The sequence below is a fragment of the Bacillus rossius genome, chromosome 1 (genome assembly GCF_032445375.1).
Source record: "Bacillus rossius redtenbacheri isolate Brsri chromosome 1, Brsri_v3, whole genome shotgun sequence".
In the NCBI taxonomy this organism is placed as follows: Eukaryota; Metazoa; Arthropoda; class Insecta; order Phasmatodea; family Bacillidae; genus Bacillus; species Bacillus rossius.
In genome coordinates, this window is record NC_086330.1 from 38,392,533 (window position 1) to 38,620,998 (window position 228,466).

The 228,466-nt window shown below is 37.5% G+C and overlaps 4 protein-coding genes across 7 annotated transcripts; 2 read left to right on the forward strand and 2 right to left on the reverse strand.

Annotated features, from left to right (window-relative positions):
• Positions 1-15,396: 15,396 nt before the first annotated feature.
• LOC134534974 (serine/threonine-protein phosphatase 6 catalytic subunit) lies at positions 15,397-50,387 on the reverse strand. The gene is made up of 7 exons (XM_063373761.1): positions 50,295-50,387; positions 49,282-49,377; positions 41,486-41,693; positions 39,647-39,726; positions 39,450-39,555; positions 36,011-36,172; positions 15,397-35,519 (listed from the first exon to the last, which is right to left on the reverse strand). Exons 1-7 carry the CDS (start codon positions 50,367-50,369, stop codon positions 35,329-35,331), a joined length of 918 nt encoding a protein of 305 aa, XP_063229831.1. The 5' UTR covers positions 50,370-50,387; the 3' UTR covers positions 15,397-35,328.
• Positions 50,388-59,526: 9,139 nt separating this feature from the next.
• On the forward strand, positions 59,527-112,469 carry LOC134534983 (uridine-cytidine kinase). Of its 3 annotated transcripts, none has more exons than XM_063373791.1 (7): positions 59,527-59,781; positions 70,831-70,990; positions 74,456-74,552; positions 82,305-82,450; positions 82,672-82,769; positions 83,920-83,968; positions 95,823-98,042. In XM_063373791.1, the coding sequence occupies exons 1-7, from the start codon at positions 59,659-59,661 to the stop codon at positions 95,936-95,938; spliced, it is 789 nt and encodes a 262-aa protein (XP_063229861.1). In that variant the 5' UTR covers positions 59,527-59,658; the 3' UTR covers positions 95,939-98,042. The 3 variants fall into 3 exon arrangements, with proteins under 3 accessions (XP_063229861.1, XP_063229841.1, XP_063229851.1); XM_063373771.1 differs by lacking the exon at positions 95,823-98,042 and adding an exon at positions 86,490-86,724; XM_063373781.1 differs by lacking the exon at positions 95,823-98,042 and adding an exon at positions 111,737-112,469 and having other exon boundaries at positions 59,529-59,781.
• Positions 112,470-150,037: 37,568 nt separating this feature from the next.
• On the forward strand, positions 150,038-180,879 carry LOC134535008 (calcium channel flower). The gene is made up of 6 exons (XM_063373826.1): positions 150,038-150,538; positions 150,636-150,756; positions 153,782-153,863; positions 158,158-158,283; positions 160,694-160,801; positions 175,137-180,879. Exons 1-6 carry the CDS (start codon positions 150,536-150,538, stop codon positions 175,276-175,278), a joined length of 582 nt encoding a protein of 193 aa, XP_063229896.1. The 5' UTR covers positions 150,038-150,535; the 3' UTR covers positions 175,279-180,879.
• Positions 180,880-186,438: 5,559 nt separating this feature from the next.
• LOC134534995 (kelch-like protein diablo) lies at positions 186,439-217,533 on the reverse strand. 2 transcript variants are annotated; one of them, XM_063373804.1, is made up of 12 exons: positions 217,305-217,533; positions 215,521-215,753; positions 213,360-213,544; positions 210,984-211,147; positions 209,936-210,094; positions 208,817-209,027; positions 204,337-204,520; positions 199,553-199,696; positions 196,722-196,855; positions 191,245-191,453; positions 190,388-190,575; positions 186,439-186,709 (listed from the first exon to the last, which is right to left on the reverse strand). In XM_063373804.1, the coding sequence occupies exons 2-12, from the start codon at positions 215,685-215,687 to the stop codon at positions 186,688-186,690; spliced, it is 1,767 nt and encodes a 588-aa protein (XP_063229874.1). In that variant the 5' UTR covers positions 215,688-215,753; positions 217,305-217,533; the 3' UTR covers positions 186,439-186,687. The 2 variants fall into 2 exon arrangements, with proteins under 2 accessions (XP_063229874.1, XP_063229882.1); XM_063373812.1 differs by having other exon boundaries at positions 217,406-217,496.
• Positions 217,534-228,466: the final 10,933 nt, after the last annotated feature.

Consider the following 228,466-nt stretch of genomic DNA (forward strand, 5'->3'; position numbering starts at 1 on the left):
TGATGAAATTTGACACAAAAATGGCCGCCGTGACGTCAAAGCGATCGGTCTTTGACCAGTACCTCCGTCAGAAACCAGCACTCGGAGCCCTATTTTCATACTACTCAAATATTACATTAAATTTTATCTGAAATAATTTTCTGTACAACCAACAGATACTGCAAGGAGCGGTATTTGTTTATTATACACTTGAGTCCTTTTTGTTCCAACATACAAAAAAATGAACTTTTAACTCTACCGGCACCCTAGGCCGACCCTAGAGGGATTATTTACCTTCGTAAAATACTTTAATCGAAATCTTTTGTGTTTGCATAACAAGACTGACAACGCTTTATAATTTAAAATTGTATTTTTTTTTCTCTGGCGAGTTTAATTATTTTGAAACTTTTTATTGTGAAGTCCGATTCTCTCTGACTCTTTATTTCCTTTGAGAAACATTCACAGGGCCGCGATCAGACTGTAAATAAAGTTTGTTCTGACATCGTTTCTCGAGCGATGTATTTCAAGGAAATACTGGTCGATTTCACTATCAAAAGAGACATCTGTCAACAGAAGAAAAATAAATCAGTATTATTTTAATGTTTGCTTTCACGAAATCAGCGTAACTTAAAATAATAATGTTTACATTACGATTCAATTTTAAGGTGGTGCTTACGGTATGTTGTAACACTCACTTGAAATTTAGGAAGTTTATTGTTATCCTGTAATATTTTTACGTGCCAGTGTTAATTTTTTCATGAGAATAAATCATTTACACAAAAAATTGGTTGTCTGTAAAGTCGGTTTACGGACTATAGTTTAACGTGACGTCATAACAAAACATTGATGAAATGATTGCATACTTTTATAAATTTAATTGAATCATTTTTATTGAATTATCACTATTTTGTATGGATACGAAGGAGTGAAATGAAATCTACAATTTAATTGATAAATTTACTTTTATTTGCACTCATTAATTCGTATATGTTTATTACTTTAACGAAGAGATTATTTTAACTATAAATTTTATACATGTTTTCTATTTAACTTCTTCCAATATGTGTTATTCTGTTAAGGATAGGACGATGATAGGAAAAATAGGAAACGAATGGGAGTGTTTCAAGTTTAATGTGCCTCGAAAAAGTCAAATCGATGGTTGTTCCAATCGAGTGGAAGAGAGATAGATGCGGCGCAAGCGTACAATGAGCGTAACGGGACAAAGCGTAACGGGACAGTGTGTGTAACGGGACAATGAGTCGTCCTTTTTCATGCGTGCAGCCGGCGTTCATCGATTTATTAGACGTCACGTCAAAATATCCAACATGCAAATGAGGCCGAGCGTAAATATTCAACTTTTTTCAAACAAAGCATTTTGGAATCAACAGTCAATGCACAAGCCCCAAGTAAAAAAATTGCCTTGTTTACACCTGTCCCAACCAAAGTGTCCTGATGGAATACGTGCCAGTGAAAGTGAAGTCAAACAAACTTCCCTGTTGCCAGGCAACGACAGGACAGTTTCTCTTTCTAATATGGTGGTTCTAATGTCCAATAAATGATTCCTTAGGTAAAAAAAAAATAACTCTTCTATAATCCGGCTTCATGCTATACCCATGATCCCAACAGAAAAAAATATAACGATAAGTAATTTTATGTTTCAGCATATTCTTTAACGAAAAAAAAACACTCAGAAAGCCTTTAAAAAAATCAGATTAACTTAAATACACTATGAATTTTTTTCACTTGAAAAAGACTTAAATTTTGCTACGAACGTTGGGTGTCATACCGAAATGGCGAGCGACACCACACCTGCGGGGTTTGACGGGGCTATAACTCGGAGACCACGGGACTGAGGACTCCGGGGATATTAGCGTCTGGCAGAGGAAGGTTGGCAGCGATGAGCGAACAAGCCGGAGCCACCCCCCGCCCACGGGTTATGCAGGGAGGGACGTGTCCAGTCGGGCGTGGAAACAACAGACCTTGGAGCGGGAGAAGCTGTTTATTGCGTGGGTCGGGAAGAATAAACAGCTGTTTTGTGTGGAGTACAGTACAGTAATTCCTCAACTCACGCTACCCCTCCTTACGTGAATCCGGAGTCACGCGATTTTTAAATCTTCTCCCGATTCGTTCGTCTTTTGTTTTAACGTCTCGCGACTCACGATTCTCCACTCCGTCCACTCTTTCGTTAGCGTGCTACGAGCAAATTTTACGTGAGATGAAAAAAATCTTCGATCCGTCAGACGACATTGTGTGAGATATTATGAAGCCCTACGTCAAAATAACGTCGGTTTACAATTTTTCAATTCAAAGTAATATAATTTGTTGTACAGTAACACATTTTTTTTCTAAATTATTGTTTTCTTTAGTTATCGGTTCCAATTAAATATAATTTCTATGTATTTATATGCAAGATTTCAACTTACACGGCTGTCGCTCGGTCTCGCCTATCGCGTATTCAGGGTATTGCTGTACTGCGGGCATTTAAGGCTGCCTAGAGCTAATCACTGCTAAATTTGGAAAGGGAAAAAAAGCTGTGACGCAGCACAATGAGCGAAACGCAGGTAGGAAATAAAAATCAGACGCAATAGGAAATGCGGAAAAGGTTCGCCGCTACCGATTGAAGAAGATGGCTGGGCGAGATGAAACGTCGTGCGGGTTGCGCATTTGGCTCAATCGTGGATCAGCAGCGCCGAGATTTCGGCGTATGTATTATTGGGGGGGGGGGGGCAGGCGCGTAAGCATAATTTAATTTTCGGAGAGGGGGAAGATAGAACCACTTTTCCCACTGTTATGCTTTCGTGTTTTTTTTTTTTTTTTTTTTTTTTAAGGATTTCGGGAGGTGGTGGTTGGGGCCGGAGGGGGGGGGGGGTAGTGGTGGAGTTACCGGAGTGGAACATCCTCCGATGGAAGAAGACTTAGCGTGGACTACCTTTCCATTTTTTTTTTTACTCGCATTAGTAGGAGCGGCAAGAAGAAGCGTCGATCGACGACGGAAAGGAGCACTGCGACTACCTCTGCCCCCGCCTGCACGGAGCGAGTGGTCATTGTGCGGGAGGGGGGCGGGAGGGATAATTGATAACCGAGGGTAGCCGGGGATCGCATTAGTGACGGTCCGCCCCATCCATCTTCCGGCGCGTCACGGCTTCCTGCGCGCGCCGGCCGCCGTCGACCGTGGTGCCGCACCGCGGGACCAACTGGTACTAAATGTAGTTCGCGCGGGAAGCCTCTTTCACTCGCTGCCGTTCTGTCCCCGAACCCAACCGAAGTTCGCAGCAACTACGCGAACAAGTTCCCGACCCACTACCGCCCCCCCCCCCCTCCCCACTTAACCCAACCCTCCCGCCTTTTAGATCCATTCTACTCTGTCCAACTCTCCATCCATACAATCCTCTATATCCTGTATTCTCCCGTATAATTAATGCATGCCCTTGCATCTCTCATGTGCCCAGGTTTTCCCTGTGTCTATGCAGGCTATACTTGCGCCCGTCTTAGCATTTATTTATTTATTTAAGTTAGTTTTACGATAGGGGAGTTAGTCATAGCGCAAATCGCTGCCATAGCTGGCCAATCCCCGAACAAATCAATGCATACGAACCTTACCTGCATAGCTAATTCCAGCATGACTAGGCGTATAGGTTTCGGCCTGAGACGGACCCGGTACCCTCCTACAAGTACACTTAGTTTTAGTAAGGTTAGGAAAAAAATCGTTATTTTCGAAATTTCATACACTTTCGTGATTTTAGAGTATTTTAAAAGAGACTCACCTAACCAACACTTAATTTTAGTTACGATGACCTAGACGAGATAGAGGTTAACTTTGCGAGAAAAAACATATGAATATGTTTTTCAGAATCGTTAGACTATGTAAAAATTAACTTATTATTTATGCAAATGACTTAACCTAACCAGTATTTTATTTTGTTGGTATCAACTAGACGTGTGAAAACTTAACCACCACCACCACCACCACCACCACCCCCCCCCCCCCCCCTAAATGAAAAATAAAAAAAAAATCCCTTTTGCCACAGTCTGCAGTCGTAGGTAGATTTCGAAGTGGGTACCTATTTCTTCTGGAAATATTTTGGAAGCTTGTATAAAATTCTGGAACATTTTAAGAACTTAATGTACATAACATATTTATGTTCTCCAATATTACAAAATTATTGATTATACATTTTCTCATTTTCTATGCAGTAAAAATATTATAAGTGTTTTTTAACTCAATGCATCCAGCATTGACTAGCTTAGAACGAATTATATATTATGCCGACTAAGGTCATTATTATTATTTTTTACCTTCAAAATATATTATCCTCCCTTGTACTAATAACTTGGTCGTATAAAAGTTTACTTTGCACCAAAGTTTAAGATAATAATAAGATGGTTTAAAATAAATTCAAACGGATTTTGTACTAAGAATTTTTTTTTAAACCTCGTTTTTTACGGTAATAATTCGTTTCTTAAAAAATTGTTTCAGACAAATTTTTAGATAAAGTTTAGGATCTAAATAATAAATTATAACGGATTTGATAGTATGTATACTTTCAAACCTTGTTATTTCCACCCCTTGCAGTAATGGTTTCTAAGATAATTTATTTAAGCAAAAGTTTTAGACAATAATTAGAAAGTTAAACAAAAATTAAAATAGATACGATAGCGTACATGGTAGTGAAGTTTATTTATATTCTTATACCAACCCCAGGTTTTTTAACCCCTTGCAATAATTGTTTGTATTATCAAAAATTGTTTCGGACAAAAGTTTTAGATAAAAAAAAATTTGCAAACAATTTGAATGGATTTGTTTTTTTTTAACTCCTTTTTATCCACCATTGTCAGCAACATTAAGTTGTATCAAAAATTATTGTTTCCGACAAAAGTTTTAGATAATATTTATTAGGTTTACAAACAGTTTGAACGGGTTTAATATTGTTACGAATTATTAAAATAAATTAATAAATCGTCTTGTGGGAAACTACTGGGTTCGAAAAGGATAGCCCTTTTAAAGATTTTATTACACAGTTTAATTGATTGCCAATATTTACATCACTAACAAATACTCTTCTAAAAAATGCCTAATAATCAATTACACTTAAAAATGTTTATTTCCCAGTCACTCGTTCCGCACACCTCGCTGGGCCGCACCCCTGGCGCAACTCTCGTCGCAGCACCCCTCGTGGACCTTCGTCACGGGACTCCGTCGCCGCAATCCGCCGCCGCCGTCGCACTTCCCTTTACCGTCCGCTCGGCGCTTCGCTCGGAACTTCGCTCGGGACTCTCGCCACTCAACTATCGCCGAGAAACTCGCTCGCTGAAGAACTCCTCACTCCGCAACACCCGCGGCTCTATCGCCCGGATCGACTCAACTGCCTCGGAGCCCGGTGTCCCGGGCTTATATTTGCCCAGGCGCCACGTCTAAAAGTCGCGAGCGCGGCTGGGGCCAGTCGCGTCATTCCGCGCAGACCCGACGCCAGAAATCTCGAGACACGCGTCGGCGGCTCGCATGGCGACACGCGGAACTCCCCAGCTGCCAGGTGTCAGATAACGGCACCGAGACAGAGCGCCGCGCGGGGAGTGGTGGGCAAGAGGGAGGGGAAGCGGCGACCCTTGTAATCCACCAGGCGCGCGCGGCACGTCTCACGTTGCGGCGGCCACGTGACGTGCTGGGCCGCCAGCCAGCTCCGAACCTGCGCGCGCCGCGGCCCTGCTCACGTTCGTAACAATATTGTAATTACCTACTAAGGGAGTTATTAATTTTTTTTTCCTTTAATCCCTTTTATTTTCCACCCCTTGCAGTAATAGTTAGTCGTATGAAAATTATTTCAGACAAAAGTTTTAAATAATAATGTATGGTTTTACAATAAATTAGAATGGAGTTTTAGATAATAATTTATGGTTTTACAATAAATTAGAATGGATTTAATAGCTTGCACAGTACGGAATTTATGGGAAAAAATTTATTCTACCTCTGTTTTTTAAATCCAGTTTCTGCAATAGTTCGTTTTATCAAAATTTATTTTAGACAAATGATTAAAATAAAAATTATACCATATAGGCCTACAAACAATTTGAACGGATTCAATGGTGTGCTTACTTATCCTCCAACCCTTGTTTTATTCGCCCCTTGCAGTTATGTTTGATCGTATCAAAATTTTATTTAGGCAAAAGTTTTTGGTATTACCCCTACGAGTTATAATATTTCAAACGTATGTGATATCCATTATATAATGGGAGCTATAGCGAATTTTCCTTGTTTTCAAAAAAAAACCTTCCCCGTTTCTACCCCTGTTGTCGGATATTGCCCATTAATGAAATCGATCGAGTTTTTCCATGGTTATATTTTATGTATCAGGTTGGAAGTGATTTTGTGAAAGATTACGGCAGTTATAGCCAGTTATAGTGTTCCTAAAAATGTGATACTCGCACACTTTTGAGTTGACGATGGGTTTGGGGCCTATGGACTTGAAACGAAAAACTATACAAACATTTCCCGTAAGTCGCACACTGGTAACGGCTACAATAGGCCTAACAGAAAAGGTGCGTGGCCGCCACAAGCGTTTTAAATGAAACTTCACAGAGTGGTAGGAAAGTCGTAATGCACATAAATATTTGCAACACAAGCGCACAGGCGAGTTCACAGACGTGCAAGTGTGCAAGTATCCGAGGGCAGAATCAGATGAGAGTAGTGCGCAAGGAAGAAAGCGTTCTATAATGCGAACATATGGCATCGTGATCTACTGCTGCTGCCGTCTGTGTTTTCGGCGAGTGATATGAATGCTGAAACACATGTAGATTCGCCGTCAATAAAGTACAAAATTGAGGTTTAGGCCCAATTTTCACGATTGTTAACAAACACAGCGACGAAAAACCTGCAGAGTCTTACATTTGTGATTCTCTCCTCCATCCCCCTCTCCCTGTTCTCCACAGTCCTATGGGTGAGATGGTCCACGTGGCACGGGATAGCTGAACCAGGAAATATAAAATCGTATTATATATCATAGTTTCCTAAATAAAACATTTCACTTTATTAACTTGTTTAATTTAATAAAGCATTGCTGGGAACAGTAAAAAAACTTAAAAAATATTTTAGAACAATATAACAAATATTATTTTAGTAACTAATTTCAACTGAAAAGGATAATGGTATCAAAAATAACTGTTAACTATAAAACTAAATATTAAATCACTGTGTTTCAAATTAAATATTCACTCTGCCCTTTGTTCCGGAAACTTCTAAAGATGCAGAAGTCATTTGTTAGAAGGGTGCGATTTTCCTTTTATCAAATTCATAAGTTCTTAACTTATTACCTATCGTTCACTGAAAGCAAGTGAGACTTTTAAATAAAATTTTAATAATTTGACAAATTTTTCGTTTAAAAAACGTTAAAAATGAAAAGAGTCTGTGTAGAATTTTTTTGTTTACAGTTTTACAGTTTCGAGTTATAGGATTGGTGACGGCTTGCAACTTGCGTATTTCATAAAATACCATAGTTTCCTTTTTTTTTTTTTTTTTTTTTGCATGTTTCGTCCTACGCCCTCGCGTTTCTTGCGACTGGTGCCGCGTACCTAACCTCGTACCAGGAAGGATGGCCACAAGGCCGACCAACGCCCTTTAAGTAAGCGTATCTTCGCCTCTGTGGCTGGCCTTCGCCTAGGCTACGGGTCGACAGACTTTCGAGTGAGATGAGCCAAATATTAAGTAGACAGATTCTCCAATTTTTTTTAGAGAGCCACAACATGTATTTTATCAGTATTTACATGGAATTTTTAGACGATAAAAAAAATTAAACCAAAATATTTTATTCACAAATCAAACATCGTCTTAACAATGAGGACTACTTCGGAAAAAAAAATACACGTACATGTAAAAAAAATGTTAATCATTAGTAGAGCTCTCCTGATAAAACAAGAAAACCTTAATTATTTTAATGAATTAATTATGAAAATAAAAAAAAGCACCTGGCGAGTGCGGTGGTGCGATGGTAGGTGAGAGCGCAGGTTGAGGACATGCCTTGTGATTGGGCCGTTTCATTTTGTTCTTCTTTTTATTTTGTGGTGTGGCAGCGCAGGGAGTTGCAGAGCCGTGCAATCGAGTGAGGAGAGCCGCGGTCTGCCAGCCCCTGGCCCAGAACTATACAGCTCCCACACGATGACGTTTGAAATATGTCGATGACAGTTGGGGGTTCAGAGCAATAATTTTCATCGCAAAAACAGAGTTCCAGATTTTGACTGATAACTAGCTCAGCCGTTGACTTTATTTGCATGGACGTAAAAATTCACAGTAGATAATTATTTGGAAAGAAAAGATGGACGATTTGTTTTAATAAATATGTACACTTAAATTGACGTTTAAGTTTCTTTTTAACATTTTTTTTTGCCCTCTGTAAAAAAAGCTAAAAACTAACTACAATAATTAAATCATTCACAATTATTCAAATTATTGAACGAGGCGTATTCATCAAACTTACAAATCATTTTTTTTTATTATTGATTGATTTGAATGTATTTATAAATGTAGTACCTCCGTGGAATAAGGTTGGAATGTTACACTTAAAACGTTCAATCTTATTCCATGGAAATACATACCTACTCAATTTAAAATTCAATATTTTTTAATTTTAAAATCGAAAGAAAAATAATTATAATGATACCTGCTATAAGTTTTTGGTGTATAACCATCATATCCTCTACTGTTAAATATGTCACGATTAAATATAGTCTAGACTAATCCTGGGGTTATTATCTAAAAAAAAAAAAATTTTATTTGAAGTCGATAGCATGAGCAGTTTTTTTTAGTTAATTTTGTATAAACAAACATGTTTAACGTTATATTTGGTTTTGTATATAACAGAAAAAAATATTTAATATATAATGCTTCTAAACTCACATGATACTTAGAAAAAATTTAGGTTCCACTGTCGATTATCCGAAAATATTTTAGCACTAATTTAAATAAAATTAATAAATCCATACGACCCTGGTGACATTCTTTTCTTTTATTCCTGAGAAAAAAGACAAATTGTCTCAAAAACGGTGTTAGGTTGAGAAACGTTGAAAGACGCAGCTAAGTATGATCAGTTTTCAAATTTCCCAAGTTAAAAGTCAATGCTACTGACTGCTTCATAACATATCTGTTATTTACCTCACACAAATGTTACTTAACTGAGATGTTAAATTTATCCGAGCTATGAGATTTCACAGTCGCAAAGTATAGGTTTTAGGCAAATTTCACATAAAATCTATCTTTTTCTTCCTTTGTCATCGTTTTTAAAAGCTGTAAGTAGTTATTTAAAACAATGTTCGTGCCGCGTGCCCTCATATTAACTAACGAATTTTTTTCGAGAAAGATTTTAAGTGAATTTTAGTCATAATTGTCCTGTAGCCTATCTTACCTTGGCTATTTTCTAATACGCTCTTAGATTAAGATTCCATGAAAAGTGTATTTTTGTTGACTTTCCGAATGTTTGAAAGGATCCATACATAATCGTTGAAGCAGCCTTTCGTGAAAGGGAGAGTCGCATGTCCTTATATGGAACTTGTAACATTTCTGGGGCTTGTGACGCTTCCTTTAGTATCTATATCTATAATCGTGACGGCAGTTGAGTGTTGGACCGACGAACTGCTGTCCGTATTTTTCCTCTGCATTTACTATTCAGAATTTATCAACTTGGAGCACGTATAGATTCAAATTTGGAATTTATATTATAATGGAGCACTTAGAATCTTTAAACAATCTATGTATTAATCTTATAGGCCCTACACCAGGCTGTATTGACGTAGAAATAATTCAGACATCCTTTCACGACTAGTTTCTCAATAAATGCATCATTTATATTCAAGATCCTTTTAGTTAAAATCTGATTTAGTAAAGGACGCAGCTACACTATTCAAAAGCAACCAGTTCCTGTTATTGACAAAGGACTTAAATTGGGCCTCCGAATATTTTTTTTTTTCCTCCTTTAATCCCATCAGAACAAAGTAGATCCGTTCCCGATAAGCGTTTCACTAAACCTACGTGGATCTGGCACTGTCGGTAGACATCAGAAGTTTTACTGTAATATTGGATATTGTGCAAACAGATTTGCTTTGGATTGCGACATGAATATTTCAGCCGTAATACATTCGTTGTTTGCGTATACTTCCGTTTAGTTTAATCGTGGTATAAAATCCATCGTTTCTTCATTGTTTTAAGGATAATAAAAAGCTTATAATAAGGCGTTTAAATTATTTTCTACATACATTCTTCATTAGTAAATAAAAGGGGCTCCTGAGGGTCATGGGTCTGGAGCCGAGAACCGGCTGTCATCTTGGATTTCTGACGTCACGGACGCCATGTTGGATGAACTTGACTCCGACCGTCATAATGGATTTCAGAAAGTTCCGGCATATAATGAATTCTAGAACATTCTGCCATCTTAGATGTTAATTAAAATTTAATGAAACAATCCTAAGAAGTAATTTAACAAACGTTTTACTAAAATAATAAAAAACGACATCATTAACTACTACTACTACTACAAAGGCTACTACTACAAAGGAATGAATGAATATATATATATATATATATATATATATATATATATATAACTACAGCAAGTGTAATAGAGTGCGCTACTGCCAAGTTGGTTAATTTTTTACCTGCTAGAATGCAGTAGTTTCAATCACCATATCGTCAGCTATTGTCGCGTCCGCTATCACTGTCGTATAGATTAGAGGTGGGTCGAAAAGTATCAATCTGATACTTTGTAACTGATACGCGCCTGTATCAGTAACGGCAAACGAGTACACTTGAAAAGTATCAGAGACTTTAGTATCAGTTCAGAATTCACCTGGAACAACACCACGGCCAATGAGCGCAGTACCCGATCGCAGATGACGGTCACTTGGGCGGAGCTTGTGAAAGGGGAGGGAGCAGGAACGACGAATAAGGGATAAAGAAGGGAAAGAATGTAGGGGAGGAAGCGCAGGGGAAGGCGTTGAAGCCTTGAAGGAGAGGCGCAAAGCGATATTGTTACAAGCAGGGCTGCCACTCATGGTTTTTTCCACCCAGATCTGGGTTTTTCCAATGGTGTTTGGGTTTCTGGGTTTTTAAATAATGAATTCCAACAATTCTAGGTTTTTTATAATTTTAATTATTTTTATACCTAAAACAATAATAAAGGTAGTAGCTACTGTATCTGTTGCAATATCTGTTTGATAAATGCAAACAAGTCTGTGTGTTTCACACACAAAAATACATATAAACACAAAACTAGTTTTCAAGAAGCTAAGTCGAATATTAAATTAGACACATTCTTCAAAGAGGCTTGCAGAACACAAAACCAATGCAACAATTAACCTTCAAACCAATCTTGTAGAATCAGACTCTGAATAAAGACTAACGTACATGATGCAGTTTTATAAAAACAATTACCGGTTTAAAGAATGCAGTGATGGTGTTTGTTTTGTCACGTATATATTTGTAGGTTTTTTTATGATATGTGCTGGTCCAAGAATTACTTATACAGCCATTTTGCTGCAGTGTAATTTTCTTGTATTGGTTGTATTTAACCGTTTTCAGTCTTGTAAGGTAATTAATTGTTTTATATTAAAACCAGTTATGTTTATATTTTTGAATTAGTACGCAAACATTTTCAACGATAGCATTTTAGACGCATCTGGGTTTTTTACCCATGTGTCTGAGTTTTTTTGTAGGTTATCTAGGTTTTTCATGAATATCAGAGTGGCAGCCCTGGTTACAAGTCGTTTTGTTTATTGTCCTACTTCAAAGTACGCTCAGTGCGCAGTGCGTGCACCGTCTCGTTCAATAATAAAACTAATGAAATTTTAATATTAAAAAGTACATTAATACAAGATATAATATTTATATTTGTGCACCTAACAGCTATGAAAATGCAAATAAATTCTCAGTTGACACTAATAACAGATGTAATCAACATATCGACTTTCTTTTTTCGAAAACAATTAGTAACTAGTGTTTTTATACATTAAAAATTCACGATTTTATCAAAAATAAAAAATAAAAAAACAGATAGGTACATTAGTGAGCATACTATATCAATGTTTTTTCAAATGTTTCTTCAGATTAGTCGATGATTTATAACTCAGTTTTTGTTTACACAAATTACAATTAGCAAACTCATTATTTTCCGTGAAAAAATTCCACACAGATGAAGTCTTTTTCGTGCACTTGTCCATTCCTTATTTCACTATAAAGATACTAACTATAAATAAAGCATGACAGCCCGCAACATGGTGATACACGGCCAGGACGAACTGCAGTGAATGTTGAACTGATTGATACTGGTTGTATCAGGCGGGCATGAGAGTATCAGAGGTAGAGAATTACCAGGCGTGATAAATAATGTATCAGATTCTCCTTCCGGTCGCACGGTCTGCGTACGCGGAGCTTTGTTGCCTCCTGGGACCGTCTGATACAGAAGTATCAGAGACTTGTAACATGGTACAATGCTGTATCAGTATCAGGTTGGAACAGATACCGAAAATTGCTGTAACAAACCACCTCTAGTATAGATAGGTCTGGCAACTTCCTATCCTTCACCTTGGCGTGTCTCGTCTGTTAGTGAAGCTTGCGCCGGCCTGTGAAATAACGGCGCTAGTAGCAGTTGAACACACCATTAAATGGGAGTTTCGTATAAAATATATTATTCCTAATTCAGTCTGAATTTTTGAAAATGTTCCCCAGATAACTATTGACGTGATAACGTCTTATAAATCGATGGACGCCGGCTGCACGCACGAAAAATTGTCACGTTCCGCCTGAGCCGAGCGTGCAAGAACCGGCCAACCACCGTGCGAGAAAATCTTCTATAATATCACATAGGTGCCCACCCCCCCTAACCTAATGATGGGCAAACCCCCCCCCCCCCCCCCCCCGAAATTATTTATGCAATTTTCTCAATGATTTACTCAATTATTTTATATTATACTTTTTTAGTATTATATTTTGCCACATTTTGCATTAATTAAAACTGATTTTCTAATAATAATTTTGGTCATATCAGGTAATATTTCCATCCTGAACCGACAGATGCCAAACTGCTTTTGTTGAGGAAAGTGCGGGGTTGCCAATTTGATTTACAAGATCCCTTTCAACTATCAAAGCACCAGAAACGTATTTTCACATTAGAAGCTATAAGTATGTAAATAATAAATACATTTTTCTCGTCTTTTAACCACCCCCCCCCCCCCCCCCCCTGAAATTTTAATGACGCAGTCTGCGTCGGCACCCCTCTATAATATCAAATACGTTAAGGCGGGCTTTTTAACTAATTGTTCGTGATTAAATTTAAACAAATTATTTAAATTTAATTTGCAAAAACTGTAAATAATATTTGAAAATTAAAAAGAATGCAATTTTTCATCAGTGTTTTCATATGATGTTATCATGTAAAATTAACGTCCATAAACAGACTTCACAGACAACCCCCTTTTTTTTTCATTCGTTTGGGTGCGTGGTAAATACCTAATCTGAACCAATGCCTTAAATTTTTTTTTCCTATTTTGTAAGTTAAGTTGATGTGATATTTCACATATATGTTTGAAAAAATAATTAGTCGGGAGTGTGGCGTAGAGGTCAAGCGAATGGCTAGGCAATCTGCCCGCTTGGGTTCAATACCCGTTGGTAGTACATATTTATTTTTATATTTGAATTTTTATTATTTCTCACAAAATTTAACTATTAATTATAGAAATTGAATATATTCAAACATTTATATGCATATATTAAAATTAATATATTCAATATAGTAAAGTTTACTCTAAATTAGTCAATATATTTAAACAGGAATTGTTTTAAATTATACAGTTTTGAATTTATTGTATTTTCTCTAGAGTAAATTATGTAATGAAACTGTTGGCGACAAAAAAAAATTACTATAAAAGTGTAAAGCTGTATGATTCTACGTCGCGCTTCACCTTGGCCCATTTACAAAATACTCATAGTTTTAGTTAGGTTAGGAAAAAAGGATCAGTGCATCTAATAACTTCCCGTGGGGCCTCACACTCCACCAACGTAACGACTGTCGCCGACTCCACACGACTGTGTCCGATCGCTTAGCGTCGCGCACGATGCCCAACTCAAGACGAACGGCGGGCGAACGGCGCGAAACTCTGCGACAACCAGCCAGGGCGCGCCCTTGTCGTCTGCGCGCGACACGCCAGAACATACAAGATGAGCCAAAAGTCACAAAGGAGTTATAACTGTGAATAACACTTTTATTATTTCTCCAGGGATGACTAATTTTAGGTCCTGTGAGCTTAATGTTGAGAATGATAATGTAACTGTCCATACACATTGTTGATGTAAGATTTATATAAAAAAAAATGTAATCCCATTTTGAAATAAATTCCCACACATGTATGTACTAAACATACATGTCCCACTAGTGGATCCTGTATGAGTGAGCAGTGTTATCGTAATATGGATGTTCCCATGAAAATGAAATAACTGATCATTTTTTGCAGACAGACACTTAAGTAGATTTCCTTTGATTTTTTCAGTTTTAAAGGACAGATACCTAATTACAGCAACAATATTTATGTTAAAAATAAAGGTATCATGTTCCCTTGGTTCACATGAAAATTTACTATATTTACAAAGACTTATAAACATTTGGAGTAACTGTATGTACACATTACACGGAAAAGTATTTTTGTTTTTTGTTTTTCTACAGTGATGAAAAGTTTTGTATCATAATTTTGTTATAATATGTTTTAAATAAGGTTTCAGGAAAGAAAAACCCTTTTTAATATTTTTGCATGTACATATTTTCACAGGAAAAAAAATTAAAAAAAAGATTATTATTCTATAGAGAGGCTGCTGTAAGTTCAAAGTATGTCACAGTTTTAAATGGTCCTCCTATTTTGGAACAAACACACAAAACAAATTAATTTTTCCACTTAGTCAAGATGGCTTGTCATGAAAACCAACCTGAGTTCATGCTGTAAGAAAATAAGAAAAATACAATACTCTGAATAATAAATTTTTTATTCAGTCAAAATGAATATTGAAAGTTCTCGACCCGATCACTTCTAGTCTTTAGGTTCTGTAGATATGCTCCTATAGCTTGTATTTGTTCATTTATTATACACATGAGAACATTGATCAGAGATGAACTTCCTGTGGAAAAATTTAAATATTTCAATAAAATATTTAAATCAACATAGCCAAATGAACGATAAGCATGTGCAATGAGCAGCATTAATACACCAAATAGTTCCGTAAATCAATCATACAGCCTCTGTCATTGCCAATTATTTATATTTTTTTTTTATCTATTTTTATATTTTTGTGTAAAAAAAATACTGAATCTCAAAAGCAAGTTACAAGTAAATAATAATGGCAAATGTAGGTGTGTAATAAAGATACAATAATTTGAAAATAAAACAATTAATGAATTACTATCATCCATAAGACTAGAGCTTCAAACACTTTAGTCTGTCATTTATTGCACATGTTCATTTTACAGAATACTCCTGGTGCTGAAACAGCAAAAAATCAAAACAAATTGTTTGAAAACAAATGTATGATATTCTATTTTGTATGATTAAGGAGATCATCAGAATGTACATGAGAAAAAAAATGTTATACACTCAAATAAACACACACAGTCTGACATGAAAACATTTGTTTTAAACTATATGTCACCTTTGAGCCACAGTCACAGGCCTTGGTTCATTTTTATCACACTTTGTCAAGCTTTTCTCATCGTTAACATGCACATGGGTCACCTTACTTTTTACTAGGAATTGCCAAAACTTACTACTCTGGATGCTACCGACCTGTGCGAGTGATGTTCCTCATATAGAGAACAAAGTCTGTTTAAACCAATCACACTTTGGCTCAGAAGAGCTATTTATCATGCACAGATCATCAAGCTAACACAAACGGTATCAATTACATATTCCCTTTCAAAAGGGGCAGTAGTAACATGGATTGCAGACAATCATGCTTAAAATATTAAATACACAAAAATTATAATGTATAAAACAATGAAAAACATAAATATTACACACACAATCAATCATCCATTCTGAATGTGCAGTTTTAAATCATCCATAATTCTACAAAACATATTCAAAATTGTATCACAATTTCAATAAATATTTTCGTAAACTGTGAATTACAAAAATACAATACAGCTTTTGTGAGCAGCATTAAGACAGGTAAACATTATACTTTAGGCAACATACAATTCCTGGGTGATGTTATTTCATTCAGCACATTAACTGTGAAAGAAATCCAATATTTTTACTAACAATCATTTTTCAATCAATTTTTAAAAATCTCATAACAATTTGCAAAAAAAAAAAAAAAATATTATTTGTATGCTTTTCAGCCATGATTTATAATTCTAAACTAGCGTTAATTTTTCCATTTTATAATAAATTTTTGCTCTGAGAATGTAAATATGCTTGAAAATGAACAAAAAAAATTTTCCTTATTAACAGATTGCAATAGAGTAGATGCCTTTGAGCAGATAGTACCAAAACAATTTTCACACTCGCAGTTACATAATAGAAAAATTTCTAAATTGTTCAAAAAAATTCATAGGTGACACTATTTCAATAATGTGAATTGATTTTATTTCATATTAACTTTCTCCCAGCTGCAATGTACAAATCTTGTTACTTGTGCTAAGACATCAATCATGATGGCAGTTTATGAAAGTACATACAGAGAAGGAAATAGATATAAAATCACTTGAAAAGGGACTCAACATTTCCTATATTTTATATTAAATTTAGTTTTATAAAATGGAAGAACTGACAGTTTCACCTTGTAGAAATGGCACACTTCATCTATACATTTGAGAGAGTCATGAAAAAAATTATGTCGACAATATTGGGAGAAATGCATTCAGTTCTATTCAAAGAAAAAAAGAAATGTTTTAAATTATTTTATTACAAATCATTACTGAGTATGATTCTGCACGGTGCTGTATACAAACAAGGAAATTTAGGTGAGTATGTACAGTAGTTTATAAAGACTCCACAACATTTTTGTATACAATATGCACGAAGCACAAGTTAGTGTTTGGTCTCTGACAGTCCAAAAAGAGAGCAAGAAGAATGCAAGCATGCAAGCTGAATCAAACTCAACTCCAAAACTGCACACTTTTTCACTACAATTTGTCCTCCAAAATATGACACAAAACACACCTCTGCACACAAGACTTTTAATACATCCTAAGTAAAATGAGCATTGCGCTGGGTAAATAAAATCTCAAGGAAAAGGTTAGATGTAAGGGATGTAAAATATACTATGCTTCCAATTTTCCAACTCAGGGTTATTACTAACTTTAAAATTTTGGAATTCTCTGACTTTTCTTCCAATCCCAGACTTGAGGTGAGAATATTTTTGTGGTATTTCATACAAGCTTGGTATACGTCTTTTGGTGATTATTATTTCCTTGGAAACCAAAGAAGGTTGTGTGTTCATTCATTGAACTAGTATCTAGTGAAACTACATAGCAATTGTCTTTTAAAACCCTCTGCTAAGTCAACACTGAAAATGGATTTGCCTGCATATCTTGATAAAAGTTTAATTTTTATGCTGTTAAAAAGAGGTTTTGTGTGTATGTTAAGATAATTTCACTCAAAACAAATAAATTGATATTTTAGTAACAAAGCATATTATTTTTATTGAAGAAAGTAAACAAAAATAACATTGTAAGCTTTCACAAATACAATTTGGTGTAGTTGCATTTTACGAACACAAAATAAGGCCATAAATGCCCTTTGACGAGTATAATTTCATTTTAAAAATGGTGTGCTTGTTCAAGAAATTCATATGCCAATAAAAAAAATAGCTTATCTACCAGTAAGAAAACATGTATATGCATCACTAAATGTGATGCAGCGGTTGATGTTAAAGCGTTTCTTAGTGATGATGTCACAAACATCCTTACGGGTAATCACTTTTAAATTCAAGCTACCTCTAGGTGGCTTGTAAATGTTAAGTGCAGAAATCAAACTGCATCAGCAATGACAACCACTCAGGTGTCTGTGAACTAAATAATTGTGGACACTCAAAGAAAACAAGGAAAGTATTAGAAAGCAAAGCAGAACTTCTACGTGACATTCATATACAATTCAGGCAGCTTATCCAGTTTCTTTTTGTCAAAAAAAGTTTCTTTTTTTTTTTTTTATAAATTTCCTGACATGTTCAAATTTTCTATGCTTTTTACAACAATGCTACTAACTGGACTATGAACACTTATTTTCATAAAGCTATCCACAAAGTGGTAAGCAAATAGAGTTGTTAAAAATCATTTCATTAACATGATACCTAGTACTTAAATTTATAAAGTTTTGCTTTAATAAAACATTATTATTTCTGTAATTAGCTTAAAAATTATAGCTCAAATAAAAACTCGTTCCAAAATAAATTATAAATGATGTACCTAGAGTACAATTTATTACTTTTAAAATTTTTTTTCAAACATCATTTTCAAAATTTACTTCGCAAATAAACAATTATTTAACAAGTATTTTCCTACAAACACTACTTGGACACAATAAATGTGGCAACAGCCTTAAGGTATTGGTGCTTTTATTATATTTAATGTTTATCAGTTTAATATGATTACCTATGTCTCTTCACCAGTGATGACTCAATGTTTATGCAGAGTCTCCTATACACTCATCATGTTGTGAAGTGCAGTCACTTCTAAATCCTTGGGCACAGAGGGGTTCAGAGAGCCCTTAGCGCGTTCTTGTGCAATGCTTAGTTCAGGACAAGAAATACGCCTCTTGCACCAAACTTTGAGTGTCAAAAATGTGTCCAAACAGCTATGAGCATTTCAATCGGGTATTTATATGTATTTGTATTAATATGTTTTTGGGAAACTTTACTACAAATTCGTAAAAAAAAAAATAATTTTTGTTTTTTATTTACTTAAGTCAAAATGCATCTCCCAACACTTGGCAATTCGAAACGACAACCTAGTTGATGAAGGGTCGCTCCATCTGTCTGCAGCTTGCTTGAAGTTGGGAAGCACATGACAGACCGCAGAGCCTGTTACCTTTACCTACGTCTAATGCATAGTTCTGGCTATTTCAAAGTGGCTTTCCGCTCTGCTCCATGGCTGAGAAGTGACTAAGTCTATGCAGCCCACTGGCAGCTATATTAATAATTCAATGTGCTTTGATCACATTCCCCAATTATTGGAATTATTTCTCCAGGCACTGGAAGTGACACACACCCAACATTAAGCCAATTTGTGCCACGTGGCTTTTAAGCTATAATCTATGCAAAATACATTTTCATACATATGTTCAATGTGCACTTTTCATGTAATTTTGAGCTGGAGCCATTGTAAAAAATTTTTTAGAAGGAAAGTCTTAATATCTCTAGTGCAAAAGAATAGAAAATAGTTTATATGTTTTGACTTGCTAAGAGAAAATTTTGGAACCCAAACTGATTATAATTACCTAATGAATTTAAATATTTCAAATTATATGAAAGTTCATCAACTGAACCATTAAACTGCCTTTTTTACTTTAAATTATTAATACTCAAATTTTGTTACTCTGCGTTCTTTTTGTACTGTAACAACTGAAACATTAACTATTATTTTATTTACAGTTTTATCAGCCTCCCATTTTGCTTTTGAAACAATGACATTTAATGGTATGAACAGTCCCGTGTTCAAATCCAGCATAACACATTATCGCGAGTATAAGTCTTTTTTAAATATAGTACATAAATAATAACCTGAGATAACCTTTCTCAAAGAAGTTTAAACACCTGCCCCAAGATATTCTTTCCAGCGCTATATTCAACTTCAAAAAGCCAAGTGAATCATAGATGTTATTGACAGTGTTGTGTATGCTTTCGTTGTTACTGTCTCTGGGCAGCAATGCATAAGTACTTGGACTTTGGTGAAATTATTTTATGTAGATATCATCAGTATAAAAGCTCATTTACTGTACAAAAGTACTGGGAAAGAATTTACACTGAAAAATAACCATGATACTGTGGGTTGTCAAACACTTTTCGTGGTATTTTTTGTAACTGCACAAAAAAATACCTAACTAGAAAACAGACAGTACACATGATTTTAAAATTTTAGTTATTCTACAAAATAAGAATAATGTATAAAAATTGGTGATTCTGAAACAGAACAAAGTGAATTGAGTGCCCTGGATATATAAGGGATTTGATGACAGTGAAAATTACCTGTTTGATATCTCTAGTTCAGAAGAATCAGAAAAGAGCAAGTTGTCTGGCTGTAAGTGGTGCAAAATAAACTATAATGAAGAAACTTGAGATCTCCCAAGAGTAAGTCTGGAGCGAATGTGGATTTAATAACGAGAATGATGTTTTAACAAATATAACCTTGCTTTTCAACGATCAATCTCTGAACTGATAAAAAGAGAAACCAACTGTTTGGCCTACCCATTCATTCAGAACCATCCGAAAACTAAATGAAAACCCACATCAAAAGAGGAAAATTTTTTTCCCTAGCACTCCAATATTTGGTACCCATTTTTCAAAAACCCATGCCATTGTGCAGATTTCTGCGGGAAAAAAACTGTTTCTTCATTATGCTGAAAATGAGTCATATAACCAAAAATCCAAAAATTAACAAGATCTGGCCAATAAAGGTGTGTTTTCAGAAAAAAAACATTTCCGAACTGTACACTCCAGAATGAGATGAAATAACTGTGTCAATGAGATAAGTATGTAAGATATCATTTTCTACAGTAAGCTATGGTATTTATAAAACCATGACCTTTTTGCTAGACTTCTTTTGTGCATAGTTTAAGTTAAGGATTAAATCACAACTGCAATGCATTAACATTTGTAGATGATGTATTGATTTTTTGGTTTACAAACTTTGAAGTTAGGAAAAAAAGAAACACATAAATAACAGCAGCATTTGAAGATCAAGGGCCACAGGAAGGGGAATTGAACTTGATGGAACACCTACCATCCCCTGCCAATGGCCAATTTGAGGCCCTATGAAGGAGAAATGATGAAATAAACAGGCAGCACAGATATCCATCACTTTTATCACACAGAAACACCTGTGACCCTGCCAATGAACACAATGATAGTGATTCAAGTACTTCTACTAATGCTTCCCTCCAAGCGTTTAATAATCAAAGGACCACGAAAAATAATATTAAGGCACTGTAAATACAAGCTACGACCATACATTAGTGAACCAGTCAATAGCTGGACCTTTTAGTGTGGGAAATCACTTAACATGCAAGTAAGCTCTAGTCTGTACAAATGGTAAACCTGCAAGTGCGATACCTCAGCATTCGAGGATCTTGCACTAATACAAAAGTACTGAGCATTAGCTGGAAATATACAGCACGTAAAAATCTCATACATTAAACATAATAAAGCACTTACAAATAATTAATTATAGAATGTAATTTTTATAAATGGTTATTAATCTAGTATATATTATTATATAACATTTCTTATTCTGTAGTCAACTTTCACACAGAAGATTCCTGATATGTAATAATAACAAAGATTGAACAAGCATAGAAACTGCCAAGTTATAATAAATTTCAATATGTAACCAATGTTGTAATACTTTATTTCTATAATAGCTGATCCTGCAACTTTGCTCCCGGAGACAGAATATTCACATACATTATTTACATTAAAAAAACCATTGATATAATGTTTACTGACCAACAACTTAAAAATATGCAATGTCTCAAGTTATTGAATGGAATTTATTTATGAACTTACAAATCAATTGCCATTCATATATATTTATAAATTTGACTTTATAATCAAAATAGATAAAATGATAATTGATAACATATCAGATACATTTTAACCCTAAAAACTGAGCATAACTTTTATGTCCGCAAACAAATCATGTGACGCCTTGGTGCTGTTGTTGCTACTAAGTTTAAAAAATATGTTTCCATTTGTAGAGTGTTTTCATGTCAACTTAAATAAGACACAGTATTCAGTAGTTATAACACCACATTGTAATTCTTTACAAAAATGAACTTTTTGGAATAACTATACCTATAATAACTTTGGAATTGCTCGATATATCACAAAAAATTAAGACTAAATTAATCCTGGGGTTACTATCGAAAACTTATGTGCATTTCAGGTCAGTATCATCAGTAGTTTTTGAGTTATATAATGTAGACACAGAGAGATCTTTTAATGTTATATTTGGTTTAGGTATCTAATTTGCCAACAGGAATATGCAATTTACATCACAGACATACACTTCGATTTTATTTTTTGTCTAGATGTCTAGATATAAAAAAATATTTTTGAGTTTTTAAACAAACATGGGCTAAAATTTGTAAGTTACGAATTGCTTCTAGTCTTCATCTACATTAAAAGGCAATGGGACCAAGAAAAACTCTTTCTTGAAACTGTTAAATAAAAAATATACATCTGTAAAAGCCTTAATTTTCTTTTGCTTCTTTATGCCAGTTTGTTTCTTTGCATTGTGATAAAATTCAAACTATAAAGATTAATCATTAAAATATGAAAATACTGTATTACTGACCAATATTTAAGCACAACATCAATTAAAGTGGTTAACAGTACATTCTTAAATCCTAAATTTTAAAATATTTTTTACAAAATTATTAGTCATAGCTAAGAACAAGATTAAATGGTTTATTTTTAGTTCAACTTTGTTTTTAAAACAGAAGATTTCTGTGTTATTGTTTTTAATTTGACATAATCTTCATTCACAAAAATAATGTACTATTCAAAAAATATGAAACTTAAATATTTCTTATCACTTATTTCACCAAAATAGTCTCATTTTGACTGACACAGTCAAGATGCATTTATACAACAAAATCAATAGAAATAACAATAAGCATGTGTAGAACCGAAAAAACTAAGAAAAAATAGATGAAAATTTGCCAACTTCATTAATGTCATAACATGTTACTAATAAAAAGATATGCACAATCAAGTAACTTAATATGTATTGTTATGAACGTGAGAGACCAGACTGCAACGCCAGGTTCGAAGCTGGCTGGCGGCCCTGCACTGCCTCTGGAGTCACGCGCCGTGTCACGTGGCCGCCACTGACGTAAGGCATGCCACGCATGCCTAGCCGGATTACAAGGGTCGTCTCTACCCCCCTCCCCCCTTCACGCCCTGCCTCGGCACTCTTGTCTATCGCTGAGAGCTCTTGGGAATTCCGCAGGCCGCAGCGCGGAGGAGTGTGAATTGACGCAACCCTTCTGGACTATTCGGGTGTTGGATCGGCCCGGGATGACGCGACTTGTCACAGCCGTTACTTAAGCAGCGACGCCCGGCCTCCGCAACAGTTCTGCGAGGAGTTAGGCGAGAGACCCACTCGACGGAAGCCGTGAGAGTTCCGCAACGAGTGCCGTGTGAGTTCAGTGAGGAGTGTGGTGAGAATCCCACGACGGAGTCCTGTAATGAGAGCCACGAGAGTTTCGTCATAGTGCCGCGCGAGTGCCGAGTTCCGAGCGAGTCCCGCGACAGTGCCGAAGTCCCGAAGTGCGACATTGGTGAAGAGGATGAGAGACCAACCCCTCCTCCCCCAGAGAGTGGCGCAATGCGGATTTCAACTGGATACGAGAGTGCCGCGAGACTGTGTGTGTGGACAAGTGCGAGGTAAGGGATGAACCGCTGTTGAGCTCAGCTCCAGTGAGGAGTGCGAACTGTGGAACTTGACAGACATTGAGTGACTTGAGAATAAACATTTTTAAGTGCTAGTGATTTGTGATCGGAAGTTTTGGAGTACAATTATTTATTGTCAATGTAAATTTTAGTAATTAATAATACTGTAATAAAACTTAATTGGGCTATCCCTTACAAACTCAATTCTCCCTGTACTAGTTCGTAACAATTTTTTATTCTCCAATCAATTTAGTTAATCTATTTTGTTACAAATTTCATGCTAAATACCCTGTTTTATCGCATGATCGTCACACCAATATTTCAGGGTGTCAAAATTTTTAATAAAAAAACCTCTTGTGTAATTGTCGCATGATGTTTTTGGTCCCGCTATTAGATTCCGAGCACTTTGTGTAGGTTTTTTTTTCGTATAAAACTATGTATTTTGAAGTAGAAATCTAACATTTATTCGGAAATTACCACTTAATTATTTGATTAACGAAAATACAAAGTTGTCTGATGTGAAAATTTTCTTTTAAAGACGTTTTTAAACATTATAACCTTTATCTGTTCGTCTGCGTCGCCGCGGTGTACCACTTATAAAAATGTAGCCAGCGCTAGTTGGCATCATTCATGTTTGGTTTTGTTGCTTCCCGTATAGTGTGTGCACACGTAGTCGAATATCGATATCACGGTGATTGCATACAACGCGCGCTCTCTGTCAAGTGCCGAGTTAACTACATTTGGTGGCCCGCACTCTTTCGTGGTAAGTATGTACTACGATGATAGTTATGCGTTAGTTCAGGTTCGCATTCGGGTCACTGATTATGTTTTTCTATTTAGAGTTGAAGAAAGGTTTTTGTTGCATGACTTGTTAATTTAAATTGTTTGGCGTGCTTTTGAATACTCTACTTTTTAAATAAATGCACATTCCATGAATGGGTTTGGTTTGTATGAATAATTTTAACTCTAACAAAAAAAATTTTTCTAACAAAAGTCACAACCCTACTTTTCAAACTTGATTTTAGTATAAAACGTGCAACGATTATGCGATAAAACACGGTAAATTACATCCAATGAATTAACCATTATACAATATAAAATATTTGTAATTTGAGTAAAGTTTTGACACATTTAATATTTTTAGGTACATTTTGGTGCTAAAAGGTGTATTAATTTGCATTTTGGTGAAATATGTGTATTGACACTGTTTGTGTGTTATATCAGTTTTATCACAATTCAACATATAATCTTGTTCCTACTCAAGGCTTTTAACCTTTATAGCACTATAAAGAAAGAAATTTCATGCATTTTAGAATATTTTATCCTAAAAATTTTTGACAAGCTTAATATTTAATTATAAACACAATAAATTTGCCTCCATGTTGAGATACTGTCCAAATTTCAACAAACCTACACTAAATAATGACATGTTCACATAACACTCTAATACTTACGAAAGGGCCAAAATAATGTTTACTGTAATTAAAAATCTATGACACAAAATTTATTGCATCTAGTGCAGGTTTTGACTAATTGTTTGCCCTTCATGTTTAATTTAGGTTTTTAATTAATTATTGTTATAAGAATTAATATTTATTTAAGAAATACGTGTCATGTTCCGGCCCGAAAGTTTAAAGTAGTTGACACCATCTTTGCTGACCCCAAAGTAAGTCATACACACTACCTTGTACTGGAAAGTTCTTATGGTGAATTTAGTATTGGAATGGTTCCAAATCTGGAATCTGTTGATTCCATGCATTCTAATGGACTCAAAAGATTCAGAATAAAATATTTTTGGAATTAAACTTAGTTAATTTTTCCCTTATAACAAATCATCAAAATTGTATGGTCATAATATTTGAATAGGTCTATGATAGTAGATTCCTCCAAAATCTTACTATAGGATTTTCAATATAAACTGGGTTTTCAGATTAATTGGAGGTATTGTAATATAAATGAGGTTTTTGTCAATCAAATGGAGTACTCATCTAATTGGGTATTGTCCTAGGGATTTGTTTTTAACTATTGTAGATTTTTTGTCAATTAATTAGGTATTTAGTGCTATAAACATAGTTTTATTGAGTTAATAACTAATATATTCCACTAATTAAAAATCTTTACTATTAGCAATGGATTCTTAATTGATGTAGTGGCAGTACATTTTACGAAATGAACACACTACTATTTTTGCTTTTAATTTACATAAAATACACCTGACTGATATTTTTTTTACAATTAACTACATCCCACAACTCTGGCTGAGATTGGCTTACATTCCCATTCTTAACAAGAAAAGTTTGGTGTAAGAGTGCCATTAAAACCACATTCATTTACTACAAGTAGTATCATTACAATGAAATTTGATAATTCCAAGGGCTGCTATAGAAAGATTCCACCCTATTTTAATAAAATCACCAAATGTGTTTATGTCACACTAAAAATTACAGCTAATAAAAGTGATAAAACTGTGTCTAATATATTCTTAAACAAAGCTACATAGGTTTAGTTTATCTGTATAATTAAAACAATACTGGCACATGAAATTTAACCTATTATGTGGCTCTCAGATAACTGAAAAAGTACATTCCTAAATTTTATATGCGTTCTATAAAAGAATACGTAATTGTAAATGTATAAACATTCTTACAGAGTTACATTGGTAGGATAAAAAACAAGTGTATACAAGCATAAAAATAACTTTTCATGAAGTCATGAGTAAGTACCTACCTAGTTTTAAAAGCATTGTCATAAAAAAAGGGTACAAATCTGATGGATTTGGAATTCAACTCAAAGAAGATATGAGTATCAAAGCTGTAACTGGAGTTGCCACATTTTAGGAACCAACCCAACACTAAAAAAAAATTCTATATTGTTTCATCATTAACACTACTTTATAATTATTAAATTAGTATTAAATGAAGAGATTGTTACTATTATGAATAATCCAGTCCTTAATTTTATACATTTATTTAGGGAAACCTCAGGCATATACAATTTTCCAGTTAAAATACTACCTCTACAAGAAAACAGATATCAAAATGAAAAAAAAAAGTTTTTCACATTACAACAAACTAAATATGGATTTGTGAAGAAATATATAACAGTATTATTTATGTGATTAACAAAGCAAAAGTATAAAACTAATTTTTGAGTTTACAGGGTTAATGTTTGCAATGATTACATGAAACCCATAAGTAACCTCAGATTAGGTCATTTGAGAAAATAGTCCCTGTACTAAATTGTCAACAAAAAAGTTCAGCATGAAACTAAACCATGTTACAACTTGTTAAAACAGTACACATGCATATTTTGTAATTAACACTATTCTGAAGGTGTTGAAGTGCATTAAGACAGCAAAAAAATCTTTTCAGAAAGATGCTTTGGCAGCCTTGCAATAAAACAAAGGAACTTAAAACCATTTAATGTCACAATGTATCTAATATTAAAATTACCTTTTTACGCAATCCTTCACAAATATTATGGTTGCAGCCGTAACTTCAAAACATTTAATAAAATAACATGTGATACTTCTAGTATCAGTTATGGGTAGGGCCTGGAAAATTTCGGTGTTTTCAGTATGCAAAAAGCGGTACTTTCAAATTATAAAAGCGGTGGTTTAAAGTCGTATTTTCGTTATGCAATGGAAATTTTACCGGTATTTTAAATGTTGACTAAATTGTTCAGTTATTGAATATAATAGTTTACATATGTAATAAACAATCCATGTATACTAGGAATAGACTAATATGCATAATAACAGCCAATTAAGTCCAAAACAGTTACACAAAACAGACACGTTGCTATAGATGTTTGCAACTACAAATTTTCTTTTTTTTTTTCGGCTGCCGATGCCACATGCTTAGCCGACTTTAGGTGTTTGTCAATGGAATATTTTCTTTCCCATGAAACTTAGTCTATGGTGTAAAGAAAACAACTTTTTAAATTCATATTACACCTCGAACTCGCATACCCCGAACAATGGGTTCCGATAAATACTCGTGCTAAGTGAATTCGCGTCACGCGAGTTCGGTTATGCTAGCCGGCTGGTGGTTATTTTCGTTCAAAACGTGGCGAAGGAACTTGTGTGGATCAGGTAGAAAACATTCGGCTATAAACGAAAGATATAAGAACAATGCTATCTTGAAATGCTGTGACATGTTTTTGGAGTAGATAATCACAGCGACAGACCGACAGGATGCGCTCCCGCCCTTGCCTTCAGCGATGTTTATTTTGACAGCTCAAGCAATTATCTTGTCCACGTCCCTTCGCAGCGTAAAAAAAAAAGAAAAGAAAAAAACACCTTGGAATGCAGACGGAAAAGTAACTACAGTATGCAGTAAAATAAATATATTTACGGCCCTGCTAAATTTTTCTATTCAATAAAATTCGAGGTATTAGTGATTTTTCAGCAGAAACTGCTGTGTGACTAATAAACAAATTGTATCATAATAACTTAAACTTATAAAGTATTTATTAACGGCGAATGACAGTCGTATAAGCCCATAAAAATATTTATTTTACCGAGAATGGACTATACAACCTGGCTTTTGTCGCACGCGGTGTGGGAGAGGAGGAGGATGCTGACAGTTTCTCACGCAGAAGGTTGAAATAAGGGAGGGAAAGTGTTGAAATGTTAGTTGGGAAAGGAAAGGGGGTGTTTTTACATGATTTGTGACTCTGGGAGTGGCCGGAGGAGTTTCTTACGCTCTCGCAGAAGCTACCACAGCGGCTTTTCGTGCAGGCGGGTAAGATAACATGACAGCTGAGACGGCTTTTCGTGCGATAGTAGACGTGCCGAGCTCGGCTAGACACTGCCGCGTGGACAGTCTAGAGGGGTGGTATCTATTTTTAGCCGTCTTTTGTATGCCTGCCTGCTTACAGTACAGCTCCCGCCAAGATGAACGTGAACACACAGCGCCCAACAAAGTGTAACAGACTTGTTTTTCAGCCGATTTTACTCAAATTTTCGACTTTCTCTGCTCAAATTTTTCACGGTTTCTCAAAAAACGGTCGTATAAACGGAATGGACGCATCAGAGGGGGGTCGCATCAGCGGGATTCTACTGTAACGGTACTTTTCGGGGATATATTCGCAGTGTAATATAGAAATGTTGTGGTTTTTGCGAATTACTTACTTTTCGCGTTTCAATGCGAAATTCGCGATCGCGAAAAATTCCAAGCCCTAGTTATGGGCCTTGTGGTAATTTTAGTGGAAAAAAATTATTTGAAAGTTTAAGCTTAAAATATAAGAAAGGCATTTTAATCACACAAACATAAAATAAAAGTATGAATTACTATTACGTAGTATAAGAGATTCAGAGGCAACTATAATTGGTTAATAAGTTTTCATCACAGCTTAACAACCATGTGCAGAATCTCTGATGGACAAAATGCATATTAACTAGGTTTCGTAAGAGGATATCAGATTAACACAACTCAATATTCCAAACCTGCAACACCAGTTATAAAATTTTTGTCTTGTCTTGTGGGGTCACCATATATATTAGGAAAAAAGTAATCTTATAATCAACCACACTGAAATAAGACAATGAAAATTTTTGCTGATAACTAATGACATCATCTTAATAAACCAGAAACAAAATTATAATCTAGCAACAAGACCACCAGTACTGCAGTATAAAACATTTATTTAAAACTCTCCAATATTATTTTCAGACATTGAAAAAACCAATTAAAAGTTTCTCTAAATTACGGGAATAAATTTTCAATAGTATGTCAGTGCCACACACTGCATTACATCAACTGAAGAGTTTTTGACTGCATTACAACAAAATCATTAAGGTTACATCACATTTAATAAACTGTAAAAAAAATTTATTTTAATTTGTGCATAGTATTACTCAGAAAATATGATTATCTTTTTTAAGATAATGTAATTACCAGAAGAGCTAAAGAGACTGCTTCATATGACTTGCATGGCCCATTTCATCAAAGGCAAAACTGATATTAGTTGTTATAAAATTTAAACATTTCTGTGTTGTAGCCTTACTGTAATATGCTAAATTTATGAGCAGGTTTAGGACAATTTGCTGAAAATAATAGATTTTATAAGGCCTAAATTCAACAATAGTACTGTTGTAAAATGGATACAATCATTTTCAGAAATCATCTCAAAAAAAACCTTCACACACCGAATGAACATAATTTATTGCAAGGTAGACTAAGACAACTTAGCATGATGATGACATGCCACTCAACATGATGGTAACATAATGACAGCTATGGAACAGCCTTAACACAGCTCTATCAGCTACTGAACTGTCTGAAAGGTAGGGGTCTGCGAATATTCGAAATCAAAAAAATATTCGCGAATAATTTATTATTCGATTCGAGATCTCGAATTGAATCGTTTATGAAAAAAATCGAAATACTTGTTACTTTTTATCTTGCACATTTTTATTGGCCGGTATTCGTAGGACGTAAATATTAAAATCCCGTTAATATAACAATAAGAATTTGGTTACATCTATTATGAGCCGCGTTTTTAACTTTAGACGCATGCAGCCAAAACTAAAATAAGCAGAAAATTACGTATTGTTTGTTTACTTCATTCATAAGTCGATTCTGCCAATGGTTGAAAATGATTATCGAACGCACGATTGTCACACACGAATCGACTTAGTATAACGTCACGCATACTTCACAAAATCTTTAAAAACAGTGTGTAAATATTGTGTTTTATTTGGGAATTCTCCAAATTTGGCATATTTTTAGTGAGCTAAATTGGCAGACAAAGCAAAACGTAAAAGAAGTGGTTTGTGATTATATTTTGAGCAAGGTGACGGCGAAGCAATTTGCTCGAACAGCAACAAACGGTTAAAGACGCTGACAGGTTTGTTGGGCCAGCGTACATTGGTGTTTAATAATGCGTCAATGTACTCAGGTCGTGTCCTAAATATCAGATTTTACAAACCAAATTATTATGTATGTGACACGATATTGTGTACAGATTTATGTCATGTTGTGCTGTATAAATCAATTTGTACGTCCAGTTTTGTATGTAGCGGATTTTTTTTTGTGGGGGGGGGGGGATAAACCACGCCATGTTGTTAACCTTCAAAACACATATACGGCGGTAAAATAAATGTGTTTAGGAGTAAACCGTTGTTTGTCTTGTTCTTAAGCCTTGTTAATAATTAAGTGTTGTAGTAAATTGTATACCATGTTGTTGTTTTTTTCCTAAAAATTATTGTGGTAAATGTATCATTTTCAAATGTAGACATTTTTGGATTTAGGGGTCAAATTATTATTATAATTAGTGCTACGACGAGTGCTAAAAAGTGACTTTCAAAATACGTCCACATTAAAAAAAAAATACATAAATACCGTGTTTTACGCATAATCGTCGCACATTTTATACTAAAATCAAGTTTGAAAGGTAGAGGTGTGACTTTTGTGCGAAAAAAAAAAATTGTTGGGTAAAGTTATTCATAAACGTAAATTACGTTCATTTAAAAATTAGAGTATACAAACTCACGTTAAACAATTTAAATTAATAAGTTGTGCAACCAAAACATTTTGTTTAACTTTAAATAGAAAAACGAAAACCATGAGCAGCAACTAACGCTAAACTTTTGTTGTAGTATGCACGGAGCAAGAGTGTAGAATGTAGTTAACTCTGCACTCAACAGAGTGCGCGCGTTGCATGCATTCGGCGAGCTATCGATTTCGATCTTCGACTACGTGCGCGCGCTCTATACGGGAATCAACATAACTAAACATGAATGACGCCAACTAGCGCTGACTGCATTATAAGCACGGGGGAGAAACTCTAATTACCGAGACTGAGACCTAGTTTTTTGAAGTAGTTATGGGCCCGTCCGCTTGATAGTAGTAGTTTTCATAATATATTGCTGACATAACTACATTAATTTATTAGGAGAAGTAAGGTATAAGCTATTATCAGGCAAACAAACCAGTGAAAATTCACTCTATTTAGGTAGCCACTAATTTTGTGGTGTGTAATACAATGAGTTTTTGCACATCCTACTCCTTTATTTATTACAAAACAGCATTAAGTATTTTCACATTGATTAAATTAGTTTTGCACCGCCAAGAAGATAACTTAATATAACCAAAAAAAACGTATTAACTAAAAAAACTTTGTATGAGAACCTCTATTCCGATTTTTTATTTGCTGATAGTTATGGGCCCGCTCAATAGATAGCGACATATGTCACGTGAAACATGGTTTCAGTTTCCACTGTAAGAGTCGCACTTCTTTACTTCCCTCCTTGTTCTGTGATTATAAGCTGTATCCAGCTGCGACGAAGACGGAACACACAAAGTGCATAACTTTTGAACACGTATTTTACATTTTTAAAAGAAAATTTACACGTCAGACAACTTCGTATTTCTATTAATTCAATTAGTAAGTGGTAATATCTGAATTAATAATAAATTTAAACTTTAAAGTACATGGTTTTAGACGAGAAACCTACCATCACAAAGCGCTCGGAATCTAACAGCGGGACCAAAAACATTATGCAACGTTTATGCAAGAATTTTTTTCTCCACATTTTGATGGCCTAAAATTGTTGTGCGACGATTATGCGATAAAACACGGTACTCATAACGAATCAGACACAACCTGAATCTAGGCACACTTCATCTGGGGGTCCACAATTACCCTTTTTCATTCTTAAACTCAATTGAGGTGTGTAAGAGAGAGGTAGTAGGTACCATTGTATGTATTTTTTTTTCTAGGAACAACCACCACCCTCAAGAGTCATTTGTCCAGGCATCATGTAACAGTTTATGAAGAGTACCTTAAATCACTAGCAAACCCAGAATCAGAGTCAGTTTTACCTACAAGTAAAAACACATTAAAACAACAGACAGTGTCACATTTTTTCCAAGAAAAACTACCTCTTCCTTCCCAAGGAAAAGAAGCAAAAGCTATTTCAGATAAAATTGCAAGAATGTTGGCATTGTGCCATCTGCCATACACTTTTGTGGAGGAAAACAGTTTCAAAGATCTGATGAAACACTTGAAACCCAACTGCAAAATAGGTACCTGTTATTACTACATTTTCACGGAACATTATTCCAGAACTTTACAAAACTGAACACAAAAAGCTGGAGGACATGCTACACAAAGATTTGTGTTTAGATGACGATATGCAAGCCACATGCTGCCAATGTCTTGCATTGACTACTGACAACTGGTCATCCAGAGCAGGTGCTGGGTACGTGCCCCTTACATGTCATTACCTGACACAGTGTTTTCAGTATAAGTCTTTCACTCTGGGAAACACTGTTATGAAAGATTCTCACACAGGTGAAAATCTTAGACATGTTCTATCTGACATGTGTCAAAGGTGGCATATACCACCTCCCATGCAGAATAGCAATATAAAGATTTATATTGTTACCGATAATGCTAGCAATTTGCACGCTGCAATTTCTGGTACTCAGTGGAACCAAAGACAATGTTTTGCTCATACGTTACAGTTGGCAATTCATGACGCAAAGAGTTCTACACCTAATGTAACCGGTCTCATTTCCCAATCCCGTGCAATTGTTGGACACTATAATCGAAGCCATGCTTCAACAATGAGACTGAAAACCCTACAAGAAACCATGAACCTCCCACCATTGAAGCTCATACAAGATGTTGAGACACTGGTGCAATGAATTCATGATGCTCGAAAGATTAATATCTTTGAAAGAGGCAATTGCTGCGGAACTGACAGCATCTAATTCAGACATTGAGGGCCTTTCTTCGTCACAATGGAAATTAGCTGTAGGGGTTGTTGAGGTACTCAAGCCTTTTGCTGAGGCAACACAAGAATCTAGTGGAAATTCATATCCTACATCATCAATGATCATACCAATGATTCATTGCTTGGAGGCATCTACTAAAAATCATATAAGAAGGAATGAAAATGGCACCGGTATACCATTTGCTCGAAATTTGGTGAAATCATTAAAAAAAGTAGATTTCCTCTGTATAAAATGGACACTGTAAATGTTCTTAGTACATTCACAGATCATAGGTACAAACTTGCAGTCTTCAGTGAAAATGAAAAAGACAATGCTATATCTTTAGTGAAAAATGAAATATCAAGGTTAATGAAAGTAACTAAAACCTTATGCATCGAGAAAGTGTCCCCTCAGCCAACAGAACCAACAACATCTTCAGCTGTGTCACTGTGGGATGAGCTAGACAAATTGCCTCTGACATCACACAAGACAGCCACAGATGACATTGAAAAAGAAATTTTGGAATATTTGTCAGCAGCTAGTTTACCGAGGACCACCAATCCATTTGAATGGTGGGAAAAAAACAAAGATCACTATCCACATTTGGCTGCTGTAGCCAGATATTACTTACATATTCCAGCTACACAAGTGGCAAGTGAGAGAGTGTTTTCCACTGCAGGGAACAAAGTCGCAGATCGTCGTGAAATGCTTCTGCCACAGCATGTTGAGCAACTCACATTTCTCCATGATAATTTAAAATGAAATCACAAAAATTAATCTAGGGCTTGTTCCAGTTTATTTTGTTTTAAGATATGGATGGCATAAAAATTATTATGTATTTTATGCCTATCATTTAATTACATTTTACTTTGTGTAATTTTTTTAAATATTTTGATAGGTATGTGAATTCTTGTTAACTTTTCAGCAAATAACATTTGTACGGATCTGAATATCAGTGTGCTTAATGTCGTCATGGTTTCACAATTCATTGCTTGTGTACATAAATGTGTGTTAAGTGTTAAGCTTCAAATAAAGCTTCCTTGCACTAGTTAGGTTGTATGTATATAAGGTCATACATGTTAAATTTATTAGGTACTGACTATTTACCTAAATAATTAATATCACATGTCTAAAAATAATTGAATTTTGCTAACCGTGTGGAATTAGTAATCCTGGGTCAAACAAATATTTTATCTACAATAAGTAATACAATAATCAATTCGAAAAAAATTCGAAATTCGGGAATAATTTTGCATTCAATTCGAAATTCGATTTGATTTTTAAAATGCTGATTCGCAGACCTCTACTGAAAGGTGTCTGCTTCAAGGGGAAGTGAAGTTAGCAAAATACAATCCAAGGCAAGTTGCACTGTGCACACATGAGCCACATTTATATGCAATATGCATACTTACAATGAGGATAACGTAAGCACTCAATTGTAATGTGAATCATGAGAACTGATGTCATACTGTAGTTATCTACATAACATTTCATTTTAATCTATGAACCCAAATTTGTAACAAATACATAATACTCATTTAGTATCTTTACTGAGCATTTTCAAAATAAATCATTATAACATGCAATTTATTCTAAATGCTAGTGGTTTATGTCAACAGTCAAAAATTCACACTTTTTTTGGATCCGTTCTTTTCCAATTTCCAATACTGCTGTAAACTTGAGTAAAGTATGGCTATATTAAGACCACTGCTTAAATACTTTATACAGTACGTAAAAATTAAGTCAACTTTCACAGACGAACGTAACATTACAGCCAGATAAAAAGCTGCAGACTTTCTTACTCATCGTTTATAGAAGTTCCATTACTCACTAACTGCAACAGGAATGTGGGATTGTTAGCTTTGGCTCTGACAAACATACCAAAGTGAGCTCCGCTCGATGCTCGTCTCTTCACAAAACCACATTGTACTCGATCACAGGGCACCTCGCGACATCGTCCCTTCAAGGGACAAGGACAGAAGGTCTCCAAGACCATCACAAGAAATAAGGCGTGGTGGTTTGCGGGGGGATCACCCTCTCCGAGTCAGGCACTGCATGGAAGAGTTTCGGCTCCCGCTGATCGAGGCCGGTGAACTCCAGGATGGAGGCAATGTTACCACACCGATAGCAGTAATTGGGTGCCGACCACACTGTCACCAACTTGTCGTCGAACATGTACTTGTAACCTGCACTCAACGAGAACATATCACTATTACCATTAAGAACTGATCATGAAGTTTCTTCTAAAAAAAATTTTCTTCTTTATAGAAGAGAATGCAAAAAGAAAAAAATATTTCACCTAAAAACAAAATAGTTTTGGTCATAAAAAAACAGGCAGCCAAATTCATGAATCATATTAACTGTTTACAAAATATATTTTAAAAAAATATATAAAAAAATGGTTACGTATAAGGAAGAAATAATGGACTAGACGTAAACATACAACTCAAATATATGTATTTTTTAGTTAAATTTTATAATATAGTAATATATTATTACTTTAGAAGAGACACAGAACTCAATTAAAAAAGCAATCCCTAAAATTTATAACAGGTAATTTTTTTTTATGTTCAGTGAAATAATACAAGTTGTTGATTTATTTTATACTTTATAAAGTAATATCTAAAACGTTTGTGCTCTGTGGGTGTGTCTGGCAACAGCAGAGCACAGCGCTCACCTTCGTGCACCAGCTGGTGGGCCCTGCAGATGAGCTGCAGGCTGTTGATGGCCATGAACTCGTGAGCCACCTTCGCCCCGAACAGCCAGCCGGCCCCCCGCGGGCTCACCGCCCACGTCTCCACGTCTTCCGGGTCCGACCACACCAGGTCGCAGAACGCACCTGAGCGCAAACCACAGCCGTCACACCGCCGGCAAGCAAACTGGAGTCATTACATCTGGTGGCTGACTCACACTTTTAGCGTATATCATATTGGAAGTTCAAAAAGGTGAGATATGAAGTCGGGTACAGCCTGGAGTCAAATGAATTCGCGGAATAATCGAGGCTCTGGGAAAAAAAAAAAAAAAGGGTGGGGGAATTTATTTACTTTTACTATTTAACAACACCACCCTTAACTTTCAAAATAGCCTACAGTTCACAGGGATGAAAACCACAACCACAACCCGGAAAGTTCCTAAGTTTACCGAAGTAAAAGACACTGAAATCCGACTAACTACCAAATACCAGAGAGTTGATAAAAAGCCACGCAATAAGTAATAATACCTGATAATTAACTGTGAGTGAGATTAATTTCAATAGGGGTGGTTTTTTAAAAAGGTAAATGCATACACCTATTTGATCCCTAGACCAAATTTAAACAACTCTTATTCCCTTAATTATCCTATGCTTCGTAGGTGGCAAATACTATGACTTCTACAGCTTGTATTTCAACTTTTGTCTTCAGCTACAGTCATTATGCTCTAATTTTCTACAAGTTACTTAGTTTAATCAACCCTGAATGCTTTGAAATATGGCCAAATAAACTAAACCTATATAAAGTAAAACTTCATTTATCCGGCCCTCGTTGATCTGGATATCCAAATAATCTGGATCAGATTTGCAAACATTTTATTTGATGTTTGCATAATGATGACAACTGAAGTCTACATCTATGAAAATAAAGACAGTTAGCACACGTAGCCTGTATAAATGTAGGATATCCTCGCAAAGATCACCACAAGCAGCAAAAAATACCTACCAATTAATTTTTACAATGCTACGTTTGAACAGCACCCACAGTATAGTACAAGTGTCATTCTAAAAGTAAATAACATTTTGATGTGACGAGCCACACAGTTCTGTCACCACCCCCCCACCACTGTGTCATGGACCCGCCCACTTTTTCGCATCAGTCTGACACTAACAGCGCCACAAGGGGTTGACATGAATTGATTCACCAGCTGTAAACAGCACTGGGAGTGTGTGTTGACCTTAATTCCTACCCCTCACTTCCCCTCCCACAATCTCTTCAGTTTTACTACTGTTTTCAAATGGCACTTTTCACTTTGTTTGTTGTCTGTACAATTCAGCAGGATTGTTTTTGTTTTTAACTTTATTGCTACACATGTTGATTTTGCTTATTATTAAACTCTTCGGGAATATAGCCTTAAAATGGCATCAAAGTGAAAGAAGGTTGTGGTTTCAATGGATAAAAAGTTGGACAGCATTAATCCAATTGATAAAGGAGAAGCACTGAAGAAAATAGCTGTGGAATAGGGAGCTAGAACATCAACAGTCTCTGACTGGATGATGCAAAAAAAAAAAAACTTGAAGATTTTTAATGTAAAATGATAAGTAATGACTGTTTGGAAGGCAGAGGAACTACAAAAAAAAATGAAACATTGTCTGGACCGCTCTTGGCCCGAAAAACTTTGAGCTTAAACAAAAAGTTACTTAATCCCGAACTAAAATTCACTGCTAGACAAGGGTGACTAGAGCATTGGAAAAACTGGCACAACATTCACTAACTTACTGTGATTGGAGAGAGCTTGCCTAGTGATGTTCTGTTCCTGAAATATTTAAAATGGACTTAAAACAATTTTTTTTTATCTGAGCAATCAAATTTATAATGCTGACAAAACTGGGCTTTTTAATTGGATGCTTCCGAGCAAAAACGTTAGTGTCAAAGCTTGAAGACTCGGCTAAGGGCCACAAGTAAAGCAAAGATAGGCTAACTGCTATGGCTTGTAGTAATGCATCAGGGAAACATAAGTTTTCTCTTGCCATTGAAGAAAATTCAAGAATCCCCGATCACTAAAAAATGTTAATACAATTCATTGCCAGTAATTGACCACCACAACAAAAAATGTGTGGATGGGCAGTTTTTTTGTTTAAAAACTGTTTTTGATAACTTTGTTCCTGTACTACAAAAATTCCTGAAAGGAAATAGTTTACCAGAAAAATCAATTTTACTAAACGACAATGCTCTGCCTCATCCGGAAGAGCAAGAACTCGTAACTGGAAGAATTCAAGAGAAATTTCTTCCACCAAACTTAATCCCACTGCTGTAGCCTATGGACCAGGGAATCCTTGAAACCATCAAATAAGTTTATAAAAAAACTGCATGGTAAAACAATTAAAGAGAAAGGAGAAAAAAAATGACATTTACGTAGTTGCTAATGCTTGGGATTGCATCACAAAAAGCTCTTTGAAAAAAATCATGGAAAAAACTGTGGCCTGCTATTGGTGCGAAATGGCACACAATGATTTGGTGCAAGTGGCAGCAGATGACCTACAAATGTTAGGAACAATAAGTGGGTGCTCAGACGATCTGGAAGACGCCAGTGAATGGCTGAAAGACAACAATGATGGTGGCTCAGGAACTATGACAGAAGAAGAAAATGAAATGGTATGCACATCTACAGCAGACAGTGAGGAAGATGGCATGGACAAGGAGAAAGTGATCACATCCAACAACAGACAACACAAGAAGACGCTACACACCAGCTGACTAACATCATGGCGTTAATGGAGCGTCAGTCCGACATCCCTCCAGCTGAACTATTAATGATAAAGCATTTGTGTGACCAAGCTTCATTCAAATGCCATATATGTTTAAAACAGAAGAAAGTGAACAAATTCTTTGTCAAGAAATGATGTATTAAGTATTTAATTTTTTTTTCTTGTAAACAATATTATATTTTGTTGCAAAACATAGTTTATCGTAATCAATGGTAAATCTTCTTATTTAAGGGTTTTGTTTTGCTATTACCCATACTGCCCAGTTTTTGATTGTCCAGATCGCTCTTGGGTTCCAGTTAGTCTGAATAAACTAAGTTTAAATGTATATGTTTTAAAAAAACCTTATGTACTGTGTACTAACTAAAACTAAATAAATTTTAATAAAAAGTAATTTTGAAACATGTTACCTTACATACCAACTCATTTTCTGCTTTTGTCTAAAACACTATACTTCAAAAGAATATTTTTTGAGGTAATAATAACAGTCAAAAGTTTTTAATGATTTTTAAAAACCATTTGAAAATATGTTACATTTAAAAAAATTTAATGGAGCTACTGGATATGTACAAAATGTTGGGTGCACTACTCAAAATAATATTAAGCATTTCAAATAAAATTATTAATAAAACTTGAAACACTTTATCAGAAAATAACAAACCTTTATGAGGAATTTCCTGATTCCTTTCGATGCAACGAATTTGGTCCAGTGTTTTTATGTCTGGAGACAGTCCGCCGTGAACACACAAAACATGTTCGTCAATGAGCTGTTAACACAAAACAATTCTCAGTCATACAACAGAATAACGTGCAGCATATAACAATGAAAGTAATGCCAGCAGGCAAAAGAAAACATACCGCAGCCACTGTGAGAAGGTCAAACACTTGACAGCAATACCTCCAGGCATTGGCGTTTCCATATTTGTTTTGACACTCATCTGGAAGAAAACAATAACAATCATTATAAATACCACTGCATAAGGTTGGAGACTGTAACAAATTTTATTTTTAACAATGCTCAATAAAGTTTTTTTTTTTCTCATTAATCTACAAGTGATGTACAGTATAAGAGTAATTTAATCAATAAACATTACATCATCAAAATATGTGATTTCAGTCAAATTCCTTCAATCAACTTTCAAGGTAACTGGGAAAAAAAATTTTATGTAAAATGCTGTAGCATTTAAAAATACAGATATTTTACTAGATGAGCATTATGTAGAACCCCAAAAAAGTATAAATACAGAAAAGTGTAAAATGTGGGACCATTCAAAAGGTATTCCACAGTACAGTGAAAGGTGTTTAATCCGGCATTCTATGGTTCAGCACAATCTGTAGTCCAGCAAAAGTCGAGCCACTCACGTACGGATTCTCTCAGGTGGATCAGAATGCTGACCTCTACCACCAGGTGGCATTACTATGTCATCAGTCTTTTTAGTTCGCTTAGAATTTATACTTACTGTCTGTTTTTATTAAAGTACAGTGTTTCCTCTTTTCTAGCGTGTTACATTTCACATTTACACATTTTCACGTTTGGTATTCTAAAAAAAAAAATACACACATATTGATGTTTAATCATCTGGAAAAGTCACTAATCTGGCATGGCTGCAGTCTCAAATGCACTGGATCAAACACCTTTCACTGTACTTATTAAATTAATCAGTAAAATTTGATGAACACACAAACCACCCTAAGTCTGTGCAAAGCTTAGACTAAGCAAATCAAAGTTCTTTTTAATATTCTATATGACTTCGCCAACAAATTTACTTTCTTTTTATTTGAAGCTTCAGTTGTGATGCAAAGATTTGTGTCTAATGTGAAACTTTGCGTTTGTTGCAAAGCTTTAAAAATTAAAACATAAACGACTTAAGATTAGCTCATGAAAAAAATTAGCTTTTTTCTGTGTTGCATATGTTTTGTTTGAATAAACTTGGTTTCTTAAAAAAATCATAAGGTGGCACTCAGTTTGCTTTTATGAATGTTCAATATTAATGTTATACATGGTTATTTTATTGAATGATATTATATGTAGGGCCCAATTTAGTAATCACTTAATCAGTTAAAACATTACAAACCTAAAATGATTTTTTTTTAAACTTAAATCCCGTATTTTAAAAAGTAAGTGTAATACAGCTTTGCCGAGAACAATATTCACATTCGACTCAACTTCGCGAATATTTTAATATTTTAAACGTTCAATTTGATATTCGCTTCATATCAAAAAACGATTATGCACAGACCTAAACCACCCTACGGTAAAATTACAATCTCAGCAACAGATCAACAGTGGTATCGTTCGAAAAAATGTATTTCAATACATTATAAAGAGTAACTTTAGTATTACTTCTAAGATAATAATAAAGAAGTAAAAAATTTTTTTAGAGTAAATTATGTTTCTTATCTTCCAAGAAACCAGCTTCCTGAATGTCAGCAAAATAAACAAAAACAAGTGTGCACACACACGCACGCACACACACACACACACACACACATCTATATCTGAAAACATGGACATTAACTAAACTAAGAATTAAAAAAAAAGGGCAAAACTACTTTTGAAAATTCTCTGAGCTCAATGAAATTAATCAACCACACATAAGTCTACATATTTTAAATTTAATTAAATGTTAGAAATATTAAGCAAACTTAAGCAAATTTCATAGATCACAACACAGTTCACAATGTTAAAAATCTCACCATAAAATCCGTAAACCTGGGTTATTTGCCTTGACTCATGGTTACCTCTTAGTAACGTAATGCGGTCAGACCATTTTGCCTTTAACGTCAGTAACCTAGTAAAGGTCTCGAGACTGTAGTAGCCCCTGTCCACAAAGTCACCCATGAATATGTAGTTTGTATCCGGGACAGGGCCACCAGTGCGAAATAGTTCTTCCAAGTCATAGAACTGGAAAAAAAATTATATATATATATTAATTTGTCGTAGTAATCGAAAAGTTCATACATTTATAACAAAACAAATTTATAGACAATGATGAGAGTAGAAGATACCTTTTCATTGAGGAAAAAAAAATCATTTAAAATAATGATTTTGTGAATAATATAAAAAAGTATATTTCTACTAAAATTGAGATGTGCAAATTAATTAAAGTTTAATGACTTCTCGACAGAGGTTGTTAGAGTATGATATGGAGCAGCTACGAAATGAATTTAGTTGGGGAAATCGAGGTAGTCTGAGGAAACCCACAGGCTCATGTAAGCCCTCAGAAACAATTTAAAAAATTGAAAAAAAATTCAGGTTTGTCACATCTGGAAATCCAAATCTGACAGCCTTGGTGATAAATGTGGCCCCCATACCTGTTAACATTCATCATTTGATATGTTTCCATAATAATCATTTAAACACAGGATAATTCAAGTACCAGTACCACAAAATCCTAAGTTAAGATCCTCTTAGCATCAGCAGGTTAACACTTGGTCTAACACGATACATTGGCTGTTTTGTTTTTCTGTAATTTCTATTTTTTAAAGGCTTGCCTGTAAATTCATCCATTTTATATTTCATCACAAATTTTGCCACTAGATATTTACTAAACATCATACGCTAGTTATAAAATGCTGAGTGATTTTAACAGCTTCTAGTTAACTCTAGATAAATATAAATATCCTGTCACAAAAATTGAGAAAAAACATTATGTGCAAGAGATTTGATGAGATGAATTTAGGCAATGAACTGTAAATCTCTATCCAATGTGCAAGACCAAACCTTACGTGATCCACCTAGCAAGTAATGTATTTGTGTTAGTGATGATAGTGCAACACTAGTGGTGTTTCTAGCACAGTCTGTATGTAGTGCATACGGTATGAAAACCGTACCATTACACTGTAGAGAAACAAAGATGAAGATAGAAGATATATTGCAAGTCCCCATAGTGCTTTCAAGAATCTCTACCAGAAGTTTCATACCTAATAAATATTATAAAAAAACCTGATTTTAGCCATTTCCACGCTCCAAAAAATACAGTTTTTTTTTGTGACCGTCACATCCCTACCAACAGCCGTTGGCTTTAGCGCTGGGCACGACATACACACACAAGGACACTGGTCTCTGAAGGTACATACACACTTCCCTCGCGTCAGCACCAAGAAACGGCAAGCACTACCTGAGGGGAATCCACAACAGGTAGGCATAACCGCCAACGTGCGCAAGGAGAGAGCATAATGTACCTGCAGAGACAAGATAAAACAGAACAAAACACAAACACATATATTTTACACAACTTATCCACATAAAATAACAAAGAAACACAAACAGAAAACGAGACACAAAATAAAAAACAAGAATCTATCAATGAAATTATCCACAACTTTATATTATAAAAAAAAAATCTACCAATATTATTTAACACAAATTTATCAATAATAAAAAAATTGCAAGAATAATTAGAATGAATAGAAAGTAACCAATAATTCAAGATGCGTAATTTACTTCACAAGTTTGCATGATAAAAGAGTTCAAGTATATTAAAATTGGAGATTAATCTATAAATGGTATCAATCTTATTATGCAAAGTACACAATGTGGAAATCAAACGGCTATGGAATTGAGTAATTCTAAGTCCTGTATTATCAAGACCATGTTGAGAAATAATTTTGGAGTTATAACAGTTCTTGATAAAAATTGCATCAAGGTAGGCTCTACGATCTAAGAGAGACATACTTAGTCCGGAGCTTCGCAACTTTCACGTGTGATGAATTAAGTTCTTGGTGATGTATGAAACAATCTCCTGTTCCTGAACAGAAAGGTCAAGATGAGTGACAAACAGTGCCTTTGTTTTTTTGAAGGCAGGTTTCCCAACCGGTTTTAATGTCTGAATGATCCTTTTTTTACATTATTGAACACAATTTTCTTCAGTGTTTACTTTAGGCCTGGATGTGCATGTGTTTTGCACTAAAATGAATCCATCTTGATCTTGGTCGATGTGTTGTCTGGTGAAGTCATTGCTGACGGCGTTCTTTTCATGGCGAGCCGAATGTAGGTCAACGATGCTGTCACCCTCAACAACTGCAGTTGCAACATCATCACGTGGCACATTCTTACCTTGCAAGGCACTTGATGAATTTTTAACAGATTGGCTATAGGTTTTGAGATTCTTACTCTGAGATCGCAAACTTTGATTTCACGCAGTTCATTCTTAATATCTACAGTTTCATAATGAGAGTTCATCAAGAGGGTTTTAGAATAATATATTAATTCTTAAGTTCATCAACCTTTTCACTAAGGGCAACAACCGTTTTAATTAGATCTTCCATCTTCAATACATCAAATTTGACGTCTACAGTCGTGGGATGACAATGAAATGCTGTCTTATCAGATTTTTAGTGTGATCGGTGCGAGACGCACTTAAAATTGAAACATTATTAAGGGATACATTGAACCCCAAGAAATTGGATTGATTCAAAAATTAAAAATTATTCATGAATTTTCATCATAGAGATGACAATAAGATGAAATAGAACAAACAAGCCGACCGTAGTCTACGAACGCTCGCAGTGACTAATGAAAACTAAATACAGAAACAGTACTACCATTGTGACCTCACAATACTCTTAAATGCTTATCATTGCCAGATGCAATTCACATAACTTCAGCATTTTTTAAATTGCATGGATTCTTCTGAAGCTCTGCACAACATATTCGTGCACAGGTAAGCGGGCCCTTAAAGTCAATTTGTGGTACTGTTGTTTTCCACAGAGTCAGATGTTATCAATCTATGGCCACATTTCAACTGAAGTCGTATAAAAATAATAATTCACTCACATCTGCTGGGTTTATGACCAAAGAAGGCTATTCATAGAGTAACAACAAACATAATAAAAGGAAACACTGAAATTTTCAAAGGATTTTTAGACTCAATTAATTGGAATTTTGTTTACAGCTAAGATTGTAGCAATTTTTTAAGAAAAAGTATAAAAAGAAGACCTACCTACTAAAACAGTGCAAGTCCTGACTGAAGTGGAAAAATTTCTAATTCCATATTGGTGCTTCTTACAATACATTTTCTACTTCTGCATTAAGAAATTCAAATCAGGACACATACAAACAGTTATGTGGTTAGCTAGTTTATTGTCATTCTTATAGAACATATTTGTAATTTTTTTTTATATTTCCAATGGATCTATTTACTAACTTTTTGGATGACCTTATCTCCAAGCCATGCTACTGACCTGAAATATTTTCAGAGCGATTCACTATGCCCTATGGTGACCTAATCTTGCATCATACTGGCTGGGCCGAAGATGATGTTAACTAGCTATCAACAACATCCGGGACAAATGGCAGACCGAAGAAATTAATTGTATGAAAATGAGATTAAAAAAGAAGTGAAGTACAACATTATTATCAAATGTTACTAAAACAACCTTCAGGACTTGAATAAATAATTCATAGATCCTGCATTTTTTAAAACAGAGCTATAAATTGAGAGGTAACTCATTATATTTGATTTTGTAATTCAATTCTCTTATATGTTTACAGCACATCTTTGTTTCTTTATATTTAGTAACATGAGAAATTTAACTGATATGTTTTAACTATGCACACTATTTTTTATAAAGGTCATTTGTATTTTTCTATTATGTAAAAGAGAATAACTAGCAAGAAATCTGTAAAATATAGCTTACAAACTGAGAGAAACCTTTGAAGTCTTCGCAAAAGAAATATTAAATTTTGCGCATAACCTAAGTACCAGCATTTCAAAAAAATTTAATTTATTTTCTTTCAATGTTTCAAAACAATTGTGGCTTTTATTGAGCTAATGAAAGGAAATTATAAATGTGGAAAAATAAATGTGGCCAAGAATAAAGAAAATAACGTATTACATCTTTGATTTTTTAGAATTACAAATGTTACATGTAAATGAAGCCAAAATGCTGTGTTGCCAAGTCCTCTGACCTAAACTTTTATTTCATTTACAACAGTGCTTACAGAATACCAAGATATGGATAGTGTTGATAGAAGACGCTGAAAGTTAAGGCTAGTGTTGTTAGCTGGCGAAAGTTAGCGAACAGTCCCCCCCCCCCCCCCTTCCCCCCGGGTAGTCTGAACTACTGGACTACGGACCTGCAACTCAATGTGTTTACTGGCCTGAAACTGTGGGATCAGGCAACAGTGCACTGGAAGATGGGTAGGCCTACTTGAAAACAGGGTGTCTACTAATACCTGGTGATCCATTATCAGAACTTTTTCAGAACCTTTTAATCACATGTTCTTATAACTTTTTTAATCACAAGATAATTTATACATAAAAGCAAAATGAAACATAATATAAAAAAGAGCAAGAACATGCTCATTTTTATGCTAATACAAAATAGATGTTACATTCCCAAGAACACGCCCATTTTTGTGTCAGAAAGCTAAAACCTTTTTAGATATAATTTCCACATGATACAAGTGGACCGTCTCCAAAAATTATATTTAACTATGACCCGAAGTGAGGGGAAAAAAAAAGTCAATTAGTAAATGGGCAAAAGGCTACTGCAAATTAATGTGTTGTTACACCTAGGAGTGTAACTGTTTATTTCATCACTTTTCATTCCTTTCGGGACCAGTCCTAAAGTTTCGTAACTTTTTCATAAGCTCTGTGACCTGACCCACCCTGGAAAATTTGCACCCAAAATAAGCAATGCTTGATTTTAACCAGATCCAACTTTTTTGTTAAATTTTTAATTTGGGAAATGTTCACTTCAGAATGAACCTAAGCTTAAATTTTAAATTTCTCATTCAAAGTCAGGCTATTTTCTTATATTCTTAGCAAAAATTATTTTATGAGAGCAGCATTATTTCCACTGTGTAATGCATTATTTAGAAGCCCTTGAGACAACAAGACAAATTTTACAGTTTTGCTTACTTCTGCTAGGAAAAAAAATTGAGGAAATGTTTTTTGAGTGATAATTGTTTGTAAAAATGTGTTAAGTAAAATTCAAGCAGGGTAAAAAAAAAATAAAAAACCAGGATTTTTATTACCTACATTAGTTAATTTGGTTCTCAGCATGTTCAAATGAAAAACATACAACATCCCACTTTCTGCCACTCATATTGAACCAGAAAAGTTATAACATCAAAGAACTGAAGTCCAATAAATCAGAACATCTGACTGGGACTTAGCCACAGAAAGGGTATCGACATATCCTTTCAAAGAATAGTTACCAATACCTAACTACAGAAAGTAACTACTTAATAGCTACCATTTTCCGATTTTCAAATTTTTTTAGCATGAAGCCTTATTTGTCTGGTATAGTATCTTCTAAGTATGTTGTGATAAGTAAAATACATTATACTCCCATTTATTCTAGTACTAGTTTCTCTGGAGACCTACAAGGATAATAACTAATTTTTTCAAATGATAAGTTCACTATTTTATAAAGGAGCATTCCAAAGCTATCAATACATCATAAGGTAGTGTATATTTTTTTTGTATACTAATACATATATAGTTTTTAATTTTTGTGTTACAAAGTTTACTAGTACTTAAGAAAATTATGTAAAAATGTTACCAAGTATAGCTCTCTATTTATTGTACACTAATGACTAGATGCACTACTATCTCACTAATATTAAAGTTAACTTTGTACTATACTGATATTGGTTTTGCACTAAAGCCTAAATGTTATATGCTTGAATTTCAGTTATAGGTATTACCTACATATATTAAAACCGTATTTGCCCATTCATCAGCATTTAGATAGTTCTAGCCACCTCTACATCATCGCAAACAAATGCACATAAAAATTCCATTACTGTACTCATTGTATTGTACAAGGTCCCTGATTGAAACAGTACATCTAGCAAAATACACCTACAAAAGTCACAATAAGAGATAATTATCAGACGTTAAGGCTTTTTAGAACGGAAAGCAAAAAAAAACTGGAAAACATGGTTTTCACACAGTACACACATCCCTATATTTACTCCCAAGGGATGGTTCCATAATTCCTACTAGTTTGTGAAAAAATTTAAATTTTATATCTTACGTTACAATACCTGTGTTTTTATGCAGTCGCCACAATTCATTATTTACCCGCGATAAATAGGAATGTATGTTTTTAATGTACTAATGTACTAAAGATGTTCCTGAATTAAAATTACAAGGTAGGTTTCTTAATTCTTACTGGTTTGTGAAAAAATAACAGTTTACAGATCACATTACAATACCTATGTATGCAAGCAATCACTGACATTCATTGTTTATGTTTACCCTTGTGGATTTTTTTTTGAGAACTTTAGTACTTAATGTAAGTGTTGTAATAATTAAATTTGTCCAAACAACAACTGTATTCATGTTTGTTTTATTAGAATAACTAATTGTATTACGAAATGTTTTTTTTTTGCTACATTTCTTTAAAGTACGTAATACTATGAGTCACACTGTAATGAACGAGTTTAATGGGATCCTAAAATTTGAACTGAATTTTTAACATTGTTCATTTTCTGTGAGGAATACGTGCTGTGCACTGAAGTAACTGACACATTGAATTTAGCTGTCTTTGCAAGGAATTCTTTGATTACAGCCATCGTATATTGTGTGTTTGATATGACTGGTGTTTTATGTATCCCAGTTTAACCCTGATCCAGATGGCATGATCCTGTCGGCTTGATGCTGTGGTACTTCATGCTTGCTATTTTATTCAGTACGTCGAAAGATCCTGATGGCATGATCCTGTTGGCTTTATCTTGTGGTACATGATGCTTGCTGTTTTAGTTCAGTATGTCAGAAGATCCTGTACATAAAAGAAATTGGCAAATAAGAAAGAATTATGATAGTAGGTTGAAAAAAAAAAAAAAAAATCTTTTTTATTCGACTTACGATCATAATTTATAATTAAATGACAATATTTTTTTTTATTTACAAGATCTTCCCAAGTATTGAATTAAAACAGCATCAAGCATCATGTACCACAGGATCAAGCCAATAGGATCATGCCATCAGAATCAAGTCTTCGGGATCCAGGGATAAACTTCAATATATGAAATGCAAGAATTAGAATATTTTTAATTCTCTATAGTTAACTACAATTGTGCCAAACAAAGAGATACATGATCACGGGTAAACAATGAATGGCAGCAGCAGTGTGAAAACACAGGTATTGTAATGTAAGCTTTAAACTGTTATTTTTCACGAACTAGTAGGAATTAAGAAACCATGTTTTCACTGTAAATTTAGGGATGCCTCTAGTACTTGAAAAACATATTTTCTGTTTTTATTTACTTTTCATTCCCTGAAGCCACAATTTCCGATGCTAGTATAGTATTTACACTATAAACTATTATTTTTCACGAACTATCATAGGAATTATAAAACCATCCCTTCAGGGTAAATTTAGGGATGTGTGTAGTCCATGTTTTCCAATTTTTTTCTATCCGTTCTAAAAAGCAGCAATGACCGATAATAAACAATAATCAAACTGCCCCATTTTAAATTGCCAGCAACTTAGTAACTTATCCACTTTTAAACATGTGATTGGTGTTGTTATACCTGTCCATGTATATCACCGCAAACAGTAACTGGAGTCGAAACTGGTTGGACATTTGATTCTTCCAGCAGAATATCACACACGAGATCACACAGTTTCTGTAAATCAAAAACAGTACCAGTTAAGTACCTACCAACACAGTTAAACAGTACACATCTGCACAAACATTTTTGTTAAGTTATGTTATATAAAAAATACAATAATAAATAAAACAAAATATTTCCAATCTTTTAGATTGTCAGTCTGCTATTGCCTCTGAAGTGAGTGGAGCCAATCATTATTCTCTTCATGTGAGAAGAGTACTTCTCTACAAGGTATCAAAAATGTTGAAAATCCTGAACACACCTAAAAGTTTTCCATTTAATCCTTCTCTCTCCTGCTCCTGGTTTTCAATGAAAACAAAAATTAGAGTCGGCAAATTCATAGGTTATATTAATTACTACTCAAGCCTAAATTTAGTCAAGTTTCCCTCCTCAGAATTAAGTTGTCAGAGATTTTCTTTAAAAAAAATGGTTTTAAATGACATGTTGATTTGATGAATTACTTAATCACAAAAACGTGAAAGGTGTAACAGAATGCCTGATACATCCATTGAATATAAACTTATATTTTAATTAAATTGTATAATCAGAATTTTGATAAAAATTATAATACAATTTTTATCTCAGCAAACCTGAAAGACGTTTTGTCACTGATGAGTAACTGACAGGACAACAGAAATGTACTATTTAAGGTATATGTGAATAAATTGTGTTACGTAAATACCGAGGGCACAGCCTGGGGTGGACAACCCATAAGATTTTTGAACAATTGACAAGAAGGTGTGAGAGCGCGAATATTGAAAGTCAATAATTCCCTTTGTCGAAAATAAGGCATACCATAAGGTTTTCAAAACATTTGCACTTAAAAACCTACTACAGCTATTCCACAAAAAAAATAAATACAGGCTTGAACTAAAAAAAAAATCGATAAACTCATAAACACGGATAAATATCAGATTAAAGATTAACACTACCTTCAAATCATTTTCAGGAAGATATTTACAATCCCTTGCGATTTCTATCCACTTGTCAACATCAGACTCCGCCATTTTTCCCGTTCCCTTGGATAATTACATAACTAAAGGTGGGAAGTTCGAGCAAATTATAAAAGGGAACAATAACATTTTGGTCTTAAAAAGGAAGACATATAATTTTGGGTAGTTATTAAAATTACTGGCAATTATTTTGTAAAATGTTTGCACTTTAAAAGCAAAATAATAAAAGAACAGCTCATTAAAAAAAGTTAATTGACATGTGATATCGTTCATTTTTAATCTGGTGCTATAAGTTATTAAATGTGTATTAATATGTTATTAAAATGTGTCTTAACCAAGACTACTTGATTATTTCGTTGCTGAGGTAAATAGAAGAAGATTGTTGAAACAGAACAAAGACCAAAACATTACATATAATAGAAGTAGTACAATCATGCAACCACTCCATTTGCTTCCCAATCTATATCGACAGTCAGGGGCGGAACAAATAAATTTACAAAGGGAGGGGCAATATACCTTTTTATAAAGAATCATCGATCCCCCCTATTGAAGCGTGGGGTCCGGGGGTCCTCCCCCGAGAAAATTTGTATTTCAAGGTGGAAAATGGTGCTATTTAAGCAGTTTTATTATCTAAAAATTAATTACATAGCACTTTCTTTGCCCCCGTTTGCCCCTATTTCAAGCTTTCAGAGGGGGACAAAATACCCATTCCCCACCCCCCTGTTGTTTAGCCCCTGTCGACAGTCAATTGCAACACTGCTTACCCATGTCAACTGAGAAACGAATATGAAAGTTATTCATATTGGTTTTATTCATAAAGGTATTCATATTTATGTCTTGACCAATTCCTTCGTCAAGAAATTCTTATATGAAATTCTTATTTAAATATTTGGGTGCCATAGACGTTGCTTGAGATTGTCTCAAGTGGTCACAAATAAGACAGTCTTGATGAAGACGATCCTACGATGGTCCCATATTTCTCATTTCTGAGAGGACTTTCTCCTGTATCATAGTCGTAGTTTGAGAACACCAACGCACAAGCATGTTTCATAGTCACTGCGACTGTGCTTCAGAACACGAATAAGACAGTCTTTGCCAAGACAACTGCATACATGTCTCAAGCAATTACTTGTTCAGATCGCACTGTAGAAAATGGCTGATTCTCGTAAACCTCGTATTTTTAAACTTATATAAATCCTATATGAAGAGCTGAAGCAATTTGATATGTGTTTTAAATGAGTTTAGTGTTTCTGACTGGTGGTTACATTTTCAAGTGCTAAACAGACCCTTTTATTTACATTTCAATTACAGAATGCGTACAATGGATGTAGAAGACGATGAGTTTGATGATGGTTGATAAAGTTCGTATCACCATCAGAAACATTTAATCTACATTCGTGACACCCAGAATCCATTAAAAATAATAAAAAATCTGTGGCATTCAAAGTAATGTTCATAATCTCCCTTACCAGTTCTTTAAAGCTTTATAGTGTAATGGTTAAAACGATAAAATCGGACAAAGATTGGAAGTTAAAATTGTATCTATGGTCCAATTTTTGTCATATATCAAATTGTTATTTTTTTTAGTTACAGGTTATTGGACTGTAAGAATCTTCTTTTCTTAACTCCTATAAAGTAATTAAAGTTCCAAAAGATAAGTTACTATTTACAGGATGTCAGTTGGAGAATAATATACAACTGACTGTGCTCCAGCACACATTAAAGACACGAGACTACTCAGGGTCAGGATTTCGACACCTAAAGGCTTCGTTAAGGTGTTCTGGAGGTACGATGCACGGTTAACTCCGGTTGTTCTGGCCATCGGAAGGCCATACTGACAAATAGCACACATGCAAAGACTATTAAAAACTTTCATTACGTACTACCGACCTCACTATCAACACTACATACAAAGATTCCTTGTATAAGCACCGCACGACCGCTCGTTTTCAACAATGCTACTTCAGTTCAAATGTCCATGTCTGACAATATGTTTGCTACACTGTAGAGCTGAAGGTCAGCCAAATCTCGCTGCCTCACCACTTCAGTACCGAGCTCCATCCACCGGGCACCAAGGTTAGCTGCCGACTACCTCGACTTTACTCCTCTACTCCCCTCCATTGTGCCTCTAATGATCATGTGCGAATGATGTTGACACTTACCTCGGGCAGTGCGCTCTCTCTCTCTATACAATAATATGGTGCTTCATATTACAAATACATTTATAAACTGACGCCGTCCCCGCTACCTCTGACTATTTAGACGTGATTTTTGCTCGGGTTCGTGATCTCAGGGAAGGTTCGGCCTTGTGGCTAGAGGTAGGGGTTAACGCAGTAGGGCCCCCCGAGCTGTTATGGCCACTCGGGACGCCTGAAGAATAGCACAAAGTGATGTCGTACTGACCATGGCCTTTAAGCCCGTGCTCCGCACCGCCAGTACCGTATCCCGTTTTCGGAGCGCGCCCCTTGCCCAGCCGGATTGAGTCAGGCGAGCGCCTCGGTCGTGACCCCAATAGACAACAAACCAAATTAACAGTCACCGCGGCCACTGGCCTTAATTAAAATGCCCGTGAATGTCGGAATAGGAGAAGTCCCTCTAAAACAATTCACAGTGGGACAACATTGTAGTAAATTTACAGTCGCCAACTTGATGTTTCATTTTAAATAATTAAATACATTAAAACTATTGTTAAGCCTTAAGCACCCAATTACCAGGTGCTACATTTTGATTGGGCACCTGGAACATGTTTTAACTGGTAATATAGTAAATTAAATTAATATAAGTTTTTTGACGCCGACTCACAAAGAAGAGAAAGTTTCTCTTCCTTGCGAGGCGGCCATGTCCGGCAGTCTCGAACCACTCCGCGCCGGGAACAGACGTGTGTCCGTGGGCAGCATCCAAGTTTCTTTCATTTTATTACTTTTTATTCTGTACTAAATCTTTAAATTTAAAACCTTTTGTTAATTCACCGCTGCCCACGTCGACTCGGCGCGTATTTTGCGGAGCCGGGCCTATCCCGACCGTCTTAAGTGTGATACCGCGATACGTATTGTAGCACAAAACGTACGGTGCTGGCCGACTCCAGCGAAAGTGTTTTTACTTAAGGACGCCGTGCATATGCCTGCCGGCTGCACACACGTAAGTGTTTCGCCGAATTTAGGAGCCCGCTCATAGAGCACCCCCTGCACCCGTTAATGTTCGGCGCTGGCCGTCTCCAGCGAGCATCGACCCGCATCCCGCGAGACTGCCGCGGTAACCATTAATGTCGAGTAGCGTTGTTTTTTCTGTGTTAATCATGTAACGGCTAGACGTCGCCAAGTGTTGGTGAGAGTGTTTTGTAGCGGGACTAGATTAAAGGTAATTCTCACCAACTCGTGTATACTAATTTTCCGGAGTCTCCCGTCCTCCACACGGCCGAGCAGCCTTCACAGTCAAGGGAGAACCATTCAGGGTAGATTCAAGCCGTGTACCTGGCGGGGCACGCGGGGGCAGAGTACCCACGACCCAACATCAACGGCCTAGCAGTCCGCTAGCCTGGCGCCCCTCCGGACAACAAGAGCACCGCGACGCCCGTAGCGCCCGTCAGGTACCCCCCGGGCCTTTCACATAGGTCGGGTGACGGCAAAAGTTTCTGAAAGATAGTTGGTGAATTTAATACAGCACAGCCCAATACATGGTGATGCCCGTTCTGGCCGTAACGGTTTGCCCGACGCGACTAGTCACATGCGCAGCTCACTTCCTCAGTGGCGGCTCACGATTTTAATGCGCGTGAGGGGCGGACTTGTATACGTGATGCGATAGTTACAAAAATACACTCTGACATGGCGCACGATATCTTGACGAACAATACACTTTACTATTACCTAACACTTAATAAACTGGGCTAGTGGCATGTAGGCCCGAGTCTCCGGCGACTCTACGTGATACCTAGATGTGTCCCAGGGACTGAATCGTTATTATGTTTGGCGGCACAATGCCGTACAACGGTGATACATAAACCCTAACGTGACAGATAACACTTTGACGAGCAACTATTTCACTAATACATAACACTTAATAAACTGGGCTAGCGGCACGTAGGCCTGTGTCTCCAGCGACTCTACGTGATGTCTAAATGTGTCCCAGGGACTGAATCGTTATTATGTTCGACGGCACGGGTCGCCTGCTGGCTGCCCCGTGCGGGCCAAAACTAAGTAGCCTGTAGGCTAAGTTGGGGTGTGAAGCGCCGATGTAAATTTACATAAACTTCCCACAGTACTTACTTATGACGTAGAACACTCATCTTGGAGCACTGATTTAATTAAGTTAAATACCTCATGGTAAATTGAGGCCGACCGCGGAAAAGATTGAAAAGATATTACACTATTGAAATCTACATGTCGGTGAAAGCAAAGGTTGATGGTTCCGCGTTGCGCGCAGGCTGCCGGCCTGGTTGAGCTCTCGAAGGACACTGCCGGTGTCGCCGCGCGCGACCCCCTCCCCTCGCCAGCCCTCCCGCGGAAACGTGTAAATTTCGCGGGAAACTGAACCGGCCAGGTTCGGGACAAAACGCATAGTGAGACATAATTTTGACAGGACTGAATTATTAATTAATGAAAAATAATGTTTAATAAAACCCTGTGGAAAAATACAATTAAAATAATTTGTTTTAGTGCGGCGGAAGGATATGCCACACCCGGCCGGATCCTTCCGCCGGCGCAGCACTCGTTGCATGGCGTTCGCCTCGTCGCACGCACTACCCTTTGCTGCGCGCACGGGCGCGTTCGGTGCACACGCTTTTGCGAGACGTTGATGAGGCATAGCGGTCTATGCGACAGAGAAGCATTGGCGGTCGGCGTCAAAACATACAAATACCGTCATGAACTTACAAATATACAAATACACTCTTAAATAATGTTACGATTTATATTGTGGGGGAAAAACTACTGGGTTCGTATAGGGATAGCCCAATTAAGTTTTATTACACAGTTTTATTGATTATTAATATTTACATCAATGATAAATAATAGTACTTATGACGTCGACCCAAGTGTCTCCCCTGCTCATAAAGACCATTATGCTGCGCCAACCCCTGATCCACCCCTGCCTTATGCGGTGTGTTGAGTGTTATTGTGTTTATTTGTTTCATAAAACATTACGACGTGACAACATGAACATAACGATATGTTGTCGAATTTTGGGTCGTTCCCGTGGTTCGGAGTCGCTGCCCAGCTGTTCCAGCAGAGAAGGTTCGTGCCACGTGGCAAGGGAACTAGCCTAACTCGGGTGAAATAAAAGAGTTTATAACGATAAGTTGTGTTTACTGCACACGTCACACACTGGGCTGTCACGGCTCCCATCTGTGACAGTCCATCAGGGCAAGGCTTGGCTCCACACACTTTGAGCACGACACCTCACTAGCAGTGACCTGACTGGTGGTGACACGACAGTGACGCGACTGACAGTGGCGTGAATGACGGTGACACAAAGGACTGTGACGTAACTGCCGACGCGAACGACGGTGACGTGACTGACGGTGACGTGACTGACAATGCGAATAACGGTGACATGACCGACGAAGACGCGAATGATGGGGACGTGACAACGGTGACACGACTGACAGTGTCCGTTCGACTCTCACTCACAACTTCGCGACCGCACTCTCTCATCCCACTCAGGCGACTAACTCTACCCACACTCCGCGACGTCTCAGTGGCCTCCCCCCTTGCCGCATGCACATTAATCCCCCCTCTTCCCAACGTGTGCGAGTGCGTGGAGCCCACATGGTCACAGGCGGGGAGACGCGACTCAGTCGCCGGGAAACACATCTACAGGTACACAACACAAATATATATTTACACACTCACATAATTATATAAACAAAACCCTTATGAAAAGACACATCACTCTGCAGGGCGTTCCTCTCTCAGCCAAGGCTGTTTGTTACACTTTCGCTTTCGCGCACGGGCGCCGGCGCACACTCAAGCCTGAAACAGCAACGGGCAATAATGGTCTCAGCGAGCCGGAGGAGCACTTGGGACGACGTCAAATGCCCCCCCTCTTCCCGAGGCCATTTTGCCCGCTGATGCTACGATCACACGCACTTCACCATTAACACTTGGGCACTCGGGCGTTCATATTGGCATCCCATGGGCAGAAGTAGGAGTAACCCGCTGGGTGGGTACCCATGGCCAATAGTCTAGCAGGTAGGATGGAGGCCTATGGCGACGACTGGAACGGTGGGCTATTTCCGGAACCTGTGAATTCGGGGCGGTGTCTGGGTGCATAGGTGTGGATCTGTCCCCTTCCTTCACCTCATCAAGGAATTCAATGATGACCCCTTCCTCGGGGCCACAGGGTCCTTCAGGTGGATAACCTATGTGGTGGTGGCACCCATTCCCGTTTAACCCTTTCATTACTTCCTCGGGGAATACGATTTTAGGTATGGTGTCAATGGTTGGTAACTCAGGGTCCTCTCCATCAGGGATTGGGGTAAGGGATGTGTTAACGACGGAGTTTTGGGCATCCCTGGAGTCCATCCTGTCAGCAAGCTCATCCAGGTGGTCCATGATGAAACCGTTGGGCTCGTACCTTCTCGGGAAAATACTGGAGCTTCGGGGTTTAAAGAAACCTCGCAACCCGCTGGGTTGGTATTGCCAGTGACCATTTCGTCGCCGAAGTTCGTCGGCACCTGAGGTGAGTCCGATCTCCTTCCTTCTCTACTGCAGTGGTTTCTTCCAGGGTCAGTGTCTAAGGGCATCGGGTCAGAATTGGCACAACGGCCTCCCCGCGGTGTCTCTGGTTGGTCAATGTAATGAAATCTAGCGTTATATAGGTAATATTTTGTTTGTAATAATAATTAGATGTTTTTTATAAATGTAAAATATTTGTACAACATTGTCCACTGGGCGACGAAGCCGAGGCCAATACCCAGAAGCACCCGAGCGCTGCATGTGTCGCGTGGTGGGTGGAGGGCGGGCAGACGAGGCGCGACTGGAGAGGGGAGCAGTGGTCGTCTAGCGAGCGAAGAACGCGGACGTGTGCAGAGGACCGGGTCGGAGAGCAGAAACTGGTGAGACCAAGCATGATAAGTGGGGAGTATAGCGAACTATTTAGGACAATCAGGGACATATTCATTAGGACCAAGCGACTAGTGGATGCTGAGAGGAGTTGAGAACCTGCGAGATGTACGCGAGTGGACTGTGCCGAGGGCGACGTCGAATCATGATTACGTGTAGTACATCGCGAATCATACCTGTAAATGTTCATAATTGTAAATAAGGGTTTAAGTGTCAAGACATTGCGTGTACCATCGGGTGTGTCACCACAATAGCGGGACGGACATAACGCCTCAGTCGCCAACACCTTAATGTAACTTCATCACAACTATCAACGAGAGGGGACAATAGCTAGAAAATCTTACAAACATATCACTATACCACGGAGGCAGCCCGCACTAGATGACTGCCCACCGAAACACGTACAGCCGAGCCTCACTCTGCGGGTGCACGGGTGTTGTGCCTCAGATAGCCCCATGTAAAGAGACTGTGTGAGGAGTTCATTAAAAAACTGTACACTGTATTAGTAGTGTGGATAGGAGTTGTTCCCCCCCCCCCCCCCCAGCCCGGCCGCAAAGGCCTAAACCCCGACCCTAGTATTGAGATCAGATAAGCTTTGCATGGGGGGTGATATCTGCTACTAGGACACTTATAAATGCCTAATCACCAATTGATCGCACTTATTCACCGCGAAACTCTGTCACCGAACTCTTCGCTGTGTGACGAAGTCTTCCCTCTTGGAAAAAAAGGAAGTTTGTTTTGTAATGAAAGAAAAGGGTGTTTGACTGCCAGCCAAGGTAATAAATAGAATAATAACCATGTACGGCTCACAGTCGAAGGAACATGAGACATCTCAGAGCGAAAACACTTTCCACCTAAGATGCTGTAAGATGTATTGCACAATGGACCTAATCCTGACTACAGGACTTCAGGATGTTGTTTAATTAAAACTTACTCGTAAACGTAGCACATGATTTATTGAGGAAACAAGTTCTCAACCTGCGCCTTGCTACCGCCTGTCGCGACACAAACACTAACAAAATGTATATATTAAGCACAATTGTTAAGCATATGCCTGATAACCTGCTACATTGCTAAACAGAGCTTAGGGCATGAAATACTGAAAGATAAAAGTATAGAGTAGTAATACACTACAAGTTAAAGAAGCACAGCCTATGTATTAAGATGCACTACTAGGAGGCTATCGTTGGGGAGCACCCAGACAATGATCATTGTAGAGAGGTCGCGCAACATGACCATCCACCCTGTGGGCCAAGAGTCGACTGACACACCAACCTCTACAACTCTATGTGCTCGTCTCACATGCAAATACAAACAACATACCCTAGGTAACAACTGGGCAGCATGACTATTCACACAAAACTATTGCATTATGAAACATTAAAAATTAAAAAATAAAACTATGCGCAGACAATCTTTATTAACACAAATCTGATTCTAATTAAATGACACAAGTTTAAGCAGGAATTGTTTGCTCCTTTCAATTTTAGACTATCTTACACTACTCAAGCTTGTGTTAAGTGGTGACGTTTCATAGCAATTTCAAAGGTAAAGAGGGCAATGAAATTGCACTTCAAGTGATGTGCCACTTGAGAAAATGGAGCAATGAAGTATTTAATTTTCATTGCCAATATAGTTTTGTTGCCAGTTAAAATAGGAATCCGAATCTATAGCTATACAGCAAGAAAACAGATACTGCTTGCTACTTTAGTTTGTTTATAACTGGTAACCATAATAAAAATGAACCCTACGTAGCTTCAAAAATACTCAATCTCACGAGTGTACCACGAATTCACAATTTATTTAATATTTCTCAAAAAAATTAAACATTTTTCACTTTAAAACTTAAGAATTTTTCTGTTTTTAGATATATTAAATAAATTAAATTTGTATTTCCAATTTCTACCACTTTTGTCAAGTGCTTTTATTGTATTTCCCATCCTCACATGTTCAGTGATAGCAAAATTAACAGAGGAGCTGGCTTGTAGTTTTAGCATAACAGAAAGTAGACGATAATAAGTAAAGTATACTTTATTGAATTCGGAAAGTGGCCAATATGAAAAATATTCAATGTTACGATATCGATCTACGAAGTCATACGAACGTACAATCGGGTTTGTTCGTGCGTGTGGCACCTTCCCAATTTGACGCGGTGTTGACAGGCAGTAGTTGGCGGTACTTTATAAAGCATTGTTGTTTTAATTGCAATGGCTGTGTGTTAGTTTTAGTGCGATTGTAGTTTAGTACGCATATAAGAAGTTACAAATTTATTAAAATATTCCAAAATGGCAGAAGTTTGTAATGCGCATAAAAAGTCTAACAATGTTCGATTTAAATGCAAGATTAATGGCATGGAAGGAAAAACTCCGTTTTTAATCGGAGTTGCTGGCGGAACAGCGAGTGGAAAGGTTATTATTTTCTAAATATTTGGGTAAATATGTAGTATAAGTTTTATTAGGCTTTTCGTGTAACGGGCAAGGGCTTCTTTCATTTTTAAGACAGTCTTCACACTCACGCCGTGTAGTAATTTAAGCTTTCTTGAGAGGTTTCAATTTCCGGCGGAATCATTCGATTATTGCAAACGGTAAATCTGTATTGTACGGATTAGCGCCAAAAAAAATCGTACAAATATGAAATAACTTTCATTATATGCTCTTTTACGTCCTATTTTCAAAACTGCCTGCGGAGATTAAAAATTCCAATTACTTTTGGAGATATCGCCGTTCTTATTTTGCAATACAAGCCCTATGTAATCATTCAACAGACGCCATTTTATATTTTGCCGTGTGTGCGTGAATGCCTAAATAACAGAAATTTTCCATTAGGTAAGGTTAGTTACATGATAAATACTTCAAAATAAACGGAAATTAAAAATAATATCAATTAATTTTACTTGTATAGTTTTAAGTATTTATAATGTAACTGACCTGACCTAACAAAACGGGACAAAGGTAGATTAGGTCAGGTCAGCTACAGTATAAATACTTTGAAACTGAACGGTCATTAAAAATAATAAAAATTAATTTTAATGGTTGTTTAGTTTTAAAGTATTTATAATGTAGCTGACCTGACCTAACAAACCGGGTAAAAGGATGAACAGTAGGAACTCACGTAATTTTCATTTTACGTGATGTAGTCGTTCAACTACGTCGCGAAAAAAAAAAAAAAAAATCATACTTGTAAACAAGCAATGGTGAAACGCGGGAAGCCTACGATTCACTCATCCTTCTGGACATACCCGAATACTCACGTTGGCAAGCCTTTCAACAGACGAGAGGCAAACGCCCGATCGTGCATCTTCTGTTTTTTTTGTTGTTTATTGTAAATAAATATGCAACTCATGAAAACTAATGGTGAATTAGGTTGTTAGCAACATTATAAATACTTCAAAACATTGTGGATGGTTGATTTGGTTAGGATAGCTACATTAAAAATACTGTGAAATCATGTAAACGGTTTCCTAGCGCTGGATAGCTACATATTAAAATGTTATTTGCTAAGCAACCATAAAATGATTTTACAGTTTTTTTAATGTAGCTATACTTACCTAATATAACCAACCATCTACAATGTTTTAAAGTATTTTTAATTACTTCTTGCTAATTTTAAGAAAAGAAGGCTTGCCAACGTGAGTATTCGGGTATGTCCAGAAAGATGTGTGAAATGTAGGCTTCCCGCTCAACGCTGCAGCAGTGCACAAAAGGAAATTAAAAAATTCAATATCTCCTAAAGTATTTGGAATTTCTGATCTCCGCCGGGTTTAATGAAAAGAGGACGTTAAAGAGCACAGAATAAAGGTATTTTCGGATTTTTAAATTTTTTTTTAAAAAAAAATCGCCAAAAAATGAATATTAAAAAATTCGATATCTCCAAAAGTAATTGGAATTTTTTATCTCCGCAGGCGGTTCTGAAAAGAGGACGTAAGATAGCATATAATGAAAGTTATTTCATATTTGTACGATTTTTTTTGGCGCTAATCCGTACAATACAGATTTACCTTGCAAACTGTTAACGTGTACTTTGTGGACAGGTGTGTTTTCCTTGGAAACTCCCTTGTTTTTCTCAGAGCAATGCATTCCGTCTGGATTGGTGACTTCGTAAGCAACAGGACATAAAGGGTACGTGTGGAGGAGGAGATGTCGGAGAAAGGAAGGGTTACGTCAGGGGTGCCGCAGGCCAGTGTGCTCGGCCCACTGCTCTTCACTATAATAATGAACGATATAGGTGAGGAGATAAAAGGCCATATCAGGCTATTTGCAGACGACTGCGTAGTATACATGGATGCTGAGAGGAATGGGCTACAGGATTATTTGAAAAGGCTAGAAGAGTGGGTGGAAAATAATGGCATGAAAATAAATGTGGGTAAGACAAAAGTGGTCAGGTTTACCAGGAAAAGGAATATTGTCAGGAGGGAATATCGCTGGAGGGGAGACGTGATAAGTGAAGCCACAAGTTATAAATATCTAGGGGTGGTGCTGCAAGGTAACCTGGGGTGGAGGGAGCAGGTAGACAAGGTAGTCAAGAAGAGCAGACAGACCCTGGGCATGCTGGGACGGGTGCTCAGGGGTGGAAGCAGCATCTTGCGTGATAAGGCCTATAAAACTATGGTCCGCCCCATTCTGGAGTATGCCGCAGCAGTGTGGGACCCATACACGGCAGTACTTGAGAGGGAGCTGGAGGGGGTGCAGAGGATAGCAGCTAGATGGGTGAAGGGCAAGTGGAGGAGAATGGACAGAGAAGGGAAGGGGGAGTGCAGTAGGTACCAACCACAGAGATGATGATAGGAATGAGATGGGAGAGCTTAAAAGATAGAAGACAGAAGGAGAGACTGGTCAAGATATACCAAGTGCTGAGTGGATTGGGAGGATGGGGAGAGCTGGGGAGACAAGTCAAAATGGGAATGCCTAGAAGTAGAAAGGAAAATACTAGGAAGGTTTTCAAAAAGAGGAGGAGAACAGAAAGGGTAAAAATATGATGGTCGTGAGGACGGTAGGGGGATGGAATAGGCTGGAGGAGGAGTGTATATCGGCTGGGGGTGTGGATCAGTTCAGAAGAAGCGTGCGGGGAAAGTAGGGAGAATGCTTGCCACCGGGCACTTCTGTTCCCAATTGCAGCTATAATAATAATAATAATAATATAAAAGAATTTTCATTAATGAAGTTGTACCTACATGTTTCCACAGTTATTATTATTTTTTTTTTAAAGAAAATGGCTTTGCCAAATTAAAAAAATTCAAAAATAGTATTTTTGTGTATTTTTAATTGTGCTTGGTTATCCGGTAAAATGGCGTTCTTCAATTTTCACTTGGTTTATAAGATAAGCAGACAATTGTGATGCTTTCTGATGTTTATAGTGCGGTATTGTCCCTAACCGCAATGTTCTGTAATGGCAAACAAGAAATATTTTCATTGTCCATTTACAACTATGATGTGACACCGTCCCCACTACCTCCTATTATTTTTACGTAATTTTTGCGTGGGTTCGAGATCTCAGGGAGGGTTCGGCCTTGTGGCTAGAGGTAGGGGTTAACGCAGTAGGGCCCCCCGAGCTGTTATGGCCACTCGGGACGCCTGAAGAAGAACAGAAAGTTTCTGGAGGATATTTGATGAATTTATTACGGCACAGCCCTATACATAGTGCTGCCCGTTCTGGCCGTAACGGTTGTCCCAAATCGACTAGTCACACGCGCAGCCCACTTCCTCAGTGGCGGCTCACGATTTTAATGTGCGTGAAGGACGTACTTTTACACACGATGTGGCGGTTACAAAATAAACTCTAACAGGACAAATTATACCTTGACGAACAGAACAATTCACTATTACACGATACTTATTATACTGGGCTATCGGTACGTAGGCCCGTGTCTCCGGCGACTCTACGTGATTCCTAGATGTGTCCCAGGGACTGATTCGTTAGTACGTTTGGTGGCACGATACCGTGCGGCGGTTACAATTAAACTCTAACATGACAAATTATACTTTGCAGAACAAACACTTCACTATTACACAACACTTATTATACTGGGCTAGTGGCACGTAGGCCCGAGTCTCCGGCGACTCTACGTGATTCCTAGATGTGTCCCAGGGACTGATTCGTTAGTATGTTTGGTGGCACGTGTCGCCTTCTGACTGCTCCGTGCGGGCTGAAACTAATTAGCCGGTAAGCTAAGTTGTTGCATGAAGTGCCGACGTAACGTTTTGTAGACTCCCCACAGTACTTACGTAATATACTGAACACTCATCTTGGAGCACTGATTTATTTAAGTGAAATACCTCATGGTAAATTGAGGCCAACCACGGAACTGTACGTAAAAGATTAAGAAAAGATTATGACTATTGAAACTACATGTTGGTGAAAGCAAGAGTAGATGGTTCTGCGTTGCGCGAAGGCTGCCGGCCTATCCGAGCTCCTGAAGGACACTACGTGTCTCGCCGCGTGCGACCCCCCTTCCCCCCACCAGTCCTCCCGCGGAAAGGTGTGAATTTCGCGGGAAACTGAACCGGCCAGGTTCGGGACAAAGCGCACAGTGAAACATGAATTTGAAAGGACCTAAATATTAATTGATGAAAATAATGTCTAATAAAAACCTTTGGAAAAATATATATAAATTAATTTGTTGTAGTGCGGCGGAGGGATATGCCACACCCGGCCGGATCCTTCCGCTGACGTAGCACTCGTTGCCTGGCGTTCGCCTCGTCGCACGAACTACACTTTGCTGCGCGCACGAGCGCGTTCGGTGCACACGCCTTTGCGTGACGTTGATGAGGCATAGCGGTCTATGCGACATAGAGGAGCATTGGCGGTCGGCGTCAGATGTTTGAGTGGGAAATGTAGATAAAGATTTAAATGCAAGTTTCTTGAATTATTTCAAAAAATTTATACTGGATTTTAATGTCTGAAAATTATTCTGAAAATGCACTTTATAACCGTATTCACTCTTCTAGAAAATACATTTAAAAACAAAATACAGGGCCACTAATTTACTCTCAAGGTATTCTTAATCAAATTTTGTTCTTAAACAGGCACCACTCCGATATCATGAGCAGTTTTCACATTGCTTTGGTTTATTTTATTTTCTGCACACCTTGTGTGTGCCCAGATAGGTGAAAGCCCTATAAACTTAAAATCTCTAAATACTAATTTAAAAGTTCCTTTAATTGCTATAATAAATTATTGAAAGAGATCAACAATCCTTTTTATTGATAATTTATATATTTTCTAACTCATCACCCCAACATATTTCTAGAATTGAAAGGTCTTAACTTCATTTTCCAGGATCTAGCTGTAATAGAAATTTAAAATTTGCAAGATTTTATACCTTTTTAAATGTTTTTTTGTAGGCTTTTATGTTGACCAGTTATGCCCGTAGGCATATAGTGACTGGATCTTCAAGGGTAATTTTTTAGAGTAAATACTCATCTGAAAAAATAAAAATGAACTCCTGAAAATGGTATTTTTTAGTCCTTACATTTTTTTTTAGATATTTTTTTTACAGCATTGCAATATTTCAAGTACGTAGTTTACTGGTAGTTAAAAGTTTTGAACAGTTGTTTAGGTTAGCTACACTGGAAATAATGTAAATTTGTGTAAACATTTTGGTTAGGTTAGCGACAGTGGCGAGGCAGGTTTACATGAGGGGAAGCAACAACTCCGTTCACATCAAAACATGATTGGGGGGGGGGGGGGGTCGGGGGGCCCTCCCCCGGGAAAATATGGATTTCAAGGTACAAAATGGTGCTATTTAAGTAGTTTTCTTAACTGAACATTGACTATTCCACAGGTAGAAAAATTGACATTTTTTTTAAAATAAATTATTTTTAAAAAATAATGTTTGACTTACATTATTCTGATAGTAAAATACCTACTCTACATTACTTATATACTAAGTGGGTGTGTAGTATCATCAATATCTGGTACAAAATATATAAACAGACAACACATGGCAAAGTAAGTACTTAAAGTAAATTATGATTATAATTATGATTTTATCTGTCTAACTGAAACCTGGTTCAACAATCTTAGCATTAATTCCCACTACTTCACAGACCAATACTCAATCTACAGAAATGATAGAGACGCCTTGCTGACTTCTAAAGATCGTGGTGGCAGTGTTTTGATAGCAGTCAATAAGTTTAAATTCACTTCTATTCAGCCTATTTTTCACCTGGACTACCCCGGAATTGAATCTGTTTGGTTAAAAGTTAAAATGTCTCAGAATAAATCCTTTATAATTGGCAATATATATTTTCCACCCCAAACATCACCAAATATTTATTCATCTTATTTTGAGACTTTAGAAGATAAACTGGCTGCTTATCAAGATGAGTTAGTGCTACTTGGTGATTTTAACGTCCCAGGTGTTGATTGGACCAATAATCTAACTACCAACATCGTGCACACGCACATCAAGACTAAAGCACAATATCTTATAAACATTTTTTATCTAGTCTTGGTCTTTTTCAGTATAATACAATCCTATCATCCAAAAACCTCTTAGACCTTTGTTTTACAAACATCTCACAATGTTCAGTATCTCATGCGGATAAAGCACTTGTCACTGAAGACCCATATCATCCTGCCTTAATTATAAAAATAATATCTGACAGCATTCCTTATGTGGTCAGTTCTACTAGAGTCTCTAGGTCCTATATAAATGGTGACTATCTTGGTCTTTACAATGCTGTTAAAAACTATGATTGGTCAAATTTCTATGAATCTACTGATGTTAACTGTCTTGTTGATCAATTAACTACTTGTATATGTCACAATATTAATGAATTCATCCCCGTTTTCAATAGCAAACCATCTAAATACCCTGTTTGGTTTTCAAAAGACTTAATTCAAGCTTTAAAATCCAAGAAACATTTTCACAAACTTTACAGAAGAAACAAAAATATGTACTATTATACTAAATTTTCATTCTTTCGAAAACAAACCAAATATCTTATCAAATGTGATAAAATAAATTGGACCAGAACCACTAACAATAATATCAAGAACAACCCTAAGAAGTTTTGGCGCTATGTCAAATTAATAAAAAACGGTTATCATGAACAGCATTCGTTAAAAGTTAATGATGATGTATCTAGTGATCCAGTGGTGTTGACTAATGTATTTGCTGAATACTTTTCAAGTGTTTGTGTCCTCTAATGTCAATTACCAAGTTCCCACCTTAAATTCATTCGTTGATACAATATCTGTTCCCTCTGTTTCTGACAGCCTTGTGCTTTGGGGCATAAGGGCTCTAAAACCCTCAATGTCTACAGGACCCAACGGGATTCCTAATTTTATTCTTAAAGGCTGTTCAAATATATTAGTACCCCTATTAAAACATTTATTTAATACTAGTTTAAGAACCCAAGTTTTTCCAAATAAATGGAAAATTGCAAAGGTCATTCCAATTCATAAAAACGGTAGCAAATTAAATGTGGTTAACTATAGACCAATATCACTATTAAATTGTCTCTCTAAAAATTTTTGAAAAAATAGTTTTTAAAATCACGAATTTCCAACTAAAAAATCATTTATCTTGTAATCAACATGGCTTTAGATCAGGAATGATCACAGCCACCAATCTAATTACTTTCCTCAATCCTATTTTTAATGAAGTCATTAGCAGGGGTCAGGTAGATGCCTGCTATTTTGATCTTGCTAAAGCTTTTGATACTGTAAACCATTCTTTACTATTAGGCAAGTTACATAATTTCGGTCTTAGTGACAATTATGTTAATTGGTTTTCTAGCTACCTTAAAAATCGAACTTTTTTTGTATCTATAAAAACTCCAATTCTTCAAATTTTATAGCTAGTTCTGGATTTCCTCAAGGTGGTACCTTGTCTCCTTTACTTTTTAACATATTTATTGATGACATTACTCAAATTCTGAATCATTCTTCTGGCACTCTATTCGCAGATGATCTAAAAATAAGTAGAAAAATTTTCTCTTTTAATGACTGTTTATTATTACAAACTGACATTAATGAAATTAATAACTGGTGTATAGCCAATCTTGTGACCCTCAACAAAGGCAAAACAAAAATAATATCCTTTACCAGAAAATACCTTCCTATCAAATACGATTATAAATTGGGCAACACCTTAATTCAGAAATCCTCTTCTCTCAAAGATTTAGGTATCATTCTAGATTCTAAATTGTTCTTTCACCAACATGTTCAACATTTAATTTCTAGTTCCCGAAGAACATTAGCTTTAATTAAATATGTCACATGTTATGCTACCAAAACTGATTCTATCTTCTCACTTTATTTAGCATTAATTAGGTCAAAACTAGAATACTGCTCAGTAATTTGGAACAACATCAATATGTGCGATAATATGAAAATTGAAAATATACAGAATAAATTAATAAATATTATTATTCAAAAACAACTTCCTCTACCCAATCTGATATCTCTCTCAAGTCGAAGAGAATTGCTTGACTTTATTTTTATTAAAAAATGTTATACTAACAAACTGTAAATATATACTTGACAACACCGGTTTAAGTACCTCCTTTTAACAGTCGTTTAACTTCCACTTTATGTACAGTTAACAGAAATAATGATATTATCTTTAGGCTAATAACCAATTTTAATAATTTTGATAAAGACTTTAATTATTTTCCATAGTTCCTAATGATCATATGTGGTTTAGTTCTGTATTGTCTAAATTGTAACGTTTGATTTTTGTTTTATTGTCTTTCGTTATGTGTGTTTTGTTTTTATATGTATTATATTGTATTGTGTTTTTCATTTATGTTTATTATTGTGAGTGTATATGTATCTAATTATGTGCCAACCATTAAAGGCTTTGTCCTGTTGGTTGGCATGTTACAATTACAAATAAATAAATAAATAAAAATGTACTAGAATAGTAAAAATTAATTCTTGGTATTTTTCGTACCAACACAAAAGAAATTATCTTCATACGTGATCAGAAACTCTGTTAACTGGTACGTGTACCAAGAAACTGGCACGTCAATCATTCCTGAAATGCCACAATTTTTTTCCTAGCCTAAATTATTCTAAGTGTGTAAGGGGAGGGTCCAGGTTAGGGGAGGACCTAAGTGTGTCTCAGGCCTATACACTCTTCCATGCGGGTTTTTAACCATGCGGGACAAGGGCGCGTGCATCGTGTGCTATTGGGGTTTACTGGCCAGCCATGGCTGCGATTGGCGCCATGACTGACGCCCCATTGGTCGCCTAGCTTAAAAGCTAGCTAATGTGACCCAGGTAAAACCTGCATAGACACAGGGAAAACCCTGGGCCGGGTCATGCGGGGATCAATTAACATGCATTAAGCAAGCAGGTAACTACTGGACAAGAGGGAAGAGTCCAGGTAAGAAGAGTTGGAGGGGCTGAAAAATCGACCATGCTGGAGTTGGGTGCTTGGGCCTTGCGGCCCGCATTTAAATGTTGGGTACTCCTGGGTTATTATTAACCAGGGGCGAATGCGCCCCCAGGGGCGGGCGACTTCACTCGTCAGCCCAGCCCAGCTGCCCAGGCAGCCACAGTTAAACCAGATATGGGCAGACGAGCCAGTAAACCGGCTCGAACTGCGGGCGTACGGGGCGAAAGGCAGCCTGACATTGCACCATCTTCATCTTCCTTCTTCCAGTCAACAGCCAACAACCTTTCAAGCCAGGGTGGGGGTAAGTCGTTTAGGCGAATTAAGTATCTTGCGAGTCGGACCCTCTTGTCCTCCAAAATCCCGGGACGGTTGAAGGTCGCGCCGCCCAGGCTACCACTGGCTCCAACAGGGCCCCAACTTTCCTTCAGAGTTAAGATGCTGTTCAGTTCCGTTGCGCGCGCGGCAGTTCACAGCTCCGCAATTTCCAGCCCGCAGTTCCTCTACACTTCGCATCTAGGGCACATCGAGCTCCCCTGCGGTGCCTTCACCGACGGAACTGCTTTCTGCCACGCGCCGAGCTTCATTCAGGCTACCTTTCACCCCGATAGCCGTAATAACGACTCCACAGGCCGACCATTGGTCCACGGACTGCTATTGGTTATTCACAGTCACCCCAGCGAGATTGCAACTCTCGAGCTGGGATCCCGTGTCCGCCACCCGCGGGACGCGTACGCCCACAAATCCCCCACGCACTGCCAGCTAACAGCCCGCGGGAGAGATGCGCGCGCCCCGAGAGACGACTGCCGACTGAAACGCGACCTCGCCACCTGCCCTGCCGAACTGTGGCGGACATAGCCGAAGCAGTCGGCGGAAGAATTCCACCGTCTGCTTCGGCCATGTTCGCTTCAGTTCGGCAAGAAAGTGCTACCTTCGTAGCTTCTACCACGTGTTTTTACAGCCAATCCCCTCCCTGAACCTTTGTACCATGCCACCCCCCCTTCCGAAAGGAAACTACTGCGGCAGCCTTCCTCCTGAAAGCGGTCCTACCAGCACTTCTAAACCTAGCAACGCTTCTAAAACAGCATGTTTTGTGTGTCAACGAGTTCTTTTCTTATAGCGCACAGCGCACAGTACTGGGTCCCAAGAAGATAGTGTAAAAAATACATACACCTAACGGCACGAGCCAAAGTAAAATACTATTCTGAATAAAATATTTATTTAAAAAATACAATGTCTGGAAACTGCCTGGGCAAGCACTGCTTGCCTTGCTTGCCCTGACGAGATGCCACTGGTTAGCGACAATTAAAAACTCAACAGCATATCTGGGGATAACTAAAAGTCAAAAATACTATTTCTGAATTTTTATTATTTTTGGATAAGCACCTACTCTAGGAAATCATCTCTCCAAGTTTATAGTATGTATACTAGGAACCACTTGGGCACCGACTCAATGCTCATGAATTTTAGTCATATTAGGGTGTTGTGATTGAACTTGCTGCCCTTACTATGTTAGCTTGACGTAATGGTGATCACAGCCATTGAGGACTTAACATTATAATGACTTAATGTAGCTTGTTTAATATAACCAACCTTTCACTTTAGTTATGATCACCCAAACCTCTAAAACCTAGCTGCTTTATAAAAACATAGCCTCAAAAATATATTTTGATCCCTTCAGTTTTTCAACTAAGATGGCACTTTTGTGAGAAATTAAAAGTGATTAAATCACAACAATGAGGTTTGCAGTGTGTGAAGTCTGGTACAACTTGTAGTATTTAGGTAGAATTCTAATATGCTATTTTTGTAATAAATCAAGCAACATTTGTAAATCTAAAAATATATAACTTTAAAGTTTTTTTTTAAATTTTTTTTTTAAATTTTCTTGGTGAAGGGAATAAATTTAATAGGCATACATTCATTGTAAAATATAGGTTTCCTAGATGCAGTTGAAATAGTAAACATTAGTTTTCTGTTATCATTTAGGTTGTCTAATAAAAAAATTCAGTTGTGTTATTTGTGTCATTAAAAAATTTCCATATGAAAATTTAATGGACTAATCAGTTCAGTTCTGTCATAGTAGGCAACTTTATATTTGTTAATTCTGGTTCAGTCTACAGTCTGCAAACGCATAATGGAAAAGCTTGGGCAAGCTGATATGGACCACACTGAGAGGCAGGTCGTCTGCATCAGCCAAGACAGTTTCTACAGAGAGTTGACACCTCAAGAAAAAGTTAAAGCAGAGAAGGGCAATTTCAACTTTGACCACCCAGGTAAGCTTTACATTTAGAGATACGGATGGGAAAAATTTTAATTTTTTTTAATTACCAATGTATATTTACATAATTTAAGACACGTTGCTATAATGTATACAATAATTCCATTTCTGTGGTTGGCAATGTAATGACTAATTTTACTGTTATTTGTTTTTATCGCTATTCACCATATAATCTTGCTTCTAGCCATTGCCATTATTAAATCAACCATCCAAATTGCACCAAATGTTCAAGTTTTATTTTCTGTAGGTAATTAATACAAATTTATTTTTATCTTTTATGATTTCTTGATTATTAGAAAATGTATGTAGCAAACTTTTGTTTGTGTTAAAAAAAGGGAGTAATCCAATTTTCAGCATCCAACAGAGTTTCTAGATTAATTTTCTTAGGCAGCATTTACCAAACAGGGGCTCCATTTGCAGCAGTTAAGAAGCTGACTAAAATTAAGGGGATCACTTTTAAAAAAGTGAAAGAAATTAAAAAGTCAATTGATGTTTTTTATGATTATTATTCTAGATCGATTTCCATATTTTAGACATTGCAAGCCCCATATTTTTTTATAAGTAATGGAAGTGATTTAAATTTGAAAGCGAAATTAGTACGATGAACAGTCTGCGGCCACTACAAATTTCACGGGGCTCCACGAGAATCTTTTGCTTCGGAAAGGACTCAGTGGCTGAAAAAGTTGGGGAACCGATAATCTGAGTTATGTAGTTGACGTAAGAGATGTGGGCTAAAGGATAAGTTTACAGGGTGTCTACAGGTCATAAGGGACCCTAACAAGTAAGGAAACTGAGAAACTTGTCATAAAAGTCATAAAAGGTCTGTAAAAATAGTAGAAATGTTGCTGGAAGTCATTAAACTTTATTTTCCAGCAGTTTTTTTTGCTAACTTACCTACATTTGATTTTGACGCGTCACCTAAGTTTATAGTCACATGTGAACATTATCTTATATCATTGTTTCTGTACATGATACAAATTACATTGGTATTGTGAATTAGAACAACGTCCCCTGTTAATTAGATAACTTCATGATTCTGAAACATAAATGTTGCGGGAAACATAAATTATAAAGAATTAAAACCAATATTGCAAAATACACTAGAATGGGTGGGACTGAAGTCTACTTTGAGATAGTGATAATTTTTTTCTATTATTTATAACGTTCAATAAATTATTTACTGGTACTGCGAAATACAATCAACTAGATGGGACTGTACGATACCGCTAATATTATATTGGAAAATGTCTGTGTTTCACCACATAAACACCAGTATCCCCTAAAGAACTTTGTTTGAAATTAAATCTACTTTATGATTACGTAAATCAATATTTCACCCAAATTAAATACGCAACTGTCACCTAACGCATAACACAACATACACATGAAACAACTACAAATCACAAAAACTTCACTTCCATTGATCCCCACTTAACTTTCTTGTTTTTACTGCAGTGATTCTATACTATCAATTTTTCTCTTACAGTTGCATCATTCACTCCAAATCTAATTGCAGTTTCTCCATTTCATTTTGCTATCTTGCGAAACGTTAACCTTCGTTCGTCCATTTACTAATATAATCTCAGTCCACACATTCTTTCCCTCCACTGCACCTTTATAACAAACTGTTACAAGTACACTTATTTGCACACATTCACTACAATTATTATAACATTCTTAATACAGATTGTGTAGACCTACTTATTTACTCAATACAATTTTTTTTTGTTTTCATATGACTATTTGGCTTTTTAATGTTTTCTATATTTTGTTCTGCATTTTCATTTTTCCCGCAATTATAACTATAAACAACTACCGTTCATCTCTACTAAATGATTTCAATGTTTCCTCCTCTGTTAATTTCAACCAATTGGAATCTGGTATCGTAAAATGCACTTGAACCAAAATTAGTGCATTTCTGGGCATTGTAGAAAATTTAATAATTGCATTTTCCCATGTTTTATTTCAGTTATGTAAGTAGATTTAAAAAAAAGTTTGCATTTACTTATTTTCTTTATTTTTATTTTTTAAATTTGTTTTTTATGAGTGATTTAGACATTATACTTACTTGGCATAATGAAAAAATTCAATTTAATTTTGCATGCAAATTATTAATAGGAATAAAATAATAGGATGACTGGGGTGATATAAATATGGTTGGTAAAGTATAAATTCAATCAAGTTAAAAAAAACCTGGTATTCAATATTAATAAAAACATGCGTATAAAATTAATTTTTAAATTTAGTAAAGTAATCAAGATAAATTTTAATTAATAATGAGAACCAATAAATATGCTGAATGTTTGTACTAATTTATTAATTTTAATTATTTACTAAATAATGTATAATTTATATTGCAAATAAATTATACATATGGGAACATAACCTCACTTATATAAATACACTTGAAAATACACGTGAAAAAGTTTGTAAACATAATTTCTATCACTAATGTTAACAATAAATAATTTTTTTTTAAAATTATATTGACCAGTAATCAATATCAATCACTAAAGTATATGATTTAGAAGCACATATATAATTGTTATTTGTAAGTAGCCTTTTTTCATTCTATCAATTTTTGTTGCATGTTGTGTGTAAATGATAAAAATTTGTTCTCATAATTTTTAATAATGCACTTAAAGAAGTATATAACATAACCTCACTTGTATAAATACATTTGCAAAAGTTTATAAACACAATTTTTATCACTAATATTCACAATAAATAAATGTTTTTAATAATATGGATCAATATTCAATATCAATCACTAAGTTACAAGATTTAAAGGTCATATATAATTATTATTTGTATGTAGCCTTTTTTTCATCCTGCGAAAATTTTGTTGCATGGTGTGCATGCATCGTAAAAATTCACGCTTGTCAATTTTTCATAACTTGCCTAAAGAAGTATAACTTCTAAAAACCCTTTAATAAAATCCTCGTAAAAATATTTTGTCAAAAGGTTTTGAAAAAGTTTTGTAATTGATTCAATAGTATTTTAGACACCCTGGATTATTTTGAAATAATTAGTTTATAATGGAATTGTGTACAGTACTGTACATTCTGCAACTATGTGTTACACTGATTTGTGCATTGTATGTATGATTTAAATGTATTGCAAAATATGTATTGTGCCTTTGTCAAAATATTGTGTTTGAGTGTTGAATGATTGATCTTTGCTTCGAAGAAGTGAAACTGTTAACGATATTAAAATAATCAGATCACTTAATTGAAAATGAGGATTTCTGTAACATTCGATATGGCACACCTTGTTTCTGGTATTTTATACCCTGCAAGAAGTGGATTATGTCTTAAATTTAATTAAGGAAATGTTTTTTTATTACTGGGGTATCAATAAAAAAATAGGTTTTGCCTACAGCTTTTGTTTATTTTGAATTCAACATAGTTTTTTTTGTGAAAATGTGATGCTCTATTGTCTAAAAAAATTTCTGTTGCAGATGCTTTTGACAATGAACTTTTGTTGAGGATACTCAAAGACATTCTCATAGGAAAGAAGTGTGAAATACCTGTGTATGATTATGTCACTAGCTCAAGGTATGAATGTATATTAAGATAACATCCCTCTTTGGTTTTCATTTTATATTGTGACCCAAATATAACTATTAAATAAAGCATACTGTAGGGGAAAAAATGTACCGACTCGATCCCCTGTAGAAAGCAAATGATAAAAATAGGACTTTGACCACCATATTGCTTATTAAATGAAAATCTTAAATTGTTTCATGTACCATCAAAATGTTCTGTCTGCTCACATTACATTCTTATGCATCTGGGAGGGTAATTAATAATGATATTATAAGCTGTGTATATACTGAATATGGTTGTTTATGCAATCAGTGGATATTTTTGTACATACAGTCGTAAATGACAAAGTACATGTTACGTAAATTTAGTGTATATTTTATTCAGGGTTTCCACATTCTAGAAAGTCATTTATTTTCTTTGAAATCCTGGAAAAGTTGTGGAAATTTCTCAATGGCAGTAATTTAAGTAGAAAATTTCATGCTCCAGTTTGTCAACACCCAGATATGAAAGATTTTTTTTGAAAATTCTTTAGTGCATAGTTGTACATACTATGAAAATGCATAATATGTAAGGTTCTGTTTGAATTTTCATTTTTAGGCCACCTACAGAACAGTGGAGGCCGAATTTTTATGTCTTTCAGAAAATCGCAAAATAAGTTAATTATTTAAAAAAAATCAGGGTAATTTGAAGTTTTGGTCATGGAAAGTCAGGGAAAATTTGGGGAAATTTTATCATACAATATTAACATACAGAATGTGGCTTACATGATTGTTGAGTGGTTATCACTTGCCTCCCACCAAGGTGATACCAGTTAGATTCCCGCTGGGGTCAACCTGAATTTTCTGCAAGTGAGAAACATGTAAAATTTTGCCATGAGCCAGTGGGTCTTCTCAAAAGTAAGACACTGGACTCTTGCTCTTTTCCAGAGAAACTGGGTTCGAAACCCAGCATCTTGATTCCAGTTTTCCATGGTTTCCTGAAATCACGCAAGGCAATTGCTGGGATGCTTCCTTACCATTGGCCAGTGGTTCTCAAATCCTTTTTGGAGTTGGGGGTGCATTTAAAATCTTACAAATTTTCCTGGCACCCCATACACATATTTCTGGAAAATGCATTACACATAATAATTAAGTCAAATATTCCTACAGACAAAAAATGAAATTTATTCAGGATTGTTTACAAACAGTAAAGAGCGACTTCAGTGCCGTACTGTAGTCACTGTTTGAGCAAAAACCTGTTGACTCGTTCAAACATCTTAAAATAATGACATGTTAACAAAAAGTGCAGAATGAAATGGTATAATAGAGTAACTAAATTGTTTTTATGAGTGGAAAAATATTTCTATGGAATAAATACCAGAGGGCACACCTGGAAATCTTGAAGGGTGAAGACTTTGAGAACCACTGCTATAGGCCATAGCTGCATCATCTATTCATCTCAAAATAGTATAAAACAAAGTAGCTATCTGCGTCTTCTCAATTATACAATGGATTTTGATGCGGTTTTCACCATCATTTAGTGAATTTCTTATGGAAGGTTTATGTGTTTAATACATTCATATTAAATACTAGCGTTTGCCCGCGGCTTCGCTTGCGTTAAGAAGTATTATTATTAATTAGGTATAGTTTTTGCGGCTTTACTTTTGTTTAGCGTGTGTAAAAAATTAGGACCTACAAAACTTCTTTGTACACAATATTCTTAACTAATCTGTCATTAGGTGCTAAAACTATCAAGCTATTGGGTGAACTTACTCGTGTGCAAGCAACATAAAACTGTCCATGAGAGAAGCAATGTTCTCTCAAGTCAATACCCGCAAATTTGAGAGTTTGCCCCTGAGACTTGTTTATTGTCATGGCAAAGCAGACTTTTAGGGGAAACTGTAATCGCTTAAATTCGAACGGGATATCATTAGGTATTAATGGGATTCGTGGTATAAATACAGTTTTCCCTTTCGCACACCCAGTTAATATAGTGGCTTCCACTATATTGCAATGTAACGCTTTCACTTGCAGTCTCGTACCGTTACAAAGTTTTGGTGGTTTTAAATTTCGCAACAAAATAATTGGAACACCCACACACAGAATAAGCTTATGATAAGGCAAACCTGGCGGTTTCAATGAATTAAAAAATTCTACAGGGAAATTAGTAGCGTCATCTGTATTAACCACCGTATCAATCGAAGTATAGACCTTTTCTTCGCCCTCAAACGACATGAGCAGGATATCGTTGATAGCTGCTGCTTGATCGTTCTTTGGAGTAAGTATTGCACGCTCACATAACCATTCAGTAGGCTTGTCATGTATATGAATAATGTCTGGATAAACTTTAGATAGCAATTCTTTAACCGTAGTAACAACTGTGCACAATTCTTCCGAGATGGTTATGATTCCATCAAACGATGGAAAATCACCATTACTGATTTTAAGTAGATCTGAAAATCTACCAGCAGACTCATCCCTGCCGAAATGTGCTGTCATATTTTTAGAGAGCTTAAGAATATTAACCTGGGGCCACAAATTAGATTTCTTAATGCACGACTTTACTTCGTCAGCTCTGGTTCCTTTTGGCACCACTGGTAGAGTCTGCCGAAAGTCTCCAGCCAGCAAAACTGTTAAGCCACCCATTAATTTTGTATTACCCCTTATATCCCTTAGTGATCTGTTTAAGGCTTCAATACCACCTTTATGAGCCATCGTTATTTCATCCCACACAATTATTTTCGTACTCTTTAAAACTTCAGCAAAATTACTTTGTTTGGAGATGTTGCAAATGGGAGTCTCGGCAGTGATTAAATTGAGTGGTAACTTAAAAGTAGCATGAGAAGTTCGACCACCTTCGAGTAATGTAGCAGCTATGCCGGACGATGCCACAGCCAGGGCAATGCCGTGAGTACTTCTTACTTTCGCCAAAAGTAAATTTGTAAGGAAGGTTTTACCAGTTACACCTGGAGCGTCTAAGAAGAATATTCGACCGTCATTTGCTTCTACACTTGTGATAATTTTATTGCATACTTCCTGTTGCTCGTCATTCAAGAATGCTTCATTTTTTCTAACTGCGTCTTCTAAGGCCACTGTATCGTAACTGGTCTCCTTCACGTACTCTCTATTTTCAAAATTTATTGATGTTATTGACTGAGGTAATCCATACTCTTTAAGAGGACGGCCGCCTAATGATAATACTGCATCCTCTAATACAGACAGGCATTAGTTAAATATCAGGTCCGATGAGTGCTCTACATCCACGTCACCTTGCCTTTCCAGTTGTTTTTTAAAGTCTTCAGAAAGGTATTCTTTGTATTTTTCCCAAAGACATAAGGGATCGGAAACCTGGCAGAACAATAAAATGATAGCAAAAAGCTCTCGAATCATATGCGGTGTTTGACAAAGTGCTGCCTCTTCAAGAGCTGAATCCAAATGCCGATCATCTTCGAGTAGACCTAGAGCCTTGCACGCAGATTGGAAAGTGGGATGTAAGTGACCATCTACAATTTTCAACGCTTCAAAGGCCTCTGATCTCATGTAGAAGCATTTGAAGGTGGTAGCATTCTGTATTGTTTGGATGAACGGTATAAACCCTACCTAGAACGTGTTCTTTTTTGACCCCTGACCATCCGTCAACATTCACTCCTCTCTTCCTTCTCTGAAACGATCACTTGTTCCAAACGTAATACGCAGGGACTTCAGAGTATAGCAATGTTTTTTGCTAAGTCATCCACGTTACACAGATAGAAAAAGGAGAGGAGTGTAGTTGTAGGAGGACTACTCAAATTGTCGTACAAGTTCTGCTCATTAAAATAAATTCTCTGTCCATTTTCTAAATGGACAGCAAGGTGCACTACAGGAGGAAAACGCTCATGTATTGGGAATTCAAGGATTCGCCAAACTGCTTCAGCTGAACTTATATATCGACCACTTGCGTAGGTTGTAACTTCATCCTTCCCATCCTTCCCATTCTCTAAAGTAAACTTAGCCTGATCTGACCCTTTATTAACATATTTGCAAACTTATTTGATTGACTTCACAGAATGGCAATACTCTACGTTCACGTGAGCGTTACATGTTCTTAATAGCACTGGATTATAAGGAACCACCCAACGATTATCTATTGTAACACCCTTGATATTGACAGAGAATCCACCATCCTCCAGAGAACGTCTCCTGTACATCATCACCGGTTTGAGTTTCCTTAATAAGAGCCTTAGGATAACGTTTGCTGCACGAATTATCTTTCATGCATGGAGAATTTCGGTTTAAACTTCCACAGGGTCCATGTATCATATTACTTTTAACAATTTCGTAAAGCTCAGGATCACGATCGGGGTTAGGTATTTCAGCACAAATAATATTGTCAATTTGATTCGGAGTGATGCGATGTTGAAGCCATAAAAGTATATGAATATGCGGAAGACCTCGCTTTTGCCATTCCGTCGAATACATATAGCATCTCACTTCACCGAATATTTTCCCTTTTATCAACAAATCCATGACCTTTTTTACCTTTAATCGAAAAACACGCGAAATAATATCGTATCGATCATGAGATTTTTGTCCTGAAAGTAAGTGCTCATTTATGTCACTCCAGCGTGGGTTACATGTAAAAGTAATAAAAAGGTCGGGACGACCGTAATGTCTAACATAGGTAATGGCGTCTTGCGTTTTTTCATGCATGTATCTTGGTCCACCAGTAAAAGATGATGGAAGTACTACCATTTGTCCCAGCTGATTTGCTTCAGTATCTTGCCGTCCAATTGCATCTTTTAAATGAATATAATTATCTGCGCGCAATTTGGCTTGATTGTTTTTTATGTAGTTTAGTCTTTCAGTTTCTATTTTTGCGTATTCATCTACCAAATATTGACTAAAAAGAGCTTGATATTTAACCAAATAGTTATCTTCTCCTTCTCTGATCATTATTCTGTATGATTAAAAACTTACAGCAGAGACTGTTTTTTTCAAGGGCAACTTAGTTGTGGGATCGCATTGTGGTATGTTGATTGAATAGCCATCATCCCCCCAGCAAAACATCAACGGGTACTGCAGCGCATCATAAGCTCGATGTATCTCACTGATACGCTGAAGTGAGTTACTTCGGCTTTCGAGGATAATGTCTCTTCGGTCAAAATGCTGATCTACCAATACAACAGCCACTTCATTTGCCGTTGGTGCATTAAATCTGCCTCTGTGTTCTCTTTGTGGTTTTTTATCTGCATGTATTACGACCTTTAATGACTCTGAAGGCGATATTTTACCAATGGCTGTTTTTAGATCTTTTATGTATGGGTTCACCTCATGTAACATAAGCTGCAATTGTTTGATTAAATTTGGTCTCAAATCAGGAAATTTAGAACATCGAATTTTAGCTTCTCTATCATCTTCACCGACGAAATAAATTTGCAGAAACTGTGCATCCTGCCCAGGTTCCGGTAATATACTTCCAATTAAATGATATACTTGTCCTTGAACTTTAAACGTTGGTGAAAAACCGCCTTCTTTTATTTGTTTTCCACCAAAGGAAGTCATTTGAAAACAGGCATTATATTTTCTGATATTATCCATGAAGTGTACATGATTTGGGTGTAAATCATTAACCAGACTGTAAAGTGGTTCAGGCAGTTGTTTAAACGGCTCAAGTTGTACTTTACCGGCGCTACAACACATGCCAGGTGTCTCATCTTTCCACTTCAAGGTGTTACACCACTGACACTTGTACATCATAGAACCTAAGACTACGATGCTGTCAGTTCCATAAGCAATATCTGGGTCATACGCCAAACCCGAAAGCAACTTGCTTCTCCATACACGCTGGATTGTATTTTCTCTATACCGTGACTGAATCACTCTATGCACATCGGTATTCCTGGCCTGATAGTGCCGCATATTGCCTATGTTTTTCAGGGTTTGCAGCCTGGTAGGTGGCGACAGATTGCCTGTGTTTTTCAGGGTGTGCAGCCTGGTAGGTGGCGACAGCTTGCCTCTGTACATCAGGTTTTTTTTCTTATATTCAGACACAGCTTTACGGTGGGATTCAGGTAGAGTCTGTCCATAATTTTTTTGTGCCTTTTTTATTTGATTTTTTCGTGTGTAATTAGTAAACCTTGCCCTACGTTTGTTTTTCTTTTTTTCTATTAATGTCACAGACTCAGATTGGGACAATAAACTTTTTATTAAATTTTCATCATAATTTATTAAAGATACCATAGGTGAATGTTCACGTTCTAAAACAGGTACCTCCTCCTGACAACCCTTATCAACTTTAAGTTGCGAAGGTGTATCAATTCCAAAATCATGTTCTTCTACAGCTACCTCCATACGACGCCAAGTAATTTTCTGTGCTGCTATGGGAAGATAGTCATCAAAATGCCCTCTGGACAAATCTTGACTGAATCGTAATCGCCTTACCGAATAGTCGTTAGATCCAGATTCCGTATATATGAGACAGTTTCTATAAACTTCAAACTTAAATGGGAATATTAATCCTGCTGCTATTAACTCACAAAATCCGCCATAAGTAGTATTTTTTATCATATCAGCAAAATATTCGTCAGATGTTACGTAGTTATCACCATTCCTGTCGTGGGTCATAATTGAAAACTTGCTCCAGTCATTAACCACATATCTGACAATTTCTGAACGTACCTTCATCGCTCTATCTTGTGTTCCATACATTAAATAAGAGAGAGCACGAAACAAACATGCACCGTCACCAACAATAGGGACGACAGTACATTCTTCAACTTCTCCATTAACGTTCAGATTTTCTTTAGCCATTTTAAAAAAAGTCTAACCGACAAAACCTATACTTAAACCAAACGAAAACAAAACAAATGCCAAATACAAAGCAGAGTCTATAACGATATATTATCTATGCACTATGCACAAAAATGGTTAATTCAAAGTTCTCTCCAAAATAACTCAATGTAGATGGCGCTAGCATACAGAAATGCGTATATTTTAAACTGAAAAGTTACTAATCTTATATAGCCTGCATCTCAAAATCCTTTCTTAGGGGATGCCTACGTCATAGTAGCTTTATGCATGCAAAGTCTCAGCCCGATCGGTTTAAAATTGACAAATTTTCATACAAACTTTCATCCCCTATTTTATCCCCTTGGGGGTAGAATTAATCAAAATCCTTTCTTAGCGGATGCCTACATCATAACATCTACCTGCATGCCAAATTTCATCCCGATCCATCCAGTGGTTTGGGCTGTGCGTTGATAGATCACTATGTCAGTCAGTCACCTTTGAGTTATATATATTAAGATAAAGATAGAGAAGTATCTGTTTTGTAATCAAGTCATATAAAAGGTGTTTTTACGGTGTTTACAAGACTTATGCTGACTTGTACGTGACTTTTCCATTAATGTGCCACAGAATTTTAGGAATAAAAAAAAGAATAGATTTGAGCATTGAGTGCTTTTTACATGGACAGTTATATGCAGCCTTTTGCATGTGACTTCTAAACAAAATCTGTTTGTGTTGTCTCACGAGAAAAAAGCTGTTAACATTGTTTACAAAGAAATTCTTTAGTTATGGGCAGTACATTTTTGTAGGTTCATAATTTTCAAAAATGAGAACTCGATACTTATAAGTAGTTTATTTATTAAATTTAAATGACGCTACATTAGTCGATCGCAACTGTGCAAAGCCAGAGCGGGTCACTAGTTCTATGTATTCTAAAACACAAAGAACCATTGAAATTTGTTTAATAACTGTCCTCGGTGGTGAACCTAAAATACTGATGGCGTGTGTTTTGCGACAGGGTGCAGAACCAGTTCACCTCGATATACCCGGCTGACGTCGTCCTCATTGAGGGCATTCTGGTGTTCTACTTCCCTGAGATAAGGGAACTATTCCACATGAAGCTCTTTGTGGATACAGACTCGGACACACGTCTGGCTCGAAGAGGTAAGCTTCAGTGTTCAAATATACGTAATATACTTGCATGATTGCTGTGGTAGCTATTAATTGCCTTGTTTAATTTCTGTCAGAAGATCTGGTTTAGAGAAATAGTAAGCTGTTGTTTCACGGTATTGACTTGTAATCAGCATTATTCTTCAGGAATTAATTTTTTTTTTCCTCAAGGGCAACTATTGTATATTTAAAAATTTTCTAAATGTGTATTGCAGTTCCTCGTGACATAAAGGAGCTTGGCCGAGACTTAGATCAGGTTCTCAATCAGTACATGAACTATGTGAAACCAGCTTTTGAAGAATTCTGCTCACCTGTGAGTATTGATTATTTCCTTTGTATGTGTTTTTGGTATGATTAGTGTGATAATTGAATGTCTGTAGTACATAGTGTAACTTATTAAGGATGGATACTAAAAACAACCAGTGGACTTGAAAGATATATTTGTAAGTTATAATTGAATTTGCATAATTTGCAGATCAGGTCATTCACTGCAGAGTATGTGGTTTATGCTTTTACCATCTTCAGGCATTAAAAAAAATAGCATAAATTTTAAACAATATCATATGTACAGTGAGAGGTCTTTAATCCAGCATTTTTTGGTTTCTCATATTCTTTTATTCAGCTGTTGATCTTTGCTGCCAAGTCATGTTACTGCCCTGCTAGCATTTTTAGTTTGCTCTGAGTTTATCGCTAGCTGCCAGTTTTTATTTCAGTGCAGTCTCTCTTGCACATTTCACGGGTACGTTTCTGCAATGATATTTTTAAAATGACCAGAGATAATCTGTATTTTTCTCTGTTTCTTTGGAGTAACTTATTACAACTCATTTTAAATACTACTGTACTGTATACTAATTTTTCTTTGGTGTTCCTGTTAAAACTATATTGACGTTTGGTATTACAGCAAAATCACTAATCTGGAATCTCCATGCTCCAGAATGTGTCAGATTAAAGACAGTTCACTATTATTAAGTAACTGGGATCAAACATGGAAATATCCCAGCTCAAGTTACAAGTTTTTTTTCCTGATTAAGTTGGATAAATTTAGACCAGAGTTAATTCAGTTTGGCGAAAATTCTGTATTTGGAGGGGAGAGGCAATGCACTTGCAGGAAATATCCTATAGCTGTAACTCTGCCTGGTTTGTTGCACGTGTTACATATTACATCATTGTGTACAGTTCCAGCAATTAAAGCAATTGTTCTGCCCTCAAAGTTATTCTCATCTTGGACAGATTTCCTTTTTTAAGTTCCGAAATAAAATGTTTGTAACTTTTAACTCTCTCTGATTATTGTGAAGAACTTCTTTATTTGCCTTTTTGTTATTTGATTTTATTGATTTGGTTTGAGTTATTCCTAAATCTGAGTTAAAAGGAGAAGTTTTTATATTCAATGCTTAGGTTGTTATGGCACAGTCATCAAACATATTTTTTTAAATATTTGTAATGTGAACGTGAAACTGTTTCAGACAAAGAAGTACGCAGATGTTATCATCCCACGTGGAGCAGACAATACTGGTAAGCATAACTTTACCTTTAACATTAAGAATGTTGTACTTGCTTCTTGAACCACTGTCACACGTTATTTTATGTTTCTTGAGTTGGCATTCATGATCATTTTTGGCTAAGGATCCGCAAACGCCCTGATGCATAAGAGATGGCCGCCTCGTAAATAGCTCACCAACGTAATGTAGAATTATGAACCAATATGTCGAGGATCTTCATTGATGCTGCCATTTCCAAGATTAATAATATTTTGAGCCCTGTGTGTGAGGCTATAACTGGTGTGTTCAGCTCTTGACTGCCGGCTTATAGGACACCACAAAATCATTATTCAGTTCAAGGCAGAGCTGATTTTTAATATGTATTGTTAGTGGATAAGTAAAAAATAAGTTGTAAAAAGCATTTTCGTAACTGCTTTGTGATTATTTGGTGTGTGTGACAACAGCAATTATTGCACTCTTAGGCATAGAACACTTCAACTGATGAGCTGTTAGATGCCTTTGTTTATTGACTGTGGCACTATTTGTTTTGTGATAGGAGTAGCTTGCAATTTGGAGGAAATAATCTCAAATACATGTTTTTAAAAGTCTATTAACTACATGACATATACATAATAACATTGGTTAGCATCGGGAATTGTTTGTTTGTACGTGTTATTTATGCTGTATGATGACTTGATGTACGGGATGAGCAAATTGATAGGAGTTTGGCCTTGCATGGTCATACGTAAATCATTTGCTCTGAAATAGATAGTGCATGAAATATGACCAAATACTAGTTGCTAGGTCATTGACTCGTGAAAAGTCAGGGGATTTACTCAAAATCCTGGAAAAGTCATGTAAATCCTCCAGTGGTAGTAATATGGGAAGTTCCATGCTCCAATCTGCCAATGCCCAGACTGTGAAAGCATGTTATATAAAATATTTTTTGCCTAATGCAGAAGAATTTTTGTAAGCAACATACGTATTGATGTGTTCACCAGGTACAAGACAATTAGCAGTTAAGCTGGGTTTAAGGGGAGGTCATAGCAGCTCTTAGCTTTTAAGAGCACTCGCAACCACATTGAAGCCGCAAAGCAGTTAGCAAATCTTATGTCTTTCTAAAACAGTGCATGTGGGGAATGCAGCAGAAACCTGTCCTGGTAATTGTGTTTACGAATTATGCTGTCAAGTTGAGTGTTTTTCAGTCAATAATGTATTTTTTTAAAAAAAAAATTAAATTTAAATTTAAATTGGTGACTACAATTACAAATGTTCAAAGTTATTAACTAATCAAAAAATACTGTCCTGTAAGATTTTCTCATCTCCAATTACATTTGTATTGCAATGGAAATGCTCAAACATAAACATAGACTAAACTGTAGTAATTTAACCCCCCCCCCCCCCCCCCCCCCCTCCCCCAACTCCTTGGAAATAAATATTTTCTGTCAATTTTAGGTCCCAAAGTCAGTAAGGGTCAGAAATAAATTAAAATACTTAAGTTCACACGATAGTCAGGAATTTTTCATGAAAATGTAGTTTTGATCAAAAAATCCAACTCTGCATCATTATGCTGTTTTCCCCCCCCAATAATATCATTAAATGTACAGTAAATTACTCATTTATAATTTCTAAAAATTCTTAGTTAATTTTTTGCATTATTATTTACTAACTATGGTGGGTAAGTATTCAATTTTGTCACAAAGAGTTTTGATGCACTCTGCTCTGTATATATCTGTATCGCTGTGAAAATAACTTAGACCTGCTGTATCATCACCACATAGTGATATGAAAAAATAAAATATATATGATGTAACTCCTTTATAAAATTGGAACTAAATGTTACTGCTTAAAAATTGTTTATTGAAACTTTTAACATTGGCAGTAGGCTACTCCTTATTGCTATCGCCTCCTGTGTCACCATGCGTTAGCGTTGGAAATGTATTTTAGTGGCTATTCCATAAGGAATTATGCTTTTATCGGGATAAAATATGCAATGTGGTTTAATACAATATTTCATTAAAATCGGTTCAGTAGTAAAGAAGTGATGCACAGACATCCTAACTTTCACATTTATGTAGATTTATTAGGTAGTAGGATTACGTCTTGTCACAAAACCATAATGAAATTTGCTCTAACAGTAACACATATTTGTGAACTTGTATCCTACATAAAGCTTTATGAGAATCACTTTTAAAAACTGTGTATGGTAGTGCATGGAATTCTTTTTTTTTTAATCTGTTTGTTCAAGAAGCTTGTTATATAATCCCTGCCGTTCATTTGTGAAGGCAAAGAAGTACTTTGTGTTGGAGAAACTGCTGTGGTATGTTATGTTTCTGTGCTTCATAAACAAAACTGTGTTGGAGTGAGTTTCCACGAAATTTGGTGTGCACACGTCGCCCACCAGTGTCACACTTGAAATCTGTTGAAGAAACTGAAGAAAACTAAAGGTATAGTGGATCTAGACAAATGACTGAAGATAAGATTCATTCATGACACAGGCTATGAAGCAGCAATTATTGTGTTATTGTTATCTTAATGAAAAAAACTGTTTACAGGCTATCCTAAGAGTTCAGACAACCAAATTCAGCTATCTCGGAGTACAACCATAAAGACAAAAATCAAGCAATACTCATCTTTACCACTCAACCATACAAAGAAAATTTCATCTTGTCAATGGTCACAACAATTTCCATTGGTAAAACTTTTTCTTGTTGGATACATTGTTCACTGACAGTGCATGGTGATATTATCCAGCTATGTAAATTTGCACAAATAAATGGATTTGGGCCATTCAAAGTCCCCTCACTAATCCATGAAAATCCTTTGCACCTCCTAAGACTTGGTTAATATTATCACAATATTTGGATTTTTTTTTAATGATGCTGTTAATACAGATTGAAAATTGTCCATAGTTACTGAGTTTGCAAATCAATTAAAGGATCAGAAACTCACCTTGGGGTTGCTTTCGACTGGATGGTGCCAACTTGTAAAACTTCTGTTAAGAGCACGGAAAATTTTTACATCTTTTTCTATGATAGGATGGTCTCCAAATTACTATTTTTCCCTACTTGGCACATTCAGATTTCTTTCTCTTGGGACTCGTGCAGGCAAGATATACTAAGGAACTGAAAGTTTTCAGCAGATGTGAAATTGTACCCACCAATGGTGCTAGCTACGTTCCCGATTTGTCAACATGAAATACACGCTGAATGTGTGTGGACATACATTCATCTTAAATGTAACGTTCACAAGGCAGGATGGATGCTGCGAGACTGTGAAGAGTGGTGTATTGTGAAGACTGAAAAACAGTGCGTACGCCTTAGCGGGGGTCAGTCACATCTGAAGCAGAGTTCAACCATCATCAACCCAGGGACCATGTTCTTTAGCAGCAACATACATAAGCACCATGTTCGTTGAGAAGAACTGTTTCAGCGTGGCCAGGGTAGGATGTTCCCGCGACGAGAATGGCGTGGTGGTATGTTTTGTGAGCATAGATGAAGTGTTGTATGGTGAATGGGATCAGGTCAGTATTGACAACCCAGCGAAAGGATAAACATTGTACTGCGTGATTTTGGTGTGCATCTTCTTGCATTAAAATTTAGCCTATCATTCGCCTTTTTATTGTTTCAGCATAACTTTTCATTGTTAGGATAGCAGAGAATCTTGAGTTAGTGTGTGACTGTTGAGTAGTTGCTGATTTGCTTTAGGTAAAGAGTAGTTAGAAACCATTAAACAAAAATGTGCCAGGTGTGCACTTTAGTCTTAACCTCTTAACACTTTCCTCAAAAATACACACTGTTGTTGACAACTTAACTACGTATTTTATTTATACAAATATTTTTTTTCTATACAAATATATTCCAATTGTTAGGATAGGAAAACCTAAATATAGGCATAACATATTAAAAAAACTAACATCACTACTACCTAATGTATATTTATATTAATAGAGTGGAGACAGTAGTTAAAAATTATATTATAATGTGATATGAAGCAAAAGAGCCTTCTCAGACTTTCCTGTACGCATCAACAGTCTTCCCCTACCATGGTGGGTAGGGATGTGCGAGTACCCAATATTTTCGGGTACGGTTCGAATCTACAGTTACCCGAACCCGGAATCGTTATACGTACATGGATTCGAACAGTATTACGAATATTCACAAAAGTTATAAATTAATTTAATACGGCTCAAAAATACTAGCAGTGAAAAATAAAATTAGGCTACTATTAGCTAAGTATTTATAATATGTATCAAAGAAAGATATGTAAATTAAATAATTAACACAATGCCAAAAGAATTTCAAGATTTCGAGGGCTTAAACTATAATTACGAATTTCTTTGTATAGCAAACTATAAACTAAAAACAATTACATACCTACAAGAAAAAAACATCTTGGTTATTTATTGGAGAAAAAATGGTTTCGTTTGCTGAAACATTTATAAAACTGAGATTTCCCTGTGGCGTGCAGTTTATTACGATTGAGTTTGAGAATTGAATATGTTTGGTTTTCATATTTTAAAGTTTATTATTAATTAAGTTTACATAATTATCAACATTTCAATCTGTGTAATAAATAATTGCCAGTAGTTACAGTTAGAAAAAAAGAGAACCCACATTATTTTTAAATTAATCAGTTATTTTTAATTAATCTGTGCTTAATATTCGGAATCGGATTCATATCTAAAATATTGCCAGGGATTCGATTCTATTCGAACTGAAAATCAAAGAATTCACACATCCCTAATGGTGGGAAAGGAGGGGTGGCAAACCAAACTGATGCACTTGAGTCTTGTCTTACACGAGCAGCAACGGTGTAACTCATACATTTCATTTCATCATTTGACCAACTCTTGGTCACTTAATCACGGCCCAGATAATGGAATTGGTTTTTATAGATAATAGTCAGTCCAAACAGTATTATGTTCCTCATGGTATAGTGGTATTTTTTCCTCCCATTTTTATGTTGACCTAATTTTATAACGGTGATTTGATTGAAAATTCATGTAACAATCCCTTATTTAAAACACGAATTATAAAAATTTTAAAATATATCTAAACTAGCTGTGCCCGCGTCCTTGTCCGCGTGGAATAATGTCTTTGGTTAGCATTTTTAATTATTTAGGCTAATTATTTTACAAATAAGACACATACGTATAAATGCTTTAATGAGCTATTTGCAGTGTTTCACTGCAAAGAGCTTATTAAATTATTTAAGTATATAAGTACATAAGATATAAAGTATTAATGAGTTTATTTAAGTACATTTTTATAAACTACGTTATTACATGAAAACATAAAGTTATTTGTATTTCACGAAGAACATTAATTAAATAAACAAAAAATTGTGTAAGCAAATCAAATTGTAATCAATTTGCAGTGAATAATAATGAATTTGCAGCGGAAGAAATCAGTATTCACATGCGTGTGGCACAGTCTGCCATCACGTGTCTGCCCGTTCGGGTAAGCACACTTAAGCATATTTCCCCACCCTACACCGCGCCGTACCACACCGCGCTCCGCCCCCCCCCCCCCCCCTCCCGCGTATGTGCACAGCGCTCATTGTGTACGGCGCTGTGCTTGGCAAGTTTCTTGCGCGCGTTAACTTCAGTTTCACATTTTGTAATGACTCCGTAAATGTTACATCAGAATAGCTCTAATATTTTGTCTCTTGTAGCAAACTTATAAAACATTCACATAAACCTTACATACTTCCATACAACTTTTCATCCCCTATCTCCTATTCTTATTTTACATGCTTGAGGGTAAAACTTTTACAAACTTAGAATGTCATATTTATTTATATCGAATCAACAGCCTAAAAAATAAGTTTCAATCTTCTAGCTCTAAAAATGACTATACTTCCATACAACTTTTCATCCCCCCCCCCCCCCCTTTGAACCCCTTACAACCCTTTTTTCACATTAATAAGTAGTCTATGACCGTTCTCAGGCTCTAGACTATCTGTGTACCAAATTTAATTTAAATCAGTTCAGTAGTTTTGGCGTGAAAGCGCGACAGACAGACAGTTACTTTGGCATTTATAATATTAGTAAGGAAGTAAGGATTTAAAGGCTCATTCAAATGTATGGCTGAAGAAACTTAGATGCACAGAGTATAAAGGTAGTTAAAAAATTATATTATCCCAAGATTATCCATTGTACGCGTATGTCCCGCTAAAAGCATTAAAACAGATGTAGAAAATTACCACTGACCGTAAACAAGGAAAAAATAAGCTATAAAACAATTAAATACTCACCTATTGTGAATCACAAACACTGCTTTCCCCACTGTCTGTATTGCTTGCAGTGCCCCTTGTCACTTGAACATCCAACATTTATTTTTATTATTTTATCAATTTCAATGTCTATTCTCTTGTCACTATTCTTATAGTCCCCTTCAACATTTTTCACATGTTGCAACATTCTTTACATTTGTCCACAGAATAGTTGATAAACACCTTCTCACAAAATAATTTTTTTTATTATCTAGTGATGAAGTGATTCCTTTGATGATTTGTTTTTGATGTCTGCCCATACCTGCTCAAATCAACATGGTATGTATGCAGAAGAATGAAATATTGGCCACATTCTGTGACCAACACATCTATTTTAAATTGTTTGTTACTGGTGTTCTTTTTACTAAAAACAAAAGATTTACTTTCATTAGTGTTGAACAGAATGAAATATTGTTGTTTGTCAGCCAGTTTTGAATGTCTTGTTTTAGGGATAGTGCTGTAGGTTTTTCGTTCAGCTGTTCATTATGATAACTGGCGTTCTCCAGTACAACACACTTTTTGGGTAAATTTGGCAATAATTTGCTTTTCACACACATAAACAGGTTTTCAAAATTCATATGGTCATAGTAATCTCTGGATTTCTGTTTCGACTTAAAAATAAGTAAAAGCATTCGAAACAAAGGCTTGTTGTCTGCCTTCATGCACAATAATTAATTGTGGACCTTTCCAAATGGAATTTGTGATACCTATTTACATATCTGACTGTCAACGAGAACTTATCTGTGTGTGGCATGATCATAAGTTTCGTTAACATAAACTTTGGAAACACTCGTATTTGTTCAAGGGAGTGCCCTCTCCAAGCAGCGATTTCCGGCTTTTATGTCAAAATCTTTGTCTTCAGTCGACACTTTTTCCAGCTGAACTCTAGCTTCAACAAGTTTTGCAGGTATTACCTGCTACAGTTCAAAACAGTCTTCTTGCAAAGCCCTATTCATAGGGACAAGATTATATGGTGAATCGCGATAAAACCAAAATATCACAGAAAAGCATTCAATAAACCATATAATACCGGAATTCAAGTTAATACACCACAAAGCACCGAAACGCAATTAAAATTATGATACTTATCAGCATTATCAATCAAGACTTAACTCTGACACATATGTTACCTTAAAAAAATTTAATTTGATGAAAGTTTGTACCATATTTTATGCAAAAAAATTGGATTAAGTTTACTTAAGATTTTTACATTATGATGCTAGTACATTTTACAAACACAAAAATACTTAACATATTTATTTAATGTATTCCGAATAGTTAGACATGCTTATTAAAAATCATATTGTAAAAGTGTACTATGTATCGGTCAAAATGACATTATTTTGGAGAAATTAGTATCATGGAACATTTAAGTGTTATATTTGTTCATAAAAAATAAAATTAATAACATCAAAATCTCCTGTTTTAAAAAAGAAATTAGCCTGAAAATAAAACCATAAAATCTTGTCTTTACTTATCTGACTTCTTTAATGTCGTGGATTTTTCTCCTCACACCACCACATGTAAAATAGTCTAATTCAATTATTTTTGTGTGCTCTGTTTTTTACCTGTTTGTATCAAAAATTCAAACTGGTTTTCCTCTGCTAGAATTTCATTTAACTGACAATATTGAAACACCTGTTGTACGTCAAATTATAACTTTTTTGTTTGTTTACTGAACTGTGTTGTAACATTGTAAACTATCTCCCGAGCTTGTCCCAGCAGAGGCATGCCAGATTTAAGATGTGATTTAAATCTCGACAGAGAAGCCATTACGTGGATGGGTTTGTGTAATTATGACTGCCAGACAGCCAAGCGCGATCGGTGTCATCAGCTAGGAAGCGGCTGCATTACTAATCTCTTCCCTACTTGACGCTCTTCATCATGTGATCACCCGGTGACCTTTTGCTTCTTGTCGCATGATACTTAATACATGAAACTGGGTCCTGAGATAAAGTACATAACTCATGAATTAATCAGTAACCAATACATATCAATCTTTTCAGGCATGCTTGTTTATTTTGCAGTCAACTATTATTCATCAGTTTTAACTCAGTATGTGGTTTTGTACGAGCACCTTCCTCACACACACAACACAACTGCACGCTGTGCAACGCCATGGTAGGTCAAGTTAGACATCTAAACATGTCGCAGTACAGCGGGCAAGCTTCTTGCGACACTGGTCCTCGTGACTGACCAAGATGCCAGCTTGCCTCCAAAGTGGAAGCATGGCTATGCTTGGCTTGGCTCTTAGAAAGCAGGGTTGTCAATGCTTCACCCACGAATCTACTTGTGTGTGTCCAACACACAGCCAAAAACAAAATGTTTTAAAATTTCTTGGTACTGAAAGTACAGAAAGTTCATATAGATAAATAACACAGGCAAGTACAAAACAGTATCCTGCTAAGTTCATGATGAAGATACCTTTGCAAACAATTACGAATCAAATTTGTTTCACAACCATCATATATAAAATTTATAATTAAAATACAATTAGCTATGGTAAGGGAATATAGGAGAGGGGAGCAAAGAAAAATTATAGTGATAGTTTGATTCAGTGGGGCTCAATGAACACTCGCATTATCAGCTGAGCACATTTAATGAATAAGAGAACCAATTTTGGTTGTTAAAAATACAGTTTTTAAACTGTAAGCACACAAAATGGGTGTAAAAATTTATAGTTTTCTGGTTTCCTCAATCCATTTTGTTGGGAAATAAAAAAGGTGTTATGAGATGTTTCCTTAGAATCAACGGATAACATTTAAGAGCCATTGCATTTTCCTATGGTTGTTTTTTTATAACATGTATTTTTGAACAGTAAAAAAATTAAAACATTTATTTTAGGTATAAAATATTTGGTACACAGTATTGTAAGTAGGATAGAGGTGTGCGGCAGCCTTTATCTTTAATATTCCACCAAAAGATTATAGAGTCGCCACTTTGAAAGTCTCACAGAGGTGCGTTACAGATGCTAAGACTGCATGCCAGTTCGGTGCCTGGTGCATAGAGGTGAAGAGGAATATGATGTGTGCACACGTGAAACTGTTAGCACCCCTGCACTCTTAGCCCTCGTGCGTCCGATCAGGCAGCCCTTTGCCATCCATTAAGCTCGACTTTCAGAAATGTACGAGGGTTTTTTTTAAGTAAGTACCATTTAGGAATTCAGCCGCTGCAGTGTAGGCAAGCCACCGATGCCATTATGGGAAAAAAAAGTTTATGAATATTTAAAAAAACGTCCACCGATTGAGAATCCCGCCGACTGTGGAATACATACTGTGATTGGTTTTCTTAGTACTAAAAGCATGAAAACGGCTGAAATTCATCATCAGATCAGTGAAGTGTGTGGAGAAAACATGATGTCCGATGAAATGTTGCAGAAGGGAAATTGGGTTAGAGCTAGTAATGAAGACCGCACGAATGTTCATTATTAATTGTTCAGTTGTGAAATCAAGCTACAAACTTCTATAAGGATGGAATTCAAAAGCTGGTTTTACAATACAATAAGTGCCTTAATATTGGTGGAAATTATGTAGAAAAGTAGATTAAGGGATCGTCCATTAATCACTTGAGGCTCGAAAGGGGGAGGGGGGGAGGGGGTCGGGAAAAATCACGAAATATCACAAGGGGGGAGGGGGGGTGTAGAGAGATATCACGTGTATTTTTTTTTTTTTTGCCCGATTTCTACAAAACCGAAAAGCGATGTGTGACCTTGACTCGCCGTAGCCAGGCAACAATATCCCCGCCCGTCGCAACATGAACCACCCGGCTCGGCTTGCCAGTCGCTAGTAAGACTGTGATTTTGGCGCCGAATACATGCGTAAATCACATATAAGCCTTTCCTTTATTATTTTTATGCCAGTGAGAATAAACCTGCAACCTAAATGTGTGTCTGGACATTTTTATCACTGTGCTTAATTTTCCAGAATTAAATTAGATTATACCTATATTTAAAGATAATATTCCGAAATTTTTAAAAATATTTTGCACCAAAAAATACACGTGATTTATTGGTGGGGAGGGGGGGGGGGTTGTCTGAAACCTCACCACAAATCACTAGGGGGGAGGGGGGGTTAAAAATTTGCTAAAAAAACATCACGTGATTAATGGATGACCCCTAAGGTACTAACTTGCATGTTAAAGTAATGTTTCGAAAAATCAACTTTTTTTTTTCAAAACGGTACTTACTAAAAAACACTCCTCGTACATACAACATGCTGTAATCATGTTTTATAGGCCTGTGTAAAGGTTTGACTTTGTCAGGAAATTTGCTATTTGTTTTATTTGAAAGTTCAGTTATGATTAAAGCTTTCCATTTGATATGAAGCTTCACATTTGTTGTAAAGCTTTAGAACATTGAAAGCCTAAAATTTTCTCATGAAAATATTAAGTAATTTTTTTGTGTTGTATATGTTTTGCTCTAATAAAGTTGGTTACTTAAAAACTCAAAAGAAGGTGCTCCGTTTGCTTTTATGAATGTTCAATATTAATATTATGCATGGTTATTTTGAAATTTTATTGAATGATGTTATATATAGGGCCCAATTGGTTAATCACTTAATGAGTTCAAACTTTGTAAACATTTAACAATTATTTTCTACTCAATCCTGTATTTTATAAAATAAGTGTAATAGAGCTTCGCCAAGAACAATATTTGCAATTCAATTTGTCTTCACAAATATTTTAAACAATTGTTTTGACATTTGCTTCACATCGAAAATCTAGTGTTCGCCCAGACCTAATGCTTTCTGAGGTTACTTGCTCACTCGAGGGTTAACTTTTTGGCATGTGGAATGGTACACTTATTTTTAGCGAATGCATAAGATTAGAGATATCAGATCAAGTTGTGACACTTAGAATACAAGCCTACATTAAAAACTGAATTTTTAATGCATGTTATTTTGTATGTATGTATCAGCTACATGCAGTGGTATTGTAATGAGCTTTGACAAATTGGATAAGAACATTGTGTACTGTGCTTTACACTTCAAAAAATGCACTGGGTTTTAGGCAATTTTGATATTGTGGATACATACTAGATAATCCTCATACATTTTGCAGTGTAGCTAATAGTTGTGATTAATTTATTTTGTTGGGTGGTGTGTGTGTGTGTGTGTAAATATTTGAATGCACATTGTTGAACTGGAATTTTGTCTTCTACCGATACAGAGTTAGACTTGTTCCCAACATGTATTCTTTGTATAGAGGGCAACTTTCTTTCTGTTGTCTTTTAGCATTTGTTTATGTGATCTGAGTGTTTTGTTTCACCAGTGTGTGCCCAGGGTATCGGGGAATGCAGTGAAAGCCAAATATTTTGTTTTTGTGACTATACTTTCTTAAGTTTTGTATTTGCATGTAACCTAGACTTGCTCAAGAGTACGCAATAGATGTGTGATAAATTCAGAAAGCTGGAATTGGAACCTTTTCCTAAAAATTTTCTTCTGTAAGATTGTTTCTTTTTCCCTCTACTGTAATATAATTTCAAAGTATTTTCCAGCATTTGTGGGCACCATTCTTCTTGTCTGTTTTCTCAGTTTATTCTATTGAGTTTTTAATGTTCTTCACTTGTGTGTTCCTTGTCAACTTATAACAGGCAACTTTTGTTTGCGTTGCAGTGGCAATTGACCTGATAGTTCATCGCATCAAGGATATTTTGCATGGCAACGTACACCACTTGGCAAACAGCCGTCACACTAGCACAAATTCTAGCTCGGAAACTATTAGCAGATAAGGTATCCCCTGTTGTTTTGGAGCATTCTCCTCAGTGTGCTGTTAATAGAAAATGTTGCAACATTTCAACTGTGTCTGCATCTTGTTTAAAAACAGGACTAATGTATCTTAACTGAACACGAGGGGTAAGCTAACTAAACTTCAAGTAATGAAACCAGTATGTGGCTTACAACTACACTTTACATTCATATTTTGAACACATTTATCTGTTGTGAGGTGTGGGGGTTTGTAGTATTATTTTTTTTTAAACAACTCTGTGATATAAGTTGAAGTATTTTTTGTGTACTTGTGTTCAATAGTTATCTTAATATATTTTACACAGGTTATAATTTTTTTAAATTTAATTCATTGTTAGTATTGATAATAAATATTTTTATTTGTAGGATCTTGCATCAGTGTATCTGTAAACTTGAAATATTTTATTTATTTGATTTTTATTAGTATAACTGTTTTTTTTCCCCACTTATTTAATTTTCATTGTTGTGTGAGAATTGTGCAAGAGATAAACTATGTTATACGTGTTTGTGAAGCACTGAGAGTATTTTTTTTTTTTTGCTCTTAAAAAGTTTGGAGGGATAATTTTTTTTTTTTTTTTTGTGAAGGTAGGTTCTTGTACTGTGAAAGCAGTCAGATGAGGTGTCTGAAAGTGCCTCACTTTAGTTCCTAAACAAATTTAAATTGTGGTAACGTTAACCTTAAGTTTGGAAAATAATGTGCAAGTTGTGTATAAATTTAGCGTTTCTGAGTCTCTGCTCTCTCTCTCTCTCTCTCTCTTTCTCTTTCTCTCTCTCTTTCTCTTTCTCTCTCTCTTTCTCTTTCTCTCTCTCTCTCTCTTTCTCTCTCTCTCTCTCTCTTTCTCTCTAATGTAAGGAATTTAGGTTTTAACTGTATTTTACTATTTTGTATAAGCCATTACTTGGGAATTATTATACAATCTGCTGAAAATCTGAGCTGCATAATTTATTTTTAAAACCAACTTAATAAGTAGAAAAATTAATTCATTTTTCAGTGAAACTGTAGAGGAATTTAAATACTTTAAACGAGGTATTTTATTCTGGTTTGGGGGAATAGTTTAGAAAAGCAGTGTTATATCAGTAATTTAAGGGAATGGGGTTTTATTTTAGTTAATAATGATCTTGTAAAAAAAAAAATATATATAACATTTTTTCTAGAATTAAGTGGTTAATAGTATTATTCATTAGTTCCCATTTGAAAGATAGGTCCCTGCCTCCCCCCCTCCACCACTAATTACAAGTGTTTTGCATAATTCATGATCAGAAAATCTGATAAGTAAGCTTGTAAGTATTAAAATGACAGCTCTTCTTGTTCAGCATTTTCTGATTGTCCACTTTAAGTGCAGCTACATACTTATTATGTATTGCTATCATTGTACATAGTAACATAGTACATAACCCTCAGCCCATAAGTGGATTGTCTGGCCACACACAAGTAACATAAGTATAAAAAAAACTGTATTATAATTACAAAAATAATTTGCATTAAATATTTTATAGCATTTAAAGGTTCAGATTAAAAATTAACATCCTATAACTAAAGTAGTCTTCGCAAAGCATTTAAGACTCTGTAGTTATGTTAGTATTAGTTTTCTAATGCATAATCAAATGTAATGGGGGGGAAACGTGTACTGTCATTATTGCTGTCATTTATCTTAAACCTCTTGATAAAATTACATATTTTACATCATTAATGAAGTTGGTAAGTAAAATATCAGAATTTCCCAAAATATTTGGCTGGCTCATGCCATTACTTTTCATCATATGCCCTGCACCAAATGAATTAAATAAATTGTATCACCAAACCTGTATGCAGATTTTTGTTACTGTGACCAAAAATATCCTTCACTCAAAAATTTTTACATTTAAGTGAACATATGAATGAATAATAATTAATCATTTTTGGCCTAACAAATTAGCTGTTTCGAGAAGATTGGTTGAAATATGGCACCACATACTGTTTGAAGTTATTGTTAAGTATATCTGCCTTTAACTATGATGGTTATTTAAAAAAATTATGTTAGAGTGATTATTAATTTAACATTTTATGGACCCAGCATGAATCCACTAGAACAAAAAAAAAATTAAAAAGAGGATTAATAGAATTGTGGCTCAATTCTATGACCACTGCCAATCAAAAACATCCTTGTAACTATCATCAAAATGTTTATAGTTATTTTGCGTGCCACATATACACAATAATATTCTCAATATTGCAAAAAGTGTTGATACGCCCTTTTGGTATGATGCCCTCGATATCTGCGAGTCAGCTAAAAGAAAACGCTTTATCCCCGTAAGCTGAAATGAAGGCAATCCGTCGTATTTGTCCATCCATTGCACTTTTGTCAAATCATTTTACAATTAGTGCAGCCAACAATCCAAGTTTTCTGTGTCAGAGATTTAGCATTATAGTTTTTACTATTTATACTGTGTTCCCATTCATATTGTATTAGAAATTCCTTGGAAAAATTCAGAATCACTATAATTGTTTGGATGCGAGTTTTGACAGCCGCGATGTTATTATGCAAAAAAAGTGAACAAAAATGCCACGACTTGTTTTCTGTTATCAGTTGACTGGGTGCAACCAACCATAGATAAAATTATGTCCGTCCGTCTGAAACTTATGACCAACGGATGGAATTTCCAGATTGGCTGTTGGTCACACAATTGTTGGAGGACACTGGCTATTTGAATTTTGGTTATTCATTGTTTCATGTTGTTCATTACATTGTATGGTGATACTTATTTGGCTTTCTCGACCAACTTAATCATGTGTAGTTCAGGAATTGACAGTTGCATGCCCCTCTCTTGTGACTCAGACTAGAAGAATCTGGCACACAATATAAACCAGACTGACCTATACAAGAAATACTATAGAAGATAAGCTTAATAAGTATATAATTTGAATTCTATAAATGATGCAATAACACAGCACAAGAGTTGTCCAATTTCCCACATTACATTTTCGGCTGTGTTGAAGCAATGCATTCTGGAAACTTAGACTTAAACTCTTTGTTAATCACTTTATTTTTTACCCATTTATGCAAGGTCTGTGGAATCAAGCATATAGAATGGAAAACCAGAATAAACATCTATATTATAGGTTTACAAAAACTACACTTTTCTTATGGGTAAAAATACTATAAGGTAATTAATTGTGTATAGCTAGGAGAGTTAAGGCAAAGAAATAATAAATGTGTGTTTATACATGTCTGTGTGCGCACACATATACCTACATGTGTGTCTCTTACACCTAATGTGTTCAACATACTTTACTATCATTCAAATGAATGATTCTGAATATGAAAAACAATCATTGATTCATTTTGCTAGAGAAAATAAAATAAAATACATGAAAATAATACCCTTTGAATGCAGTTATGTTTTTCAATCCCATGATTTTATCGGCAATTTTTTTTTGTCTATAGTCTTTATCACTGCATGTAACTACGTAGTTATTATATTGGTGGCATATTTATTTATTTGAATGCTGTTAGCCATTTAAAAAATAACTGCAACTTTACAATGTGTAAAGTTATTTCATTATTTTGGCAGTTTTTGTTAGGAAGGCTCATAATTGAACATTGTGTATTAGCTATTAAAGTAACGATTTGCAATATAATTGTTTGTACCTTTGAATTTCCTGAGGTGAATCGTAGATTATGGTAAGGCACAAAGCATGTGTACCAAAATTTTTCTGCTGTATTTCAAGCCTACTACAAGATATAGTTTATCTACCACCGACGAGACAATATAATAGTCGTAATTTCCGTTACATGTTACCATGTGTAAACATTTTGTAGATTTGTTTTCAGTAGTGTGGAATTTTTTATTTTCATAATGGAGCCTTTATTTTATGGATACTTAGTTTTAATACACAGCTGAATTAGTACATCCACCTGTATTTAACAGTTATCCAGCCTCTTCAGAGTTAAATAGGAATTGTGTTGTAATGAATGTTTTGTGAAATTGGTGTTTTTTAATAATTCATATCTGATTTTTTTTATTTTTAACAATTGTGAACAGTATTTTTATTATTTCTTTTGTTTGTTTTGTTACCAACTAAGCACTATAATCACTTTTAAAGTTTATTTATAGCAGGGTTGAGATTGTACTAATTACTTGGAAATTAATGCATTTTCAGAGCAACGTAAAATTATATTTTGTTTGTAGCTATATAAGCAGTTACTATATAAAATTCACAAAGTATTATTTAATTATTTTGATATGAATTGTCTTAAATAGTTTTTGATACTTTTATTTACTAAATAATTAATTTTTTTTGTCTCTTAAATTTTAATTTTGAAATTTTTTTTATATATATTTTTATGTCAGTTTATAAACAGTTTGGATGTACAAAATAAAAATAAACTTCTTGTGAAGTAAAAATTTGTTTTATTTATAGTTGCACAGTGTAAAAATTATTTTGTGACCTCAAAAGTTCACTGCGGATAGGACTTTCTACTTTCCATGTCAGCAGCTTTCAAAAATATTTATTTTCACTATTTGTATCTTTGATTTAACTAAAAAAATTTAACAAAGTTAGAGTACATTAAATGCAAAAAATATCAAAAATCTAGAGCCTGAATAAAATTTTACTAGTAAATTTACTTGTTGAATCTTATTTTTTATTTTATGTTTCATGTTTGGCCATATTTATATCTTGGCTATTCCTAAAGCATATAAGGCACATCATATAGGTGATGTTAGAATTCTTGTCTATAGATGAATTGTTAACCTACAATAATGTGGAAATCACAATGGTGCATTCAGGCACGACATGACGTGTTTAAAATATCAAGAAAAAAAATCACTAATGGGAACACGCAATTTAAAATGACTAAGTAATTCTTAATTATTTTTGTCCCAGAGTACACACACAAACAAAAACTGCTAACAAATTTGCATAGCTTTTTAAATAATGTAAATGTTTGAAAAATGCTAATCTACTTTTAACATTTCTTTAAAAAAAAAAAAAAAAGGGGGGGGGGGGGGAAGTTGTCTGTAAAGTCAGTTTACGGACGATAATTTTACGTTATAACATCATAAGAAAACATTGATGAAAAATTGCATACAAACCACATTAACTTTTCACTTCACTTTATAAACAGTTGACAAAACAGTTCACGTGTAGGTTGTGTGCTGCCGCGTCTCTCTTCTACTCTGACACATCGGCCGATGGAGTGGAAGAGGGATAGATGCGTGACAAGCCGAACGCTTAGGCCGATTGTGCCTCTCTATCGCTTGTTCCGCGCTCTCACTTGCACGCTCGGCTCAGGCGGAACGTGACAATGAGTCATGCTTTTTCATGCGTGCAGCTGGCGTTCATCGATTTATAAGACGTTATCACGTCAAAAAAATTCATAAGTATAAAATCAACCCCTGTAAGATTGAGTAATAATTTTGTATCCACAGCAATTAATGGAGAGATCATCTATGGATACAAACTTGAATTTTAAAACAAATTAAATTTAGGACCTATTTAATTTCAAGCACAATCTATTGAGGGAGGGATGACGTATATCAAAGTATACTACAAAAAGAAAAAAAAAGAACTAAAAATTATAATATACATATTGACATGAACTTGGCACCTTAAATTACTTTTATTTATTTTTATGATATGCTGTGTGGGCTAACAGTCACAGTGACTGCTTTTCAAATCATTGTGAGAATTATTGGCAAATCCAGCAAATAGCCTTGCATCTTTGCAGTTAATCATAACTTCAGTAAAAAATAAAAAATAGAAATAAGGCATGTCAATACAGTGCAGCAGTGAAGTACCATTGCATCAGTGCTACAAAAGCATATGAAAGCTGCAGTTAGAATCCTATCTTCCATCATGTACCAAGCAACATTAAATATATAATAGTGCACTAAAGCAATGCTCAACACAGGAACTTAAGGTAATAACCCTTAAGAATTTGCCTACAGTGAAATTCAGTTAAAAATACACAAATGACTAGGAAAACTATTGCCACTAGGATAAAAACATAATGTGGCTTTGCCAGTCAAACCAAGCTCAGGTCAAAGCCCAGAAAGGAGACCTCAGAACACAAGTAAAACAAAATACAGTACATATTGAAAAATCATAAAAAGGTTTGAAAACTTTTACTATGCTGTATTAAAGAAATTTTAGACATTCAAGAGGAAAAGCATGATCAAAAATCAATCTTGCATAGCTTGCTACCTCAAAATAAAAGAGGGCACTGACGTAGAAGTGAGTTTTGTGTCGAAGACTGAAAATAAAAAAAGGCTAAAGTTCTCTCCATCTGGATGGTCATGCCTGTGCATAGATTGCTCGCATACCAAAGAAGTGATGCAGAGATTAGGGAAAGGTGTGAACACAAATCAAAGAGTACTAATTACAATGTATAATTTCAGCAGAGGCATCAAACGAGCTAATTCATATTACTTTGGCGAATTTCGTCATTTCAGTACCACAGCACTCGTAATATGATGGAATTACAAACACTTTCTAATCATTAAGGCGATTGGTGCATGGAAAATATTACGACAAAACTAATTTAACTGTACATATTTATTTTTGATGCTTCTTTTTAAGACATAATATACCTAAGATATTTTTAATAAACTTTTTTTTACGAAGTTATGTCATTTTAAATGCATTTATTTGTATTCCAAGCCAGAATTATTTAGAAAACACATAATTATGTTAAACTTAAGTATAGTTCAAGAAACGAGTGTACGAATAGGTTTCCGCACCTATAAAAGTAAGAAAAAAAAATTTCATCTTCAAAATTACAGTTTAATATTGACAATTTCCATTGATCACTGCTGGACTACTTCAGGAGCGATTTAAAGAATAAATTTAAATGAAAATGAAAACATAATTGGCAGAACACTATTGAGTTATGTATATATTTTCATATCCTTTTGTTTTTGATATGATCCGACTCAAAACACGCCCTCTGGAGTGACAGTTCTAGTGCTGCGTGTAAAACTCTCGCCGCCGGGAAGAATGTCCCCGCGACGTGGCACTGAGGGGCGGCGCTTGTCGGAACCAGGTAGTCCGGCAGAGCTCCGGCCGGCTGGCCGCAACCTGCGGGAGGGGAGGGGGAAGAATGGTGTGTAGAGGGAGGACGAGACAGGAGGCCGAAGAAACGAAGGATCTGTCAAGGTCGCGCTTCATAGTGGAGTCTATCTTCGCTCAAGCAAGGAAATTGTCTCTGTAGAGAAAAATTCGTACAGCGAAATTCTTTTTAGCGGTTATGTTTTGACTTGAAGTTGAATATTGACAAGGTGATTATTCTTTGTGGTGGTTGTTTACACATATGAAAAAAAATTTACCATCCAGATTAATATGTTTTGACAGCATAGAACATCAATTGTGTATTCCGGTTAGTTAGGGTATGCTATGTGCACACTAGAATGACATATCTAAATTTAACCAAAAAATAGATTTTATTTTTATTAAAATTTATTTAGAACATCAAATCAACACTAGGCTATTCCAGTTATATGAAATTTAAAAAAATTGGAAATGTTAGCTGGCGATGCCAGAATGTCGGGCACACTAATTAAAAATGTCCTATTGTAATATTACATTGCACAGAACACTGAAACCCTAATACTTCAAGTGTTTGTTTACAGTTTTATTATTCTGTGCTACGTTATTTAAATTTATATGTTTAATTTATTTTGGGTTTTGAACTATATTTCTGATATTGTTACAGACGTTTAGGATTTCTCTATGTAATTATTAAGTAATTGCGGCTTTTGGAATTACGTTTTTCACGGCCAGAAATTGCCCGAGGTTTCGGCGGAACTTTCAAAAAGTGCCTCGAGCCTATTGTTGTAAAAGTTACGCTACTAAAAAGAAGCTTGGTTTTGGCCGTTTTGGTGCTTGCAGCTCCGCATCAGTACGTTCCTGACGCGGGCCTACCATAAGTTATGTTACGTGTGCGGTAATAATAGTATGTATAAAAGGTTATCATCAGACTGCTGATTGTATGTTAAGTTGCGAACGGGAATACGCGATTTTAACGTTATTAACGTCAGAAGATATCATTAGTCCAGGTATGGCCATTTTGTTATTACTCTATCACTAACGCTGTACTGACGCCCTGAAATTTTTAACATTGTCGATTGATATTATGACTTTGTTGATGTTGCTGGGATAAACTAAAACCAGGCGCTATTAAATATTATATTTACTAAATTAATTAGCATATCAGTATTATTAATGGCACGATCATATGAACATACAATGCACAACTATCTTAGTGGTCTTGAGTCTATAGGTGTTATGTTTTATCGGACAATTGATTTAATTTATGAGTTAGTGAATTTTTCGAACCGTAAATCCATTTTTTAACTCTACGTGAAACATTGACATTTGCGAAGTCGTGCCCATGTACCTGGCAACGATAGTTAAAATAAATCGGAGTGATATTTTGGTCAAATGGAATTACTGTATTGAGGGATACGTGTTATTTGTTTATTCGTGTGTAAGTAATAAATCAGTCTTAAAATCAGTTAATTATTTTGTCTTCCTATTTCGTATTCTAATTGAGATAAATATCAGATAAGCATGTGTTACTTGTATCACGACATCAAGGTATTATTTATCAGTAATTAATATTTTATTTAATTTTTTTTGTTAACTAATGTGCATAGGGCAGTGCACTAGACATCACTACCTGTGTGTAGTGTTGCGTTACACTTTTTAACGCATTAGAGTTCACATAAAATGATAAATCCAAAATTTCGTTTAAAAATATTAATATCAGCAATCAATTTAATTAATGTCCAGTATAACTCAGTCAGTAAAACACTCGGAAATATGTATAGGACCTGTTAACCTAAATATTTGTTAACAGTTAAACTGAACTAATATGTGTTAGAGTGTTTTTATTTCTCCATATATTAGAAGTATGGGACATCAAAATACGCATCTGTCGCCCATTGACTTTAAATACAGAATTATAAACTACATATTGTGAAAACATTCTGCAGCAGTTTTTGCTGAACGGAAAAACACGGATGAGAAGACAGACGAAATGTGTTTGGTAAGTGATTTTTTGTCAAATGAAATGGAACAGGGCAGTGCTTATCAGAATGAAAGTACAGAACTACTTTTGTGCAAGGAAATGTATTTTACAAAGACATTTCAAGAGAAATCACCTTTAAATGAAATAGATCTTGCTGACATGGAAGAAATAGACTTAGATTTAGAGGCCAGGCCCCTTTCAAGTGACTAAATTTCTCTTGAAGGGCTGAAATATGTTTCTGGCTATATAGCTCACCGTTTCAGAAATAAATATCCCGACCTTGGCACAACGGATTTCAATTCGGAGGACGATAGCTGGATATATGTACAATAAAAGGGTAACTTAAAATGTCCCACTAATGAATTTTTTGAATTAATAAAGATCGCTGAAATGTGTTTTGATAATGTTCATGGCAACAATTTGTGCAAAAAAGAGCGGATTTTTGAATCACTGACTAAAATTATTTGCGGAACTACTGAAAATAAATATCCAGAAGAAGTTATATACTGTTTTGTCAGGACAAGAACGTATATGCGTATCAAGTATTTGAACATGAAATATTTTAACGAACAAGACCAAAAACGCAAAGAAAGAAATAAGATGAGGAAAACTACCCTCTAAGATTTTTCAGTGTGATAGTGTCCACTTTCCTTCACCATAATATGTATGTTCATAATTTATTTACGATGTTTATTAACTACTATATTTAAGAAAAGCATTTATTGTGAATATCGCAGCAATTATGTAGGGCTTAAGGTATTTATTGTATTCCAAATATTGAGTATGTCATTTTTATTGCCTTTATTAAAAATAATATATACGTTAACAATGTAACAAAATTGCGATATTTTTATATTGCTATTGCAATTTCGTTTCTTGTAAACATTATTGTAGATTTTTTCATATTGAAATTAAATTTGCTATAGGGTTGTTTGTATTTTAATTTTACAGTTATAAGATTTTTTATATGTTGTTTACTGTTTACAAACATTTGAAAAATATTTCCTTAACCATATTTCCATTTACATGGCAATAGTTTTGTTAGCTTTTCGGGTAACTCTTCTACATGGATGATAAGATGGTGCGACATCTAAAACATATCACACCACCTTTACATAACTATTAAACTAATAGGTGTTTTCTTTACATAATATTAAAGCACAATGTTGTCTTGTGGCGTAGGTGATTTAGAATTTCCATTTATCTAGAAAAATGCGCTTTCAGAATGTTTTTTAACACACAGTGTTTCGGAAGGTTTTTGAAGAAAAAAATTGACTACCCATTTTATTTTTTTGCAGCTGAATTCGGGCACGTGCATGAAGTATAATTAATCCGTAGGAAGCGCAATGGTTTAAAGTATTGATCTTGAAGATTTGAAAAGATTTATTGAAATAGTGTGAGAGAACAAGCGAGTTGAGTGAGAAGATGTGCGGGAGTGGAGAGGTTAGCTCTCAGCCACATGTGCGCAGTTACGGACAAAAAAAAATAATCCATTCCGCCTCCCCATGGCGAAGGATGAGTGAAAGAGAAACCTGCTAAACCTTCCCCTCCTCCGCGCACGATAGAACCGTATCGGCTGTGTGTTAGAGGGAGAGCGAGATACAATTTCGAGGTTTTGTTAGTTACCGCTAGATGGCAGGCCGCAGAGCGACCATCAGCAACACCCTTCCCGTATGAAGGCCATCTTGCCACTGACGAGCTGGAACTAAGCTCCTGACCTCCCTACATAGTAATGGTCACCCACATAGGCATCTAGACTCTTTAGTGGTCATATGATACAAAATTCATTGTTTTCGGGCCTGTGACCGTTTTTTACCGTGCACCAATCGCCTTAAACATGTTGCCCCTAAATATGTTGTGCTGACATCACAGTAGTAGTCTCAACAGTAGGTAAGAAAATTATCTTTTTCATTTAACATACATTCTTTTCACGAGACAACAAGAACAGTTAATTCAGAAAAATAACACTCCAGATGACATGACAATACACACAATAAAAATAATTCTTATATAAGAATAAAATGATTAACGAGAAAATTAATGTCATTGTGGTAAAACCGTGGGGTGCTTTGTACTACATTTTTACACTAACTCTGCATTTCGGAATAGAACTGGTAAGAAATTATAACAATTCTTATCGAGCACCCCACGCTTTTCCACAATGACAATTTTCTTGTTAATCATTTTATTCTTATATTAAGAATTAGTTTTTACTTTTTAGTTCAATTAACTATAAAAGTGTTTTTTTTTTTTTTAGTTTTTTAAACTATAATTTATTAGTGTTGTAGTTTTTTTCTTCTTAATCTTTATGTTAATCATTTCACATCCCATTATTTTCCCCACGAGTAATGGACAATGAAACAGTTGGATAGGTGTGCCTGGTTCCCTTCAGGTTGACGCTAGCGACATGACATTTTTAGTCACCCTCTTGTCGGTACATTATTTTTTGTCGCTACATCCCCGTGCTGGGAGTGGGTAATTTGCATGCCTGCTGTCTTCCTTGGATGTGGTAGCAGTTTCTCAGGCACCCTCTCCGGAAGGAAATCGTTAATCCTGATGATCCTGATCAGGAAAATGGAACAAAATTATTAAATTATTATTTTGTAATTGGTCCTTGACAAGTGTGCAAAATTTCGAATTAATCTGACCTTTCAAAGTGGATAAAAATTGAGTTCAAAGATTCCGTTAACAAACATACATACATACATACATGTGAAGCTAATAAAAGCGTGTTAAATATCCACTGATGAGAATGAACATATAATCTGGACGACACAATGATAGCATTGACAAACACTGTTGGGTATTTGGAAATACTGTCTATGACAACACATTTGCGACATTTATGGAACTGGAATTTGCACCTGGTATCAGGCACAAACAAACTGATTGGAACCCTGGAAAACAGGGGTTTGTGTGTGTTTGGACTCTTCCTTTTTCTTATGGCCAATGGCAAACACACTAATTGGCAGTATATCTGTGAGATTACGAAACATCAGAATTTTGGGGCTGTTTCTGTACCTATGTCTGTGCATATTTCACCAAAAAAAATAATGAGAGAAAGATTGTAATGTCAGAGAAGGAGCTTTAGTATTGGGGCAGGATACTCATATGTAAACAGTACACTGCTATAAGATAAAGAAAGAAGTTAATAAGCATATATCTTGAGCAGTTGAGTGGACCAGAACAAACCTGTGAACTTCTTGCACCATATAATTAAAACCATTGAAGATTTGTTCACCTACCTTAACTACCACTCCCTAACGTTTTTTTTTTTTTTTTTTTCTTTCTAACTTTTGCAGCAAATATTCCCATTTTGAATTAATAATCTTTTCTATGCATAATTTTTGACTACTTTGTACCATAAGTTTATTAGTGTTTGTTATGTATGGTTCTCTACTAAGATTAAATTAAAGTAGAATAAAAACTATAGGAAGTGTACTGCCTTTACTTACACTAAATGAACATTATTTGAAATTTGCACATAAATTTTAAAACTTTAAAAAACCTTTCTGTAAGAGCATTTTTTTTATTGTGTGTGTCCACTTAAGAACAAAAATTTTTTGCACACAAAAAAATGGTAAGTAAAATTACTCAACAAACATTCCATGAATGTAAGAACATTTTTTTTGTTCCTTTATTTTCGAATGACTACTCACAACATTAACAGTAGTAAAACACGTGGTGTGATGACTTTTATGGATAAAACTGCAATGTTAGATATTAATTTTATATCCATTTTTTCATCATTTAGAATTTGGTGTTAACTTTCTCAGATTAGGACATGATAATATATGACACACACAGGTTACCAATCTTGCTATGGGTTCCCGTTATTTTTTTAGGTAACAAGCCCTTGTGGCCTATAGCAGCTCGAAAGTTTTGAGATTTTGATATCAATTATTACACAGTCTCCTAACAGTTTTAAAGTTGAACTATTGGCTCCATTAAGGGGCCCGCCTACCTGGTCACACACACGGTGTGCAGAGCTTCAGGAAAAACAACGCGATTTCAAAACTACTCAAGATATCCGAGTGGGGTATGTTTATGAAAAGCATTTAAGAGTTCACTGAGGCCCGAAAAGTACTTTTAATTATGGATCATGTTTTTAAACTGTATTTCTAGAAGAGTTAAAATGGCTAAAACGCATGTTTTCAGAGTAATTTTTAGGTGTAAAACAAGTGGTACAGATTCTTGAAAGCACTTAAGGGACTTGCATTACACCTTTATCTTAATTTCCCCGTAATATAAAAATACGGTCACCGCATAAATTTCACAGTTATCATGTGACGACGAGAAGACTGCGCGCCAGTTCAGAGCCTTGAGCTTAGAGGCGATACCACGCTAGAAATACCATCGAGCGTCGAGCTTATCATTCCGCCTCATACACCCCTGACGAGGCGGGCCCCTTAAAGTCATGAAAAATGTACAATAAATCTCTGATCATTTGTAAAAATCCTCAGATATCTTCAGGTTTCTTCTCACTGTGTTCTGTATAATTGTGGAATAACCTATTTGTTGTCTAGTAAAGTTTTTTTTTAAAATTTAGTACATCGAAAAACCCTGGCCAGAAAAAAACTCAACTATCAAAATACAAACAAATTATGTCAGGTCTTATGTAAATTTCTTTTGTATTCAACTTACGAACATAATTCATTGTTACATCTTTCGATACTAAATGAAAACAGCAAGGAAAATGTACCACAGGATCAAGGGGTAGATTTGTATTTGTGATTAGGAACGTTTACTGTTTGTTGTTGTTCTGTTTTGTTGTTCATGTTATTAACATTCTATTTGCTGTCCCATTAACTGTATCTCTATTCACATCATCTCTATGTATATTTATTTATCAATTTGTATGTATATATGTATGTTGTGCTTACTCAAAAAGTCTTCCAAACTGTTGGTAGGCATATCACAAACAAATAAATAAGTTGCACAAGAAGTGTTAGTCACGGATACTTAACCTCACTCTTTACAAATAGCAGTAGTTCATGCATACATTTGGCAACAAAATTTGCAATTAGCTAAACATTGACAGGAATAGTCCGTAAAAGACAATTCTATATTCAAGTACTGAATAATCTAATCACCACATAACCATAGTTACTTAATGATTTCGCCACCAGTGTGTGCTAAGGTTCAATCACACCTGACCGTTGAACTTATTTTTTTGCCAATTAGGAAGAAATATTTGGATTCAGAGGCTGTGGAAGAATTATTTTGCTTCTAATATTTTTTTTTATTTTGCACATGAGTTTTAATAATTTCATAATATAAAAATGGTTAATTATTTATAAGCTATGTTTTCTATTAAACAATTATTTAATGACTTTTATAAACTTAAAAGGCAAATTATTATGTCAGTTCTAGCATGTACTGAAAGCAAGAAATTATGTTGTATTCAATTTTGGATTAACGTATGTAGTCTTTGTCTTCAAATATTTTTTAGTAAATCACTCAATTAAATCAATAAAAATTAAGTTTTCCCCAAACCGTGAAAACTTAGGTTTCTATAGTTTTTGGAAGACTTAAATTTTATTGATTTAATGAATGATGTACTAAAACCAAAGAGTTTAAAGACAAAGGTTACATATGAACTGTTAATCCAAAACTGTCTACTTAAATGATTTCATGTTTTCAGTACATGTTAGGACTGACATAAAAATTTGCCTTTAAGTTAATAAAAACTACTCAATAAAGACTTGTTTAGTAGAAAAACCTTTTAAAAACAATTAAATATCAATATATTATGAATTTACTAAAAAAAAAAATGTGCAAAAGCCACTAAAGATTAGAGGCATAAATTTAAGATACTATCCTATTTTAATGTATGAATTACTTATTTGTAGAAATGCAAAAATTAACTTTGTGCTCACTCATATATTTTAAATTTTTTTTTATAAATGTTAAATAACACAAAGCATATATTGAGCAACAAAGCATAACACACAATGGTTACATAGTGAAACATGAAAGAATAACTTTATATGTATATATATATACACACACAGATATATATATATATACATATACATATATACATATACATGAGCGAGTCTTTCAGTATTTGCCAAAGATGTGTAATAACTAACCCGGTAATGAGTAAATTTTGTGTTCTCACGTTACAAATATGAAACCAGAAACAAAATTTAACGTAGAATTCTTTAAAATAATGCAGTGTGTGATAAATATAAGCAAATTGTGGTTTAAACTAAATTTACACGAATGACACTAAGTTTCCACACTGATTATTAGAATTTGCTGCCGGAGCAGCTATGTTGATTATCGAATCATTCAATTTGTAGAGTGAAATTTTAAAAATATAATGAAACTGCTCCGATAAAAGAAAAAGACTTGAGAAAATACTAAACCTCGGCTTTTGACCTGATTTTCGACAATTTAATTAAAAAAAAACTGCCTATCTTCTAAGATTAATTTTAAAAACTTAATACTATAAAGTTTCCCTTTGGCTTTGTGAACTTTGGTTTGCGCCATCCGCCACAGATGGCAGCACCGTGGTTACATATTTCCGTTCCACGCGTCTACAGTTTCATTACTCCTACCGAATTGCTGTATACTGAGAGCTAATATGTTGCACATCAAAAATAAATCAAAATGACAAAATGACGATGCAACAACCCACCATGCTTAGCAAGCCTCCTGAATTTACTCCCAATGATAAGCGATTGCTAACTTTAGCATTTCTGCAAAAAAGAACCACGTTTGGTCACACAGCTTCAACGCCGGCGCTTGTTCTGTGTGTTTCAGTTGCGATAGAGCTGATCGTGCAGCACATCCAAGACTTCCTCAGCAACAGGCTGCAGGAGAGCTCAATCCCTTCGCCTGCAGCGTCGCCCGTGCATGCGCCCCACCGCATCAACCACGCCGACACCCAGTTCACCCGACCTCACTAGCCGCTCGCTTGCACAACGAAACTGCACCTCATACCTTAGTGGGCCTCTCGAAATAATGTAACACTTTGGAGATGCCCAGCAATACATACTTCACAAGGCTTTTTTTTATACCATCCTGCCTCTTGAGAACTATAAGCTTAATATTTTAAACCTTGTAAACTATCTAAAACTTTACATTTTATTGTTTTTTTGTAATGAATTGTCTTTTTAAATTGCTTTTATTGGTTATAAAAATTTTAAAGCTTGAGAAATATTTAACCACAGTTAGATGTTACTTCTTGCCAATGCAGTACAAAATAATTAGTTGTGTAGTGAAGTCTTTAAGCATGCTCATGTATATTATAGCCATATTTTAACATACGAAAAGCAATAAATGTGTATAATTGTTATTCATCTGTTCAAAATGTAAAATTGTGAATTTTTTTTAATTTAATAGCTCAAACAATAGTAACTATTTAATGTTCCTCAATTTATACACAAGTTTTATTTGTGAAATTTCTTTCAGTGATATTATATTTTAATGTTGAATTTGCTTCAGAGTTTATAAATGTTGTAACAATACAGTAAATAAATTGTTTTTAGGATTACGCTTGCATTACAGTTATTTTTTTTTTGTGTACAATTGTTGTTACCTGAATACTAATAGACACAAAGATTCATAAACAAGTTCATATTAGTTTTCCGTAGTGAGACAGGGACCAAATCAGATTACAGGTACGAGCACATTCTAAAGAAACACAAGTTGAAAATAACAGCAGTTAATGTCTACACGAGGCCAGCAAACAGGTCCCTGACGAAGGTCTGGCGTGGGTGTAGTCCCAAACCGCCTGGCAATAATAACCGACTTTCCCGTCAGCACACATGTTTCCTTTTGAGTCTGCAAACAGTCGTTCATAGTTTTGTAATATTTCTTGTTTATCGTTCAAAGGAACACGCCTGCTAATTTCAAATTTAACGTTCTAATAGTAAACGTTTTCACTACTAAAGGTTTTCTCGCAAACAGTGAAACCAGGTGTGTCGCATGCAGCACGCTAAGCCAATAAGCAGTCATGTTTTTGCCTATTTGTATAAAAAAAAAAATCATTTTGATACTCCCTCTCCTCTATATATATGTATTGAAAGAATTGTTACTACTAATTATGAAACTTATGTAACTGAGAAGCAATATAGACAGACTCGTGTTCAACTTGAAATCATTATCACAAACATGAAAGTAACACAGTTGTAAATTAAATATGACACATACATAGTTTATTTAATTATAGCTGTACATGAATCAGAACTTGAAAGAAAATTATAACCCAATGTTTTGGCCCAATGGATGCTCACTATGAATATTCCATATTACTCATTAAATTTATAGTGCAATAAATCAATAAAATATATTCATAAGTTACTAACATTAAACATGTTGATACTAGAAATCGTATTGTCTAGCAGTGGACATTAATCTAAATTTGAAGCAACTTTTGCTGTAGTGTATTGGCCACTTACACCACTGACATTATCTACGTTAATTCGATATTTGAAATAAGATTGCTGATAAAAACTGTTGCACTATTACATTTTACAATTGGACTGATTACCCCCCCCCCCCCCCCCCCCCAATCTATTTAACCTATCGATCGGTTAATTCAATGCTTCGAAGTAGGTTCAATTAAGTTATGTTTGATGTATGTACAAGTAGTATAAATTAAAAATACAATGTGCTTATAACCAAATTATATGCAGTTGCTTGTTATGCAAATTTACATTTTACCTTACTGACAGCTAGATATGATTAATAAAGCACAACCAGCAACTCAAGAAATTATATTTTGTGCTTTGTTCTGATAGGACGTGAGAATGATTATGAAAACAAAATTATTTTTGTTAAAAAATCATGCAACTTGTATCATATTTGCAATTGAAAAACTGCTGATCGAGATCTCCTTGCCAAAAATAATGTACACTTTATAAAAGATAAACAATTATAATTTTTTTGCTTACTGCCTTTACTTTATTTGCAATAAAATCAAATACTTGGTACTTTTCCAGTCAATTGAAAACAATTTGAATGTCAATATTTTAAAAATCATCTTTACCACAGCCAGGTTTTGTAGTATACTACTAAATCAATACATTCATCAACCCTCAGAAATACATATTTCAAACACCTAATTTTATCACTTTAGATGTAATTAAAAAAAAAACACCGTAAAATCTGTTTGAAAATACACACTGGGATGCAATGAAATTACAACTTATTTTTAAGATAAAACAAAGAATCAAGAACTGCTCAAATTAAATATTACAGTATTTGAAATCTATTTACTTGAAAGAAACAAATTTTTATTTTCAAAAATTATTGGATAAATAGCAAGATAAACTCTGTTTCCTTTGAGCTTACCGTCAAACAGTAATATGACAATTCCAATTTGGTTGTTTATATCTAGTACTTATAATGAAAAAACACATTCACTGACATTTTAAAAAAATGATGATAGGTTTCCCATTCAGTTTGTGACAGTACACTTTGTAGAATTTCAGGAAACATTCACTGGTAATATAGTTCCAGGTTCATCCCATCATGGATTTCATCTGGAATACTTGTTAAAGAAAATTCACAAAATTGCTGTAGAGGTTGTGATTGTTAGGAGTAAAGAAAATTATTCCACATAAGCAATTAAAAATTACTAATTAATAATAAGTAGTAGGCACACATCACAAAGAAAAAAGCACACAAAAAAGATGCAAAATAATAACAGTGAAATAAAGCTTGGGTAGAAAAAAAAAAAGCAATTTTTGTTCACACATCCCCGCTTAGTATCGTAAGCTTAACAATGTGACACACGGTCAGAAGAAGATGGTGTTTTGAAATGCTTCCAAGGTTTGGCAACTATTCATAGGTAGCCGAAATCACTACAGGTTGTCCAAACAAAACAAATTATGAGAGTGAATTTTACGATGCATGCACATTACGCAACAAAATTGTTACAGTATGAAAAAAGACTACGTACTAATAAAAATTATTTATGTGCTTTTAAAAATCTTATACTTTAGTGATTGATATTGAATTCTAGTCCATATCATTAAAAACATTTTATGTGAATATTAGTGATCAAAATTCCTTCTATAAACTTTTTCCAGTGTATATCAGCAAGGTTATGTTCCTAAATATAAAATTTATTTGCATTACAAATTATACATTATGTATTATATAATTAAAATTAATAAATTAGGACTAACATTAAGCATATTTATTGACTAGCTGCCCGACCCGGCTTCGCACGGCTATACTAATGGAAAAAATTAAGCAACATCTCCCATTTACAGTAATGGTAAATAAAAAAAAATTCAGTGAAAATTTATTACAATGCTGTTTAATGTACTGGAGAGAAAATGAATAGCACCGATGGTTTCCCGACTCGTGCACGCAACGTACAACTGATGTACCCGTACTTCGCTACGGCAGTCTACAGGCAGATCACTCTTGCGCCGCTCATTATACATGCGTCCTTGTGGGTACGCCACTGCCGCGCGATGCCCGTTGCCATGGAGACGCAGAAGGCATGAACAATGCCAAATCCTGTTCTCATGCAGACAAAGTACCCACTGTTGCCTGGTTTTAACCACCCATGGGATCTAATTTTCGGAAAATGTCATCCTGCGTAACATAAGGAACATTACTGTGAAGTTTCAAGTCTGTAAAATAGATATACTTGAAAAAAAGGGCAATAAAAAAACAAATTAAACAGAGAGAGAGGAAAAAAAACAATAGTTTAGGTTTGCGATTTAAAGTGATAAAAAGTATTTAAATACTAATTGAACTCTTATAAGGGTTCTGATTGCTTCGTTGTTAATATCACACGGGTGTTTTTTACTTGTATGGGAAAATTAAGAATGATAAGGCATCTAGTGCGTGGCAACAATGTTAATAGGCAATAGGAAATAAACTTCTAGTGCCTGCGGCATTGTCAACACACACTTCGTACGTGTACTGCATGTTGTATCTAACCCCCTCCAACGCATTTGATTCTAAATTGGACTTTTAGTAAGGATCCCTAATGTTATTGATAATATAATATAGCCTATAGCCTTCCTCGATAAATGTACTATCCAACACAGAAAGAATTTTTCAAATTGGACCAGTGGTTCCTGAGATTAGCGTGTTCAAACAAACAAACAAACAAACTCTTCAGCTTTATAATATTAGTATAGATTATTCATTATTAATTAAAAATTATGTGATTATATTACTAAATGAAAAAATTTATTTTTCACACATTTTTATATTAATACTAGCTTCAGTACCCGGCTTTGCCCGGGCTGAACACCGGGTGATATATTGTCCGCAAGTTACAGCAAAATGGATAGCGATATGCCCAGTGTGGTGGACATTAAGAAATGACACATAATTACTGTTTGTGTATCTGTGACCTATGGTTTTCTGTTTACCCATGGCGATCGGTTGAAAGGTTTAGAAGTTGATGCGCTACAGCGCCATCTAGCGGCGAGTTACAAAAAAAATGGATAGCATAAAAACCCTCTCCATGATAAAAACACTTCGATGTGCCAACTTTTTTTCGGTCTCAGCAGCCCTAAGACTCTTGATACTCAGCAGATAAATTATAAATACTAAACCAAACTCCTTGCAAATAAGTAGGTAATGTAAAAAAAAAATAACAATATTGACAAATAGAAAATATTAGTAGGCCCTACCTACCTATGAATAAATTTCGAAGAAATTTATAAGTTTAAGAATTTATGCACCTACATAATATTAAACTTGAAACTATTCACACAATAAAAACCTAAGAATGTTAGTGAAACTAATTTTTTTTATGTCATAATACCTAAAATACGGATGTTTACAAAATGACACAAAGTATAAATAATGACCAATTTGACAAAAAAAAAATTGTACAACTCGAATGACATTGAAAACATACACGTGAAATTTAAAAGAATTAAGAGTGCCCTAGGTAGGGAGGAAAAATATATATAGAAGAAATTAATTTTAAAAAATGGGTGCGTGTACTTAGGTACGCGCATGTGAAGTTATACTTCTTTGGCATCATTAAAAAATAGTTTTTAATTGCATACAAAAATATTGCGTGGAGTCCCTCCGCGTGGAAGAATTGAAACTTCGTAATGTGGAAATGAAAATAGGAAGGGGCAGAAATTGATTTTTAGTGAAATTATATTGTATCAAATCAAACTAAAAAATAAAGGAAATAAATTTGTAACGAATCATAGATTGATCTTCAGAGAGAGAGAGAGAGAGAGAGAGGACACCTATTCAATGTCTATAAAACTAACTTTTTTATGAGAGCAGATTTTCATGAAATAAATAATGAAATCATTCAACGATAAAACCTGTTTATTTAATTAAGCGGACGGGTTCGCCCCAAGGAGAAAATAACGCGGCGTGACCTCGTGGACATAGAGAAATGACACACTCACTATTTATGTGTCTATGAAACATGATTTTTTTCTGCAATTTAAATTGTAATATACAAAAACGGTAATGAAAATTGAAACAAATATGGCGACACTACAAACTATCAAGAGCTTTTTTTTTTCTTACTCTCTACTTAGTTCCTTACAATAGCAAAACGTAACGTAATGGCTTGAAAGCTATTGCTCGGTAGACATTGAGGAATGACACTAACAGTTTGTATATCTATGACACACATTACATTTTTTAGTTTTTTCTTAACTCAGAAACGAGATAAAATATCCAATTGTGAATCCAAACCATCCTCGAATCCCGTGAACTCACACAAAAAATTTCATCAAAATCGGTCCAGCCGTCTAGGAGGAGTTCAGTGACATACACACGCACACAAGAAATATATATATAAAGATTAAATATGGAATACTTAAATTTTTTAATTTGATTTAACTGATACCTTACCAACTGTATTTATAAAAACTTTTTTCATTTTATTGAATTTATAGTATACCAAACATATTTATAATATCACTCCAGTCCTTTTATTTTTTTAATTTAAATATTTACATGAAATGAAAGTTAGGTTTTTATTCCGCCAAGTAAGTACAACTTCTAATGCAAATATGCAAGACAAGTGATGCCAGCGAAACTGGCGGTGTGGAGTGTATATAAGTTTTCAAATGCGTGAAACTTATTACAGTACTGGCAATTAGTGGCATGGAGTAGTAGTAAATAGGTTGAAAGCAATGCAGTAAATTGTTGCGCGCTTTGCCAATGCTAATTGGCCAGTTTCCCATATTGTTTGGTTATGATATTTGATCCAAGTCAGTACCCAAGTGGTTTGGAGCCCACTACTATCTCAGAGGTCCCATCGCCTTAAGCCTCTGTGAATACTAGCCGGAGCGAAAATCTGTTGGATTCCACGGAAAAGGAAGGGGGGGAAGGGGGATTGTTTAACATTCCTGTTTGACAGTTATGGTTTTGCCCAAGCAAGCCCCCCACAATGAGACGCTTTTAATTCCAGGGATGGAGGGAGGGGGAGTTAGGCGCACCTAGGATTCACACCCATGCATAATAGTACGACCTAAAACCCTTCACTTGCCTTCACTGCCTTCAACTATTCATGCTAATGGGCCTGGGCAGCAGGCAACACCAAGTGCTCCTATGCTATCAGAACAGCACCAATAATAGTTTAACAGCATATATCGCCAAATGGCACAATATCGCTTTGCTACTAGCATGTTTGTAACTAGTTAGGTTTTTTAAAAACCTTCAAAAAATTTTAGAACTTTTTAAATTATGTGTTTATACATATGTAATGTAAACATATTGCTACATTTATGATGTGGGGGAAGGCTGGATTCGTAGGGGATAGCCCAAATCGGTTTTCCAATTACAGTTTTATTAATTACTAGTATTTACATTAATAATAAATAACTGTACACCTATCCCTCACTTAGCACGTCTTCAAATTGCGCTGATTCATTTAGCGCGATGTGATTTTTACTGCCCCAGGATTGAATAGCACGTCTGTAAATTTCAGTTAGCACCAAATCTCGGCAGGCAAAAAAAAAAGTCAAGCATGACGCCACAAAGTCTGTTTCAACTTCTATAAACAACAAATGTGCCGTGGGATACAGTTAGCCAAGCAAGGGGGGAAGAGATGCACACGCAGGTCTGTCTACGCTATCGGCTGTTGTACAAACATCAGCTATGGAAAGTTAAATTGCGGCTATGGAGTGTAAAGGACCAAATGTTTTCACTTCTGCGCGTATGCCGCCGTGCCATACCTGTGTCGCCTGGCTACAAACTGGGCCGTGAACTCAGTCTAGCCAGTGGCAGGGAATTCACTCAAAAGCAACGTCTGCCCATTCAGCTGCCGGTAACTGTATGTGCTTGATACTCATAATGCATTGTGTTTTAGTATTTGAGACAAAACTAGAAGTATTACGGCACGCAGATTTTCATGAAGACCATGCTTATGTTGGTCGCACTTTAGTTTTAAGCAAGTCAACTGTGTGCACAATCGTACAAAATAAGGACTCTAACCAAAAGTTAGTATAAGTCTGATCCTGTTGGTTGTACTAGCGGGAATATATTTGACATTAGATACCGGAACAGAAATGAACAGATGATTTACATGGAAAAGGTTTTTAAATGAATGTTGCAATGAAAAAAATAATCATTGCCTTGACAGGATTGGTGTGAAGCAGGTGGTGATACGCGAATAAGCACTTTAATTTTTGAAAAATTAAAATGTAATTATCCGAACAGTAATATCAGTTTCACTATCAGTAAAGGATGGTTTGGAAAGGTACGCGACGTGAGTTGAAAGTCACGCCCAGGCGGGCAAGTCAGCCAGCCGACTGACGATAACTATCTCCCGTTACGCTGTGTCGTATGTGTCATACAAAGTGCGATGGGAGGCATATAAAGATAAATGGTGTGGCTTATTTATGGTTGAGTATTATTCAATGCATTTATATCACGTAAAGAATATTTTCCTACACAATTTTGGAACAAATTAAATAAATTAGCCTTGCTATTTATGGAAACTAATGCTTCAGAATACGTGATTTTGAATAACAAGAGCATTTTTAGGAACGAATTAGTCGTGCTAAGTGAGGGATAGGTGTACTTAAAAATTTCAGACCACAAATCACTGGCACTTAAATGTTGGTCAAGTTACACAGTTCGCACTTCGCACTGGAACTAGGCTAAACAGTGGTTCACCCTTTACCATGCACCTGTCCACACACACAGTCTCACGCCACTCGGTAGCACTCTCGCGATCCCGTCGCTCTGCGTCGTGCCACTCTTGCTGGGGGTCTTTCACCCTCTTCGCCGATGTCGCACTTTCCTTCGCTCTCGGAACTCTGGAACTGCTACGGGACTCGCTCGGAACTCGGCACTCACGCGGCACACTCCTTCGCAGTACTCGTCGCGAGCTCATGTCGCTGAACTCTCACTGTACTCGCAACACTCACCGGTCCTCACCGTCGCGGGACTCTGTCGCCAAAACGGTTTGCTTGTTTCTTCCTTTTTCCTCTCTATTCCTTCTCTCATAGCTCCTTGTTCATACAGCATGTCCTGCCAGCTCTTTTACGTAACTTCTTGGTTCCTCAAATCTTCTTGTTTCTTCTGGATCTCGTCAGGACTGCATTTAGTCTCTCCTTTTACCATTTTCATGACTCCTTGTGTTCTCATTGTCTCTTCTCAGTCTTTGTTCATCTCTTCTTGGTCTTTCTTCACCTCTTCTGACCTAATGCCCGAAGCATCGAGAATAGCGTTGCTCGCTCGCGCCACTAACCACTCAGCGAAAAATAACGGCGCTGAGGCAGGACGATGCTTGGGGGGCGAAGGGGGGTAGCGATGACCCTTATAATTCGGCCAGGCATGCAAGGCATGCCTTACGTCAGCAGTCCGCATGTGATCGTGCAGGGCTGCCAGCCAACTCCGAACCTGGCAACGCAGTCTGGTCTCTCGCGTTCGTAACAATATGTAAAAAATTTTGTTACTAAGAGGGATTACCACTGTGTTTACTGTACTTATAATTTTAATAAAAAGAAAAATGTAAAACAAGTCCAAAATGTGAAATCCTTCCTTAAACAATACCAATAGCCTAACAAATATTTTGTTGGGCCCCTCCCCATCCGGAGTAAGATGACGAATAGTAGGTAACTAATCCAGAAACATAGATAGAAGGTTGGTGCCCCGGTAACCATGAGTGTCACCATCTGCACCTACTAGGCAGGTGCAGCGGAATTCTCCAGTCAGTTTGAATGTGGCAGCTTTGAGAGGCAGTCTGTTTCGTGAGCCATTGTTGTAATATTGAAGGTAGGTATGTTAAGCTATAACGAGAAAAGAGTCCATTTGTATTAAATGTTTATATATGTAAAATGAAACGCTGACTTTTGGGAGTATTTTAGTGTAAAGATTGTTGAAGAAAATTTTTTAATGTTGTTAGTGATTTTGGTAAAGCAAAAAAAGGGCTGCTGGAGCAAGTTGAAGGGGGCAAGATGACGAATTTGTCCTCTTGCCCCTGCAATCGTCAACTTGCCATAGGTAAAGACAATGTGAGCATTATTTTGTAGTAAATGTGTTATTTAAACCAATGATGTACAGATATGAAGAACATTTATGTAAAAGCAAAATAATAATGAAATTATAAAATACTATAAATAGTTCCTGTGTTAATAGTCGTAACAATTTTGTTTGATTTTTTGCATATGCCCAGGCATTATAAGCGGAGAACGGAAAGGAGTTGGGAGTGACGTAGAGATGACTGCTGCTGTGAATTTTTGTCGTGATAATGGTATTGTGATGGTCGGATGGCCACCACATAATTCGCATAGATTGCAGCCATTGGATTCGGCCCTTTGAAGACATTCTACTCACAAGCCTGTGACAATTATTTGATATCACATCCCGGACAACAAATAACTGATCGTAATGTGGGAAATCTCTTCGCTGCAGCTTATTCAAAAGCAGCTACTGTAGGCAATGTCATCAAAGGGTTTGAGGCTACTGGGATAGAGCCTTACAACCCTCAGATAGTCAAAGAATGTGATTTTGCTGCTGCGGCTACATCGGATAGAAAACTTCCCGGAAGTGAAGAACCAATGTCCACTTAAATACCAATTTCATCTGACCATGCATCAAACGATATGTGGCTAAATTATATGCCTAATGCTTCAGGAGCTGATTCATTAGCCCAGTCTTAAAACTGCAGGGCCTTCTTCTGGGAAGGCCAATGCAAGTTCATGTAGTAAAAAGGTATCGTTTTATGATTTAAAACCATTGCCAGTGGCCCACAGGACAACCGCGACAAGGAAAAGAAGTAAGGATCAGAAGATAGGATCAGCTTCAGTATTAACAAGCTCGTCAATTAAGAACATGTTGTTACAAAGAGATAGAGAGAAGCTGAAAGAAGAGAAGAAAAATGAAAGAAAAACTAAGAAAACTGAAAAAGAAGCTCTGATCATTCTGTAGCAAAACCATCAAGCCAAAATAGTGTTTCTTGCCCTGCATGTGAAGAAGTTTACGTGGAACCTCCAAATGAAGACTGGATTCAGTGTTCCATATGTTCTGAGTGGTGGCATGAAAACTGTTACAATTATGTGCGTGACTATTGTTAATGACATTATTCAACACAAAAACATGCAGTTTTTCGTTACTATGTGGCAAGGAATTGTATCAATGTTGTTCAAATATGTTACAATATATCTTCTTTACAGCCTGCATGTTGTTTAGTGTAGGGTATCTATAAAACTATTGGGTACTTTCTCTATAAATATATATATTTTTGTTTCGTCATCTTACCCCAATAGGTTCGTCAACTTACCCCACTCCTGGGGCAAGATGACGAATGTACTAACTAATTAGTTTCTTGTCAATAACTTCCGAACTACGCACATTAATACAACCTTGTTACATTTTTAGGTAGAAAATAGTATTTACTTCATATTGGAACCAAATTAGATATAATATATGCTTATTTATCTGTTAAAGGCCATTTCAAAGCTTAACATCGTCAACATGCCCCGGTCTCCCCTACTTAATATAAAACTTTTCAAATCCAAACATTTAAAAAAAAACTTAAGACTGGTAATGCTATCAGGCATACCTGCAAAAGTGTTCTGCACGTATTGTGTAACTTGTAAGATCTCCAGTCAAGTCTATTAGCAATAGACTTATAATTTTTGTCCTATTAACAGGTTAAACTAATGCATTCAATAGAAATCTCACAACTCAATCGGGCCCCGAGGAGTATGCATCCCTTCCTTTCCCCCTTCCCAACAGTCCCGTTGGTTGCCATGAGTGCTGGGCTAACATGCATGGTCTACTATAAAAGGATACAGTCCTGCAGTTTGATATGGTCCTTGAAGATGGTATACCACTTCTTCAGCACTATTTTGTCCCACCTCGTACCCGTCTGCGCAGCAATCAACTTTTTGAGATCACCGATAGTGTCATCCGGGTTGCACTTTACCCGCACTTTCTTTCCCAGACGATCGTTGCACGTCACTTCCAGCATTGTTGATGCTCAGCTGGGACCCTTGTAGACTGCTGAAAGCAAAAAACTGTTGATACATGACTTCACAGTTCCAAGAGCAACTGACAATGTCATCTTATCTGATTCTAGGGCAGCCCACCTGAAGCAATGTAGGTAACATGATACCAGTATGCTGACATATGCTCTGTACATGCACATAGTCATAAAACAATTAAAAAGTCATTTTAAATTATGAAACATATGAAAATAACTTAAGTATGAAATTTAAGAGTACCTACAATGGAACACATGAATGTACGGATGCATATGGACTACACGGAACGGAGCTTGGTAAATATTTACAATCGCGGTAGATGCCAAAAAAAATGCCAAAAATCTGAAAATACTTTTATTCTGTGCCCTTTCACTTCCTCTTTTCAAAACAACCGGCGGAGGTAAGAAATTCCAAATACTTTAGGAGATATCGAATTTTTTAATTTCATCATATGTAGAGTCGCGGTATATGCCAAAAAAAATGCTAAACATCTGAAAATACCTTTATTATATGCTCTTCAACTTCCTCTTTTCATTAAAAGCGGCGGAGATTTGAAATTCCAAATACTTTAGGAGATATCGAATTTTTAAATTTCAGCACAAAACCAGCGCATTCCTGTGGCGTGCGTGCACCATTGTTTCTTGTTTACGTACGAGTATCTATTTTTTTATTGGATAATGATGTCACGTGATTGTTCGTGATAGGCCAGAATTCAAATGAACTAATACGTGATTATTTAGTTCAATTATTGTTTAAAACGGTGTTTAATTACCGCCTCCAACTTACGTGAGTTTTTAACGTTTCTAATTTTAAAGTCTTATTTGTTATTTTGATATTGTTGCGCAAGTAATAAGTAACAAAAAAATTTACGTGAGTTGTTACTGTACATCCTTTGTTACGGGTTTGTTAGGTAAGGTCAGTTACATTATAAATAATTTAAAACTAAAGAATAATTAAAATTAATTCACATTATTTTTAATATCACCTTAGTTTTAAAGTATTTATAATGTAACTGACCTGACCTAATCGACCATTTTAGTTTACTGTTCACCCTCTGTCCGGGTTTGTTTGGTCAGGTCAGTTACATTATAAATATTTTAAAACTAAACATCCATTAAAATTAATTCACAAAAAAATTTTTAATGTCGGCTAAGTTTGAAAGTATTAATAATGTAACTGACCTGACCTAATCAACCATTTTATTAATTACGCATTCTTGATTCACGTATTCACGAACACACGGCAAAATAACAAAAATGGCGCCGCTCGAATGGTTCCACAGGTCTTGTATTGCAAAATTAAAAAATTCGATATCTCCTAAAGTATTTGGAATTTCTTATCTCCGCCGCTTTTAATGAAAAGAGGAAGTTGAAGAGCATATGATAAAGGTATTTTAGGATTTTTTACATTTTTTTTGGCATCTACCGCGACTCTACATATCATGAAATTAAAAAATTAGATATCTCCTAAAGTATTTGGAATTTCTTATCTCCGCCGGTTGATTTGAAAAGAGGAAGTAAAAGAGCATAGAATAAAAGTATTTTCGGATTTTTAGCATTTTTTTTGGCATCTACCGCGATTGTAAATATTTACCCGGAGCTTAACATCTCCCAGCAAACCACACTGGAGTTTTCTACTGAAGACATGCAATTCAGCTCTTCTGTTTTCGTTACTCCGTGTGACCAGTAAGTAAAGAATGACAGTTATTTTGTCGTGCAAATTCGTTCATTTAAAGTTGGTCAAAAAATAGCTAAACAATGTCGATGTTTCCATTCGTTACTTTTCCGTGCATTGTGGATATTTCAGATGGATAGTGAAAAACGATGATATCTTTCATTTCCGTGAAACGTGTTTTACATGTCATTGCAGAAAGAGGATAATCGTCAAACTGACGAAACGTTTTTACGTGAGTTCCTATGATATAACATGATATAACATGATATAACATGTGATCCCATTCCGCTATATGTATATATATTTTTTTAATATAATGAAATCCATACCTCTCAATTCTTCTCTACTTCACCCCCAGTAAACAGAAAACTATAAATTCTTTACACATTCACAAAAACACTATTAGTATGCGTTTACCTCTGAATGTAAGAGTTTATTTTGATATAACCCTTTCAGAATGTTTATAACCAAAAACGCACACGAATTGTAAACAATGCTAAATGTCAACACACATTTGCATTACCTTTGGTTTCATTCTAACAGCAAATAAAAAAAATTAAATAAACCTAAAACTGATCTGATGACAATTTTCAAGACAAATATTATATATTGTGGGATAGTAACTAAAATTAAATATCATTAGAAATATGTAACACCTGACCACCCTCGGCTTTAGGTCCCTGATTCCCCGTTTGCGTAATTGCCCTGTCTTGCCCGTGCAGCTCTCGTCGGTGAGGTGTGGGTCCAGGCCAACGTGGCCGGGACCGGGAAATACGGAACCTGGAGGGAATTTTAGGTAAGGATGAAGAATGCTAGGCAGTTCCAAGGATAACTCGGTGTTGTCTGTTCCACGAGCCCCTTTTATTGTCGCACAGTGAGCCTGCCGCAGCCTGGCGAACCCGTCGCGGAATGAGCGCCCTCCCCGCTACGACCCGGACTCCCGGAAGAAAGTCTCGTCCGTTAACACGTCCTGACACAAACTGGGAAGATAATCCCGTAACAATGGTTCCGGTTAAAATTGCTCCGTAATGATGCGCAGCGCGTGCGCAGTCCGTCACGTAAAAGTCTCGTACTGACTGAAAGGTTCGGTGGTCCGTAACTGCGCGTACACGGCCTATGACGTTCGTCTGGTGACGTCCTGGAAAACTCGTAAAACTCAATACGGTGAGCGATACAACGGATGCAGCTCAGCTGCAAAGATAACCCGTGACGTTTCACTGTCGTCGGACTGCGAGCTGAGAAGACAAGCAGCGCGGAGCGGCGAGCACGTCTGCTCTCGATCGCGCCCAGAACACCACTGCGTTCTCCCGCCCGCGGACCGAGGCCCGCGGGCCGTGGAGGAGGGGGGGAGAAATTGGCCGGCGTGGGAGAGGTCCGCCCCGCGACGCGCCAGGCTACGATTACATTACTAGCACTGCAAAAGTACTTGAGAAAAATCACAGAATTATTAACACAACTTAGCGAGTAATTAATTAAAAAGCAAATTTACACATGAATAAATTAGTTACGATTACAAAATATACACAATTGTTGAGGCTCGTGACCATTTAAAAATACATAAAAAACAGAATTATTTTTAACACAAAAAGAAGCCCACTGGCATTCTAGGGCACACGCGGGTGCGTCCCTGACTGTAGCACTTCACAGATTGTGCACTGGGGGGACAAAACTCCCTTAGGACCACGTCGGTGGACAGGTACGGCTTCTGCATCTGGGAGGGTACGACGATTGTCGTCATATGCCCCCCCTCTCCCGAGACCGTCCTGGCACCCGACGTCGACCTAGACCGGCAGCTGCGTCCGCGTCCGGCCACGTGTCTGGTCGTCGGAGTTCGTTACGTCATTCTGTATAGGTCGGGCGAACTGGGGCAGGAGCTGCATCACGCTGCAGCGTAGCCCCCCGGTGGCCGTCTGTCGTACGTCTCGGGGCTTGTACTGACCCCCCCCCCCCCCCACTCGTAGTCCCGAAGGTAGTGATGGGCAGTCGTCTCACACGTGGACCGGCACAACGCCGGTCCTCTCCCCGCGTGAGTGGTCGTCATCGGCTCCCCGGAAGGCAAGTCCAGGACCACCTGCTGGGCCCTGTCGACATCGCCCTCACCACTGAGGAGCCGGACCGTTACCCCATCTGTCACGTCCTTGTTCACGTCCGTCCTCGTCACCTGCCGTTCCCAGGGGTGGACGCATCTTCGTCCATGTCTCTGGACAGGCTCCAGCAACATCACTACTGGTTCACTCAGGTCGACCAGGTCGCCATGTGTAGTGTCGTCATGCGTCACGTGATGAGTGGTCTGTCATTAATGTTGGCGTTGGCGTTGTTGTCATCGGGCGGAAGTACCCGGTCCACAAAGCGCTCCAGCACTGCCATGCTCGCGCCACGCAGCCCCCTTCCGCCCCTCCTGTCGGGCGTCCTTGCCCCGCCCACTCTCGCCAGCCGAGAGCCGCCGTCTCCTCCCTGATGTCCCCTCGTAGGGGGCGGAGTCGGTATTGTCGTGCGGACCCGTTCGTGCGTCGTGCCCAGTGTGTCATCGTCTCCGTCAACGTCCCCGCTTACCACCCGCCGTGACCTGGGGTGGGCGTGTCCCCGTCGACGACCCTGGTCCAGCTCCGGTGGCATCACCACAGGGACACCGAGGTCGACCAGTATTCCTACGGCGACATTGTCATTGGCCCTGTCCTTGACCACTGGTCCGCTGTCGTCGCGGTCGTCCTCGTCGTGCGGCTCGTCTACCAATCGGATGTCGTCTCTGTGTACTTTAGTCGTCCTTCCACCGGCGCGAAGTACGAGGTACGTGGTGGTCCCCAGTCTGTCAACTACCTCCTGCGGGCCCGACCACTTAGGGGCCAAACTGTGGCAGAAGCCCCTCTCCTCTTGCCAGACGAAAGGTGGTGACACCTGACAAAAACCTGCTGGCCAGGCTCCAATTGTCCTGGGAGCTGGTGCGTCTGCGGCGTGTGTCGGGCCAAGTAGTCAGCCCGGCGAAGTCGGGCGTCTTCGCGCAGATCGTCTGTGGTCATGTCGTGCGAGTCGGGGGGTGTGCGTGCTTCCCCGGGCAGGGAGAGGTTTCGGCCCTGCACCAGTTCAGCGGGGGAATGGCCCATGACAGCGTTCGTCCGACGGCGCAGGCAAAACAGCAGCGTCGGCAGGTGCAGGTCCCACTTGGTGTGATCCTCGTCCAACAGGATGCGCAGCTGAGTCTTAATGTCCTGATTCCGCCTTTCTTTCGGATTCGCGCGTGGATGGTAGGTGGGCGTCGTGTAATGCTCCACCCCCCATCCCGCGCAGGACATTCGCCAGCTTCTCCACGTGAACTGCACCCCATTGTCCGTCAGCAGGACCGCGGGGTACCCGTATCGCGGGAAGAACTCGCGTTCGATCAGGGCAATCACGGTGCCGGCCTTCACGTTTGGCACTGCGAAAGCCTCCGCCCAGCGGGTGAAGACGTCCTAACCACAACAATGAAACACCGGCCACGGGATGTGCGAGGATATGGCCCCATGATATCCACCGCCACAGTGTGGAAGGGATCCTTGGGCCGTCGCAGGACCTATTGCTCCTTGCCATCGGGTCGCATGGACTTCCGCTCCTGGCAATACAGGTAGGCCCGCACGTAGCATCTCACTTCTGCCGCGTCGCCAGGCCAGTGGAATGTCCGTCTGACCTCACGCAGCGTCTGCTCCGCACCTGGGTGTCCCGTCAGGGGGTGGTCATGCAGGTAGCCCATGACCCAGCGCCTAGCCTCGGGCGGCATGTGGGTCTGCCACCTGCTCGTCCTGTGAGCCCCCCTGGTCTGGAGCACCCTGTTCAGACTTCGGCAGCCCGGTACCACCCCTTCCCCGCACTCCGTCAGTCAAGTCCGGGTGTCGGGGTCCCGGAGCTGCGCAGCATGGACCTCTGTGAGCAGTTCAGTCATAGTTTCTGGTCGCACGTCAGGCACAGTGGCAGTGGAGCTGGACAGCGCATACAACGCACTAGGTCACGGCACCGAGTCCTCTACCCCGCGTTCGCGCTCAGGGAGGAGCACTTCCTCTCAGCCCTGGTCATCGCAAAACTCATTCTCAGGATCCGGATTCCGGGACAACTCGTTGGCTAGCTGATTTTCACGTACAGGAACGTGTTCGACCGTGAACGAGAATTCCTGGATCAGCATGGCCCAACGAGTGAACTTAGACTTCCGGCCCTGAGCGGAGTCTAGCCAGCGGAGGCATTGGCTGTCGGTTCTCAGCGTGAATGAGCGCCCCTCGATGTGGTGACGGTATCTCTGCAGGGCCCAGACCACCGCAAGACACTCCTGCTCATTCACGTGATACCTCTGCTCAGCCTGCCCAAACTTGGCGCTGGCGTACTCGATCACGCGCCTCACGCCCTGGTCATCCATCTGGTACAGTACCGCACCCATCCCCTCCTGACTCGCGTCCGTCTGGATGAAGATGGGGTGGCTGGGCACCAGGAGCGAGAGCATGTGACAGTTCCTGAACCGGTGCTTCACCTGTCGCAAGGCCTCGTCCGCGGCGGGGGTCCACCGGAACTTAGTCCTTGGCGACAGTAGGTCCGTCATCGGGGCCGTGACCGTGGCGAAGTCGGGGACAAAGGACCGCAGCCAGTTGAGCAGCCCCAGCAGCTTCTGGAGCTGCTTCCTGGTCTTCGGTGCCCCCTTTCCATCGATCAGCTCAAACTGCTCGGGTCGGGGGCGGCACCCCTTCGCTGTTATAATTTGTCCCAGGAACTCGATCTCAGTGGTTCCAATGTGACATTTCTTTGGGGCACACGTTCTAGCACCAGTGCCAGATGGTGCGTGTGCTCCTCCCACGTCCTGTACCAGATGATAACATCATCCAGATAGGCACTGGCGAATTCGACAATGTACCCATCCAGAACACGTACCATCGGGGCCTGGAACGTTGCAGGGACGTCCATGAGACCAAACGGCATGGCACAGAACTGGTATCCCCGGCCGTCTTGTGCCGTGAATGCCATCTTAGGGCGGTCCTCCGGGCATCCGGCACCTGCCAGTAGCCCGATTTCAAGTCAAGTGTCGTGAAGAAAGTCGCGTCCCCCAGTCCGGCTAGAGCGTCCATGATGTGATCTGCGGGGGCGGGGCCGGAATGGTCAGTTTGTTTACCGGCTTGAAGTTCACGCAAAAGTGTAAACTTCCGTCCTTTTTGGTGGCCAGCACCACCCGCGAGTTGTACGGGGGGGTGCTGGGCTCAACCACTCCGTCACGTAACATCTCGTCAATCTGTGTCTGTATGGCCTCCCGCTCTCGGATACCAAATCCGTACACCTTCTCAAAGGGAGGGCGGTGCGGTACCATCGGTATCCGGTGCTCGGTCATGTTTGTCCGTCGTAGCCGGTCCGCGGCCGCAAATACCTGTGCTTGGGTGGCGGGGACAGTGTTGATGGCGCCGACGTGCTCCTCTGGGACACCGTGTTGAAGATCCTCCAGGCGGATGACTGACTGAGGGAGACTGGGGGGACCTGGTATACCACGTACACCATCCAGCGCCGCCGGGTGCCGAAGTGTATCCGCCCAGCTCGTACTTCCACGGTGGCGTCGACCTCGTACAGCCATGGGACTCCCAGGATCAGCCCCTCGCGGAGCTCGGGGACCACCCAGGCCTCGATGCGCCTAACATGACCAACGATGCTCAATGTTACCTGAGTGATGCCCCCTGCTGCGATGACGGCGTCCCTGGTGGCCAGCTGTACCAGCTCCCTCCGCAGGGTCACCACCTCCGCCCTCACCAGGTGGGCTGCGATGTAGGATCGGCTGGCGGCGGTGTCCACCAGGCCCATCATCTCCCGTCCGTTAGCATGGACGGGAACTCGCAGCAGCTCCTGCTCCTCGGGGCCGACCTGTCCTAATTGTGCGGCCGTCTGTTCCTCACCGCCCTCGGCCTCCTGGCCGTCCAGGCTTGGGGAACTCGCGGCGAGGTCCTCAGCTCGTCCTAGAGTTGACGCGTTGATGTTCCGGTGGTCCACCTTGTCGACGGCAAGTCGACAAGGGGGTTGGTACGGCCCCGGAATAGCCTCCGTCGGGGCCGCTGTGGTCGTGGTGGTACTCAGTTGTCCCTGAGGTTGTCCCGGCACGGGAACAGCTGACGGAGAGCACTTCTATTGCCCCTTGCTTCCCGGCGACAGACATGATGTTGGTGTTTTAGGCGCGAGCGGTGGTCGATGAGTCCTGCTGGTTACTGGGTCTGCTGGTGGTTGGCGGGTTGGGGAGCGGCACCCAGTTGTCCCTCCGCCCCCGTTCTCGTTTCTGGGCGCCCCCTGGTGCCACTTCGGTCTGCTGTCTTCCAAGGTCCCGCGCTGTCGGCGCAGCTCACCATGGCCATGTCATTGTCCGTGACTTCTGTGACGGTCACTCCCCGCGGTCCTGAGCGGGCCCGGGAAACTCTCGCGCCCCTAAGTGCCGTCCTCCACTGCGACATGTCACGTTCAATCACACGAGCGAAGACCACAAACTCCTCTGTGTCGCGTCCGGCGGCTGTCCTCATGAAGGGGCGGATCTCTGGTAGCAATTATTCGACGATGGTTGGTAATGCTGCACTCACATCCCCACTTGTCCCCAATCGGCGGAACATGCGCAGATTCTTGTAAATGAACTGTTCCGCACTCTCGTCTTCGTCCTGGTTCCGGCAATAGAATGTCCGCAGACACATCGCACGCGCCTGATCGTTATCGATCCTAGTCTCGACTTGGCGTACAAAATGTCCCCACTCGGTATCAAAACTCCCGGTCATTGACCACCAGTTTCTCGCCTCGCTGCGGAGCTGTCCCGCCACTCGCGACGCCCACTCTAACCCATCGCACTTCGTACAGCTTTAGGAGGTGCTCGCACTCCCGCAAAAACTCTCGCGGGTCCTTTTTGTCTCTCCCCGCGAACACCGGCAACTCGAACTGCGTGTTCACGTACCTCACTACCGGCCCCTCAACGCCCACGGGCCTGTCGCTCTGTTCCCCTTTACAGTTGTTGTCTGTGCTGTCCATGCCGTCTGCGCTCTCGGCCGCGCCACCGGACCCGCACACTACGCTTTTCACGTCATCTTTCGCGGAGTCCCCTTCCTCGTACACGACTGTTTCGAAACTGATCAGATCGTCTCTGTCCTGTCCTGTCTGTTTCCACGCCATCCTTCCCGCCGGCGCTACTGATCCGGGACGTAATCGCAATCTCCCCCAGTAATACAGTCCGATCCTTCCCGTCGCGTTATCTTCAGTCGGAGATCCCACTGCGCCGCCGTCTTGAATTCCCGTCGCTCCCACATCGCGCTATCTCTCGCCGAAACGTCTCGTGTTCGCGCCATTCCCGCGCCGCGATATCTCTCGCCAACGTCTCGAGTTCGCGGCTTTCCGCGCCACGTTATCTCCCGCCGGCGCGCCGGCACGACAGCTCGAGTTCGCTTCGCTCTCACGCCGCGCGGCTGCACCTGCCTCCGTCCTGTCTGCATGCGCTTACGTGCGCTTATGTGCGTTCGCGTGTGCTTACGGCCACACTAGTTGGGCGCCAAATGACGTCCCTCGGCTTTAGGTCCCTGATTCCCTGTTTGCGTAATTGCCCTGTCTTGCCCATGCAGCTCTTTTCGGTGAGGTGTGGGTCTAGGCCAACGTGGCCGGGACCGGGAAATACGGGACCTGGAGGGAATTTTAGGTGAGGAGGAATAATGGTAGGCAGTTCCAAGGATAACTCGGTTTTGTCTGTTCCACGAGCCACTTTTACTGTCGCACAGAGAGCCTGCCGCAAACTGGCGGACCAGTCGCAGAATTAGCGCCCTCCCCGCTACGACCCGGACTCCCGGAAGAAAGTCTCGTCCGTTAACACGTCCCGACACAAAATGGGAAGATAATCCCGTAACAATGGTTCCGGTTAAAATTGCTCCGTAATGATGTGCTGCGCGTGCGCGGTCCGTTACGTAAGTCTCGAACTGACTGAAAGGTTCGGCGGTCCATAACTGCACATACACGGCCTATGACGTTCGTCTGGTGACGTCCCGAAAAACTCGTAAAACTCAATACGGTGAGCGATACAACGGATGCAGCTCAGCTGCAGAGACAACCCGTGACGTTTCACTGTCGTCGGACTGCGAGCTGAGAAGACGCGCCTCACGAGCAGCGCGGAGCGGCGAGCACGTCTGCTCTCGTTCGCGCCCAGAACACCACTGCGCTCTCCCGCCCGCCCGCGGGCCGCGGAGGAGGGGGGGAGAAATCGGCCGGCGTGGGAGAGGCCCGCCCCGCGATGCGCCAGGCTGCGATTACATTACTAGCACGGCAAAAGCACTTGAGAAAAATCACAGAATTATTTACACAACTTAGCGAGTAATTAATTAAAAAGCGAATTTACACATGAATAAATTAGTTACGATTACAAAATATACACAATTGTTGAGGCTCGTGACCATTTAAAAATACATAAAAAAACAGAATTATTTTTAACACAAAAAGAAGCCCACTGGCATGCTAGGGCACACGCGGGTGCGTCCCTGACTGTAGCACTTCACAGATGGTGCACTGGGGGGACAAAACACCCTTAGGACCACGTCGGTGGACAGGTACGGCTTCTGCATCTGGGAGGGTACGACGATTGTCGTCACACCTTATGTCATAAAATATTTGAATGACACACAAGCCAAAGTAGTAGTAAATTTATATAGCTGAATGTAAATTGAAGAATGCTGCTGTTTGGCACTACTAGCAGTCCTCTTCCTACTGTTCTCAACTTAATCACATTCCCTGACAAGATAATGCTTTTATATAAATTATTTCTTTTCCCGATAGTTCTCATAATTAGCGAGTTATCTATTTCTCCACTATACATTTTTTCCTAAAAACCTGTTTTAAAAATATTCCTCCTGGCTCCATTTTTTCCTTTTCCCCACACTGTGACAAAGTTTTCTCAATCCTCCCTCGATCCCTCCCACCCGAGACACAATATTTTTGAAGGGTCTAATAATGTATAGTTAAATACTTAAATCATTGTATTAAACATCTGTTTCATAAACTGTTGTATGGAACTTCAAGATACAGTCCTTAATACCACGAAATTGTAACTATTACTAGACAATTCTCTGACTTATTTGATGTCATGTTTTGCAACTGCATCATTTCATTGTACAATAGCCAAAGGTGTATGAAGTTGGGACGTGGGTCAATCCCTCTCCCTGCCCGCAAAATTATAAAAAATATAAATAATTTCTACCGACAAATAAAAAGATTTTGATAGCACACATTGGGCAAAGTTGTTTTAACCCCCAACTCCCTTTCCTATAACGAAGTTCTGTGTATGCTCCTGACTATAGCCCTGACGTAGTCCGGCCGAAGGCCACCCCAAAGCCCGTCTTGCAACCGCCAGTATCCGACCCCACTAACGACACACACCCCTAGGAATGGCCCACCCGAGTCAAGCGATCCCCTGAGGACCAGGTAGAATCAAGGGCCATGTCTTAATTAATCAGGCACCTCGACCCCAGTTTATTAGAAATCAGACACAATTTAATAGTAATGCCACATTTATTAAAAACCCCGCCCAAGGAAAGTGCGACGCAGGAGTGCCTGGGTCACTCACATGTGAAATTATGTTAATACATTTGTGAATGTCTCCCTTGCGGCCTTCAGCCTAAATTAATTAGAGTATTGTGTAATGTAAATATGACATCCCCGTTTTTTGTGTATAACTTGCCACCGGAGCAGTCAACAAGTGACGAACAGTCTCTGGTGTGACTCTTATTAATTAAACTTAATTTATGTAAAATTGTTAAACCTAATTATTATAGAGTATCTGCCAATTAGATTATTCCTTAATAACTGACGACAGTCGTCGTGCCCTCCTAGACGTAGAGGCCGTACCTTTCCACCAACGTGGGCCTAAGGGGGGTATTTTCCCCGTTAGTGCAACCTAAGTGCAGTGCAGTGTCTACGATCAGGGACGCACCCGCGTGCGCCCTGGGACGTCCGCAGACGACCATGTGTTTTGTAAATATTTTTTACTTTCTTATAATTATTGTGTCATTATGTTTCTATTGTAAATAATCACGAGTGTATACGTTTTGTATAATTTGTAACATTGCAGAATTCTGAATAACTTGTGTTTATGTTTTTGTATAATTACCTATAATGTCGTCTTAACTCTTGAATAATTTCTATTTAAATGATTTTGTATTTTTCTCAAGTGCTGTGTTAGTAATATGTAAACCGCATATTTTGTATTACTGAATTCTCGCAACCTGCAAGTACGTCACGGGACTGTCTCCGTAGTCGTATTAGACAGTGTATGAGTTACTTTGCACGTCTGAACTTTCTTAACCAGCACGTTTCGTCACGGGACTGCCTCCGCAGTCACATCGTGTCGCGTTTAAGTTGCTACCAGTGTATTTCCGGGAGTCCGGGTCGCGGCGAAGGAGAACGTTCGTCCTGCAACGTGTCAGCCAGGCTGCGATAGGGCTTCGACGGAATAAAGTAGCTTGTGAAAACGGACAGCAACGTCTTCTCCTTACAACCCTCTTCATATCCTCTAACCTATACAAGTTTCCCTCCCGGTTCCACTTTTCCCGGTTCCACGTTTCCCGGTCCCGGCCACGTTGGCCTGAATTCCACCTTCTCTCCGACTGGAGCTACGCGGGCAAATCAGGACGAGTTTCAGGACAATTCGCAACAGGGACTTAGGGACCGCAGGGCGAGGGACGTCATAACTAATGCACGAATTTAGAGCCACTCTCAGTTTCTTGTTATTAAAATAATTTCCGAAAAACGGAACTTAAAAAATTTGGCGCGAGAGAACGCTGAGCCCTTTCCTCGCGCCAAGGGCAAACGCCAGTACCGAGCGACTCACGGACCGGGGCGGACATGCGTTCCACGGGGAGTTATCACCTTTGTCTTCTCTGAACATTCTTGCTGGTAATTATAGTCATTAAATCAAATCCTTTTTCGTTTGCACAATTTCCCCGTGCGTCCCCGGTCCTTTTTACGGTGTAGTGCCTAACCCAGCCGCTTAACCATAGACTCCCCGCAGTAGACATTTCGCGGGGCAGTTCACCATACGGAACGGGCCGACTCCCGCTACCAGTGACTTTTTTATTAAACGTGTCGTCGTCCCTCCGAAGGTCATAAAGCCCAGCCTCCACCCGCCAGTATTAAACCCAGCTAACCGAACGCACCCCTAGCTCATGTCACGTGAGTCAAGCGAGCCATCGACGCCGGTGAGTGCCTTCACAGATTACGTCCATATGCCAACACCACCAAATAGTTCTCATGCATCATTAATTACTATGCGTAATTAAGCGGTTTTTAATTAACAGAACAACCCTTAATAGTGAAAGTGCGTCGTAGGGGTGCAGCGGTTTTCCCCGTGGGAAACCGCAATTAATAAACCTCCAGAACGTCCCTTGCGGCCTTCTGTCAATAATTAACCACAGTGTTAATCATCCTAATTCACCTCCCTGCTTTTACTTGCAAATAGCCACTGGAGTAGTCAACAAGTGACAGACAGTCTCCAGCTTGACTTTTTTTTCAAATATTATTAGTCTCAATTTTATTATGTATTATTATTATAGGCCTTTCGCCAACTAATTCAGACAGATGTCATCAAGATACGAGGGTTCTAGAAATAAAAATGACTAATGATAGTTATAAAATTGGAATAACGGCACATTAGAAAGTTCGGCGCGTCATGAAGCTTCCTCCCCTCCCAAGCCGGCACAAAGCGGTAGTAGAGTTTTACTCACGGGCCGGGGCGGACGTGTGATCCCGCAGGGAGACTTCAACTTTTGTACTCCTGATTCTTCATACTGGTAAATTTCATAAATCACTAATACCTCTTTTCCTCTCTCCGCGCGCCCCCGTGCCCTTTTCCAGTGCAGGGCTTCACCGGGCCGTTTTAATTTTTGCTCTTTGCGGAACAACTGTTCGCGAAGCAGTCACTTTACGGTCCGGGCCGACTCCCGCAAAAAGAAATTAATGTAATTCGTCGAGCATACGACTGCCGACTGCAAATTTAAAGACTTTGCCCCTTATTATTATCTTCGTGGGCCCGTGACTCACACAGGTGAGCGCGGGCACGAAGCTATCTCCAGTTCATCATGGGAGTGGCTGTTAATCCACCCAAACTCTTCGTTGACGCTCAAACCAATGTAGGGATCTTGTTTGCAAGTGCCGCAACGTAATACGTAATTAATTATCAGTGCGAGTGTGTGTAATACCAATGTATTTTTGTCAAGTGTAATTGTGTAACTTGTATCCCATCCACACTATGTGAGAAGCGAGATTAAGAAACCAGTACCTAAATACATTTTCTTTATTTCGTAAACGCCTCCTGAACCAATAGGAAACAGTGCTCTATACTGTTTAGGGACAGTGCGTATTAGAAGCAGGGACTCCCTCCCACCATCAACAGCCGTCGATCCTAGTGGAACACGCAGGGGCAAAACCCATGACCACCTCGGTTAATCCTCGAATTAACCTGGCGCCCACCGGAGATTTCCTTTAGAGCCACTGAAAACCACTAGGACCACCCCGGGTCTCGATCACGAGAGTGGTGTCAGAGCACTCAGTGTTATTTTAATGTAATTTCGTAGGGTAATTCAATGTACGTCATGTAAGTGTAAACTGTAATTGTAATAATTGTTCAAATCGATTAATCGTCCACTCCGCACACTCTGTGCACGACGTGTCACCGACAGTACAAAACCTGAATTCGTGTGTGTTATTACGTTGAGTCTCCCTAACCCAACCAGGAATCAGCGTGTTATGCTGCACAGGGCCTGTGACGTTTCAGCAGCCATAGATCCCTCCTCCCACAATTATCGCCGACGGTCCTAGCGGGCCACTCAGGGGCAACGCACCCACAGACCCAACTTTTTGGTTAGACACAGAACTAGCTCGCGCTCTCCCTGACACATTTTCATTAAGAGCCAGTTTTCCCGCTAGGAACAACGCCCGGTCTCGAACACGAGAACCCGGACTACGGCAGCCCCTCCTGAAAAGTCTTCCTGGAGCTGCACCTGTCCCTTGGTATTTGTAACCTTTAATCCCTTCAATTGCTTTGCCGTTCTTCTAGCATTAGATCCTCTTAATCACAGTTTCCTTCATTAAAAGTCTGACTACTCTTTTCTTTACCACATTAATCATTATAATACTTTTTACGCCCTTCTTCTAATACATCCAACTCCTCCTGCAAGCCTCTAGCCTATATCTTTGACCATAATGGTAAAGAGTAGTGGGCCCTATAAAATTCAGTAGAGAACCCCTGAATTTATCCTTCCTTCTTCTGACAAAAGATTCTAAACTCATACTATCAATTAGCTGTTTATAAATAACTCCCCAATCCACCTCACTAACCTACAATTCTTTGCTACCCTCTCTATTTTCTTCACATCTTTGCATGCAGTACCTTAATTATCTTTCGAAGTCGATGAAAGATGCTGACGTCGTACCGACCATGGCCTCTAAGCCCGTGCTCCGTACCGCTAGTACCCGATCCCATTTTCGGAGCGTATCCCCAGGCCAGCAGGAATGAGTCAGGCGAGCGCCTCGGGCGGAGCCCAATAGACGTAAAGAAACTTAAGGGCACGGAACCCCGGGCGCTCGAACCCATTACACTATTAAGGGAAAAGCCATTAGGACAAAATTACTAATTACCCGACATGAAACGAGTGCGTCGTAGCCACTCCGTGCGAGCACCAAACGCACGGAGCAGACAACAAACCTTATTAACATTCACCGTGCCACTGGCCTTAATTAAAGTGCCCGTGACAATGATCAAGTCGGATTAGGAGAAATCCCACTAAAACAATTCACAGTGAGACAATATGTTAATAAATTTACAGTCGCCAACTTGATGCCACAATTAAAATAATTGAATACTCTAAAACAATTATTGTTAAGCCTTAAGTACCCAATTAACATGTGCTACCTTTTAATTGGGCACCTGGAACATATTTTAGCATATAATAGAGAAAATTAAGTTAATATAAGTTTTTGGTGCAGACTCACAAAGGAAGCGAAACTTTCCCTCCCTTGCGAGGCGGCTATGTTCGGCAGTCTCCAACCACTCTGCGCCAGGTCAAGGCGTTTCTCCGTGAGCAGCCTTTCAGTTTGTTTCACCGATCGGTCATTCTGCAGTCATTTTAATACCTAAACCTTTTCTTTTATTTCATAGCTGCTCACGTCGACTCGGCGTGTATTTTATGGGCCCGGGCTTATCCTGACCGCCTTCGTTAGTGGTTCCGCACCACGTCGCGGACCATGCTACGTACGACACTGGCCGACTCCAGCCAACACTCTTTCGATAAATCGCAGCGCATACGCCTGCCGGCTGCAACCACAAGTAAGTGTAATTTAAGATCACGCTCACTGAGCCACCCTAAGACTTTCGGTACTGGCCATCTCCAGAACACTCGTAACAGCGTCCAGCGAGACTGCCGGGGCGAGTTCATTGTGTGATATTATTGTCGTGTTTTGTGCTGTAAGTAATGTATGTTCATGTACCTGTACAACGGCTCAGATGCCGCATAGCGCATTCGCGTAGTGTTTGTAGCGGTTCTGCCACCGCGTAGAGTACTCATAGGGAGTACCGCGTACCCATGCGTACCACCGGAGAAGTCCATTAATTAAATGTAAATCAACATAACCAGTGTCACTTACAATTGAGGCGGTCTACGGAAAAGGGGTACATAGGCTCACGTGCACTTTTTCCACAGAATTTTTTTTTTAAACCATCATATTGTTTTTAAATCCCTGAAAATTTCATAGAGATATTTTAAAAACTGAGGTCGGTAGACAAATTTTTACAACCTGATGTTGGTATAGCTAATTTTACCAGAGTTGTTTACTACACATTTTGATGTTGTAATATGAGTTTGTTTAGGATGTGAGTAATGTGCTGTGTATTATAAACATAAAAATGAGTTCTAGTAGCACTGTCAGTGAAGAAAGAAGTGGCCAAACTGTCAAAAAAGAAAAATTTACACGAAACAAAAATACAAGAGACGTGAAACTGTGAAAAGAAAACGTGTGAGAGGTGAAGGTTATGTTTCGTCTTGTGGTAAATCAATTGAAGGAAAACAATTTACTTTGGTTTCAAAGTGCTGTGTTAGCGAGTGTTGTGATAAACTCTCATTTGACGATCAAGTAGACTTGTTTTCTTCATTCTGTGATGGGCAAGAAAAGAGCCTACAAGATTCTTTTCTAGCTCAATGTATGGAAAAAGCAGCACTAAAAGGGAGAGAAAAATTGTTGATCCAATTAAATCTCGAGAACATGTATGGGCTTATAGCATTTCGATAAATGGTAAAAGAATACAGGTCTGTCTGGAATTAATTCTCAAATTATTTCAGCTTTCAGTAAAAAGAATAAGAGTTATTCAGAAGAAAATACTGAATAACTCTAGTTTTGTTGAAAGAAGAGGATCACATGCCAATAGGCCGCACAAGTTACAGGACAATGTCACTGATTTAATGGGGGAGCACCTTGAAAGTATTCCACACCAAGAATCTCACTACAGTGCTCATAAAACAAACTTAAAATACTTTGACAACACCAACCTAACCATTAAAATATGTATGATATGTTTCTCGATTATTACAATGAAAAAACTGGAACCAAATTAAAAATGAGCTACAAGACATACTACGAATATTTCAAAACTAAATTTTTTTTATGGTTTTCGAAAACCTAAAACCGATGTATATGACTTTTGTGTACAATTGCCATCAGCCGGGGTTTCGGGTGCGATTCCCACGGCGAGTCTAAGGAGCTGTACATGAAAATTGGGGTGTTTTCCGGGAGGGCGCAAGGCTAGCTCTGTCGTCTAACCGTGAGTGGGTCGATCGGTCCCAGCATGTCCCCTAGACTAGGGGGTTTGACTTGGAAAGTAGCGACGGCTGGGTTAATCCCTGCACCGTAGAAAAAAACCCGACCCGGAGTCGCGTGGGGAGTTGCGTTGAAAAAGGTATTTGGTGATGACTATAGTTACCAGTCGTGAGGAATCAGAGACAAAACTTGAATGCTCCCCACGGTACGCGCACGTCCGCTCCGGGCCGCGAGCTGATCAGAACTGCCTCAGGGGTTGGCGTGCGGAGGGGGGGGGACACTCCCTCCATGCGCCAAGGTTACGCCGCTCGTCTCATTTGGGTGGAGACTTGGCGAGGGGTGCGTTCCGCCAGCAGGAGCTAGTACTGCGGGCTGAGGCCGGGCTAATGGCCTTCGGTCGGTACGACGTCACAATGTACCGAAAAGTTGAAAGTGAATCCAACAGACCCTTGCCAAACATCATTCATGCTAGAAGAAAAATAATAAGAGACGAATAAATAGACACGGCAAGAAGGAATGAAACATTCTTGGTGCTAGAATTTGATTATGCACAGAACTTTGCTATTCCTAAACTAAATGTGAACACTCAGTTTTACAAACTCCTTTTATGGCTGTATTACTTTAATGTGCATGTTTTTAATGACAACAGTTCATTTTGTTATTGTTTTGTGGAAAGTCAGGGCAATAAGAATGCTAATTCAGCTGTGTCATTTTTATACGATTGCCTTCTGAAGAAAATGCAAGTTTTGAAAAAGGTCAAGACCAATTTTTTTTCCCTTTCAGTTGCTGCAGGGGGACAAAATAAAAACATGACAGTTATAAAATATGCTTCATGGTTTGCTAAAGCATTTCATGTAAATATTGTGCACCTGTTTCCTGTTATGGGTCACTCGTTTTTTCAGTGCGACCGATATTTTGGTTTAATAAGGAAGAAAATCAACAACAAGGAAGTAATAGTGACAGCTAAACCTTACTTAACTGCTATGGTTTTGTGCCGACAGGAACCTACCCCTTTTGAAGTCATAATGGATGAGGAACTACTGAAGGACTGGGACAAAGCTTTATCACATTTCTTTCTTCAGAAACCTACTTCTTCAACAAACACATTTACCCTTATGAAGTACTGCATTTTAAAATTTGATTACAATGGAATGATTTTGGCCACTCAGAGTTACTTTGAAGTTTATAATGCATTTATATTTTGGAAAGGATATTTCCAAAATGTTAGGAACATTCATGTTGAGATCAGAAAATAACAGATGTCTGCAGCTTGTATACTTTTTTGCCACAAGAAGATGCAGATTGGATAGAGGACATGCTGAAAGTTTAAGAAATGTCTTGTGGGAGTTTTTTTCCCAATGATGTAAAAAATTGCAAAATAATTCTGTGTCTATTAATAAACTATTTGCCTATTTACATATTATTTACTAAGAGTAACATTTTGATCATTGAAGTTCCCGGTATGAATACTGTAAATAACTAATATGTTCTTGTTTGTTTATTTTTTGTTTAAATATATTTGATAAAAAGAAATGTTATGTAAGAGATTCCTGTGTACAATAATGTAGGACATATTCAAAATTGAAACAAATAAAATACATTTTTAATACATTGAAATAATACACTGTTGTGGAAATAATGTTCTGTGGAAAAAGGGCACAATACAAACATTTTTTAACAGTGTGTAAATAAATATGTGTATTTTTTAAGCAGTTTCGTTTCTGTCCCTCCTCATAGACAGTAAACCAATTTACTTTCACAAATACAGTATTATAAGCTCCTCATTGAATATATTCTACAGATAGAAATGAAAAACTTTGAATGGCATTTTATCAAAATGCCATTTTGGCATATGTGCCCTTTTTCCGTAGACCTCCTCAATTATTTCGCGCCACCCCGTCCTCCACATGGCCGAGCGGCCTTAGGGGATTTCAGGGTAGACTTCAAGCCGCGTACCTGGTTGGGCATGCGGGGGCAGTGTACCCGTGACCCACCATCAATGGCCTAGTGTCTCACTAGCCTGGCGTCCCCCCCCCCCCCGGACAACAGCAGCACCGTGACGCCCGTAGCGCCCTTCAGGTACATCCCGGGCCCTCTACAGAGGCCGGGTGACGGCAATGCATGAATCTGCTTTAACACATCAACTCCTTGCACCAAATCCTCCAGCAAGACTGCCAATTATGTTTTACATAAGTACCCCCCTGATGAATCCATGCTGCTTCTTATCCAGCCAGTTTCTTATGTCCTTTAATTATACCACATGTTGGTGCACAATCTACTCCATTATGTTTCCTATCACTGTCGTGAGACTTTCTGGTCTTTAGCTTACTGAATCCTATTTTCTTCCCCTTTTCTTAAGTACTGGTATAACGACCACCTCATTCCATTTCTGTGGGGTTCGCCCCTCTAATTATTTTCTGAAAATCACTTACAAGTACATTACCATGACCTCACCCCCAAGCTTTATAGTGCTTTTTTCTTATTCCATCCTTTCCAATCACATTTCCCTGACTATAAATTTCACTATATTCCTAATTTTCTCCTTCCTCAAATACCTCACATCACTGCGTACCTTGAACTTCTCTAAATCTTTCTCACTGTTGCTCTTCTCAAATACTAACATATACAATTTTGTCAGCATAATCTGCTTTCCCCTTGTTCCCCAATGTAAGTTCCCTCTCAGCACTGTTATTTCTACCCCAAATCTCTTTGTGTTTGTGATGAACCCACATATATTTGTTCACTTTTTTTATAGCACTCAACTCCATCGTTTCCCCGCAAAATTTTTTTTATTTGTCAGCCTAATTTTTCTTCTTCAGTTGTCTATCGCAAGTTTTGTCCCACCATTATCTTCTTCTTAGGTGAATGTGCCTCAAGTGCTCATATTACTATTTTTCTATAAGTCCCCCCTTCTGAAACAGCTTATTAATGCAAAAGAACTCATACAACTTGTCAAATTTCTTCTCTGAATACTCTGAGGCCGGGCCCCATCAGAGTCCCAACTCCCACTGCAAGCACATACTCTTATTTCCTTCCACAAAACACTTGCCCAGATGGGGCCTAACCTGCATATTAAATTCAAAATCAAAACCAAAATCAAAACCTATGCTGAAAAATGTAAGGTGGCAAAAACATTGACCGAACACAAATATATTTTCCAAGTTTATTGTTAATCTTTATATCTCATAAATAGTACAAAATTAGTTAGATCTCATAAATATATCACAATGTTTTATAATTGACTAGAGATATCTCATAAATAGTACAAAAATAGTTAGATCTCATAAATAACAAATATTTTATAATTTACACACAATAAATATATCTGACTTTAATGCTTTTTTTTTTTTCAAACTCTAGGCTGGAAAAGCCAACATTTTATTATGCTTCACGTCTTTAGACCAAACATAAACAAACTATTAATCAACTCGCAAGGAAATGGTCTTTGGAGAGCTAAAATCAATTAATTATTGAAAGCAATATGGCCGCCAACAACAAGCAAAATGCACAGGAGGTGCAGCAAATTTTACCAGCGCCAATCCACATTATAGACACCTAAGGCAACAGTAAGTTTAAACAGGTGCATCATATTCGCACAAAACACAAGTCCAACAGATACTTCTCAAAGTTATTTTCATCATTATCAAAACTTTAAACTCTACTGGCCATATCATAACAAATAATTACAACACTCATACTTAGCTCTCCAAAACACCTTGCCTGCTGTCAATCTCTCTCTCTCTCTAATGCCTCATGATGATGTTGGTGATGGTCCTGCTGCTCCATGCCTAACTGATCAAAATCCCGTGCTTATATACCCATTTCTCACCCCCTCCCCCCCCCCCCCCCCCCCCCCCAGCTACCCATCCATTCAGACTTATTGACCCACAAATCTCGGGATTAACAGAGATAATTTTCGAATGTTCTAGAAAGATCTTCATACCAGTTCACATAATCGATAAACAACCAATTTCCGGGATTTATTCTTCTTCTTGCTAAATCCGGAGTTGTAGCACTGAATTCAATGTTGTGTAGGAATGAAGTCTCCACTTTGTCTATTGTATTTTGCTTGAAAGTGCACTGTCTTTTGCCGCACACAGCCGTAGCTTATCTATAAGTAGTGATGTCACAAGAGATCAGTTTATTCCTACACGTCAACATGAAAGGTAAGCTTCTTCATGTCCTTAAATGTTTTGTGGTGCAGGGTCATAAATTACCATCTCGTGACCACACACGGTCACATCCTCCTCCCCTGAAACTTCACTGCAGGAGGGCATCTTCTTCCAGGTGATGAAAAGTCTTGGGATGGCCAGTCACAAGTCAGATCTTCACCTGTCAGTTTCCACAGGTCTAGAAGCCGAAGTAATCAAGGAAGCGGACGAAGTACCTGCTGGTGGGCGAGCTGCCATCAGAGCTGATGTTGTAACTGAGACTGGAACTGGTGGGTGATGTTGTAGCGGGGGGCCGGCATGCTTCTGCTGTTGAATGCTGAACTGTAGATGGTCTTGAAGAAAATGAAGTTCTCGACGTTCTCGTGCAGCAGTCGGTGTACTCGGTGTCGAGGTAATCCCAGAAAAAGAGGGAGCAAGAGGAGTAAAAGGAGAGACCTACGTAATTCAACCCCTTCCCAAAAAAAAAAAAGAAACAGAGAGAGAGAGAGAGAGACCTCCAGAGACACTAATTCTCTTGTTAAAAAACAAGCTCATCTTACAACCTACAAACTATCTACATATTTTAAATATATGAAATATTCCATACAAAAATACATCATTAGTAAGCGTATAAATTCTCAAAAAGGAGCATACTGATTTTGAACACATCATATTCAAGAATCATAATATCAACATAAATCAACAACAATATTTAGCTTAACTAGGTTACATTCTCACATATAACATAATACTCTTAGATAAAAAGACTTGATCTCGAGAGAGAGAGAGAGAGAGATCACATTACATTCTAAGAATTAAAGTGTTTCAATTGCCCTACATGGGCTTTGAACCTTTTCATTGGCGGATCTAGTTCCTCCAATACAACTGACACATCTGTTGTGAATTTAATGATCTTATATGGACCCAACCACAGGGGGGCCAGCTTAACTGAAAAATAGTCAATCTTAGAACTAAGAAAATGAGATTCTAACAATACCAAATCTCCCACTTTAAATGAAACATCCAATTTAGTCTTATCATATTTCTTTGCCAACTTTTGGTGGTAGTGAGTTAAATTTTTAACCACATCAGCCCACACATCATTCATATTTTTATTTTCTGATTCCCAAACAAAGGGATTCAATGACCACATATTAATCAGAGGATGAAACAACGCTCTTCCTAAGAAAAGTTGTGAGGGGGTATGTTTAGTAGCATCATTAATTACATTATTGAAGCACAAGGCCAGGTAGTACATGGATTCATCCCACTTGCGCTGTGAATCATCTGTAAGAGCTCGAAGAGCTACTTTTAAGGTCCTGTTGTACCTTTCCACAATATTCCCTTGGAGATGATAAGGTGAAGTGTGCACCAACTTAGTTCCCCAATCGAACAACTAATTTTTCATTTCTACTGATGAGAAATAGGTGGCATTATCACAAACTATGGAAACTGGGGACCCAAAATTAGGGAAAAGATATTGTCCCAGATGTCTACATATCTCACTAGCCTTAATATTCTTCAGAGGGAAAAAGAAACAATACTTGGTAAAACTATCAACACCTACCAAGATAGCTGTATAACCTGACGTGGTTCGTGGCAAAGGACCTACTACATCTAGATACAAACGCTCCCAAGGATAGCTGGCGACATTAGCGGCATACTTACCCTCACTTTTTTATTATGCGATTTTGCCTTTTGGCAGCTTACATAAGCCTTAACTTTCTGTTCTATCTCCTTATGCAAACCCGGCCAAATAAACAACTCAGTGATCTGAGCTATTGTTTTATCACGCCCTACATGGCCTCCAAAAAAATTAATTATGATAATAGTCGTATATCATACTACACCCCTTCCGCCCGCCACGCGTGCCACCTTGGGAGCGATGCCGCCGCCTGCCACGTGCCCTCTGAAGGTGCCCCCCCCCCTTCCACCCGCCACGTGTGCCACCTTGGGAGCGACGCCACCGCCTGCCATGTGCGCCGCTGAAGGTACCACACCCCTTCCTCCCGCCATGCGTGCCACCTTGGGAGTGACGCCGCCGCCTGCCACTGCGCGCCACTGAAGGTGCCACGCCACTTGCGCCCGCCACGCGTGCCACCTTGGGCGCACCGCCACCTGATGTTGAAGGCACCGCAATGCTGCCGCCGCCGCCCACCTCGGCCGCCCCAATGGCAACAGGTACGGTCCGTACTGACACCACGAGGACGCCGGACTCACCAGGTTAGTGGTCCAGTGCAACGGCCCAATGTATAATGTCCATGCGGGTAAATGAGAGGAAGCATTGATGGACATAACGGCCTCGTCGGAGGGGGGGCATTTGACGTCGACCCAAGTGTCTCCCCAGCTCCTTCAGGCTGTTATGCCTCGTCAGCATCCTCTCTTGCATAAGTGAAGTGTTTGCGATCAGGGACGCACCTACGTGTGCCCTAGCACGTCAGTAGACATCATTGTGTTTGTAAATATTTATACTTCTTATGTACATTTTAATTCATCACGAGCCTCCACGATTGTATATATTTTGTAACTTAACAGAAATCTCCAGTCTTAGATATTGTGTCTAAATATTGTACAAATACTTAACTATTTCTTATCTAATTAATTAACTTGTATCTACGTTTTATCAGTTACCGTTCAATTACTTGTAATGTCGTTTTTAAATAATTATGTGATTTCTTTCGAGTGCCATGCTTAGAAATGTAAACCGCCGCCTGGCCTGCCGTGAGACGAGTCTCTCCCACGCTGGCCTATTTCCCATTCCCCTTCTCCATGGCCCGCGCGCCCGGCGCGCGGACAGGCGGAGGAGGGCAGTGGTTAACCAGACTCAGAGCCGATCAGACGTGGGCTCGCTCCGCTCCGCTCGAGACGCGTGTAGCGCAGCAACGTTGTTCGCTATCATTATAATTCGTTCCAGGACTGCTACCGCAGTCGTGTCGAGACGGGTCAGAATTACTTAGCACTGCTGAATCTTCTTAGTACGTTTCGCCACAGAACTATCTCCGCAGATGTAACAGGCCGCGTATTTGCTACGTGGCACTGCTGAACTTTCGTAACCACTACGATTCGCCACGGGACTGCATCCATGGTCACACCGGGTCGCGTTTTGTTGTCAAGGGTATATTTCCGGGAGTCCGGGTCGCGGCGAGGGAGGACGCTCGTTCTGCAACGTGCCGGCCAGGCTGCGATAGGATTCTTCACGGAATAAAGGAGCTCGTGAAAACAGACAGCAACATCTTCTCCTTGCTACCATCTACCTTTCCTTCTACCTACGTAAATTTCCCTCCTGGTCCCATAGTTCACAGTCCCGGCCACATTGGCCTGAACTCCACTCTCTCTCCGACTGGAGCTACGCGGGAAAATCAGGGCGAGTCTCAGGACAATTCGCAACAGGGACTTAGGGACCACAGGCCGAGGGACATCAATGTTTTTGATCATCCTACTCATGAGCCCACATACAATCTTCATAATAAAGTTTCCCACTCTTGATTGTTGCACTTTTATGTCTCTCTGAGAATTACACTTTCGTTATGCTTTGATGACTTACCTTTTCGGCTGTGAAGAAGAGTTACTCCAAAAAAAGCATATTGTAAAAGTTAGCTTGCTTGACTTGACGCCGTCCCCACTACCTCCTATTATTGTTACATGATTTTTGCTTGGGTTCGAGATCTCAGGGAGGGTTCGGCCTTGTGGCTAGAGGTAGGGGTTAATGCAGTAGGGCCCCTCGAGCTGTTATGGCCACTCGGGACGCCTGTAGAAGAACACAAAGTTTCTGGAGGATATTTGATGAATTTATTACGGCACAGCCCTATACATAGTGCTGCCCGTTCTGGCCGTAGCGTTTATGCCAGATCGACTAGTCACACGCGCAGCCCACTTCCTCAGTGGCGGCTCACTATTTTAATGCGCGTGAAGGACGTACTTATACACACGATGCGGAGGTTACAAAATAAACTCTAACATGACAAATTATACCTTGACGAACAAAACACTTCACTATTACACAATACTTATTATACTGGGCTATCGGCACGTAGGCCCGTGTCTCCGGCGACTCTACGTGATTTCTAGAAGTGTCCCAGGGACTGATTCGTTAGTACGTTTGGTGGCACGATACAGTGCGGCAGTTACAATTAAACTCTAACATGACAAATTATACTTTGACGGACAAACACTTCACTATTGCACAACACTTATTATACTGTGCTAGTAGCATGTAGGCCCGTGTCTCCGGCGACTCTACGTGATTCCTAGATGTGTCCCAGAGACTGATTCGTTAGTACTTTTGGTGGCACGCATCGCCTTCTGGCTGTCCTGTGCGGGCTGAAACTAATTAGCCGGTAAGCTAAGTAGGGGCGTGAAGCCCCGACGTAACGTCTCGTAGATTCCCCACAGTACTTACGTAATATGTTGAACACTCATCTTGGAGCACTGATTTGATTAAGTGAGATACCTCATGGTAAATTGAGGCAGACCGCGGAACTGTATGTAAACGATTAAGAAAGATTAAAACTATTGAAACTACATATCGGTGAAAGCAAGAGTTGATGGTTCCGCGTTGCGCGAAAGCTGCCAGCCTCTCGGAGCTCCTGAAGGACACTGCCGGTGTCGTCGCGCGCGACCCCCCTCCTCCGCCAGCCCTCCTGCGGAAACGTTTGAATTTCGCGGGAACCTGAATTGGCCAGGTTCGGGTCAAAGCGCACAGTGAAACATGATTTTGAAAAGACTGAAATATTAATTTTAATGAAAAATAATGTTTAATAAAAACCTGTGGAAAAATATACATAAATTATTTTGTTGTAGTGCGGCAGAGGGATATTCCACACCTGGCCGGATCATTCCGCTGACGTAGCACTCGTTGCCTGGCGTTCGCCTCTTCGCACAAACTACACTTTGCTGTGCGCACGAGCGCGTTCGGTGCACACGCCTTTGCGAGATGTTGATGAGGCATAGCGTTCTATGCGACATACAGGAGCATTGGCGGTCGGCGTCAGACTGAACTTATCTTTCCCTTTATATGAGCATGTTTGGGTATACGATGCACCAGTAAGCGCGCATGTATGAGGACGTATAAATGCTCATGTTTGATTATGAGTGAAAACCATGTTGCTTAAGTACACTAGCTCGGTGCAAGCAGTCCATTCTAATTCCCTGTTACATTTCTTTTATGCTGTACCAAATGCCTGCTATCATTTAGTGGTAACAGACACTGAAGATCCTTACAAAATGCTCAATGGAAATAAATTGCACCATCAGAATTCATTTGTACATTTTTCGTAAAAATAACAATTATTTACATCCTTCGTGTTTCTTTACAACAAAAATCATTTTTAGTAGGTTCTAGCTCATGTACCATAATGACGTTGCTGTACGATAAGAAAAGGGGTTTAAGTTGAAACAAGCTGCGTTTCTTTACTATTTTTCTTTTCTATGAGTACGTCTCACCCTGTCAGCTGTTTGTACTTTGAGCAGACTCGTTGTTGATGAGGTAAAGGAATTATCAAGAAAATCTGGTTAAATAGGTTGAAGCAGTAAACTGGAAAATGGTAAGATGCTAGATTTCAATACGTAAGGTTCATGTTTTTGAGTAAAAATCGTTTGGATGTTTTAAGTGGAATTGTCTTGAATATCCTTTTTCTGTAGTCGTTTGCTGAAAAGGTAGCTGGAATAATGCATAGACCCGGCGAAGATGCTGTTCATAAAGACGATGTGCCATGGTGGTTGAAGTATGCTGGCCGAGGACTAGGAACTGTTGGTGGGATACGTAAGTAATCAAACATATGCCGTAATTAATAGCTTTAGTAACATTTTTGATAATTAAATCTCATCATTTTGGTTTTATATACCAACGTGAATGAATACTAGGTTTTCTCAAAATAGTTGCATCATTTCACATTTAACGATCAGTTCTGTTATAAAATGGTGTGTGTAGTTTTTAGACCTCTTTTGCCTCGTGACCCGGGTTTCAATTCCTGTGGGCGTCAAATCCGATTTTTTCACATTAGGGAAACTTGACAGATGCTACCATCGGAGGTTTTGTCAGTGTACCTGGATTTCTAAGGGCAAAGCTTAAGAATTTTTTTGATGCATGATTTGAGGGCATCATGTCTTTTTTAACCCTTTAAAGGGAACAAAAGCATACAGACTCCTGATTCAGGATTATTGTCTAAAATTTTAGTTAAAAGTTTAAAATAAATTCTTTCAGTAGAACTAACAGTTAGTATTACACAGTTACTCGGATATCGTGGCTTTTTAGAATGGAATAAAAAAAATTGTAAAACACGGTTTTCACACACTACACACATCCCAAGTTTACTTTGAAGGGATGGTTTCGTAAATCCTTATAGTTTGTAAAAGAATTAAATTTTTATCTCTTCCATTACAATACCTGTGCTTTTACGCTGCCGGTGCCATTCATTGTTTACCTGCGGAAAATAGGACTGTATGTTTTCCATTTACTTGAGACGTTCCTGAATTAATCTCGAAAGGAAGGTTTCTTAATTCTTTCTAGTTTTTGATAAAATAAACAATTTACAGCCTACATTACAATACGTATGTATTCACACAATGGCAGACATTCATTGTTTACCCTTGTGGGATGTTTAATTTTTTTTGAGAACTTTAGTCAATTTAAATGTTTTTTATTAATGAAATTCGTTTAAATGACGACTATTGCAATTTTTAATGCTTATATTTAACTAGCATAAGTAATTGTATTAATAAATGTTTTGTTACATTGCATTAAGTATTTTTTTTTTTTTGCTAGTTTGAGTGACGTAATGGACAACTCTAATGGGAGGCAAAAATTTGAATATAATTAACTTCGTTCATTTTCTGTGAGGAATATGTGGTGTGCTCTGAAGTAGCTGCTGACACATTAAATTTAGTTTTCTATCCAATGAATTCTGTGATTACAGCCATTGTACATTTTGTGTTTGATATGACGGGTATTTCATGTATCCCAGTTTAACCCTGGATCCTGAAGGCTTGATTCTGATGGCATGATCCGGTCTGCTTGATTCTGTGGTACTTGATGCTTGCTGTTTTAATTCATTATGTCAAAAGATCCTGATGGTATGATCCTGTGGTACATGATGCTTGCTGTTTTAGTTCAGTACATCGGAAGATCCTGCACATTAAAGAAATTGTGAAATAATAAAGAATTATGTTTGTATGTTGAAAAAATTCCTTTTTTATTCGTCTTACAATCAGAATTCATTATTATATGGCAAAAATTTTTAAGTTTTTACAGGATCTTCCGCAATACTGAACTAAAACAGCAAGCATCATGTACCACAGGATCAAGCAAACAGGATCATGCCATTAGGATCATGCCTTCAGGATTCAGGGATAAACTTAAAAATATGAAATGGAAGAATTAGCGTATTTTAAAATCCCCATGGTTGGCTACAGTTGTGCTAAACAAAGAGATACACAATCACAGGTAAACAGTGAATGGCAGCAGCAGTATGAAAAGGTTTTGTAATGTAAGCTTTAAATTGTTATTTTTCTCGAACCAGAAGTAATTAAGAGACCCTCCCTTCAGGGACGTTTTTAGTGTGTAAAAAACATGTTTTCAGAATTTTTTTTGTTCTAAAAAACCACAATATCCGAGTATTTTCCAGTAGGGTAATTAATTAGTATAGTTCCTGTTTTTTTTTTTTTAAATAAAAAAAACTTCAAAAGTGGTATTTTTCAACAATATGGACCGTCCTTTATTTGCCTTTTAAAATAGAATTTGAAAATTTATTCTGTAGTCTGAGAAACTACTGTTTATAGGTTAAATTATGTAGCCTGTGCAGTGATGGAGCTGCCACAGTGCTGTGTTTATTAGCATAGCTGAAACTGTTAAATACGATAGAACTACGTGATTTTTGTCTCCGCACTACTGTTTAGTTAATACTAACTGCAACCTGATCTTGTAGTTCTCCATAGATCCTTAGAAATATAGCATAGCCGAGGATGTTTTTTTTAAAAAAAAAGACAGATTTTTGATGTCATTGTGTTACGGCCAGGACCAAGACTGTTTTCTACCTTATTTGTTTTCTACCTTATTTGTTTTCCATTTAAAGTGAATAAGGAACAAAATTTGATTCTAATAGTAAACCAATTAGGGTGGTAAACAGTCTTGGCCCCGGCAGTAATGTACCACTATTAAAAACCCTGATTTATTTGCTAACCTTCATATATTTTAAATTTGTCCAATTGTCTCTTATTTAACTTATTCGAATGTATTTATTAAAAGTTACAATTACCTTTAATTAACACTACAACCCTCCCTGAGATACTAAGGCTGTCTCCTAAATTACTATTATATATATCAACAATTTTTATTACCAGTACTTAAACTAGGTGCATGTCACAGCAATACTGTCTTAATCTTATTTATTTATTTTACAAATAAAACTTAAACCAACAAAACAATACACTCCGAAGCTGACATCACACGGCAGATGGGCGGCGGGCTGAACACCGATGGAGGCTGCCCACGTGAAGAGCTTGGCCATGACAGTTGAGACATACTGTTCGTGGGTTTGTATTGTAAACATTTCATTTTAACCCCACAAAGAACATCTGATTAATAGAAAGCCAATTAAACATTAAGCCAAGTAAACATTTTAGTTTTAACTATTCATTTCTAACTGATTAATTTATTAGCTCTGTTTGTTTTTCATCTTTTTTTTTAAATTTAATCACTTCATATTTTGAAAACATATTTAACTTTATAATAGGAAAAATAGTCATTCGTATTCCATCCTAATGTGATGGATAATAAATCCTTGTTTCAGTTGCCATTGGCCTGGGGGTGTGGAACTGTGTGAGCCTCATTTGGGGTGACGTGGGTTGTTTAATCAGCGGAATGTGGCAGATGTAAGTTGACAAATTACTTAAACCATTTTGAAGTATCACATTTATTATTCACACCGGATTATCTGCTAGCTTCATATAGATTTTCAGTAGGAAGTACATATTTTGCATGATTTTTTAACCTGCTGCTTGGGAAAGAAGTGAATTTAGTTGAAATGTATAAAATACGTTTTTATACCTAATTTGAAGTATATTAGTATATTCAGTGTATGTATTATGTTATTACATAAGTTAAATAATTTATTACATGAAAATGTGTGTTATCAACATAGTTAAATTTTTGTTAGGTTTTATGGAACAGTAACATGCTTTGTCATTGGGAAAAATGACTTGATCCTTTTACTTACAATTAAAATTGTCTACAAAAATAATGTCTCAAGACTGCCATAATGCTATAAACCACCTGTCTCTTAAATGACTATCTTTTGGAAAGTTTGTACATGTTACAGTTGTTTTTTTAGGTGAAGTTCAGTAGAATACATGATTTGGGATTCCTTATTAACCTTAATATTAATTTGTTGCTTTCGGTGCTCTTTAAAGCAGCTCTAGTCTTCACTGCAAATGAAAACAAAGGCATCAGAGTTATGATGTCACACATGATTTACGTGCAAGTAGCATGTTTTGGCAAGCAACAAACACGTGTTGTTTATTGTTAATTTTTGGCAACAAAAAATTTACTATCTTTTAAAACTTGGTAAATGTCTATTTCAGTAATGGTATCTTGTAACAATATGTATTGTTGTAGGTAAACCATGTACCTATTTAACTATGCATAATCACTATCATTAATTCAATTAGAAACTTCCAAATACAATCATTCTTATTCAAACTGTTATATGAATATTAGTTTTTATGACCTAATAAAGTGTTGTTATGTTGTTAAATAACCATTTCCACTAATACATGTCCAGCTCAAAGACTACACTACAACACAAGTAGTAAGCTGGACTTTCAATAAGGATGAGGGGAAACGGGGGAGCCCAGTTGCTTTTTAAGATTTTTTTTTAATGTATGAGTTTTCCCTGATTGGACCAAATTTACAAGTTTTTCAGGATGTCTACGGGTCACGAAAGTCATGACAGGAGGAAATGAAGGACTGGTAATGAAAGTCAGGGAAAAGTCCCCAAATAAGCATCAATGTTGTTGGAAGTCTTGAAACTTTAACTTCCAACAACATTGCTAATTTGCATTTTGCTTTTGATGCCTCACTCCAGTTTATAGTCTCAAGTGGAAATTATCTGAAAAATGTTTTAAGCTGTTTTAACTTTAAAATCTGTACTTTTCTGCGAATTGTAGAAAGTTTTGTATTTAATTTTGGGTAGGTTTGCAGTTTCAAAGTTTTTCTTTGACAAAAAAAAAAAAACAAATATCGGTTAAAAGTTCAAAAAAAGTCTCGAAATTAGTATGGAAAGGTATTTGTAGATACCCTGTTTTTGCTAGTAATATTAATTGGAAACCTACAAGTCATGTGATATGTGCAGATTATGTGTGCTGATATGAGAAAATTATGTTTACAGTTATGACAGTCTTAAATTTTTTTTTTTAAATTCTGTGATTTGAAAATTGGTATGTTAGGTAATGGGAAGGCCAGAAAAAATTATTCGCCCTTGGGTCCTTAATTTCTCTCGACAGCCCTGGCTAATGAGGTCACTCAGGCAACCAGAGTGTGATTCTGAGTGTGGTCGAACCAGGATTTTTGTGGGAGAGAAGTGTGCAGGGCGTTGCTGCAAGTCTGTAGTTTTTTCGGAGTTTGTCCACTTCTGCTATTATGTACCACTTGGTAGATATCTAGCGACAAAGTTTGTGACAAAATATAAAATGCTAGAGAGTTATTGATGTAAATGTACAGGAATAGCTCGTAAACCAAAGTAATGTCAATAAAAAAAAATAACAATGGCATGTGAGGTTTGAGTATTCAAAACTGTAAGTATTTTGCCTGTACCTTGTAATAATATTTTATAGTAGGGTGAGTTATTCAACTTGTTAATGCACAAGTCTAGGGTGAATTATTACATCGACATTTATTGAGCTGAATGTGTTTTATTGTGAACATAAAACTTCATTTGCAGCAGAATGAGACAAAATAATTTAAATATATTAAGTTATTAGAGTCCATGTAGTGTGAGGAACAACTTTAACCAATATTATGAGCTGTTCAATGTTAGACCTATTGAATCACATTTTGCTTCATTTACGCATAGGTTCATTTTGATATCTCTATATTAAATTATATTTTTGTTTTACTCACTGGTTGCAAATACATTATTAACAGGTAAAGCAAAAAAACAGAATTTATCTCTTTTTAATATTGGGTGACATAATTACCTTTTAGTTTATTTAAAATTTACTTTGTTTAATATTGGCATTACAATAGTGTACATAATTTTTACGTCCTTGGCTGCACTTGCCATGCTTGCTTTTCCACCCACGAGTAAGAAGTGTGACGTCGCCCGAGTCCCCTGCGTAGCACCGAAGTTACTTTATGACTCTTTAAATGCTTCCAAAGAGAAAGAAATTAAGAAAACTTTAGTAACATAAAAAGAACTTGTAAACCAACTGTGTGTGTGTTATGAGCATGAAGTGCAGATCAGGATAACACATCATATTATGATTGATGCAAACATTATACTTTAAATAGCGCACAAATAACATGGTTAAAAAATACTTTTAAAATATTAATTCATTAGCTGTTAAATATTTACTACATATTTTCAGTAGAAGGTTTGCTATTATCCTCTTAGAGCTGATTATATATTTTTACTGACAGCATGTAAATTGTATTTTCAACAGTGTTTGGTTGGCGAATTTAAACAGCACACAAGAATATTCATAAGTTAGTGCTAGCTTTCATTACCTAATCTTTGAAATTTCAACTGTGTTTGGTTAATAATATTAAATTCCTGGTTGTTGAGAATTATTCAATTCATGAATGAAGTTTGGTAATATTCAGCAGTATAAAATGTTTGTCTTTGAACATACGAAGGAATACCTGTCATTGCAACCAAGAGTATATTGGTGCAATCTTTACTTGCCAATTCTATGTGGACACTTTTTGCTTAGAGGCGAGTTTTAAGGTGCACAAGTAATTTATGAAGTTTTTCACCTTGTGGAGGTCTAGCGACTCCGGTTGGTTGTCAGCCCATTCATCCGGAAGCTCCACTGGGCTTGTCTGTCACTCGCCTGAACTTGCTGGTACCTTTGGGCTTCAACATGTCCAAGCGTATATCAGGGTTGCTACAGGTATAGAAAACAGGGAAATGTCAGGGAAATTAAAATGGTCAGGAAATACCTGGAAAAGTCAGGTAAATCACTGAATATTTCTGGAATTTTTTTTGTAACAGGAATATTAAACCAAAATACCATTTCCACCAACGTTTAGGCACTTCAAAAACTGCTCAAACATGAACTAATCTCAAAATTTCATTGTTTTTTCCTTTTCCCGAAACCCTGGTCTTTTTGCTGTTAACACAAAGGGAATAAATCAATTTCCGGATGCTTACATACAAGTTTGATAGCTTACAGTCAATAGCTTTAGGTGAATCTAAAGCAATTGTATACAAACACGTGTATCCATCTAAAATGTCATTCATTTTGCTGAGGTGACACATTTGATAGCACATGTCTTTTTCTTCCAAAAAGAAACGCCAATTTAGCAGCGGGATAGTTTGTGTCTGGAAGGTACTTGTCAGTTCAGTTCTGGAAAAGCTGTAAACGTCAGGGAATTGTGGCATTTAAAGCTTGTAGCAACCCTGGTGTACGCATACCATCCTCCTCGTGTCTCACGGGGCAGTGCTTATTGGCTAGCAATCCATAAAACTCGGAAGGCTGTCTCGCAGTGTGGTAGACAAATGCTAAGTTACTTGGCATGTCAGCGCGTCTTGCCTCACTTCAGGTGTTTGACTCTCGTTTGCCCAACATGGCCCTGCCCTATGGCTCGCAGACCTCCTCCACTGACTGCTTGTTTCCCTCACCCTTGGTATGCTGCGGTCGTGCGTAAAAGATGTGCATGCACTTTCACCACACCGCCAAAAGTTCCCAATGTGTTCTTAACCGAAGTGAAGTCTCATCTGAAAGTGTTATTCCTGCAGCTCGTCCAAACATTAAGTACATTGCTTGGTTGCAAAATTAATTTAAAATTAAACTATTAAGCAAAAACACACCAATTTTGAGACATGTCTGATTATGGTTGTCGACTTACAACAGAGTTGAGGTTTCATGTGTTAAATTAGAGTACCAAGCTCGATTACCTTACTTTCCATTACTGGTCCGTCTAATTTGCTGTAATGTTTGCTTTCAGGGTGGCTGGATTTCTTGTCATAATTATTGAAGCACCATGTTGCTGCTTGTTCATAGACTTTGTTCAGAATTTAAGTGACTGGGTTGAAAGACGTCCATACTGGAACAGAGCAGCATTTTATGTCATGTGAGTTTTTTTTTTTTTTAGTGGTTTTAATGATTTGCATTTAAATAAGAGAAACTAGTAGCCTATTGAAATACTTGACCTACTTAGGAATAGAGTTACCAGGGATCTAGTTTCATCACCTGAAAATTTATTTTTTAATTGGAAGTATTAAGAATTTTGCAATAAAAAAATACTTAATGAAGTTTGAAAAAGTTAAATTTAGCTTCCATTATTTCCCAACATCCAGGTATTTTAATATCAATATTGTAGTTAATGTAATTGTAAGGTTATCAGTAGCGCATATTTTGAACACATTATTTACCAATGGAGTTATATCAGTCAATTTGAATTACTACACATTCAAAATGGTACACCAATAATTCAAAATAAAATGTGGTGAATAACAACACACATTTGTGCTGTTTGTAAGGCATTGTGCCGTAAATTAGAGGTTTAGGCACGTTTATTTAAAATTTTGTAATCTGAAATATCTTGGAAATATTTTTTTTTTTTTTTTCTCTCTCATCTTATTTGCTTTACGGCCAAGCCCTCAGCCTCTGTTCTCAGAGGCGAGCTGTTTTTCTTTCCCAGCCTCATGCTAGGCTAGCATTCTGGCTAATTTTTCTCCCGCCTCCAGGCACGTCGGGGCCGGTAACGTTATTTCTTCGCGGGTCACCTTTTGCTAAGAGCAGCTTGTGAAGCAGTGCTGAGCCCTGCTAACTCTGTCACGAATCGGTATAAGGTTCACTAGCAGCAAGACACGACAGGAGGATCCCGTGGGCCTTGTGTCCCACAGACCATGCGTTTTTTGAAGCCACCCCCCCGCCTGCTCACCCACCCTCTCTTCTCAGAAGTGGCTAGGAGCGACGACCGCTCGAGTGCGTTAACCGAATTCAAGGCCATCTCAGGCTTGACAGCCGCAGTTACGATTCTGCACCTTAACGACACCTAGCGACGGCTGTGGTAACTAATGCCACTGGTGAGGCGTCGGCAGCGCCGACACTACCGCGCTCGCGCGGAGGTAACGACAACCTCTCCCCTCCTTATGTCTCAGGCCGCTAGGTGGCACCACTGGTTACTCCATTAACCCCCTAGCTTGACACTCTCGTCGGTCACTAGTCGATTTATTAGTACTTCCTCTCGCCACCAAAAGATAGCGCCTCAGTCGCGCAGTCACTCCAGTAAGATCTATTTTTTTTATGCCGGACACCTTCGGGTGGACTCGGTAATTTTCGGCTCAGAGCCTACCCCCCCTCCCATTCTCTAGAGACCCCGCGCTTATGATATCCTGGTGAGATCCCGCTCTGAACTTACTTCGGTGCGCGCCTCCTGACTGACTGGTACCGTTTGTATCTGCGATCTTCGGCGAATCATCGACATCGTATATTATGTAGTCTTCTCAGACTAAAGGGATGGAGTCCCTAGCTAAAATTATTAACCAGTCAGTAGTTTAGTTGAAAGTAGAGAAACTTATTATTTTTATATAAATTTATTTTTTTAATTAATCATGATGACTTCCGTGGCTACCGCGAATCGTGGTTCGAGTTTGCGGAGACGAGACGCCCTCTCCTGAGCGCCAGGACCAACACCCTGTTTTGGTAAGTCTTGACGTCATCCCCCCCCCCCCCTTTTATTTCCCTCTATTGGCCTTTTGCGCCATTTAAGCATACTGTCTGGAAACAGGTCTAATTCTTTGGAATTTGGACTTTTGTTTCAGACAGGGTTCCAAGTTTGGGGCAACCAAAATCCTCTGCCAGAACCTCGGGAGTCGGTTCCTGCGCAGAATCCAACATCATTAGGCCTACTACCTTGATCACCGTCTACCTACAGCCCCGGGTGATACCCGCATAATTCTATCTTTTTATTCACGAACCCAAGATTAGTGTAACCCAGTTAAGACAGCGGACAGTAAAAGGCAGTTCGAGGAGAAGAAATTTATATTATGTTTTGGAAGGACTATATGTACAAACTTTAAAGTTACCAATGTTAATTTCAGTCTTGTTGTTAAATATTTTAATTTTTGTTATACATTAAGGGCCGGCTCTATCGTAAATAACGTTAAGGAATATCATATAATAAGTGTAATTGTGAGTTATGTAAATAAGATCACTTATCAATGAAAAACAGACTTTACTAAGGAAAATTTAATCTATCAAAAAAAAAGAACAATGATTAATAAAATAAGGAAGTCTATAGACGTAACAGTTGTTTTTATTTATTTAATATATAATAACGATCCTTTTACTCCCAAGTATTTGTAGGGAGTCCCTAAATTTTCTTTGTTTACTTCTAGTGTCGCCTCTGTTGTTGACTTTTATAGTTATTAATTGAGGGCCTCAGTAATCAAAGCTTCCAAATCTTTTAACCTTATTATTTAATTATTCTTTAAGACACTTGGGGTATTACAGCATGATTATTCATTTTTCTTCAGAATTGCTCTACCAGCCGTAATTCTGTGTCCTGGCCTTGGCAGTTTGTTTGGAAGCGGTTTAATTTTCGCCACTGGAGTTATTTATGGAATGATGTCTCTCGGGAAGAAGTAAGTAACTGTTTTACAGTGTTAACATATTGTTTAGCTTAAGTTTTAACTGCTATGTTGATGTGGTCATTATGATTAATGTTTTATGCTCATATTATGAGGGTCATGAGTTCAATCCCAGTATTCTGGCCGGGCTCAAATATCTGAGCACTGAGTGTGTACCTAAGTGGTTGGGAGCCCACTATCAGGTCCTCTTGCATGCTTCTGTGTCTTGCATTAAAGATAAAAACTTAGGATTGTAGGATAATGTAGGCTATATGGGGTGTTCTTCATGAAGAAAATTTTTTTTAGGAAGCCAATATCATTCTAACTGATATAATCCACTCATATGTTTTGGGAGACCTAACAGTTCTAACCTGGTTATTTGCAGATAGGATTTTAATTTTTATGATTATTTTATTAAACCTCTTGATATGTACTGAGTAAATATACAAATAAATAAACTTAAATTGATGTATAAAGTGTATGTGTGTGTGTGTGTGTGTGTGTGTGTGTATATATATATATAATGTGTGTGTACATATTGCTTAAATATAAGTGTCTAACCCTACTTAGATACATGTATATACGTACTTGTATGTATAGATTAATGATGTGATTGTTTCTGTGTGCAATAGTAAGTAGTGAACTCTTTATACATATTTTTGACCACATAGCTGTCAAATATGTCTGAACATATTTGCAATGATAAAATAACTGTTTTGATACAGCATTTATTTTTTTTTTTACTGCAAACTAGCAAATTGAACTTTTCTGTTAAAAACTATTGTGTAATGCAGCCAATATTTAACGCTGCGGCACAAATCGTTGGTCCTTGAATGGTGTAATGAGCAAGTATGGCATGATGTGGGTGTTGGCAGCATGCCCAGAAGATAATTGCAAGATTGCAACCTTCACAATCCCGCCACCCATTCTCTCTCTCTCTCTCTCCACTATTACTCTGGGTATCATTGGTAAAAGTGTCTCAACTTCCATTGTTTTCTGTAAACTGTGTACCGTAAAACTGGGTGAATAGAAACAGCGGGGTGAATAGAAACTGTCCATTTAGAGATTCAGAAACACTAAATCTTCAATGAAAAATCATTCTTAACAATGTTGGCAAATTACTCTAAAAATAGAAGTATTAAAAATTAATGGTTTTATTCATAAATACCTTCTTAGCAGACTGTTTCTATTCACCCCTCTGTTTCTATTCACCCCGTTTTACGGTACTTTTTCTTCCAAATGTTGCAGCCAAACCCTATATAAGAGTCTAGATTAGTGCATCCTAAATTTTTTTTACTGCTACTTCAAATAAAATCAGTTACTAGCTTGGTTTCGAATTGACCAAGTATATAATTATATTCATGTCTCATAAGAAACCTCATAAATGCCCTTGTGGGGTCCTGAATGTGGGAACCACTGATGTAGAACAAGGCTGGCCTACCTTAGTAAAGGAAGGGCCTATTAAAAAAGATTAATTTAAATGTTCAGCGGATGAACTTGTATCTTGTGTGGTTTTTTATCAACAAGAATTACCATTTCTTTTACCCCTGGTTTTTGTAATTTTGGTTTGTAATAGAATGTTAGTATGTACTAAACTGAGCACTATAGTAGGAAAAACAATAATTTTGAAAATGTACTATTTACGAATTGAAATTTTACCGGAGTAAAATGGTTCTCTGATAGTGTAGCAGACTGCTGCTCAAGTCTTGACGGGCCAAAAGTTGCCCGCGGACCACAGATTGGCTGCCACGGATGTGGAGGATTAGGAAGGTTAGAACAAAAAGAAAGGAAGAGAAGTGATAATGTTTTGATGTACAGAGGACAGAATAGGCCACCAAGAAACGGTGAGGGAGGAAATCGAGGAAATATTGAATATGCATTATTTAAAGGTAGGATCAGGCATGGGGAAGAGCTACCTCTCTCAGCTGCATCTAATCAAGTGGTAGATAGGCGACCTTGCTCTACCTACTTCATTTGCATTGCCACATCTGTGTGATGTCTGATGGTGAATTATTTTTTCCTTACGGTAGTTTGTACTGTAAGAGTATGATATATATATTCCTCTTAGGTTGGTTGGTATAAAATTAAAAAAGCTACCTAAAATAAAGGTTAATATTTTTTTTCCTTTAAAATTTTTTTTTAACCAACTGTAAAGCTAATAAACTAATGTAAATCTATAAAACATCTAGTGCTTTGAGAATTCTCCTGGTAATGTGTAAATGTAATATGATTTATATTTGGGGTATTGCAAGGGGTATGTATTGACTTTAGTGTGCTAAGTAGATATGTTAACATGATATCAGGCTAAAAATTTAGTATGCAGCAAATTATTTCAATAACTTTTATACAAGATAACACGTGTACTGTGTTCTGGCTTTGGAAAATATTAATCACATTTAGCATGAACAAAAATTTTTATTTTTTACTTAATTGATTTCTTGTAGAAAAAGAATTGCATAAAATTTCAAATTTTTTCCAATTCATATTTGTTTAGATATTTCAATACATCCTTCATTGAAAGTCATCTTACAGTAGAGGTAACCTTATATTCGATAAATTCGTACATTGGAGGTCATATTATAATTTAGGTTGTCTTATATTTGAGGTCTTATTTTATTCTAGGCCTCTTATATTTGAAATTATTATTCTATATGTTGTTGTATATTCGAGATCGTCCAACATTAGAGAGTAGCCTATATATTAAAGCATCTTATATTATGTTCAATTTAAATGTGAATATGCTGCTTAGCACTAAAAAAATTGAAAATAGTTTAAAAATTAAGTTTTTTCCTTCAGAGAAGAGTATAATCTACTCACAACTAGTAAAATAATATATAAACTGAATGAATGTTCATTTACCATTTTTTATTACACGAATTTCTGACTTTTGTCAAAGAATTTGTTTTCTGAAAATTAAAATTTCTAATATATAATGAATATTTCTAATTCCTTTTTTTTTTTTTTTTTTTTTTAATGTAGTTTTAACTACCAAATATTTTCACATTCGTAAGATTAACCAATGAAGATCTCACCAATTTTATAATTCTACATCAGTTGTGTTTTTCTGTATGTGATTTGTGCTTCAGGTTGTGTTCTCCAATGCTCGCAAGTGTTGCAGTCTTCCAGAACATTTTGTTCTCGGCAGTGGCACCGATGACCAGTTTTCAGTGGAGCAGCCCCGGAGTGAATGAGGGGTGTTGAGAGAGGGTTTCTGTTTTTGGCAGAGGGTCTCGTCAGGACATGGCGGCCATGGCCTCTCCCCCGGCCTCGACCCCCCAGGCCGACCACCACACCACGCTCATGGAGGACCCCGACGTGTGGCGTCCGACCTAGGCCCACTAACCCAGAGGCAAACTAACCCCCCTCCCCCACGCCACTAGGCGATAAGTGCACGTGCGTTGCCCCCTCCGCGGCTTGAGCATGCTGCACGACACCTGCTGTAGCCTGTCTCAGTCTTAGATTGCTCACCGTTCCCAGCTTGTTAACCTCAAAGATATTATTTTGTATACCATCTTTTATTATTATCATTTGTAATATTTTAAAATTTTACTATGAATTGAATTTTCTAAGATCTGTTGACAGTATTGTTACAATTGTAGTAATCCTGACAAAAAAAATTCAGTGCTAAACACCAATTATTATTTCACAGGAGAAACTATTTCTAGCAGTCTGACACTATGTATTAATAACAAGTTAGTCCATAAAATTTTATGCTATGCTTAAAAGAGCAAAAAAAAATATATATATATATATATATACTAGCGGACCCAACAGACGTTGTTTTGTTCAAACGTTTTAAATTTGAAAATTTACAGGAAATTTCCCTGAATATAATCGCAGCACCATCTGCCGGGTCGAACTGAAATAAAAATAAAATATTTTTGAATATTCGATAACGCGACCACAGCGCTTCCGACCGGATCCTATGTAAAACATCGAACGTTCAACAACATTAATTTAATTAATTAATTAATTACAAATATTATTTATCGGCTTGAATTGTGAATCTAAACAATTTTTAAATCCACCTGAACACACACTTTAAAGTGGACCCGACAGACGGTGTCCTGTTCAAACGTTGTAAATCAAAAAATCATAATTTAAAAAAAAACTATAAATTAAAAAATACAAAACTTCAATTTTTAATATACTTTAAACTATAATTACTATAAGTAATTTAAATTTTATAAATGTTATAATTTATTTTTCAAACTTATATTTTTATTTTCAAAGAGACATCAATACGTCATAAGTTGCATAGAATAAAATGAGAACTAACAATTTAAATTTGGAGGTTAAGTTGATTGGTATTGAATTCACGTGTATACATAATTAAAATCACGAAAAATCATGTAAAATACTCACTTCAATACTGCAACTCACAAATTTGCACCTATATTTTTAATTACACTTTAAAATGTTATTTCAATAAATAATATAATAATCTCAATAACCAATTCTATTTTAATTTTAATGTAATAACAATTCATAAAATCCATCCAAAGATTAACAACACCACATAAATAAATACACAACACACACATATATATATACTGTAAACCTAAACCATTCAAAGATCAACAACAATTTATAAATAAAAAATTAATTAAATAAACATTTTCCAGTGGACTAAATTGTGAATCTAAACCATCCTCGAATCCCCGTGAACTCACAAAAAATTTCATCAAAATCGGTCCAGCCGTCTAGGAGGAGTTCAGTGACATACACACGCACACAAGAAATATATATATATATATATATATATATATATATATATATATATTTTGTCGTCCTGCCGATGTTGATGCGTGGTTGGGTGGTGTCTGAGGGCGCCAACTAACCTTTAACAGGGGTGGTTGCTGTGGGCTAGTTCACAGCACGAGACTCCGTCTCTCGGTGGTCGTGACGTCGCCACGTGGCAGGCAGGAGTGGTTGGACCACACACACGACTAACGTTGTCGGCACGCACACGACTGTCCGGTCCGCACACGAACACCGATCGCCGAACTCCGCGAGTCGCACACGACTGCTCGCGCCGAGGGGTGAAGGCCAACTGGCGCGTCCTGGCAGGTCCCGTTAGGGCTCGAGTCGATCTCCGCTCTCCATGACAATCGACCTCCACCCGTTCGAGACACTACCACCAACCACACACGCTGACCGGTGAGGCACCGAGGTGGCATAACGACCTGTGCGAGCCACGGGAGCACCTGGGACGACGTCAATATATATATATGAAGATTAAACCTTATAAAAAAAATTGACAAAACCAGTTTAGCCATTGTATGAATTATCTTTCTCAGAAATAAAAAATTAATATTATCAGATGATACTCTTTATGAAATACAACAGGAAAATGTATTTCCAAAACTATCATTACAAATTTTACTTTATAAAGCACAATGTTTGAGATACATTTTAATAGATTTTAATTATATTAGTGTTGTGTCTAAAACTTGTACACTCTATGGTATATATCTGGCAGTTGGAAAGATAGTAAATGACCATTTAAATGTGTGCTACAAACTAAGGATGAAATACACGACAGCCATTCATAATGTTTCCCGTAGAGTGTATGTCCTATATGTATGATTATCTGCTCTTCCCTTGAGATGTGCTGTACCTTTTTGGCTTTAGATGTTGTTGGTAGTTAACAATGTACATGACTTTTATTATTATTGTTGGTAGTGATTGTTAGATGTTAATACTTAGTTATGATTTGCATTCTTTTTCTTAAAGTAAATATTGTGTTTAAGTACCATAAAAATTAAAGATGCATTGTTAGTAAATTATGAAGTACATGTGTGCTAGTGTGAACTTGTGCCAAAAAATTATTAATATTATTATTATTATTAATAATATTAATATACATACTAGCTGCGCAGAGTGAAGAGGCTTTACTTATGGGTATAGGGATATATATATATATATATATATATATATATATATATATATATATATATATACACACACACATACATACATACATACATACATACACACACACATACATACATACATACATACATACATACATACATACATACATACATACATACATACATACATACATACACACACACACAGATATATATATAGACACACACACTAGCTGCAGTACCCGGCTTTGCCCGGGATGAACACCGGGTGATATATTGTCCGCGAGTTACAGCAAAATGGATAGCGATATGTCCAGTGTGGTGGACATTAAGAAATGACACATAATTACTGTTTGTGTATCTGTGACCTATGGTTTTCTGTTTACCCATGGTGATCGGTTGAAAGGTTTAGAAGTTTATGCGCTACAGCGCCATCTAGCGGCGAGTTACAAAAAAAATTGTTAGCATAAAAACCTTCTCCATGATAAAAACTAGGGATGGGCCGGTCGAATCCTCGAATCCCACCGAATCTCTAGTATTCGAAAGATTCGAAATTCGAGGGAGAAGATTCGGGATTCGAGGAAAAAAATTGATGTAAATGTAGTACTTTAAAAACTTAAATGCTTACAATTTACTTGGCCTGTTTACGTTTTCCTTGGAACACATCCTATTGAGATACAGTAGAACCTCGTTAATACGTGATGGTCAGGACCGAGATAATCACGGATTACCGAATTTCACGGACTAGCGATTAAAAGCCCGGAAGGTCTTGTCAAGCTTCTCAGACACCGGCGTGCAGCTGGGTAAAGGCCGTTCAAGGTAAGGGCCGGCCGTCTTCGAATTAGTGTCTCGGCTTAAAAAAATACAGCACTGTCTAGCCATTAGTTCACGGTCATTTACAACAGCCGAAGAGAGAAAGATAAGATCGTGCTGACCTTGCACCCTCCCCCCCTCCCCCTCGTACAGCCGAATGCCAGCCAGACACGTCACTCGCCAGGCGCCTGCCGTGTGTTGGCGGGTGGAAACAAACAAAGGGAGACGGGAAGCAGAAGTCATGACATCCCCCTCAAGTTTAAAGAGTGGCAAATGTGACAGCTGAAAGGGGGGCGACACAAAGGGTCGGTACAAACAGGGTTGCAGAGTTTGGCGGCCCACGCGATGGCTTGTAGTGTTTGCCGGCCACCGGCCCACGTGACGTTAATTTTAAGCGCTGACAATGTTTACTTCTCTTTTTTTTCTTATCTTTTAAATCATCCCGGATTATCCGATTCCCAAATTAGCGCATCACGGATTAACGAGGTTCTACTGTATTGTACTTTTAATTCGTTATTATATAAAAAAAATTATGAAGCATGTACTGATTTGTGAAACTTACTTTATATTCATGAACATGGATGCATTTGTATTTGTACACATGTATTTTAATCGCAATTCAATTTTAAATATTCTGATACACATTCTATTTATGAATTTTTTTAGGACCAAGTTTGGTTTGTGTAGACTACCAACATTAAAATATGTATTATCTGAGAATTCCATGATGGCCAACCAATGAATTTGTTAGCCAATCATTTTGAGAAACATAAAAAATAACTAATATTAATATAAAAAATTTTAATGGGTAAACTAGAAAAAACACCCCGTCACTTTTAACTTAGGGCATATTAATCACTATGCTTTAGTGAGGCTTAATTTTAAAAGACGCACAACAATATTTCTTATGGCCTAAAACCATTGAAGACAAGATCTTTCAGTTTCCATTAAATATTTCAGGAAAGCGTTTACCTTCATTTGGGACTTTAAACAAATGTCAATTTGGTAACTACAAAATATTGTTCCGTCGGATGTTGAATTTTGTTTTCCGATTTCCGTGTATACATGAATCACTGTACTCACAGATAATGCCTGAATGCCTTAAATCCACCAAGTCGGATTCTACAGCAATTGATGAAGTGACCAGATTCTTACGTGATCCTACAGTTAACCCAGAAATAAACATTCTCGAATACTGGAAAACTCAGTCTGCGTGTTCACCCAGGCTACATAAACTGTCCAAAAAATATTTGTGTTCACCACCTGCAACAGTGTTCTCTGAACATTTGTTCAGCACTGCAGGAAACATATGTGACCAAAAACGGAATCGTCTTGATCCAGATCGTGTCAAAATACTTGTTTTTTTAAATAAAAATTTAAAGGGTTAAATAATTCTGCATAATGTTTAATTTTTTCTCTTAACTTATAAATTATTTTATAATTAACCCTTGAGAACTGGATTCGGATTCGAGGGGTGGATTCGAGGTACTGTTTGGGATTCGGATTCGAGAAAAATGGGATTCGAACCATCACTAATAAAAACACTTCGATGTGCCAACTTTCATGGCGATCGGTCAAACGGTGTAAGAGTTTATCGACGACATACATGCCAACATCCAATTTATATATATTCTTATATTTCAAAATTTTAGGGCTTTCAATTTTGCGGAAAGTGGATGTTCAGGACCTCGAATGGTTTGGAACACTCCATCTCGAAAGAATAGATATTTGAAATTCCTGAAATTGTCGAAATTTTGGGGCTTTGTTCCCAGAGGAGGGCGGGGGGTTCAAGGACCCTGAATGGCTCGAAAACACTTAAAATCGAAAGAGATGGTTTCTTCAAATTTTTTAAACTTTCAAAATTTTGGGGCTTTAACCACCTGGGGGGGGGGGGGGGGGGGGGGTTGACGTTGAGGACACCGAATGGCTCGGAAACACTCCAAATCGAAAGAGATATCAAGGAATATAAGAATGTAGGCATTTACTGTACTCCTATCTACCATAATAACAATATTGACAAATAGAAAGCTTATTACCTACCTATTAATAATTATCTAAATAAATTAATAAATATCTCTATGTTTAAGAATTTACGTACATACATAATATTAAACTTCAAACTATACACACAAAAAAAAAAAACTAAGGATGTTTGTGAAACTATATTTATTTGTCATAATGTTTAAAACATTTGTAGGATTTCTTTATATGTAAAACTGTGGTGGCAATATTCCGCTTATCCAAAGAAGTATAGAAATTAATAGAGACATCACTCCCTGTACACACCACAAATCTTTGAATTAAGTATAAAAAAAACATAGTCCAAAATGAAACAAAAAGTATAAATAACAACTAATTTGACAAAAAAATTATACAACTGGAATGACAATGTTAACATCTACCTGAAATTTAATAGAAGTAGGTAGGTAAGAAAAAAAAAAAAAAAAATATATATATATATATATATATATATATATATATATATATATATATAAGAAATTTAATGAAATTAAAACATACATTAATAAAATTATCTCACACTCACCAAACATAATGTTTAATATGAAATAAAGGAAGATGGCAATTACATGTAACTATTCTAATTAATAAAAAAAAATCAACTTTTCTGAAATAGTTAAATTCAAATTTTTCAACAATATATTACATAATTGATAAATATTTCTGGTCTTCGGTCTCAGCAGCCCTAAGACTCTTGACGCTCAGCAGATAAATTATAAATACTAAACCAAACTCCTTGCAAATAAGTAGGTAATGTAAAAAAAAATAACAATATTGACAAATAGAAAATATTAGTAGGCCCTACCTACCTATGAATAAATTTCGAAGAAATTTATAAGTTTAAGAATTTATGTACCTATATAATATTAAACTTGAAACTATCCACACAATAAAAACCTAAGAATGTTAGTGAAACTAATTTTTCTTATTTGTCATAGTACCTAAAATACGTATGTTTCCAAAATGAAACAAAGTATAAATAATGACCAATTTGACAAAAAAAAATTGTACAACTCGAATGACATTGAAAACATACACGTGAAATTTAAAAGAATTATGAGTGCCCTAGGCAGGGAGGAAAAATATATATAGAAGAAATTAAATTTAAAAAATGGGTGCGTGTACTTAGGTACACGCATGTGAAGTTATACTTCTTTGGCATCATTAAAAAATAGTTTTTAATTGCATACAAAAATATTGCGTGGAGTCCCTCCGCGTGGAAGAAGTGAAACTTCGTAATGTGGAAATGAAAATAGGAAGGGGCAGAAATTGATTTTTAGTGAAATCATATTGTATCAAATCAAACTAAAAAAATAAAGGAAATAAATTTGTAACGAATCATAGATTGATCTTCAGAGAGAGAGAGGACACCTATTGAATGTCTATAAAACTAACTTTTTTATGAGAGCAGATTTTCATGAAATATATCATGAAATCATTCAACGATAAAACCTGTTTATTTAACTAAGCGGACGGGTTCGCCCCAAGGAAAAAATAACGCGGCGAGACCTCGTGGACATAGAGATATGACACACTCACTATTTGTGTGTCTATGAAACATGATTTTTTTCTGCAATTTAAATTGTAATATACAAAAACGGTATTGAAAATTGAAACATATATGGCGGCACTACAAACTGTCAAGAGCTTTTTTTTTCTTACTCTCTACTTAGTTCCTTAATAGAGAAATGACACTAACAGTTTGTATATCTATGACACACATTACATTTTTTAGTTTTTTCTTAACTCCGAATCGAGATAAAATATCCAATTGTGAATCTAAACCATCCTCGAATCCCCGTGAACTCACACTAAAAATTTCATCAAAATCGGTCCATCCGTCTAGGAGGAGTTCAGTGACATACACACGCACACAAGAAAAAATATATATAATATTGAAATCTCGGTTACACAGTAATTTTTCTCTTATTTTTATCCAAGTGGAAGTAAAACTATAGAGATGCAGACAGTAATTTTCCTCTTGTTTTTATCAAGACCTACAAATGTTCTTCTTTTTTTAAGTTGGGAACAAAGAATGGCAGTGGTATTTCCTATATAATATATATATATAATCAATACGCATAAAGAATTTTTTTAAACTTCCATTTCTGGTTTCTGGAACATCCTGAAATGTTCCAGAATAGGAAGTCCCTTCAATGGATAAGAACCATTATCTGGAACTGGAAGGTCTGGAATCATCTGAGATGTACTAGAACATGCTCGAACATTCTGGAATGCTGCCATACCATATAACCCCTGTGGGGCTGTGTGGATGGATTGCGGAGTCATAGCAGCATACACGGACAAACCATGCTTATATTTATTATATATATTTTTCAGCACTGTTTATTATTTTAAAACTTTTTGCTTTTGTGATTATTGTAACAGTTTTGGCTTCGCAGCTTCAGCTTTTTTAAAGTTTATTTTACAAACTCTTAATGTGAATCATTGTGCTAAGTAACTATTCAGCATTTATGTATTGCTAATCATGTTAACTCTAAGCCTGTTAAATTGAAGAACTTTCATCACAGACACCAGTAAATTGTAGTTGGTGACCACATAGCTGATGTGTCCTGTAAATGTAATTATTTAAATGACAATGCAAGATAGAATTTAAGAAGTGCTTTTTGTTCTTGGTTGAATTTCTGCAGTTCCAGTGTGAGAAGGTATGAGTTGGTTACTGTACTATGCTGTTTCAGAATATGGGAAGGACAAGTTTTTTTTAAAAAATATCTAATCCGAACTTTTATTCACTTCTTTAGCTTTACTCGCTTTAAAGCCTATAAGCTATAACGCTATAAGACAACTCGTGGGTAATAAATATAAATTGTTGGCCAGAAAATATCAAATGCTTTAGTGCTGCTGCTTTAAAAGTTAATTTTATTAAAGGGTATGAGCAGAATCAACATAATACATTTTGTTTTACTTACCGTATTTTCTGGCATACAATTCAAGATTTTTAAAGACAATGAGAGGGTAGTGAGAAGAGATTGGGGCATTGGTGAAATGAATGTGTGGGGGAATTAGGAGTAGGTCTACCTCTAGAAAACCTACTGGTTCACATTCATGTCCGCCACGTTAACCTCTTGGGAGTAATCAGAGTTGAAGTTTGAATAGCTTAAAGCTGCTTCTCATTTGATACAACAAGTTGTTACATGTGACAGTACTTATGTCATTTTTGCACGAGTACACACACTGCTGCTGCTGCTGCTGCTGCTGTTGCATGGAGGAGAATGTGGAAATCATATTTTTAAGAATCAGTTGAATACCTTGAGCCTGTTTTCCCCCCCTGGTATTCACAACTAAAACTCCACATGTTCGTGTTCTTTATCTGTTACATTTTACTTTGTGATATTTTATTTTTCTCTGTACGGCAGAATTCAAAAACTTTGTAGCTAAATCTGATATTTCCTCTTTTTTTTTTATAAAACTTCCATTTGACGAGTTCCTGTGATAAGTGAATTTCCAAATATTTTTCCCAATTTTTTCTTGAAAAAAAGCTGACATTTACATGTTTTAACAAGGTACATCCTGGAATTAAGTTTCTTCAATTTTATTTTTGCACAGGAAAGCTGGATTACAAAGTGAATAAACACATTGCCATAACAAAAGACAATCTTTCCTGGATTCGTGACGGGAAGAGCGAGAGCAGAGGAGGAATGGTGCTTGTGCAGAGTTAAAGAGTGCAGAGTGCAGAAGAATGGAGAAAGCAGCAGACCAACATACCCGAGCTCAGTCGAGTACGAACCAGCTTGGCAAAAAGACATGTGCTGGAAACTTGATCGCAAATGGAAATGCATGCTGCCTTGTGCTATGGATTAGTTTTTCAGATATTCGTAAGTGACGTTTCCAGGTCTGGAAATGAGAAAAGATATGGAAATTTAAGTTTTTTTCAAGCAGGATATGTGACTATTATTTTTTCTGTCTGGTTGAGTTTATGTTCTGTATTTGTTCTTATTCTATGCTTCGGGGTAATGGTTCTCGCATCTCACTGAGGCGAACATGTTATTATTAAGTAGCTGTTTGTTTCAACATTTCTGTGGGGTCAATGGAAATTCTTGTTTGTGACATCTGCTGTGTTTGTTTGGAGTGTGTTCCTGGGGTATATTTCTGTCTTGGGATACTTTTGGGTCACCGCAAACATGCTGGTGATTAAAAGCATACAGCATCATTCTGCTTCTGAAAACTAGCACCATGGCAGCTCCCAACAGGATCAATGTATCAAATGCTGGGGTCATCAATCTTATTGTTGGTGCTCTCATTCAGTTGCCTGGATAATGAACAGGTCCCATACTAACTTGCAGCCTCTGCCGCCAGTTTTGTCGCAGTGTTCCGCTGGAAACAGTACTTTGTCTCTTGGTCGCAAACATGATCCTGGCCTGCATCGAGACTGTAAGGGCTTACAGAGTGCATGGAGACGACGTCATGTCCCCCTCAGATGGTTGGGCGCTAGTGTTCAAAGTGAAGGAAGGCAGTGTGTGGATAATGAAGACTGATTTGGACACCCATTAATGTCCACAAAAGCAACGCCGACAGAGTACAGGAAATGGTGTCAGCCAACAGGCATGTAACTGTATCAGGTGTCACATCCACGTCGGGTGTTGGACATGCTCAAGCTCACCCGTGATTCATGACTTGTTGGGATATCGGAAGGTGTCTGCAAGATGGGTGCCGAGAGACATCACCCATGATCACAGGACTGCAAGAATGGCCGTAAGCCTCGAATACTTAATGCGGTTGGAGCGCGACGGTAACGCCTTCCTCTTCAGGATCATCACTTCACCCCGGAGACCAAGTTGGTCTCAGTGCATGAAAACATCCCAGTTCACCCATCACAAAAATATTCTATGTGTCGCTGTCAGCAGGGAAGATGATGCTGACAGTGTTCTGGGATGCAAAGGGTGTTATTCTGATTGATTTCCTCACTGCAGGGTATTTCAATGTGACAAATTATTGCTAGCAAACTGAAGTCAGCCATTTGACATATGAGATCAAGGCTCTTCGGTCGAGGGGTTTTTTCCTTGGACAATGCAAGACCCTTAAAGCTACGGAAACTGCAAAATACATGCGCTTTCCAAGTTGAGAGAGCCTACAGCCTTGATCTTGCCCCATCAGACTCCTGCCTTTTTCCTGCGTTGAATTCAGCACTATCAGGATGTCATTTTGGAAGCACAAAGAGTTGCAACAGGCTGTGAAGAATTTCCTGAAATTGCTGGGCACTGATTTTTAGCAGGAGGTTTTCTTATAATTATTTAAACGACATTACATTACAAATGTATAAATGTTAGTAGTGACTATGTGGAAAAATTGCCAAACCATTTTTTTATGATGTAAAATTTTTCTGTGTATAATAAAGCTTCCCTGAGAGAAAATTGACGAAACTTGCTTGTATATGCCAGCAACTAAATTACTACCATGTGAAAATTCCGAGGTACCAGATGTAAAATACTGGACTTTTTTAGATTCTTGCCACAGAAAAATAGATGTTCACAACAGTCTCCTAGTTAAACGTTTCTAATTAATTGTGTAGCATGTATTAACCCAATGCTAATGCTCTATGTTGGATTGTGTCACAAATGGAAATTACAGATGTGGCTCAGCGAAAGCAGTGTTGTACTGGAATCTGACAATTTATGTTGTAGGGCCACAGCCGAAGAGATGAGGTCCAACGCAGTTGCCGTGACGCTGCCTCGGTCGTCCACTTCACAGATGCAGTCTACACTCGTCGACAACGCTCAGCCTGTCAGCTTCACAGGAGCACCTGGATTCGACAGCGGAGTATGATGGCGTTGATTCGCGAGACAGTGTGTATTTATTGTTGTTCGTTGTTGACTGCTGTTGTGGAACTGCGGGCAAGAACTGTTGTGTACCCTTCGTTAAATACCAAGTGTATCATACCATCATCGTGTATCGTATGTTTAACGTGAGTACGTAAATTGGAAAAGCAGGCTTCCCTTGATTTTGTTCTGAAGAAATATGATTTATGTATAATTATTGTATAAAAAGCAACGTTCAAGAACCTTTATAAATCTTCCGCTGTCCTGCCAGGTAATATTTAGAAATTAATAGATAGAGTAAACATTCAGTGTTGGAGAAAAGTAACATGTTAGCACGACCTAAAGTAATTGTACACAGTAACATTTAAGTGAATCATCTTTCATGAGCTCCAGAACATAGTTTTATTCACTGATATGTCATACTCATAGATTGTGTTGAAACATTTGTATATGTAGTTTTAGAACATTTATTTTTGATATATGTGGGAAATTTGGAAAACAATTGTATTTGTAGAAAATATCACCATAAAACAAGTAAGAAAGAAGTCAAAAGTTCAGAACAAAACTGTTTTTTTTGTTATGATATCTGTTTAATTATTTTTCTGCTTGCTACTGGTGCATGCGCATGGACAGTGTTACACAAATACATACAAAATGTTATAGCGTTTAAATGTTTAAATGAATTGTGTGTGTATGTAAAATTGAATACAAAAGTTGTGTTGGCCTTTGTTACACTAATAATCGTTGAACTTGAATGTTGTTAGTAGTGATGGGTCAGTCCCGGTTCTCGGTTCTGCCAGTTCTCAGCAAATTAACCAGCATCGAAAACCGTAAATATAATGATGGTACCAAGATCATGAAAAGCATAACAGCTAAACCTTTCCCAGTAAGAAAACAATAAACTTCCTGTAAAACGCCGCAGAATATCGCCGGTGACCAACACGCACGTCATTTTTACTTCACTTTAAACCCTGTGTGACAAGAGAATGGTTGGTAAATTTTTGAAAATTACGGGCATCACAGACAAAGGGCAGTCACTCTAGCAGCTAGTCCGCCCAGATGGGAAGATAACACATAAGTGTCGGAACATAAACAAATTTTTTTTGCCAAGATTCCAAACCTTTTTGGTCCTTTTTTTCACTGGCAGATAAGGATGATCATTTAAACTAAAAGTAGACCTAAAGAAAAATAACAAGACTCAATATACTTTTTGAAAATTATCAAAAAAATAGACATCCATGATTTAAAGTTGTAAAATACTAATTAACTGTAGGTATTACCTACGACGTTTGAAGCTTTACATCACTTAAAGAGCCGGAAATATTGCGGCACATGAATTCGGGAAAATCACCAAACACTATTATTAAACAGTAGAAAATTTTTTTTAACAAAAGTTAGATATATTTTAAAAGGTATTTTTTTTTTTTTAGATTCACTTGTTTACTTATTTGTAAATGGTTTCAATCCAAAATTTGTGTATCTATTTATGAATATCCACATATTATTTAACTTTTTCTTTAATCATTAAACGAAAAGCGCAAACGCACGAGAATAATGACATGCTGAAACATGTATATAGTACATTGTTGTAGAAATATGGAATACTAAGGATTCAGTTACAAATTATCATACGCTATACCCAAAATTATGATATGTGATAATAGATTATTACTATAGCACTGGAGCAGCAGTAGGATGCATAGATGATATATTTATCTTAGTTTCAGACAACAAGGATTTGAAAAATTATATATTTTACTTGGTTTATTGTTATTAAACCTGTCAGATTATTAACAATACATTTTTAAAGTGTATCAAAATGAACTCCTGTCACTAGTGTAAGGCATGAAGAAAAAGATAACCAAGTATCTTGGAGGCCCAATGTTGATTCAGAATTGTTCTGTCCACTTGTCCTCCTTCTGAAAGCCTTCAATGCCACAAGACTGGTACCTCACATCACGTTCTCTCTCATTTCGCCAGCACTGTCTGGCAAGAGTTTTTTTTACGTCACTCCCACCCCCTTCTCCAATAGGATGATTTTCTGTACATTTGCCCATCTGACATGCCGGACAGCTTCAGCATTCCACTCCAGTCAAACAAATTTATCCCAGCCATAGATTTTCAAGCCAAACAAAACAATCCAATGACAATAATAATTCCAATAATCTTAAGGTTTTTATTTTGCAAGACAAGGGATCCTTTCATTATTTCATGTATATAAATATCTACTCACTTTTATTAAATATTCATTAAATAAGTATTAAAATTATCTTCTCTGAAAATATGCCGTAAGAAGGGTATGAGAGGGATTAATTTTTAAAAATATAATTGCATGTAGTAACACGAGAAACAACTGTGCTACTTGGGGCTAGGTGGCTTGTTTGTGGTCTAATTATGGTTAAGTGGGGTGCTGATGAGTCATGTTAAACACAGACAATTTATTAGGGCATACTGTATCTTTGGCGTGTCTTGAAATTGTGTGGAGGTTAACCTAAAACTGAGAACCGAGAACAGATATTTAAGTTTGAACCGAACCGAGAACTGGGAAAAAAGTAGAACCGACACATCAGTAGTTTTTAGAACCTGCAGCTTGTAACAAATCATTTAAACTATTAATACTAATTAATGCATGAAAAGTAACATAGTGTAACGGAATAATTTGTATTTTGCCATCATATATTTCAAGTTCAGAAAAGTGTTTGTGTTGTGTTGCAAGTATATATTACACTGAATTTGCTCACGTTGCATGTTTTTAAAACTTGTTGCTCTTTATTTGACATAAAAATGATAAAATGCATAATTTTTTTCCCTGATAGACACATGGTAAGTAAACACTAGTAGTATCTGGTTATGACATTAGTTCCATATTGTGAAGGAAAGGAGAAAATGTTCAGTGGCATTGAGACACGAGCTTGCCATTGTCTGCCCGTGAGAAATTCTTATACTCCAGTAGCAGAATGAATATGAATTCCTTGTAAAATCAAGATCTGGGTAATTGTACTATTTAACGTTAGTGGGTTAATGAGGTAGCATGTTTTTGTCAAAGTTATCTGAATATATGTATTAATTTAAATAATATTTGTGTTTTAAAAAGTTAGTTAAAATCAAAATCCTTTAGTTCCAAAATAGGGTGTCTTAGTGATATTGCTGCTGCATTTTTGGAGGGGTCAAAGGTGATTAAATATGCATTCCAGGGATTCTTTGTTTCGTCCTTTTACAATCAAAAAAACTTTAATAACAAAATTATTTGAAATGGTTGGTTATGTATTGTTGGGTCCTAAATTTTTAAGTTGAGGGTTATATCTCCCATATAATAAGCTAGGAAAATAATACATAATATCAAAAAAATAATTATCACATCTGTAAATGTCTGGAAAGTTACTGGGAATGATTGAATGTAAGCACTGCCTGGTACACACTATTAAAGTTTTCAGAAAGCCTAGCTAAATAGTTATGTGTTTTTTTATGATTATTAAGAGTATTATTTAATTAGTGGTCAACATAAAAAGGTTACAGCTTTTTTCATTGGATAATAATTGCAGTTAGTATTAGATACTATGATTGTTACAGTTCGATGTTGATTGATACTATCAGTTGGACCCTTTGTACTTTTGTACAAACTTAATTGCTAGAGGTGTTTTAATCTCTTAGTTTGCCATTGTCATTTATGTATATGTTCACAATTAAACTGTGAACAACGCTGATCTTGACTACATTGCGTCTTTTTTTTTTGTTTTAAAATTATCAGTTTATTGGACATACGCATTACTTAATCGTAGGTTCACAGTAAGATAATTCCATAGAATTATTCCTAAGTTTGTATATTTTTATACAAAAAACCATTTTATTATCAATACAAATGTAACTACATAAGATACGGATACACATATTTAATTACAAATACTGATGGGTTGGTCTCGGTCCTGCTGGTGCTCAGCAAATTAACCGCCACCGAGAACTGTAAATAAATATAATGCCGGTACCGGTACCACAAAAAGCATAACAGCTAATCCTGTCCCCGGTGAAAATACAGTAGGCTCCAGGTTAAATGCTGCAGTATGTTGCCGGCGACCAACACGCACGCCTCATTTTTAATTAACTTTAAGCCCTTTGTGACAAGTGAATGGTTGGTAAGTATTATAAAAATGCTGGCAACACAGACAAAGAGAAATCTTTCCTTCCCTCACCGCTAGCCCAGCCAGATAGAAAGATAACACCATTTACCCCTGAACTCAGCGTTGTTCAAAGTTTTATTTGCCTGTTTAATAAATGTTTGGGAAATGAGTATTTTACTGAGACTGTTTAAATGTATATTTTGATTTTAAGGGAATGTCAAGTATGAGCAGTTGTTTTTTGCTCTTACATATTGTGATTTATTTATTAAGTGGTTTATGGGTATCTAGTCCTGATTTTGATAAGTTATACTTGATAACATTGAATTTTTTTTTCCAATGCCATTTGTTGTGAGAAAGATAACATTCACAATAAATGTGTTAACAGATTTTGTGTTTATATGTGTTTTGTGATTACAGAATTTTGCAGGCTTTTGCAGCCACTGAAACTGGTGTGTCGACGTTAAGCTGTCTCCTTGCGGTAGATTGTACTGAAGTTTCGCTCTTCATTGTAGCAGGCATCTTCAGGGTTAAGCAATCAAAATGCCTGCTGCAGTGCAGGGCTAAACATCAGTACAATGTACCACAGTAACGTGGCTCAACTTTGAAAGCCAAGATATTACATTAATTAAGTATTCATTTACTCACTTGATAGCTTAAGATTTAATGTATTTAGTTAGTGTTGAATTTTGCTCATTAACAAATTTGGGGGTAAAAATATTGACTGTAATATGTATTATAATTTTGAAAGATAACTTTTTTCCTTACTAGCATATAGGAGCAGTAGATAAATAGTTTGTATCCTGTATCCAAGTTTATCCCTTGATCCTGTGGTATTTGATGCTTGTTGTTTCAATACGTCAAAAAATCCTGGACATAACAAAAACAGGAATATCACAACACAAACAATTTAAACGGGAATATCACAACACAATTTATGTAATATCTTGTGGAAATTTTTTCTTTCATATATATTTTACAATCATAGTTATTGTTATAACACAAAATTTCATTATGTCCAGGATCTTTCAACACACTAAATAAAAAAACAGCAAGCATCCTGTACATCATGTAATACACTATCAGTGTACTATATAGGATCATGCCATCAGGATCAAGGGATAATCTTGGATACGTGATATGGAACTTTTACTGAGTAATATGTTTTGTTTTATTACTTGCTTAACTTTTTGCGAAATTGTACTATCTATCATTGTTTCTATTTACCTATTCCAAAGTTCCACAATGTTGATTCAATAGACGAGGAAAAAATCCTAAAATGATAACCATCCTTGTTATTGTGTTCATTTAGATCACTACAAAGTAGGAAGTGGTACTTCTAATTCAGAATGTGTAATCTAAAGCTTAGTTCGTAATAAAAACAATGTTGATTGTTCCCAAAACATGAAAAATGTCAATTTGCCTCATATCAAATGTACAAAGAAAACATAAAATAAATAAAAACGTGCATGACACACACCACTATGTTAGAAAAATAGTTTGAAGATCATTTGTAAGAAATGCTGAGTTTATAAATATTGCATTATTTTCTCCCCAAAAAAATGAATTAGACACAGTTTTCAGGTTTTTCTACTAATACTATTAGTTCATAAAATATGTCTGTATTAAAACACTGCCTTCAATATGGCTTAGTTTAACCAAATATTTGTGTCTTCAGTGCCCATACCATACATAAAGATTTATTAATTTTGAGATCCATACTCAAGATGAAGCATAGTATTTGTAATGTATAATGGTACACTGCCCCCATAACATAGAAAGCCATATCTCCGAAGAACATAATTTTCAGGAAATAAGGAAAATATATCAAAAATGATCTTGAACTGGTTAGGGTCAGTATGAATTTCAACACAACTCATCACTGTTTTGGATTTAGGTTAAAAATGTCATGAAAAGGTGTACTATTTTCTTTTCATAAATGCTACAAAAAACCACTTAGAAATAATTAGGACTTACAGACTTTTAACATATGAGTGCAGTTCAATAAACAACACTTTGTGATTGTGTATTTGCCACAGAGATGGAAAGATGAAGTTGCAAAAAGCACAAATATTGTCATTCTGAAATTATAAGATGCCATAACTGTCGAGTTTGAAATTACTAGTACAGTAGAACCCTGTTTTTCAAGGGAGCACAAGAAAAAAACATAAGCAGGAAAATTTTTATAAGCAGGAAATCTCAATTTAGCACTTAACAATGTTCGAGCTTTGTACCAATGGACTCACCAAGCTATGTAAACAACTTTAATGTTAAAACCAATGATAGTATACTTGATACATGAATTTTCCTAAACAAGCCAACAATTTTTAAACTTCGTCTTGTTCCCTGGTTAAATTTTGTTTGTCTTTAAAGATACACTGCCACATTTTTTTGTAAATTTGTCTCAAGATTCATGATGACAACATTAAGAGTGAGAACGTCTACTCCTTTGCCCTCGCTCAATGGTTGGCAACTTAAATATCGTAGGACTATGCACGTGCATCTGAATACCCACTGGAATGGCAAGGAAGAGAAGAGTTGACTAAGGGTGCTAACTGACACACAACTATGAACATTGTGTGCCTTCAGTATATTGCATAAAATTGTATTTTAACAAACTTCATGTTTTGTATGACAGTGATTGTAAACATAAACATACATAAAGGAAACTTTTTATCGTAAGTGTTGGAATAATTTGGTTTTAAAACATTTTTCCCCCATTTATTGAATGTTAGAAAGCAAACATTATAAGCAGGAAATTACACTATTTATGAACGTTATATGCAGGAAATAAATACATTGTCCTTATGGGGGAAATATTGGGACTTTAAAAATATGACATTATATGCAGGAACATTATAACAGGGTTCTACTGTATTATACTATCTTAATATTCCTGCAGATAGGGAAAATGGGTAAACTCAAGGAATTGAAAAGGTGTCGTCAAAACCCGGAAAAATCGGGGGAAAAAACAAAATAAGTCTTAAAACGAGACTTAATAAATGTGTACTTGAAAACCCATTTGTTTTCATTACTAAACACAAGAGATACATCAATGAATCTATTGTGTATTGATTTAATGATGTGAAGCATGATCAGATGTCGATGGTCATTCATCTGGTTATGTATTGTTTCAAAGTTGGACCAAATACTATAGTGGTTTCTTTACCCATCGCATTGATTGCATAGCATTAACAGTATTAACACTGTAACAGTGCAGAAAATGTTTATGGTCATTCAAAATGTGATATGCACTTGTAATAATTATACATACAATATCTTGCAAGAATGATGAGAAGCGGGAAATGGCGAAATCTCAGGGAAGCTGTGTAGAGTAAGGATGTTGGAACCCTACAGTGGCTTAAAGGACACTGGGAAGAACAGCGTTAGACGGAGGATGGTTGAAGGCGATAAGCGAACCAGCCAAAACTGCTGCTAACCACCGCATGGTACGGGCAAGTGTGTACAGTAGTAGACAAGGAAGCTGAGCTGCCTTAGAATGGGTGCAACTGTGTAGTGCATGGTTTAAGACAAACTAGTGTGTTGCATGGAATGCTATACTGCAGACCTTGTGGCTATTCTGAGCTTCGTACGATTATAATTTGAAACATTGATGCAGTAAAGTACCTATTGCATTATGTTCATGAGCCACAAGCCTGTGACATCTAAAAAAAGTTGGTTCAAAATAGTCCCATCCTGTAGTGTGGAGCCCTTTAAAGCCAGAATCCCAATGAGTTACAGCTGTCAGCTTGAATCAGTATGAACCTCAATCAAAAATATCATTTTAAAAAGCTCAAAGAAAAAGCTAATTATCTTTGAGAGCAAATTTAAGCATAAAACTATACTGCTGTTAACCAACTGGGTCACATTTTTTGATAAATTTAAGATTCAATTCATGTTAACTTAATAAATTGTTTTTTTCCCCTCCAAATTATTTAGTACAGTAAAACCCCTTATTTGCACTTTTCATGGGGACAAAGTAAACAAGTGTAAAAAGCGGGAAAGTGTAAATAATGGGAAAAGTAAGAAATACGTTAAAGTTAATTAAAACGCAGTCGCATCCTGCAGCGTTCATAACAAATGCGGGCTACATTACACATACGCATTGCACCACAGTAAAAAAATTTAAAAAAAAAGGGGCCGCAAATTGTATATTTACTGTCAATAGCGCGCCGTGTGCGGAGAAAGGTCATCGTACTCAATCAGCTGTTGTGGCGCGGCGTAGCCGCTGGCTGGCTATCTCTTGTCTGAGCTGCGCATGCGCAGTATAACTCACTCAACGCTCCGCCCAGACTCGTGACGTTCCATCAGCAGCCAGCCAATAGATGCGAGCTTAGCGGAAAAAAATATAAGCTCCACCTCCCGTGTACCAGTTATGTCCAGTTCTAATACCAGGTTATTGGTATACGCACCAGTTTTCTCGCTGCCATGACGTGTTCACGTTTACGTTCATCTTGATGTCTTGATACCAATAATTAATTATTTACGATACCCAGATATAAATGGTTAGTTTAAAAAATATGTGTCAACTGTACAATACTTCCGAAATTATAAAATACGTTTAAAACAGTTACCAAGACTCCGCTCATTTTATCTAGTGAAGTTTATGTTTCGTACCAGTATTTCGGCTAAGTTGTGACACAAATATAGTAACAGAACGTTTATACATTCGTGAGTTTACGTTTTTCCCGAGTACATTTTAGATTGTCTCCTGCTATAATTACTCGGACTTTTACACGCCTAGGCATAAATTATTATATGTTTAGAAATAAAAGCAACTTTTCATGTTATAAAATATGTTTATTTTGCGATTTAAAATGTTCACTGCCAACTATAAAAGTTACGTTTTTCACAATGTTTTTAGGCCTACTATCGTTGTTACGTGACGTAAATAGCGGGATGGATTAGATTTTTGAGACGTAATTCGTGTGAAAGTATTGTATTGGATTAAATGGGAACCAAACGGGACCTGAAGAATATGGTGCAAATAACGGGAAAACGTAAATAACGGTAACGTAAATAAGGGGTTTCACGTATGTAAGGATATGTAAAGGCCATTTTTGCAATTCAAATCAAAGTTGAAGGTGAAGATCACTTAAATATTTTGCTAGATTAAGAAAAATCCATAAATAAGTTTTGAGTGCTCATATAGGCGTGTAATCTTGTTAGGTAGAACAATTGTCTGGATATTACATTGTTTTCTTACTGATGGGTTGCAGGAACAAACTTAATGTTTAGGTAATAAAATAAAAAAATCTGAGACTAAACCAAATAGGTATATCAAGCTAAGTATAGCAACCAAAATTTATTTATTTTAAAACTGTACATACCTATTTATTTTGTTAAATTTTAAAGCTGTGCAGTAATCTAGTTTTCAGTTCAAGAAATCTTTGGGTGGGGAAAACATTATTTCCCAAGGGAATTTGAATGGGATTGGCAGAAAATTTAGTGGCATAAACAGGGCCTACTAATTATGTATAAGCAAGTTATTTCCTGACATATTCTTTGTAGCATTAAAACTTGGTGTATTAGGAAACCATCAAAATGTGTGTTTAAAGTGTTCTAAGTTTAGATGCAAATAAGAAATTTTGAGGCTCCATTTCTAGAAAAAAACTTTGGAGGCAGATATACAGACTAGAATATGCTAAGCAAATAATAGCTGTAATGATAAGCAGTGCCTTCAGAATGGTAAAAATTTGGAGTGTGGATTATAATAGAATTTACATGGATAATCTGTTAGTGGCATTCTAAAATGATGTAGTAGTAATAAAAGTTTTTCATTTAATTATTTTATTCTATATGTTAAGGTTTAATTAATTTAAATATTAGGTATGTTCAATCTAACATTTAAAGATTTAATCTTTTGGTTTGTTTTAATAGGAAAAAATAAATTTAACACCTTTTTTATTCAACTGTCGAATGTGTGTTTTTTTTTTCAACCTGAGTGGTTGAGGGTGAGGGAGGTAATTCTCTGAACTGTCAAAATAAGCATCGTTGGTGGTAGTTACTTCTGTGCTCGGTGAGTAGTCCTGGGGGGTGGGGAGCGGGGTGTTCCCACGGAAAAACACGTCCAAACATGTCAGGATAACTAAGAACTTATTATATTAACTTTGTAGATAGTTTTCTACCAGATCTATACACCACCACCAGGCTGGCACGGCATAGTGTGGTTTGACAGATGCGTATGAAGCCTTATTTGTTTGCCAAAAGTTTTCATATTTATCGAACTTTCTTCCCAGAAAAATTAAGGGGATAAGGCAGTTGCTATGTTTCTATCTTTTTCTGTATTAGTTTTCTCACAAAGTCACTAAGTATCTGGTATGCTTGTTTTGATGTGTTGGCCAACTGTTGATATGCCTACCTGTTTTGGTCTTACCTCAGGTAGAGCTGGCTTGCCTACTTTGGTCAGGAGTTGAGTATCCAGGAACTTGCAGCGACCTTTTTTTTATTTTTTTTTATTGTCTTATTTTTTTGTGTGTAGTGCCCACCACTGAAGCTCTAAGCTGTTGGCAGGCATGTTACAAAATTAAATAAATAAATTAAGTGGTAAATAAAAATCCTTCACATGAATAACCTTAAAGTGCTTGTTTGCAAGACACCAACATTGTTTTTTTTTTCTCCTTGTGCTGTGAGAAGCTTTTTTTTTTGTCACGCAAAGATCCGTGGCAGTCGCTGGGCAAGGTATGTGGGGGTGGGTGAGCAGTTTGCCTGTGGCCGCCGTGTGTTATCTACTTGAGAAACGTTCTGACAGTTCTAATACATTTTTTAACAGCTTGATTGGTAATGGTAAAAAAGGTAAAAAAAAAGTCAGTCTGACACCTCAGTGGTCTTACATCCAGCTTATAACATATTCTGCTATAAGAAAAAAATCTTAGGAATATTAAAGGTTTTTTTTTAATTTTCCCTGAAGAGGAAGAATTTATATATGTAGTAGAATTTATATATGTAGTAGAATTTATATATGTAGTATATATTGAAGATTTTAAACAAGTGAACAATTTTATCTTACTCCTACAGACTGAAAAAAAAAAGCTAGAGATGGAACAGTCAAAAAATAAGGAAGCTCTTTACATTTAATTTACAATGTAGATAAAATTACACTTTAAAAGTTTTATGGAATTATGATACAAGCATGAAGATGTATTTATTTACAATAAAAGAACATGGAAGGTGATAAGGTAGCACTGCAGCCACCCACTTAAAAAAAAAAAAACTGCTTCTCCTGTACACACAAATTGGGACATGTTGGAGAGGCTTAATGTCAGTTTGTAACATGCTGACACCAAAACCATAGCATGAAGGCTTCATAGAGAGATCTTCTTTTTACTGGAAATACAGAAGAAAAAATATGTATTAGGCACTTGGCTGCAAAAGCGGACTAACATACCATATGTGCTGTGTATTCCAGTTGATGTGAGCATTTTTAAATTAACTTCAGCAATTACCGTGTTTTATCGCATAATCGTTGCACATTTTATACTAAAATCAAGTTTGAAAAGTAGGGGTGCGACGTTTATGCAAGAGAAACAATTTTTGTTAGGTAGTGTTATTCATAAAAACAAAATCAGTTTCATGGTAAGTATGTTTATTTAAAAAGTGAAGTATAAAAGAGCACGCCAAACCATTCAAATTAATAAGTCATGCAACAAAAACCTTTCTTCAACTTTAAATAGAAACACAAAATCTGTGACCCGAAAACGAGCCTGAACGAAAGCATAACTATCATAGTACACACCACGAAAGAGTGCAGGCCATCAGATGTAGTTAACTCGGCACTCAACAGAGAGCGCGCATTGCATGCAATCAATGAGATACATGTGTGCGCTCTATACAGGAAACAACAAAACCAAACATGAAGCGCTGGCTACATTTCTGCAAGTGGTACACCGCGGCGACGCAAATAACAGATAAAGGTTATAACGTTAAAATAAACTTTTAAAAAAATTTACATATCAGACAACTTCGTATTTCCATTAATTAAATAAGTATGTGGTAATGTCTGAATAAATATTATATTTCTACTTTAAAACATTGTTTATACGGAAAAAAATACCCACACAAAGCACTCGGAATCTAATAGGTGGGACCAAAAACATCATGCAATGTTTACGCAAGAGGTTTTTTTTATCCAAATTTTTACGTCCTAAAATATAGGTGACGATTATGCGTGTGCGACGCTTATGCGATAAAAGAGGGTAAACAAAATTCAACTGGAAAAACAGCCAGTAATACATTAAATTATATCAATTAATTTCTAAATGCTAACATTTTCTTAATGCAATTAGCTTTGAATTTAAAAGAAATTAAATTCAGTAGAACCCTGTTACGTTTTACAAAAGGAAGGGAAAGAAAAAAAATTAAAATGTTATGTCCCAGAACTAAATTTTAAGGGCTTCTAATTTATTATATATATATATATATATATATATATATATATATATATATATATATATATATATATATATATATATATATATATATATATATATATATATATATATATATATATATATATATATATATTTGTATGTCAGAAAATTGTCAATAAATAGGTGCTTTAAAGATACTGTATCTACTCTATTGGAGCATTATTTGCATGGTTTTCATAAAAGAAAAAAAAAGTAGGCTTTTAAGTAATACTACCTTGAATTAATTTATTCCTATTGATACTAGACTTGTGTGAATATTCAAATAAAAAACATTTTATATTTGTATTCAATTTGACTTCTAATACTGTTTACACTTCAAAATAATGACTATTCAATTGGTTACAAATATTTTACATAACATATCTCATGAGTTTGTCCTATTCAATTAAATGTTGAGGTTAAGTCATTTGTGCTAATACCTAATAACCAATTCACATGTTTTAACAGTAACAGCATAACCAGGCAATAACATAAGCAGTTTTCGGCAGTTTCAACAAGCAATAAGTATTCTAAGTTATCTCACTACTGCCTCCCAAAACAGTTGCAGATAAATTGAGAGGGCAATAGAATATTTGTGAAATTTTAAATTTGGAAACAAACTATTACTTTTACTTGTTTTGTTCTACATACCCGGAGTTAGAAAAAATAATTTAACAACCATGGAAAAAAACATGGACACTTCTTTCTGAAGATCATTAAAAGTAATTGTGATAGTTGCAACGGTGTATAAATCTATAGTTACAATTCATCTACCAGTAAAATAAGCTTACTTGCTGTATGTATCTTTAAGAAACAGACGTTGCAAATCAAAAAATGGTTCCGGATTCCAAAGGAAATTAAATTAACAGAAAATGTTTTTGTAACGTTGCTGAACTAACATAACAATTACCTGGTTGCCATTAACAATGAAAACACCTGAAGAACTAAGATTTAAATATGTACATAAAAGTTAATTTAACCACTTAACATGTTAACCCGATTTAACTCGGGTTATATAAAGTGGTAATTTTATGCTAACCCGAGTATACTCGTGACACAATTCACTTTGCTGTCCTTCGTTATGTATCCCAAATATTTCCGTCGTGTTTCTTCGCTCTTGTAGTTTACTTTTTTCTGTGTAGATTGCGGCACATATCGACTATCTGTCTACACTTCAAGCTTTGTAACGAGATGGCAGCTCTGTGCGCTTGCCGACACGCAAGATGATAAGCGTGTTCATGAAACATTCGTAACTTACACCTGTTTGTTTACAAATATTATTAGGTTATTATTTCCGTGACAGGGTGCAGTATCTATTTAGATTTCATTACCTTACCGCGCACAGTGCAGTGATCAGAGAATAGCAATGGTACTGTTTTTTCGAGATTTTTGCGACACTCAAGTAGACAATTTCTTTTGTTTTCGTATGCGTATTTCATAAATAATTGTATGAATATATAAACTGAATATTTTTTTTTTTTTTTTAAATGAGTTTTGTCATGGATATTGCCATACGTTTTGCGATGTTTTCTTTTGTATTCGGGTACGAATGTACTCTATTCATGTACATTATTTTCGTATTGGGACATTTTTATGGTTTTTTTCCAGACTGTGTGACAAATAATGTGTACTTATATAAACTTTGTTTCATGTATATTATTAATTGTATTGTTCTTATTTAATATTTTGGCCATTCATTACTGGCATATGTAATTTTGGAATACAAATAATTTTTTTTTTACTCTTCATTAGTGTATATTGTATAAACTTTTTGCATCAACATTTTGTAAGGATTTTTTCCTACAAATAATATGTTATTACTTAATGCAAACGTAATTAATTACACAAAATAAAATCAATTCACAAAATATGACAAAATATTACATGATTTGCATTTCCGCTGCAAGAATAACATATTTACGCCGACATAATGACTGGCCAAGTTAACTCGGGATAAATATGTGGTAAAATTATCGTACTTCACATTTTATAAACAAACAAATTAAAAAAAAAAAAAGGCCAACTGTTGTTCGTTACATTTCTAAAGCACTTTTCTATTTAGTAATAAAAAAAAGTTATTTTTTCGGAACAACTTTTGAAAATGTTATTGGAATGGTAAGTGGTTAATCACCATCTTAACAATTACAGCTTTAAAAATAAATCTTGAATTTTTCATCAAACTGACTGCACTTTGCAGTTAGCAAAAATTTTCTGAATCACATGTAGAGTACCGAGAAGCCACTCCACTACTTTTTCTTTTTTTTCCTATCCCTAAATATTTGTTAAAGGAATTGAAAAATTTATTTTTGTGGGATTCCAATTCTCATTCTAACTATTCAATTACAATATTTGTATTCAAACAAAAAAAACTTATGTTCGCACAAGCCCAATTAATACAAATCAGTAGGTAACTATTTGGTTTAATTGACAATCTCTACATAAAAATAATTAATAAATCTATTTTGGGATGTTACAAGCATTCAAAGAAAACACTGGGACTGCTACATAGTAAATCGGTTATTACAAGCAGTAAAATATTAATATTAAAAGCAGGAGCCTTGTAACAGGGTTCTACTATATACACTGTAATTGTTACCAGAAGTAGTTCTCCGTCTGCGGGGCACGCATGACGCCCACCCCTCCGCCCAGGCGGCGGTAGTTCATAGACCCGCACAACCTCCATTGGTTTTGGTCCGTGTCATAGACTTCTATCGTCTTGAGGTACGCGGTGCCGTCAAAACCGCCCACTGCGTACAGCTGCCCATTGACAACCGCCAGACCGACCTGACAAGTAAAATGCAATGAGAGGCTACGTAATATTATTCTTGAGAAATAGTGAAACACCTAATGAGCTCGGTAAGTACCTTGACCCTGGAAGAATTCAAATTTATTTTTATCCAATAAAAATTTGTAAACACGTAGAACATATAACACAATTTAGATCAGGGTTAATTTTAATGTACCCCATCATATTTCTGTAAATAATCTGTACCTGATTCTGTATATGTTTGAATATTTTATAAAAAACAATTTTGATGGACATACAAATTGTTAGTTAAATTTTTAATGAATAGTCAGGGTGTCAGCATTCTGGAAAGTCAGGATAAAATATCGAAAAGTCAGAGAAGTTGAAATTTTCCAAGAAGTCAGGGAATTTACTTAAAATCCTGGAAAAGCCATGGAAATTTCCCAGTGAAAGTATTTCGAGAGGGAAATTCCATGCACCAGTCTGCCACTATCAGGCTTTTTTTATATAGTAGTGCATAGTCATCCACACTATAAAATAGCATATGCAAGGTTATATTATAATTATGCCAGTTATGTATGGGTATGGTGGAGACTGGATTTGTGTGGAAACCTTGATAGTGAACAAAAATGTTAGTTTTGATAAACGTTATCAAATATCAGAAGTAGCCAGGGTATTGAAAACGGTATCAAGCACAAAGCACGTACCCCGCTCCGGCGAGAAGTCATGGCCACGATGGGGCTCCAGGTGTTGGAGTGGGGGTTGTACCTCTCGGCGCTCGACAGCTCCATGCAGTCGTCGCGGCCCCCCACGGCGTAGATCAAGTTGTTGAACACGGCACAGCCCAGGTGCTTGCGCCTCGTCGACATGGGGGACACGGGCGACCACTTGTTCTGCCTGGGGTCGTACCGCTCCACTACCGCACACACCACACGCCCGCACGTCAGCTATCCCTCGAGCTACCGAGCGACATGCTGCGTTCACATTCGGAGTCCATCCACTCCAGGAATATGCTGGGATACTTACTCTTCCGAACAACAGGACATGGCAGATTCCTTCCTCAATTTCCTTGACTTGTCGACATTTTTTGGCGCAATACGGCATACTAATAAGCCATTAAAAGAGTCCTGTTTCAGGTAATTTTAGATATTCAGCAATATTTGTATATATACCACAAATATTGACGAAAACAAGTAAAAATATTAATGTTTGCTTAATAAACACCTAATTTTGTCATGACCAATGGCTTGAGTTAAGCTAATTATTGTTCCTAGTTTCGGTTTTAAAAAAAAGGAATAATTAACTAATATACACTGATATTTTTAGGTAGATAGACTACCTATTTTAGCAGTTTCCATGGTGGGACTTTTCGAAAATTTTTATATAGTTTTTCATTTCATGGTCCATTGACCCCAAATCTATCAACTCAAAAGCTGTGTGTGTATAAATACACACATGTACATAGCACATTTTTATTGACATGATAACTGCCATTACTTTACACAAAACACTTCTAAACTGAAAATTAAATATAGTAATTGAAAATCTTGGGTGAGTTTGATAATAGGCAAAATCCAACCAAAAAAGTAGAAACGGGGAAGGTTTTTTTGAAAAACCAGAAAAAACACTATAACTCCCATAATATGATGAATATCTCATTTTTTTTATTCTACAAGGGTTGGAACTTTAATAAACTATTTATTTACAACTGATACAAAAAAGATACATGTTTCCAAATTATACTGTCCTTCAATGTGTACAACCCATTGCCAGCGATGTGGAAGTCGTAGGATACCTTTAGCAGCACCTGTTACGTTGATAGTTCAAATGGTGCTGTCTACTGCCTGAAGAATTTCTGGAACAGTTCTGAAGCAAATGCCATGAAGTGGTTCCTTCACCTTAGGGATCAAGTCAAAGTCACAAGGGCATAAGTCCGGGGAGTATGGCGGATGGTACAGCACTTCCCAGCCCCATCGATCGAACAAATTAGCCACAGTTTGCGCTGCATGCGGCCAAGCATTGTCCTGCAAGATGATGTGTGGGTTCTGCAGAAAGTGTCACCGCTTCTTTCACAAACCTGGTCACAAGTTGTGTTCAAAAAATGAACAGTAATACATTGATAGTGTGCTGTGAGGGAATGGTATGCGTTAGGATAACAATATCACTGTCGTACACAAGAATCACTATAACTTTCACATTGCTGGGGTTCTAATGAACTTTTGATTAACAGGGTGAACCACAATTACAGCATTTGTTCTATTGGCGTTTCAGTTGTGGCTCATACGATTTGACCAATGTCTCATCCAGTATAATGATACGGCGTAAAAAAAAACCTCCTTCGCGCTCATAGCATTCCAAGTGGTTACGAGCAGCGTTGTATCGTAGCCATTTATGCATTTCTATCAAATCATGTGGAACCCATTGAGATGAAAGTTTTCTGCTGCCCAAGCTTTCCAGAATGTGAAGCATAGTCGTATGCGCTAGTCCTGTCTCTCCGGCTAGCTCACAAATCATATGGCATCGATCACTGCCCAATAACATGGCAAGAGCATACACTTCTTCACAGACATTAGAATGACCTGACCTATGCATGTCTGCCACATTTCGCTTTACCAACCTCGCCACTGTTCTGTAACACAATGCAGTTTCCCCGCAAGCCTCTTGAAGACTTTGATGATACTGTCATGCTGTATGAGCTCTGGCACATTTAATGTTTATCCATCTCCGTTGTTCCTGTTTCGAAAACTTTGTGACAACACTACATCCAACCGCCAGCTAACATGAGGCTCTGTACTACTTGTCAGTGCGCATGCGCGTGATGTGGGAAAGGAGAGTCCATTTTCTCTGTTGTAATGTAGGTATGTTACTAACATCTTGTATAAACGACATTATTTGGTTCTGTTGCATGTTGTCTCTACAGCAGTGTTGACTCTATTAAAGTTCCAACCCTTGTATTAAAGCATGTAGGAATAATGCCAAACACTTATCTCAAAATATATTTTTGATAAAACCAACCTTAACTGCAATAAGTGGAACAAGGGTTCAAAGACAAAAAAATTAATATGTCCCTTATTAAATAAACTATAAAATATATAACAATTAACTGTAAATCTTCTAAAAATTATCTAAAACTTTGGTCTGCAAAATTTTTTGATAAATACAGGGGTTGGATTTAAAAAAAAAACTTCTGTACCATGTACATTATTAAACCATTATTAATTATTTCAAACTTTCTCAATATTCTATAAAACATTTGTCTGGCTTAAATTTTTATACAACCAATCGTTATTTTAAGGGGTGGAAACAACAAGATTCAAAATTTATTTTTTTTAAAAATACAAAAGAAATCATAACTTTTTAAAATAGGTATACTATCAAATCCATTATAATTTGTTGTAAAAATTCTAAACATTACCTAAAACCTTTGGCTGAAAAAAATTTTGACGATACCAACTATTATCGTAAAAACTAGGGATGAAATAAAAAAATTTAAAACTTCTTTACTATAAAATTTGTTCGATTTTATTTTAAACCATCGTAATATTACCTTATACTTTGGTTCAAAGCAAATTTTTATACAACCATGTATTAGTGCAAGGGATGAAAAATAAGTGTTTGAAGGTCAAAACAATTCATAACTACCTTAGTAGGCATATATTAAATTTGTTCTGAGATATTCAACGCTGGATGTAGGTATTGAGTTAAAAACATTCTAAACACTTTCGTGTTTAATAAGTCATTTTGGGATATTGGAAAATACATAGGATGTCATGTACATTAAGTTATTAAAATGCTCCATAATATTATAGAAGATTCCTTAAAATTTCCAGAAGAAATAGGTACTAAGCATAAAAGGTATTTTTAAAATGGGCATCCTATATGTTAATGTTAAAAGTTGAATTATTGTTTCATTTAAAATACAATTCTTTTAACTGTTAAAAATGATTTTTTACAATCATATCACATGTTAGAATGCTAAATTAAGTTTAAAATTATATGTTATTTATAGTTTTCTTATTTTTAAAAGTTATTTCAAATTCTGAGGTTAGTATTAGGTTCTCATGAATACCAGGTATTTGTATTAGGGGTGAGCCGATAACCACATTTGCCGAACATGCCGATGCCAGAAATGTGATACCGATCATGCTAATTTTTTTTTGACCAATTAATGCTTTTTTAAGTTAGTTGTAAAATATGCTCCAAATTACTTGAGTTAAATAATTTTACTTGAAAATACTCATTACTGAATACCCTAAACAAATAGGTTACATATATTTATATGACAAACTTTTGATTTAGACTCTGATTATTAGTTGTTCCCATAAACTAATCTGGAAATCTATTAATCCCTTTAACAAAATCTATAACACACTGTTGACCAACTAATCATCATCGTCACACCATTCAAAAATGAATGTCTGTTTACATTTTTCCGCTTTTTGGCGCGATTTAAAATGCTTTCTGCTTGATATTAGGACGCTGTTCCAACTATATGCCAGCGCCCCCGGCTGACGTGGTATGGCCACTCACGTAAGGCTGTTCCAAAGACCGCCACCGTTCGCCCAATCATCTGCTTGCTTTTGTATTTATTCGGTGTCGCTGTTCCAAGCTGACGTCAGTACCCCGAGCGGTGTGCGTAGACTTTAAAACTTCACCTGTTTGTCTTATCTATCCACACATTATGAATAATAAAATAATAAAACGCTGTAGTTTTATGTATTTTTACAGTATATTTTTGAGTTTAACATTATAACGTGAGCGTTTGTAAGCTTTTGTTTGCTTTAGTGCATTTATGACTAATGTTCAGTGGCGGCCATGTTGCGGTGTTTGCTTACCAGTGACAAGACAAGTATTTTACCCAGTATTTAAATTTCGCTTAAAACCACTGCGATTTCACGTTTTAATACTAAATTTCGTGTAAAAACGCTGTGTTATGGCGATTTCGCGTAAAAACTGTATTTTACGGTGATTTCGCGTTTATCGGCGTTTAATCGCGATCGCGAAAAGAACAGGCCCCTATGCATGACTTATTAAATGGTTTGGTGTGCTTTTATTTACTCATTTTTAACAAACGTACTTTTCATGAATGTGTTTATTTTTTAAGAATAACTTTACTTAATTTAATTTTTTATCTGCAGAAAGGATTAAAACACATAAGTAACGTAATTGTAACTTAAAAACGTCAAGCAACAGTTCTGAAGCAAAAAATGTCAGCGCTTTTGTGTTACGTAGAGATTTTTTTTGTCTTCAGAAAGCGTAATCGGCAAAAAGGATCGGCATGCATGAAGCCGATCATGCAAATGACAAAAATGACCGAAATCGGCCCATCTTAATAATCGGCAATCGCCATCGGCTCACCCCTAATTTGTATTGAATGGAAAATTCGGTAAGTAAAATTTCAGATTCTGAATTGATGGCTTCAAATGATAATTCTTTTATTCAGATTTTTAATGGAAGAATCAGTGGTGTCAAAAATAGTCAGCATGAAACATCACTCACAAAATCATCACATAATTGAAAACTAGTTCCAGCCATGGAAAAATTCAAAAGTCCTACCATCAATCAGGGTTGGCTCATTTAAACCACAATGGTTTAAACTACGGTTGAAACTACAGTTTAAATCAAGTGTTTTTTTTAAATGTATTTTTAAATAGAATATCTTAAGAAATTTTGGTGAAAGGTCTAATTCCTCTTTAATAACAATAGTTTGCTCATTAATGTTTCTTGAGATTTACAGAAACAAATAATTATATAATAATAAAGATCTCATTTAAATTATCTGAATTGTAAATTATACCCGGCTAAATAGTACTCTAAAATTAAATTATATTGTAAATTGTAGTCAAAAAATAAAAAAAGAGGAAATAAATTAATTAATTTGTTATTTAAAAAAATCCTATTTTGTGGGAAATCCCTGACTGTACTGTAAATCCCCATTCTTTGGGGAACACATATTCTATGGAGAACCTCCTCCCTTCTAGAAATACCCTTTATGTGGTTAAGTCCCAGTCCAATGTGCAAATTTGTTAGACTTCAGTTCTTTAATGTGATTCAACATGAGTGGCAGAAAGCAGGATGTTGTTTAAACCAGAAAAACATGGTTTAAACTTTTTAATAATAATAAAAAACCAGTTTTTTTTTCAACCCTGTCTATCATGCATACGTAACTACATAACACAATTACCTGTGTTCAAGGGGCACTGGCCATCAGAGCCTCCGATAGCATACAAGTATCCACCCAGCACTGCGACCGCCACACCAAGTCGACGTGTTGTCATTGGCGCAACTTTGCTCCACTTGTTCTCTTTCGGATCATACCTGTCACATTAAATACAATTCACTTTTTTTTTTAAACTGGACACACATAAAATAAAGGTACATCATAGTCTAAGATTTAAGTACTGATGATCCACTATAATTTATAGCAACTATTGGTATGTGAATGTAAGGTTATGAAAGATTATTATAAGATTACAGATTAGATAAAAAAAAATTATTCGCAGTAATTTTGATTGACCTTCACATGAATTAACATAATTTCTTTACTGCCCTACAATACAGCAATACAGAGGTGAGAATGCTACTATCTTGCTGACACCAGGAAAACTTAAATCTCCAGCTTCTGTGAGAGAAATACTGGGCAATTCTGTCTGGCCAGTGTTTTAAAACAAAATGAAAGCAGGTCCTCAGTCATTTAGAAAAAAAATATATTTTAACTAATAAAAATTCAATATTTTTTTCCAAAAGTTCTGCCTGAATTATAAATATGCTCATATAAAAAAACACATATATATTAAAATTAATGAACAAAAATTAATACGTAGATTGGTACACAACATTAACAGGATGTCCAGCAAAACCTACATACAGAATTCAGTAACTTCTCCATCTATGATAGTTCTTTTCGCTACATACTAACACTGCCATACTAGATACTACATATTCTTCAATGCTGTGATAACAAAATACCTGCACAGTATTCACAAGATTATATGGTGAATTGCAATCAAGCCCAAAATAACACAGAAAAGCATTTCAAAACACTTCATAACACAAAAATGCAAGTTAAAATACACCACATAGCACTGAAATGAAAGTTAATACACTATATAGCACCAATATGCAAGTTATATCATGGAATTAAGTAGCATTGAACCAATACTCAATTCAAATCATAAAAACAAAAGTAACCTTTTAACGTTTGAAATTCAAGGAATGACATTTCCGGACAAATAATTGTACCACAATGCTTGGATCAGAAAAGTTTGGTTGTGACCGCAAAAGGCTTCGTTCAGGTGAGATCACCAAGCTCTGGAAGATGCTTTGAACAAATGGTTAAAAGAAGTACAATCAAAAAATGTTCCAGTAACTGGCCCAATGTTACAAACTAAAGCAAATCAGTTTGCAGTCCTTATTGGACACCAAAGACTTCTAAGCCAGTTCAGGGTGGTTGCACCACTTCCGGGAACGACATGGTATATCAGGGAAGGTTGTGTGTGGAGAGAATAAAGATGCAGACAGAGACAGCAAACCAGTGGAAGGAAGAAAAGCTGGAGAGTATTTTTAAGTCGTACTCATTAGACAATATTTTTAATGATGATGAAACTGCAATTTTTTACAAGCATGTCAAACAGGACAATGCCATATAAAGGTGAAAAATACACTGGAGGAAAAAAAAGCAAAGGAAAGGTTGTCTGTGTTGTTTTGATTCAATGCCAAAGGAACAAAAAAATTGATAAACACATGACTCCCAGGTGTTTCAAGGGAGTGTCTTGTCTTCCTGCGGATTATGCCAGTAACACCTGTACATAGATGAGAGAACTCTTCTTGAATTGGCTGGTGAAAACTGATAAGGATATGAAAAAAAGAAGGAAAAAAATTCTTTTGTTAATAGACAACTGCGCAGCACACAGTGTTGTTTGACTGTAAAACATAAAACTGATGTTTTTGCCACCGAACAGCACATCTCAGTTGCATTGCAGCCCCTCGATCAAGGCATTATTCAGAATGTCAAGGGACATTTTCAAAAACACCTTGATGAGAGGTTGCTCATCAACATTACATTGAAAGTGCCCACCAACATCAATGTTCATCAGGCAATTGAGATGATCATAGGTGGATGGTGGAATGTTCAACAAGAAACTATTGCTAACTGCTGGAGAAAATCTGGCATTGTAAACTGTAACGCTGATGATATCACTGCAAATTCATCAGACCAGGATGTAAGCCACACTACAGCACAAACATGCAAAAGCAATGACATTGACCCTGAAGTATGGTAATAAATGTCATCCTCAATGCAGTTTGATGCTGTTTCATTCAAAGACTATGCCTCTGTGAATAATTAAATAGAAACGACACCAGTGTTGACTAAGAGTGACACAATTAGTTAAGTAATTTGATCATAGTCATCAAAAGCTGAATCAGATGATGATTCTGACTGTGAGGAGCCACCTGTGACAGCTACAGAAGCTATTCTGAGCTTAGAAAAAATTAACAAATTCATCTCTGAACACGAAAAGGAAATCTTTCTGACAAAGAACATTTTGTTCAATAGAGCATCATTCTAACTCAAAAACAAACTGAAATACCAGATTTTAAAAAATAAATAAACATCTAAGTACTAAAACTTGAGGTCCCTGTAAGTACTTAGTAATGAGATTCTACTGTAAAAATACATACATGTGGCCATATTGTGAAATTCAAGGGAATGGGAAATATTTTATTTTTTGAGAAAATTTATAATGCATGATTTTCTTGGATGGAATTTACCGTAAATTTAAAATTCCCAGACCATTCAAGGTTTTTCTTGATTTCCCTGATGCTGGACACTCTGAATACATACATACATACATACAAACAAACATGGTATACATGAGGTGTTTTTCTAAGGTAATTTTTTTTTTTTTTTCCATTTTCATTTCAAAAAGGTAAGAATGCTGCGAACAGACTGCGATGAAATTCATAGCATCTCTCGATAGCCCCTTTATAAACACATATAAGTGCGGTAATTACCTTTCCACGTGGTTGAGACACTGCACTCCGTCCTGACCTCCAACAGCGTACAGGAATCCATCAAGCACCGCAACACCAACACTGGTCCGACATGATGTGGTGGGGGCTACGTCACACGACCACTGGTTTGTCTGCGGGTCGTACCTGCACAATGAATAAAACATACAGATTGCTAGACCTGGGTGAATCATACGAAATTTCAAATACATTCAAACCCTCTCAAGAAAATTAACTTAAATAAAATCTACTGCATAAAAAATCTAGCACTCGATGTAAAAATTCATTCCAGTTGATTAAGTTTTCCCTGCTAATAAATAAAAAGTTTAAACTTGAAAGTACCTTGAGAAACTTCTTAACAGAGATTTACTTTCCCAAGAAGATATATAAATTATTATTTGTGTCTAATTTTATTTCAAATATGTAATCTTGTTTCAAATACATGATGAAAACTCAATTTTATTTTAGGTGTGGTGAAGGTGATTTATATCACCTCATGTCAGTATCAACATTGAAGTAAACAATCATTTTTGTACATCATGAATTGTACATACCCAACTGCAATATATTAATAGATAATTAGCCATAGTTCATTTAGACATGTGCCCAGTAAACAGCATAATGGTTAAACCATAAGATGTCAAAAACAAATATTCTGTTATCAGAAAAGTACCACATTTTCTGGATTTCTTAATGGATTATCTACTATAAATAAAATTATTTCTTCTTACATAGATTTACTCATTTTTATCACCCTTACTAATATCTAATACAAAAAAAAAAAAAGTGTGCATGGTTGCCACGCAGACAGAGAAAATGAAGGAAATTTGTAGGGTACACAAATATTTAAAACGTATTTAAAAATATGATTGTACAAGTGTGCAATCATACAAGCATACATGTGAGGTAGAGGTATGTGAGTGTATAAGAATGTGTGCCAGTATTTGAGTATTGAAGTGGGCGAGTGAGTAAGTATGAGATTGCACAAGTAAATAAGTGTAATTTTTCATTGTGCTCTGATGTCATAGCCTTGACCTATCTTCCTGGCTATGAAGAAGGTTCACTTCAAACATTTAGTACAGATGAATTGTTTTTTACGGGACACAAAACGACACTATAAATACAGTAAAACATTTTTGTTGCGACCCCATTTATTGAGACCACCTCTCTATTACAACCCGATTTTGAGGAACCGTGAAAAAATTGCTGAAAATCCGAAGAAAATCTGACAGAAAATAAGTTTCTTGTGGTGAGTAGCGTGTTACTGCGTTTCTCTTGCCGAGTGCTGTACTGTCGTAGGCAGCGCATATCTAAAAATACAGTAGAATCTCGTTATAGCGAGCACGGTAATAGCGAGAACACGGTTATAACGAGGTATTTTTGAGGAATTTACGCCGTGATCGCTTGTAGCGCGCTTTTGTTAATTGTCTGCTTTATCTCCACCCCTTTCGCTCGCCACTAGACATCTTGCCGTTGACGCGTCACATTCTTCAGCCGTGCAGTCGCCACCTAAGTGCGTGGCTTAAAAATAGAATCCCATCCTTTCTTTCTTTTATCAAACTTCCGTTAGTTATCTGTGCCGTGTGTAGACAAAGTTTGAGATTGGAACAGAAACAACGTAAGCGTAAGAAAGTATTTTTTACAAATTAGAAATATGTTTTTGTTTTTATAATCGCGTATTTTCACGTTTTTTTTTGGTTATCTTAAAAGAGATAATATTAAAAAGCCGCTCTAATGAGATTTGTTTTTTGGTTAACAAAAACTATTAATTATCAATTGTGTATATTCTATTTATTATTATTTACGCGACGTCATACTGTACGCGTACGCAATACGACTGGATTCGTTGCTGCAACATAACATAGCATGTTATGCGGTATTAGAAGTAACGAGTAACGTAACGATAGTAACGAGTACTAATTGTTATAGTAACGAATAATATATAAGGTTACGCATTTTTTCGTTACTTTTACACCTCTAGTCGGCACTACCGTATTTATTTCTGAATCGCTAGGGCAGTTTTCTTGTAACTTTTGTTTCGGTCAGTTGTTGGGGTATCTGTCCGAGAAAGGGTGGTGATGGTTTGAGTTTAATCCCAAATTTATTTTCTAAAAAAGTTGACAGGTTTCTTTAAATGAAAAGTATAGTTTTCCAGCGACTATTTCGTGAGGCGTACGTTCGTTGCCGCAGCAGCACTCCTGCTTTTTTGTAAGGAATTAAATCGTCGCGCTACACTAGCACCACCTGTTAGCAACATCCCGAACCAACATGGCCGCCAGCAGACAGCCCGCGTCGACGATAGATAGCAAGCAGGACAATGCTGCGTCGGCCGCTTGCTGAGATGCTATACTTACGTGGCTTGGTAGGGTATTCTGGTTATTTTTACGTAATCGGTGATCGCATCCGTACTTATGGGGTATCGTTTTAAAGAGAATTCACACATCTGCTCACATAAATTAAGATTTCGTTAATATAACCTGCTATTTTCCAATTATACAGGTTTAAACACAACTTTTATGCTATTTTCGGTTAATTTTTATTTTTTGGGGGCCAAAATGTGTCCAATTCGGTTATAGCGAGGACACGGTTATAGCGAGGATCAAACCCGGAACCGTGACACCTCGCTATAACGGGACTCTAGTGTAGATACCACTTCCTGTAGACCGCTGTCAGCGCTTGACAACCCCCATTCCACGTCCCTTTGCCAGCAAGGTGCAGATAAAGGTTTTTGTGGCAACGTGGTTACGTTTAGCTTTTTGCGAGTGTCTAGTGTGGTACGCAGTTAAGGCAAAGATAACTGCTGAATTTCTCTTGATTTTGATTACTATCGGTTGACAATGTTTCCTTAGTTTTTGAAGTTCGATTTGGTATATTTTCTGGCTTGAATTTGTTAACTATTGTTGATTACTTATGCAGGTTTTTTTTTCGATTTTGTATATTATGACTTTATAAATAATATACCATTAAATATTTATTACTATTAATACAAGGCAGGAAAAACCCTTCGGCCGCAGCGTGTGAACATGGCAGTCGGCCTCTCGCTCGCCCTTTCCCACCCTCTCCCCGTACTGTGCACTGCGGCCGATCTCGGATGCTGCTTGTACTTGTTAACAATCACGTTATCTGCTTCATTTTAACGAGAGTAAAAATATATTAAAACTGTCAGCAAATTGATAAAAGCTTTATGTGTCTGCATGACATGGCACAACACTGGCCCGCCAGTTGTTTTAATTCAAAACATGGCTAAAGAACTTGTATGGATCAGGCTGAAAACATCCGGCAATACATGTAGGTTATAAGGAATCTTGTTATGAATTGAGATGTTATGTTTTTCGACTAGATATACACAGCGACCGACAGGATGGACGCCCGCCTCAACTTGTTTTAACTGCCGCAGCGATGTTTATTTGACAGCTCAAGCAATTATCTTTTCCCGTGGGTTGACAGAAAAAAGTCGCTTCACCCAACATAAAAAAAAAAGGCTACGCCACTTATTCCCCACGCAGGAAACACACTGGCTGCCGTCTGTCTCCCCTGCATTTATCTTTCTTCTAACATTCCACGGCTCACCATTCGCGCGAGCAATAACGAAGCGACCACGCATTGGGCCATCTTATGCTTTGTTTGGTGACAGCAGCTTCATTTTATTCAGTATATTCCCTTTTCATAGGACCCTTGCTATTAAAATACATTTATATTTAAGTTTGAAAGCTTGTAAATTCCTTGCCAGAGATGACTGAACTCGGAACTTGGTGTGAAAAGTGACATATTTTGACATAACTTTTTTTTTGGGCTTGTTTGGAGGGGAGGGAGGGGTCCGAAAATATTTACAACAATCTTACCCCACCCTCACCCCTTAAGTAGCCCATTCATAATAGCCAAATTTTACGGGAGAAGGGAGGGTGAAAAGAGCATTTTCTCACTGAAGATTTTTCAAAGGGGAGCGAAGATGGGGTGTTATAAGGGAGGACACTAGATGGTTTGTGTGTCTGGGAGGGATGAGCTAGCCTTGAAGAATGTTACCGCAGGGAGGGAGGGGTGAGCTTATGCATCATGAAGCCGCTGCCGCCAGCCAGCTGGACGAGCTTAGTGTGCGCCCACTCGCGTTGCAGAACCTACAGCTGCCATATTTTTAAAGGAAATGTCCCATTATTTTTTTGTTACTCTTACATGAACATTATTGAAAGTATTAAAGCCGACAAAAATACGCTGTGTGTTAAAATTAACAGATTTTAATGATCTTTCATTTTTTTTTTCTTCTGATTTTCACATTTCGGTCAAAATGTCCAATTTTTTGACGGTTCCCGAGAATTTATTCGTAAAATCACTGCTTCGTTAATTCCGGGGTTCATGACATCAGGGTTCTAGTGTATTTAACTACGGAAAGCAGAAAACGTACATGTAAACTAACCAGTAAAAATAAACTGTCTTTTGACATATTTTCTTTAGAGGTGGCCTGTAGGGCGACGGACTTGTCATGAAGGTTGAAGTGGGTTTAAAGAAAAGCCGTCTAGCATTGTGAGTGACAGCATCCTGCCATTGTACGGCTGGTTTCTTAGCGTGTAGCGGTTGTGGGGCGGGGGGTGAAATAAACTGAAAATTTCAGAAAACATCTATTACGACCCCCCCTCTTTTACCACCCTATTCCTGGGAACAGTGAGGGGTCGTTTCAGAGAGGTTTGACTGTATATGAAAAGAAACTATTATACACGTCATTCACCCAGTAGGTGCTTCTTTAACTCCACTAATACTCAAAACGGACTGGCACTACCTAAAAGGCAGCTCACCTCTCTATACTGTTGAGGTACGACTGGCCATCATGACCACCCACTGCATACAGGAGGTCGTTCAACACCGCCACACCCACGCCACAGCGTCGCTTGCTCATTGGTGCAACCATCTTCCAGTCGGAGGACTGCGGGTCGAACCTCTCCACAGAGGCTATGGCATCACCGCTGCACCATCCCCCCACTGACAAGACACCATTCACCGCACAATTAAGCACTTCAGAATCATGAGAAATAAAGCACAATCAAAAACAGCTGAGAAAATAATGGATAAAATTCAAAACTGTTATGTATACAGTGTTTTATCGCCTAATCATTGCACCATTATTTTAAGGCATCAAAATTCAGAAGGGGGGGAGCGGAATCTCACATGAACGTCGCATCATGTCTTTTGTGGTCCGTTGTTAAATTCCGAGCGCCTAGTGTAGGTAGTAAACATGACAGGATAAAGCACTGTGAAACAGCAATCAGTTTTCAAATTGCTGACAGACAGTTTGATAGTTATAATGGGAAAATACAGTAATTACAATACTCCTTTAAGATGTACCTGCACAATACGATTTCCCGTCCAACATGATTAAATGTTTTTGTCCCGCCATTTTCTCAATAAGATATACAAACTTTTTTCCATGTAAGATGTTGCCCATAAACTTTTCAAGTATAAAACAAAATATTTTAAAGGTAAAATCTATTATTTGTTCGGATATTACCGCTAACTTACCGTATAAACCCACGTACCACCCGCACCTTTTTTAAAAAAATCAGGTTCGAAAAAGTAGGGTGCGGGTGTTACGTGGGTCTGGGCCATTTTTGCACGGTGACGAAATAATGCCGGCGCGCCTGGAGGTTGCTGCGATAAACAAGAGGGGTAGGGGAAAAGGATGGGAAGGAAGCTGCAGACAGTCAAGGTCACATTCCTCACAGCGTTGTCACACTGTAGCTTCGCTGGTTACAAACGCGCGCTCCCATGCACTGTCCTATTGTCATTTGCAAAGTACCCAGTGGTTTTACACGTGTGTTGGCTGCAAGTATTGTAATGAATCGTAAAAAGTTGCGTTCTTTCACAGTTGTGGAAAAATTAAAAATAATCAGTGAAGAGGAAGAAATTGGTAATCGTGCTGCTGGGCGAAAATATGATGTCGACGAATCATGTGTGAGGGATTGGAGGAAAAGTAAAGACAAACTGCTTTCGGCCAGTGGCGATACGACGTGCGTTCCGTGGTGCGGTAGCAAAGTTTCCGGAGATAGAGGAAAAACTCTACGACTACATATAGGACAGACGGCAATTCGGGTACGCTGTAAGCACGGAAATGTGTTCACTAAAGGCGCTGCAAATTGCTCGTGAACTTGGCGTGGGTGAAGGCTTTAAAGCAAGTAGGAACTGGATACGCAGGTTCATGGTAAGAAAGGGTTTGTCCATGAGGCGGCGTACTACAATATGCCAGCGTTTACCGAGAAGCTACGATGAGAAATTATTAGCATTTCAGAGGCATGTGTTAAAGCTGCGGAAGCAACACAATTCTTTGTTTTCACAAATTGGAAACGCCGACCAAACACCTGTGTACTTCGAAATGCCTGCAGATACGACAGTTGAAACAAAAGGTGTAAAAACAGTGCGCATCTTAACTGGTGGCTGTGAAAAAATGTGGTGCACTGTAATGTTGACAGTCCTTTCCGACGGAAAAAAACTACTGCCGTATGTGATTTTTAAAAGGAAATCGCTCCCAAAAAATGAAAAATTCCCTAATGGTATTATTGTGAGGGCTCAAGAGAAGGGATGGATGGACCATGCAATGGTTGTGGACTGGATTAAATGTGTGTGGGAACGACGACCCGGTGCTTTGTTGAAATTACGAAGCATGCTGGTGTTGGACAGCTTTCGCGGTCATTTAACAGAAGAAACGAAGAATCGTCTGAAAGATGGGCGAACAGATCAGGTCGTAATACCTGGAGGATTAACTTCAGTTTCGCAGCCCCTTGACGTCTGTATAAATAGGCCGTTTAAAACGCATCTGAAGCGGCAATACTCCGAGTGGATGGCGAGCAAACACCACGAAATGACACCGACCGGGAGAATAAGGCGACCAAGCTTGTATCTTGTGTGTCAGTGGATTCTCAATGCCTGGTCTGCGATTCCAGAAACATTAGTCATAAAGAGTTTTAAAAAGTGCTGCATTTCAAATGCGCTCGACGGCACGGAAGACGATTGCTTGAGCTCCGATGATGAGTGCTCCGACACTGGCAGCACTGTGGACAGCAGCTGTGAGGAAGTTTAAGTCTGTTCTTGGCTGACGGCTGTGACATCATATTATTTTGTTATTTTTATTGTCTGTGTGATTTTGTACGTCACTTTTATTTAAGCCTAAATAAATGCCATATTTGTGTTAACCTAATTTATATTTTTATGTAGAATATGCTACATTTAGGCACAAGGTTTTTAATTATGCATGTAATAAAAATAGTTTTTATTATGCGTGGCTAGGACTCGCGCGCTTTATCGTTTATTTGTTTGAACGAGGTCATTGCCCAGCGCACGATATTGGGCGCGGAAGATCGTAACTGTAAACAGCTGGGAGCTGGGCAAGGTCACGCGCACACACTGCGTGTTGTTCTCGATCGATCGCGCGTGGCGATGCCACGTTCTCCTCGCGCGATGTTGCCATATTGCAGTTGCCTGCCTTCTGTACACTTTTAACACAAATGCCAAGGCTGTAATAAATAGCATAGTAATTTTTTGGTAATTCTTGACGATTTGTTACTGTTTGAAAGAAAAAGAAATCACGACTAAATTATTATTTTTTCCATGCAGATTTGCAATAAAAAAATTTTTTTCCCACAATGGCATTCTAAAAATAAGGGTGCGGGTCTTACCCGGGGGCGGGTGGTACGTGGGTTTATACGGTATTTAATTAACAGAAATACGAAGTTGTTTGCTGTGTAAATTTTCTTTTAAAGACATTTTAAAACGTCTTCATCGCTGCTGTGTAATGCTTATAAAAATGTATCCAGCACTAGTTGGCATCACTGTAAAACCTTAACACATCTATCTCTGTCTCTGTCTAACAATTTGTGATGTCACTCTGGAGATACTTTGTTTAGTTAGTTAGTGGGTACTACAATGATAACTATGCGTTAATTCTGGCTCACGTTCGGGTCATGGTTTTCATTTATATATTTTAAGTTGAACAAAATATGTTTCTGTTGCCTGACTTATTAATTCAAATTGTTTAGCATGCTGCACTCTTAAAATAAACATACTTTTCATGAATAGGTCTTGTTTTATGGATAACTTTATCTCAACAAATTTTATTTTGCATAAAATTCGCGCCCTTTCTTTTCAAACTTGATTTTAGTATAAAATATGTGATGATCATGCAATAAAACATAGTACTATAAATATACAAGTAAAAGATATTTCTAGACCTACAAACAATTGTTCACAGTAAACAGTTACTTAGTCACTACAACTTAGTCTATCTTTACAGACAGAAGGCAGAACCTGAAAGAAACAATCTTCACTATGCTGTATTTTGATGACTAAATGCAACAATTACAGTTTTAATTTTTATGCACCTTTTGTTTTAAATGTAGTAAGATAAAAAAATTACAGAATAGAATTTCTGTGAAATTATTTATAAACATTAGGTTACAGTTTAATTTTATTTAAATTAAATTACATCAAATAAAAGTGCACACAAAAATAAAATAACCACCTTTTGTTGTGAATTTTATGAACAATAAAACAGTTTTTAAGAAAAAAAGAAACATTACATTACTACGTAATACTGAAATGCAAGTTAAGACATTAAAGAAAATAGAATTACAACCAATATGTTTGAAAACTAGTAAAATTTTATTATTTAACATCTAAATTTCAATGAACACAATAAATTGTTTTAGTACGTACTTAGCAACAAAATATATGGGCTAGTTAATTGTGAAAATAACTGTGTTTCCTAACTGAAAGTAAACCTTATATCTTATTTTTTTCATTATAGTTTCTATAGTGCAATTGAAAAACAAAAAATTGTTTTCATTATAATTTTTTTATTTTATTAATTTTTCCGTACATAGGCTATCTGCATAACCAATTTTATATTTTTATTTTTAAATGAAACTATTATCACTCAAAATCACACTTTTCTCGTCAAAATAGAAGGTCTATATACTAGGAAATATATTTCAATATCTTGTATGTTTAATGTTACGCATCTGTATCAATGCACATTTGTAAAATTAAAACCAATAACGTAAAAGTCTTCCATTTTCAAGCGAAAGTTTTTTTTTTGTTGTTAGTTGAATTTTATTGCAATCCACCACAAAATCCGGTCTTTAATAACAATTTAAGATAGTATAATTTTTTCAATGAAAATGAAAGTAGGCATGTGTGCTGCATTTAATTTAAACCTACTAAACATTAACCATGTTCACTCGAAGAAGTAAAAAGTTACAGCAAACATTTCAGAGATGGGGTACTAGCCTGCGAACAGGACCTCGCCCCTCCGCGTCGGCTTCCTGGGCCTGGTCCTGGGGCCCTGCATGAGCGGCCGCTCCTGGGGCAGCAGGAGGTAGTTCTTGGCCTCGTCGACCAGGTCGCGGCACGCCTCATCGCTGCGCACCAGCAGGTCGGAGCCCACCGTGCCCACCAGGAACTTGGGGCTCAGCAGGGGCAGGCGCACGTGCTGCAAAACCTGCACCACAACCAATCAGCATGCTAGAAAACTCACGCGAGGACTGTGTGTGTGTGTGCGCGCGTGTGCACGCGTGTGAAATCACACACCCTTTCGGAAATAAATCTCCAAAAAACAAATCACATCGCTTGAGATGATAAGGTGGAACGAAAGATATTGGGTACTGAATAATTAAAATGCCAAAATACAATATACCGACTCCTTTTCACAGTTACTCGGAACTCTCGTACCCAAGGGTCTCGTCTCCAAACAATAATTAAAGTGAAACTGTTTAAAAATGTGTGAATTTTTGTCTTCTCTTAGCTAATAATATTTTTTCTGCTAAAATATGATAATTTTTATTTTTGTTAAATGTGGCTACAGATGTTACTTTTAAAGAAAAAAACTTTGGAAAAATTTTCAGACAGTTTGCCAGAAAAAAATTTCTGTAAAACTAATAAAGACCAAAAATTGTTTAAACAGTACATTTGCATCTGCAGAAAATAAATTATTGTTTAACGTATATAAACCCATCTTAAATTGTGTAAATATATGTTGGTAATGAAATATATAAGGTTATATTTTTTCCAGAAAATTTTCCAAATCACATTTCTAATGGTGGCCAAGTATATTAATATGAACTTAAATTATTTCGATATTTTAACTTATGAAAAATAGGCTTAGAAATGTCTTGATATTAGGGTTTATATAAATCATGAAAGAATTGATAGAATGAAGGGGTTGGGGGGGAAACGAGAAAACTCATCGGCTCACAGTAAACGTCTGCCACATTTACACACTTGTGAAAATTAGAGTTCTACCCCACTGGATCGTATTGGAGGCCCCATAGCAGGCAAAGAGCGCAACTAGTCACGGCCAAAAACTACTGGTGTGCACGCCAGAGAGCCGGGGACTGCCGAAGCGGTGACCTGGGCCAGGTGCTGCCGCCGCTCCGTCACGTTGTACTTGACCCAGGACATGACGGCGCTGAACACCTGCTCCTCCGAGCGCACGTTCAGCTCGTCGCTGGAGATGATGTCGACCAGCTGGCCGACCGGCAGCAGCAGGAACTCCTCGCTCTCCATCACCTGCCGAGGGGAGGGAGGAGAACATCTCGTCGCTCACCGTGCTGGTTCAACCTCCAGAGATGGCTCAGCCCATTAAGGAAAATTTTTTTGAAACTTTGCAATGCGGCTAATCCAAGAAAAAATCAACCTCTCTGACTGTCATTTCTGTCCACAACTGCACAAAACAACTTGATGCAGAGCTTCTTCTAAATTAAAAGTTTCACATTTTAACCGAAGAAAAACACTTAGATCAAATTAAAAGTATTCAAATAATCAGGCATATTCTATACATAAATATTATACAAAAATATATAAAAAAAAAAACATGGTTTCTGCAGACTGCCAGGATTAAATTAAACTAAATTTTCTAAGTTTCCCCGAGAAAAAGAAAATTATTTTAAATATTTTCAATTCCAACCATTGGTGCTCACCCAAAATACAACATGTATATTCAACTGTTTTTAAAGTGAAATTGCTGTAGAAAACAAATCACAAGACCAAACTCTTTCTATATTGGGCAGAATATTTGCTTACTGTTGTATAGTATAGTTTTTATTTTATTTACCACCAATTAAACTTGAAATTTAATTTTTTTTCGCACCCAATGCTTAAAAAAAGTACTGCTTTACAAATTACAGAAATGTCATAGTATAAAGTGCAAGTCGGCTAGCTAAATCTATAAATTAGTGATTGTTTTCCTTGACTTTTATTACCCAGTGTTTTCCCAGGAATTTCATGGTTTTCCCTGGCTTTTTAAAATCCTCATAATTTTACAGATTTAAATACATACTTTCCAAACCTGTAGCAAACAAGCAAAAGTATAATAAATTTTGACACTGTAATGTGACAACTTAAAATCTGCACTATGAAAGGAACTAAACCAATAATTATAATAGTCTCCACAGCTCACCTCTTGAAAATTATGTTGCGTGAACTTGTCAGCTATCCGAAGTAGCTCCCGACACGAATGTGTGTCTGCAAAGGCACGAATGCCGAGGCAGTTGGACGGGTCTAACTGGCGCTTCAGGAACTCACAGCATATTTCTTGGATTTCAGCCAGTTGCAATAAGCATGCTGAAAATACAAGACTTCTGTTTAGATTCTGTACAATGTAAAAAACATTTTAAAACATACAAAAATTGTTTTAAAAATATTTTCAAGTCATATTAACTTAATATCAACAAGCATGAAAAGGTTGCCATTTTAAAATAGCAATTTTCGTTTGTGTGTTTGTATATTTGTGTATGCGTATAAAAAACCATAATGGCTTAAAGAGAAAATGATCATTAGAAAATCCATAAACTAACACAAAATCCACAATTAAAAAAATGTGTTTAATCTGCCACTTTTCGGGACCATAGCTGCACCACATTAGCAATTTCTCTGAAATATAGAACATCACTATAGTTTTAACAGGAACACATCTTAATATTTAAAACATGTTTATATAAGCTGATCTATGACAAGAAAGATAAACACTAAGCAAACTAAAAATACAAACAGGGCAGAGACATGACAAACATTCAAATCCCCCCGAACATCTGAAAGCACGATGCGTATTAATCAGTGACCATCATGACAAAGATTAAATTTTTTTTTAACATATTGTTATGAATGCAAGAGAACATACCAAGATGCCTGGTACGGAGCTGGCTGGCGGCCCAGCACAGCCACTGGCGTCACGCGCCATGTCATGTGCCGTCCATTGACGTAAGGCATGCTACGCGTGCCTGGCCGGATTACAAGGATCGTCACTACCCCCCTTCCCCACCACTCCCCGCGCATGATCCTTCCTTAGAGCTGTTATCTATCGCTGAGCGGCCTTGGGAATTTCACGTAACCGCCGCGCAAAGTTCCATGAATAAACACCACCTTTCTGTACTTTTCACGCTTCGGGTCGGCCCAGGATGACGCGACTTGTCACAGCCGCTCTCATCAGTTCTAGAAGGGCGCCCCAGGTACTTAAGCAGCAATGCCGGCCTCATAGTCCCGCGACGAGTTCCACGACACTTCCGCGAGTCCTGTTACGAGTGCCACGAGAGTTCTGGGAGTTCCGTGAGTGAAGGGAAGTGCGACATCGGCGAAGAGGTTGAGAGACACGGAGTAAAGAGATCGAGAGTGCGACTGAGTGGCACGAGACTGTGTGTGGACAGGCGCGTGGTAAGGGGCGAACCACTGTTGAGCCTAGCTCCAGTGAGTAGTGCGAACTGTGGAATTGACAGACATTGAGAGACTTGTGAATAAACATTTATAAGTGCCAGTGATTGGTGGTCAAACATTTTTAAGTACAATTATATTTTAGTAATGTAAATATTAGTAATGAATAAAACTGTAATAAAACCTAATTGGGCTATCCCTTACGAACCCAATTCTCCCCACATTGAATCGTAACAATATTAAAAAATGTGTTTCTTTCTTCAGCAAGAAAAGTCACAGAAAATAAAGGTACTACAGTTTAAATGTAAATTACTGTGAATTATGCTAACAATTTATTTCATGATGAGACTTAAACGTTGGTAAAAAGTTAATCTGTAGGTTAAGTATTAAGAGAAAATTGGGGTAGCCGAATTATTTGGGAATTGGTTTTTTGACAAACAAACTTATAGTATTTTTTAAAACAAGTAGTTAGTTGCATCTCATAATACATTCATTTTGGATACCTAATATGTGACACTACTGAAATTAATCAAGTAGATCTAACACATCAGGAATAAAAATTATCAGGTGTTTGAAATAAAAGAGTCACAGCAAACATCAAATCTGTATTAAATTATTTACTCATACTCTTATTACCTACTTACATATAAAATTGAATGTTTAGTAGAATTTATCTCTGAACTTAGATATTTAAAGTAATTCTTTTGTTCCACAAATCTGTTAATATTTATAACAATGCACTATGTTACATCTATTAATCTTAACTAATTCAGTACTGACACACACAATTGTATCCACATACAAGTGATATTATAAAAAGCCTGAAATCTTTATGAATATTTTTTTTGAAAATTTTAACAAAACATAAACCAATATTGAAGACTTTTCAATGCTTCTAGAAGCACTAAGTGTGTCACACTCAATTCTAAAGAATTATCAGCTGCATTAGAAAAGAAAAAAACTAGAGAAGAAACAGAACATTAGAACAACCATTAAATAACAATACTTTCAAAAATCTCTTTTGAAGTGTAGAGAAGACTGTACCCTTTTGATCCTGGAAGGAATTATGTCTGAAGCATACATTTCACGCACATGCGCTACAGCAAAACACGTACACATGAACACAGACCTGCCGGCAGAAGTGTCTGTACATTCGCCTCCTCCACCACAATGTGAGACGTGTAGCAGAAGTCAATAAGGAGCTCCATCGCTACTTCATCGATGTCACGGATTGTGACTTCTGTCTGCCGAGACTCCGCCAGTTCGCCCGTGAACATGGCACGGAAATACGGACTGCAGGCGGAGAGAATCACCCTACAAAGTCAAAGACAAATGCACAAAATCTAGCAAATACGCTAATACTGTTCAAAACATAGAATGGTAAGTGTTGATAAGTAAAAAAATTCAATTTTTTTTTATTTTCGTAAAAGTATTTGAAAAGTTAACAACTGGACTTTATGAGATACTGCATTAAATATAAATGTAAAAAATTATCACTTTCAAAACTTACTCACAAACGAATCATGCTCATTTGTGCTACTTAATGATACAGTGGATAAAATTGCAGTTGTTACAGCATTAGTCCTGCAATTACCAAAACTACCTTGAGTTTGAAGATGATGAGCCACTTAATGCTCATGCACCACTTAGATGCAGCATTGCAAACTTCATCATCGTGTTACCAGCACAACTACCAAACATAACTATTAACTAATCCTCATCTATGATATTTAAAGACATTATTGACAATATTTATAATGTAATACTGCTAAAATAAAACCAAAAACCTTACAAAAAAATATTGGTCCAATGATGAAACTTGGCAGAAATTTTTTATTTGTCATGAGAATTAAGAATAGAAAGAGTCCATAACATTTTTTAGGATGGGTGTCTTTTTTTAAGGGGGGGTGGAGGGGTGGAAAAGAGAAATTTAGTATTAGAATCTGGAAAATTAATTTTGATACAATCTAAACACATGATATATATTTTTAAAATATTTTTTGGTTGTTGAATTGAATGGAAACAAAAGCAAGACAGATTTATACACCCTACAAAAATGTTATATTCATTTAAGTAAAATAAAATACAGTAGAGCCTCTCATATCCGACCATGAAGGGACCGGGTCATGGTCGGAACGGCCAAAAGGTCGGATATCCGTAGGAGCAAAAAAAACACCTTTCCCAGCTATACAGTATGTACAGTAATACAACTTTATTTGTAAAAATGTTACTGTATACATTTCAAACATTTACTTTTGTTAAATTATAAATGAGAAGATGAATACAATGTAAGCATACCTTATTTAAAGAATTCAGTAATGGATTTTTGTTTCAGTTTTGCCAATATTGATTTTGCGGAAGTGTCACTCCACTTTTTTTGCCCACGATACATTACGTTACGTTAAAAAACATAGAACAGTACAAGATTGTAGTACGAGCACATTCTAAACCAACATTCATGGCTGAACTGACAGTTTGCGACACGAAAACATGTAGTTGCATCACTTTTTCAAGTCTGAACAGGCTCGCCAACCACGGAGACTAGGTCGGATATCCGGAGGAGTCGGTTGTGGGAAGGTCGGATATGAGGGGTTCTACTGTACTTGTAAAAATGTAGGATATTTTATAAGCAAAATGATAGCTGCCCTCCCGACAAGATACAATCAGTGAACAACCACACACAAGAAGAATTTGTACCTATACTATTATTAAAACAATACAAAACCTCATTTATATTTATTTTCAAGGCTCAGTACACCCTATTCTTTGAAACTACTACATGACTCTGATCTTAAGTACAGATATTGAATGGCATATGTAATGGTTGACAAAATATTCTAGTCTAAATTTGCATCATTGAACATTAATTCTCTAATAACACTTCAAACAAAACTTGTATCAACAAAACAAGGCTTACCAAAACCAATGAAAAGTGCCAACTAACAAAACAAGAAAACAATAGTAGCATCAAAATTAAACTTTATTGTTTCAAATTTTTGAGAGTACAAAAAAACCTATAACAAAAAAAAAAAGAAGACTGTCATGTGAATGGGAAAATGAGTCTTGTAGACCAATCATGAGTCCTTACTGACACAAAAATTAACTTTATATGTGACCTTGATAAGAGGCCAAAAATAGTTTCGACTACTACTATTTAACAACTTGAACGAAAATTCTGAATCACATCTAACCTCCGACCCGATTACCATCTTGTCCGACCCGTACACAGTTACAAAATCTTTCAGAGGTTGCATGTCTCAAGTATCAAGTGTTTTTGTAACAGCACAAACCTGTGGGCAAATATTTTGCGGGAACCAACATTGAGCACCACGTCGCATAGCTCTCGATGCCTCCGCAACACATTGAGCTCGGTCAGGATCCCCCGAGGGTGCTTCTCCGACGTGTGGGCCAGGCGGGCGGGCGAGGGAGGCCGCTCTCCAAGCACCATCTCCCCCATCCTGCTGCGGGGGCGGAAGAGATGCAGGCGTAGAGGGGGAGAGGCCCAACCCCACACAGAGTCAATCTGCAAGCCCACATCCATCACGTCAGCTTTTGTACTGCAGCAATCAACCGTCTAACTCAGTTAAAATTTGCAACTACATAGAAAACACACTAATTTTAAAAACCAATTTGGCCATGTTCAATCAGTAATGTAGCAACTTTTTTGCCTCTGAGAATATTACGAGCAGCATTAATTTTTAAAATCATTCTAACTCCACATACTTACACCTTGCTATGCCAACACACACCTCGATGAATTTTACTTTCAGATGCACACACAAAAAAATACTTCAATTTCCTAACATACTTCATGAAAAATACAAATGTAAATAAAAATATGTTAGAAACAGCAGTTTCATACCTCTTTTACATATAGAGACATATTGTTCCAATGACCAATTTGGAAAGTTATATAATAATTATTCCAAAACAACCACAGTACTGTAGAGTACATGCTGGTACAGTAATATTTTATGGCATGCATCAATACAATAAATATTACATTGTAGAACTACAGGCAACTAGTACTGTAGCATACGAGAAAGGCATATCCTGATCATATTGAGTCTAATTATTATTATTTTCAAACGTGTCACTAAGAATAGTAGTTTCTTTCACTTCATTGCCAAGCACTTGGAAAGACTGACATGGTACATGAATATGATTACATCTTACAATAAAAATATAAATAAGAATACAAAACTTAATTTTTTTTTTAATTACAGACTTTTTTAATTATTATGTAAAACATCAAAGCTATACTTAGTTGTTCATGGAAATATATTATTTACACCATGTTAAATATTTGAAACAAGACTTTCACACATCAATTGAAATGTGGTTGTTGTAAGTGATAGTAAGTAGTTGCAGTAGTGCATAGTTTAATGTTTCTTCTAAATTCATAGAATTGGTGATTGTGTGATTAAACACAAGTTATACTATGTTGCAGATTCTCACAAAAATAAATTTTGAGTTTCGTCAGCTACATTAGTAAAACAAATTTAATATATTTAATATATTATAGATACATGTATGTAATTAATGTAACTTGGACTACATGGATCCCAAACTAACCAACAGTTCACACATTTCTGCAGTACTTTAAATGTAGCTAAGATATGTAGTATTTTAAATGTAGACAACATTAAAACAATACACAATTGATTTCACAATGCTATTTTAAAAATTAATTGGAAAGATATCAGATAGTAAAATAAACATTCCTTTTTCTCAATGAACTCATGTCATAGGTAATTTACCATTATATAATCAAAACAGCAATAAAAAAATATTAAATTTTTTTTTACACAGCAAAATGTACATACAATTTCAGATTTTTGGTTAACTAGAAATAGTTACTTTGCAAAAGGTACAAATCAAGTAATGGTACTTCACACCTTAACTCAACTTAAAATAACAACTATATGGAAATCAATGAAACAGCTGAACCAGAAATTATATATATTACTTAATCTCAAAGAAAAAAATAATAATAAAGCTACAAAATTTACAAAACAATCTAATAACCGATTGTATGCAAACATAATAAAAATAATGCAACTGTTACAACAACCTTTAGTTTTTATTAAAGCTTCCTCGTAAAATTTTCAGGCTCAGTGCGGTTCTTTGCTCAAAATATTGTTCAGATTAATTCCTAAAATGTATCATATTTACAAGAATTATAAAAATCCTTCAGTGCTTTGACAGTTCATACCCCACCCCGTAACCAAATGTCCGTAAACAATTGTCAAAAAACAGTACAATACAAAACTATGCATAGACAAGAGAATAAAACCAAAGACTAGAAGGGAAAAATACTAATAGGCATTGAGTATAGCTCCATGAGGAAATAATAAATTTTAGGGACAATTTTAGCATCCTGTCGTTTAAAGTAATTTAATTTACACTTAAAAACAACTATTTAACTTTTACTCTACCATTCGTTTCTTGTGTTTAACTAACCACCTACAGTTAGACAAAATTTAACTTTATTAAAATCCGTTAGAAATTCAATTACAAGCAGTGGCAATTCTATTTGGTTCGTTATTGGGTTTATAGGAGTAAAGCTCGTTGGGTTTATTCAAGTTATGTCCACAAACAAATATTATACTTCATAACGAATTTAAAAAATTTGAATTGCTTAAAAATTTATTATATTAATTTTTCAGCGATTTTTTTAAAACTCATTGAAAGTTTATTCTTAGGTTAGGTTAATGCTATTAAATAAAATCTCATACCTGGCTGAAACGGAAATATGAAAATGTCTACGTTGTGCTAAAATAAGTTATAAACTTTAGATGCATTTCATAAGTAATATATGAAATATAATTCTTTGAACATGTTTTGATAGTTTAAATTATTAAATCATGTTTTCAATAAATATGTAGCTTCTTATTTGTAGTTATTAAATATGTTAGAGATGAATGAGATATTTAACTCATAAAGATCTCCAAACATTTTGTATTAATCTTTGTGGAATCAATAAAAAAAAAAGGGCCTTGCAATACTGATTAATAATAGACATAAAAATACCTAATTAGAAAGTTAAAAAAGGTTCGTCTATAATGGTTCGGGTTTGTTTCAAACGAATCAAATGATTGATAAATATAACCACATTCACAAGTGTAAATGGTTTTATATATATTGACGTCCCTCGGCTTCTGGCCTCTGATTCCCTGTTTACGTGATTGTCCTGTTGTGCCCGTTCTGCTCTCGTCGGTGAGGTGTGGGTCCAGGCCAACGTGGCCGGGACTGGGAAATACGGGACCTAAAGGGAGAGTGAGGTGAGGAGGAAGAATGCTAGGCGCTTCCAAGGATAACTCGATGTTAACAGTTCCACGAGCCCCTTTATTGTAATTTTGAGAGCCTGCCGCAGCCTGGCGGATCCGTCGCGGAACGAGAGCACTTCCCACGACGACCCGGACTCCCGGAAGACCGTCCCGTCCATTAACACGTCCCGACACAAACTGGAAATTCTCCCACGTAACAATGTCCCCGATTAAAGTCGCTCCACAAAGATGCGTGACACGTGCACGGTCCGTTACGTAAAAAGTCTCGTAATGACGGCGAAGGTTCGGAGGTTCGTAACTACGCTTACGCATTCTAGGACGTTCGACTGGTCACGTAACTCGTACCTCGTAAACTCAACAGGGTAAACGACTCGGCGGATGCAGCTCAGCTGCCGCGACAACCCATGCAGTTACACTGTCGTCCGACCGCGAGCTCAGAAGACGCGCCTCGCAAGCAGCGCAGAGCAGCGTGTACGTCTGTCCCTGATCGAACCCTGAGCAACACTGCCCTTCCCCGCCCGCCAGCGGGCCGAGGCCCGCGGGCCACGGAGGAGGGGAGGAGAAATCGGCCGGCGTGGGAGAGGTCCCACCTCACGTCGCGCCAGGCTGCGATTACATACTAGCACTGCGAAACATTTCAGAAAAGTTACAAGATTATTTACACAACTTAGCGAGACATTAATCAAAAGAAAATTTACACAAGAATTAATAAATTACGATTACATTATTTACACACTTATTGAGGCTCGCGACCATTTGAAAAATACATAAAGCAGAATTATTTGTAACACTAAAGAAGCTCACTGGCATGCTAGGGCGCACACGGGTGCGTCCCTGGCCGTCGCACTACACAGATGGTGCACTGGGGGGACAGACTCCCTCAGGCCCACGTCGGTGGCCAGGTACGGCATCTGCATCTGGGAGGGTACGACCACTGTCGTCAATATATATATATATATATATATATATAGACGTCCCTCGGCCTACAGTCCCTAAGTCGCCACTGCGAATTGTCCTGAAACTCGCGCACTGATTTGCCCGCGTAGCTCCAGTCGGAGAGATGGTGGAGTTCAGGCCAACGTGGCCGGGACCGGGAAACGTGGGACCGGGAGGGGATCTTGTAGAGTTTAGAGGATAAGAAGAGGGTAGGAAGGAGAAGACTTTGCTGTCTGTTTTCACGAGTTACTTTATTCCGTCGAAGCCCTATCGCAGCCTGGCCAATACGTTGCAGGACGAACGTGCTCCCCCGCCGCGACCCGGACTCCCGGAAATACACTTGAAGCAACTTATACGTGACTTGATATGACTGTGACGCCGACCACCAATGCTCCTCTATGTCGCATAGACCGCTATGCCTCATCAACGTCTCGCAAAGACGTGTTCAGCGAACGCGCTCATGCGCGCAACAAAGTGTAGTTCGTGCAACGAGGCGAACGCCAGGCAACGAGTGCTACGTCGGCGGGAGGATCCGGCCGGGTGTGGCATATCCCTCCGCCGAACTACAACAAATGCAATTATGTATATTTTTCCACAGGTTTTTTATTAGACATTATTTTCATCAATTAATATTTCAGTCCTTTTAAAATTATGTTCAACTGTGCGCCTTGTCCCGAACCTGGCCGGTTCAGTTTCCCGCGCAAAGCACACGTTTCTGTGGGAGGGCTGGCGGGGGAGGGGGTAGCGCACGGCGAGAGCGGCAATGTCCTTCAGGAGCTCGGATAGGCCGGCAGCCTTCGCGCAACGCGGAACCATCAACTCTTGCTTTCACCGACATGTAGTGACGACAATCGTCGTACCCTCCCAGATGCAGAGGCCGTACCTTTCCACCGACGTGGTCCTAAGGGAGTTTTGTCCTCCCAGTGCACCATCTGTGAAGTGCTATGGTCAGGGACGCACCCGCGTGCGCCCTAGCATGCCAGTGGGCTTCTTTTTGTATTATAAATAATTCTGTTTTTGTGTATGTTTAAATGGTCACGAGCCTCAACAATTGTGTATATTTTGTAATCGTAACTTATTAATTCATGTGTAATTTCGCTTTTTAATTAATTACTCGCTAAGTTGTGTTACTAATTCTGTGATTTTTCTCAAGTGCTTTTGCCGTTCTAGTAATATAATCGCAGCCTGGCGCGTCGCGGGGCGGGCCTCTCCCACGCCGGCCGATTTCTCCCCCCCTCCTCCGCGGCCCGCGGGCCACAGTCCGTGGGCGGGCGGGAGAGCGCAGTGGTGTTCTGGGCGCGATAGACAGCATACGTGCATGCTGCTCCGCGCTGCTCGTGAGGCGCGTTTTCTCAGCTCGCAGACCGACGACAGTGAAACGTCAAAGGTCGTCTCTGCAGCTAAGCTGCATTCGTTGTATCGCTCGCCGTATTGAGTTTTACGAGTTTTCCTGGACGTCACCAGACGAACGTCATAGGCCGTGTACACGCAGTTACGGACCGCCGAACCTCTCAGTCAGTACGAGACTCTTACGTGACGGACCGCGCACGCGCTGCGCATCATTACAGGGCAATCTTGACGTCGACCCAGGTGTCGACCCAGCTCTTACAGCCCGTTATGCCGCGCCAACGCCTTCTCCTGGCCAGTGTTGCGTGTGTGCCGATGTGCAGTGCGGCTACGGCAAGGGGGGGGGGGGGGGGGAGATTCGCACGCTAGGGGAAGTTTAATGTAAAATACATAAGAAACATTCTTATTTTTAAATTGTTTATATTATTATTTGAAGGGTCGTGTTTTCTTTATTGTAAATAGTTTATTATATTGTATGAAATGTTATGTAGAATAAGTTGTCACGTGTTCACTGGGCGCCAAGGCCGTGGCTTCCGCCTGTGACGAATCAGCGTGTTCCGCGGGCTCGAGAGGAGGGGTGGGACGCGGGCGCTGGGTTGCGCGAGGCGGGGAGGGAGGCAGTCGGCAGTTCGACTCAGGAGGCGACAGACGTGTCTACGAGAGCTCTCCGAGACAGTGAGAACGGGCGCGGTGTTTCGCTGCAGTTCTTGCATTGCCGAGAGGAAGTGATTCCACTGTCACAGTCGTGTGGTCATTTAGGTGTGTCATCGTGTAATTCAGTCGCGGCGTGCAGTCAGTCACTTCTTTCGCGTGCATGTTTTCTCCGGAAGTTTACGAGTCGCGGAGTTCTTTTGCAGACTGGATTTTCGCCTTCGTTTGCACGGTAATTTTCGGGTCTTGCTCCTCACGAACGGGACATCACGTGTTTTCCCATACAGCAACAGTGCGCAGTACCGGGCTCCGCCCTACAGGATCTGTCACAGGCGGGAACGCGGCAGCCCCTTTTAAAGGGTTTGATTTTCAGTATATAAAGAACCTGGAAACTATCTTTGAGTGTATCAATTGCTATCGTGGTGACTAAGTCCCTTGGCCACGCGGCCCAAACCCCTCTCTACCGAACACTGAGTAGCCTGCAAAATACTATCATTCAGGGGCTAGTCGGCCATGCGACGAAATTCTTAACCGGAACCATAGTTACGGGATTAATTTCCCTGTTCGTGTCGGGACGTTCTCTAAAGACGAGATTTATTTCCGGGAGTCCGGGTCGCGGCGGGGAGGGCGCTCATTCTGTGACATACCCGCCAGGCTGCAGCAGGTTCTCTGTGCGAAAATAAAAGGGGCTCGTGGAAACGAACACACAGAGTTATCCTTGGAGCAGACTACCGTTCCTCCTTCCCACCTAAATTCCCTCCAGGTCCCGTATTTTCCTGTCCCGGCCATGTTGGCCTGGACTCACTTCTCACCGACGAGAGCTGAACGGAGAAAAAAAAAACAGGACAATTACACTAACAGGAAATCAGGGACCTAAAGCCGAGGGACGTCAGTAGTTTCAATATTAATAATCTTTTATTAATATTTTACGTAGGTTTCCGTGGTCGGCCTCAATTTACCATGAGGTATTTCACTAAAATAAATCAGTGCTCCAAGATGAGTGTTCAGCATATTACGTAAGTACTGTGGGAAGTCTACGAGACGTTACGTCGGTGCTTCACTCAACAACATAGCTTACCGGCTAATTAGTTTCAACCCGCACAGGGCAGCCAGTAGGCGACATGTGCCACCAAACTTATTAACGAGTCAGTCTCTGGGACATGTCTAAGAGCTACGTAAAGTCACCGGAGTTTCGGGCCTACGTGTCATTAGCCCAGTGTAATACGTAATATGTAGTAGTGAAGTGTTTTTGTCGTCAAGGTATAATTTGTCATGTTAGAATTTATTTTGTAACCGCCGCACGGTATCGTGCCACCCAACTTACTAACGAATCAGTTTCTGGGACACATCTAGGAGTCATGTAGAGTCGCCGGAGATACAGGCCTACGGTTCATTAGCCCAGCGTAATACGTATTGTGTAATAGTGAAGTGTTTTATTCGTCAAGGTATAATTTGTCATGTTAGAGTTCATTTTGTAACTGCCGCATCGTGTGCGAGAGTACGTCCTTCACGCGCAGTAAAATCGTGAGCCGCCACTGAGGAAGTAGGCTGCACATGTGACTATTCGATTCGGTACAACCGTTATGGCCAGAACGGGCAGCACTATGTATAGGACTGTGCCGTAATAAATTCGTCAAGTATCCCCAGTAACTTTGTGTTCTTCTTCAGGCGTCCCGAGTAGCCATAACAGCTCGGGGGGCCCTACTGCGTTAACCCTTACCTCTAGCCACAAGGCCGAACCCTCCTTGAGATCACGAACCATATAAAATTCACGTACAAATTAAAGGAGGTAGAGAGAATGGCGTCAACTGTGGAGACAGTCCTGTGACGAAACGTGCTGGTTGCGAGAATTCAACGTACTTGGCGCGCGCCTCGAGCGGACCGAATTACAAAATAAAGAAGACGCGATCTTGTTGACGAGATTTATCACTGGAAAGCCTGTCACAGCCTGGACGACCACGTCGGGTGACGGAAGTTTCATCCACGCTGCGACCCGGACTCCGTAACGTGCTACTTCTTGCAGAGCAGAGAGAAGCAGGTCTGCTCCGTGCGGCAGCCAGATAGCAACTGACACTCCGCCGCCCGCCCGTGCGGGCAGTGGAGGAGGGGAAGGGGAAGCGGGTCGGCGTGGGAGAGACGCGACTCACGCGGCGTGCCAGGCTTGCGGTTCTACATGTTAACATAGGCACTGAAATTGAAAATATATACAAAATATTTAAACACAAGTGTTTAATGAATAACGAAACATTATAAATTACGTACTTTACAAAAGATGTAAACACAAGTTAAGAACTATGACAACATTACAAAGTATTAAACAAAACGTAGATGCTCGTGAGTAATTAGAACAGGAAATACACTGACATGATAAATATAAGATAGAAGAAAGTATTAACAAAACACGTATTCGTTTATGGACGTTCCAGAGCGCACGCAGGTGTGTCCCTGATCGTTGACACTACACTGCACTGGTAATACAAGAGAGGGCGCTGACGAGGCATAAAGACCTGAAGGAGCCGTGGAGACACTTGATTCGACGTCAAACTTCAGTGCACTAAACCCCGAGGGCTCGACCCCATAAAATAATTATGGAACAAGACATTAGGACACAATTATTAATTCACAGGCATTAAACAAGTGCGTCGTAGCTACTCCGTGCGAGCACCGCACACACGGAGTAGACAACGAACCTCATTACCAGACACCGCGGCCACTGGCCTTAATTGAAGTGCCCGTGACAATGACCGAGTCAGATTAGGAGAATTCCAACTAAAACAGTTCACAGTGAGACAATATGTTAATAATTTTACAGTTGCCAACTTGATGCCCCAATTCAATTAATTGACGTCGTACCGACCATGGCATTTAAGCCCGTGCTCCGCACCGCCAGTACCGTTTCCCGTTTTCGGAGCGCGCCCCTTGCCCAGCCGGATTGAGTCAGGCGAGCGCCTCGGGCGTGACCCCAATAGACAACAAACCTCATTAACAGTCACCGCGGCCACTGGCCTTAATTAAAATGCCCGTGACTATGATCAAGTCGGAATAGGAGAAGTCCCTCTAAAACAATTCACAGTGGGACAACATGTTAGTAAATTTACAGTCGCCAACTTGATGTCACAATTTAAATAATTAAATACATTTAAACTATTGTTAAGCCTTAAGCACCCAATTACCAGGTGCTACATTTTAATTGGGCACCTGGAACATGTTTTAACTGGTAATATAGTAAATTAAATTAATATAAGTTTTTTGACGCCGACTCACAAAGAAGAGAAAGTTTCTCTTCCTTGCGAGGCGGCCATGTCCGGCAGTCTCGAACCACTCCGCGCCGGGAACAGACGTGTGTCCGTGGGCAGCATCCAAGTTTTTCTTTCTGTGATTACTTTATTCTGAACTAAATATTTAAATTTAAACCTCTTATTAATTCATAGCTGCCCATGTCGACTCGGCGCGTATTTTACGGAACCGGGCCTATCCCGACCGTCTTCATCGTGATACCGCGCTGCAGATCGTATCACTCACGTAAGTGTTTCGCCGAATTTAGGAGCCCGCTCATAGAGCCCCCCCTGCACCTGTTAATGTTCGGCGCTGGCCGTCTCCAGCAAGCATCGACCCGCGTCCCGCGAGACTGCCGCGGTAACCATTAGTGTCGCGTAGTGTTATGTTTTTTCTGTGTTAATTGTGTAACGGCTAGACGTCGCCAAGTGTTGGTGAGAGTGTTTTGTAGCGGGACTAGATTAAAGGTAATTCTCACCAACTCGTGTACACTAATTTTCCGGAGTCTCCCGTCCTCCACACGGCCGAGCGGCCTTCACAGTCAAGGGAGAACCATTCAGGGTAGATTCAAGCCGTGTACCTGGCGGGGCACGCGGGGGCAGAGTACCCACGACCCAACACCAACGGCCTAGCAGCCCGCTAGCCTGGCGCCCCTCCGGACAACAAGAGCACCGCGACGCCCGTAGCGCCCGTCAGGTACCCCCCGGGCCTTTCACATAGGTCGGGTGACGGCATAATTAAATACTATAAAACAGTTGTTAAGCCTTAAGCACCCAATTACCAGGTGCCACCTTTAAATTGAGCACCTGGAACATGTTTTAGCTTATAATAGAGCAAATTAAGTTGATATAAGTTTTTGGTGCCGACTCACAAAGAAGGTGAAAGTATTCCCTCCCTTGCGAGGCGGCCATGTTCGGCAGTCTCCAACCACTCCGCGCCGGGTCAATATGTGTGTCCGTGAGCAGCCTTTAATTTTGTTCCACCGATCGTTCACTCTGTACTTGATTTAATAACCAAACCTTTCTAATTCATTGCTGCTCACTTAGACTCGGCGTGTATTTCGCGGACTCATGCTTATCTCGAAAACCTTCTGCATTGTTTGGAACCCGGGGTTCAATGTTCTTTGTTCGTTTTGGCACTAATTGTAGAACAAACTGTATACAAGTGTGTTCGGTATTACATGTATTATAATAACAAAAACAAAGAACTATATAAACTATGTACATTAGTTTCAGTCATCGTTGAGAGAATGGTTGCACGGCACTATGGTGGGCGTCTGTGGCAGGAAAAACACTTTTGCGGGTTGCACAGAAAAAAAGGGGAGGGGGCATCTCTGGTGTGCCCAGTCTCGCTGGCCACCCTGGATGGTAGTCGGTTATGAGTTTGTGTGGGTGAGGTTGTGTAATATTGTGATGACCAATGTGACGTACCAGTGTGGACCGGTGTTGTGCTTCTCTGCGAAAGAATGTGTATGCGTATTGTATAACAATATCCCTGAGTGATGGAGTGTCTGCGAGGGCATGTAGCTGTATATTGGTTACATATTTGTATTTTCCGAGTGTTGCTCTGTGTAATTTGTTAAAGCTTGTTTGTGGTTCCTGAGGATTACAATAAAATAGGGACAATGTACGCCTTGAAGAGGCGCACTCTGTCCTTATCTGGAAGGGGGCTGTGGGGGCGGAGAAGGGTGGTTAGCCAGTTAGATACGCGGTAGGCCCGGGTAGTGCAAGACGAGAAGTGCGGTGAGAAACACAAAGTGCGATCCAGTGTCACACCGAGGTATTTCACTGAGTCGCTCCACTTAATCACTGCACCTCCCACGAACAGCTATGGTGGAAGACAGGGGTGTCGTCTAGTGAAAAATATGGCTTCGGTTTTGGCGGGGTTTGAGAGGATGCTCCAGGAAGTAAATTATGCTGTGATAATGCGGATGGCCGAGGTCAGCCTGGCTTTTATTTGAAGGGGATCATGATGTTTTACTATCAGTATGGTATCGTCCGCGTACATGGCAATCGTGCATTCAGGGGGTTGAGGAATGTCATGTGTGTACAAGGAGAATAAGAGGGGTGAAAGCGTGGACCCTTGTGGGACTCCTGCGGTGATCTCTCTCGACGATGAAGTGGACCTTTCCACCCGTACATTAAATGTGCGAGCTTCCTTGAAAAATGGAGTATGGAATGAAGAGCAGGGTTGAATCCCAGAAAGGCCAGCTTGAGGATAAGGGCTTGATGATGTACAGTGTCGAATGCACGACTAAGGTCTAGCAACACCATGCCAACATGTTTTCTTTGGGTGAAGTTGAGGGTGATTTGGTCGGTGACATGGGCCAGAGCGTGCTGGGTTGATAGGTGTCGTCGGAAACCAAACTGGAATTCTGGCAGTGGTTGCAGGCGGGCCACTACCGCCTCCAACCTGGCCAGAACTGTGCGTTCCGCTACTTTTGAGGTTACAGATAACAGCAATATGGGGCGATACAATGCTGGCCGGTTGGCGGCGCCCTTCCCCTTGAAAATGGGTACTACTGTGGCCTTGCGCCATGGAAGTGTGTAGTGACCTGTGATGAGAATAAAGTTGATGATGTTAGTGAGGTAGATGAGGGCTTTCTGTGAATTTGATTTGATATGACGTGGTGTGATGCTATCAGGGCCTGGGGCGGCGTTGGCACGCATGCAGTCTATTTCCCTTGACATCGTACCGATCATGGCCGTTAAACCCGTGCTCCCCATCGCCAGGACCGTATCCCGTTTTCGGAGCACGCCCCTTGCCCAGCCGAATTGAGTCAAGCGAGCGCCCCGGGCGTGACCTCAATTAACTGAATTAAACATCAGGACATGAAACCCCGGGGGCTCTACTACGGAAAACAATTCCCAAACGAGGCATTAGGACGAAATTGATTAATCACAAGCAGTTAGCAAGTGCGTCGTAGAGACTCCGTGCGTGCCGCGCACGCACAGAACAGAAAACAATCCTCGTTACTAGCCACAGCGGCTACTGGCCTTGATTAATTGGCCTATGATAGTGGTCTAGCCAAACTAAGGGAATTCAAACCCAAACATTGCACATTGAGACAATTTGTAGTTAAATTTACAGTCGCCAACTTGGTGCCGCTTTTTAAATTAATAAATCATTTAAAACAACTGTTAAGACTTAGGCAACTATTTACGAGGTGCAAAGTTTTAATTAAGCACCTGGAGCATGTTTTTTACTCATCATATCACAAATTAAGTTATTATAAGTTTTTGGTGCCGACTCACAAAGAAGAGATAGTTTCTCTTCCTTGCGAGGCGGCCATGTTCGGCAGTCTCCAACCACTCCGCACCGGGAACAGACGTGTGTCCGTGGGCAGCATTCATGTTAGTTTCATTGATTATTTTTATTCTGCACTACATCTTCAAATTTTAATCCTTTTATTAATTCACCGCTGCCCACGTCAACTCGGCGCGTATTTTGCGGAATAGGACCTATCCCGACTGTCTTCATTGTGATACCGCGCTGTGTATCGTATCACGGAACTTACGGTACCGACTGGCCGACTCCAGCGAAAGTATTTTTAAATAAGGACACCGTGCAGATGCCTGCCGGCTGCACTCACGTGTTTCTCCGAATTTAGGAGCCCGCTCATCGAGCCCCCCCTGCACCCGTTAACTTTCTGCGCTGGCCCGAGCATCGACCCTCGTCCCGCGAGACTGCCGCGGTAACCATTTCAGTGTCGCATAGTGTTGTGTTTTTTTGTTAA

What these genes read in the sequence shown, in the direction of transcription:
- LOC134534974 (XM_063373761.1), bottom strand. Translation starts at nt 50,369, where the DNA reads ATGGCGGAGTCTGATGTTGACAAGTGGATAGAAATCGCAAGGGATTGT. An exon ending in ACCTTCTCACAGTGGCTGCG is followed by an intron (nt 39,556 to 39,646) that starts GTATGTTTTCTT and finishes TTGTGTTAACAG; the next exon opens with CTCATTGACGAACATGTTTT. An exon ending in CCACCAGCTGGTGCACGAAG is followed by an intron (nt 35,520 to 36,010) that starts GTGAGCGCTGTG and finishes CGTTGAGTGCAG; the next exon opens with GTTACAAGTACATGTTCGAC.
- LOC134534995 (XM_063373804.1), bottom strand. Translation starts at nt 215,687, where the DNA reads ATGGGGGAGATGGTGCTTGGAGAGCGGCCTCCCTCGCCCGCCCGCCTG. An exon ending in ACAGACACTTCTGCCGGCAG is followed by an intron (nt 211,148 to 213,359) that starts GTCTGTGTTCAT and finishes TTGTATTTTCAG; the next exon opens with CATGCTTATTGCAACTGGCT. An exon ending in TACCTCAACAGTATAGAGAG is followed by an intron (nt 199,697 to 204,336) that starts GTGAGCTGCCTT and finishes TTCATTGTGCAG; the next exon opens with GTACGACCCGCAGACAAACC.
- LOC134535008 (XM_063373826.1), top strand. An exon ending in AGGAACTGTTGGTGGGATAC is followed by an intron (nt 150,757 to 153,781) that starts GTAAGTAATCAA and finishes TCCTTGTTTCAG; the next exon opens with TTGCCATTGGCCTGGGGGTG. An exon ending in ATGATGTCTCTCGGGAAGAA is followed by an intron (nt 160,802 to 175,136) that starts GTAAGTAACTGT and finishes TTTATGTTGTAG; the next exon opens with GGCCACAGCCGAAGAGATGA.
- LOC134534983 (XM_063373771.1), top strand. Translation starts at nt 59,659, where the DNA reads ATGGCAGAAGTTTGTAATGCGCATAAAAAGTCTAACAATGTTCGATTT. An exon ending in GCGGAACAGCGAGTGGAAAG is followed by an intron (nt 59,782 to 70,830) that starts GTTATTATTTTC and finishes ATTCTGGTTCAG; the next exon opens with TCTACAGTCTGCAAACGCAT. An exon ending in GATTATGTCACTAGCTCAAG is followed by an intron (nt 74,553 to 82,304) that starts GTATGAATGTAT and finishes GTTTTGCGACAG; the next exon opens with GGTGCAGAACCAGTTCACCT.